The sequence below is a fragment of the Rhinoderma darwinii genome, chromosome 5, assembly GCF_050947455.1.
Source record: "Rhinoderma darwinii isolate aRhiDar2 chromosome 5, aRhiDar2.hap1, whole genome shotgun sequence".
NCBI classification, from domain to species: domain Eukaryota; kingdom Metazoa; phylum Chordata; class Amphibia; order Anura; family Rhinodermatidae; genus Rhinoderma; species Rhinoderma darwinii.
The window spans coordinates 76,596,727-76,885,084 of NC_134691.1; the positions used below are offsets into that span (position 1 = coordinate 76,596,727).

A 288,358-nucleotide genomic window follows, 5' to 3' on the forward strand; every position below is an offset into this window, starting at 1 on the left:
AACCAAAATACTGCATATGTAGACTTTCTCAAATGGGCCCCATTAAATTGTAGGGCAGTTCGTTTCTTTAAAATAACTACCGCTGGGGACCTGCTCACAAAGTCAGTGGCAGAGCATTCAGGTCCTGACGCTGCCCAGAGTCAGGAGCCTGAGGCACCCAGAAGTGTAAAGGAGCCGGGAGCAATAAATACATAGGTACCTTTTTTGGGGTTCGGTCTGGGGTCTGTTTGGGGGGTTTGGTCTGGGGTCTGAATATATATAGTGATGTAGTCTAAGGTCAGAATAAATGTAAGGGATTGGTCTGGGTCTGAATTAATTTTGGGGTCTGGTCTGGGGTCAAAATAAATGTAGGGATTCGGTGTTGGTAGGAATTACATTTTGGGTCTGGTCAAGTATCTGAATTAATTTTGCATTCTGGTCTAGGGTCTGAATTAATTTTAGGGTCTGAATAACTTTCGGGGTCTGATCTAGGGTCTGAATTAATTTTAGGGTCTTCTTTATGGAGTTCTGATTCACGCAGGTTATATGAGTGCCATGTGTGAGGAGGGGGCAGAGATGCCAGGTATGCCATAGCGGGGGGGGGATATCTTAGAGCCTGCAGGGGTCAGAAGCAGCAGCCAGTACTGCATCTTGGTGAGTGACTTAGAGTTCATAAAGCTGCCTGTCTATATTCTGTACAGGCAGCAGACTGTGTCATCATCATGACCTATTAGGCTCACAATGCATATAATGTGTTCAGAAGATATATCCACAGCACAGGTCAGCTGCTTCTCACCCTCTGCAGGCGACATGATGTGTAAGCTATGCATCTTGTCAGGGCTGTTAGTCACACAACAATCTACGCTTTCACAGTTCAGCTTTTAATGGCTTGCAGGGATAAGATATTGAAGATATTTTTTTTTATTTTATACCTTTAGTCAGGACCTAAGAAAACGATGAAATCTGCGTACAGTGCCTCTATTTATTGCACACTACAAATTCACATACATGAATTAATTTGAATCAAAATTTGAGGTGCACTACACGGTACATTCTCAGAACTTATTTTTGTATTGTTCTCTGTTTATGTCTTTTATCTTTTAGTATTTTAGTATTGAGTACCGTATGTGAAAGCTTGAAGAATTATGATACATAATGACATATCACAATTGAACTTGTATGATCCTTTTTACCTTAAAAACATCATCATATGATAACATGATAGTTGTACTTAGGAATGTGACAACCTACAGCCCCCACCAGGCAGTGCATGCAGTCATTTCAATTGAGTCTCTTTTTCTCCTTTTCTTTCTCTAGGGGCTTCTAGGGAAGCGTTTAAAGGAACACTAGACCTAAAAATTGAATCATGATAGTAAACAGGAGATAAACATGCCCACGAGAGGCACAGGCAACCAACTTGAAACTACTGAGTCCTAATAGCCACTATACTACTGTCTCTTGCTCCCCAGACCATGCTTTCAGTGACGGCAGATAATGGTTTCATGCTGCCAATACTCTTACAGTCTAGGAACACTAACTTGAGAGGTGTCGTGTTCCCTGTAGAAAAGTTCTGCTGTGAATACAGTCGCAGTCCACTGTCTCTAGAGGGAGGTTCTGGTACAACCCTGCCCTTTCATTTCCTTTCCGTTGAATTAGTCGACCACTAGTGCCATCACTTAGAGCAGTGGGCCTTGCAGCGTTTAGTGAGGAGAGCCTGGAGCAATTGAGCATCAAGCGGTCGCCTCTGGGGCAGTTGCAATTGCGACACCCAGATGTAAAGGATCTGCCAGGCACTACATCTGGGTATACTTCCAGGATTAATCAGTCGACACCTGAGGCCAGACCTCTGAGACTGACACCTGCTCCCACCAATCAGGGTGGCAGGCTCAGGAGTGGGAGAGCCTATCGCGGCCTGGTCAGTCAGAGTTAGCTCCGCCCCCTGTCCATTTATACCTGCCGTTTTCTCTTCCTCCTTGCTTGTTATTCTTTTTGGATTCCTGGCCCCACTGCTGCCTTGCTCCAGCCTGCTTCTGCCGTGCTTCTGCCTTGCTTCAGTTCCGTTTATCCTGCGTTGCTCTGCCCCTGGCTTGCTTCTGCTCCGTGCTCCCGTTTGTATACTCCACTACTTCCTGATCCTGACTGGCTCATTCACCGCTCCGTTTCCTCGCGGTGTTCCGTGGGCTACTGTATTCCCTTGCGTGTTCCCTGTTTGTCTCCCTTGCACTTAGACAGCGTCGGGACCGCCGCCAAGTTGTACCCCGTCGCCTAGGGCGGGTCGTTGCAAGTAGGCAGGGACAGGGCGGTGGTTAGATTAGGGCTCACTTGTTCCCTTCACCTCCTTCCTGCCATTACATAATAACAAGCCCTTACCTAGTCTACCATTTCTTCTACGCTGACGCTATCATGGACCCCCTTGAGACCCTGACCCAGCAGATGCAGGGCCTCTCCCTACAGGTCCAGGCCCTGGCTCAGAGGGTCAATCAGTCTGACGCTGCCTTTGTAGTACCCCTCACCTCACCTTTAGAACCCAACCTCAAGTTACCTGACCGGTTCTCAGGGGACCGTAAGACTTTTCTCTCCTTCCGGGAGAGTTGCAGACTTTATTTCCGCCTAAGACCTCACTCCTCAGGTTCCGAGAACCAGCGGGTGGGTATCATTATATCCCGACTCCAGGAAGGGCCCCAAGAGTGGGCCTTCTCCTTGGCTCCTGACGCCCCTGAACTTTCCTCCGTTGATCGGTTTTTCTCTGCCCTCGGTCTCATTTACGACGAGACTGACAGGACTGCCTTAGCCGAGAGTCAGCTGGTGACCTTACGTCAGGGTGGGAGACCTGTTGAGGAATACTGTTCTGATTTTAGAAAGTGGTGCGTAGCTTCTCGGTGGAACGACCCGGCCCTAAAGTGCCAGTTTAGGTTAGGATTATCTGACGCCCTGAAGGATCTGCTGGTTAGCTACCCCTCTTCTGACTCCCTAGACCAGGTTATGGCCCTAGCAGTACGACTTGACCGACGTCTCAGGGAACGTCAGCTTGAACGTTTCAATGTTTTCCCCTCTGACTGCCCTGCGATTCCCCCCGAGGTCCCGTCTCCTCGCTCTTCCACGGAGGACTCTGAGGTACCTATGCAACTCGGGGCCTCCATGTCCCCTCGACAACGTAGAGAGTTTCGCAGGAAGAATGGTCTCTGCTTCTATTGTGGGGACGACAAGCATCTACTGAACACCTGTCCCAGGCGCAAGAATAAGCAGCCGGAAAACTTCCGCGCCTAAGTGATCATCGGGGAGGTCACTTGGGCGCACAGGTATTTCCCGTTAATACTAAACGCAATAAGATTTTGCTTCCCTTTCAGGTCTCGTTTGCTGGCCGGTCTGCCACTGGCAGTGCCTTCGTGGATTCGGGCTCATCTGCTAATATCATGTCTGTGGAATTTGCTATGTCTCTAAAAATGCCATTTATTGATTTACCTTATCCTATCCCTGTAGTAGGTATCGACTCCACTCCTCTTGCTAATGGTTATTTTACTCAGCATACTCCTGTTTTTGAACTCCGTGTTGGCTCCATGCATTTGGAGCAGTGCTCTGTACTGGTGATGCAGGGATTATCGTCCGATCTGGTATTAGGTCTTCCCTGGTTGCAGCTGCATAATCCCACGTTTGATTGGAATACTGGGGATCTCACCAAATGGGGTAGTGATTGCCTGATGTCATGTCTTTCGGTTAACTCTATTTCTCCCCGGGAGGAGGTAAACTCGCTTCCTGAGTTTGTTCAGGACTTCGCTGATGTGTTTTCTAAGGAGGCCTCCGAGGTGTTGCCCCCTCATAGAGATTACGATTGCGCCATCGATTTGGTGCCTGGTGCCAAGCTTCCTAAGGGGAGGATATTTAATCTTTCATGTCCTGAACGTAAAGCTATGAGGGAGTATATCCAAGAATGCCTGGCCAAGGGTTTCATTCGCCCCTCGACTTCTCCTGTAGGTGCTGGCTTATTTTTCGTGGGGAAGAAGGATGGTGGTCTTAGGCCGTGCATTGATTATCGGAACTTGAATAAGGTCACAGTAAGGAACCAGTATCCCCTTCCTTTGATTCCGGATCTTTTTAATCAGGTTCAGGGGGCCCAATGGTTCTCTAAGTTCGATCTACGGGGGGCATATAACCTTATCCGCATCAAAGAGGGGGATGAGTGGAAAACTGCGTTCAACACGCCCGAAGGTCATTTCGAATACCTAGTCATGCCCTTTGGGTTGTGTAATGCCCCTGCCGTCTTCCAGAATTTTATTAATGAAATTCTGAGAGATTACCTGGGTAATTTTCCTGTAGTGTACCTTGATGACATACTGGTGTTTTCCAAGGACTGGTCCTCCCACGTGGAGCATGTCAGGAAGGTCCTCCAGGTCCTTCGGGAAAATAATCTGTTTGCGAAGACCGAAAAATGTGTGTTTGGGGTACAGGAGATACCATTTTTAGGTCAAATCGTCACTCCTCATGAATTCCGCATGGACCCTGCCAAGGTTCAGGCTGTAGCGGAATGGGTCCAACCTGCCTCCCTGAAGGCGCTACAGTGTTTTTTGGGGTTCGCTAACTATTACAGGAGATTTATTGCCAACTTCTCGGTCGTCGCTAAGCCTCTTACGGACCTCACTCGCAAGGGTGCTGATGTCCTCCATTGGCCCCCTGAGGCCGTCCAGGCTTTTGAGACCCTCAAGAAGTGCTTTATCTCGGCCCCCGTGCTGGTTCAGCCCAACCAAAGGGAGCCATTTATTGTGGAGGTTGACGCGTCCGAGGTGGGAGTGGGGGCCGTCTTGTCCCAGGGTACCAGCTCCCTAACCCATCTCCGCCCCTGTGCTTACTTCTCTAGGAAGTTTTCGCCCACGGAGTGTAACTATGATATTGGCAACCGCGAACTTTTAGCCATTAAATGGGCTTTTGAAGAGTGGCGTCACTTCTTGGAGGGGGCCAGACACCAGGTAACGGTCCTTACTGACCACAAGAATCTGGTTTTCCTAGAATCTGCCCGGAGGCTTAATCCTAGACAAGCTCGTTGGGCACTGTTCTTTACCAGATTTAATTTCTTGGTTACCTATAGGGCTGGGTCCAAAAATATTAAGGCTGATGCACTGTCACGTAGTTTCATGGCTAATCCTACTTCTGAGAAGGATCCTGCTTGTATTTTACCCCCTGGTATAATTGTTTCTGCCACTGATTCTGACTTAGCCTCTGACATCGCGGCTGATCAAGGTTCAGCTCCCGGGAACCTCCCTGGGGAAAAACTGTTTGTCCCCCTGCAATACCGGCTAAGGGTACTCAGGGAAAACCATGACTCCGCTCTATCTGGTCATCCTGGCATCTTGGGTACCAAACGCCTCATTACCAGAAACTATTGGTGGCCTGGGTTGCCTAAAGACATTAGGGCTTACGTCGCCGCTTGTGAGGTCTGTGCTAGGTCCAAGACCCCTAGGTCTTGCCCATTCCCCAGAGACCTTGGACCCATATCTCCATGGATTTTATCACCGATTTGCCTCCATCTCAGGGCAAGTCGGTGGTGTGGGTGGTAGTAGACCGCTTCAGCAAGATGTGCCACTTTGTGCCCCTTAAGAAACTGCCTAACGCCAAGACGTTAGCTTCTTTGTTTGTGAAACACATTCTGCGTCTCCACGGGGCCCCGGTCAATATAGTTTCGGACAGAGGGGTACAATTTGTTTCCTTATTTTGGAGAGCTTTTTGTAAAAAGTTGGAGATTGATCTATCCTTCTCCTCCGCCTTCCATCCCGAAACTAATGGCCAAACGGAAAGGACTAACCAATCCCTGGAACAATATTTAAGGTGTTTCATTTCTGACTGTCAATTTGATTGGGTCTCATTCCTTCCCCTCGCCGAATTTTCCCTGAATAACCGGGTCAGTAACTCGTCAGGGGTCTCCCCGTTTTTCTGTAATTTCGGGTTTAATCCTAGGTTCTCCTCCGTTTCCCCTGGTTGTTCCAATAATCCCGAGGTAGAGGACGTTCATCGGGAACTGTGCACAGTCTGGGCCCAGGTTCAGAAGAACCTAGAGGCGTCCCAGAGCGTACAAAAGATTCAGGCTGATTGTAGACGTTCTGCTAACCCCCGGTTTGTCGTCGGGGATCTGGTGTGGTTGTCGTCGAGGAACTTGCGCCTTAAGGTCCCGTCCAGGAATTTGCTCCCCGATTTATTGGACCTTATAAGGTCATTGAAGTCCTCAACCCTGTATCCTTCCGTCTGGAGCTGCCCCCATCCTTTCGCATACACAACGTCTTCCATGCCTCCCTCCTGAAACGCTGCTCCCCGTCCTGGTCCCCCTCGAGGAAACCTCCTGTTCCCGTTCTCACCCCTGAGGGGGTGGAATTCGAGGTGGCCAAGATTGTGGACAGTAGGATGATCCAGGGCTCCCTCCAGTACCTGGTCCATTGGAGAGGATACGGGCCGGAGGAGAGGACTTGGGTACCTGCTCGAGATGTTCACGCTGGGGTATTGATAAGGAGGTTCCACCTTCTCTTCCCCACTAAACCGGGTCCTCTTAGTAAGGGTCCGGTGGCCCCTCATAAAAGGGGGAGTACTGTAAAGGATCTCCAGGCACTACATCTGGGTATACTTCCAGGATTAATCAGTCGACACCTGAGGCCAGACCTCTGAGACTGACACCTGCTCCCACCAATCAGGGTGGCAGGCTCAGGAGTGGGAGAGCCTATCGCGGCCTGGTCAGTCAGAGTTAGCTCCGCCCCCTGTCCATTTATACCTGCCGTTTTCTCTTCCTCCTTGCTTGTTATTCTTTTTGGATTCCTGGCCCCACTGCTGCCTTGCTCCAGCCTGCTTCTGCCGTGCTTCTGCCTTGCTTCAGTTCCGTTTATCCTGCGTTGCTCTGCCCCTGGCTTGCTTCTGCTCCGTGCTCCCGTTTGTATACTCCACTACTTCCTGATCCTGACTGGCTCATTCACCGCTCCGTTTCCTCGCGGCGTTCCGTGGGCTACTGTATTCCCTTGCGTGTTCCCTGTTTGTCTCCCTTGCACTTAGACAGCGTAGGGACCGCTGCCAAGTTGTACCCCGTCGCCTACGGCGGGTCGTTGCAAGTAGGCAGGGACAGGGCGGTGGGTAGATTAGGGCTCACTTGTTCCCTTCACCTCCTTCCTGCCATTACACCAGACATGAAAACATCAATTTCTTTGTCACGCAACTTAGATGAGCAACACCACCCGTATAGTTATTTACGTGGCCTGGAGAGGCTGCATTTGACTTTACCTTTTTTTAATGCTGTATAACTATTTATTTAACCTGTTTGTTTCTCTGTTTAATCTATATGGCGATATCTGTAATATATTTTTATAATGTTGTTCATTGAAAATATAGTAAAAAGTACAAATTCTGTTCCAACTATATGTTAAAGGTTGGCATTAGCCTCCTAACTTCAAGGAAAGAACAATCCTTCAGCCATGGTTCCCTAGAGGTTTCCTTCACAGGGGGTTTTTCCTCTCCTGAGTGCTCCAGGATTTACCATTTGAAGTATTTCATGTGATTTTAAATAAAGCTATGAGCATTTAACACCAAATGAAAAGTTTTTTTGTATTAATTTTGCATTCATTGGTTTAATTTATTTTGCTTAGGAGTCCGAGTCCATCCCAGGTCAAAGTCATAAGGCCGTTATTTTCTTCCCACGCAGGCCAATATGGTACTGTGGATGCTTTTTTGCCCCAGTGGATGCCTCCACTCTGGCAAATAAAATGGAGCAGAGACAAGCGTTAGTGCACAATAAACACAGGTGTGTACACATCCTTGGGTTAAAAGGTAACTAAACTTTCAAAAAACTTCTGAAATGTCATAGTGACATCAGAAGTTTTGATCATTGGGGTCTGAGCACTGAGACTCCCATTAATCGCTAAAATGTAGTGGCAGAAGTGCTCAGGTGAGCACTAAGCCGTTTTGTTTCTGATCGGCTTTTCTCGGAAACAGGGTTGCCAACCGTCCGTAAATTTACGGACAGTCCGCAAAAATGGATGTTTTTTTGTGACGACCGTAGTGCCTGGCAGAAAAAAACACCGTCTGGGATTTTTCTGAAGTCTCCCGGAACTTTGCACTGTGCCTGCGCCAAAATGTACATGCACAGTGCAAAGGAATAGTAGGCTGTGGCCAGGCATATTTTCAGATTCTGCGGAATCTGAAAATATGCAGGCCAGCCACTGCCAAGTGAGGTCAATGACGGGAGTGGACCAATCCAGTCACCTGACATGAGGTCAGGGGACTGGACTGGTCCAGTCCTGTGCCGTCACAGACCCCAGTAAAAAGTGGTCCTCCGCGGAACCGCTTCACTTCATGACCACCTTCTCCTCCTCCTTCCACTCAGGCAGAGCGGAGAGTGGTAGCGATAGGCTACCACTCTCCGCACTAAGTACAAGGGAAGGGGGGAGAAGTCTGTGCGGCGCTACTTACAGGGGAAGGGGGGCGCTATCTACAAGGGGGGCTGTGTGTGGTTATATGCAAGGGGGGCTGGTGCTATCTACAAGGGGGGCTGTGTGTGGCTATCTTCAAGGAGGGCTGTGTGTGGCACTATCTACAAGGGGGGCTGTGTGTGGCACTATCTACAAGGGGGGCTGCGTGTGGCTATCGACAAGGGGGGGCTGTGTGAGACGCTATCTACAAGGGGGGGCTGTGTGGCTATCTACAAGGGGAGCTGTGTGGCTATCTGGATTGTTTAGAAGATGGGGTATAGGGGTGGAGGATGCTGGAAAAGCGAGAAACCAACATATCTGTGTGTCAAATTCTGCAGAGACGAGACGTGGCTGGAATAAGTCATCACAGTGGTCTGGGCCGGATTGAGAAAAAAAGAGAAAGTGAATGATTCTAATTAGAGAAAACATCACCTAAGTTAGCGGAGGAAAGCTACAAGCGGAGCCGCGATTGGTGATTCACTCCTAGTACACTGCACAGTCAACGATTTTGTAATGTGTCCGTAAAAATTTTGGTCTGTCTGTGAATTTTAGCTCAGTTGTCCAGAAATTTCTGAAGTGGAGTTTGGCAACCCTGCTCGGAAAGCCGAGCAGTTCGTGAACGGCCTCAATAGACCTTTTTATTAAGCTCGTACACCAATTGCTCGGCTTTCTGAGAAAAGCTGATCAGAAACAAAGCGGCTTAGCACTCACCCTAGCGCTTCTGCCGCTTCGTTTTAGTGATCAGTGGGGGTCTCAGTGCTCAGACCCCCACCGAATGTTTTATTACCCTTTAAGATATTGTATTAGACAATATCGTATTGTACAAGAATGCATCGCAAGATTAAACTGTGCTACACAGTTGTTTTTATTGTTATATATGTCCTCAGGTTGCAAAACAGTGTGGGGCCATATATAGCCCCCAAAAAACACTGTCCCGCAATAGGTTGTACCCAGTTGTGCAACATTATTGCTTGCCACTCTGTACCTCGCCACCCCCTTCTTTACATAGCCCCTGCCAGGTTGTGTCTCCCTTGCCTCAAAACTGCACTGTGTGAACAAGACATAATACAGTTTTCATGTGTTTTTTTTTATGTAGAAGCTGGTGCGTTTCTCAGCTGTCCAGAGAATTGAATTGTTGTTGTTTCTGATTAGCTAAAAGATTTGAAGGGCAATGGCTGGGTAGTTCAAATTCTCTACAGCTCTCTGCATCTCATTATTGCAACCATCTCATGCCTAGCGAATGGATGTTTGGTGGATTTTATTCTTAATCCTTAGTTGATATCCTATGTAGACGGTTAGTTACTAAAAGACTGGATATATCACTTACTGATATAATTTTACCAATTGTGATCTACAGTGTCTGGGACCCAAAACTGTGGGTTCATGTGTTATGTTCTTGTTTTCTTGTATTTCTCTAAAAAGACATCCAATACCTAAGCTGAAAGCTTGGAAAACTCCTATCAATAGTACTATATGAGGGAACTGCAATTTAAAAAAGTATGTAATATATTCCTCAGAATAGGTTTAAGATTAACTTATACTTTAAGTTAACAGCATCAGAAAAAAATTTATAATCCTAATAATAATATAAATAATAATAATAATCTGCCTGCAGCTGCCCAATACTAAAATGTCTGATATAGTACTGCGCAAAAGTTCTGGGCAGCTGTGGAAAAATTCTGCAAAGTAAAAATGCTTTCAAAAATAGAAATGTTAATAGTTTTTTTTTTTTTTTTTACCAATTAACAAAGTATAAAGTGAATGAACAGAGAAGAAATCTAAAATCAAAGCAATATTTGGTGTGACCACCCTTTGCCTTCAAAACAGCAAATCTTTTAGTTACATTTGCACAAAGTCATGGATTTTGTAGGATTATAGTCAGGTATAAGATTAACCAATTATTATACCAACAGGTGATAATGACCATAATTTTCATATGTAGGTTAAAACACAGTCATTTGCTGTGTGGAAGGCTTGAAACTGGGTGAGAAACAGCCAAACTCTGCTACAAAGGTGAGGTTGTGGAAGACAGTTTCATGTCACAGGTCCATCATGGCATGACTGAGCACAGCAACAAGACACAAGGCAGTTATACTTCATCAGCAAGGTCTCCCCCAGACAGAGATTTCAAAGCAGACTGGGGTTTCAAGATGTGCTGTTCAAGCTCTTTTGAAGAACCACAAAGAAATGGGCAATGGTGAGAAACATAAGACGCAGTGGTCGGCCAAGGAAACTTATTGCAGCAGATTAAATACAGATCATGCTTGTTTCCCTTCCAAATCATAAGACGTCCAGCAGTGCCATCAGCTCAGAACTGGTAGAAACTGGTGGGACCCAGGTACATTCATCTACTGTTCAGAGAAGTCTGGCCAGAAATGGTCTTCATGGAACAATTATGACCAAAAGCCATACCTTCAACGTGGAAACAAGACCAAGTGACTCAACTATGCATGAAAAGATGGATACTAGGGTGCAGAAAATTGTCAGCAGTTGCTCTGGACTGATGAGTCAAAATTTGAAATATTTGGCTGTAACAGAAGACAGTTCTGGATGAAGGGCTGGAGAGCAGTACAATAATAAGTGTCTGCAGGCAGCAGTGAAGCATGGTGGAGGTTCCTTGCAAGTTTTGAGCTGCATTTCAGAAAATTGAGTTGAGGATTTGGTCAGAATAAATGTCCTATCTGCTGAGAAATACAGGAAGGTACTTATATATCATGCAATACCATCAGGAAGGCATCTGTTTGGCTACAAGTTTATTCTGCAGCAGAACAACGACCCCAAACATACAGCCAATGTCATTAAGAACCATCTATAGCGTAAAGAAAAACAAGGAGCCCTGGAACTGATGATATGACCCCCACAGACCACTGATGTTAACATCATCGAGTATGTCTGGGATTACATGAAGAGACAGAAGGATTTGAGGAAGCCTACATCCACAGAAGGTCTGTGGTTAGCTCTCCCAGATGTTTAGAACAACAGCCCTGCCGAGTTCCTTCAAATCTATATTCTAGTGTACCTAGAAGAATTGATGCTGTATTGAAGGCAAAGGGTGGTCACACGAAATATTGATTTGATTTAGATTTCTCTTCTGTCCATTCACTTTCTAATTTGTTAATTGATAAAAAAAAATTATATTTTTGAAAGCATTCTTACAGTATTTTTCGGACTATAATACGCAGATTTTAGCAAGAATAAATCTTGCTAAAAAGTCCCTGCGTCTTATAGCCCCCTAAACCCCCTAAACCCCCTAAACCCCATTCTATCTTACCCGGCTCCGCTGTCTCCCGGACATTTCCTGGTTACATGGTCGAGTTACGGAAACAGCGTAACTCGCTGAGCTACGCTGTTTCCATAACTCCCATAGAACTGAATAGTAGTTAAGGAAACAGCGTAGCATGCTACGCTGATTTTGTAACTGCCATTCACTACTATGGGAGTTAGGGAAACAGCATAGCTCAGCGAGTTACGCTGTTTCCATAACCCATCCATGTATTGCAGTGTATAGTTCCAGCAATCTAATGATCGCTTGTTCAAGTCCCCTAGGGGAACTAATATAATGTGTAAAAAATAAATAAAACATTTTCTGGAATGTAAAAAAAGTTAAAAGAAAAAAACCTTTTCCCATTTTTCCCCAAGCACAATGTAAGAATAAAAAAATAATAAAAGAATTGGTATCGGTGCGTCCATAAAAGTCCGAAACTACTACAATATTATTTGACTCACACAGTGAACGGCGTAAAAATAATAAATGTTAAACCCCAGAATCTTTGTTTTTTGGTCACCATAGCGCTAAAAGTGATAAAAAAATCGTATGTACCAAAAAAATGGAGCTAATAAAAACTACAGCTCGTCCCGCAAAAAATAAGCCCTCACACCGCTCAAACGATGAAAAAATATAAGTTATGGCTCTTAGAATGTGGGAAAACCGAATAAATTTTTTTTTTTAACCAATAGTTTTTTCTTTGTAAAAGAAGTAAAATATTAAATTTTTTCCTATTTTCTGTTGTCTAAAACCTGGGTGCGTCTTATAGTCATTTTAAACATAAAGATTAAGGGTATGTTCACATGCCCTATTTACGGACGTAATTCAGGCGTTTTACGCCTCGAATTACAGCCGAAAAAACGGCTCCAAACCGTCTGCAAACTTCTACCCATTGAATTCAATGGGTCTTACGGTGTTCTGTGCAGACGGGCTTTTTTTTTTTACGCGCTGCTGTCAAAAGACGGCGCGTAAAAAGACGCCTGCCTCAAAGAAGTGCATGTCATTTCTTGGGACGTAATTGGAGCCGTTTTTCATTGACTCCAATGAGAACCAGCTCCAATTACATCCGTAAAAGACGTCGCGAAAAACGCGTGCACTTGTCATAACGTCTGAAATTCAGGACATGTTTTCGCCTGAAAACAGCTCCGTAATTTCAGACATAATTGTCGTTGCCATGTGAACATACCCTTAGCTATCACCATTTACTGGAGGTGGGCATCGCTGCTGAGACCAAGTGTTCTTATTAAAACAGCTCCGCAAGCTGTTACCATAAGAGATTTAATATTTTCTAAGTCTTATGAAATATTCCTGTAAAATAAAATCATTTTCAAGCTATATAGGACACAGTGAAAAAAGAAAGTATATTCACCCCTGAAAGGTTTATTTTTTTAATGTTAAGTATGAAGTTCTGATTTTCATTTTAATGGAACCAAAAGACTGAGGTCAACTAAAAAAAAAAGTTGGATTACAAAGAACTGATATAGATGCAGGTTTACCTTTGGTGAACCTACACTTTCATATTATGGAATTATATAAACAGCAATTCCTTACTATATTTATATTATTGGAATCTCTCTCAGCAGGGATTCTGGCATATAATGGGGGGAATGTAGCAGGCAGCAGCCTGTACACTGGTGTACAGATGTACCCTGCCTGATCTCCTTAGCATTTGGCATGTAAAATACTGACATTCCGCATCTCATTATGGGGAAAAAGAGGCACCTATTAAGAATTCCGGTAAGAATTGACTTCCTAGCTAAGTATTGGCAACAGATAACACAGAATGGAGTCTAACGTGACCTGCTGCCATGTTCTTTTCCCTTGCCTGCAGCCTCCACTTGCACCTGCACAGCTAAGCATTGTTTCTCACTGCTTGTCTGTGCCTTTTTTAGTCCCGAGGCCTGCCATGATAGAAGAAAAGCCTCCTGTTAATTCTCTGGAGCCTGACTGGGCTGACGGTAGACAGCATGGACTGATCTCGACCATGAATTTCCTCAACTGCATATAAGCACCGCTCTCCCAATTCTTTTGTGGTACCCACTGTAGAAAGCAACAGTTGTCCTTGCCTCAGGACTTTTTTCCACCAAGACCAGACTACCATATGCCGGATCCTCATATTTATCACTCCCTTAGGCCTTATTTACACGAGCGTAGTTCCCGTCCGTGATACGCGCGTGAAAGTCCCGCACGTCGCACAGACCTATGTAAGGCAATGGGGACATTCAGACATTCCGTGTTTTTCACGCAGCGGAATCTCACGTCATGTCCTATACTTGAGCGTTTTCTGCGCATCACGCACCCATTGAAGTCAATGGGTGCGTGAAAATCCCGCGCAGCACACGGACGCACTTACGTGTGATTCGCGAAACAAGAAATGAAGGGAAAAATAAAACCACCTCCTTCATTTATTTTTCTAAACCTTAAAACCGCGTGTCATAAGGATCGCATATTCGCGAAAATCACGCAGCCAAGCACCAAGCACTTATGACACACGTAACTGCAACGCGCAAGAAACACTGCATTTTTTGTGTGAATTTTGCCTTAATCTGGTGGCTTACAAGTTTTACATTGAAGGAGAGCAGGGCAGTGCCAGTTAGAGAAAAATCTGTTTAAACCTAAGAATTTGCAACAAATTTACAGTGCAATGTAAGTGAAGGGAAATTTACAAAACCCTATTCACACAAAGCATATTTATCCACTGCAGATTGCAGGACATTTTGCAGATCTTCAAATCCGCATGCAAAATTCACATGTAGCCTACGATGCTGATTTTCTGTGTATTTGCCGGAGATTCATGACAAAATCTGTGGCAATTTTTTTATTGCAGTGTCTAAACTTATTAGTATTTTTATCTAAACAAATAACCCAACTGATTGCGTGAAACCAGATCTGTACATGGTATAGATGACGGCTATAAAATTCTCCTCTTCAGTAATGTTATAAAAAAATCTTATTGTGTTGACATATTTGACACATACTCTTCATATTGACTAGAGTGAGAAACGTGGAGTAAATGTCATCATTATCTGCCAGTGGTCTCGTCAAGCTACTCCCTAATGATTTCCTATATGCAACCAGTGGTAACTGTAATCAGTTGAGGCAGTAATAATGATCAAGTTAAGAGGATGCTCTACTTTTATAATAAAAAAATAATTTGTGTTGATTTTCAATAAATATACAATTGCTAAATGCTATTCTTGGTTGATTTGTTTGATGAGGCAACGTTAATTTATTGATTGTATTGAAAGGAGGAAGAAAGGTCCATATGTTAAAATAGGAAACCTTATTAAGGATAGATTTAATTGGTCTCATTACTGTGAGTATCATAGTTAGAACCTATTCAAATATACACTATATGGACAAAAGTATTGGGACACACCACTTAATCATTGAATTCAGGTGTTTCATTCAGTCCCATTGCCACAGATATAGTATAAAATTAAGCACCTAGCCATGTAGTCTGCCTTTATAAACATTTGTGAAAGAATAGGGAAAGGGCTCACTGAATAACAGCGTGGTACTGTAATAGGATGCCACCGTTGCAACAAGTGAGTTTGTGAAATTTCTTCCCTCCTAGATATTCCATGATCAACTGTGGGCGGTATTATTACAAAGTCGAAGTGTTTAGGAACCACAGCAACTAAGCCACAAAGTAGCAGAAAGCATAAAGTTATTAATCGGGGTCGGCGAGTGCTAAGGCGCATAGCGCATAAAAGTCGCCAATGTTCTGCTGACTAAATAACGGCAGAGGTCCAAACCTCCTCTGGCATTAACATCAGCACAAAAACTCTGCGCCGGGAGTTTCATTGCATGGGTTTCCATTGCCAAGAAGCTGCATGCAAGCCTTACATCACCAAGCACAATGCCAAGCATCGGATGGAGTGGTATAAAGTAGCCGCCACTGGACTCTGGAGAGTGGAAATGTGTTCTGTGGAGTGATGAATCACCCTTCTTTATCAAGTAGTCTAATGGGCGACTCTGGGTTTGGCGAATGCCAGGAGAACATTACCTGCCTGACTGCATTGTGGCAACTGTAATGTTTGGTGGAGGAATAATGCTATTGGGTTGTTTTTCAAGTTGACGTAGGCCCTTAGTTCCAGTTAAAGGAAATATTAATGCTTCAGCATACCAAGACAGTTTGGACATTTATTTGTGGAAAGAGTTTGAAAAAGGCCCTTTCACTATTTCTGTGCCCCAGTGCACAAAGCAAGATCCTTAAAGTCATGGTTGGGTGAGTTTGGTGTGAAAGAACTTGATTGACCTGCACAGAGTCCTGACCTCAACTCCATCAAACACCTTTGGGATAAACTAGAATTGAGATTGCGAGCCAGGTCCTTTCTTCAAACATCAGTGTCTGACCCCACAAATGCTCTTCTGCATGAATGGGCAAAAATTCCCAGACACACTACAAAATCTTGAAGAAAGCCTTCCCAGAAGAGTGGAAGCTGTTTATGCTGCAAATGGGGGACCAACTCCATATTAATGCCTATGGACTTAGAATGGGCAATGGTGGATTATCATTAGGGCGGCTCGGGCGGCTGCCCGGGGCCCAAGGCTCCCGAGGGGGCCCATGGCCGGCCAAACCACACATGATCGTACGGGCCCTCTCATGCCCGGTGGTGTCACTAGCACCGGAGGGGGCCCCGGTGCTAGCGGCAGCCACATTCATTTGTATCTGAGTCCTCAGGACTTAGATACAAATGAATACTATAGGCTACTGGTCATGTTCGGCTTGCAGCCTATAAGGTGCTGGGAAGACTCCCTGCGTAGGCCGGCGTAATGAGGTACTGCATCACGCCGGTCTGCGCATGCGTCTAGTCCGGAGGATTCACACGCGTCCAGCTGGAGCGGCCGCCACGGGGTAAGGTAAGTAAACGGTATATATTTTTTTAGGTGGGGACTATCGCTGTGTATATATTCAAGGAGGGGGGGGATTGCTCCGTTACACTATATACAAGGGGGAGAGCTGGGTTGCCCTATATACAAGGGGGAGGGTAGCGCTGTGTGGGCCTGTATACAAAGGGGCAGTGCTCTGTGACACTATATACAAGGGAGGATTGCTGTGTGACACTATATACAAAGGGGGGAGCGCTGTGTGACACTATATACAAGGGGGAGCGCTGTGTGACACTATGTACAAAGGGGGAGGGCTGTGTAGCACTATATACAAGGGTGGGCTGTGTAGCGCTATCCACAGCGGTATGTGTGTGGGGTGCTCTTTATAGGGGGGCTTTTTGGTGCTATTTACAAGAGGGGGAGGGCTGTGTGGCGCTCTCTACAGGGGGCTGTATGGCGCTATATAGGGGGCTGTCAGTAACGCTCTCTACGGGGGGATGTGTGATATCTACAGGGGGCTGTGTGTGGCGCTATCTATGGGGGTGTATAATATCTACTGGGGCTGTGTGTGACACTATGTACAGGGGGCTGTGTGTGGCACTATGTACAGGGGGCTGTGTGTGGCACTATGTACAGGGGGCTGTGTGTATATGGTGTTTTACAGTGTGTGGTATTATTATATTCAGGCGCGCAGTGTTTGGTGCTATTATATTTAGGGGCACAGTATGTGGCACCATGATAACTTTATTTTCGTTTATAGGTGTGAAAATGTTGAAAAGTGAGGAGCCGAAGACATCTGAGTGGCAAATTCTGCAGAATTGAGTCATGGCCGGGAGAAGTCGTCATGAGCTCTGCTCCCGATGGAGAAGGAAAGAGGAAAAAAACTACTAGACTCACTAGATTTATAGAGACCTCTCCTGACATGTTTATTATAGGAAATCCTTGTATTTCACAAAAAGTCTTTCTGCAGTCCAGGACTGATAGACAATTCCCCTTGTCAGGAGGATGTGTCCCTGCACAGTGTGATCCTGTCAGTATGTAGGGACACAGCCCTGTGACAAGGGGAATCGTAACACCCATTTGTTAATGCTTGCCCAAAAAGGTAGTGTTAAAAATAGTTACGGCGCGGCAGGGCAGCGGTACGGAAGGGGGGCCCAAGTTTGGGTAACAGCCCAGGGCCCATGGTCTACTTAATCCGCCACTGAGAATGGGATGTCATAAAAGCTCCTGTAAGTGTAATGTGTAGGTGTCCCAATATTTTTGTCTATATAGAGTATATACAGAGGCAAAGATACACATACAATGATCTGCCTGGTAGATCTGATGACTAGGAGATTTTAGGCATCTGTGGCTGTTAGGGATCCTAGGTATCAGCGTGTGTCTGTCAGGACATGTTGGGAGTTGTAGTTTTGCAACAGCTGGCGTGCCACAGGTTTAAAACCACTGGTATAAGTACTTCCCAGAGTAACTGATTGCCTTAATTCTGTGACTCAATAGGTTTCCAGTTTTATGATTGTAAATGCATATTGGCCATGTGAAAGTGACATAAGTCAGATGTCTTTTGAAAAAGAAACTGTGATATTTGTGGCATCTACCTAAATGTTGCAAACAATATGTAAGCGGACAGAACTGTTTTCTGTAATTAAATTACCTATTGGCAGGGGCGGACATACCGCATGTGCAGCCGGTGCAGCTGCACAAGGGCCCCGCGTGGGAAGGGGGCCCGTTCAGTGGCGTAACTACCACAGTAGCAGCCGTAGCAGCTGCTACGGGGCCCGCGGCATGGGGGGGCCCGTGTCGCCCTGACAGGCACATTACATTTTATGTACCAGGCCTGGCGGCACGGGCCCCCTCATGCCTAGTAGCATCACAACACTAGGCATGAGGGGAGGGAGGGGGCGGGGGCCCGGTGATAGCCGCCACACTGCACTACCAATCGGGAGGGAGGGGGCGGGTGCCCGGGCCCGGTGATAGCCGCTACACTGCACTGCCAATCTGGCACAGATGAATAGGACAGGACGGCGATGCTGGTGGTAGGAGGAGCGCTCAGGCAGGGGAGAGGACAGGGGGCGGTGCGACGTAAGACTTCGGGCGGCTGGACAGTACAGTCAGGACTGCCGGAGAACTCATAGGATGAGCGGAGGACAGACACAGGACGAGTGGAGGACGTGCAGACTGCAGAGGACAGGTAGATGAAGTTAAAAAGTTCATGTCAGAAGGGAGAAGTTTTTATGTAGAAAAATCTGCCTCATAATTCCTTCCGGAATTTTGAGGCATATTTTGACCTGCCGGTAGAACACTTCCCGCGTTTTTCATTGCGTTTTTTTGTGGCGTTTTTCGGCCATCGGGCCGTGGGCAGGGAAACGCAGCAAAAAACGCATTTTCTGCCTGCCATTGTTGTCAATGGGAAGTCAGAGACAGAAACGCCCGAAGAAAGGGCATTGCGCTTCTTTTTCCCGCATGCGGTTTTTACTGCTCGCAGGAAAAATTTCATGGATTTCAATGGGAGGCACTTTCTGACGTTTTTCGCGAAAAAAACCTCAGTGTGAACTCCCCCTAACACAGGGGCGTAACTACTGCTATAGCAGCCGTAGCGGCTGCTACGGGGCCGCGGCATGAGGGGGCCCGCGTCACCTGCCGGCACGGGCCCCCACCTTGGCCGGAATCTCCGCTAGCTGCCGCTATGGCTGCTACAGCGCGATGCCACGGAACACTACGGCAGAGCAGGGAGTATCTCCCCGCTCTGCCATTAAACATAAGACATGTATCCCCTATCCACAGGATAGGGGATACGTGTGTGATCGCTGGCATTGATAGGGAGAACGGGGGACCGAAAGTCCCCTGAAGTTCTCCATCACAAACCTCGGACTTCCGGGGTCTGTGTCGGCAGCTCCGTAGAAATGAATGGAGCGCCGGTCACACTTGAGCTGCGCAGACACCGGAAGTCAGAGGTGAGTGATGGAGAACTTCGGGGGACTTTCGGTCCCCCGCTCTCCCTATCAATGCCAGCGATCACACATGTATCCCCTATCCTGTGGATAGGGGATACATGTCTTTTGTCTTTTCACACTGTAGGTCGCATTTTTTTGAGTGATTGGGGGTGTATGGCGTTCCCTACAGGGGGGGGGCTGTATAGCGTTCCCTACAGGGGGGGGCTGTAAGGCGTTCCCTACAGGGGGGGCTGTATAGCGTTCCCTACAGGGGGGGCTGTATAGCGTTCCCTACAGGGGGGTCTGTATGGCGTTCCCTAAAGGGGGGTCTGTATGGCGTTCCCTACAGGGGGGGGCTGTATGACTTTCCCTACAGACCCCCCCTGTAGGGAACGCCATACAGAACCCCTGTAGATAACGCCATACAGACCCCACTGTAGATAACGCCATAAAGTCCCCCCTGTAGATAACACCATACAGCCCCCTGTAGATAACGCCATACAGCCCCCCTGTAGATAACGCCATACAGCCCCCTCTGTAGATAGCGCCATACAGTCCCCCCTGTAGATAGCGCCATACAGACCCCCCTGTAGATAGCGCCATACAGACCCCTCTGTAGATAGCGCCATACAGTCCCCCCTGTAGATAACGCCATACAGCCCCCTCTGTTGATAGCGCCATACAGTCCCCCCTGTAGATAACGCCATACAGCCCCCTCTGTAGATATCTTGAGATTCAGTCCTGCTTGATAGGTAACAGTGCAGTAAGCTAAGCATGATAAGATCATCTAAATTATTGCATCTCAGTTGCATGAGTGCTTTGTGTTATATTCAATGATTCAATTTAACCTAAGTCTCTAAATGTGGGCAAAGAAAATAAAAAAACTATACTCACCTCCTCCCTCGCCTCCGTTCACCCGCCGCAGCCCCCATCCTCCTGTCTCGGTCTGTGTTACAAGTGTACAAGGCTGCACTGGTGACGCGCTGCCGATGGCACGTGACCGCTGCTGCCAATAACTCCTCATTGGTGTGCTGCTGAGGACAGTAGTTCCACAGCAAATCGCTGTTGAGGGCATTGATTGGCTGCAGCGGTCATGTGCCATCGACCGCGCGTCACCACAGCAGCTTTGTAAACACAGAAAGGGATAGGGGCTGCGGAGGGGGAACGGAGGCGCCGGAGGAGGTGAGTATAGGTTTTTCATTTTCTTTGCCCACATTTAGGGACTTAGTTTAGATAAGAATTTAACCCGGAAAAAAATGTGTTACTTGTGTTCTAAACTGGTAATAAAATGTACAATATAAATCTTCCTTCATAATTTTTATTAGTAAGGTTTATTTTTATATGCATATATATGTTTAGGTAACTTTGTCGGTATTGGGGGGGGGGGGCGGGGGGGCCCTGGCACATTATCTGCACAGGGGCCTTTTGCAGTCTGTGTCCGCCACTGCCTATTGGTACTGTAGGTGGGAGACTTGCTGGGTAAAGATGAATATGGTCACCAGCCGGTATTTCTATCCTTTTAATGTGATATACAAGTCCACTGGCAATGAAAGAAGACATATCATTTATTACATATGAATGATAAACCTTGTAAGGGTTGACTCATAAAAAAAATTCCTTCTCTAAAGACTGTCACCACAGGGATCAGTTGATTGCCGATAGCGACGGAACCTAGAAGAAGCGGCCAGCCATACATTTCCCTATGATTGCCAAATGAATGACTGACTAAGTAATACATGGACAGGCCAGGTTTGCAAGAGCTAAATTATTTACTACTTAGCGACTATCCGATTTGGGTCATAGGGGAGATAACAATGACCTTATAAAAATTATTAATAAGAAGATTAAAGCGGTAGACAAAGCTTTAGTAATTATGTTTCTTTTACTCACTGATATATTCACATTTTTCTGTTTTGAGTGAAACTCCTTTTTTATTATATGCTCGGCCACCGCTCCATTCACTTTCTATAGGGCTGCCGAGCTCTGAACTTGGCTATCTCCGGCAACCCCATATAAAATGTGTGGAGCAGTGGCCAGGCAGTCACAGTCCCGCTCCATTCACGTAAAGCACTCCGAAACCCTGTTCTCGGGATTGATGGGAGTCCCATCGGTCGTAATCCCAACAATCAGACATTTATCACCTATCCTGTAAATAAGTGATAAATATTCTTTAGGAGAAAACACCTGTGATTATTTTATATATAGCTTCAATGACTACAGTGAAAAAATTGTTAAAAAATTTGTGGTGACCATATAAACACACACAATACATGTGTCTTCTTTAGGTATGCTTCAACATGCTATAGTAACCATCCTTCCCTCCTGCCATATTAGCAAAAATCTCTGCAACTCATACTTGTAACCAGCTATACAGTATCCTCCCTGTGTACTAGATCAATATGGAGACCTAAAATAGCTTGGAGGAGATAGTAAATAGTACTGTAAATATATTAGAAGTAACTATATATATAATTATAGGATGTGTCTGAGTGATGTGTTATAGTTCACTGTTAGAAGTGAACAGTTATGACATCAGATATCCAGTTTAGTGTCTATCTATCTATCTATCTATCTATCTATCTATCTATCTATCTATCTATCTATCTATCTATCTATCTATCTATCTATCTATCTATCTATCTATCTATCTATCTATCTATCTATCTATCTCTTTCATCTATTCTAAACGCAGTGTAAGTCTATATATATGTATATATATATATATATATAATAAAAAATTATCTAAACTGTATTGACTCCCATACTCCTACCTTTATAGAGGTAATCCATTACACTATTGACTCACATATTGGCCACAGCAATGACTTGTAGCAATTTCTCCAGTGATTTGCGGTTAACAACAAAACTTGTTACAACAGCAGATATCTCGTTCAGGAGAAGTGAAATGTATTATTGTGCATCAGTAATATTACATTACTAGCGTGTGTCCATAACACTATGTCCACATAATATTTACGTAGTTAGTCTATATTTGAAGTGTCCTTATATTCTATGTAACTTTGTAGTATTTACAGTCCACCCTGCACGATCTCGATCCAGGTTATCTGACCACAAGATAGGGAGTGCTCCCTCAGATATGTGCTAATGTAAAATCACTCCCTGGATGTTGCTGTGCACACCTGGACAATGCTTCTATCTATCTATCTATCTATCTATCTATCTATCTATCTATCTATCTATCTATCTATCTATCTTATTATCTAACTCACATCTATCTATCTATCTATCTATCTATCTATCTATCTATCTATCTATCTATCTATCTATCTATCTATCTATCTATCTATCTATCTATCTATCTATCTATCTATCTATCTATCTTATTATCTAACTCACATCTATCTATCTATCTATCTATCTATCTATCTATCTATCTATCTATCTATCTATCTATCTATCTATCTATCTATCTATCTATCTATCTATCTATCTATCTATCTGTCTCATATCTCTATCATCTATCTATCTATCTATCTATCTATCTATCTATCTATCTATCTATCTATCTATCTATCTATCTATCTATCTATCTATCTATCTATCTATCTATCTATCTATCTATCTATCTCATATATCTATCTATCTATCTATCTATCTATCTATCTATCTATCTATCTATCTATCTATCTATCTATCTATCTATCTATCTATCTATCTATCTATCTATCTATCTATCTATCTATCTATCTATCTATCTATCATCTATCTATCTATCTGTCTCATATATCTATCTATCTATCTATCTATCTATCTATCTATCTATCTATCTATCTATCTATCTATCTATCTATCTATCTATCTATCTATCTATCTATCTATCTATCTATCTATCTATCTATCTATCTATCTATATCTAGAGCTTGTTCCCACTGTACCTATCATAAAAAGTGAACTATTCTGGTGGTGAACGCTATAAAGTGCTCCCCTTTGACCTGTACCAGTGGAAGGTCACTTGCTGTTGCTGAGCACATTTGGGAAATTTCATTCAAGTTTTTTTGTCAATGGGAGACTTGTGAATTTGATCTTCCACTCCAAGTGTCACTGACGTCACCAAAGAGGCGATAAATATCTGGGAAGATAATTGGATGTGAGATTCATTGTTGTGATCGCAGAACTCTGCCCATTGCTCCAAGGATCCATTATTTATTCAGTAGAGGATCAGTACGCAATAGTTGTCAAGAGAGCGTCAGCTTATTAGGCAAGAGCTGCGTGATTGTAGAAGAGGCTCAGAGCTATAAAATCCAGCATCAAGGCTTCTTATTGTAAGGAATTCCGCTCACAACATCCAGATATGTCCTCATAAGGAAGAGAGAGGGACCATAGCTGCACAGAGGGACATACAGAGCTCCTACCTTCCTTCCATGCTGTGATCCTGTCCATCCACACAACAGGACCTTCAGTGAGCCAGTAAGTTCAACTCTCTGCAGCACTCACATCAGATGCTGGGGCTCCTCTAAGTTTCTGTATTATTCACTAATGTAGGTGTAGGAATATTTATCTCACATTGGGGAGAATTCAGTTTACAGGCAGGAATATTAAATTATTCAGTATTGGGTGAAGTTAGACTGTATGATATGATATATCTGCTATAGATCTACCTTCATACCTCTTGATATATTATCACTAGTGTATAGTTTCTGCATTACTAGTTGGTATTATATCTGCTTTGCATTTACCTTGATACTGTACCACTAATATAATCAGATATCTCCATACTGTCACTAATGTAAAAGTTTCTGCATTACTAGGTGGTATGATATCTGCTTTATAAGCTTGATACCTCTAATATAATCAGATATCTCCACATTGTCCCTCATATAGAAAGTTTTTGCATTACTAGGTGGTATGATATCTTCTTTTTAATATAGCTTAATACCACTAATATGATCAGATATCTCCACAGTGTCCCTCATATATAAAGTTTCTGAATTACTAGGTGGTGTGCTGTCTGCTTTATATATAGCTTGATACTGTACCACTAATATGATCAGATATCTCCACATTGTCCCTATTATATTACGTTTCTGCATTACTAGGTGGTATTATATCTGAGTGACTTTGATACTGCACAACTTATATGATCAGATATCTCCACACTGCTATTAATATAAAAAGTTTCTGCATTACTAGGTGGTATGATATCTGCTTTACATTTGCCTTGATACTGTACAACTTATATGATCAGATATCTCCACATTGTCCCTAATATATTGATTTTCTGCATTACTCAGTGGTTTGATATCTGCTTTACATTTACCTTGATACAGTACAACTTATATGATCAGATATCTCCACTTTGTCCCTTATATATAAAGTTTCTGCATTACTAGGTGGTGTGCTGTCTGCTTTATATTTACCTTGACACCTCTAATATGACCAGATATCCCCACATTGTCCCTTTATATAAAGTTTCTGCATTACTAGGGGGTATGACATCTGCTTTACATTCACCTATGATCCGATCACTCTTTACCCCTATAATATGAAGATTTTGGGTTAGTGTTGCTGAATCTGCTGCAGTTAGTTGGTGTCCTGGTCAGATAATTTGCTGTAATTTTATCATAGTTTAGTAGTGCTGTTCTATTGTCGATATTTGGACACAGTTATGAGAATAGAACTTTACGATAGGACATCACTGTATATAGGAGTGGGACAGCAGTTGTCCGTAGTGTCTGTAATATCATCACATGTGATAAAATAGATATATCGCTGGTAAGATGTTTGGAATCAGTTAGTATGAAAATATTCATATTGAGTTGACTGTCTATCAGGGATGAGGTTTCAGCACCTCGGGCAGCTCCTTCAGAACAATCCACCAACATTGCCTGTGCTTTGTTCCCCTCTTCCCCGTATCTTCGTTGTCTCCCTCTGTCTGTTCTTACTTTCTTGCTGATTCCCTCCTCACGTGCCCCCTCTTATTCCAGGTCTCCCCTGCACGTTTTTTCCGTTATAGATTGGGTGTTCGGAGTAACATGAAGTTCCAGGTCTTGGTGTGTATGGGCATCCTCTTGGTCGCCCTCCTCCCGTGCCAGGAGTGCAGAGCCTTCAGCAAACCTCCCTCCTCTTCTGCCGGGGCTCCCCCGCCTCTCCTGTCTGAGCCCTTTTTACTTCGTATGGGAGAAGAATATTTCCTCCGCCTGGGAAACCTTCACAAATATCGCCCAAGTTCCTTGCTAGGATCTAGCCGCCTCCCTGAAGCTTCCTCCGGTAACTTTGTCCGGGCTTTGCAGCAGTTGCAGCCTCAGCAGTGGGGTGGGCAGCAGCCGGGGCTGGGAGCTGCGATTCTGGAAGGAGCAGATTCCCCATACAGCGCTCAGGAGGAACCTACAGAAAGAGGCAAACGAGCTGAGGAGCCTCCCATATCCCTGGATCTCACTTTCCATCTTCTCCGGGAGGTCCTGGAAATGGCCAGAGCTGAGCAGATAGCCCAGCAAGCCCACAGCAACAGGAAACTGATGGACATTATTGGGAAATAACCCGCTATCACCTGCCAAAGAGTTTCCTGCATCGAGCACAAACTATACAGTATGATGTACCATTGTGCTGCCCTGATACCATGTGTTTATTTTTCTATAGCTTCAGACATAGAGGATGCACTCCTTAACCCCTTGGGTGCCTGTGGGGCCAGCAAGACAAAGCAATGCTCTGCTGCTAGTCCCCAGGTGAGAGCCTAGATCTGTTTATCAGCATGCACCGGGCAACAGATGTAATTTGTAATTTATTTTTATTTGGGGGTTACTTTTGTAATATATGAAAATCCTTAGGAAATATCAGATTGGGAATGGGCTTCACAGTGTGAACTAGCTAAGCAAACATCTATTGGACCTGTTGGGATTTCCTATGGGAAGTGAAAAAAAGAAAAAGAAAATAAATAATTTGCTGTAATTTATTTTGCATCAAAAGTTTATTGTATACATTTCCATAATAAAAAACATCTTTTCAGAGCTTGCACAACATTGGTGTGTAAACATAATGTTTAATATCTATATTTTTAATAAAATCTGCAAAGCTTCATCTGTCCATTTTAATTTATTGGGGGACATGGATGTAGTTAGTAGACAGAGAGATGGTCCTGACTGAGCTTCTGTGCACATGAAAAATACAGTAGGTAGGTGGCATTGGGTTCAATAAAAAGGAATGAGATCATAAAACAATAGCATTTTGGTGATGGCCAAATAAAAACAATAACACAAAAACAGAGAAGTGAATACACTGCATATAGTGATGATTTCCTAGTCCTAAGACTATTGACTCAAATATTAAGATAACCTTTAAATACTCACATAAAGGAGGCTGTCAGGATCAAACAATATTCAAATGTTGCTGCTTTCCAAACCTGTTACCTTATTCCAAAGTGGACTACATTGGAGGACTTGCAATAATGTGCCCCGTGATATGGATATACAATATATATATATATATATATATATATATATATATATATATATACACACACGCTCATTAGAAGTAAGCAATGGCTATATATATATATATATATATATATATATATATATATATATATATATAAAATGACTATGTGTTTATTATGTGGAGTTTTTCATCCAACTAAAGGTAAAACTACTACATCATGCTTACTCTGTCACCAAATAAAAAGTTCAGCCCTGAAACATGATATATGATCTTCAGATCTTCTGGACATTCTAGTATTCTATTTGCTCTTTCATCTTTAAGGGAGATATTCTTGTAGGCACCAGGTATAATTGTTCTACAATTCCCAGCATAACCTGTCAGGTATGCTGGACAATAGTGCTTTTTTGCTTGAGATAACTGAAATTACACAGACTTCTTTAAGCTTAGAAAGAACATGAGTAATAAATCAAGGAATATTTTTAGTCATTATTCCCCAAAAGAAGCAACGGTCAGTAAGGGGTCTCTGTGCTTCTTGGAAGTCAGCCCCTTAAAGTACCTGCACACTTGAATAGAACTTTAGTCATTTCAGGTAGTGAAGAAACAACTGAAATTGAGGGGGTACAAAGCAGCATGGGTGGAATCCTCAAAGTAGTGTTTGGACCTCAATGTGAGTCTATAAGGTTTTTATTGTCTATTGAGTTATTTCCTAGGAAGTAATTGGTACATATTGGGATGATGGATGAGCATAGAAGATAGATGCAGAGGCAGTAAAATGTACTGATGATGAGTACTACTGTGATAACTGATAACCATTCACAGAAGGAGGTTCCCCTGACTTTACGCTTAGGTGGGTGTTCACACTGGTGCTGTAGACTAATGAAGCTCTCCCATAGCCAGACAGCTATTCAGGTAATGTATTGAGCCAGGAGAAAGAGAAAACATGACATGAAGCGTTTGTGTTGTTGGACTGATTAGATTCTGTAGTCCCTTGAGCATCTTCTTGGACTACTGTCTCAGACCCAGTCTGCAAGAAAAATAGGCTTGTATGAGATAAAAGATGGTGACATTTAAATGGATACTACTGTGTGTCACGCTATGGTCATGGACCTAGAATCCAGAACTTGGCAGAAGATTAAAGCAGAATTATCAGAACTGAATTTCTGCTGTATTCATTTTCCTAATAAATAATTGAAACAAAGATTTATTTTATCTTATATATTTTTTTTTACAATATGCAGAGCTTATGTTATAGACACTGTTACATTATGGATTCAAGGGATTCATATTACATTTGGCACAAGATACAGTAAAGCATATTAAAGAACCTTTGGGTGTACATAGCTAAACAGGATCAACATCTTAAAGTCTTTTCAGTACCGCCACCTGTACCACATAAAATGGGACTTGTAAGAAAAATTCATAAAATGTAATACATTGATGCTCATTTAACATATACACTTAATAATCTATGTGTACCCAATAACGGTGGTGAAGAGAGGTTGCCTGGTTGCTGCCCAAGGTCTACGCCATAGAGTCCTGGTTTCCATAACTTGCACTGATGAGTCTTATAAGGCTGACAGCTGTACATGAGGTGGATCTGTGGTATATACCAGCAGTTCTAGATGCATGGTTAGCTACCAGACTAAGAGGAGGATTTGCACAGCTTTGCCCACTCTTGATTGAAGACATGCAAGTACCTTGTGTTATAGGACGGTAATGCTCTAGTTATATAGGTACTAAACCACACTGTCAACCTGTGGCTTTTGTTATTTTGGTCAGGATCACAAATGGTGAAAGTGCACATTAAGTGATATCACAGAGTTTCCACAATTAGGAAAGTTTCTATACTTGTTGAGTGCAGGCCTTGCATGTAAGGAACTGTTTTCCCATTACAACGATGCAAGTCTACTAGATGAGCTGAAACCCATAACATCAAGATAGACTTGTACGTCCTTTATATCAGCAATATACTGTAAAGATTTCCATACACATACTATACCCGTCAGCCAAATGCCCAGCTGAATGTGCATGTTAATTTCAAATGGGAGAGAGGAATAAGCTGCTGGTATCGGTTTATTTTCCCACAGGAACAAATGTTAAAATCTAACATGCCTGCTTCTTGTTTCCCCCAACATCTACTATTGGGGGACTGTCAGGACGCCCTCATACACATAAGATTGTTGGCTGATCCCGCCAAAATCGGTGGGTTCAGCTTACGGTTATGTTATGTGTGTGGATAGCTTAGAAGCTCTCCAACATGATCAGTCTTATTTATTGTATTCCTATGCACGCTTTATACCACACTGCATAAAATTGCACATTGGAAGAATTTTCATGACATAATGACGTAATCTACTATATCTTCATTTTATCACAGGGGTACTGTAGGTTCTGCAGTTATGTTAATTCACATTGTATTAATCAAACCTCTCTTTTTAATTAAAGAACAAAGATGAAGAAATAAGTATGAAGTGAATAGTAAGTGATTAATAGCCGCACTATTTACATCCAATTACATAAGAAACATATGTGTACTTTACAGAAACCAATACATTATCACTGCTTCCTACCTGTATTGACATCCCAAACAACATGTCACAAAGCAATGTCTTAATTTCAGTCATTTCACTCTTCAAGTGCATCTTTATGTTTGTAAATTCACAGCTAAATAAAAAGAATTAAAACAATGTATACAGATATAGAATCACCCTCCATGTCTGCTCCACAATAAATAAGTAAAGCTTCTATAAGTAAATCCCTTTTAAGAGATTCCTTTAGATAGTGATGGATTTAATTTAATTTATTGATTATTTCTATACTTGTTCTTGTTACTTTGTCTATTTTGTAACCAAACTGAGTTTGTAGGCAAAACTGGGAACATTAAATGGAGTGTTTTTTTTTTGTTTTTTTTTTTAATTATACTGACAATTTGTGTAAGGAATGTGTAGCTTATCATAAATAATCCTATACTAATAGTTCATTCAGTTGAGCGTGATGGCCGTTGTTTCAACGGAGCGTGTGAAGGGTCCGTGGGAAAATTGGACATGTCCTATTTTCCTGCGTTTTCACGCATAACTCCATAGACTCTGGTCGGGTGCACCTCGGATGTGAAAAACAGCAATTTTTCACGTCCGAGGTTGCCCACGCTCGTCTGAATGTAGCCTAAGACAGATGATAGATAGGTAGATAGATAGATAAATATGGCGAGAGAGAGATAGATAAATATGGCGAGAGAGAGATAGATAGATAGATAGATAGATAGATAGATAGATAGATAGATAGATAGATAGATAGATAGATAGATAGATAGATAGATAGATGAAATTTGCAGGTGTGCACAGAAACATCCGGAAAGTGATTTTATATTAGCACATATCTGAGGGAGCACTCCATATCTTGTAGTCAGATAACATGGATCTAGATCAAGATCATGCAGTGGACAGTAAATACTATAAAGTTACAAGTAAAATAAAGTAAAGTAAAATACATCTTAAAGTCTAACTACATAAATATTATATAGACATAGGCACACATGTCTATGCTATATAGTGTTGTTATTAAAGGGGTTGTCCAGGATATATAAAACAAGGGCTGAATGCAGTGTATGGGCTAATATAAGAAAGCAAGTTTTATTCACTTACTAAATCTCACACTGCTCCAACGCCACTGCTTTAGGGGTCTCCGTTGGTCTGTTTACAGGAAGTGATGATATCCCGTTCGGCTGCAGCGAATCACTGACCTCAGGGATGATGCGCCATTCTTACCAGCATCACTACTGAGGCCAGTGATTGGCTGCAGCCGAACCAGATGTCACCACTTCCTGTAAAAGTTTACAGACTGGCGGAGACCACCGGAGAAGCAGCGCTGGGGCAGCGGGGGATTTAGTAGGTGAGGATAACTGGTTTTCTTATTTTAGGCCATAGACTGCCTGCAGCCTGTGTTTTATAGGTCCTGGACAACCCCTTTAAGGTCAATGTATAAACAGTATGCAGTAAGCTCCTATGCTTCCTGTAGTGGTGACTCAGGGCAGCCAGAATATTGTCTTTTAAATTTATGTAAAAATTGTATTCAAAATAACTTAGACCCAAAAGTCTTGCAATGTATTATAGAAGTGATCAAAAGATCGCATGTTCCAGTCCCCTACTAGGAAAAAAAAAAAGTTTCAAAAAGTTTTTAAATAAAAAATCCAGGACAAAACAAAAAAAAATAATTTCCCCCTTACAATTACTAAATCTTTAAAATGAACTTTTTATCTATCCTATACGGTGAACACTGTAAAAACTGAGGAACAATGGTGAAATTGCTGTTTTCTTTTTATCATCCTGTCTCCGAAAAAAACAGATAAAAAGCGATAAAAAAGTTGTATGTACCCCAAAATGATACCAATCAAAACTATAAGCTGTCCGACAAAAAAAAACAAACATCATTCAGCCCTGTTGAAGGAAAGAAAATGTATGGGTCTTTCAAAGCAGTAACACAAAAACAAATTATTTTGTAAAAAAAAAAAAAAAGGATTTTTATTGTGCGAAAGTAGAAAAACATAAAAAAAAACGATATAAATGTGGTATTGCTGGAATCGTATTGACTCACAGAATAAAGTTATTATGTCATTCATACTTCATGGTTAAATGCTGTAAAAGTAAAACCCCAAAAAACAAAGGCCGCATTGCTATTTTTTTCCACCCCCCAAAAAATGTTTTTGAAAAAGTTATACAATACATTATGTGTAGACCAAAATGGTGCCATTAAAAATTACAACTAGTCCCACAAAAAACAAGCCTCTTTACAGCTATATCGACAAAAAATAAAAAATAAAAAAAGTTATGACTTTCCTAAGGTGGAGATTGAAGGCCAAAACAGGCTGCGTCATTAAGGTGTTGAAGGGTCAAAACTTTGTTTTTCTGATACAGACCTCCAGATCCCCTGCATAGATATAGATTTAATTTTTTTTTTTTTTAAATTCTGTATGCCTACAGCCACCACTACAGGTAGCCAATAAGATTACTGCATTCTGTTTAAACATTGAACTCAATAGTAAAACAGTATGCTGTAAGCTCCCCCTAGTGGTGGCTGCAGGCAGCTAGAATTTTAAATTTATGTTTATACCTTTGTCTATGCAGGACATTTGGAGTTTTTGATAAAAAAATTTGAGCTCTGATCACTTTAAAGCTAACCCAGCCAAAAAGTTTGGACCTAAAAATAAAAAAATTTAAAAAGCGGACATGCTGTTTTTGGGCCCTACGTTCAGTGTATATGTCAGTTATTTTTCCCAGCATATACAGTTAGGTCCAGAATTATTTGGACAGTGAAACAAGTTTTGGCATTTACAGTTATATAATCAATATGGGTTTAAAGTGCAGACTCTCAGCTTTAATTTGAGGGTATTCACATCCTAATTTGAGGAAGGGTTTAGGGATTACAGCTCTTTAATATGTAGCTGCCTCTTTTTCAAGGGACCAAAGGTAATTGGACAATTATCTCAAAAGCTATTTAATGGACTGCATGGGCTATTCCCTCATTAGTCCATCATCAATTAAGCAGGTAAAAGTTCTAGAGTTGATTCCAGGTGTGGCATTTGCATTTGGAAGCTGTTGCTGTGAACCCACAACATGATGTCAAATGAGCTCTCAATGCAAGTGAAACAGACCATCCTTAGGCTGAAAAAAATGAAGAAATCCTTCAGGGAGATAGCACAAATGTTAGGTTTGGCAAAATCAACAGTTTGGTAGATTCTTGAAAAAAAAAAAAGCCTGGACGTCCACAAAAGATAACAGTGGTGGATGTTCGCAGAAGTCATTCCATAGTGAAGAAAAACCCCTTCACAACATCTACCCAAGTGAAGAACACTCTCCTGGAAGTAGGTTTATCAGTATCTAAGCCTACCATAAAGAGAAGACTTCATGAGAGCAAATACAGATGGTTCACCACAAGGTGCAGACCATTAATCAGCTTAAAAAAATAGAAAGACCAGATTAGACTTTGCCAAATAACATGTAAAGAAGTCAGCCCAGTTCTGGACCAGCATTCTTTGGACAGATGAAACTAAGATCAACCTAAGATTAACCTGTACCAGAATGATGGGAGAAGAAAGTATGGAGAAGGCTTGGTCATGATCCAAAGCACACCACGTCTTCTGTAAAACATGGTGGAGGCAGTATGATGGCATGGGCATGTATGGCTGCCAAAGGCACTGGGTCACTAGTGTTTATTGATGATGTGACTGAAGACAGAAGCAGCCGGATGAATTCTGAAGTGTTCAGGGATTTACTTTCTGCTCAGAATCAACCACATGCAGCAAGGTTGATTGGACGTCGCTTCACAGTACAGATGGACAATGACCCAAAACATACTGCGAAAGCAACCCAGGAGTTTTTTAAGGCAAAGAAGTGGAATATTCTGCAATGGCCAAGTCAATCACCAGATCTCAACCCGATCGAGCTGCATTTCACTTGCTTAAGACAAAACTTAAGGCAGAAAGACCCACAAACAAGCAACAGCTGAAGACGCTGCAGTAAAGGCCGGGCAAAGCATCACATATGAGGAAACCCAGCGTTTGGTGATGTCCATGGGTTCCAGACTTCAGGCAGTCATTGCCTGCAAAGGATTCTCTACGAAGTATTAAAACATTTTTTATTTTATTTATGGTAATGTTAATTTGTCCAATTACTTTTGAGTCCCTGAAATGAGGCGGCTGCGTAGAAAAATGGTTGCAATTCCTAAACGTTTCACAGGATATTTTTGTTCAACCCCTTGAATTACACCTGAAAGTCGACACTTCAATTGCATCTCAGTTGTTTCATTACAAATCCAATGTGGTGGCATGCAGTGCCCAAATCATGAAGATTGTGTCGCTGTCCAAATAATTCTGGACCTAACTGTACTTCTAAAATGCTTACAGACTATCATTAACTAAATTAATACCAAAAGAGTGTCTTTTTTGGCATACATTTGGCTGGTTGATATACTTTTGACTCCACTGTATTGAAAAGCATAGTTAACTATGCTTTTCAATACAACTGAATGCAAAAATAATAAATGTATATCAGCAGACAGTTGTATACACCTGGGAAATAGGTACATACAGCGAGATATATCAAACATTCCTGCCTAACATAATGCCTGAACACTGTGTGAACCTAGCGTTCGTACAGAAAGGATGATATACCTAAATAGATCTTCGATTGTAATTGTGCGGCTATAAGAACAAAAGATCAGAATTGTACAGACTACCGGTTTTTCTATGCGTTTTTATGGATTTGAGTTAAACAATAAAGAAGTGGGATAGGAAAGTATTGATGCTTTTAAACTTGCATGCTGGCATAGTCATTTAAGAGTTCCACAGAAAAAAAAGCAAAAAAAAAAAAGCCCCAAGGAGATCCTTCTCCAAATTAAATGTAAGTTTCTCGTTTTCGCACAAACAACCATACCGGAACTTAGCTACTTTAGAAATATTACAAGACATGGACAACGTTAAATTTCAATGGAGAAAAGACAAAGCCATGAAAAATTGAAGGTAAAACAGGATGAGGATGACCAGTAACAAGATGGATATATATATTTACAGAAATGATGAATATACCATTGAGAAGCGATATGCAATATGCAATATATGTTCCATAAAAACTCTTTTATGAGAGTTTGCAATTATTTTTGAGCTTTTTTTGTATTCCTCCCACTGTATGTGATTAAAGCTGATATCGAGTCCCACAGCTTGTAAAGTCCTGGTTTTCACATCAGTGCTTCAGTATTCGCTTTTGCTGACTGAGAGGAACTGTGTGTCTTTTTCTCCAACTGTATTGTGCTTTGTTGTAGCTGTGTAAAGCAAATGCTCTTGAAGAAAGAAACTTTACACCTATAATGTTTAAGCAAAGTGTAATTTCAAATAGATATTAGATATGTTGCCAAGTGAGTCATTTTATATTAAAATAAGTCAATTACCGAAAACCTGACAGTGAATATAAAACTTCAATTAACTTTGAACAAAATAAAAAAATAAAATATACATTTTCTCCGAACTATGTAAAATATGTTTCTATGTAAAAGTCTTAAAGTGACCCTTTCACTTCAGGTGAAATTTAGAAGCAGACAATTTCTATTTGCTGAATATTTTCTATACTTGTCATTAAACTCTTGCTCTATAGTTCAGATATTGCCACTGATCATCCTCTTCTCTCTGCTGCACTCTGTGTAAAGAGCAAATATTAACCCTTTTCCGACAGTGTACTAGGGTGGTCTGTGATTGGTCAGTCATACCGCAAAAAAACAAAAAAAACTTTGGTCCTGGCCCTTGTCATGCCGCGATAAATTGTTATTGCTGGCAAAGCTGTGAGTAGCCCCACATTTTTGCCTGCATTGATGTTTCAGGTTAAATTAGTAAAGTGATGCCCATTCATATTAATGGGCAACCATGTAATACATGGTCAGTCAAGCTGAGTCTTCCGGAGCAGAAGCTGCTGGCTCTCCACTCTGGCTAATAGAGAGGGGATTTCGGGTAAAGGACTTCTCTCTATGACATACATATGCCCTAATACGTTCCAATTATCATGAAGTCGACTTTTTAAAAATTAAAATAAAAGTTTGAAATGATAACAACAATTTTTTCCATAGCCATTATGTTTAGCAACATATGAACCATAAATGAAATAGGTTTTTACCAATACCTTTTATGAGTAGACAATCACATAAAAGTGTGATTTTTGTGGGTCTGGTATCTCCCTACCAAGAAAGGGGCATAGAATCCCGTCATTCTCTGGTTCAGCGGAGGTTCTAATGGTAAAACCCCCACTGGTCTCACTTTTATAACATATCTAATTAAAGTGAACTGGACATTATTTGACTTTTTCTAAAATTTGAGCAAATATTATTTGTGTTTGTGTTCCATTAATAAGAATACCTGTATTTCTATAGGGACTGTTCTTATTCTAAGTTACATGTCCTCTCAATGACCCCCAAGTACATAATCTAACAATGCTGATACAGATGGTTCTGTAATAGTATAATCTGCAGGTTTTATTGTCCACAGAATGTTCTTTATCCAATTTCCGCATAATTGATGTCACTGAGATGATATATTCTGTGTATTGAAGATGGAGTCCAAAAGCAGAATTTAAAATAAGCTTTACAGGAAATACTCTGCTTATCATGTTAGTGGTTAATTGGCTTTCCTATAGTACAACTAAATCTGTCATGTCCCCAACCATAGCACTAGCATAGGCAGTTGTAGGAGTATGGATAGATTAAACTAAACTGGGGTGGTTATGTCATTAGTTATTGTCTTTCCAGGTTTCTCCTTTGATGACATTGTAAAGTTCCCATAAAAGCGAACATCAGCATCTGAATTTCACCAGGGGAGATATATACTGAGAACCATTTGTGGATGATTTCAATTCCATACCATTGAATATTAAAGTTTGTTTTAGACTTTGTGTGCCTGTTTTATATAAAGATGCAATTATTGACAATCTTTAATAACGGAGTAAATGCTAAATTGATGTAACAGATTTACAGATGTTGCAACAAATATTTACATTTCTTCATATATGAAATTATATTGATAAACGAACAAAAGTAGAGGATCCAGCGCAATCATTTAAAATAGAACATGGTTCCAATTTTATTGGGATATTAAAACAGAATCAATCCCGAGTGTGGTGTTTAGAGATAGGTAGATAGGTGCTGTTTTAATATCCCAATAAAATTGGAACCATGTTCTATTTTAAATGATTGCGCTGGATCCTCTACTTTTGTTCGTTTATCTCTGTCTTCAACACCGTGAGCCGTCACGGAGATCCAGGCGCAGAGCGCAGAAAATCTGCATTCAAGGTGAGCTGATGAAATTATATTATATGAAATACAATTAAAATCGTTGCCTCTTTCACATTATGTATGTTAAAATTGCTTTCATTTTTTTAGTACAGAAGCAGATTTTAGCTTTATTTTTTAGCTTTATTTTATTTTATCTTTATTTTTTAGCTTTATTTTATCTTTAGTCTTTAGCTTTATTTTGTTTTAGCTTTATTTTAAATAGTAACTCTACCCCAAAGGGAAAGCATAATCTTTAGTAGAATTACCCATAATATGAAGACCCCCCTCTCTCCCAAATTATTCTTAGTGTAACTTGGGGGAGTTGGATACATTTGTCTCTCTAAAATAAGGAAAGTATCACATCCATAGTATGGATGATTTTTGGTAATGATTTTCAGTTTAATTATGGTCATCAAATGGAGTGGTTGAAATCTAGAGTTGATGTTTGACGTCTTACTCAGGTGGAATGGTATAAGGATGAACCTTCTGAATCAGTAAGGCCAAGAGATGGGTTTACTGCCAAGTTACCAATGATATCACATCACTCTGTCTCTTTAACTGTAAGCAAATGAGGTATCTAATGATGCCTCAGGGTAATGTGACCCTGGTCTTGTCATCACTCAAGCCAGTGGTGTAGTACCAGTAAACCAGGGACCTTATCTGGCACCTAATAAGCGTTTGCATGTATCTGGCAGTGAAAACCAGCAAAAGGAGTAGACTCCAAGTTTAACATTTTTTATGGGTGACCCTTTTCCTTATAGAGCCTTGTTCAACATGATTGGCTGGAAGATACTTGGTGACCGATTCAGAAGTTTGATCCCCTCTTTAGTAAAGAGCATGAACTATCAAACATAAATTCTAAAACAAGAGCACTGTATTTATGCTAAAAAGCTAGTAGGATAAAATAGTTTGAAAAGTACAGTTAGACTACTAGTATTTTAAGTTCTAAATAAACTAAAAAAAAACAAGAAAAAAAACAGCACAATGATTCTTTTATAAAATGACACTACTTTATTTAAGTGTAGCTAAATGTTTGACAAACTTCTGACATGTCATAGTGACATAGTGACATGTCAGAAGTTTGGATTGGTTGGGGTGCGAGCACTGAGACCCCCACCAGTCTCTAGAACGAAGCAGCTGAAGTGCTCTTGTGAGCGCTCAGCTGCTTCGTGTCTGTTCAGCTTTTTCCGGAAAGCGGATGTATCGGAGTACGGGCTCATAGACTTTCTATTGAGTCCGTACGCCGATACATTTATTTCCGTAAACAGCCGAACAGACACGAAGCGGCTGAGCGCTCACACGAACGCTTCAAATGCTATGTTCTAGTGATTGGTGGGGTTCTCAGTGCTCGGACCCACACCAATCCAAACTTCTGACATGTCACTATGACATGTCAGAAGTTTGTCAAACGTTTAGCTATACTTTAATGAAGACTATTATGCATTGTTGTCTGCATTAAAGAAACAGTTTTCAAAATAGGGAATTTTGTGTTAATAGAGGGGAGTCCCACATTCAGGACCCTTATAATCATTATCTAGAATGTAGAAAGGCTACAAAGAGCGTCTTTCTCCCTCTGGAGGACACGGAACTACTGTTTCTTACATAGACAACCCATTATGTAATTAACTGTGTAAAGCCTCAGTTCTCCTGTGGTGGCGCTGCAGGGATATTAAACACTTGCTGCCAGGCTCCCTTACAGATTATTGCTGATTATTAAGAGTCCCAGCTGCAGGACACTGTGATCAACTTATGATCGCCGGCCCCCTATTACAAAAAGGGGTTGTCAAGACGGGACAACCACTTTAACTTTCACCAACTCAGCATTTGTCATTTTTATTACTATACAATATGAAATTTATTTATCTCCTACAGTAATTATATTACATACAAAACAGAAAAAGGCCTATCTTGTTAGTAAGACTCTACTATATCGTGTATGTACTGTGTCTAGCAATAATAATATCCATGTCTATAATAGCCTAAAGTTATTGGAGACAACATTGTGTTTTCTATTCTTGGAACACTGTATTGAGATATATGTACCATAATTCTGTTATGTGGGCTAAAGATTATTGTCATTTATAGTCATTTTTATCTTTTAATCTCACCCTTATTATTGCTAATTTCCTTTCCTCCGATTCCCAGAAACTCCATAATGGTGTTTTACATACCACAGTGCTGAACCAGCAGAATTATGCAGTATTTTAACTAAGCCTAAAAGATTAAGTCTGTTTTAACAAGTACTTTAGGAAAATAGGTTCTTAAGAATGGCGATCAATCAGAATCACTACTATAGTAACTTGTATTGCCATGAAGAGATGGGTGGTCAATAGAATGAATAGATTGGACATCAGTGACACAGATGAATTTGCCTTTGCTCGATGTGTTTCATATTAGCATAGTCTGTTAACCGTATTACAGTGTTAAGGAAATGTGTACACAATAAGTAATTTTATATATTGGTCGGAGAATACGACATCATAAAACTGGGAAAAAAGTAATAAAATCTAAATATAATCAGATTAATGCATAATGTGTAAAGGTGGTTTGGCACGAGCAGATATCTTCCCTATTTGCCAAGTTTAAAATGAGTGCCGATCGACAAGCCGCAGTCGACTGCGCTATTGATTCCGTCAAAACAACAGAACCCAGTCACTACGGTGACAACGGAAACCATTAGCAAAGTTTCTGTCAACATTGAGATCAATGGTGATGCAAACAGAAGCTAAGGTTTCAGTGTGCCTTTCCATTAAGGTTCTCAACAGGTGCCCCCCACCTCAACCATTACGTACCGCAGAGGCAGGGATTTACGTGACTACTTGGTACATAGTCATCACACTGGACCTACTACTGTGTCCAAAAACTGGCTAAAGACGTCGGTCATAGGCTCTCATCCATGTGGCCGTTGTTCCTTTTGCCATCTAATGCCCACTACCAAACAATTTACTAATCCATCTGACAATAGAGTATACCAAGTTAGACAATTCATCAACTGTCAGAGCAAGGGGGTCGTTTACATTGATAAGTGTCCTTGTCCCAAGCTATATGTGGGTAAGACCATACAGGAATTAAGGAGGAGAATATCAAAACATTTAAGCACTATAAACAAAAAAGAGGACACATCCTTGTCTAGGCATGTGCACTCTGTTCATGGTGGGGATATCCGCTCGTTACAATTTTGGGGTGTTACGCAGGTCAAACTTGGTCCAAGAGCAGGTAATTTGGACCGTAAATTACTACAAGAGGAGGCACGCTGGATCCACCGCTTGGGATCCCTCAGCCCGGTAGGTCTGAATGAGGGATTCACTTACACAGCGTTTCTGTGAACCCTGTATGCAGCTATCATGCTGCCTAAAAAGGCTTCTAGCCACTACAATGACTCCTGAGTTGAGAGTTACATAGCGTCTCTAATATATAGAGGTTATGTGTTTCACATATAGACCCTCTTAGAATTAAATCTTGATCTATGTGTCTTTTGACATGTATTTCTCACTACTTCATTTACCGTTTATAGATTGCAGTTATTACTTATCTTTGCATTGCTCCAGGCTAGCATTTAGGAACTGACACAGCGGCTTATTTATGACTCTGCCAGACTTACTGTACCTCATAAATGGCTATTCTATATGCCATTTTTTTGTGATAAACTAACACTGCGGGTCTTGTATTGGCCTGGATGGTATGGTATTTTAGCCCTACTAGCTATCTGTCTGCCTTCCCTACCTATCGTATGACCCACTATGTTGCCACTAAACAACTAGCTCCACTTACCTTTAAAATCATCGCTATCAAACTGCCACCAAATCGCTATGATTCTAGCTTCCTGACATCTGGTGATAGATCTATCACCTTACTTTTTGTCACCACGCATGCGCGTTGATTTGCATTTATCCACGGTGATTATTTCTATCACTCGCGGTTACTCTAATGCGCCTGCGCGCTCTATCACACTTTCATTGGTCGCTGTAAACTAGCTGGTAATTGGTGGCGTAGGCTGTCTGTCATCGAGCAGGGGGCACGTCCTCTGCTCCCTCTATGATTGGCTACCGGCCAATCAAGATAACATGTGGAGCAACTCTGGTGTACATATAACCAGGGTTATCTCGCCGCGCGCTGTCATTAGCCCCGATACCCCTGAAGACGCTACATCGTAGCGAAACATGTCGGGGGGCTTCCATCTCAATTTTAACACGTGTCCTGCTGACTCTTAGAATTTAACTGTGGGTTGGGTGCTACGTGCTGCAGCCGTTAGCTCTTCACTCCTTATACCTTGCACTAAGCTGATTGCAGTCAGCAATGGACCTCAATTTTAATTTCATGTAGTCTGTCTTTGTTGCATACTTAATAAATACTTTATTATTTTCTTTTGATAGTTGGAAAACAGGGCTCTCTTTGCCAGCAGGCAAAAAATCTTTTTCAATTTAACGAACACGCCCACCAACTATTGGGGTCCTCCCCTTTGTGTCTACCTTTCCATTAAGGGAACGCCCGAGTGTCAATTGTAGAGTAATTTGCATATGGATATGAAGTCATTTATCCGGACAAACAAGGTAATACAAAGAAAACAAAAAGGTATGTGGTCACATAGTATTACAAGACCTACCAAATGCTGGGGCCACTTTGGTAATCAAATAGGAGCTGAAAGTTTCCCCTTAAATTCAAGGGTTCACAACTTTTTCTCCCTGCACTTTTGATGTTAACTCAATGCGCTCAATAAAAGACATGAACAGTACAACTGTTTGTTTGTTATCAGTTTAGTTCGATTGTTCTGTCACAATTACAGACAAACACAATCAAATCACATTTTATTGGTAATCAATATAGAAATCCAGGTAATTCCAAAGGGTTCACTTACTTTTTCTTGCAACTGTATCTGTGTCCACATAAGCAATGATGTCACCTGATAGGGTAACACTTCTTGTTGCATACCTTCTAAACATATAAACTGCTACTGTATACAGCACAAGTCATACTTTCTATTCTAATGGGCTCTTAAGCTCTACCTACGGAGACACTGCATAAAACAGTCATGCTAAACCTTACCACCATGATGGAACCCCTGAAAATGTTTCCATTCTCAGAGAACCCCAACTTCCATTTCTACCTCACAGAAGCTTGCCCAGCACTATATTCTTGCTATTTTGACTGCTTTGCCAAGCATTTCTGAGCAGGTTGAAATCAGTTTTCCATTTTTATCAAAAAGTGACAGCACTTTCTACTGCTGTATTCTGAGGAACTCAAGGTCCAAGGAACCCTAAGTGGGAAACACTGGCATAAAAAAAAAAAAAAAAAATCCTTCCTTGGAATAACTTGTGGGCTGTGCCGAATTTCAGGTCGGCTGATGCATCTGTAAGATGCATTAGGGGAATCGGAAATTTGCTGTATCTGTGAAGATTATGTTTTGATTGCTCCTATAGGGACAAAATTCTGATAATAACATTATATGAAATGGATATTCCATCCAAAACATAAACAAGGCCAACAGACCATTTTGAAGTTGTACCAGGAAGTTCAATCATATTGGTAGTCACTTTTGAGCTTGATTTTCATAAATGATCAGCTGTTATTTTGTCAGTATGTTCTGGCGATAGGCCACAAGAGAAATACATCGCTCACCTAGAACTTCCCTGACAGACAATCTAGTATTACAGAGCCGCATCTGTCTCCCGCAGTGTCTCATCTCCTAACAGAAGCACATGGGGATAGAGAGGAAACACAATAAAGCTATACTATGCTTAGGCAATAAGGGCAAAGTGCAGGCCACCTTATTCACCTAACCATAGCGAGAAGAGATGATTATTTCTCTTGTCGAGCATTCAGCAGGCTTAACATCTTGACGATATGCCACGTACAGGTACGTGACAGCCGTTAAGGGGAAGTATGAAACAGGCTCAAGGGCTGAGCGCCCACCATACTCAGCGTGTGACGGCTGACACCTCACTGCAACGGGCGGAATAAAAGATTGCAGCATTTAAATTGTTACATTCAGGGGTGTGCCCTCTCCAATGCACCATCATCCCCCACAATGCGATCGGGGGGTTCCAATGGTTGTCATGGCAGCCCTGGGGCCTAATGAAGGCCCCCAGGTCTGCCGTCTTTGTACTCCTTTGAAGCCCTGTTTTTGCTGTTCTTTGGTCACCTTAGCACTCCAAAAAACTGTAATGAAAAGTGATCAAAAAGTCACATGTACCCCAGAATGGTATCAGTGAAAACTACAGCTCGCCCTGCAAAATTTAAGCCCTCACACTGCTAAATTGATAAAAAAAAAAAAAAAAGTTATGGCTCTCAGAATATCGCGACACAAAACATTTTTTTTAGCAAATACTTTTATTTTTCTAAAAGTGATAAAACAAAATATATAAGATTGGTATCGCCATAATTGTATGAACCTGTAGAAAAAGGTGCACATGTAGTTTTTACCAACTGATGAACTCCGTAAAAACAAAACCCACCAAAATATGGCGTAATCGCAGTTTTTTTCCCCCATTTCACCCCACAAGTAATTCTTTTTTCAGCTTCCCAGTACATTATGCGGTGCAAAATGGTGCCCAAAAAACAAGCCCTCATACAGCTATGTCAACAAAGGAATAAAAAAAAGTTATGTCTTTTGGGAAGGCGGGGAAGAAAAAACGAAAATTAAAAAAACTCAAATTGGCCTGGTCTTTAAGGGGTTAAGAGACAGCTCTCAGCCAATAGAAAGCTGGTTCTCGCAGGAAGAAGCACTCAGCAGAGTTAAGCCAGGTCCTCACAGATCGGATTTGCTGTGGATAATTTGATCAAGAACACGCAGGAAACCTGCATCGGATTTAGTAGTATTTTGCCCCCTTCCAGATTTGGTATAAAAATAAGTTATTTCTCATATATTCCTTTCAATTTCCAAGAACTCTGTTAAGTAAATAAGAAAATTATTCTTAAAATCTAGAGGTTGAAAACCCTTATGGCATATAATCAGGATCTGCTTGATATGACCTACTATGGTCCCAAACTGTACCTCCATGTTCTTCAGATTATACTCAGTGTTTTTTTATCTTAGAGATTCTATGACAAAAAAAAATGGTGGCATGGTTTTCCCATGAGAGACATTTATGACATATCCCACAGGATATGTCATAAATGTCAGATAGATGCGGGTCCCACCTCTGGGACGCACACCTATCTCCAGAACGGGCCCCCTAAATCCAGTGGCGGATTATCATATGGGCGATTCGGGCGGCCGCCCGGGGCCCGAGGCTCCCAGGGGGCCCATGGCAGCCCGAACCGCACATCATCTTCCAAACCTATTCAGCGCGCTAGCGCTGCTAACTTCCGAAGATGAGGAGGGGAGGAGCAGGGAATTGGCCGGGAAAGGGGTAGGACACGCCTCCCTGACAAGTGCGCCATTGAGTAACAGAACAGCGACGGACGGCTGTTCTGTTACTCCAAAGCTGCAAGAGAAGAGAAGAGCCGGGCGGTCACCGGCGCTGAGGTTAGTTATCCTCCTACCCAACTGGTTCCCGACCGCTGGCTGTATTTTTACGGCCAGCGGTCAGGGATGGGTCCTTAAAACCCGAGCCATAGACTTTCTACGGCTCGGGTTTTAACTTGCTGCCCGCGCGATCGGGCAGCTGAATGTCGGGTCTCCGGCTGTCAGTGACTGCTGGGGACCCTGAGGAGAGGATAGAAGCAGCTTTTGCTGCTTCTGTCTTCTCCGATGTCTTCTTACACAGCGCTCAATGAACGCTGTGTATAGGAATAGAGACAGCAGCAGCGGCGCTGTCTCTATTCCTCCCGGTGATCATGTGACTGGTCACATGATCACCGGGTGCCGTTAGTGACAGACTGCTGCTGGGTCTTACTAGACCCAGCACAGCCCTATTAGTGACAATCGTCACTATGAGAGGGCTTATTTTCCCTGTAACTGGGGCTGCTGTGCAGCCCCAGTTACAGTGGAAAAACCTGGTGTAAAATAAAGAAAAAATATATATAAAGTTCCCCAAAGGTCTTCTTTGACCTTTGGGGGACAGACCATAGTAATAAAAAAATAATAAAGTGCAAAAAAAAATGAAATAATAAATACACATAAAATACCCACCCCAAAAAAAAACGTTCCCCCCGCCAATCATTGTTGTAACGCTAGCGCTGACCCAATCACCCTAATATAGACATGTAATATATTAAAATTTACGGTAAACAATGACGATTACAAATAAAAGGTCTATTTTAGGGTAAAACTATGTTATTACCAAAAAAAATAGCTGAAACTTAAAAAAAGCTTATTTTTTTACTATTATTTTCAAACTTTATGAATAAAAATTCTAAAATAGCAAAAAAGGTGTGCATAAAAACGATAAAGAAACGAAACCTGCATTGTCTACGGAAAAAACGTCGCAAAAATCACGTCGTTTTTTTTTTTTTTTTATAAAAATGTGTGTTTGGTGCAACTTGTAATTCCGTTTTATTAAAAAATATTTTCACTTTTTAAGATACAGCTGCTTTGTATCCTGTATCCGTCAGGTCAGCAGGACTGACGGGATCAGTGAAACGGGCCCTGCGCTAAATTATAATCTTAGATGTGATAGATTTGAGGTGGATCCTGCGTGTCACTGATCCTGTCAGTCCTGCTGACCTGACGGATACAGGATACAAAGCAGCTGTATCTCAAAAAGTGAAAATATTTTTTAATGAAATCAATCAATCACACTGATACACACACATAATATATATATATATATATATATATATATATATATATATATATAATTATAATATAAAGTTTTTAAATGTGTACATAACCTTGTGGCACTATATACAAGGGGGAGCGCTGTGTGCCACTATATACAAGGGGGAGCGCTGTGTGCCACTATATACAAGGGGGGGCTGTGTAGTGCTATCCACAGTGGTATGTGTGTGGCGCTCTTTATAGGGGGGGCTTTTTGGTGCTATTTACAAGGGGGAGGGCTGTGTGGCGCTCTCTACAGGGGGGCTGTATGGCACTATCTATAGGGGGCTGTGTGTAACGCTCTCTACGGGGGGGGGATGTGTGATATATAGAGGGGGCTGTGTATGGCGATATCTATGGGGGTGTGTAATATCTACAGGGGCTGTGTGTGGCACTATGTACAGGGGGCTGTGTGTATGTGGTGTTTTACAGTGTGTGGTATTATTATATTCAGGCGCGCAGTGTTTGGTGCTATTATATTTAGGGGTACAGTATGTGGCACCATGATAACTTTATTTTCGTTTATAGGTGTGGAAATGTTGGAAAAGTGAGACGTCTGAGTGGCAAATTCTGCAGAAATGAGTCATGGCCGGGAGAAGTCGTCATGAGCGCTGGACCGGATGGAGAAGAAAAGAGGAAAAAAACTACTAGAATCTGAGACGTCGTCACCTGTGAGTCACTAGATTTATAGAGAATCTGTCACCTCTCCTGACATTTTTATTATAGGAATCCTTGTATTTCACAAAAAGTCTTTCTGCAGTCCAGGACTGATAGACAATTCCCCTTGTCAGGAGGTTGTGTCCCTGCACAGTGTGATACTGTCAGTATGTAGGGACACCGCGCTGTGACAAGGGAAATCGTAACACTGTTAATGCTTGCCCAAAAAGGTAGTGTTAAAAATAGTTACGGCGCGGCAGGGCGGCGGTGAGGAAGGGGGGCCCAAGTTTGGGTAACAGCCCAGGGCCCATGGTCTACTTAATCCGCCACTGCCTAAATCCTGTTCTGCTGCTGTGTCGCGGCTGAAGTCAGACCATGAAAAGGTTACATGGTCTGGAGTTATGAAAATAGCATAGCTTGCTGTTTCCGTAAGTCCCATAGAACTGAATGGTAGTTATGGAAACAGCGCAGCTCGCATGCTACGCTTCTTCCGTAACTGCCATTCACTACTATGGGAGTTACGGAAACAGCGTGGCTCAGAGAGGAAGTGGCCGGGATACAGCGAGAACAGACAAAGGTAGAACAGGGTTTAGGAGGCCCCATTCTAGAGATAGGTGCGGGTCCCAGAGGTGGGACCCGCATCTATCTGACATTTAGGACATATCCTGTGGATATGTCCTAAATGTCTCTGATGGGAAAACCCTGTACAGAGGTATCCTCCCCTAGAAGAACGTCTTTTATGGCAGAATACAGAGCCTCACAGAGGCACCATATTGTGCGACACGGACTGCATGCAGTGGGACAATGTTACTTGTATATAACAAGTCCTGTTATTCCGGTTTATAAAAGAGCCAGCAGTTCAGGTGCCATTTCATGACAATGTCACCTGAGCACCTGTTAGTTAAAGAGGTTTCTGGGCACATATAAAATAAAATGAAAAATGGCTGCAAAATGGTCAAATGAAAAACATTCCAATATGCTGAGCAAATGAATTAATATTTGTTCTTGTGCCGCCTTCTTCCTCCTCTACGTGATAATGTGCCCACTATGGACAACACGATACGGTTGCGGTGGAAATTTCTCTTTGGATTGTTATAACTGTTAAACCCTTCTGTGAGACCTGGGCAGTGTTACCAGGGAGTTCAACCCTTTACAAAATCAAACTAACTTAAGGCCTCCTTCTCCGAGATTGGCAGAAAGTGATGGGAAATTTAGCCTCACAACACAGGTTATATGTTATGTCAATAGCATTACAGACGGTCTAACATGCCCGTTATCTGTCCGAGAAAAGGAGGAGACACTGTGTTGTTAATTTTTATGGTAGATTTCTTCTTTAATGTAAAAATAATGAGTGTCGAATAAGAGGTTTTAGGTAACAAGAGAGAACATGTAAAGATATTTTTGACTGTAGAAACACTTAAAGGGACAGTGTCATGATTTTTTTTAAATTAATTTATGTGTTTTTATTTAATAAAATATTATATTGACTTTATTTAATTTTTCACACACAAAGTTTTTTTTTATAGGACACAATGAACGTGAGCCGTTCACTACTTCTGCTATCTGGCTCTGTACTGCGCAGACGCAGTTCAGAGTCACACAGCAAAGAAGCCGGTTTGTAGGTAGATAGCAGGCGCCATTATGAAGACCGGCTGCACTGCAGGTAAGGTGTGTGTGTCTCTGTCTGTCCCTCTCTCTCTCTCTCTTACAGACCCCTGCTCTCATGACCCCCAGCGGCCCCCACCGATGGCCCCCCCCCCGACGGCCCCCCTCGGCGGCCCCCCCTTTGTCGCTAGATGTATTGTCAGTGTGGACGGTGTGGGGACTGTGATCGGGTGAGAAGATGAGTTATCCGTCAGCAGGAGGTTCGGGGATAAGACTGTCAGCAGAAGATGGTTATTCCTATCACAGAGTGGTATGAAAGTCTCCTCTACTGCGGAGGAGACTGTCAGCAAGATTGGATGGAGGAGACTGTCAGCAAGATTATATGGGGACGATGGAGGAGACTGTCAGCAAGATTGTTTGGGGATGATCGAGGAGACTGTCAGCAGGATTGTATGGGGATGCTGGAGGAGACTGTCAGCAGTATTGGGTGGTGATGCTGGAGGAGACTGTCAGCAAGATTGTATGGTGATGTGTCCCCACCCAATCTTGCTGACAGTCTCCTCCAGCATCACCATACAATCTTGCTGACAGTCTCTTCCATCATCACCACCCAATCTTGCTGACAATCTCCTCCAGCGTAACCATATAATCCTGCTGACAGTCTCCTCCAGCGTCACCATACTATCCTACGGACAGTCTCCTCCAGCATCACTGTCAGCAAGACTGTATGGTGACGCTGGAGGAGACTGTCAGCAGTATTGGGTGGTGATGCTGGAGGAGACTGTAAGCAAGATTGTATGGTGACGCTGAAGGAGACTGTCAGCAAGATTGGGTGGGGATGATGGAGGAGACTGTAAGCAAGATTGTATGGTGACGCTGAAGGAGACTGTCAGCAAGATTGGGTGGTGATGATGGAGGAGACTGTTAGCAAGATTGTATGGTGATGCTGGAGGAGACTGTCAGCAAGATTGGGTGGTGATGATGGAGGTGACTATCAGCAAGATTGTATGGTGACGCTGGAGGAGACTGTCAGCAAGATTGTATGGTGATGCTGGAGGAGACTGTCAGCAGGATTGTATGGTGATGCTGGAGGAGACTGTCAGCAGGATTGTATGGTGATGCTGGAGGAGACTGTCAGCAGGATTGTATGGGGACGCTGGAGGAGACTGTCAGCAGTATTGGGTGGTGATGCTGGAGGAGACTGTCAGCAGGATTGTATGGTGATGCTGGAGGAGACTGTCAGCAGGATTGTATGGTGACGCTGGAGGAGACTGTCAGCAGTATTGGGTGGTGATCCTGGGGGAGGCTGTCAGCAGGATGGAGGGATAAAGACATTTAACAGGAGAGGCATGTAAAATGTGCAAAAAAAACGTGTAAAATACACGCCGTGTGAACCTGTCATTCACTTCACTTTTATTATAATAAGGGTATGTTCACACGCAGTGTTTTCAGCCGTTTTTCAGGCCAAACGTCCAAAAAAACGGCTGAAAAATCGGAAGCAGAAGGCCTACAAACATCTGCCCATTGGTTTCAATGGGAAATACGGTGTTTTGTTCTGACGGGGTATTTTTTTACGCGTCCATTTTCCAAAAACGGCCGTAAAAAAGCCGCCAAAAACGCGAGTTTGATTAAAAAATGGCTGAAAATCAGGAGCTGTTTTCCCTTTGTTTAGTAAGCGTGTGAACATACCCTTAGACTTTTGGTGTGTCCTAGAACTTCTGCCAGCTGCATTTCAACAATCACACCCAAAATGGAAGCCAGATACTGCTTAGCAATTTGTAGACACCTTTTCCTAACTTGTAGGAGGGGGGGGGGGGGGTGATATTCCCTCTCACATTTACTGCAGCTGTGAATCAGGTTGCTTTCCCTTATTCACCTTGCAGTAATTCTGGGAAGTGCTCCCTCCGGTGGCCAACATAGGAAAACATGTCAAATTATTATTTCATTTTTAATACTTTCCACCATGTGAAAGAAAAAAAAAATACAGCAAAAAACGTAAAAAATATAATTGAAATAAGTAACTTACTTAAAAAAAAAAGGTTCCGTTCGCGACACGTTCCCTTTAACAGATTATGATTTCGGGGTGACACAAACAATTGTCACTCCTGACTTCCTTTTTACTTTGAAATATTAGACAAGATTTGTTCCAAAAGAATTACATTCCAGTGCATATATACATAAATATAAAGATGCTCGGCAAATGTCTATGACCCATAAACCATACATATTTAATTTCGGCACAGTTTACTTTCATGAGATTTCATACAGGTTTCCTTTTTAGATAGGAAGTTATGCTTTATATAAGCGAATTGAAAGCACCTTTTTCAAACTAGTTAGCGATATGGTGAAGAAGATGATCTGTTAGTAAATGAATAAAACAAAGTATTTCCTACCCATAAGAGTAAGTATCATGTACTGAATTTGATTCCAGAGATGATGCAGTATCATTAATAAAATCAGAATTGATAAGCAGAGAACTAAGCCCTGTGAGGAAATAAGAAAACAGGCTTTCACCATTGGCACTGGTATAACATACTACAACCACCCTAATGCCCCAATGATCTTAATAATGGGGAATCTGTTAGGATTTACTCAGAGGTATTCCAATATACAAATATATTATCAAGTGAGTTATTGTACACAAAAAAAAAACATATGCTGTTTTTTAATTTTGGGTGTGAGGTACATTTTGCAACTTTTCAATCAAATTTCCAAATAAGAACTATAGCAGCACCAGAATTGTGATTCATATGGGAAACCTTATAGCCATTGCTATATTAAAATGACAAAAATATATTAATTCTCACAGAAGACAAAGGGTGGACATATTTAAAACAACAATTTGTGGTTGATACCAGGAACTTTTGAAGATTGCCAGACTTTTTGGTTCCAAGGCTTAATCAGGAAATAAAGACAAATGCACATTTTATCGAGATGATAATTTATAATTGCTGTTTTTAAGCTAAAAAAATATTTTCTGTCTTCATCTGGAAACTAGAAATCACATTCACTTTTTTAAACTATTGTGAATAATCGATCACAGTCATGTGCAGGACGGTATTGCTACTACTAATGTGACTTTAATTAGAAATAAACCTTTGTTTCTATCAGCAAACTGTTTACCACTGGTAGCCCAGGACATCGGGAGAAGCAACACTTTGGCAGCGGATGGAATTTTTTTTACAGCTCAAAGAGGTGAATACTAATAGTAATAACTACAGCAATTTAAAGTTGGGGATAAGGGTTGGCAATCCCCTTTTTTGTTGGACAACAGCAAAACATTATGGACATCATTTTTTTCCCAGACAAATTAGAAAACCCAAATAAATGGTAAAGATTATAAGTAATACAGTATGTCTATAGCTCAGAGTACTGATATAAACACAAGCATAAGTAATTTAACTACACCGTGTTCCAAATTATTATGCATATTGGATTTAAGTGTCATAAACATTTAATTATTAGTTTTTCAATGAAACTCATGGATGGTATTGTGTCTTAGGGCTTTTTGGATCATTGTAATCAATCTCAGACACCTGTGATAATTAGTTTTCCAGGTGTGCCCAATCAAAGGAAAACTACTTAAGAAGGACGTTCCACATTATTAAGCAGGCCACAGGTTTCAAGCAATATGGGAAAGAAAAAGGATCTCTCTGCTGCCGAAAAGCGTGAAATAGTGCAATACATTGGACAAGGTATGAAAACATTGGATATTTCAAGAAATCTTAAGCGTGATCATCGTACTGTGGAAAGATTTGTGGCTGATTCAGAGCACAGATGGGTTCGTTCAGATAAAGGCATAATGAGGAAGGTTTCTGCCAGACAAATTAATAGGATTAGGAGAGCAGATGCTAAAATACCATTGCAAAGCAGCAAACAGGTATTTGAAGCCGCTGGTGCCTCTGGAGTCCCGCGAACCTCAAGGTGTAGGATCCTCCAGAGGTTTGCAAGTGTGCATAAAGCTATTATTCGGCCCCCCTAAACAATGCTCACAAGCAGAAACGGTTGCAGTGGGCTCAGAAATACATGAAGACTAATTTTCAAACCGTGTTGTTTACTGATGAGTGTCGTGCAACCCTGGATGGTCCAGATGGATGGAGTAGTGGATGGTTGGTGAATGGCCCCCATGTCCCAACAAGGCTGCAACATCAGCAAGGTGGCGGAGTCATGTTTTTGGCTGGAATCATGGGGAGAGAGCTGGTAGGCCCCTTTAGGGTCCCTGACGGTGTGAAAATGACCTCTGCAAAGTACGTAGAGTTTATGACTGACCACTTTCTTCCGTGGTACAAAAAGAAGAACCGTGCCTTCCGTAGCAAAATTATCTTCATGCATGACAATGCACCATGTCATGCTGCAAAGAATATCTCTGTGTCATTGGCTGCTATGGGCATAAAAGGAGAGAAACTCATGGTGTGGCCCCCATGTTCCCCTGACCTCAACCCTATTCAGAACCTTTGGAGCATCCTCAAGAAAAAAATATCTATGAGGGTGGGAGGCAGTTCACATCAAAACAGAAGCTCTGGGAGGTTATTCTGACATCATGCAAAGATATTCAAGCAAAAACTGTCCAAATACTCACAAATTCAATGGATGCAAGAATTGTGAAGGTGATATCAAAGAAGGGGTCCTATGTAGAGATGAGCGAACTTATGAAAAGTTTGGTTCGGCTAGTTCGCCGAATTTCACGAAAAAGTTCGATTCGGACCGAACTAGTTCTGACCGAACCTGTAATTTCCGTGCGCCGAGCATGGTACTGTCCAGGGTGCTGAAAGAGTTAATGGGCTGCACTAACTCTTTCAGCAACCTTGACAGTACCATGCTCGGCGCACGGAAAATACAATTTTAATGTAATAAAAAAATAAAAAAAATAAATGTCATACTTACTTTCCTCCTGTCCGGCCTCCAGCGATGACGTTTCATTCATGTAGCCGCTGCAGCCAATCACAGGCTGTAGTGGCGGTCACGCACGTCAGGATGACGTCAGAAGGCCGGCCTCCAGGGATGACGCTTCATCCCACGTGACCGCCTCTGCAGCCAATCACAGGCTGCAGCGGCCTCTGCAGCCAATCACAGGCTGCAGCGGCCTCTGCAGCCAATCACACGCTCCTCTCCTGAAATACTCTGTGCTGCCTTAAACTCTGTGGACAGGTCAGGATCCTGTTTCTTTTAAATGCTGCTGGGGAACCCGCTCGATCCACTATATAAGGCTGCGCTACAGTGCAGCATTTAAAAGAAACAGGATCTTGACCTGTCCACAGAGTTTAAGGCAGCACAGAGTATTTCAGGAGAGGAGCGTGCAGATTCAGTGCTGCTGTGAACTCTGCTCTTACCATTACGTAGCTCTCAGTCTGTTACCTCTCCTCCACTCCTGTCCTCAATAACACCTTCACATGATTGGCAAGTCACCACGTAATGGTAAGAGCAGAGTTCGCAGCAGCACAGAGTATTTCAGGAGATGAGCATGCGGATCTTGTGCGGGGTGGTAACTTGCCAATCATGTGAAGGTGTTATTGAGGACAGGAGTGGAGGAGAGGTAACAGACTGAGCTACGTAATGGTAAGAGCAGAGTTCACAGCAGCACAGAATCTGAATTTTTTGCAGCGGACATTAAGGGCGGAAAACTGCACCACAGTTTGGTGCGCATTTTCTCCCAGAATTCCCGGCGGCAGACAGGGCGGATGCGCTGGAGCTATTAAGCCACGTGTGAACTCAGCCGGAAAACTAAGGACACTAAACAGTAGCGTGTTACCACAATGTAAACTATGTTAAACATGTCAATTGGCGCTCGTTTTCTCTATTTACATGGAACAATAATCGAGGCTATATGGGGACTAATGATCCGATTAGCTGATGAAAGGGTGTTAACACGTACGTTGCACGTCAGACTGCTTATTGCTTGGCCAACGATCATGTACGAGCATTCATATGAGTGCTTATTCACTTGATCATCGGCCCATGTAAAAGGGCCTTTACACACCCACGGTCTTCTATAGGGATGAAGGCCATTTTATTTTACTATTGCTGTGTTTTAAAAAAATAAATAAAATACAGCTAAACTCAAAAATGCCACCAATCTGCTAGACACCAAAAAGCCATGTATGCAGCCTTTTCAATATTTCACTATAGATTTTAAAGTCACATCTGGCCGCAGCGTTTTTGACACAAAAAAAGCCAAGCAAAACGCCTGGAGAAACGGCACGATAAACGCATCAAAACACTCTATCTGAATCCAGCCTTATATTAATTTAATAGGAAATAAGTAGCAGTACCCAAAACTCTTTTCATTTAAATAAATTTGAAAAAGTATGTTATTTATTGGTTATAGGTCAGTACTCCAATTCTCCATTAATGAATGTTTAAACATTGCGAGGTTTGTATTCAAGATGTAAAATATAGTACTGGAAAACTAGTTGGATTAATGAGTTAATTAGTGATTTATAGGATTTCTATTAGAGGTTACTGGATTGGGGTAATAAGTATTTCTTCTTATACCTTCTGGAGGACAAGTAGGATATGTCATAAATGTCTGATAGGTGAGGATCCCTGACCACTTCCAAGCCTGGTGAGGAGACTTAATGGAGGGGGAAGAAGAATTAAGGAAATTACGAGCAGTGTTTCTGTAACTCTATGGGAGTTATGAAAAAAATGTAGCACAGCGAGCTCGGCTGTTTCCATAAACCCAGTCATCTCTCCACTGAGTCTCCCCCTCACCAACCGAGGATGAGGTCGGGGACCCGTGGCAGATCCTCATATGTGCGGTTCGTGCAGCCGCCCGGGGCCCAAGGCTCCCAGGGGGCCTATGGCCGCCCAAACCGCACATAACTTAAAAAAACTATGCAGGGCTGCTGCCGGCCGCATTCTCATGGTCATCGGTCCCACCTGCTGATGAAGAGGTGGGTGGTGTGTGTGCAGGGGGAGTCAATTGCAGGGGCAATCTAGGCCAGGGAACAGGGAGCGGGCGGCACAGCACATCAGCTGTAGAGAGCAGACTGTCAGAGATTGTGAAGGGCAGGTGCTGGAGTCACTCTCCCTGACAGTCTGCTCCCCTGTGATGTTGTGCACTTTCCAGACTGTCTACACCTCCAGCAGCTGCTTGATAATGGCAAAACTGTAATTAGGAGGTGTAGGACCTGTAGGGACAATACAGTCACATGATTAAGGTCCTGGAGGCTGTACCCAAGCACCGCAGAGGAGGACTCTCTGGTAAGTGTGATGTGTGTATAATGTAAGTCTATATAGTGTGTGTGGTGTGTATAGTGTATATATAGTGTAAGTATATATAGTGTGTGCTGTGTGTATAAAGTTTATAGTGTTTATAATGTAAGTCTATTTAGTGTATATAGTGTGTGTGTGTGTGTGTGTGTGTGTGTGTGTGTATATAGTGCGTGTGGTTTGAATATATAGTGTGTTAGTGTGAATTGTATATGGGGTGTTTCATTTCGGAATTTTTTTTGCGTGAAATTATTTCCCACCCATAGAGCCCTCTGCAGTTAGTCAGATGCTCTTAACTCCCCTTGCAGTATAGTCCCCCCCCATAGAGCCCTCAGTAGTTATTATATTGCAATGGGGGAGGGGGTCAGAGCATCTGACTGACTGCTGAGGGCTCTATGGGGGGATAACTCCTTCCCTCAGAGCCATGCGCTCAGACCCTCCCATAGAGCAATCAGCAGATGCACTGACCCCCCCCCCCTGCAGTATAATCCCTCCATATAGCCCTCGGGAATTATTTTACTGCAAGGGAAGGGGTGTCTGACTGTTTAAAGGGTAACTAAACTTTTTTTTAAAAATTGACATGTCATAGTGACATGTCAATGTCACATGCGTTTTTTTAAAGAGGAAAAAAAATGGAGGTCTATGGGACGAAATGCCACTAAATGATGCAAGAAAGGCCAAAGCTAGGCTTGCTGTGATTTTGGAAAAAGGCCACTGACCCAAGTTAAATTAGTTTTCCAGGCATAGGGTGGTTTTTCATACTGATGAACTATCCATAGGATAGGTCATCAGTATATGATCAGTGGGGGTCCGAGACCTGGCCTCCGCACCGATCAGCTGTTTTGGCTGCCTCCAGGCACCGGAAGTTATACAGTGGTCAGTGCTGCATGCAGAAGTGAATAGGAGCACAGCTGCAGTAACCCAGCACGGCTGCTATACAGTGTATGGAGCCATCTGCTTTCAGCATAACATCTGATGGCTGGAGGCAGCAGGAATATCTGATCAGAGCAGGGTCCTTCTCCCTCACCCCCACCGATCATATACTTATGACCTATGCTGTGGATAAGTCATCAGTATGAAAAACCGCCCATCCCTGGACAACCCCTTTAAGATAACTTTCACCACTGAGTTCAAGCTAAAATCTGCCAGCAGCATTTTTTGCCCTTAGGCCCCATGCACACAACTGTAAATACTGACCGTAAATACGGTTCCGTATTGCTTTATAGTCATCAGCAAATCATCAGCAACATACCCATTTCTGCTGAATGGTATCCGCAAATACGGTCCGTAGTGGATCCGTATTGCATCCGTATATATGGATCCGCAAAGAAAAGAGGCCTGGTTGATGGGAAATCCTCTTTGTGTTGCTTAGCAACAATTCTGTATTTGCAGATGGCTATCCGCAAGTTTGGCTTCCCCCATAGACTTCTATGAAGGAGTCCGTGTCGCAATTGCGGACCAAGAACGGACATGCTCCATAATTCTCGGCACAGTTCTGTGGCACGGACACTCATCCATAGCGATACGGAAAGGTGTCCGCGTTCAATGGAAGTGAATGTGTCCGTTTTTGCAGATCGCAATTGCGGTCCGCAAAAACTGATGTTTTTTACGGTGGTGTGCATGGGTCTGGAATTCCACATGCAGTTTTTGCAGCAGTTTTTTGAGCCACACTTAGAAGTGGATGCAAAAGAGGTATCAGTCTTTCCTCTATAATTTTTCTTCTGTTTGCATTCCTCTCCTGACTTTGGCTAAAAAAAACTGCATCGAAAACTGCATGCGTGAATCCAGCCTGACTGTATAGTAAGGCATATTCTGCGGCGCTTTACTATACAGTCGGTGACCGCAGAAAAAAGTATACCGTGAGGTATGTATATTTTTCTACATGGGGTCTATGTTTGACATATGCAACTACATCGCATACAGTGGTATAAGTCAGCCCTTTATTTTTGGTGGGAGCTTTCCCAGGCGTATACGCTGAACATAAAGGCAAAACATGTACATAGCTAGTCCAGGTGTGAACAGACCCTTATAGTTTATATATTATATAATCTAGTTCTCAATCTGTGATATGTGTTACAATGGGGGGTACTGAGAAACACTGCGTACACAGTAGTTGAGTAACTTTGCAAATACATTGATTTTCTTGATTATTATAGAAATCACCAGGACGACTAGCTATGTACAGGCATATTTTAGGTAAAGACACTGGGGGAGCTTTATTAAGAATGGCGTTTCATATGCCGGTCCTAATATAGAGATAGCCTAATTTCATAAGAGGTGCACACCTCTTTTTACATTAGGCGCATCTCTGTCTGTCCGTGGGCCTAAAAGGGAAATCTATGCCTGCTGCGAACTGTCGTAGAGTTACGATATAATTGACGTCAGTTTCTAGCATAAATTATAGTAAATGTGTTGGGCGGGGGCAAACCACATTCCCTTTTGCTAAGTCCCACTTACTTATTCTAAAAAGTGGCGTGGGCGACGTAAATACATCGAAAGTCGCACTTTTGATGCTTTTGCGACTTTTCTACAACAGAATCCCCTCCATGATTTGCAATTAGTTTACCCACAGTCTCCAGGTAAAATCAAGTGAATCATCTGACCATTTGCCTTGCATGGAACTGCTTGGGGGCGGTGGAAATTACTCACATAGAAAAGACATACAGCACCAATGTGACTGTAAAAGTTTATTCAGACTATTAGAAAGAATCTCATCAACAAATTAAAAGGGTAGTCCAGGGTTAGAAAAACATGGCTGCTTTCATTCCGAAACAATGCTACCCCTGTTCATTGTTGTGTCTGGTATTGCAGCTCAGATCCATTGAAGTGAATGGGACAGAGCTGTAATACCACATACAACCTGTGGACAGGTATGGCACTGTTTCTGGAAGAAAGCAGCCACACTTTTCAAACCCTTGACAAACCCTTTAACGCAATGATGTCTTTAGAATGGTGTTGGTTTTTTTTGTACTGTTAGTAAGAGCTCAGCAGACGCAGTATGGTTTATAATGGAGTCTGAATTAACTGGATTTTACAGTTATTGGTGCTTTACATTTCTTATATGTAAATACTGATTTCAGCTCTGAGTCTTGCACAATTGTGAATACAACTGTGCATGCAGTTACTCAAGATTATACAATAATACATAATTTATAAACAATGTAAAACTATTTCCAAAGATTTACAACCTTTTATTTTCATTATATCTCTATTTAAACCTTAAAATAAGTTTGAAGTTAAACCTCAGTATTATATTCTAATATAGTATATACCAATATAAAGACGAATTAACTAAAAGCAGAAAGTAATGTTTAGACCAGGATCACACACACAGTTTTGATGCCGTTTTTGTTGCAGTTTTTGGCTCTGTTTTATTTTAGCAAAAGCCAGAAGTGGATCCAAATAGAAGAAAAGGTATAAAGAAAAGACTGACGCATCTCCTTTTTTTTGTGTCCACTTCTAAGTTTGGCTCAAAAACTGAGATAAAAACTTCCGCATAAACTGCATCAAAACGGTGTGTGATCCCGGCCTAAGGCCGGGATCCCACATAGTGTAACTGCTGCAGAATTTCCGCAATGGAATTCTGTGCAGAAATTCCGCAGCATGTGCAGCAGCAGGAAAATGAATAAGAGTTGAAGAAATCTCATGCACACGCTGCAGAAAAAAACGTTCTTAAATTGACCTGCAGTGCAGAATTTATGCTGTGTATTCATTGCATTTCTGTTCCAGGTTTTTCCCAATTGAATTCAATGGGAATGTAAAGCCCGCAATAGTCAAGTGTTGCGACTTTTGCGGCAGAAACTCCGCGATTATGCCACAAATTTTGTAAATAAGAAAAAAAAATAGAAGTTTTTTTTTGTGTGTAAAATTGATAAAAAAAATAGTCTATACTTATCTCGGGCCGTTACCATGGCGGCGCATCTCTCTATTGTCCGTGCATTTCGGCCTCCTGGAATGACGTTTCATCCCACGTGAGTGCTGCAGCCAATCACAGGCTGCAGCGGTCACATGGACTACAGTGTCGTCCCAGGAGGCCGGACATACGGACAACAGAGGAATGCACCGTTATGACAACGGCCCGGCGTAAGTATAAAGTTGGTGCTGTTTTTCGGGCGGAATTCCCTGCAGGTTCTTGGTCGGATACGCTGCATAGTTTTACGCAGCCTATCCGCCCCATGGGAACCCGGCCTAAATGCATTGGGGCTCATAAACCTAACCTAGAGCCACAAAGAAGTGTCATCATTTATTTTATTTTTAAAATCTTCACTCTGAGTATATGCGTCTTTAAAGCAACAGAGCAGAGGACTTATTTTTATATTTTTTACTAGTTTTTATTAGCATAGCACAGTCATTGCACACATATGCAACATGGACATGATCACTGACCTGAGGATTATCTGCAGATGCAAATGGACTGGTTTTCTTACCAGTCACTACCACACTCTCCTTAAGAAGTCCTGCTGCTGGGTCTACTTTCTTTCCAGTCATTTCCTTAGGAATGGAAGGATCTATCTGACCTGCAGCATCATTCAGCGGGAACTTGTTTGGTTTGGATTGTTGCCGTGCTTGGCTCTTATACCAGCTAGGATAAAACAAGGTATCTGAGGTTTCTGCAGTTGAGAGCACTTGACAAATAGGAATCTGTTGAATACCACTTGGCTCAACACCACCCTTTATCAGAACAAATAAAATAGAAAGTCATGTTATCTTTTGGAATGCAATGCTCTGAACACTGTGCACATCGTTAGATTGAGCTTATAAGGCATCACAGTGCAGAGCAAGCGCTATCGGATTCTGCAATTGAAGTTTACAATGCAAAAGCTCATGGAGTCAGACAGAGTTAAGAAAGAGTCAACCATAACTCCCAAATATTAATACAAGATTTATCATACAATGTAATATGTGTCTTCTGAGACTGAAAACAGTAGGAGAGAAGCAAGATATTAAGGAAATAATATTTAGTAATAATTATTGTGTCATTGGTTGACATTGAGGGTTTAGTTTACGCCTAACAGAATAGGCAGCAGCTTTTGGTGTATGTCACATTAAAGGAGCGCTAAAACCTAAAGCACAAAAGTTATAAACCGAAAAAAATAAAAAGAGAAGTTAATATCATTGATAAAGAAGTATGTGATATTTTTCTGGACATTGCCAGAACTGGAGATACATGAGATAAAATAATGATCATGGGGGCACATATTTTTTATTTCTATCCAGTAATCCAAAAACACTGCAGTTAGCCTGACCCTGATAAGAAATAGAAAATATGCAGTAGTGTTAGGGTATGTTCACACGCAGTGTTTTCAGGCGTAAACGCCAGGAAATACGCCTTGAAAAATGCTTGTGAAACGCTGATAAACTGTTTCCAATTGTAATCAATGGGAAAAACAGCGTTTTGTTCAGACGTGGCGCTTTTTTACACCGCTGTTTTTAAAAAACGGTGTGTAAAAAGACGCCGCATAAATAAAAGCAGCACGTCACTTCTTGATCTGTTTTTTTGAGCAGTTTTTCATAGTCAATTGAAAAACAGCTCCAAAAAACGTCTAAAAAAATAAGCCTCCAAAAAAAATGTCTGCTTCAAATCAGAGGCTGTTTTTCCTAAAAAACAGCACCGTAATTTTCAGCCATTTTTAATTGTGCGTGTGAACATACCCTTTGAATGCGCCAGGAACTCAGAAAAAGCTTTGTAAATACATTCAACATCTTTGCCAACCTGGATTTTCTTTCTGTTGAAATGATGATCCTGAAATAATCTTATACGGCACATTAATCTGCACTTTTTGTATATTTACTACCTAATAGACCAATACAGTAGTACTATAATATAAAAGATACATAAAATATAATTTCATAAATAGAACTTGAACCCTTTCATAGGCCTTTAAATCCATTATTAGCAGTCCCTGTAGTAATATTGGTTAAAGCTATGAGAAGCAGTATGACATGGTTGATGATAGTTGGTCTCTACATGCATGAAAGATTAATATTAACAAAAAAAGTGGTATTTACTATAAAAAAAAAGATGAAGCTTATTACTTTTCAGCTGTCAGATTAAAATAGAACCTGTCACCAGGAGACGTTGTCTTTAGATTCAGGCATCTGTACAATACCCTATAAAAGATGAACTATTGGTGCCCTTAAGTGCCAATCGGGGGGCCAGAAGAAGCAAGTTTCCCTCTTCAGCTCTACTGACACGTCTGTCTTAGTATTAATACTTCTATTCGTCATAAAATAATGGTTCTGGAGCATCTTTGTGCCGTTCCTCTGTTACTCATCCTGGATACATATGAAAAAATAGACAACTGGGTGTTACCATTCCCCTTGTGAAAGAGACATGTCCTTCCACAACCTGCACCCCTCCAACCAGTGCTGACAGTATCATATATTTGTACGTGTACTATTGATTCATTAACGAAAAAAAAAACATAAAAGAGAGAACGAAGGGTAGTCTGATGATGTTTTTTTGTCAGAAACCATGTTTGTATATTTCATAATAAAATATTATTATTGTTCGCAAGCTGCTGAAAGTAGTCCAGGACAATGATTTAGGACTTTCACAAATGATAACGATTCCTAATTAATGTCATGACAGCAATTTTCTATTACACCATTAATGTCATTCACACCATAAAGAATATGCAGATGCCAGTTATGTCTGTTTAAAAGACAAGGCGGAAATAAATCAGATAACAAACAACAAATTGCCATAATTTACTGAAACAAAAGAGAACAGAATAAAAGTTCTTCAGTAAAACTGTAACAAGCAGCATATGAAATCACTGGTATAATCTCTAAACATATGGTTCATTGTCAGGAGTGACTAAATAATTCTATTGCCTAAGGCGGCAACTGATGACTCTATAGCTGTGCGCTATACATATAGTTATGATATGTGCTTACTGTAATGGTGGGGGGGGTAGGGAAACGGACAAGTGAGCCCTAATCTACCCGCCACTCTGTCCCTGCCTACTTGCAACGACCCGCCCTAGACGACGGGGTACAACTGGGCGGCGGTCCCTGCGCTCAGTAAGTGCATGACAAACACGACAAACAAACAAGGGAACACAAGCAAGGGAAATGGGCAGTTGCTCGCGGAAACACCGTGAGCAACAGAGTAGTGAACGAGCCGAGTCAAGCCAGGAGAGTGCGAGGTACAAAGCGAAAAGCAGAAGAGTAGTCGGTAAGCCAGGGTCTGTATGGAGCAGGATCAAAAAGTAGCAGGAGCTGTAGCTGGGCCAGGAAACCTCAAGGAAAGAATTCACAAGCACAGATGGACAGGAAGAGCAGGCTTAAATAGACCGAGGGCGGGAGCTAGCTGAGTCTGGCCAGGTTGCGATAGGCTCTCCCACTCCTAAGCCTGCCAGCCTGAGTGGAGGAAGCTGGTGTCTGTCTCAGGGATGTACACTCAGGTGTTGACTGATTAATTCTGGGAGTTAACCCTGAAGCAGTGCCTGGCAGATCCTTTACAGTACCCCCCCTTTTATGAGGGGCCACCGGACCCTTTCTAAGTGGACCTGGCTTACTGGGGAAACGCAGGTGGAACCTCCTGACCAATACCCCAGCGTGAACATCCCGGGCGGGTACCCAAGTCCTCTCCTCGGGCCCGTATCCTCTCCAATGGACCAGGTACTGGAGGGAGCCTTGGACCATCTTGCTGTCCACGATCCTGGCCACCTCAAATTCCACCCCCTCAGGGGTGAGGACGGGAACAGGAGGTTTCCTCGAGGGGGCCAAGGACGGGGAGCAGCGTTTCAGGAGGGAGGCATGAAACACGTTGTGTATACGAAAAGACGGGGGTAACTCCAGCCGGAAAGAGACAGGACTGAGGACCTCAATGACCTTATACGGCCCAATAAACCGGGGAGCAAACTTTTTGGACGGAACCTTGAGACGCAAGTTCCTGGATGACAACCACACCAGATCCCCGACCACAAACAGGGGGTTAGCAGAACGTCTTCTATCGGCCTGAGCCTTCTGTATGCTCTGGGACGCCTCTAGGTTCTTCTGAACCTGGGCCCAGACTGTGCACAGATCCCGATGAACGACCTCCACCTCAGGATTGTTGGAACAACCAGGTGAAACGGAGGAGAACCGTGGATTAAACCCAAAATTACAGAAAAAGGGAGAGACCCCTGACGAGTTACTGACCCGGTTATTAAGGGAAAATTCGGCGAGGGGAATGAAAGAAACCCAATCAAATTGACAGTCAGAGACAAAACATCTTAAGTATTGTTCTAGAGACTGATTAGTCCTCTCCGTTTGGCCATTGGTTTCAGGATGGAAGGCAGAGGAGAAGGACAGATCAATCCCCAACTTATTACAGAAGGCTCTCCAAAACAATGAAACAAATTGTACCCCTCTGTCAGAAACAATATTGACGGGGACCCCATGGAGACGCAGGATGTGTTTGATAAACAAGGTAGCCAACGTCTTGGCGTTGGGTAGTTTCTTGAGGGGCACAAAGTGGCACATTTTACTGAAGCGGTCTACCACCACCCACACCACCGACTTGCCTTGGGATGGAGGCAAATCGGTGATAAAATCCATGGAGATATGTGTCCAAGGTCTCTGGGGAATGGGCAACGAACGCAGTAAGCCCGCTGGTCGGGACCTGGGAGTCTTGGACCTGGCACAAACCTCACAGGCGGCGACGTAGGCCTTAACGTCTTTAGGCAAACCAGGCCACCAATAATTTCTGGTAATGAGGTGTTTGGTACCCAGGATGCCTGGATGGCCAGATAGTGCGGAGTCGTGATTTTCCCTAAGTACCCTTAGCCGGAATTGCAGGGGAACAAACAGCTTGTTCTCAGGAAGGTTCCCAGGAGCTGAACCTTGATCAGCAGCAATTTCAGAGACTAAATCGGACTCGATAGAGGAAATGACTATACCTGGAGGCAAAATACAAACAGGATCTTCCTCCGAAGGAGGGCTGGCCATGAAGCTACGCGACAGTGCATCCGCCTTAATATTTTTAGACCCGGCCCTATAGGTAACCAAAAAATTGAATCTGGTAAAAAACAACGCCCATCGAGCTTGTCTCGGGTTTAGCCTCCGGGCAGATTCTAGGAAAACCAGATTCTTGTGGTCGGTAAGGACCGTTACCTGGTGCCTAGCCCCCTCCAGGAAGTGGCGCCACTCTTCAAATGCCCATTTAATGGCTAAAAGTTCGCGGTTGCCAATATCATAGTTACACTCCGTGGGCGAAAACTTCCTAGAAAAGTAAGCACAGGGGCGGAGATGGGTGAGGGAGCTGGTACCCTGGGACAAGACGGCCCCCACTCCCACCTCGGACGCGTCAACCTCCACAATAAATGGCTCCCTTTGGTTGGGCTGAACCAGCACGGGGGCCGAGATAAAGCACTTCTTGAGGGTCTCAAAAGCCTGGACGGCCTCAGGGGGCCAATGGAGGACATCAGCACCCTTGCGAGTGAGGTCCGTAAGAGGCTTAGCGACGACCGAGAAGTTAGCAATAAATCTCCTGTAATAGTTAGCGAACCCCAAAAAACACTGTAGCGCTTTCAGGGAGGCAGGTTGGACCCATTCAGCCACAGCCTGAACCTTGGCAGGGTCCATGCGGAATTCATGAGGAGTGAGGATTTGACCTAAAAATGGTATCTCCTGTACCCCAAATACACATTTTTCGATTTTGGCAAACAGTTTGTTTTCTCGAAGGACCTGGAGCACTTTCCTGACATGCTCTATGTGGGAGGACCAGTCCCTGGAAAACACCAATATGTCATCAAGGTACACTACAAGAAATATCCCCAGGTAATTTCTCAAAATCTCATTTATGAAGTTCTGGAAGACCGCAGGGGCATTGCACAACCCAAAGGGCATGACGAGGTATTCGAAATGGCCTTCGGGCGTGTTAAACGCAGTCTTCCACTCATCCCCCTCTTTGATGCGAATAAGGTTATACGCCCCCCGTAGATCCAATTTAGAGAACCATTGGGCCCCCTGAACCTGATTAAAGAGATCAGGAATCAAAGGAAGGGGATACTGGTTCCTTACCGTGACCTTATTCAGGCCACGGTAGTCAATGCATGGCCTAAGACCCCCATCCTTCTTCCCTACGAAGAAGAAGCCAGCACCTACCGGAGAAGAAGAGGGACGAATGTAACCCTTGGCCAGGGATTCCTGGATATACTCCCTCATGGCTTCACGTTCGGGACAGGAAAGGTTAAATATTCTACCCTTAGGAAGCTTAGCTCCTGGTACCAATTCGATAGCGCAATCGTATTCTCTATGAGGCGGTAATACTTCGGAGGCCTCTTTAGAGAAAACATCAGCGAAGTCCTGAACAAACTCGGGTAGCGTATTCACCTCCTTAGGGGGAGAAATAGAATTAACAGAAAAACATGACGTACAACATTCATTACCCCATTTGGTTAGCTCCCCAGTATTCCAGTCAAACGTGGGATTATGCAACTGCAACCAGGGAAGACCTAGAACCAAATCGTACGATAATCCCTGCATCAATAGTACAGAGCACTGCTCCAAATGCATGGAGCCAACAAGGAGTTCAAAAACAGGGGTATGCTGTGTAAAATAACCATTAGCAAGAGGAGTGGAGTCGATACCCACTACCGGAACAGGTTTAGGCAAATCAATCAGAGGCATAGCAAGAGACATAGCAAATTCCACAGACATGATATTAGTAGATGACCCTGAATCCACGAAGGCACTGCCGGTAGCAGACCTACCACCAAACGAGACCTGAAAGGGAAGCAATATCTTAGTACGTTTCATATTTACGGGAAATACCTGTGCGCCCAAGTGACCTCCCCGATGATCACTTAGACGCGGGAGCTCTCTGGCAGCATTCTTACGCTTGGGACAGTTGTTTACTTGATGCTTGACATCCCCACAGTAGAAGCAGAGACCATTCTTCCTGCGGAATTCTCTACGTTGTTGAGGGGACACGGAGGCCCCGAGTTGCATAGGTATTTCTGAGTCTTTAGGGGACAAACGAAGCAACGGGACTTCGGGAGGCATCATGGGGGAGTCGGAGGAAAAAACACATAAACGTTCACGTTGTCGTTCCCTGAGACGTCGGTCAAGTCGTACCACTAAAGCCATAACCTGGTCTAGGGAGTCAGAAGAGGGATAGCTAACTAGCAGGTCTTTCAGGGCGTTCGACAGACCCAACCTAAACTGGCACCTTAAGGCAGGGTCATTCCACCGAGAAGCTACGCACCACTTCCGAAAGTCAGAGCAATACTCCTCAACAGGTCTCTTACCCTGACGTAAGGTCACCAGCTGACTCTCGGCAAAGGCAGTTCTGTCAGTCTCGTCATAAATAAGTCCGAGGGCAGAAAAGAAACAATCAACGGAGGAAAGTTCAGGGGCGCCAGGAGCCAAGGAGAAGGCCCACTCTTGGGGCCCTTCCTGGAGCCGGGACATAATTATACCCACCCGCTGGCTCTCAGAACCTGAGGAGTGAGGCTTTAAGCGAAAGTAAAGCTTACAACTCTCCCGAAAGGAGAGAAAAGCCCTCCGGTCACCTGAGAACCGGTCGGGCAACTTGAGGTGGGGTTCAAGGGGTGCGGTGAGGGGAACTACCAAGGTAGCATCAGGCTGGTTGACCCTCTGAGCCAGGGCCTGGACCTGTAGGGAGAGACCCTGCATTTGCTGAGCCAGGGTTTCACGGGGTTCCATAATGGTGTCAGGGACCAGGGTAGACTAGGTATAGGGCTTGTGAATTTGTAATGGTGGGGGGGGGGTAGGGAAACGGACAAGTGAGCCCTAATCTACCCGCCACTCTGTCCCTGCCTACTTGCAACGACCCGCCCTAGACGACGGGGTACAACTGGGCGGCGGTCCCTGCGCTCAGTAAGTGCATGACAAACACGACAAACAAACAAGGGAACACAAGCAAGGGAAATGGGCAGTTGCTCGCGGAAACACCGTGAGCAACAGAGTAGTGAACGAGCCGAGTCAAGCCAGGAGAGTGCGAGGTACAAAGCGAAAAGCAGAAGAGTAGTCGGTAAGCCAGGGTCTGTATGGAGCAGGATCAAAAAGTAGCAGGAGCTGTAGCTGGGCCAGGAAACCTCAAGGAAAGAATTCACAAGCACAGATGGACAGGAAGAGCAGGCTTAAATAGACCGAGGGCGGGAGCTAGCTGAGTCTGGCCAGGTTGCGATAGGCTCTCCCACTCCTAAGCCTGCCAGCCTGAGTGGAGGAAGCTGGTGTCTGTCTCAGGGATGTACACTCAGGTGTTGACTGATTAATTCTGGGAGTTAACCCTGAAGCAGTGCCTGGCAGATCCTTTACACTTACATTTGACTTGTTGACTGATCTACTAACTAGATACGTTTTCAAAATTACACATTCTTTAAATCCATTTCTTTCATTTGCTTTCAAACATATTGGTTTCAATAAGCTACATTTTATAAGCACCTATTCCTCTGAGGGTATGTTCACACGCTGAGAGGCATTTACGTGTGAAAAGACAGACTGTTTACAGCTGCCTCGTTTCACACGTAAATGCTCCTCCTCGTAATTTACGAGGCGTCTGTGACGCTCGTAAATCTTGAGCTGTGCTTCATTGAGTTCAATGAAGAACAGCTCAAATTACGTGGCAAAGAAGTGCCCTGCACTTCTTTGCCGAGGCAGTCAATTTACGCGTCGTCGTTTGACAGCTGTCAACGACGACGCGTAAATTACAGGTCGTCTGCACAATACGTCGGCAAACCCATTCAAATGAATGGGCAGATGTTTGCCGACGTATTGTAGCACTATTTTCAGGCGTAAAACGAGGCATAATACGCCTCGTTTACGCCTGAAAATAGGTAGTGTGAACCCAGCCTAAGGCTGAGTTCAGATGACCTATTTTCAGGCGTAATGGAGGCGTTTTACGCCTCGAATTACGCCTGAAAACACGGCTCCAATACGTCGGCAAACATCTGCCCATTACTTTCAATGGGTTTGCCGATGTACTGTGCCGACGACCTGTAATTTTACGCGTCACTGTCAAAAGACGGCGAGTAAAATTACAGCCTCGTCAAAAGAAGTGCAGGACTCTTCTTGGGACGTAATTGGAGCCATTTTTCATTGAATCCAATGAAGAACAGCTCCAGATTACGTCCGTAATGGACGCCCCGCAAAACGCGAGTACATGCAATTACGTCTGAAATTCAGGAGCTGTTTTCTCCTGAAAACAGCTCCGTAATTTCAGACGTAATTGCAGTTAGGGTATGTGCACACGATGAGAGGCTTTTACGTCTGAAAAGACAGACTGTTTTCAGGAGAAAACAGCTGCCTCGTTTCACACGTAAATGCTCCTCCTCGCATTATGCGAGGCGTCTGTGACGCTCCTAAATCTTGAGCTGCTCTTCAATGACTTCAATGAAGAACGGCTCAAATTACGTTGCAAAGAAGTGTCATGCACTTCTTTGCCGAGTCAGTCAATTTACGCGTCGTCGTTTGACAGCTGTCAAACGACGACGCGTAAATTACAGGTCGTCAGCACAGTACGTCGGCAAACCCATTCAAATGAATGGGCAGATGTTTGCCGACGTATTGTAGCCCTATTTTCAGGCGTAAATCGAGGCATAATACGCCTCGTTTACGCCTGAAAATAGGTCGTGTGAACCCAGCCTTATCGTGTGCACATACCCTAACAGAGTACTCTATTAAGTTACATTTTCCATAGTAAAGTGGTATTTCTCAAAGATCAAGCCTCCAAATTAGTTGCATTTATAAAAATGTCCACTTTTCAAACTAAGTAGGTGTGTACTTGGAAATATATATTCATTGAATAATGGATTACTCTAATTTATGTTCCATATAAAGATCATTATAGGTACAGCTTTCTGTCTTGGAGTTCTAGCACTATCATTAAGATATAACGTAATGTATCTAAACAGCGGTGCAGGGACTGTTTGGATAGTAATATCTCAGCAAGCGTCTGGGCTTCTGTTATTTGGGTTACTGACCTGTTAAAAGCCAGATCCTATAGGAACTTATGGTGTGTGGTGTAAAGCAAGCTCGACAACCAAGGCTCATCCAAATTCTACATCTTGATATGTCTCAGGGTTTAACAACATCGCCTCATTCACATATTTTTTATATATTATTTTTAACATAATTACATAAACCTATAGTCACAAGATGACCTCCAGCTAAAACCATGTTCTTAAAAAAAATTAAGTACATAATGTGAGATCTTAGTGTCTGTATAAATGATCCTATTGTTACACAATAACTAGATTACATCTACCACATTATCTGATAAGTATTGTCTCAAACTTTTGCGAGTATTAAAGATGATCTTCAACAATTTTAATCTGCATTTTATGATTATTTATTCCCGAGAGGTTCTCAACTCTATGGCATAAAAACTGGATTTCAGAGTGTTGACCTCCTGTGTATGTGGCCAAAATAACGGAGCATCTTGATCTTTAACCCAGGCCTAAGCAACATTATTTTCCTATGAGAGGTCATCTTCATGGGATTATATAATATGTTAATTATTAGCAGAAGTGCCACAGACAATTACGATATTAGTTTGAATTATGTTGTTTGTATTACTTGTGGGACAGGGGAACTTGGCGTTGGTTCATCTGCTTCCTTGGATGTACTTTGTTCTTGGTTTGGACTTGTGGCAGTAACTGTGTTCTCAGGTGAGGTGGCAGGTTTTTGAGTCACTCTATCAGAGACATCCTCTTCACCAGATGACTCTGTATGAGCTTCCTCTGAGTCTTCCCCCTCGGCCAATTCTTCCTCCTCTTCACCTTCTAAATAAAAAAGAAAATGCAACGCTGTATTGTTTAGTTCACAAATATCTTCTGTAGCCTACAGATACAAATAAATTTGTATATAAATTCCTTTTTAATGAAGAAAATCTCCACCAAAACATGTAATATCTTTGTGGGGCTAGGTATACACCATGTTCGACACATAAGCAACTGTATGCCTATACGGTTGTATACTTCTGCCATATATCTTTATAGTTGTATACTTCTGCCATACGTCTTTACAATTTTATATGTCTGCCATATATCTTTACAGTTGTATATGTCTGCCATACGTCTTTACAATTGTACATGTCTGACACGTCTTTACAGTTGTATATGTCTTCTATACGTATTTACAGTTGTATACATCTGCCATATGTCTTTACAGTAGTATACGTCTACCATATGTCTTTACAGTAGTATACGTCTACCATATGTCTTTACAGTAGTATATGTCTTCTATACGTCTTTACTGTTGTATACATCTGCCATATGTTTTTACAGTAGTATACGTCTAACATATGTCTTTACAGTAGTATACGTCTACCATATGTCTTTACAGTAGTATAGTAGTATATGTTGCCATATATCTTTACAGTTGCATATGTCTTCTATACGTCTTTACTGTTGTATACATCTTCCATATGTCTTTACAGTTGTATACATCTGCCATATGTCTTTACAGTAGTATACGTCTACCATATGTCTTTACAGTAGTATATGTCTTCTATACGTCTTTACTGTTGTATACATCTGCCATGTCTTTACAGTTGTATACGTCTACCATATGTCTTTACAGTAGTATACGTCTACCATATGTCTTTACAGTAGTATATGTCTACCATATGTCTTTACAGTAGTATACGTCTACCATATGTCTTTACAGTAGTATATGTCTTCTATACGTCTTTACTGTTGTATACATCTGCCATATGTTTTTACAGTAGTATACGTCTAACATATGTCTTTACAGTAGTATATGTCTGCCATATATCTTTACAGTTGCATATGTCTTCTATACGTCTTTACTGTTGTATACATCTTCCATATGTCTTTACAGTAGTATACGTCTACCATATGTCTTTACAGTAGTATATGTCTTCTATACGTCTTTACTGTTGTATACATCTGCCATGTCTTTACAGTTGTATACGTCTACCATATGTCTTTACAGTAGTATACGTCTACCATATGTCTTTACAGTAGTATATGTCTGCCATATATCTTTACAGTTGCATATGTCTTCTATACGTCTTTACTGTTGTATACATCTTCCATATGTCTTTACAGTTGTATACATCTGCCATATGTCTTTACAGTAGTATATGTCTACCATATGTCTTTACAGTAGTATATGTCTTCTATACGTCTTTACTGTTGTATACATCTGCCATGTCTTTACAGTTGTATACGTCTACCATATGTCTTTACAGTAGTATACGTCTACCATATGTCTTTACAGTAGTATATGTCTGCCATATATCTTTACAGTTGTATATGTCTTCTATACGTCTTTACTGTTGTATACATCTTCCATATGTCTTTACAGTTGTATACGTCTACCATATGTCTTTACAGTAGTATATGTCTGCCATACGTCTTTACAGTTGTATAGGTGTACAATAAGTCTTTACAGTTGCATATATATTCAATACGTCTTTAGAGTTGTGTATGTCTGACATACATCTTCACAGTTGCATACATCTGCCATACGTCTTTACAGTTGTATACGTCTACCATATGTCTTTACAGTTGTATACATCTGCCATACGTCTTCACAGTTGTTTATGTCTGCCATACGTCTTTACAGTTGTATACATCTTCCATAAGTCTTTACAGTTGTATACGTCTACCATATGTCTTTACAGTTGTATACATCTGCCATACGTCTTCACAGTTTTATATGTCTTCTATACGTCTTTACAGTTTTGTACGTCTGCCATACATCTTTACAGTTGTATACATCTGCCATACGTCTTTACAGTAGTATACATCTGCCATATGTCTTTACAGTTGTATACATCTGCCATACGTCTTCACAGTTGTATATGTCTTCTATACGTCTTTACAGTTTTGTACGTCTGCCATACATCTTTACAGTTGTATACATCTGCCATACATCTTTACAGTAGTATACATCTGCCATATGTCTTCACAGTTGTATATGTCTTCCATATGTCTTTACAGTTGTATACATCTGCCATATGTCTATACAATTGTATACGTGTGCCATATGTCTTTACAGTTGTATACGCCTGCGATACGTCTTTACAGTTGTATGTCTGCCATACTTCTTTACAGTTGTATACTTGTGCCATACGTCTTTACAGTTGTATACGCCTGCCATATGTCTTTACAGTTGTATACGCCTGCCATACGTCTTTACAGTTGTATGTCTGCCATACTTCTTTACAGTTGTATACTTGTGCCATACGTCTTTACAGTTGTATACGCCTGCCATATGTCTTTACAGTTGTATATGTCTGTCATATGTCTTTACAGTTGTATTCATCTGCCATGTCTTTACAGTTGTATATGTCTGCCATGTCTTTACAGTTGTATACTTTTTATTGTGGACACCTGGAAACTGTGAAAAAGTAAACAAACTGCTGTTGATGGATCTTGTCAAGTTTTTATTAATATTTTACTCATGGAACATTAATACATAATTGCCAGATGCAACTAATATGTATTCAATTGTTAATACACATATTGGGACATGTATATGCAAGGTTGTCCTCAGGGGCGTAACTAGGAAAGACTGGGCCCCATAGCAAACTTTTGACTGGGGCCCCCCCTCACCTGGGTGTCACACAACCCCCCTTGTAGATTGTGCCTTTTTTACAGCCCCCCCTGTAGATAATGCCATACAGCCCCCCTGTAGATAGCGTCATACAGCCCCCCCTGTAGATAGCGTCATACAGCCCCCCTGTAGATTGCGTCATACAGCCCCCCTGTAGATAGCGTCATACAGCCCCCCTGTAGATAACGCCATACAGCCCCCTTTGTAGATATCTACAGAGGGGGCTGTATGGCGTTATCTACAGGGTGGACTGTATGGCGTTATCTACAGGGGGACTGTATGGCGTTATCTACAGGGAGGCTGTATGGCGTTATCTACAGGGGGGCTGTATGGCGTTATCTACAGGGGGCTGTATGGCGTTATCTACAGGGGGGGCTGTATGGCGTTATCTACAGGAGGGACTGTATGGCGTTATCTACAGGGGGGACTGTATGGTGTTATCTACAGGGGGGACTGTATGGTGTTATCTACACGGGGGACTGTATGGCGTTATCTACAGGGGGGACTGTATGGCGTTATCTACAGGGGGGGCTGTATGGCGTTATCTACAGGGGGGGCTGTATGGCGTTATCTACAGGGGGGCTGTATTGCGTTATCTACAGGGGGGCTGTATGGTGTCCCCTACAGGGGGGCTGTATGGCATTCCCTACAGGGGGGGCTGTATGGCGTTCCCTATAGGGGAGTTGTATGGGGTTCCCTACAGGGGGGCTGTATGGGGTTCCCTACAGGGGGGCTGTATGGGGTTCCCTACAGGGGGGCTGTATGGGGTTCCCTACAGGGGGGCTGTATGGCGTTATCTACAGGGGGGACTGTATGGCGTTCTCTACAGAGGGGGCTGTATGGCGCTAACGCCATACAGCCCCCACTGTAGAGAACGCCATACAGCCCCCACTGTACAGAACGCACTGTACAGCCCCCTGTAGGGAACGCCATACAGCCCCCCTGTAGGGAACGCCATACAGCCCCCCCTGTAGGGAATGCCATTCAGCCCCCTGTAGGGAACGCCATACAGCCCCCCCTGTAGGGAACGCCATACAGCCCCCCCTGTAGGGAACGCCATACAGCCCCCCTGTAGGGAACGCCATACAGCCCCCCCTGTAGGGAACGCCATACAGCCCCCCCTGTAGGGAATGCCATACAGCCCCCCTGTAGGGAACGCCATACAGCCCCCCCTGTAGGTAACGCCATACAGCCCCCCATGTAGATAACACCATACAGCCCCCCCGTAGGGAACGCCATACAGCCCCCCTGTAGGGAACGCCATACAGCCCCCCCTGTAGATAACGCCATACAGCCCCCCCTGTAGATAACGCCATACAGCCCCCCCTCTTTGGATAACGCCATACAGCCCCCCCTGTAGATAACGCCATACAGCCCCCCCTGTAGATAACGCCATACAGCCCCCCTGTATATAACGCCATACAGCCCCCCTGTAGATAATGCCATACAGCCCCCCCTGTAGATAACACCATACAGCCCCCCCCTGTAGATAACGCCATACAGCCCCCCCTGTAGATAACGCCATACAGCCCCCCCTGTAGATAACGCCATACAACCCCCCCTGTAGATAACGCCATACAGCCCCCCCCTGTAGATAACGCCATACAGGCCCCCCCTGTAGATAACGCCATACTGCCCCCCCTGTAGATAACGCCATACAGCCCCCCTGTAGATAACGCCATACAGCCCCCCTGTAGATAACGCCATACAGCCCCCCCTGTAGATAACGCCATACAGCCCCCCCTGTAGATAACGCCATACAGCCCCCCTGTAGATAACGCCATACAGCCCCCTGTAGATAACGCCATACAGCCCCCCCTGTAGGGAACGCCATACAGCGTCCCCAACCCCCCAAAAAAATGCGACCTACAGTGTGTCCTACAAAAGACATGTATCCCCTATCCACAGGATAGGGGAATACATGTGTGATTGCTGGTAGAGATAGGTAGAGATAGGCCGCGGGCCCCGTAGCAGCCGCTACGGCTGCTACGGCGGTAGTTACGCCACTGGCTGTCCTGGATATTTATTTGTGATTGCCTGTAGTTTTAAGGATTTATAATGTAGAACCATAAACAGACCTACTTCAGATACTTATACAAACAACTACAAAGCAAATATAAAATCATTGTAAAAACAAATAGGCATAACTAGATATAAATAAATGTTTACTTCATGCATAAGTATTATATTCTTCAGTTCATTTTAGCATTCCAGATTAATAGGAAATACAATAGAACAAAAAATGGGCACATACCCCTATAAAAGTCAATTTCTCTAATTATTCTCTCTTCTCGGTTGAGTTCCACTGTCAAGTGACTCATATTTTCATAACCAGGCTCAACTTTTTCCATTTGGAATCCTGTAGATGCTTCTGTAATTCTAAAACATTGAAAGATGTATGTTAGAGTTCACAGACCAAGGCTATGTTCACACCTGCGTTGGTGTTCTCCGTTGTTCTGCTCCATCCGAGGAACAGAACAAGGGAATAATGGAAGCAACGTTTCTGTTGCACAACTGACAGCGCCGGCGGCCGATGGAACCCATTGACTTTAGTGGGTTCCGTCACCTTTCCATCAAGGTGCTGCGCTATTGTTTCTGGTAATCCCTGCCATATCTCGGACGGAGGCCACTAACGGACCCTCCAATGCAGATGTGAATAGGGCTAGTACAGAACAATATTCTGGTGTTTTGATAATAAATATAGGTACTTACTTTTGTAGCAAACCTTTAGAATTCTGTGGGGAAAAGGGAAAATATCATATTGAGATGTATTTATTGAATTTCTATAGGTAACGGAAAGGTTAATTAATAGGCTGCACGCAAAATGAATTTGCTGAAGAATTATCCAAGTTTTGTAATGGTTTTATGTTTATTGCAGCCTCCCTAGGGCTGTAGTTGCTACCATCATCTCAGCCAGCTCCTATTTTCATGGTAGCAGGTGGCTAAACAGTTGCCCGCACCGCTTGTGAGAGGAACCCGTGCCCTCCAACTAATGTCTAGAGGAAATACACTTATTTCCTTATTCCTAGTAACCCTATGTTTTTCCTTTCCCAATGTCTACAATTTTTGCAAAACATTCTAGATCAAATATGTTTGAAAATGGCTTAGTTGTGTTTTTCCACCAATAGTATTTTGATAACCGTAAACTAACGCTACATAAAATGTCCTCCCAAACTGGCCTGTATGCGAGAAGACGTCTAGTTAACACCGAGGGTCAGTGACACATTTTGCCTTCCTCAGCCCACAGCTAGCCCTAGGGGTCTAATCTCTAAGATGTGTTGAAAAAACATATGGCTCAATTCTCAACATTGCACTATGTAACGGAAACCACCACTTACAATGGGGTCTGTCCGGTTCCTGCTGAGGTGTCCAATTTTTTTACAGCACTTGGAGGGCTAATTTCACCATAAAATTTGATGGAATCAACGTGAATGTGAATATAGCTTAAGACCGTTAGTTGCAGTAAAAAACTGTAAATTAAAGTTCTGTTATGTTGACTTAGTCTAGTACTTTCTTTGTGCACTGTTAAACACAATACAATATTATCTACACACTATCTTATAAGATGATTTCACTGTTAAAGGGCTTGCCTGGTTCAGAAAAACTATTTTCAAATATCCTATTATATCCTATATTCAAATATCCTATTATATCCTATATTCAAATATCTTATTATATACTATATTCAAATATCCTATTATATCCTATATTCAAATATCTTATTATATACTATATTCAAATATCTTATTAGTTTATTTTGAGCTAATAGAAAAGCCCCTCATTCGGGACATCCATCGATTAGTCAGTGCAGAGAACGGTTACAGGAGTGTCTATCTCTGGGGTCCCCTGTACATTATATGGACAGCCCATTGACTTCAATACTCACCATGTAATACATCATTCTCCCTGTGGTGGTGGTGCTGCAGGGGAATTAAAAACTTAATATCAGGTTCCCCTGCAGATTACAGCTAATCAATAGGGAACCCAGCAGCGAGACACCTTGTATTCATCTTATTTTAGGAGACCCTTCTACAAAGAAGCCACCATCTAAGCAGACAAACCCTTTAATCTATAAATATTAACTTATTTTCTACTTCTTAACCCCTTAACAACCAACCATACATACTTTTCCAGCAGCCACTAAGGGGCTTTATTTCACCACATTCTGAGAGCCATAACGCTTTAATTTTTGTCTGTCGATTGAGCGGTGTGAGGGTGTATTTTTTGTGGAACGAACTGTCGTTTTTATTGGTACATACAACTTTTTGATCACTTTTTATTACTTTTTTTGGACCGCTAAGTTGACCAAAAAACTGTGATTTTGGCGGTTTACATTTTTTACGCGTTTACCGTGCGGGTTAAATAATGGTATATTGTAATAGTTTGGACTTTTATGGATTCAGCGATACCAATTTTGTTTATTTTTTTATTTTTAACATTACTTTAGTGGAAAATTAGATTTTTTTGAACTTTAAATATATATATTTTTTTCCCACTACTAATAACTTTATTTAACTTTCTTTTACACATTCTATTAGTCCCCCTAGGGGACTTGAACCAGCGATAGTTAGTTCGCTGGTGCAATACACTGAAATACTAATGTATTGCAGAATATTGTCATTTTTACAGGCTTCTGTTAAGCCCAGCCACAGGCAGGGCTTAACAGAGGCAGAGTGAAGGCTGACCAGGGGGGTCTTCATTAGACAACCATCGGCACCACACTATCGCGTTGTGGGGTGCCGATGAGTTGTTAGAGGTGGCGCCTCCTCTTTTTAACGCCTCAGATGCTGTGGTCGCGATGGATTGCAGCATTTGAGGGGTTAAACGGCCAGGAACATTGCGCTCGCTGTTCCTGGCCCAGCTGACACCCGCAGTATATGGAGTGCGCTCAGCGCTTGAACCTGCTCCATACATCATCGCCTGCACCACGACATGCTATTAGGTCATAGTGCGCGAAGAAGTTAAAGAGGACCAAATAATTGTATTCTTCATGAAATAATAATTGTGAACCATCTATTCTTAGAACTCTGCCTTGCCTCGTTCCTCCGTTATTCCTTCAAGAAATGTATGAATAAATTGACAACTGGGTGTTACTAGTTGGGGGTGTGTCCTTATACAGACTGACAATGTCCAATCAGTGCTGACAGAGTGAGACTGTAGGGACACACCCCCTTTAACAGGGGGAATGGTAACACCTAGTTGTCAATTTATTCATACATTTCTAGGAGCAATAACAGAAGAACAGAATAATGCAGAGTTCAAAGCAAATATGATAAAAGAAAAGGAAAAAAAAAGACGGTGCTCCTCTAAAGTAATATTATTGGGACCGCAGATTTCTAGATTGAACTCTAGGATAGGATATTAAATAGTTTCTCACATTTTTGGGTTGTGTCGGTTCATCGGCGCAACTCAATTTTGTTGCTTGTTGAGTCTCAGACTCTATAGTGCACAGGGTGCAGACCTTAGGAGATGACACTGGATGTAGGCTTGCACAGAAAAAAATTCTCTATGAATTTTTATTATTGAAAAAATACCTTCTGGAATACTCTTGACACAGAAGCGCCTATAAAAGGGGAACTTTTTCTGCTAAAATTGTATTCCTCTTTAGTGTTGGGACAGGCAACACAGGAGCCAATAGTTGAAGGAAACATCCAAAAAACATTAGTACATTTCAGGCATTGGACTACAGGTTATGATATTTCTGTTCAGAGTTCCTCGGTTCTATTTAGTTACTGCTTTGTTGACAGACTCTCCACTAGCCGAAGGTTTCTTTAACCATGTCTGATGAATGACAGTAAATCACATTCATTCCTATACACTTACCTGAAGGAACATGGCCATTTCCGGCTCTTCCATAAACTGGATTCCTGATTCTACCAGTTTTGAGACAATTTCCGTATGATCTGCATACTTCTTCATCAAAGACTTAACATATTCAAGTTTCTCCTCTTGGTCTCTAGTGATAATCTGAGTCAGTTCACCTTTCCTTTCTTCAAGAACAGCATATAAGTAATCAAATTTCTCACACAGCTGTTCTTTCTGTCTTCTACAGTTTTCCTAAAAGACCAGGAATTTTATTTAAAACGTTGTTTTGCATATTTCATATAAGCAGATACAGGAAAAGGAGACAATAGCAAATGTATATAAACCTCATGTGTGCTTTCCATGAAACTGGGAACATCAGCACCGATTGGCAGTCTTCCCTGTATGAGTGCGAATACAGAAAGCTGTCAATCACTGATTAGGACCACCCAGGGCCGGCCTTAGGCTACAGGGTGCCCTGTGCGGAATTGCACTTTGGTGCCCCCCACTCCATTTATCATTGTTATGTATTGTCGGCATTTGGTGCTTTTGTAACGCCGAAAACGTGTAAAAAATGCTTGGTTTAAGCGTCCCATTGACATCAATGGTATAGTGCATACGACACGTTTTGTTAAAAAATGTAGTGTCAGGTCAATTCTTCGGCACGTAAAATGTGCCGAAAATGCGCCAAAATCGCACCTAATTTCTATAGTCAATGGGAGTTCTGATTGAGCGACAAAAAACGCTATGAATACGCGTCAAAAGCGCCTGTAGTTTAAAAAGAACTTTACAAAAACACTAGTGTTTTTAAGGGTATGTGCACGCACAAAGTAAAAAACGTCTCAAAATACGGAGCTATTTTCAAGGGAAAACAGCTCCTGATTTTCAGCCATTTTTTATTCAAAGCCGCGTTTTTCACTGCGTTTTTAACAGCCGTTTTTGGAGCTGTTTTTCTATAGAGTCTATGAAAAACTGCCCCGAAAACGGCTGAAGAAGTCACATGCACTTCTTTTTCGTGGCCGTATTAAAAAACGGCCTCGTAAAAAACGCCCTGTTGGAACAGAATGCCGTTTTCCCAATGGGTAGATGTTTGGAGGCGTTCTGCTTCCGATTTTTCTGCCGTTTTTAGCACAGTGTGAACAAGGCTTATGTTTTGGTAAGGCTGTTTTCATATTAAGTCCTGCCTGTCCATTTATCATATGCGGCGGAAAAGCTCCTGGCGCATACATTAAATGGACACAAAAAACATGCAGTATCATTTTTTTTTTTACTGGACGCCACTGCATAAAATAGCGCAGTACCCCCCGAACTGAGGCTTTTTTAACCTCCATCGGGTGTATGGGACTGTTTACCATACGTTCTGGGAGCTTTCCTGGTGCATACATTACACGGATGGGCAGGATGTAATGTGAAATTACCTTTAGGCTGAGTTCACACGGGGCGGATACGCTGCTTAAAAGAACGACGCAGGAAATTTGGGGCGAAAAACTGCACCAAACTGTGGGGCAGTTTCTCGTCTGGAATGTCTGCTACGAAAAACTGCTTGCAGGCCGGCCTCCTGGGATGACGTTTCATCCATGTGACCGCCGTTACAGCCTGTGATTGGCTGCAGCGGAGGTCACATGAGATGAAGCGTCATCCCAGGAGGATAAAGCACAGATCCCTAGATAAGTATAATATAGTGTTTGTTTTCTGAGTGGCGTTTTTTGCGGCAGGATCGCTGTGAACCCGCCGTATATTTGCCATTTACTGCCCCCTTAGCACCCTCAGTCACAGAAGAGCAATAAATGAGCAATAAATGGCAAATGGGCATCGAAGGGGCATTGAACAGGACACTACAGGGGCAATAAGTGGCAAATGGGCACCAAGGTGGCACTGAATCCTCTGCCTATTTGCCATTTTTAGACCCCCATCAGTGCCCCCATACAACCAAAGCCCACAGTCTGACTGACCTGCTGGGCTTCTTACAGTGCACTGCGTCCGCTGATGCTGCTGGAATGGAGCCCTGGGGAAATAGCCAGAGCAGGACCGCATGGTAAGATAGGCCTTATTCACACGACAGGGTCCGATTGTTGGCCGACAAAATCGGCCGTTTTGGGCCGTTTTTCCCGGCCGGTTTGCATCCATTCCGATTCCGTTCCGGGCCGTGTTGCCATTTTTAACGGCCTATTTTCACCCGTTTTGCATCCGTTTTTTTCCCTGTCCATTTTAAAATTCGGATGAATTTCATTTGTAAATTTTTGCCACACACTTCCCTCTGTAGATAATGCTACACACTGCCCTCTGTAGATACTGCCACAGCCCCCCTGTTGGTAGTGCCACACAGCCCCCCTGTAGGAAGTGCCACACAGCCCCCCTGTAGGTAGTGCCGCACAGCCCCCCTGTAGGTAGTGCCACACAGACCCCTGTAGGTAATGCCACACAGTCCCCTGTAGGTAATGCCACACAGCGCCCTGTAGGTAGTGGCACACAGCCCCCTGTATGTAGTGGCACACAGCCCCCTGTAGGTAATGCCACACAGTCCCCTGTAGGTAATGTCACACAGCCCCCTGTAGGTAGTGGCACGCAGCCTCCTGTAGGTAGTGGCACACAGCCCCCTGTAGGTAGTGGCACACAGCCCCCTGTATGTAGTGGCACACAGCCCCCTGTAGGTAATGCCACACAGCCCCCAGTAGGTAATGCCACACAGCCCCCTGTAGGTAATGCCACACAGCCCCCTGTAGGTAATGCCACACAGCCCCCTGTAGGTAATGCCACACAGCCCCCCCCATAGGTAATGCCACACAGCCCCCTGCAGGTAGTTCTACACAGCACCCCCACCCCCGTAGATGGCACCCCCCCCCACCTGTCTGTAGATAGTGCCACCGTTCCAGGAGAAGTCCCTGACTTCAATGTCATTCACAAGTGCCTGACGTCACTGTGTCCATATATGGACACAGTGAAGTTAGGGACTTCTCCTGGAGGGGAATCCCCGGCCACATCGCCGGGGATTCCGCTTTAGAAGTCGCTGACGTCACTGTATCCATGTATGGGCAGTGAAGCCAGGGACTTCTCCTGGAGCGGAATCCCCGGCCACATCGCCTGTGATTCCGCTTCAGAAGTCCCTGACTTCACTGTGTGGACACAGTGAAGTCAGGGACTTCTGCTGGAGTGTTGCCACAGCGTTGCCGAAGCTCCTACAGGGAGCAAAAAACATACCCTCCTCCTCCTCCTCACATGCACTTCGCACTGTGAGAAGGAGAGAGCAAGCGACGGAAGACACGGCCGCAGAGCAGGAGAAATTCACCCGCTGGCGCCCCCCTTACAGCATGGCGGCTTGCGCCCTGCGCGACCGCACGTGTCGCATGTAGCTAAGGCCGGCCATGGGACCGCCCACTGGTCTTCTAAGCCAAGAATACTCAGACATTTAATATAAAAATATATATGAATCTGCTCAGCTCCTCCTGCTATATAACATGTTGCCCACATATTAGTCTTCATTTTCAACGTGAGAGGTTCCCTTTAAGAAATGATGACCCATCCACCCCCTGTGAAGGGAACTAATACACAGCTCCATTCAAGTGAGAGGAATTGCATTTTCCTGCATAGCGAGAGTAGTGGACAAGAGCACTGTTGACCAGGGAAACGAAGGGGTCTCAGCATTTAGACCCCCACCAATCATGAAGTGATGGCATATTCTAGCAACATAGTATTTTTTTTACTATGTTTCACATGCAATATGCTATAAAATCATATTATTAGTTGGTAAACTGCTTTAAATTATGTTCTTCTCAGTGTAGTTATTGCCATGTTAATTATGTATTAAGTTTTATACAGATGATATCACTTTAGACCTTGGTGAGATTAAAAGCCATGATCACTTACAATCATATTCAACATCCATTGTGTATGTAAAGTACAATATTTCAACTGCAGGTGATTTTGATCCTCATTCCACTGCTTTTCTGCATTTAAATTGTTCTTCTGACCCTATCACAAACCAATAAACCTTCACATTTAAATCCTATAAACACTCGCGTAGCTTTCATTACATCCAATAATGCTAGCTGACGAGACGATGACCCAAACTGAAATGTGACCAAGTCACTAACACTTTTCATTCTTAACCATGTGACACATGGAAGAATAAAAAAAAAGGTTCAAGTGAAAGAGGATTGGTCTCATGGTGTTCTTCAATTAAGATGCTCTTTCTAAAGGCCATCCCTGAAATAATCAGTCACCTGTGAGGTCATCCAGAATATTACATCTCCAAATGTTATGAAACTGGCATGATATATCGAACCACCAAGGAGGAAGGCATGTCGTGCATATCTTCTATTCATTATTGCTTTTTGTAGAGTTTTAACTAAGGCCTCGTTCACATCTGCGTTGAGACTCCGTTAGTTGCCTCCATTGCAGATCTGGCTGAAAATCCCGGAACAATAGTGCAGCATGCTGCGTTATTGTTTCTGGTCAAACCACAGACACCCTGACTGAAAACTGACGGAACCCATTAAAGTCAATGGGTTCCGTCAGCCGGCAGCGGTGTCCGTCGTGCATCTGAACTGGCGCTTCTGGTATTTTCGTTGTTCTGGTCCTCTGACGGAGCAGAACAACAGAAAGTCGAACTCAGGTATGAACCCGGCCTAAAGTTTGCTTTAATTATTGATGCCTGTGATTCGTAGTCTATTAACCTTTTTAAAAGGCTCCATTAATTACATGTAAGTCCCATGATCAGGGACGGATTCATCTATAGGCACAATCAGAGTTGTAATTAGGTTTTCCAACACCCAGATCAAAGATCCAGTTCACTATCATAGCCCTGTATTTAAATGCCCTGGTCAAGGCTGATGGGCTTGTTGGAATCCTCCCTGGCAACTAGCTCCAAGGGCACATGCCCTGTCAATCCCCCTAGCTATGCCCCTAGTTACATTAGGCGCTTACTATAGGTGGACCTGGGGGATGGGCAACAATTGAAGGCAAAATTTTCATATGATTACATTGATTGTGTGTATTTGTATGTATGGGTATTTATATGTTAATTAGGTATTCACAATGCTGTGGGATTGAGAGGAGGACACCCGGGAGGGACAAGGTGCCAGACAATCTGTGCCTACAGTCTTCACATGATTGATTCTGGAAGGCAGAATTCAGACAAGATTTATACTAGAAAGTTGTACCATGTCCCAATTGCTGTCTTTAGGGCATCAATTTATTATAGTATAGGACTTCCTTAATTTTTATATATACAGTCACGGGCTTTAAACAATGATCTGAACAATATTGCTCCCATCTGGAATGAACAACAACAAAGCTGCGGTTTTACATTATAGTGAATCTCAAAAAATATAAAAAGGAAACTCATTAGAAGCAAAATTATCCCAAAAATAATTTTTGATATACAGTAAATTTCCATTGCTACAGGAATCTATGCTCCTTGATAGGTGCCGGATTATCAAATATTCTGCATTATTGGACTGTCAGAGAAAAGTACATACGACTAAATTGCAATTGGGAAAGACAACACAAATAGTATTAGATTTTGTATCTGCATTAAGTCACTTTTTAATCAGGAGAGCATGCTTATTTATTCTCTTTTCAGTCTTCTGTTTATAGTCTTGTGAAAGATTATAATGCATTTCTGGGCTAGAAAACAAGTGCCAGTTTATCAGACTTTCTGGATTATTGGATGCCCGTCAAAAGGAATTTCACTGCACATGAAAATCACTAGTGCACAAGTAAGGCCTCATGCCCACTTTAGTGATTTTCTTCAGGGTACTATCCGGTTTTGTTTTAACAGATAACACACAGACCCATTCATTGCTATGGGGCTATGCACACTTCAGTTGTTTTAACGGTTCCGTGCGTCCGTAACGTCAAAAGTAGAACATGTACTACTTTTGTCCGTTGTTCAGTGTACGCCTTGCCCATTAAAGCCTATGGGTCCGTCAAAACAATGGACGGCACACTGAAGGCATCCGCGTGCCAAGTAACGGCAGGGCGTGTCAAAGTTCTCGACATTCAACACACAAGATGGATTTTAACGGACCGTTTAAACCGGAAGACAAACGGAAGCACAACATCCGTTTATAACGGAACTGATGTGGAGTGGCAACGGAAACCACACGGATGTCACCCGAATATTGCATATACGCTGTCACCAATATTAGGTGACTTTGCAACAGATCAGCAAACGTAAGTGTACACATTTGTGTTATTATGGTCAAATGGTTTTTATTTATCCAAATGCATGAGTGACAACTTTAACCTTGTTTACTGCCCTGTCATCGTGACAAGGTCATTCTGTGTCTATGGGAAAATCCAGCACTTGACTAACTCTTTTGGGATTGTCATCTGCTCTCATGTAAAGGCTGGCTTAAGAGAGTGCCAGAAGTTTGAGCAGGAAGGAAAAAACAGCAAAACCAAATTCTCTAGATGTAATCTCTGATCAGATGGTAATCCTTTCTGGACAAAGTGCCTGTACGTGGGTGGCAGTCACCTTCACCACTGCACAAACAAATGTCATCTAACTTAAACCTATACAGAAAGAGAACGAGACCCGTACACCCCCAGCTCCAGACAATCTTAGACAATGAAAAAAGGAAAATACAGTAATTCACGTCTTCACAATGTTTGGACATAATACTAGAAAAGTGAGAAAAGAACTATATGGGGAAAAACTGGTTGTTTCCGACACCCATTGGTCCAGAGTACCGGCTTACCTGGCCGTCCCTATGCGCCCCTATGAATGGAGTGGTACTTGACATGCTCGGCCACAGCTCCATTCACTTTATATGGGGTTGCTGGAGAGCTATTTACAAAAGGGGGAAAAACCATTTCACCTTTACAAATGGGGGAAAAGATAAAACATTTTGCTTGAGTGCTTCGATCAAAAACGGATCTGACATAACTTCTATGGCTTCATTATAAACGGAAACCATGGCACTAATGTGAACGGAGCCTTATTTGGCTAAACCCAAAATCCTCCAAACCTGGTCCCTAAACTGCTCAGATGTATATAATTTGTATACCAAAACAGAACGTCTATTAATATTTTATTACTTTTAATACATTTTAATTCCTCCCTCCCCATACCATATAATATGAAGCTGTGCTTATAATGGCATGAGCCACGGAGTGCCTGCTTGTGCTTTATAGACATAATCACCAAGACCTTTTCCAGTTCAGTCCTACCCGTGGGTGGGCATGACACACCAATATGTCAAACCAGATATAAAAAGAGCCATTAGCTGAATCGAGCTCATTAGATGAAAACTTTTGCAGATGCCCTTATAACAGAATAAAGTAGCAAAGAACAATAGCTCGGAATTGCCTTTCAGATGTTTTTTTTTTATATACATCTTCTTTATATGTTTTCATCTCAAGTATTATTTTATTTCTATAGCAGATATCTTTAATTGCCTCCAGGAGAGATGCATTAGGACTGGTAAAGCTATTTTCATCTGCACTTCAACACCGGGATAGCCCACATGCATGAGAAAAGTGCTCTGCCTTATGTTAATCCCACACAGCAAGAAGAAGCTCAACAATTTTATGTTGTAAAAAGCAAAGCAGACGAGAGTCTGGAGCATGTTGGGTTGAAATAGACTTTCTAACAGTCAGGCTTGGCACGTTCAATGTATCCCTGTCTTTCATATTTGGGATTTGAGATTTTGTACATAGAGGGATATAACTAATATAATTGTGACAGCTGTTCTCTGAAGTTGTGAGATTCCACAGTTTCCCTATAGCTGAAAACACTTAAAATAGTTTCTTTCATGTTGCACTCATTTCATTTTATTGAAATCGTTCTTTATTTGTGAAACTATTTTATAAAATCGATCAACTGCATAATTCCGATCAGTACAAAAGTAGAAAAAAAAACACTCAACCAAATTGAATAAAGCTAAGCCATTGTATAAGGAAAAGGTAAGCAACTTTCTAATATGCTTTGTGTTCTATTTCCTCACAGTTTTCAAGATTTCTGCTTGCTGTCAGTGAATGTGGACATTATCTTTTACATCAAGAGGTTGATAACCTGTACACCCTTAAAACTTTTAGCAATCCTGTTGCCCTTGTAGTATAAAAGAAAACTGAACAGTTGACAATAAATCATATACACGTACCAGGAGCATATGCTGCAGCTTGGCAAGTGTCCAGTCATGCCACATGTCTATAGCAAGTGTGATTGATGTATAAAACCCTTTATTAACACATATATTTGCAGCAAGAGTAAAATAGGTTTTAAAAACAATTATAAAATGCCCTTCTGTAATGTAGGGAAGTATTTACTGAGAGCAACAGGCGCACTACAAGTGAGGGGGAGACACAGTACAAGGGGGCACAGCAGGAACAATACATGGAGGGCACCGCGGGCACAGTATAAAGGGTCATAGCAGGTACAATATTAGGGGGCACCTGAGCAGATACAATATTAGAGGACAACTGGGGCAGCACATTAGGCACAATACTAGGGGCAGTCGCAGTAACACTATTGGGTTACAGCAGGTGAGTTAAAGCTGGAAAAAGCTTAGTAAAGGTCTGGGTCAGATGCAGAGGAAAAATAAAGAATACCACTGAAGATGTGAGTTTTTTACTGCCCCTTTTATAGAGGGGAGGTGTGACTTTTACTATGAGGCCCTGACATTACTGTGGACGCCTCTGGCTTTTTACCCATCTGTATATGAGTTCATCCAGAAGTTTTGCTTTGTTGTTGGCTATCCTGGGGGCATCACTCACTGTAGAAGTGCCTTACCCCTATGTCCTGTTTTAAGCAGGCAAAGAACTCACAAAGAATCTGACTCTGGGAGTAAGGGCCTGTTCACATCAACGTTGGCTTTCCGTCCAAGGGTTCCGTTAGAGGTTTCCGTCGGGTGAACCCCTCAACGGAAAGTCAAACGAAAACCTTCGCTTCCGTTTGCATCACCATTGATATCATTGGTGACTGAAACATTGCTAATGGTTTCCGTTTGTCACTATTCCAGCGACTTTACGTTTTTTGACGGAATCAATAGCGCAGTCGACTGTGCTATTAATTCCGTCACAAAAAAGGGAAACCTGATGCAAACGGAAGCTAAGGTTTCTATTTGACTTTCCATTGAGGGGTTCACCTGACGGAAACCTCCAACAGAACCCCTGAACGGAAAGCCAATGCTGATGTGAACCGGCCCTAACATGCATAGGACTGAGAGATCTAGAGAGAAAAAAAAGGAACAGGCAAAGATAGAGCATGGAAGAGTCTTATACACTTGTATGTGGGTTGAGTGACCTGACTTATTACTAAAGCCCCCCAAAGAATCTGTAATGGTTATGGTGTAGGGTTCCTATATTGAGTTACAACAGGAATAGCAGCTCTGGAGCACGAATAGCTCCTCTAATAAATAAATTGCTATGAAAATAAACCCCTGAAGGAGGCGGCTTTTTGGCCTTAAGGACGCATTGTATTTTAATTTTTTTAATTTCATCACTAAATTCCAAGAACCATAACTTTTTTGACTGATGTTGCTATGTCAGGTCCTGTTTTTTTTACTATTTCAATGTGTATTTTTGTTCATAAGTTTTTGGTACATCTTTCTTTTTTAAATTTTATTTAATATTGTAATGTATTGGAAAATTTATGTATTGCAATGCATTACCGCCTGTGCATGTATAAGGCACAAGCAATGGGATGTCCCTTAAAACCGTTAGCCCCAGCGATTGTGATTTCTGTGGCTGACAATCAGGTAAGAATGTCAATCATAGTCACTTATTGTGGGTGATCGAGCAGTAACAACGGCTGGGCCTCCATTATCACTGTGCTGTAAATGCAAAATATACATAAAAAGTAAAATAGGCCTTACATTATTTTACCATCAGTTTCTGAGGAAATTATTCAAAGGTAACAACCAATTTGCCTGCACTTCCTGTTATCACAAAAATGCCACAACTAAATAGAGAAAAAGCTAAATATCTGTTATTAAGAGAAATCTAATGTCCAAACTTTACTCTTTTTACTTTTGACTTATACATGGCTAATTTTAGGTATTTTTGTGACTTAATATTTTTGCTTCTATAACCAAGGCCCCTTTCACACCTTTTTATTTTCATTGTGGTCATATACCCATGATAGTGGCTCAGCAGGAGTGCAGTAACATGGTTTTGCCCCCCAAAAAACGGAAGAAAAAATATAGTGTAGGGCCTTACACCAGTTTCATATGAGCGTGTGCCCTGTATCTATCTATCTATCTATCTATCTATCTATCTATCTATCTATCTATCTATCTATCTATCTATCTATCTATCTATCTATCTATCTATCTCACCAATGAGTTGTCTTCTAGGACGGAATAGGAAACACATAAGGGCATGGTCACACGTAGCTGAATTGCTCTGGAAATCCGCAGCGGACCCGTTTCTCCATTGCCTTCCACAGCTTTGTGGCTGGGTTCATTTGCACGTTGCGGACAATTCCGCTGCTGAGCATAGGCTGCGGTGCGGAATTTGGTGTCCGCAGCATACAATGGTTGTTGCGGAGGTGTGGCGGACTGTTTGCGGACTCATTGCGGAATTTCTCCATTGACTTCAATGGAGATTCTAAGTTCCGCAATGAAATCCGCAGATGCAATGTAGATGTTATGTGTACTGCGGAGCGTATTGTTTTTTTAACTTGACATTTCTTCATTCTGGCTGGACCTATGTGTATTTCTAGGTCTACAGCCAGACTGAGGAAGTCAATGGGGCTCCCATAATTACGGGTGACTACGTGTGTGCACCCATAATTACGGGTGCGTTGCTAGGCGAGTAAATAGTCACTGTCCAGGGTGCTGAAAGAGTTAAGCGATCGGCAGTAACTGTTTCAGCACCCTGGACAGTGACTACCGATCACAATATACAGCAACCTGTAAAAAAAAATAGAAGTTCATACTGACCGAGAACGCCCTGCTTCTTTCTCCAGTCCGGTTTCCCAGGATGACGTTTCAGTCTAAGTGACGGCTGCAGCCAATCACAGGCTGCAGCGGTCACATGGACTGCCGCGTCATCCAGGGAGGTCGGGCTGGATGTCAAGAGAGGGACGCATCACCAAGACAACGGCCGGTAAGTATGAAATTTGTTTACTTTCACTAGGGAAAGTGCTGTCCCTTCTCTCTATCCTGCACTGATAGAGAGAAGGGAAGTACTTTCACCTCAATACGCAGCGGCCAGTCTGCATCAATTTATTGCCCATTTTGGGCAGATCCGCAACAGAATCTGCAACGCAGATTCTGTGCGGCATTGATGCGGACAGTTGCGGAAGAAATACGCTACGTGTGGCCATGCCCTTAGACAGCCTCTTACGGCTGCAATACTAGTGAAATACTAATATAATACTGATGACATATGGATGCATCTGTATATTTATCACACTACATAGACTCCATAGGTGTTTTACAAATACAAAGCTGAAAACAGTATAATAGCATTGAACATCATTAGCTCTGCAATACAGACTATATAAATATAAACGTTACATGAATGAAAGGATGCATTCACACTTGACAGATTAGTCAGTCCATCCTTTACATTTTTATATGACTCAAACTGACTTTATATTTTGCAGAATCCATTATTGCCAGTTTGTCACCATTTTAGATCTGTTGTAACGAAAATAAGAAAATACAGAAGTGTGAACCCCGTCTTAAACTTTCTTAAATAACATTATTGTAGACTGGCCCATTTATAGTAATACGTAAGTACCGCATGATAAAACCATATTGTAGCCGGAAGCAATGACTTAAATGTACAAGTAATATAAAGCTAAGAACTGCATTATTAATCTTCTGCTTCTGCTTTTAGAAACATCAACTGCTTTTCATTTTAACTCAAATACTACCAAGGTACAAAGTGACCCTGAATATCTTATTAAAGTTGCAGCCAAATCTGGCAGATTGCAGAAGAATAATTAATTGCTCAGGTTGTCCTCTAATTGGAACCATGGATTTAATCGTGACTTAACTGGTGACTGATTGGCCTTAAGCAACTTGAAAGAACAAACCTGTGAGGGGGACAGACAGAAAAATAAATGATTCTCTCCAGTAGCTTGAAGTTGTAAATGTCACGTAGTAATCTGTTATTCCCTAACTTGCGTACTTGCTTCCGAAAGTCCAAACAATGACATAGCTTCACGATAACCTATCGGTAAACATTGGGCTTTTCATAAGATGTGCTGAACAGTAGCAGAATTTCTAAATAACATTATTCAGATTAAAAAAAATAAGGGGGCCTAATGTCAAATTAGTATTATTATAGAGAAAGAGAAAAAAATGTGAGACTATATTAACATTGTGCATTAACAAAAATTTAGCGTATATTCCGTGAAATGCTCCCGTCATATATGCCAAACGTATCCCTAGAGTATGAGGAACTGGACCCATGCCGAAAGAATGTCCTTTTGGGAGAATGGTATGTGGCATATCATTTTTTAACTGTTTTAAAAGTCTAATCAACTACACTTTTTAATACAAAGGAGTCCTGCAAAAAAAGATTTTGTTTTTTTTTACAGTGGGAGCCAATGGGCGTTTGTATGCAACTGTAAGGGTGTACAGTTACATATGTTGAGCTCTACATTTGACACATAAATCAGGAGATTTTTCCGGCATATACCCCAAACATACTGTTAAAATTCACTGTGAACAGAGCCTTATGGTTATAAGTCATTTGCATAAATCATAAGTACTGTGTATAGTCAGGTTGGTTGAAAAGGGACTAATGTCCATCAAGTTAACCCATTGTCCACTTTTCCATAAAAGGTACAAATAATTTCTCCCCCTTCCCTAGAAGCTAACAAACTGGACCAACACTTAACTCAGTACTATAGAGCCGTAGCCACTCCGTGTGCCACCATATGGTATTACGGACATATTCATTGCAACACTTCTAGAGCAGAACACCTTCATAATATATGATGCCATGCCATGATCATGATCCCACTTTTATACGTGCCCAATTATAGCTCCATGCAACTTGGAGGTTGTAAGGAGTAGTAATACAGCCATGTAAAGGTAAGTATCTAATCTAGCACTTAAAGGGGTTTTCCGAGTTACTAAAATCTTCTCCTAATGGCTGCAAATGACATGAATTAACAAAACAAGCAGTACTTACCTGTAATTTCCCCCAGTGATCCAACGCTGATTCTCTGGCGGGAGATCCGGTGATGGTTTACATGCAGGCAACATGTGACCGCTGCAGCCAATCAGAGAGCTCGGTGGTCATGTGTTGTATTTTTGGCAGAATTCGTCGCTGCTGAGCTGCAGTGGTCACATGCTACCTGCATGTAAACAATCCTCGTGAGTGCTGCCGGAGCATCAGCGCTTGATTGCCGAGGGAAAGGATAGGTGAGTACTGCTTGTGTTGTTAATTCATGTCCTTTTCAGCCATTAAGAATTTTTTTTAGGAACCCAGATAACCCCTTTAAATGTTTATATGTTAGTTTATATGTATAGTGTTAATATATGCATTTAATGGTCTTCCGCAAATAGTTTACCGGCATTGCTTCTGCCTCAGGCATTAGAAACGTAAATAAAGATGAGCAAATTGATTTGCAAATCTTTAACTGTTACTAGATATAGGAAAACAGATTCCCAGTCTGTGGGCTTTGATTTCCTTACCTGGAGCTTCACAGTGGGTGAATGGATTTCCCCATCTCTAAAAATGGTTAAACATTTGACATCATTTCACAAACTATGAAGACTGAAGTTGAAGAATCGATTGCTCGTCGTAAGCAGTGCTCTACTTAACTTTCAGAATGACAATGCTAAAAATGGAACTTGCTCGAAAAACTTTGTCATACGCAACTGATTTGTCTTGCTGTCGTCATGGGTTGGAACTTGTTTCATATAAGTGATAAACAAGTGTTTATAAGAAGCTGCTAGAATTTTGTTCCAGATGGAAGTTGATGTGATGATCAGAATATACCTATATGTGGATACACTGGAAAGCTGTGTAAATCCTCTTTAAAGATTTATACGGTACTTAAAGAAAAACTCTGACAAGGAGACAACAACCTCCTTACCACATTCTTCCACAAGACCCTCTAAGGGAAAAAGCTACTAGGGGAAAAAAAAAATCCACTTTCCTAGATATTTGAGCTTTAGGGCTGGGGAGAGCCGTCCATCTTCTATTCTGTACTGTTCATCAGTGCACATTCCCAGAAATGGGAGTAATATCTCCCAGTCTCTAGAAGATCATAAAGATCTGCATGTACCACCTTTAGTCAACATTGCTATGCAATGGCACAAAGATATTTAGGCACAGCAAAAAGAAGGGCCAAATAATTATTCACATGGAAAAACTGCATTGAAAATCAGGTCTTTTCATGTGAATTCTTACCTGAAGTCAAGATGTTTGCATCTTCTGACTTTCTGTATAACATATTTACAAATCAATACTGCATTCATGAATGCATCAAGTGACAATGGTAGATCGCCATCATACAGTGTGATCTACCATAATCATTGGGAAACCCGCCAGGCCACTTCGTCTCCCCTGTAGATGACATGTGGCTATTGCCAAATAGTCATCTATCTCATTTTCTGCAGAGGAAGTCCATAACCATAAATGGAACCTGTTACCCCTGTTAATCTGCCCTCAATGAGGGAAACATAAAGTAGTAACAGAGACTCTGATTTCAGTGGTGAAGCCGTTTCGGGGAACTTACATTTTAATCTTTAAAGCGCGCTGCTAAAAATGAGTCCACACATATTCATAAGCTGCCGCTCCCGTCGGCAAGCCACAGCTGAGTGACAAATTTCTCCCTATTACTGCCCATAGAGCGAGATCTGCCAATCAGTGGGGGCTGGGCCAGAGTGTTAGCTAGGCGAGGGGACTCATCGCTAGTAGCGCGCAGTAAAGATTAAAATGTACATTTTCCAAAATGGCTTCACAATAACATATAAGTGACAGACTGCTGAAATCAGTGGGTCTGATACTACTTTATGCTGCCCTAAATTAGGGCCGCATAACGGAGGTGACAGGTTCCATTTAAGATGACCTACAGTAATGATTTCAGATGGTCATTTTCTAAAAGACTTGTTGTTGATGGTTGGTCTGTGAAGGATGTCGTTTTCAATGAAACTCCATAGGTAAAAATTGCCTATACATCTCTGCCTTCATTGGATCTGTGCTTTTATTGATGGGAGGACAGCTCTGTTTTCGGCATAAACACATTTTCTATGACCAAAAAATCCAGCACGGAAGATCAAATTTTAAACAGATATCAGTCTTTGAAAATGCGCCAACCGTCGACATGGTCTAAATCTGTCTTTTTGGCAAAAGCTCTAATGTATCACCCACTTAAGATCTCTGGTTAAGGGTCAATTGGTCCAGCTGCTTCCTGCTATGGGAGACCGGTATGTTTTCTCTAAGCAGTATGGCAGCTGGAAGCCAGGATGAGACATTCAAATAACAGGTAAGATCTGTTTTTAGGGGGTGGAGGAGCAGCATTAGGGGTAAGATTATGGGGATAGGGGTAAGATTATGGGGAGCTAAAGGTAATTGTCATGGCCCAACCTGAGCGACCGCATCCCTTCCTCTGCCTGGTGGGAACAAGAGGACAGGACACCACGGCTCTCCTCTGCTAGCAATACGTGGCTCCAATAGCAGGTTCAAGACCCGGCGTATTGTGTGACGTCACTCTCCCCGGCCCTTAAAGTGGAATTGCTCCAATCTTTCAGTGATTGGGTGTTGTTTGTTCCTGTTGTTCCCTGTGCTTTTCCTGTGTTTGACCTGGCTTTTGTCTTGACTCTGCATTATCTGATTATCCGTGTACCGACATCTGACCTAAACCTGACCTTGTCTCCTGATATTGATTACTGGTTCTGACGTTGCCCGTCTGTTATATGCCTCCCTGCGGTGGTTAAGGGTGAAGAACAGGAGAATTTCTGTGAATCCCCACCGCAGGTTGGCCTAGCCTCTGCCAACTCAATAACTGTTTCACTCATTAATTGTCCCTACCTATTGCCCAACTTCTAGAGCGCAACTCCAAGTCTGCAGTATGTCACTGTCGTCTGTTTTCACTATGCTGTGCTACTCAGCGTCACTGTTCCTAAAACTTTATTTGAGATCTGACTATGCTAGCCAGGTCCCAGCATCCTGGAGCGCTGGTGGCCTTTTAGTCGAATACTGAGCATTATAGTAATACTGCAGCCAGAGTTTTGTTAAGAACAGTTCTATTTACTTCCTATGCTCATTACCCCCCCCCCCCCATCCCCCATGAACGTCCATCAAGATCAATATCTCTAAATGTTACATATAACAACTGCCATTAAGTGTATTAATAATGCTATAACTAGCAATCATCAGCAGAAGTTATTTGGACAATACCAATTTTTATAATTTAGCCTTTGTACACCACCACAATGGATTTGAAACAAAACAAGAAAGATGTAAAGGAACTATAAACTTTCAGCTTTAATTCAAGGGGTTTAACAAAAATATTGTGTGTACTATTTAGGAATTACCAACATTTTTCCATAGTCCCTCCATTTTTACATGCTCAAAAGTAATTAGACAAACTAACTTAATTAAAATTATAAGGATTATAAGGATTGTTAGTTAACTCGCCTGAAAAAGGAGTCTGTGTGCTCTGAAAGTTTGTATATAGAACTTTTATGGTTAGCCAATAAAGGTATCATACCTACTATACTTTTGTCTGTTTTGACACAAAAGTATTTAACATTTCATAATACTTGGATGAATATCCTTTGCAGTCAATGACTGTCTAAACTTTTGGATCATTAGCCATCTGTACTGTGAAGACCTATCCTATCACTTTTGCAGCATAGCAGAAAGTTTAGTACTATACACTTCGCTACTCCAATCCACAGTCACATCATGAATAAACACCAGTGACCCACTTCCATTCGCAGCCATACATGTCCATGCCATAACACTGCCTCAACTATGTGTGACATAATGTGGTATGCTTCGGATCATGAGGCCTTCCTTTCCTTCTCCATATTGTTCTCTTTCTATCATTCGAGTACAAATTCATTTAGGTTGAGAGAATCTTGTTCCAGAACTGGGTGTTTTTTTTTTAATATGTTTTCTATTAAAGTCGAATCTGACCTTTCTGTTCTTGCGTGTTACCAGTGGGTGGCATCTTGAGATAAACCCTCTGTATTTACATTCATGAAGACATCTCTTATTCCACTTATTCCTGGAGAGTGTTCTCAAATTGGCTAGATGTTGTGAGGGGATTTTTCTATACCAAGGAAAGAATTCTGCGATCATCCACTTTAGTTCTCTTCCATGTTCTTCCAGGCCTTTTGGTTTTCCTGAGCTCACCTGCGCATTCCTTTTTTTAAAGAAAGTAACAAATTGTTGATTTGGCCGCTCCTCAAGTATCTGGTTTTATTTTCTCAGCCTAAGGATGGTCTTCTTCATTTGCATTGACATGTCTTTGAACCACATATTATGAGTTCCCATGAACAGCTACCAAATACAAATTCGACAGTAGCAGACCTTTTATCGCCTTTATTTGAAATAATGAGGGAACAGGTCACACCCGTCCATGAAACTGCTTTTTAGTTGATTGTCCAATTACTATTGAGCATGTGAAAGTGGAGGAACAATAGAAACAATGGCTGTAATACCTAAACGGTTAGTGAAATATTTTTGTTAAACCCCTTACTTTAAAGGGGTTGTCCAGAACTAGAAAAGCATGGCTGCTTTCTTCCAAAAACAGCACCACACCTATCCACATGTTATGTGAGGTTCTGCAGCTAAGCCCCATTCATGTCAATGGAGCTTGGCTACAATACCAGACAAAACCCATGGACAGGGGTGGCGCTGTGTTTAGAAGAAAGCAGCCATGTTTACTAATCTAATCCTGGGCAACCCCTTTAACACTTAAAGAGTAACTAAACTTTCAAAAAACTTCTGACATGTAATAGTGACTTGTCAAAAATTTTAAAAGGTGAGGGTCCAAGCACTGAGACCCCAACTGATCGCTAAAACGAAGCCGCATAATCCCTCAAGTGAGCGCTGAGCCACTTAGTTTCTGATAGGCTTTTCTCGGAAAACCGAGCAAATGGTGTTCGGGCTCAATAGAAAGTCTATGAGTCCGTACACCAATTGCTCGGCTTTCCGAAAAAAGTCAATCAGAAACTAAGCGGCTCAGCACTCACCGGAGCCCTTCTGCTTCTTCGTTTTAGTGATCAAGGGGGTCTCAGTGCTCGGACCCTCACCGATCAAAACTTCTGACATGTCACTATTACATGTCAGAAGTTTTTTGAAAGTTTACTTACCCTTTAAAATCTACACATCAAGTATATCTTCCTCCCATGTTTCAAATCCATTGTGGTTGTGCACAGAAGCTGAATTATGGCAACTGTGTCACTGTCTAAAGTATGTGTGTATATATATAAATATATATATATATATATATATATATATATATATATATATATATATATACATACACATATACCACTGAAAAAGATTCATCATATCATTACAATATGTGTGCAGTTTCTTAATACCATGAGAAAAGTTGTATTCATATTGCAGGTTCCAGTCTCATAAACTGGAGATGACACATAAATGGCCACAAGGTAATCAGCATTACATATAGTGTAAGTGTCATTTTTACACTTGATATTTGAAGGGATTATATTCTGCATGACATTGAGCATATTATGCTGTGATGCAGGTTCATCGGTTTGGCCCTATAGGCACATTGTTATGTGTTCAAATGTCAAACATGGATACTGTAGGGTATTAGACATCATGTTATACTCATGTTAAAATGTACTAAATATATATTTTATTCCCTTTCTATTGTTTTAAAAGTTTATTTTGACTAGTTTGTAAGAGGTTGAAAAATGTCAGATTGATTTTAATGAGTGTAATAAATTGTGCATTTGCATCACCACAACAGAATGTGATTAAATAATTATATATTCTTGCTATACTTGAAGGTTATGTTTTCGTTTGTAGATCACTTACCGTTTATATATAGATAAAATCAGAAGCATAATTGAGGTCCTAATGCAAAATCTGTAACATGGCCCCCCAACTACTATGTGCTATTTATAATACTAATAGTTTTCTTATGTGGCAGAAGGCCAATTGGGCTTTCTCCAGCGCAAAGGCCTGCGTGCAACTGCTAGCTCAGTACCCCCTATACAGTAACTACGCCTCTGGATGTAAATGCCGTTTATTTTTGTGCAGCCCTAGGCTGCGTTCTCAGTTTTGCTGGTTGCTATTGTTAACAGCTGACAAGCTTGTCGATAGAGACACCACTAACAGCTGATTTCTTTTTCCAAGTAGTGGTATTTTTGACACATGTTTTCTGCAAATCGCAGCAAAACGTGATGAAAAAGGCAACAAAACCTCTACGTATGGACACAATTCATTTATTTCAAGTGCAGAAATTTAAATTGCGATATAGTTCGATATGGATAAAAGAAAGATTTTTCAGATACTTCAAAGGGTTATCCTAGAAAAAAGGATTTACTTTTTGTTCCTCCAATAAACAGCGCTAAGCCTTTCCATGGACTGTGTTTCGTATTGCAGCTCATTCCCATTCAAGTGAAATGGACTGAACTACAATATCAGACGCAGCCTATGGAGAGATGCACTGTTTCTAGAAAAAGGCAAATATTTTTCCTAATCCTGAACAACCACTTTAATTTCTATGCTTGGTCCTACCAGGGCCTTATTTAGGGTATCTGAAAATTAGGCAGCCAAACTTTTATCAAACGCTTGTGCCGCTGTATCCGTAAGGGGTACGGTGTGCCAGTTTATAAGAAATCAAGCTAGTGGCTAGTTAAAATAATGTGAATAAATATTTGTAATTGTTGATTTTTTAATAAATTCTTAATCCAGATAACATTACCTAATAAATTATCCAATTTTTCCATATTTAATATGTTTTGCATGATGTTTAATATTGAGAAGCAATAAATAATTTCCAGTAAACTGGCAAGTCTATTAGGATGAACCTGCCCATGGCAAACCTTGCAGATACCTTCCATCTGGAATTCTGTTCATATTGAAACCCAGAACATGTTCTGGAAATGCATCAATTGTAAATGTATATTACGTAATTATAACTATTTAGTGTAGCTTTTATTCTTGTGCACACTCTCTTACATAATTGTCAATAGTTTATAATGGATTACTTTTAGAATCTGTAAATGGTCATCTACATAATCTAATTATTATCACAATCAGAGTTTGAGTTTATGGTAGGGGTGGGGGACTAGGACTGCCTTCAGGCGGGTCCCTGGTGGTTCAGATAATGCTGTATTAATTTACGTTTTAATGTAACATTTATTTAAAAGGGTAATCCCATCTAAGGCATCTATCGGATTGCCTGTTTCATTCATCCAGGCAGGGAATTAATGAAGTGGTGGCCGCACAGGTTCGCCCATTTATTCGTTCTGCATGCGGAGGTCAACAGCGGGCAACCCACCAGGCTGGATGGGAGTTAGGGATCTCTAGATAGGAGCTACCTGGGACCCACATCTATCAGACATTTATGGCATGTGTCTTGGATAGGAATAACCCTTTAAGTGAGCACAGCATCTGCCCTTATTTAAAAGATATTAGGTGTTGAGATAAGTGGGTGATAGTCAAGAAAACAAGTGGGTGATAGTCAAGAAAAAGCACTTCACAATTTGCCCATTACCTGTTGAAGAGCAAGGGGCTGACATACACTTTTTTTTTTGTACAGAAGCGCTTTGCTATTCAAACCCTCCTCTATATATAAGGAAACACATTGTTGGGAGTGGACCTCAATATCAGAGCATCGGGACCAAATTTCAACACCTAAAAATGCTTGTGTTCTCTCTTATTTATACAGAAACCCCCTTTAATGTGACTGCCCTTATAGCATGACATGAACATTTCAATATAGATCTACCTACAATGATTCAGCTTGCTGTTCCTCCGCCAAGTATATTATTCACTCCTGACACTTGAAGTAAAAGATTGCAGGAGTTCTCAGACTGGGTTATTTTGGGTGATGTTTGTATCAGTGTGACCTTTTAAGGAATATACAGTATTTGCTGATGTAAAAAATAAGATAAAGTATCTGTGTATTCACTTCAATGAGAAAACTACTTGACGTTCCAAGGAGAATCATTTTTAGTTAGTTAAAGTTATTTGTGAATAATAAAAATAACATTTAATACTAGTAGTGCGACCGTGTGACCTGTGTCGTGGCCAAAGTCTAATTCAAGTTTTAAATAAAAATCTACAGCCAGGAAATTTTATATGATTCAGTTTTCTCCATTGAGATTGTTGGGGGCTCCCATATTTGGAGGAGTGGTCAGTGCTCCATTCTCTTACAATACGGTAGAGCCTAGTGGCTGCCACTAGTTTTATTATATCATAATTTATATCATACCATAACTTCTGATCCTGCTGTGACATTCTGCAAACAGAGGTCCACATTCTATTAGGAGAGGTAAATGGTTTTCCCCCTAGAATTATTCCCTTACTGCAGGGGTCAACATTTTAGTATAAATGTCATCCACACAGCTGGCTATATACTACAGATTCCAGGTGGGCACTTTGGGAACAATTTGTTGTTCACAGTTGGTTTATGACGGTTGTCGTTCTGGACAACAATACCATAAGTTAAAATGACCAGGGCTGGGCTTCTGTTAATGAAGTGTACATATTTTGTTTGGCACAAATGACTTTCCATGTATTACTGATGACTATTAACATGGTACGTAGATCAACTTTTACACAGACTTTGTGTCATGAAAAGGCGCCAACAGTCATTAGAAAATGGTCTTTGTTCAATTTACATTGCTAGTAGGTTATTGACATACAACTTCCTGACTTACGTCTGAAAGCACATGTCATGGCATGCTGCATGCATCCTCCGCCCCTTTTCCCATCTCTAATTGGGAGGTTGGGCGCAATTTCACATTGTGCTTCAGCAATATAAATTTTAACATTACTCCTGTCTTTTACACAATGCAAACATTACAGGAATGTAAAGCATCTGACTGGTCACCGTTGGCACCATCATTGTTCTCCTCTGCATAGTGCCTATTGTGTTTGAGGCTAAGTCTAGGTTCATAAACCCTATTTACGGACGGAATTCGGGTGTTTTAACCTCGAATTACATGCGCCGGCAAACATAATATGTCCATCTCTAAACTCCTGGAAAGCTTGGTCTACTCTCGCTATCTATCTGCTAACTCTCTTCCTGACCTCTTACAATCTGGTATCAGCACTCTACACTCTATGATCTCCTGATGGATAAATCTAACGGCGCAACTACTCTATACTGATTCTTCTGGATCTGTCTGCAGCGATCGCACTGTAGACCACCAACTCCTACTCAGAATGCTCCACTCTATTGGCCTGTTGTTTTTTTTCCTACCTCTCTGAATGCTCGTTCAGGATATTATTTACTTTTCCATGCCAGAAAAGTTGCGTAAAACTCTTAATAAATTTTCACATTGTGTTTCCATCATCTACTTACCTACCTAATCCTAATGTCTCCATTTCTGTGTGTGGTACTACCATAACTCCTAGGCAGTATGGTACGCCCACTGTCTTGGGGTTATGTTGGACTCAGATATTTTCTTTACTCTTTATATTCAATCACTTGCCTGCCCACCTGCAACTGAAAAATTTCTCATGAATCCGCCCTTTTCTTACTGTGGAAATAGCCAAAACTCTCATTTTCGCACTGATTCACTCTTGTCTTGACAACTGTAACTCATTAATAATTGGTCTCCCCCTCACTAAACTCTCCCCTCTCCAAGCTATCAAGGTGGGCTCAACCCCTATACCAATGCCTGTACATCATACCAGTCACTGCACTGGTTGCCCATTCCCTTCAGAATACAATTTGAACTTATTGCTCTCACCCACAAAGCTCTCCACAGTGCTGCACTTTTTTACATCTCCTCAATCAACTCTGTCTACCACCCTGCACTCTACATTTTCCAAACGATCTAAGACTACTATCCTCCATAATCCAAATCTACCACTCCCGTCTACAAGACTTTTCTCGTGCTGCACCAGTTCTCTGGAATGCGCTATCCAGGACAATCCTATTAATTCCCAACATCCACAGTTTAAAGCGTGCCCTCATAACACATCTTTTTAGACAAGCCAACCACATTCCATAAATTGACTCGTGTCCTTTTTTCATTATTGTTCCTTAATGCCTGCCTTACATTCAACAGTATCCCCAACTCCTTGCACCATAATGCACTTCAAATCCATTATACACAAATACTGGCTGTGTGACTGGATCATGCAGCTTTATGTGCACTACCCTATTTTGTATAAAAGATGGCTGGATGATTGTACAATGTCCCTTGAGTCACCCCAATTTCCTCATAGATTGTAAGCTCTTGCGAGTGAGCGCCCTCACTCCTTGTTTGAATTGAATTACTTGACACTCTGTAATGTCTGATTTTGTTTGTACATGCTCCCTCTGAATTGTAAAGTGCTGTGAAATATGTTGGCACTATATAAATAAAGACTACTATTATTATAGACAGAAGGTATGGAAGGAATTAATATAAAATCAAGCATTGGGAATTGTGCTATGAATGTCCTGTAGATAATTCCTTGATCCTGGATACCAATAAGGCCTAGTTCCCATCAGGATTTAGCCCTATATTTAGCGTGTATGTCGGGAAAGGTCCCAACGTACACACTAAACGTGTCGATAGAGCTCCATTAACCCGACTTGGACCAAAAGAGTGGTCTTTTAGCCTTCGTTGGGCTGGTATATATCGCTGTACCTTTTTTTTTAAGCATGGTTAGCGTAGAACAATATGCTATTCCATCCTCACGGATCCCTAAATAAAACAAATATCGTGCGGAGAAAGGACGGGGCCTTTAACTAAGAAGTCCTCAGCCAGAAGATGAGAGACATTTATGAACAATGACATCAGGGGCCTCTCCAGTCCCGGAGTCCTTGGCCAGAGCGCCTGGCGAAATCACTTCCCAGCCAGAGCACGTTACCAACATTCCGGCATTGCAAAGCTCATAACCTCACTATACATACATGGACAGGGATATCAGGGACTTCTCCAGAGCCAGAGTCCCCATCCAGAGCGCTTTTGGCACTCTGGCCTGGAGACTCTGGCATTGTAAACAGGGGCGTAACTAGGAGAGACTGGGCCCCATAGCAAACTTTTGACTGGGGCCCCCCCTCCCCTGGGTGTCACACAACCCCCCCCCCCCTTGTAGATAGTGCCTTTTTTACAGCCCCCCCTCTAGATAACGCCATACAGCCCCCTCTGTAGATAGCGCCAAACAGCCCCCTCTGTAGATAGTGCCATACAGCCCCCTCTGTAGATAGTGCCATACAGCCCCCTCTGTAGATAGCGCCATACAGTCCGCGCTGTAGATAACGCTATACAGCCCCCTCTGTAGATATCTACAGAGGGGGCTGTATGGCGTTATCTACAGGGGGGACTGTATGGCGCTATCAACAGAGGGGGCTGTATGGCGTTATCTACAGGGGGGACTGTATGGCGCTATCTACAGAGGGGTCTGTATAGCGCTATCTACAGGGGGGACTGTATGGCGCTATCTACAGGGGGGACTGTATGGCGCTATCTACAGGGGGGACTGTATGGCACTATCTACAGAGGGGGACTGTATGGCGCTATCTAAAGGGGGGACTGTATGGCGCTATCTACAGGGGGGACTGTATGGCGCTATCTACAGAGGGGGCTGTATGGCGTTATCTACAGGGGGGCTGTATGGCGTTATCTACAGGGGGCTGTATGGTGTTATCTACAGGGGGGACTTTATGGCGTTATCTACAGTGGGGTCTGTATGGCGTTATCTACAGGGGGTCTGTATGGCGTTCCCTACAGGGGGGGTCTGTAGGGAAAGCCATACAGCCCCCCCTGTAGGGAACGCCATACAGACCCCCCTTTAGGGAACGCTATACAGCCCCCCCTGTAGGGAACGCCTTACAGCCCCCCCTGTAGGGAACGCTATACAGCCCCCCCCTGTAGGGAACGCCATACAGCCCCAATCACTCAAAAAAATGCGACCTACAGTGTGAAAAGACAAAAGACATGTATCCCCTATCCACAGGATAGGGGATACATGTGTGATCGCTGGCATTGATAGGGAGAGCGGGGGACCGAAAGTCCCCCGAAGTTCTCCATCACTCACCTCTGACTTCCGGTGTCTGCGCAGCTCAAGTGTGACCGGCGCTCCATTCATTTCTACGGAGCTGCCGACACAGACCCTGGAAGTCCGAGGTTTGTGATGGAGAACTTCAGGGGACTTTCGGTCCCCCGTTCTCACTATCAATGCCAGCGATCACACACTCACACACGTATCCCCTATCCTGTGGATAGGGGATACATGTCTTATGTTTAATGGCAGAGCGGGGAGATACTCCCTGCTCTGCCGTAGTGTTCCGTGGCATCGCGCTTTAGCAGCCATAGCGGCAGCTAGCGGAGCCTCCGGCCAAGGTGGGGGCCCGTGCCGGCAGGTGACACGGGCCCCCTCATGCCGCGGCCCCGTAGCAGCCGCTACGGCTGCTATAGCAGTAGTTACGCCCCTGTGTTAGGGGGAGTTCACACTGAGTTTTTTTTCGCGAAAAACGTCAGAAAGTGCCTCCCATTGAAATCCATGAAATTTTTCCTGCGAGCAGTAAAAACCGCATGCGGGAAAAAGAAGCGCAATGCCCTTTCTTCGGGCGTTTCTGTCTCTGACTTCCCATTGACAACAATGGCAGGCAGAAAATGCGTTTTTTGCTGCGTTTCCCTGCCCACGGCCCGATGGCCGAAAAACGCCACAAAAAAACGCAATGAAAAACGCGGGAAGTGTTCTACCGGCAGGTCAAAATATGCCTCAAAATTCCGGAAGGAATTATGAGGCAGATTTTTCTACATAAAAACTTCTCCCTTCTGACATGAACTTTTTAACTTCATCTACCTGTCCTCTGCAGTCTGCACGTCCTCCACCCGTCCTGTGTCTGTCCTCCGCTCATCCTATGAGTTCTCCGGCAGTCCTGACTGTACTGTCCAGCCGCCCGAAGTCTTACGTCGCACCGCCCCCTGTCCTCTCCCCTGCCTGAGCGCTCCTCCTACCACCAGCATCGCCGTCCTGTCCTATTCATCTGTGCCAGATTGGCAGTGCAGTGTAGCGGCTATCACCGGGCCCGGGCCCCCGCCCCCTCCCTCCCGATTGGTAGTGCAGTGTAGCGGCTATCACCGGGCCCCCGCCCCCTCCCTCCCCTCATGCCTAGTGTTGAGATGCTACTAGGCATGAGGGGGCCCGTGCCGCCAGGCCTGGCACATAAAATGTAATGTGCCTGTCAGGGCGACACGGGCCCCCCCATGCCGCGGGCCCCGTAGCAGCTGCTACGGCTGCTACTGTGGTAGTTACGCCACTGATTGTAAAGCTCTAGACATCACTGTCCATACATGGACAGGGACGTCAGGAGCTTCCCCGGGCACAGCTCTTCAGATAGCACTCTTCCTGGGGGATTGGGTGATGCCTATACAGTGGAATAGGTTGCCACCTTCCATTGGAGGTATACATTCAGACTGAAGACGTGGTGAAAAAACGTGATGTGAATGAGGCCTAATACATAACCCTGTGCTCTGCCAGTCACGTTACATGAATGTACACAGTAACTGGTGCGATCTGGTAGCTCATATGTATTTATTAGTATGGTAGGAGCTTTCTTTTATGTAATGTTCTAAACTTGCCAAATTATTTGTCCAGCAGGGTGTCCTACATGCTTTAGTATTTCACGCTTAACAGGCTTGCATAAGTGTAAGCCAGACTTGTAGTGTGAGGGCATGTTCACACGGCTTAGCAAAATACGTCTGAAAATACGGAGCTGTGTTCAGGCGAAAACAGCTCCTGATTTTCAGACGTTTTTGTAGCATCTCGCATTTTTCGCGGTGTATTTTACGGACGTTATTGGAGCTGTTTTTCAATGGAGGCAATGAAAAGCGGCTCCACAAATAGTCCCAAGAAGTGACATGCACTTCTTTTTTGCAGGCGTCTTTTTACGCGCCATATTTTGACAGCGACGCGTAAAATAACACCTCGTGGGAACAGAACACCGTAAAACCCATTGAAAGCAATGGGCAGATGTTTGTAGGCGTAATGTTGCAGTTTTTTCAGGCGTAATTCAAGGCGTTAAATGCCCGAATTACGTCTGAAAACAGTGCGTGTGAACATACCCTTACAGTGTATGGGGAACTCCAAAAGCCAATATATTTATTTCCATATTCCTCTAGTTTCTATATAGTGTACTTCTGAGGCAGGCCTTATTCTTCCAACACCAGGGCAGTCTAACAGTTCAGTCCATGCTGTAATAATTACAATTTACTTGGCTTGATAGAACTAATGTCGGTGTTGGTAGTATACTGTATGTGATAACATGGATAATATTGAGTAAGCTGTTGAGGCTGTACTGGTTGCTGTAAATATATAGTTCAACTAACTATATAAGAAATATCCTTCTCAATGTGTACTTACCTCTACAGTTTTACAAGTTTCTTCTAGTTGACTGACCACTGCTTGAATCCGATCATTACATCCAACCAGTATAGCAATTCCATCTGACAATTCAGTCTAGGCAATAAAAGACAGACACAAATCATTCAAGCACATATAAATACAGGGAGGGGGGAGGCGGATAAAAAAAAAAAACATACAGTACATAGTATTATCTTGTCTATGAAGAATAACAAGAGGATTTTATAGAAAATGTCGTTCCTACCTATCAAGGGGCCAGATCTTCGCACGGTAGCACAACTATTATGATATTATATCAAAAAAGGCAAATTTCTTTTAATTCCCACCAAGATCAGCTACTTTGTACAGGTATCTATTTTCTTTTGCAAAATAAACAGCTCCCTTTTGGTATTGAGATGTGTCATCTGTCCCTAACTTTAGGAAATGTCCCAGAATAAGCCTTGAATGTCTCTAAATCTTAGTTTTGTTCACCTGTCTGAATACTAAGTTTAACTTTTACTGTTAGTTCATTTTTATCATATTAAAATTACATTTATGTAATTGAATTGGTTCATTACAAAGTCAGAAAAAATAATAATTAACTTATTAAACTTATCCAAGACAGTAACCAAGAAATGTATAGAAACATATGTTCAGATATATATGCTTTGTAACAAAGAAAGGATTTTGAAATATTATAATCTATGTAGATGTCCTTTCCATGTCCTTTCCATGTGTATCCATTGTAGAGCCTATCCACGAAGATGAAAAGGAAAGGCCTATATACAGTGTAAATGGCACTATATTTCTTCCTTTATTACCAGCAACTCTTCCATCCAAATTAAAGTTGTTTATAATAGACTTTATGCCTCATGCACAAAGCCCTGTTACAGGTATACATGGTATTGAAAGACATATGAGCCCATGCTGTGCCATCCTGTGCCTCTGATTTTATACAAAGGCACTCAGAAGTTGTTTTCACACAGAATCCATGAGAAAAAAAAATTGTGCCAAACTCACAGGGGCACCATGCAGTGGCACATTGAATGCCTCCGTAGGGACTCTGCCACCGTACAGGATCTGTATACATAACATTGCCATGTGGTAGAGTCCCAAATGGCTTGTTCATGAGACATGTCATTGAAGTCACACCGGTGGTAGCCCAGGAGCTGGAGCCACCACTGATGTCAAGGATGAACGGGTTGCTAATTTTAAATGAGACATAATTGTGTGTGAGTTATGTGTCCCTAATGACATATCTAATTGTCAATAAAGTTTTCTTTTTCTATGGACTGCTGTAAGACCATTAAATCATATAGACAGTCATGTGCCAGCCCTCTGTAAAGGTCCCTAGCATAGTGATTCCCAACCACATTACTGTAGTGGACCCCCTGAAAAACATATTTTCACTTCTGGAAACACTTAATCCGATTCCTATTTCAACAAAGCTTGGTGTACGTGAGGGTAAAGCATTCTATCATCTTAAATTTTGTCCGGGATTCATTGGCTGCATGGGCAAGCATCTATGAGCAGGCTGAGAGTGCCATCCCTGCTGTAAAAGTGACAGCTCTTGCTGCTGCTGTCTTCTGGGGAACCCCTAACCAATTTCCAGAGGAGCCTTGGTTGGAAATCACTGCTCTACATACTTGGGTGCCAATATATATATATTTTTTTTACCACACTCTGCATATACAGTTAGGTCCAGAATTATTTGGACAGTGACACAATCTTCATGATTTGGGCTCTGAATGCCACCACATTGGATTTGAAATGAAACAACTGAGATGCAATTGAAGTGTAGCCTTTCAGGTGTAATTCAAGGGGTTGAACAAAAATATCCTGTGAAACATTCAGGAATTGCAACCATTTTTCTACGCAGCCTCCTCATTTCAGGGGTTCAAAAGTAATTGGACAAATTAACATTACCATAAATAAAAAAAAATTCAATACTTTGTAGAGAATCCTTTGCAGGAAATGGCTGCCTGAAGTCCCATGGACATCACCAAACGCTGGGTTTCCTCCTTTGTGTTGCTTTGCGAGGACTTTACTGCAGCTGTCTTCAGTTGTTGCTTGTTTGTGGGTCTTTCTGCCTTAAGTTTTGTCTTAAGCAAGTGAAATGCAGCTCGATCGGGTTAAAATCTGGTGATTGACTTGGCCATTGCAGAATATTCCACTTCTTTGCCTTAAAAAATATACTGTGTTACTTTCGCAGTATGTTTTGGGTCATTGTCCATATGTACTGTGAAGCGACGTCCAATTAACCTTGCTGCATTTGGTTGAATCTGAGCAGAAAGTAAATCCATGAACACTTCAGAAATCATCCGGCTGCTCCTGTCTTCAGTCACATCATCAATAAACACTAGTGACCCAGCGCCTTTGGCAGCCATGCATTCCCATGCCATCACACTGCCTCCACCATGTTTTACAGAGGATGTGGTGTGCTTTGGATCATGAGCCGTTCCAAGCCTTCTCCATACTTTCTTCCTCTCATCATTCTGGTACAGGTTGATCTTAGTTTCATGCTGTTCCAGAACTGGGCTGGCTTCTTTAGATGTTGTTTGCAAAGTCTAATCTGGCCTTTCTATTTTTGAGGCTGATTAATGGTTTGCACCTTGTGGAGAACCCTCTGTATTTGCTGTCATGAAGTCTTCTCTTCAAGGTAGACTTAGATACTGATACACCTACTTTGAGGAGAGTGTTCTTCACTTGGGTAGAGTTTTTTCTTCACTATGGAAAGGATTCTGCGATCATCCACCACTGTTGTCTTCTGTGGACGTCGAGGCCTTTTGGAGTTCACAAGATCACCAGTGCGCTCTTTTTTTTCAAGAATGTACCAAACTGTTGATTTTGCCACACCTAACATTTGTGCTCTTTCTCTGATGGATTTCTTCATTTTTTTTTTTCAGCTTAACGATGGTCTGTTTCTCTTACATTGAGAGCTCCTTTGACTTCATGTTGTGGGTTCACAGCAACAGCTTCCAAATGCAAATGCCATACCTGGAATCAACTCCAGACCTTTTACCTGCTTAATTGATGATGGATTAACGAGGGACTAGCCCATGCAGCCCATTAAATCGTTTTTTAGATAATTGTCCAATTACTTTTGGTCCCTTGAAAAAGAGGCAGCTACATACTAAAGAGCTGTAATTCCTAAACCCTTCCTCGAATTAGCATGTGAATACCCTGAAATTAAAGCTGAGAATCTGCACTTTAAGCCCATATTGATTATATAACTGTTTATTCAATATGTTTTGGTAAACTGCTAAAATGCCAAAACTTGTGTCACTGTCCAAATAATTCTGAACCTATTATTTCATGTTAAGAAATATACTTATAATGCACAAATTACATAAGATACAGAAATATGTGGCTTACCCTAGAACTACACTATAATCTGCAACCCTTTAACAGATATGTGTTTTTAGACTTTTGATATAAATAATTAAGTAACGTAATTGCTAATGTCTATAGCTTTGATCTATTCTCGAATTTAAGTGGGCTAGAAGTTACCATAAAAGAAATAGCTCTGTTACACACAAAAAGGAATAATCACCTTTTCAAATGGTGTTGCATTTTAATCTTACTCATACTAATTGTCTATATCAGGCCCAAAAATCACAAAAGACTGGCGGCAAACATGCAAATTAAATATAATTATCTTATTAGCTATACCATAGCTTCCCTTTATAAAATACTTATTCACATTATTTCTGAACAATATCAATAAAACATGAAGAGAACAGAATATGTACAAATACAGATATTATTAACACTTCTAGGCCTAGGTGTAAGTTCTATAACTGGGTCCTTCAACTCCTGCTGATGACATCACATTGTGCCATGTGATGACATCATGATATATAGAATCTTTATACACTATAAAAATGTTGCATTTCTATAGTGAGACTGTTATGTATTCTATTTGATCAGAAATGCGTTTGCAACTTCTACTACCCCTGATCCTTGTTATTACTGATCAGACGGGTAGGCAGGCAGATCTTCTGGAAAAGCTGCTATACACTCTGCTCTTATTTCTATGGCCTTTTGACAATGATCAACAGAAAATGACTCAAGTCTTCATGTGTGGTACAGATCAATAATACAGGGACCATAAAAATCTATGGAGACATAAAGAATCTCTGTGTACCTCCGAATTCACACTGAGGCATACAGAGTTTTTTTTTTATCGTGGATTAATATGGAATCTGTGAGAAAAAAAAAAAAAAGAAGTGGCATGCTCCATTACATGCCGTATTAGCTAGGTATTCTACCCTTGAAGCAAAGCATTGCAAGTTTGTCACTAGAAAAATCCACTACATTAAAAAACCTTGGATATTTGTCTAAACTCTATACACAATAAAAAAAAATAGACTTTTAGAATTAACAAATGTTTTTAGTGAAGGTAATATTACCTTTTGTCCCTGGAAAACGTGAGCAAGAGGGGCAACCTCACAATTTTTGTGAGCCCCAAATACTTTACACATGGAACATGTTGGCACCTCACAAGTCAGACAGTAAATGTTAATTTTTTCTTCTTCGTGTTCTTCGCACAATGGTTGGTCAGACTTTCTTTCAGGTCTGTGAAACAAAATAAATAAATGTGTTATATCATCATTATTTTATTAATGCTTTTTAAGTGAGAATTTGTTTTATCTTCGATAGTGATATTACTGGAATACTTGAACCTGTGGCGTAAAGATTTGCTAGCTCATTTGCCATCCACATTAATCAGATTTTACAATACTGTGTTGCTTCATGCTACCTCTCTTGTGTACGGCACAAGGTAATGGGCCCTTCTTGGGCCGCCTTGGGCCCTTGTCCTTACTAATAACACTTGTGTTTAACAGGTTCCCGACCGCTGGCCGTAAATATACGGCCAGCGGTCAGGGTCTCTAAAGTCCGCCGTATAGACTATTTACGGCGGCACTTCAGAGACTGTGCACGCGCGATCGCGTGCACACAGCTCTGTGCCCTGGCTGTTGCTAACAGCCATGGGCACTGGGCAGAATGTCAGGGGTCAATCTTTTGGCCCCTGAACATGTGATCGCTGTGACAACCAATCACAGCGATCACATGCATTTCTGCATAGAAAACAGTGTGCACGCGATCGCGTGCACACAGCCCTGTGCCCACGCTGTTACCAACAGCTCTGGGCACTGGGCAGAGTATCAGGGACCAATCTGATGGTCCCTGAACATGTGGTCGCTGTGAAAACCTATCACAGCGACCACATTTGTTTTATTTTGACTTTTCTGGCAGTAAATCTCCTGCCTCTTTTCTTCTCCTCAAACATTGTTTCAGTTTGAGGAGAAGAAGAGACTCGGGAGAATTGCTGCCAGAAGAATACAGTGAAAAAAAATACAGTTACACTAAAAAATTCTCTGTATAGATAGATTTCTATCTATCTATACAATCTATCTATCCATCTATCTTTTTTTCTATCTATCTACCTTTCTATCTTTTATTCTATTAGAATAGGCAGGTAGGGAGTATATAATTATATATATATCCACATATATATAATATATATAGCAATAGCGGTTTATTTTTTTTGTTAGCGGTAGTGTAGATATATATAGCAGTTAGTTTGTGTGTTTTATATAAAAAAAACAATAAAAAAAAAACAATTTGTTTAGTTAGTGTTAGTGTTAGTTACGTTATGGTGAGGAAGTTGTTTAGCGCCGAGGAGGCATACGCCATGCTGTGGTCTGAGTCGGAGACCGCATCAGAGATGGCGTCCGAGATGGAACCTGTTTTAGGTAGTGACGATGACAGCGTCACTTCAGGTTCATCTTCAGGGGACGTTGTCCCTGATGCAGTTGAAACTGCAGAACTTGAAAGCGCAGGGCCAAGTAGCGCTGTAGCACGGGACAGCCTGGTCCCTTCAGTCCAGGCTCTTGTATGGGCACCTGCCCCATCTTTTGGGCCTAGAATCCACGGATTTACTGCCACTCCTGGCATAACCGTGGACAATACAAATTTTGTCCAAATGGATTACTTCCATTTATTTATAACGGACGACATCCTAAATCAGATTGTCCACGAAACAAATTTATATGCCACTCAATATATAAGGCAGAAACCTTCATCCACCCATGCCAGAGATTGGACGCCCACCAATTTGCTGGAATTAAAATTTTTTTTGGGGCTCACCCTAAATATGGGTATTGTCAAAAAGCCCTCCATTAGGTCTTACTGGTCAACAAGACCCGCCCAAGCCACCCCAGTATATTCTGCAGTAATGCCCAGGTCTCGTTATGAGACAATAATGAGGTTCCTCAACTTCAATGACAACGCACAGGCCCCCTCAAGTACCGATCCAAACCGGGATCGGTTGTTCAAAATAAGACCGCTAATAAATTCCCTGAATAATTTATTTCTGCAACTCTACACCCCTGAGCAGAATGTAAGTGTGGACGAATCCCTCCTCAACTTTCATGGCAGACTTAGCTTTCGCCAATATCTACCTTCAAAAAGGGCAAGATATGGCGTTAAGCTGTACAAATTGTGTGAAAGCGGGTCAGGATATACCACCGCCTTCAGAATTTATGAAGGGCGGGACCGCACAATAAATGTTCCTGGATGCCCCCCTGATCTTTCCACCAGCAGTAAGATCGTGTGGGAGATAATGCAGCCTCTGCTTCACAAGGGGTACCACCTGTACTGTGATAATTTTTATTCCAGTGTGCCCCTGTTTAGGCATTTGCATGCTGCAAGGACTGGGGCATGTGGTACCATGCGCAAAAACCGAATTGGTTTTCCACAGCAATTAGTGGGGAAGCGCATGGTAAAGGGGGACTCCTGTGCTTATGCATCTGAAGAATTGCTGGCGGTCAAGTTCAGGGATCGCAAAGATGTGTATGTGCTAAGCACGATTCATACCGCAGGAACAGTGGCAGTGAGGGAAAGGGGGGCAACATCGGACAAGCACAAACCAGTGAGCGTGTCCCAATATAACAAGTACATGGGGGGGGGGTGGATTTAAGCGACCAGGTTTTACAGCCCTATTTAGTAAAACGCAAAACTAAAACCTGGTACAAAAAAGTGGCCATTTATTTGTTACAGGTGGCCATCTACAACTCATTTGTGCTGTATAAAAAAAACAGAGGCAGAGACACATACCTGGATTTCCAGGAGAAAATTATTGAAGGCCTCATTTTTGATGTTCAGGACACCCGAGAATGCCCCCAGTCTGAGGATGTCACGCGACTGACTGAAAGACACTTCATCAGTCGGATTCCCCCAACACCAACCAGAAGCAACCCCCAGAAAAAGTGCCGCGTTTGCAGAAAAGACGGGCACCGCAAAGATTCCCGATATTTCTGTCCCTCATGTCCCTCACAACCAGGCCTGTGCATTGAGCCATGTTTTAAAAAATACCACACTGTTCTGAATTATTAGATTTTAGTTAATTCGTTGAAAATATATTTGCCCTACATAACGTTTTTATTTTTCCCCTGATTTTACTCCAAGGGTGAGGGAGGGAATGGGTGGGTGGGGGGTGGATGTCATGTTTGCATATTCTCTAAAGTTCATCTGCTGGAGAGCTCCATTTGCATAAACCTGCAATTTCTTATTTTAGAAAACCCCAAAAAATAAATTCCCATTATACCCCTAGATGAATATTTTGGGATTTCTGCTTCAAGAGCAGATATTTTGGAAGTGTTATAGAAACTCTGTTGAGTTTTGTAAAACCAGCTTTGAAAAAAAGCGATTTGTGAAATAAGCTTCTTCTATCGTCCGCCCTCCTACTTCTCTATGTGATAAATAAGACGCACATATTTGGTATCCCCATGCACAGGAGAAGTGGCAGAATGTGAAAGGAGATGAATTTTGGCCGTGGTCTATGCCGTGTGTGAAAAATACTAGCATAAACTGACGCATTTGCTAAAAAATTGCTAATTTTATTTTGATCCATCTTATTCAAGAAACTTTCAGAAGAAAACTGGACTGTCTAAAAATATGATAAACCCCTTGAAGAAAACCTTGTGGGGTCTACTTGCGTGAATGAAGTAATTTATGGGGTGATTCTAATCTTTCAGCAGCATTAGGCCCCCAGAAAACAGTATGCGGCTATAAAATCAAGTGCAGAATTCCTGGACCGAAAAGGCCAAAAAGCCTCCTTTTATGCCAAGCCCTGGCACATGCCCGTGAATAAAGCACACATATTTGGTATCCCCATGCACAGGAGAAGTGGAAGAATGTGAAATGCGATGAATTTTGTCTGTGGTCCATTTTGTGTGTGAAAAAGCTAGCATAAACTGACGCATTTGTTAAAAAAAAAGGTAATTTTATTTTGTTCCATCTTATTCAAGAAACTTTCAGAAGAAAACTGGACTGTCTAAAAATATGATAAACCCCTTGAAGGAAACCTTGTGGGGTCTACTTGTGTGAATGAAGTCATTTATGGGGTGATTCTAATGTTTCAGCAGCATTACACCCCCCAGAAAACAGTATGCGGCTATAAAATCAAGTGCAGAATTCCTGGACCGAAAAGCCTCCTTTTATGCCAAGCCCTGGCACATGCCCGCACAGTGAATAAGGCACACATATTTGGTATCCCCATGCACGGGAGAAGTGGAAGAATGTGAAAGGAGATGCATTTTGTCCGTGGTCTATACCGTGTGTGAAAAATACTAGCCTAAACTGACGCATTTGCTAAAAAATAGCTGATTTTTTTTAGTTCCATCTTATTCAAGAAACTTTCAGAAGAAAACTGGACTTGCTAAAAATATGATAAACCCCTTGAAGGAAACCTTGTGGGGTCTACTTGTGTGAATGAAGTCATTTATGGGGTGTTTCTAATCTTTCAGCAGCATTACACCCCCCAGAAAACAGTATGCTGCTATAAAATCAAATGCAAAATTCCTGGACCGAAAAGGCCGAAAAGCCTCCTTTTATGCCAAGCCCTGGCACATGCCCGCACAGTGAATAAGGCACACATATTTGGTATCCCCATGCACGGGAGAAGTGAAAGAATGTGAAAGGAGATGAATTTTGTCCGTGGTCTATGCCGTGTGTGAAAAATACTAGCCTAAACTGACGCATTTGCTAAAAAATAGCTGATTTTTTTTTGTACCATCTTATTCAAGAAACTTTCAGAAGAAAACTGGACTTGCTAAAAATATGATAAACCCCTTGAAGGAAACCTTGTGGGGTCTACTTGTGCGAATGAAGTAATTTATGGGGTGATTCTAATGTTTCAGCAGCATTACACCCCCCAGAAAACAGTATGCGGCTATAAAATCAAATGCAAAATTCCTGGACCGAAAAGGCCGAAAAGCCTCCTTTTATGCCAAGCCCTGGCACATGCCCGCACAGTGAATAAGGCACACATATTTGGTATCCCCATGCACGGGAGAAGTGGAAGAATGTGAAAGGAGATTAATTTTGTCCGTGGTCCATACCGTGTGTGAAAAATGCTAGCATAAACTGGCGTAATTGCTAAATTCTTGCATTTTTTTCCAATTTTGCCCACTTTAGAGAAAAAAAGAAAAATGATATATACTGACAAATGCCACTAAAACAAAGCCCTATCTGTCCTTTAAAAAGAGTGTAAAATTCAAAGATGAACTTTATTCACCTGCTGAGTTATAGTCATCTAAAGAAGCGCATAGCAAAATTGTGAAATTTGCTCTGGTCATTTAGCTGTAAAACAGCCTAGTCCTTAACCGGTTAAACGTACTTGGTAAATAGAGGCTAAGCTTAGTTGACTTAAGTTTACAGCTTCACCGTCACATGTATGAATTACATGTGCAAGATCTACTATTTGAAGACCATATCATTATATATACAAATATTCCACGGTTCACATGGGGAGATTTATCAAAAGTAGTGAAAAAGACTACTGGAGGCGTTGGCTCTAGAGGGCAATCAGATTCAAGCTCTCAATTTTCAGAGACACTTTTGAAAATGAAAGAAGCAATGTGATTGGTTGCTGCGAGCAAGTTCTCCACTTTTCCTTTGCACTAATTTTGATAAATCTCCCCCTTATGTCTATTGGATTTTATGAAGTTATTTGACTTGCTGCTAAATTTGTAACTTTAGTAGTTTTTGCACTGTGAACTTCTTTATGCAATGTTAGTAAATTAAAATGAATTCTATATATTTTAACACTTTGTCGCTTTTTACTGTTGTGTACATGTACGGTTTTTATAAATTATTCCTTGTGTCACACATACAAAAACCTGCATTATTTCATGTGTGGTTTTTTAAAAGTGCGTTAGTGGGGCATTATTTCTTTAATATGGGTATGGCCTATATGTAACCCCATTATAGTAGCTGCTAGATAAACATTGCTTCTACTTGGATGAATTTTAAAACTCAGCCTACCAATATCACAAGCTATAATCTATTGTAGAAGAGTAGATGTGGTATGGAATTCTATTGACAGGAGTACACTATCATCCTATAAGGAAAACTAGCTTTACATTTATACAGTATTTGCAATGGCTCAGAGATATTCCAATATTACCAATTATATAAAAATAAATGGTATTATGACATTTTACAATCGTTCATGGGGGCACATGATACATTTTTAAAATATGACATTATTTAGTAAGTGGATTTAAAAAATGGATTGTAACGCTCTAATTAATTAATTGCTTTCATGAAGTATCCAATGAGCAAATGTCATATTATCAACGCCTCCACTTCCTAGCTGGCAGGAAAATAAACTTGTGAATGTTAGGCTGGAAGGTGTGCGCTCATTAAACCTGCTGACTCACTGGAAGGCACAGAAGAGCTGAGCTTATTAAAGTACACTTTAGCTGAGTCCTTGGAAAAATACTGCAGTAGGGCTTACATTTGAACTGTCTTGCCACTTTTATCGGGAGCAGTTTACCCAACATTCATCAAAAACAAAAGTCAACAATGTAGTTGTCATTCCATGTTGTTGGTGAACTATATGCTTCAGCTGAAGTTCCATTAAATCCATAATAGGAACAATTAATGGTCAGGCTTAAAGAGAACCTGTCACTAGGTCATAAACGTTGAACTGTCTAACTGACCTGAATAGCGCTGTCTACCTGATTCCAGCACTGTTTTTTTTCTCTAGACTCCCCATTCCAGAGATCTAGACCTCTGTTGTGTTGGCTCCCTATATTGTAATTTGCTGAAGTTAGCTAGCGGGGTGCTGACCAATCATTATAAAGCAGCTTAAGTGTAGTTCACGTACTGTTGGCTAGCTAAAGCAAATTAACGTAGAGGGAGCCAACACAACAGTGGGCTATATCTCTGTAATGGGGGGTTGAGGAAAAAAACCAGCCCTGGAATCAGGGAGACAGCGCTATTCAGGTCAGTTAACCAGTTTAACTTATATGACCTAGTGACATGTCCTCTTTAACCCCTTCCCTCTTTGGCCACTTTTGACCTTCCTGACAGAGCCGCATTTTGCAAATCTGACATGTTTCAATTTATAATAATTATGGAATGCTTTTACCTATCCAAGCGATTCTCAAATTGTTTTCTCTTGACACATTGGACTGTATGCTACTGGCAAAATTTGCTCGATACATTCAGTATTTAATTGTGAAAAACACCAAAATTTGCATATTGCTAAATTTAAATGTATCTGCTTGTAAGACAGGCAGTTATACCACACAACATTGTTGCTAATTAACATCCCACATATGTCTGCTTTAGATTGGCATCGTTTTTTGAACATCCTTTGATTTTTCTAGGATGTTACAAGGTTTCGAACTTTAGCAGAAATTTACCACATTTTCAAGAAAATTTCAAAAGGCTATTTTTACAGGGGCCAGTTCAGTTGTGAAGTGGCTTTGAGTGCCTTATATATTAAAAAACCCCAATAAGTCACCCCATTTTAAAAACTTCACCCCTCAAATTATTCAAAACAGCATTTAGAACGTTTCTTAACCCTTTAGACGTTTCACAGGAATTAAAGCAATGTAGAGATGAAATTGACAAATTTTTATTTTTATTTTTTTTTTGCAGAAATTCATTTTTAATCCATTTGTTTTGTAACACAGAAAGTTTTACCAGAGAAATGCAACTCAATATTTATTGCCCTGATTCTGCAATTTTAGGAAATATCCCACATGTGGCCCTAGTGTGGTAATGGACTTAAGCACCTGCCTCAGAAGCAAAGGAGCACCTAGTGGATTTTGGGGCTTCTTTTTATTAGAATATATTTTAGGCACCATGTCAGGTTTAAAGGGATCTTGCGGTGTCAAAACAGTGGAAATCCCCCAAAAGTGACCCCATTTGGGAAACTACACCCCTCAAGGAAATTATCTTGAGGTATAATGAGCATTTTGACCCCACAGATTTTTTTGCAGAAATTATTGGAAATAGGCCGTGAAAATGAAAATCTAAATTTTTTTCAAAGAAAATGTAGGTTTAGCTATTTTTTTCACATTTCCACAAGGACTAAAGGAGAAAAAGCACTGCAAAATCTGCAATTTCTACCCCACGTGTAGTCCTAAATGGCTGTTTAGACACACGGCAGGGCTCAGAAGGGAAAGAGTGCCATTTGACTTTTGGAGCTCAAATTTAGGAGGAATGGTTTGCGGAGGCCATGTCACATTTGCAAAGCCCATGAGGGGACAAAACAGTGGAAACCCCCCACAAGTGACTCCATTTAGGAAACTACACCCCTTGAGGAATTCATCTTGTGGTGTAGTGAGCATTTTGACCCCTCAGGTGTTTCATATAATTAATTAGAATTGGGCAGTGAAAATAAAAACAATCCCTTCAATAAGATGCAGCTTTAGCTCAAAATTTTTAATTTTCTCAACAAATAAAAGAAAAAAAGAACCCCAACATTTGTAAAGCAATTTCTCCCGAGTATAGCAATACCCCATTTGTGGTCATAAACTACTTTTTGTGCACACAGTAGGGCTCAGAAGGGAAGGATCTGGCATTTGTCTTTTAGTGTGTAGATTAAGCTGGATTGGTTTCTGGTCGCTATGTCACATTTGCAAAGCCCCTGTGGGAACAAAACAGTGGAAACCCCCCAGAAGTGACCCCATTTTGGAAACTACACCTCTCAAGGTATTCACCTAGGGGTGTAATGAGCCTGTTTACCCCGCAGGTGTTTTGCAGAAATTAGTGTGCGTTCTATGTTGAGTGAAAATGGGATTTTTTGCATATATATGCCAATATGAGGTGCCCAACTTGTGCCACCATAACAAGACAGCTCTCTAATTATTATGCTGTGTTTCCCGGTTTTAGAAACACCCTAAATGTGGCCCTAATCTTTTGCCTGCACATTCGACCAGGCACATGATTGAAAGAGCACCATGCGAAATTAAGGCCTAATTTGGCGATTTACAATGTATTGGTTCACAATTGCAGGTCTCTGATGTGAAGTAATAAAAGAAATGACTGAGAAGTGACCCCATTTTGGAAACTGCACCCCTCAAGGCATTTATTAAGGGGTGTAGTGAGCATTTTCACCCCACAGGTCTTTTCCATAAATGGTTGCGCTGCGGATGGAGCAAAGTAAAAATTACAATTTTTCCGTAGATATGCCAATTCAGTGGCAAATGTGCCCAGCCTTTGCCAATGGGGAGACAAACCCCAAAAATTGTTAAAAGGGTTCTTCCGAATATGGCGATGCCATATATGTGGACGTAAACTGCTGTTTGGGCACGCTGTAGGGTTTAGAAGGGAGGGAGCACCATTTAGCTTTTGGAGCGTGGATTTTGCTTGGTAGTAGTTTTGTTTGGAGTATTACTGGTATTTCAGTTTATAATGTGGGGGTACATGTAAGCTGGGCAGAATACATCAGGACATAATAAGGTGATATAATAATGCGGTAAATAAATAATAATCTGCTGATGTGTGGCCAGAGTCGCACTGATAAATGGTGCCGCTTTTGGAACGCAGTGCACCATTTGTGTCACCATATTCTGAGAGCCATACGTCTTTACGCCAGCGGAGCTGTGTTAGGGTTTATTTGTTATGGGACAATATGTCGTTTTTTTTTATTGGTGCAGTCTTGGGGTACACGCAAAAACCATCATTACTGACAATGTTTTTTAGACTTTTTTATTTACAGTGCTCACCATGGGCTATAAATGACATTTTTTCTTTGTTCTGCACATCGATATGATTACGGCGATACCATATGTATAGAAATTTTTTTATGTTTTGCAGCGTTTGCACAATAAAATCACTTTTTTTTTAAATTATTTATTTTTTGTGTCACCATATTATGAGAGCCATTTTCCTGTCAGATCATGGAGTGTCGATGGAAAGGATCCTCTTTTGGACCCAATACATCGATAATATCTTCATGATCTGGCAGGGGTCACCTGATCAACTAAATACCTTAATTTCACAATTGAATTGCAATGACAGACACATTAGATTAACATCCAAATGGAATAAACAGGAGATAGACTTTTTGGATATTTCGATCAAACGTGGTAACTCTAATTTTATTCAAACAGATCTCTTCCGTAAACCTACATCAACTAATTCTCTTCTAAATGCAACATCATCACATCCTAAACAGACAATAAATGCCATACCGATAGGGCAATTTCTGAGAATGCGAAAAGTCTGCTCAACTGAGGAAGACTTTATCTCCAGATCTGAAGATCTCAAACAAAGGTTTACCGAACGGGTTATAGCAAACGCTGTATAAAAGGAGCATTCACTAGAGCAAAACATACACCCAGAAATCAATTAACTCAACCAAAAATCCAACATCAAACAACAGACAAGGTAAGATTTATATCTACATTCAATACAAGGTGGGACATGATGCGTGAAACTTTGATAAAATACTTGCCTATTTTCCATACAGATCCTGTACTGTCGAAATTTGTACCAGATTGTCCATTTATGACTGCAAGACGCTCCAAAAATTTGAGAGATACTTTGGTTAATAGCCACCTCTGTCCAGATAAACCAAAAAATAGTTTTGATACACCAAACACGAAATGGGGTTGAAAACCCTGTGGGGACTATATCAGTTGCCCTAATATAGAAAAATCATTGACCTTTCAAGATTCTGACAATGTGCATACATTTAAAATAACATGGCCAATTAATTGTGCCACCAAAGGCATAAATTATTATGCCACTTCTCACTGCCCCAAAATTTATATCGGGATGACCACCAGAAAGTTAAGAATAAGAGTAAGGGAACACGTCTGTGATATTAAGGGAGCTCAAGAAGTGGAGGATATTGAGAAACTTAAGACCATTACTAAACATTTCTGACTTCATCATAAATGTGACTATAAACTATTTAAAGTTAGAGGAATTGATCATATCGACCTTGGTATACGGGGAGGTGATCTCCAAAAAGGATTATTACAATGTGAATGTAAATGGATCTGGCGACTCAACACCATGCAGCCAGTGGCGTAACTACCACAGTAGCAGCCGTAGCAGCTGCTACGGGGCCCGCGGCATGGGGGGGCCCGTGTCGCCCTGACAGGCACATTACATGTGCCAGGCCTGGAGGCACGGGCCCCCTCATGCCTAGTAGCAGCATCACTAACGTGACACTAGGCATCCGGGGCGGGCCGGGGGCCCGGTGATAGCCGCAGGGGGGGTCCGGGAGCCCGGTGATAGCCGCTGCACTGCACACTGTGCAGTTGAATAGGACGGCGATAGGTGGTAGGAGGAGTGCTCAGGCAGGGGAGAGGACAGGGGGCAGAGCTAAAGGGAACGAACGACGCGAGACTTCGGGCGGAGGACAGCACAGTCAGGACTGCCGCTAGTCTATGTCTTCTATGAGGGACGGACCAGAGCTCCCTCAGCCATTACACACAGCGCTGACACTAAGCTCCTCCCATCAGCCTCTGTGTAACACGGATCCAGGAAGTGTCCGGACTGACTGTGTCTTCAGCTACAGTGGTGGAGGGGGAGCCCGCTGCTCCGTGAGGGCGGTAAAGTACCAACACAACCAGCTCTGTGCCAGTGCATCCTGCTGCCATGTTATAGGTGCGCTTATTGCTGTGTGTAATAAATGCACTAGTTGCCTGTGTAACGCTTACAGGGGGTGTTTGTGTTTAGCTTGGCATAGAGGACGATATTATACAGGGCAGACCAGAAGTTGGTGCAGGCTTTGCAGTGCCTGATGTTTCTATCCAGGCCAGGACCTGCGTTATGTGGATATTCTATCTTATCCACAGTGTGTATGGTGATGCCGCTGTGTCTGGGTTATAGAGGGTTAATAATCACCTGCTGCATGAAGTCCAGGGCGAATGTTCCTTTGCTGGACCTGTTGCTGAAATGATTCCAGGGGTCATGCATGACTATGTAACTAATTCAGACGACCGTGGCGTTTTTGCGCACGCAAAACACGCGGCATTTTGCCTGCGCAAAAGCCACTTACCTGCTCTGTGTGGCAGCATCATATGATGCGCGGCTGCGTGGTTTTCGCGCAGCCGCCATCATTATGACACGCCATTCGGATGTTTGTAAACAGAAAAGCACGTGGTGCTTTTCTGTTTACATTCATCCTTTTGACAGCTGGTGCGCGAAAGAGGCAGTTCGCACGGAAGTGCTTCCGTGCGACCTGCGTGGTTTTCACGCACCCATTGACTTCATGTACGTGAATCCCAGTCATGAGGTGGTGTAAGAATGACAAATGTGTCTAGCAAGTTGGGGAATATATCTAATTCTATGTTTGCTATTTTAGTTAGGCCCCATGCACACGACTGTAAAAAACACTCCGTAATTGCGGACCGCAATACAGTCCGCAATTACAAACCCTCCAGGTTCTAGAGCTCCGAAAATGTGTCAGTGCCGTATAACCGCGCTGGGAATTGTGGAGTATGTCCTACTTTTCTAATTTTGCGGGCCATGCTCCCGAAAAAGTGGCCCGCGGGTGTCGGCGGCCGGCCGTGTGCATGAGGCCTAAATTTGTGCACCCTACAGAACTATTTTCAAATCTCCCTTATTTGTCTCCTAATGTACATGATAAACTATATTAATATTTCCAGGGGGGTAGCTAAAGGCTCATGGTGGTCAGAGCTGTAGCACTTGAGTTCAATGATGAGCATGTTAAGCCTGCTCCGCCGGCCCACCAGCTGCTGTTTGACACATTTTTCCCTATTAGGTCGTTCTCCCATGGGTCGAATAAGTTGCGTAAAAATCATGCAGCGTATCCGACCTGGAACCCGCAGTACATTCCGTGCGAAAAATCTCACCTTTTTTCTCTTTTTTCCGAACGTAATTTGCGCTGTGAAAAATAACGCTAATACTTACCCCCTCCGTCTTCTCTGCGCGTAGTCCGGCCTCCTGCGATGATGTTACAGGCTATGTGACAGGCTGCAGCGGTCATATGGGACGAAACGTCATCCCAGGAGGCCGGACTCCAGGAAGGAGAGCATTCTGGGTAAGTATGATTTTTTTTTTTTTTTTACATTTTTTTCCTGAGTTGTGATTTTTTTTTTTTGCCGCGTAGTTGCTGCGATTACGTCGCAAAGGTCGCAACACTTGGCCTTCTGTTGCGAGGTATCTCCCCGCTCTGCCATTAAACGGGTTGTTCCTACATAAGACATGTATCCCGTATGGATAGGGGATACATGTGTGATCGCTGGCATTGATAGGGAGAACGGGGGACCGAAAGTCCCCTGAAGTTCTCCATCACAAACCTCGGACTTCCGGGGTCTGTGTCGGCAGCTCCGTAGAAATGAATGGAGCGATTGTGCGCATGCGTGACCAGCGCTCCTTTCATTTTTATTGAGCTGCGCAGACGCCGGAAGTCAGAGGTTAGTCATGGAGAACTTGGGGGGACTTTCAGTCCCCCGTTCTCCCTATCGCTGCCAGCAATCACACATGTGGATAGGGGATACATGTCTTTTGTAGGACACTATAGGTCGGATTTTTTTGGGGGGTTGGGGCTGCATGGCGTTACCTACAGGGGGGGCTGCATGGCGTTACCTACAGGGGGGGCTGTATGGCGTTACCTACAGGGGGGGCTGTATGGCGTTACCTACAGGGGGGGCTGTATGGCGTTACCTACAGGGGGGCTGTATGGTGTTATCTACAGAGGGGCTGTATGGCGTTACCTACAGGGGGTGGCTGTATGGCGTTATCTACAGGGGGGCTGTATGGCGTTATCCACAGAGGGGGGCTGTAAAAAAAGCACTATCTACAAGGGGGGGGGTTGTGTGACACCCAGGGGAGGGGGGGCCCCAGTCAAAAGTTTGCTATGGGGCCCAGCCTTTCCTAGTTACGCCCCTGCATGCAGCCCAAAGGTCTCAATGAGGCAATGGGTTTTGCAGCATTTATTTGACCATCAGCAATGTGGGAGTTATACTAGGTTATTTAATATCTTTCTTGCATTTTAATAATTTGTGTTTTTTTTATTTTATATGCTTAGGTCCCTTTATTTTCTTTAAATATTTCTTAATTTTGATCAGAACTTTGTGGTTATAACTATACTAGAAATCGACATGAACTATTTGAAGAGAGAAAATAAGAAATAAAGCACAATATAATGCTTGATATAACAAAATAATATAACATAGACTTGTTGTACTATCTATACGCATTATATCTTCTATAGGTTCAACCTTATGTGGTATTTATGAAGTACCATATATTACGGTATTGCTATCGTTCTAATGTTTTATATTGGTTTCTTACTGTACTTCACAGCACATATATATATATATATATATATATATATATATATATATACACATACAGTATATGTACATATATTGAATTTCTTCTTCTTTTTTTTTTTACTTTTTATCATTATATCTACATATTTTGTATTTCCCCATACGTGTGTGTATATATATATATATATATATATATATATATATATATATACACATATATATCTTACACTCTTTCACATTTTGCACCTTATACTTCTCTCATTCATCCACACTATGTGTTCCTATGTACATGTTTTTGTGCGCTCTGTTGCACCCATATATGCTTCTAGTACAGTCATGTAAGAAATCAAATCTATTTATGATGGGTGTGGTACAGGTCTGATATTTCATGTATACATATCTCTATATTTGATATTACATGTATACACATTCTTTTTATATCACAGTACAATTTGCACTTGATTTAACTGTTGATCTATTCATTTGTATTTTTGTGTCTTTGCATGTGTGTGTGTGTGTATGTTGCTCACACTCACACATTCCTGTGTGCAGGGCCAGCCTTAGGGGTGTGCGACCTGTGCCTTCACACAGGGCGCATCACTCCAGCAGGTGGAAGGGGGCACTGCGCTGGCTCCCTTCCCCTGCTTCTTTCAGAAGCGCCCGGGCCTGGCGACTCAGCAGTCGCCTTTCCGCCCGGGTGCTTCTTCACTTAGTGGTCGTCGCTACCGCTGTAGCAGCCAAAGTGGCTGCTAGCGGTGACACCGGGCATGAGGGCGGTGGCGTCGCTAGCAGCTGCTGCGGCTGTTACAGTAGTAACGACAGCACTATAGCAGAGCAGGGAGGTATCTCCCTGCTCGGCCATCTACTAGCGCCACTGTAGCTCCCTGAAGGGGCGGAATACCCATTTGGTCAGGGATTCCGCTCCTGGAACACTCCTTGATGGACAGTATATGTATGGACAACATACACCGCGTTCCAAATTATTATGCAAATGTTATTTTTCGCTGATTTTCCTAAATAGTCGATGCAAATGACAGTCAGTATAATCTTCAAGCCATCAACCGTTGGAGTATAATGCAAATTTTATTGAACAAATCTCCTAATGATAACAGATTTTTTTTTAGAGGTAAAAAACTCAAAATGTACTGTTTCAAATTTTTATGCACAACAGAGATCAAAACATTTTAAAGGTTGTAAAGAGAACTAAAATGATAATTTGTTGAATTTGCAGCATCAGGAGGTCATATTTACAGAAATCAAAAGCTCTTTCAATAAAAAAAAACTTAACAGGCCAAGTTACATGTTAACATAGGACCCCTTCTTTGATATCACCTTCACAATTCTTGCATCCATTGAATTTGTGAGTATTTGGACAGTTTCTGCTTGAATATCTTTGCAGGATGTCAGAATAGCCTCCCAGAGCTTCTGTTTTGATGTGAACTGCCTCCCACCCTCATAGATATTTTGCTTGAGGATGCTCCAAAGGTTCTCAATAGGGTTGAGGTCAGGGGAACGTGGAGGCCACACCATGAGTTTCTCTCCTTTTATGCCCATAGCAGCCAATGACACAGAGGTATTCTTTGCAGCATGAGATGGTGCATTGTCATGCATGAAGATAATTTTGCTACGGAAGGCACGGTTCTTTTTGTACCATGGAAGAAAGTGGTCAGTCATAAACTCTACGTGCTTTGCAGAGGTCATTTTCATACCGTCAGGGACCCTAAAGGGGCCTACCAGCTCTCTCCCCATGATTCCAGCCCAAAACATGACTCCGCCACCTCCTTGCTGACGTCGCAGCCTTGTTGGGACATGGTGGCCATTCACCAATCATCCATCTGGACCACCAGGGTTGCACGGCACTCATCAGTAAACAACACAGTTTGAAAATTAGTCTTCATGTATTTCTGAGCCCACTGCAACCGTTTCTGCTTGTGAGTATTGTTTAGGGGTGGCCGAATAATAGCTTTATGCACACTTGCAAACCTCTGGAGGATCCTACACTTTGAGGTATGCGCGGAGGGCCACGATGTGGGGCGGCCCTGGCGCGTGCGTGTTGTGCACGGGCGGGGGGGGGTGTTCTTGTACTGCACTGGGCGTGCGCGGAGTCCTGCATCATGCAACATGGCGCCGAGGTTTGACGCATGCGCATGGCGCTCGGACGGACGACATCTATACCGTAAGTCATTGTACTGTTCCTCTGTTATACCTCCTAGAAATACACTACCGTTTAAAAGTTTGGGGTCACCCAGACAATTTTGTGTTTTCCATGAAAACTCACACTTATATTTATCAAATGAGTTGCAAAATGATTAGAAAATATAGTCAAGACATTGACAAGCTTAGAAATAATGATTTTTATTTGAAATAATAATTTTCTCTTTCAAACTTCGCTTTCGTCAAAGAATGCTCCATTTGCAGCAATTACAGCATTGCAGACCTTTGGCATTCTAGCTGTTAATTTGCTGAGGTAATCGGGAGAAATTTCACCCCATGCTTCCAGAAGCCCCTCCCACAAGTTGGATTGGCTTGATGGGCACTTCTTGCGTACCATACGGTCAAGCTGCTCCCACAACAGCTCTATGGGGTTGAGATCTGGTGACTGCGCTGGCCACTCCATTACAGATAGAATACCAGCTGCCTGCTTCTTCCCTAAATAGTTCTTGCATTATTTGGAGGTGTGCTTTTGGTCATTGTCCTGTTGTAGGATGAAATTGGCTCCAATCAAGCGCTGTTCACAGGGTATGGCATGGCGTTGCAAAATGGAGTGATAGCCTTCCTTATTCAAAATCCCTTTTACCTTGTACAAATCTCCCACTTTACCAGAACCAAAGCAACCCCAGACCATCACATGACCTCCACCATGCTTGACAGATGGCGTCAGGCACTCTTCCAGCATCTTTTCAGTTGTTCTGCGTCTCACAAATGTTCTTCTGTGTGATCCAAACACCTCAAACTTCGATTCGTCTGTCCATAACACTTTTTTCCAATCTTCCTGTGTCCAATGTCTGTGTGCTTTTGCCCATATTAATCTTTTCCTTTTATTAGCCAGTCTCAGATATGGCTTTTTCTTTGCCACTCTGCCCTGAAGGCCAGCATCCCGGAGTCGCCTCTTCACTGTAGACGTTGACACTGGCGTTTTGTGGGTACTATTTAATGAAGCTGCCAGTTGAGGACCTGTGAGGCGTCTATTTCTCAAACTAGAGACTCTAATGTATTTGTCTTGTTGCTCAGTTGTGCAGCGGGGCCTCCCACTTCTCTTTCTACTCTGGTTAGAGCCTGTGTGTGCTGTCCTCTGAAGGGAGTAGTATACACCGTTGTAGGAAATCTTCAGTTTCTTGGCAATTTCTCACATGGAATAGCCTTCATTTCTAGGAACAAGAATAGACTGTCGAGTTTCACATGAAAGCTCTCTTTTTCTAGCCATTTTGAGAGTTTAATCAAACCCACAAATGTAATGCTCCAGATTCTCAACTAGCTCAAAGGAAGGTCAGTTTTATAGCTCCTCTAAACAGCAAAACTGTTTACAGCGGTGCTAACATAATTGCACAAGGGTTTTCAAGTGTTTTCTAATCATCCATTAGCCTTCTAACACAGTTAGCAAACACAATGTACCATTAGAACACTTTAGTGATGGTTGCTGGAAATGGGCCTCTATACACCTCTGTAGATATTGCATTAAAAACCAGACGTTTGCAGCTAGAATAGTCATTTAGCACATTAACAATGTATAGAGTGTATTTCTGATTAATTATCAATTATCTTAATTGAAAAAACTGTGCTTTTCTTTCAAAAATAAGGAAATTTCTAAGTGACCCTAAACTTTTGAATGGTAGTGTATATGATTAAATTGACAACTGGGTATTACCATTCCCCTTGTCAAAGGGGCATGACCCAATACAATCTGTCACTGTCAGCTCGGATTTGACCATTTCAGACTTTGTAGGGACATAACCTTAACTGGTAACACCCAGTCATAGATGTATTCATAAATTTATAGGAGAAATAACAGAGGAATGACTGTTATGTTGGCTACTTGGACCCACTGGGCCGTACCACCTTGACGTTATGGCAGCTGGCCAACAGGACACAGGTTACAGTCCATAGTTCGTATAGTGTACCTGTGGTAGCTCAGACAGTAGCAAGACAGGCTCGGCTGGGACTAAGCAGGTGCCAGGCGTGGTGAAGCAGAACAGGCGTGGTATACAGCACAGCACGACTTCAGCACAACACGGTACATGACCAAGATAGCACAGGTTACAGGTAGCAGGAATGGGAAACACTGGGAACTGAGAAACACTAGAAGAACATTTGCTTAGACAGACTAGTGTAAGACAACAAGGCTCAGGCAAGGCAGGAAGGGGCTAGGCCCCTCTTATAGTCCAGGGTGCTAATGGGCTAATTCTGTACAATTTTCAGGTGCGTGCGCTGGCCCTTTAAGAGCGCGCACAAGCGTGCGCGCGCACGCTACAGGAACCGGCCAGGAGAAGCGGAAATGAGTGCTGGCATCTCCTGAGGCGGAGATGGGGACCAGCGCTCACAGTTCCATGGCTGCGGACGTCAGGACGGCCCGCGGCCCGCGGCCATGGGCATGACACTGTTGCAATGCAATGTTCTAAAAAACGATGCTCTAGAACTGTTATATTATGGGGTATAGGAGTATTTACTATTACAGACATGTCAGAAGAGCTATGGACAGTTACGTCACTGGGGCCACCCGAGGGAAGCTCCAGTGACTATGTATGCTACTATGTATGATATTCTATCTTTAAAAAAAAAGTCTGACGGGCCGGGGAGGACACCTCCGTACAGCTAATGAAGCCCTATCGACACGTTTAGGGGATAATAGTGATGTGTACAGAGCCTAAGTCTGTGCAATTAACAATTAAACAAAAAATATAATTTCTAAATAGGGATTCACTTTTACCATAATATGTTTATATTTAAAGGGGTTGTCCCAAGTTGACTCAAATTTTTTTTTTTTAAAACATTCTAAGCAGGAAATGAATTTGAAAACATTTGCTGTTAAAAAATTTAAAAAATTAATTTCCTAAGTGCCTTTTTTTTACACTTGATAACTCAGCAAGTGCTGGTTATCTTTTCTAAAAAGGGGCGTGAGTGGCTCGATGTCAATCAAGCCGCTCCGCTCTGCAGTGTGCGCGCTCCCGATGTTGCTAGATACTGTAGTTCTAGCAACATCGGGAGAATGTTCGTCTCAAGCGGGCATGGTAAGCCCGATTGAGACGAACTTACCGTGAATGTCATCAACCCTACACTACACTACATTCACCCCGTTTCGGCAAAAAACTCCCCCCCCAACCCTGTCACTACATGTAATTTTTTTACCCGCCGCATCGGTGCTGCATCAGCACCCGGCGAACAACTAAAAATATATAAAAAAAATAAACTCACGTTCTAACGGCGCTCTGAATGGTCCCGTCACTTGCCATCTTCCTTCTTCTTGGCGCCGCTCGCATTCATAGTAACAATGCGTTGTGGCGCAGATGACGTAATCATATCAGGCCCACGTGATTACGTCATCTGCACCCACCGCTATGTTAATGTGAATGGGAGAAGAAAAGTGACGGGACCGTTCAGCTCTTCGTGGGAACGTCTTAGGTGAGTTTATTTTTGTATGTATGTTGTCATGTATGTGTATATGTGCATGTATGTTTGAATGTATGTATGTATGTATGTATGTATGTTTTCTTGTGTGTATGTTGCCATGTTTGTATGTGTATGTGTGCATGTATGTTTGCATGTATGTATGTATGTTTGCATGTATGTATGTTTGCATGTATGTATGTTTGCATGCATGTATGTTTGCATGTATGTTTGTATGTATGTATGTTTGCTTGTATGTATGTTTTCATGTATGTATGTTGTCATGTTTGTATGTGTATATGTGCATGTATGTTTGCATGTATGTATGTTTCCATGTATGTATGTTTTCATGTATGTATGTATGTTTGCATGTATGTATGTTTTCATGTATGTATGTTTTCATGTAGGTATGTTTGCATGTATGTATGTTTGTATGTATGTTTTCATGTATGTATGTTGTCATGTTTGTATGTGTATATGTGCATGTATGTTTGCATGTATGTATGTTTGCATGTATGTATGTTTGCATGTATGTATGTTTGCTTGCATGTATGTATGTATGTTTGCTTGCATGTATGTTTGCTTGTATGTATGTTTGCTTGTATGTATGTATGTTTGCTTGTATGTATGTTTGCTTGTATGTATGTTTGCTTGTATGTATGTCTATTTGTGCATGTATGTTTGCATGTATGTATGTATGTTTGTTTGTATAAATGTCTGTATGGCCATGTATGATACTGTCTGCTGGCGCCCTGTATCTAAGCCAACTTTGCCGCAGGCTTCTATACATGGTATAACAGTCAGTATCACACATGAAAGTGAAACTAAGCCTACAACATGTTTTATTTCATTTTTTTAAAAAATATTTTTGATTTTTTACAGGTTTGGTGTTTGGACTACGTCGGTTTCGAGGACTACTTAGATGACGCTTTTTTTTTCATCAATAAAATGGTTAATGAGGGTTGTGTTGGGGGTGCTTTATTTCAATAAAATATTTTATCTATATCTTTGTGTTTTATTTTCATGTTTTATTACTATCACTTTAGTAATGGCCGCTGTCTGAGTGACAAGGTCCATTACTAAGGGGAGGCTTAGTGTTAGCCGGTACAGAGGCTAACACTAAACACCATTATTACCCCGGTACCCACCACCACCAGGGGTGCCGGGAAGAGCTGGGTACGATCCAGTACCCGACCATCTATTGTGATGGTCGGGCTCTGGGGCGGCCGCAGGCTGGTTTTATGAGGCTGGGAAGGGCCAAAAACAGTGGACCTTCCCACCCTTGTAATGCTAGGCTGCTGCTGCTGTGTTGTATCTGGCTGGTTATAAAAATGGGGGGGACCCCACGTCATTTTTTTTTTATTATTTATTTATTATTTTTATTAAAAAGACATGGGGTTCCACCCAATTTATCATAACCAGCCACAAACAACACAGTGTTATTAGCCTGGGAATGTACTAAACCAGTGGCCCCTCCCACCCGTGTAATGCCAGGCTGCTGCGGCCTTGTATATGGCTGGTTATTAAAAATGTGGGGGACCCAACGTCTATTGTTACATTTAAAAAAAAAACGACGTGGGGGTCCCCCACATTTTTATAACCATCCCGATATAACACAACAGCAGCAGCATAGCATTATAAGGGTGGGAAGGTCCACTGTTTTTGGCCCTTCCCAGCCTCATAATACCAGCCTACGGCCGCCCCAGTACCCGACCATCACAACAGATGGTCAGGTACTGGATCGTACCAAGCTCTTCCCGGCACCCCTAGTGGTGGTGGGTACCGGGGTAATAATGGGTGGTTAATGCTAGCCTCTGCCCCGGCTAACACTAAGTACCGCCTTTATAATGGATGCTGTCAATCAGCCAACTACCATTATCTAGGCATTAATAAAGTTTAAAAAAAAACACAAAGACAATTTTTTTTTTATTGAAATAAGAAATCCCCAACAAAACCCTCGTTAACCATTTTATTAAAATTTTCAAAAAACGTAGATCTACGCAGTAGTGCAACGAATCGAAGACGTAGTCCAATTGGTACATCAAAATCTGCAACAACATTAAAAAAAAGTTATCAATGTAAACAATACCGATACTTATACTCTCCTACACACACACACAAACAACCACACACAAACATATACACAAACACATATAAACACACACCCATATATTACACAAACACACACATACACACAAACATATACATAAACACACACATATACACACAAACACACACATATACACACAAACATATACACAAACACATGTACACAAACACCCATATATACACAAACACACAAACATATACACACAAACATATACACAAACACACACACACACATATACACAAACACGCCCATATATACACAAACACACACATATACACAAACACACATATACAAAAACACACAAACATATACACACAAACATATACACATGCACAAACACACCCATATATACACAAACACACACACATAAACTCCAAAGAACACACATATACACACAAACCTATACACAAACACATGTACACAAACACACCCATATATACACAAACACACATATACACAAACACACAAATATACATATACAAAAATACAGAAACATATACACACAAACATATACACATATGCACAAACACACCCATATATACACACACACATAAACACAAACACACACACACATATACACACACACACAAACATATACACAAACACATGTTCACAAACACACCCAAATATACACAAACACACATACACAAACACACACACACAAACATATATACAAACACACCCATATATACACAAACACACCAATATATACACAAACACACACACATATACACACACACACATATACACACAAACATATACACAAACACACCCAAATATACACAAACACACATACACAAACACACACACAAACATATACACAAACACACCCATATATACACAAACACACCCATATACACACAAACATATACACATATACATACAAACAAACATATATACACAAACACACCCATATATACACAAACACATACACAAACCCACACATATACAAAAACACACACACACACACACACACACAAACATATACACAAACACACCCATATATACACACACACACACACACACACACACATATACACAAAAATATACACAAGCATATACACATACACACAAATACACCCATATATACACTCACACATAAACACACACACACATATACACAAACACACCCATATATACACAGACACACACACACACAAACATATACACACTTACCTTTAGCGGAGCGCAGACTTCTCCTTGCGACGGGTGCCTTCCACTGCATCTTTTGCGCATGCTCCGAGAAGCGCCGAGATGCGCGTTCACGAGCAAATGACATCCTCTGCTCAGGACGCAGAGGATGTCATTACGCATGCGCGGCCACCGCTAAAGGTAAATAGCGGTGGCCGGGAACCTAGGCAACGAGCAGGATACAAAGAGGGACCGACCGCAACTTCAATCAAGAATAGCAAGAAAACGACATCGCTGGACGACGGACAGGTAATTAGAATTCTTCTTATTTTTACATGGGGGAGCTTTATAGCTCCATTTATCAACTTGGGACAACCCCTTTAAGGATAAAAAAGATAAATTATTACCAATGAGAAACGTACCTTGTATATTAGACTTCGTTCACATCTGCGTCAGTGCTCCTTACAGGGGTTCCGCCGGAGCTTTCCGTCAGGGCAACTTATGAACGGAACCCTGACTGAGACAAATGGAAACCATAGGTTTCTGTTTGCATAACCATTGATTTCAATGGTGACAGATCCGGTGCAAATGGTTTCCATTTGTCTCCGTTGTCGTTTTGACAGAAGCAATACTGTAGTACGTAGTCAAAATGATGGAACCCTTGCACAACGGAGACAAACCGAAACAATGGTTTCCGTTCGCCTCAGTCAGGGTTCCGTTCATGGGTTGCCCTGACGGAAAGCTCCGACAGAACCCCTCAACCGAGCCCTGACGCAGATGTAAACGAAGTCTTAAACTTGTCTCCGAGAAAAATTTTTGCCAATTGTGTACACTTTTTTATAAAATGTTAGGTGGCCTGTATTTTCTTGATATGGTCAAAATCGACTTGTTTTGATACCTGAGGCTCAGAGTGTGCAAAAATCTCTGGACCTAATGTATCTAGCTTTGCTAACTCTTCAAATCCCATCTACTAGTTTTAACTACTGTTCCAAATTCTTTGTTTTAACCTGTTCCAAAAAATTTTATGCTGCATTCTGATTTGATGCTACGAGCAATTCAGAGGATTCAGCGGGACAGTCACGGATTTCGGGCGGCCAGTGGTATGTCCCAGACTCCCGTGGTACTCAGTGGTATGTCCTCAGGACACAGATACAGTTGAGCCCAATGCTGAAGCAGGGAACCATCAGCTCCTTGCTTCAGCATTAGTATGGAGGACTCTCCGGGCACAGCGCTACTTGTCCATATATGGACAGTGACGTCAGTGGCTCCTCTATAGCGGAATCCCCTGTCAGAGCACTGCCAACGCTATTGTCAGGGATTCTGCTCCAAGAGGGAATCCCTGACGTCACTGTCCAAATATGGAGAGTGACGTCAGTGGCTCCGCCTGTAGCGGAACCCGGCCAGAGCGTTGCCAGCGCTATGGCCAGGGATTCCGCTCGTAGAGGGAATCCCTGATTTCACTGTCCATATATGGACAGTGAAGTTAGTGGCTCCTCCTGTAGCGAAATCCCCGGCCAGAGCGTTGTTGACGTTATGGCCAGGGATTCCGCTCCTAGAGGGAATCCCTGATGTCACTGTCCATATATGGACAGTGACGTCAGTGGATCCTCCTGGAGCAGAATCCCTGACCACGGCGTTGCCGACGCTCTGGCTGGGGATTCCACCCCTAGAGGGAGTCCCAATGGCTACAGGGGGGGATATCGCTATCTACAGGGGAGGGTGGCACTATCTTTATCGGGAGTGGCACTATCTACATTGGAGCTGTGGCACTATCTACATGGGCACAGTACAGTGTCTGTGGCACTATCAACATGGGCACTGTGTGTGGCACTATCTACATTGGCACTCTGTCACTATGTGGGCACTGGCACTTTATATGTGGACATTGGCACTAGGGGCAGCTAAGGAGGAATTATACTGTATGGGGCAGCTATGGGGCATTATACTGTATGGTGCAGCTAAGGGGCATTATATTGTATGGTGACAGCTAGAGGGGCATTGTACTGTATGGGGGCAGCTATGTGGGCATTATACAATATGGGGAAGCTACAGGGACACTATAGTGTATGGGGAAGCTGTGGGCACATTATAGTATATGGTGGCAGCTAATGGGGCATTATAGTGTATGGTAGTATCTATGGAGGCATTATACTGTATGGGGCAGCTGTGGGGGCATTATACTGTATGGGGGAAGCTATGGGTGCATTATACTGTATAAGAGCAGCTATGGGGGAATTATATTGCATGGTGATAGCTAGAGGGGCATTATACTGTATGGGGGCAGCTATGTGGGCATTATACAATATGGGGAAGCTACAGGGGCACTATAGTGTATGGGGCAGCTGTGGGCACATTATAGTGAATGGTGGCAGCTAAGGGGGCATTATAGTGTATGGTATTATCTATGGAGGCATTATAGTGTATGGGGCAGCTGTGGGGGCATTATGCTGTATGGGGGCAGCTATGGGGCACTATACTGTATGGGGCAGCTATGGGGGCATTATACTGTATGGGGGCATCTGTGTGGGCATTATACTGTATAGGGCCATCTGTGTGGGCTTTATACTGTATGGGTGCATCTATGGAGGCATTATATTGTATGGGGCAGCTATGGGGGCATTATACTGTGTGGGAGGCACTATGGGAGCAAGATACTGTGCAGGCTGAAGCGGGTGTGTATGGGTGGGGATTGGATGGGATTAGAGGCATGACTTAAAATGGAAAAAATTTGCTGTGGTGCGCAGCGGTTGTCCCTCTTTATGATACTTGCAAGTTGGGAGGTATGGCTATGAGAGCCAACAGCCCTATAATAACACTAAGTTTCTAGAGAAATAAGTACAGCAAGAGCTGTACAGGCAAATATCTTCTCACTGAAGCCCTGTAACTTCAAAAGCTGGTACTGTATCTCACAAGATGAATAAGGGATTTACAAACGCATTACATTAATTGATTACTTATAAGGGAATGATGGAAACACAGGTAAAAGATCCAATGAAGGCTTGAAGCACAGGTTCACCTTTTATAGCCATTCTGAACTGGACTTAGATCACTATAGGACCCATAATATGCATGCTAAAATGCATGCTCATGCGTCCCCATTCAATTAATAATGAAGACCTGGTTATAATGTATCATCTACTTTTTTTGAAAACCTTTATTTTATAAGTTGCAGAATATGCTCCTATAGTATATCCTTAAAGTGTACCTAAACTTTCAGATGACTTTTCAGAATCAGCTGTCATATGCGTGTACATGAGGAATAACAATAACAACATTCTGTCCATTATATGACTTGTATCCAATATTTTTAAGCAGTTTCCCCTCTGCAGGCTCTATCTCTAATTCTCAGTTTTCTCTGAGCTAGTGGGTAGAGTCTAACTGCTATTATGTCTTCTATACACAACACACAGAGAAGAGGAGAATCCTGCTCTCCTATCTCTATCTATCATATATCTAGAAGCAGGGCCGGCTCCAGGTTTATGTGGGCACTTGGGCGACTTAGTGGGTCCCTTTGCGGGGGAAATTACGGTGGCAGTAAAATGGCAGAAAACCTCACTTTGTGCTCCCATATAGAAGTTAGGCCCTGTTTATGACCCCATAAAGAAGTTAGGCCCCCAGTTTGTACCCCCATAAATTTAGTGACCACTGTAGATAGTGTCACACAGCCCCCCTCCCAGGTAGGGCCACACAGCCCCCCCATTCCTGGGAGTGCCACACAGCCCCCCTCCCTGGGAGTGCCACACAACCCCCCTCCTTGGGAGTACCACAAAACCCCTCTTCCCTGGGAGTGCCACAAAGCCCCTCCTCCCTGGGAGTGCCACAAAGCCCCTCCTCCATGGGAGAGTCACAAAGCCCCTCCTCCCTGGGAGTGCCACAAAGCCCCTCCTCCCTGGGAGTACCACACAGCCCACCCTAACTGGTAGTGCCACAAAGCCCCCCTCCCTTGTAGTGCCACATAGCAGCCTCCCTGGTAGTGCCACTCAGCCCCTTCCTTGGTAGTGCCACACAGCCCCCCTGCTTGGCTATTAGCGCTCTGCCTGGGACTCCAGCTCTGCTCCTGACATCACTGTCCATATATGGACAGTGATGTCAGGGGCAACCACAGAGCCGGAGTCCCAGGCAGAGCGCTAGTAAAGGCGCTCTGCCTCCTGGTACTCCAGCTCTGGGGAAGCCCCTGTCATCACTGCCCATATATCGATAGTAATGCAAGGGGCCATCCTAGAGCCAAAGTCCCGTGCAGAGCACTACAAGCACTCTGTCTGGGACACTGATCTGCTCCCGACATCACGGTCCATATATAGACAGTAATGTCAAGGGCTTCCCCAGAGACGAAGTCCCGGAGCAGAGCTGCTTCTAGCGCTCTGCCTGGGACTCCTTCTCTCCTCCTGGCATCACTGTCCATATATGGATAGTGATGTCAGGGGAAACCACAGAGCCAGAGTCCCAGAGCAGAGCGCAAGTATAGCCATGCAGCTTCAGCACCAAGCGGTCGAGTGGGCCACCCCCCGAAGGGTAGTAGGCCCTGGCACTTGCCTGGGTTTGCCGGGTGCTAAAACCGGCCCTGTCTAGAAGAAGCAGCAACATGGAGCAGATTATACAGCAGTAATGAGTGTAGCTGTGAATCCAGCACTGGGGTGAGATATAACCCTTACTAGGAAGCTGCTTCTGCAGCATCTCTGTGTCTCTGCCTCTCTCTCACTCTGCTCCTGCTCCCTCCTACCCAGGCCTGCCATCAAGGCAGTACCACTGGTACTCCTGTCAGGGGCTCGGCCAAATAAAGAAAGTACAGGGGCTGGCCGGCACTATCCACCGCCACCACTGCCCAAAGTTAATTTGGAGAAAGGGAGGGCCGGATTATATTGCATGTTCCCTTCTACAAAGTACCAAAGTACCTAATGGTGGGCCCTTCTTCACAAGACTGACGCTGGGTAGCGTCACAACATTATTTGCGCCGCTGCTCACAACATCTTGACGCCAGCTTCAGTCTTGTAAAGAAGGGCCCAGCATTAGTTACTTTGGGAACAATGCAATATAATGGCCCATTTCTTTCTCCAAATTAACTTTGGGCTGCAGCAGCGGTAATAGTGCCGGTGGGTGGGCCCCTTTACTTATTTTTTTTTGGGACGAGCTTGTGAAGCAGAAAAAGAAGAATGTCACAGCACCGGAGACACAAAATAATTTCAATATAACGGTTGCAAGCCTCAAAAGTACCTGATCCAAGGTCCCATAGGTACGATCCACAAAAAGAGAAAAGGCAGCACATCCAAAGACAAGTGGAATTTATTCACCCACAAATGAACAGTAAAGCAGGGCCTCAGTGCCAGAGGAGAAGAGGCACCCGGGGAAAAGAGGCACCAGACAGAAGTGGAGGAAAGACGACCCGGGAGCGGTAAGTACACAGGGGTCTGAATTTTTGGGGGGTGCCTGGTCTGGGGTATAAATTAATTTAAGTGTCTGATTGGGGGTGTAAATTAAATTGAGGGTCTCATGTCTGAATTTAGCAGTCAGTTTGGAATTCTGAATTATTTTAGGGGTCTGGTCTGGGGTCTAAATTAATTTAAGGGTCTCGTCGAGGGGCTGAATTAATTTAGGGGTCTGATAGCGTTTCTGAATTTATTTAGGGGTCTGCTCGGGAGCCTTAATATATTAATGGGTGTGGCAGGGGGTCTAAATTCATTTAGGGGTCTGGTAAGGGGTCTGAATTAATTTAAGGGTCTGGTCAGGGGTATGAATTCAATGTGTGTCTGGTGTCTACGCAGATGACATGTGTGCAACATGTGAGGAGAAGGCTGAGACTTTGTCCAGATGTGCCGCGGCAGTTGAAGATCTAAGAGTCTGCAGGGGCCAGAAGCAGCAACCAGCACTGCAACCTGGGGAGTGACTCTACTGTGTAAAATCAACCACTTCAGTTCAATGATTTAAATTATGTAGCCTACCGCCTGCTCACCTACTGTCTCCCCCTTGGCCTCTCCCAGAGCTCATGCCCACTTGTCTCCCCCCTGCCCCTCCACAGAGTCCCTGACAGGGTGCATATTTCTCCTGGCTACACTTCCACCCCTGCCACATTGTGCTCTCTCCGCCCTCTCCCCCCACAGAGCCCCTGCCATCTAGTCTCTCCTCCTTGTCCCCTGACAGAGCCCCTGCCCACCTACTGTCTCCGACCCTGCCCCTCCGCAGAGCCACTGCCAATTTGCATCTCATCCCAGTACCCCTCCCGCCACTTTCCGTTGCCACTCCCACGGTAATGGGAGGGGCCCCTACACTTTGACTTTATGGGACCCGAGAATAATTGATGGTGGCCCTGCTCCTACCACCTCCCATCTTCATAGATTTCTATGGACAGCTGTAACCTAATCCTTCAATGAACTGAGAGCCCATCTTGTCTAAGACAAGATGTAGAAAGCAGTAAATTCAGAGTGAATGAACAGTTAGGAGGGGGGAGGAGCCTGATAAGTAGACAAAGAGGAATTTTCCTTGTATAAGATATATTACAACATTTCTTATATTCGCTTATACTATTGATTCGATCAAAGTTTGTTCAAAGTGCAGTGCTTGTTTAAGGAGCAATGTAATTCCTCTGCACCATGCAGCTTCAACTCTCTTCTACTTATCAGAGCCATGCTTTCCTTAGTGCGATATTCCATCTCTTATCGCCAAGTATTCACATTGGATTAAGGGCTTGTTCACATCAGCGTTCATTTCCGGGGTTCGATGACGAACGGAAACCATTAGCGATGTTTTCGTCACCATTGAGATCAATGGTGACTGAAACGGAAGCTGTGGTTTCACTTTCACTTTCACTTTCCGTTGCGGGGTACCCCCGACGGAAACCTCCGACGGAACACCGGAACAGAAATGAACGCTGATATGAACAGGCCCTAAGACTTAAAAATATCACTCAAAATTGTGTTCCTTGCACATATCATGCTAACTCACCAACAATATTCTAGCCATGTCATTTGTTTTTTCCCAGCTCTGTTGCACCTATACATTTTGAACCCTTTCATTATGGGAATCTGTGTCATGTGATCTCAGTCTGACCATCAGAATAGACCATGCTCTCTTGTGTAGACAGGAGGTCATTTTCTCCTTTGTCTCTGACTTCCTGTTAACTATAGGATTACATCATCACCAATCAAATCCCTCCTGGTAGCTCTGAGACCCCTCCTCTCCCCACCCATTATGGGAAATGTGGGCTACATTAGTGGAACCATATCAGAGCTGAAGAAGGAACCAAGATGGCAGACAACCCACAAATGGCACATCAACTAGAACAGGTATACACAAGGCATACACAAGAGCCTCTATATTACTCTTTAATTATAGCCTATACTGCACTATATGGGAAAAAAAATAATTCTGAAGTGCTTTAACATTTATTAAGGCATAATAATAAAAAGGAAAAGTTTCGGCCTTGCAGGCCCTTATTTTAAGCCGATGTTATAGTAAACCAATGTCCTTTACTATATACAGTACTCAGTATATTCAGATTGGATGTAAGGTAATAATGCTGAGGAAACTGCACTGCACAGCACCCAATAGAATCAATGAATGTCCATTGTTTATAAACGGACAATGGTATTCCTCCAAAGCTATTAGAGGGGAGTTTTAATCAGTAACACGTCCTAATCAGACAACCCCTTCATTATTGCACGCATACCTCACAACTTTCAATAATCGCAAAGAGGGACAACCGAGCACGGTGCGGAACATTTTTTCCGTTTTAAGCCACGCCTCTAACCTCACCCAATCCCCACCTATACACACCCGGTTCATGCCCACACAGTATCATGCTACCATAGTGCCTCCCATCAGTATAATGCACCTATAGAACCCACCATACAGTGTAATGTCCCTATAGCTGCCCCCAACACAGTATAATACTCCATAGTGCCTCCCACACAGTATAATGCCAAATGGCTGCCCCCACACACTACAATACCCCTGTACATTATAATGCCCCATAGCTAACCCATACATCATAATGCCCCCATAGCTGTCCGATACAGTATAATGCCGCCATAGCTGTCCCGTACAGTATAATACCCTCACATATTCCCCCATACAGTATAATGCCCCCATAGCTGCCCCATACAGTATAATGCCTCATAGCTGTCCCCATACTGCATAATGCCCCCATAGCTGCCCCATACAGTAAAATGCCCCCATAGCTGCCCCATACAGTATAATGTCCCTATAGCTGCCCCATACAGTATAATCCCCCTTAGCTGCCACCATACATCATAATGTCTCCTTAGCTGCCACCATACAGTATAATGCTCCCTTAGATGCCCCATACAGTATAATTCCCCATAGCTGCCCCCATAAAGTATAATTCGGCCTTAGCTGCCCCATACAGTATAATGTGCCCCCTTAGCTGCCCATAGTGCCAGTGCCCACCTATAAAGGGCCAGTGCCCACTTAGTGCCACAGTACCCATATATAAATGACACTCAGTGTCATATAGATAGTGCCACAGTATCCCCAGTGGATAAGGCCCATATAGTGCCATAGTCCCCATGTAGATAGTGTCACCCCCCTGTAGACAGCTATACGCCCCTTTAGATAGCCATTGTGGCTTCCACTAGGAGCGGAATCCCAAGCCATATCATCAGCCATGATGTGCCCGGGGATTCCGCACCGGGAGGAGCCCCTGACATCACTGTTGATATATGGACATTGACACCAGGGGCTCCATCTAGGGGCGGAATCCCCAGCCAGTGCGTTGGCAACACACTGGCTGGGGATCTCGCTCCAGGAGTAGTCCCTGACGTCACTGTCTATATTTGGATTGCGACACCAGGGGTTCCATCTAGGCGCAGAATCCCTGGCCAGAGCATCTGTAACACTCTGGCAGGGGATTCGGCTCCAGGAGAAGCCCCTGACGTCACTGTCCATATATGGACAGGGATGTTAGGGGCTTTGAGATTCCGGAATCGCTGAACAGAGTGTCGGCAATGCTCTGTCTGGAGAATCTTCTCCAGGAGGAGCCACTGACGTCACTGTCCATATATGGACAGTGACATCAAGGGCTTTCCCAAGACAGGAGTCTCCAGCCAGCCAGCGAGCTTGCATTGCTCTGGTCGGGTACTCCATAGTTGAAAGCCCGACATCACTGTACTTGACGAGTGGACATTGAATGCTGAAGCAGGGAGCTGACTGTTCCTTGCTTCAGAATTGGATTCAACTGTATCTGTGTCCTTAGGATTCAGATACAGTTGACAGCGGGACATACCACCGGCCTTCCGGGACACTGGGACTGTCCCGCTGAATCCGGGATGGTTGGGAGGTATGATGCATGCACGTACATATTGTTGCAATACACTGATAAATGTGTAAGGAAGTGGCCTCCAACAGATGGAGGAGTAAGGGCCAATAAAGTTGTGTCGCAGTAAAGATGGTATAAAGCAGGATATTTGTTGCAGCTCAACTTTACTATGTCAGTGTTCTTAGCACAACCGGCCACAGCAGTAAAAATATAACACTTCTTCTCAATATGAGAGGCACAGTTCTTAGACACAGCTCAGGCAGGCAGATGATGGCTGGCTGGCTTGCTTGCTGTCACGGACAGGACCAAGGGCCCCCTCACTGATATAGTGGTTAGTCCGGCAATATAAGGCCTAGTAGGCCGCAACTGGCTCACTGCTTGTTTCCTGTCACTTGTGGGAAGGATCCTGCCCATATGCACTGCCACTCACATGAATCTTGCACACAATCACAGGAAGGCTCCTGCCCTTCACCCACAACACGCTCCAGGATCACAGACTCAGGCCCAACATAAGTGGCATTGTTCACATGCAGCTCTGCACTCCTCACATAGCTCTGCAGCAGCTCTTTCTTTCTCTGAGATTCAGCCCAGGTTCCATCTCTTCCACTCGAACATTGAACACTGCATGGCAGGAACACTACCATTGTTCAAAGCAAGTGTCACCCCCAGCATCAGGACCCGGCGTAGTCACTCTGCGTCATCCTGGTGCTGTTATGGCACGGAAAAGCAGTCAAGATGGCGTTTGGGCTGTGCATCTCAATTTAGATTGGCAGTGAGCCAACCATCATTTGCCTTAAAGAGGCTCTGTCACCAGATTTTGCAACCCCTATCTGCTATTGCAGCAGATCGGCGCTGCAATGTAGATAAGAGTAACGTTTTTATTTTTAAAAAACGAGCATTTTTGGCCAAGTTATGACCATTTTTGTATTTATGCAAATGAGGCTTGCTAAAGTCCAACTGGGCGTGTTTAAAGTAAAAGTCCTACTGGGCGTGTATTATGTGTGTACATCGGGGCGTGTTTACTACTTTTACTAGCTGGGCGTTCTGACGAGAAGTATCATCCACTTCTCTTCAGAACGCCCAGCTTCTGGCAGTGCAGACACAGCCGTGTTCTCGAGAGATCACGCTGTGTCGTCACTCACTTCCTGCCCCAGGTCCTGCATCGTGTCGGACGAGCGAGGACACATCGGCACCAGAGGCTACAGTTGATTCTGCAGCAGCATCGGCGTTTGCAGGTAAGTCGATGTAGCTACTTACCTGCAAACGCTGATGCTGCTGCAGAATCAACTGTAGCCTCTGGTGCCGATGTGGCCGACACGATGCAGGACCTGGGGCAGGAAGTGAGTGACGTCACAGCGTGATCTCTCGAGAACACGCTGTGTGTCTGCACTGCCAGAAGCTAGGTGGTAATGAACAGAAGTGGATGATGCTGATTCGTCAGCATCATACACTCCCATTCCTAACGCCCAGCTAGTAAAAGAAGTAAAAACGCCCCGATGTACGCACATAATACACGCCCAGTTGTACTTTTACTGTAAACACGCCCAGTTGGACTTTTGCAAGCCTCATTTGCATAAATACAAAAATGGTCATAATTTGGCCAAAAATGCTCGTTTTTTAAAAATAAAAACGTTACTCTTATCTACATTGCAGCGCCGATCTGCTGCAATAGGAGATAGGGGTTGCAAAATCTGGTGACAGAGCCTCTTTAACAAATGAAAATTCACAACGTTGCTGAGCATTAACATGACAGCAGCACAACATAAATATACATGCCGAGCTGGCCACTCCTCCTCTGGAACGCCACCTAGGGCACAAAACAGCATAACAGCACACATATGCAACAGAGACTGAAAACACTTAAAGGCACAGTGCTCCAATAAATAAATATATATATATATATATATATATATATATATATACTGAAGTATGTACAAAATATACAATTTGGGCAGCAAATGTCCCCTTTAAGGATGTGAATGTCCCCTTCACCCTTACACATGGACTAACATAGAACAATGCACTTAGAGGAAAGTGCCCAGCAGCAGTGGCTTTATATTAGATTGTTGGCAGCTAAAGTGTGTAATTATGCTACAATCCTTCTTTGCTATTTCACTGTTTTTACATAATGTACAAACTCTTTTCTTCCAACTTGACCTATGTAATTCATGGTATGAAGGCTGGGGTCGTAGATAAGAGTTCAGCAATGTTAAGTGCATACCTAGAACAAAGCAAAAAAAATAGTATCTGTTGCTTATAGTGGGGAAAAAATAGCTCTTCACAACTGGCATGGTAGACATCCGCTTCACATGAGAGGCTCATCATAAATATCGGTATAATTATGATGACTCAAAATAAAATTACTTTAATGGAAAAATACATGTAACAAGCCAATTACCACCTCAGTGGTGCTTCTTCTTGATCATTTCCACTCTTGTTCTCTGTATTGTTATACTTGCTGTTTTATATGTTGCTTGTCTATAGCACTGAATAATAAGAAAGCTTATTTCAGATAATATGTTTCAAATTCTCAATTTGCTTAAACGGGTTTCTAGTTTTTAAGTGAATGTAAAAAAGATGAAGCAGAAGAAATACCAGACATAGCACATGGATAAAAGTGGTGCTGTGTCTGTTAGGGCATGTTCATGCGACGTGTAATAAACAGACAAATGCGCTAGAGTTTCTTGTGAAGCGCTTTTTAAAATACAGGCGTTTTTTACGTGTTTTCCACGTGTTTTTTTCCCCATTTTTTGTGTGCTTTTTGCACGTCTTTTGGCGTGTAATTAGGACTCCCATTGACTATAGGAACATTTGGCACGTTTTTGGCACATTTTCCACATCAAAGAATTGACTAGACGCTTCTTTTGTTACACAACACGTTTTTTTTAATACGCTTGCATAAAAAAAAATGCGTTGTATGTACTAACTGCGTGCATTCCTATTGATTTGAATGGGAAGCTTAATGAAGTGTTTTTTTTATGTGTATTTTGGCACGTAAAACACGCCAGAATACACATAAAATAAATGCTGTGTGAACAGTGCCTAAAACTTGAAGGTCTGCTCATTCTCGTGATTAGTGGAGATAATAGTGATTTCATCCCCCCTGATGCAATATATCATCAATGTTTAACCCTTTAAAATATTTCATAGAATACACTGGTTAACATGCTTTTGGATCTTTTCCATATTTCAGCAGAAATAGGTGGATATTTCAGTTCAGGACTTCCTATGACATGTATGAAGGCATTCTTTGAATACCTTGAGTACATCCAAAATTTGTCCCATTACCCATTATATAATATGATATATTACCAGCATGGAAACAGTGTGGCTGGGGAGCCACATGCGACTCATAGGAACTTCTGTGTAGCTCCTTACTTGACAACCTCATGACAAACAAGTCTCCAAGATTCAGTGACCCATAGACTACTGCTGCCCAGATCTGATCTTTGACAGTAGAAATTGGCACAGGAAGAGAGAGCTACGATCGATTGTCTGTTTATTGGCTGCTCAATTTCCATCACTATAGGCCCTTTTACACTGGCCAATTATCGGGCAAACAATTGTTCATAGAACGCTCGTTGTTGATAATTGCCCTGTGTAAACAGGGGAACTGTAAAGGATCTTCAAGACAGAGCTTCTGTGTCGACGCCCGTGGTTAATCAGTCTGCATCTGCTCCTAGGTCTGATAGAGTGACTCGATCTGCTACCACTCAGGTTGGTAGGCTGAGGAGTGGGAGAACCTATCACAGCCTGGCCAGACGGAGCTGGCTCCCGCCCTCGGTCTATTTATACCTTCATTTCCTGCTCTTCCTTTGTCTGTGATTCTGTCTGTTTTCCTGGCTCTGCTGTTCCTGCTAGTACTATTGACCTCTGCTTCAAATTAACCCTGACTTTACTGACTACTCTCCTTCTCTGCGTTTGGTACCTCGTACACTCCAGGTTTGACTCGGCTCGTTCACTACTCTTGTTGCTCACGGTGTTGCCGTGGGCAACTGCCCCATTTCCCTTAGCTTCTATGTACCCTTGTCTGTTTGTCTGTCGTTCACTTATTGAGTGTAGGGACCCAGTTGTACGCCGTCGCCTAGGACGGGCCGTGCAAGTAGGCAGGGACTGAGTGGCGGGTAGATTAGAGCTCCCCTGTATGTCTCCCTACCCCGACATTACATAATCACAGGCCCATATACCTTTTCTACCCTGGTTCCTACACAACTATGGACCCCCTTGAGACCTTGGCTCAGCAAATGCAGGGTCTCTCCCTACAGGTCCAAGCCCTGGCTCAGAGGTGCAACCAGCGTGATGCTAACCATGTAGTTCCCTCCACCTCACCTCTTGAACCCCACCTCAAGTTGCCTGACCGGTTCTCAGGGGACCGGAAGACTTTTTTCTCCTTTCGGGAGAGTTTTAGGCTCTATTTCCGATTAAGACCCCACTCCTCAGGTTCTGAGAGCAAGCGAGTGGGTATAATTATGTCCCGGCTCCAGGACGGCCCCCAAGAATGGGCCTTCTCCTTGGCTCCTGACGCCCCTAAACTTTCCTCTGTTGACCTTTTGTTTTCTGCTCTCGGGCTCATATATGACGAGACTGACAAGACTGCCTTTGCCGAGAGTCAGCTGGTGACCTTACGTCAGGGTAAGAGACCCGTTGAGGAGTAGTGTTCTGACTTTAGGAAGTGGTGCGTAGATTCTCGGTGGAATGACCCTGCCTTGAGGTGCCAGTTTAGTTTGGGTCTGTCGAACGCCCTGAAACACCTATTAGTTAGCTATCCCTCTTCTGACTCTCTAGATCAGGTTATGGCTTTAGCGGTACGTCTTGACCGACGTCTCAGGGAACGACGACTTGAACGTTTTTGTGCCTTCTCCTCTGGCTCCCCCATGATGTCTCCCGAGGTTCCGTTGCTTCGTTCTTCCACGAGAATCTCGGATGAACCAATGTAAATCGGGGCCTCCGTATCTCCCCAACAACGTAGAGAGCTCCGCAGGAAGAATGGTCTCTGCTTCTACTGTGGGGATGACAAGCATCAAGTGAACAACTGTCCAAGGCATAAGAATCAGCAGCCAGAAAACTTCCGCGCCTAAGTGACCATCGGGGAGGTCGCTTGGGCACACAGGTATTTCCCGTAAATATTGGTGTGCATAGTACTTCGTTTCTTTACTGGATCGGGTTGGGCCCCTACTCATGCACCCACACCATTACCTAGTGCTATCCGAACCTTGTAACTAATAAGATCTTGCTTCCCTTTCAGGTCTCTTTTGAGGGTAGGTCTGCCACCAGCAGTGCCTTCGTGGATTCAGGGTCTTCTGCTAATATTGTCTGTGGAATTTGATTTGCCTAAACCTGTCCCGGTAGTGGGTATCGATTCCACTTCACTTGCTAATGGTTATTTTACGCAGCATACCCTTGTTTTTGAACTCATTGTTGGCTCCATTCATATGGAGCAGTGCTCTGTACTGGTGATGCAGGGATTATCGTCCGATTTGGTTTTATGCCTTCCCTGGTTGCAGATGCATAATCCCACATTTAACTGGAATACTGGGGATCTTACCAAATGGGGTAATGAATGCATGACGTCCTGTTTTTCTGTTAATTTTATTTCTCTCCCTGAGGAGCTAAACACTCTACCTGAGTTTATTCAGGACTTCGCTGATGTTTTTTCTAAAAAGGCCTCCGAAGAGTTACCTCCTCATAGAGAATACGATTGCGCAATCGATTTGTTACCAGGAGCTAAGCTCCCTAAGGGTAGGATTTTTAATCTCTCTTGTCCCGAACGTGAGGCCATGAGAGAATATATCCAGGAAAGCCTGGCCAAGGGTTACATTTGCCCCTCTACTTCTCCGGTAGGTGCTGGCTTCTTCTTCGTAGGGAAGAAGGTTGGTGGTCTTAGGCCGTGCACCGATTACCGAAACTTGAATAAGGTCACTGTAAGGAACCAGTATCCCCTTCCTTTGATTCCTGATCTCTTCAATCAGGTTCAGGGGGCCCAATTGTTCTCTAAGTTTGATCTTCGGGGGGCTTATAACCTTATCCGAATCAGAGAAGGGGATGAGTGGAAGACTGCGTTTAACACGCCCAAAGGTCATTTCGAATACCTCGTCATGCCCTTTGGGTTGTGTAATGCTCCCGCGGTCTTCCAGAATTTCATAAATGAGATTTTAAGAGAGTACCTGGGGGTATTTCTTGTAGTGTACCTTGATGACATACTTGTGTTTTCCAAGGACTGGTCCTCCCACATTGAGCATGTCAGGAAGGTGCTCCAGGCCCTTCGGGAAAACAAACTCTTTGCTGAATCCGAAAAATGTGTGTTTGGGGTGCAGGAGATATAATTTTTGGGTCAAATCCTCACTCCTAATGAATTCCGCATGGACCCTGCCAAGGTTCAGGCTGTGGCTGAATGGGTCCAACCTGCCTCCCTGAAGGCGTTACAGTAGTCCCTGGGGTTTGCTAATTGTTATAGGAGATTTATTGCTAATTTCTTGGTCATTGCTAAGCCTCTTGCAGATCTTACTCGCAAAGGTGCTGATCTCCTCCACTGGCCTCCGGTGACGGTCCAGGCTTTTGAGATCCTTAAGAAGTGCTTTATCTCTGCCCCAGTGCTAATTCAGCCTAACCAAATGGAGCCATTCATTGTGGAGGTTGACGCCTCCGAGGTGGAAGTGAGTGCTGTCTTGTCCCAGAGTACCAGGTCCCTCACCCATCTCCATCCTGAGAACCTTCCTGAGAACAAGCTGTTTGTTCCCCTGCAATTCCGGCTAAGGGTACTCAGGGAAAATCATGACTCTGCACTATCTGGCCACCCAGGCATCCTGGGTACCAAGCACCTCATTGCTAGAAACTATTGGTGGCCTGGGTTGCCTAAAGACGTTAAGGCCTACTTCGCCGCTTGTGAAATTTGTGCTAGGTCCAAGACTCCCAGGTCCCGACCAGCGGGCTTACTATGTTCTTTGCCCATTCCCCAGAGACCTTGGACCCATATCTCCATGGATTTTATCACCGATCTGCCTCCATCTCAAGGCAAGTCGGTGGTGTGGTTTGTAGTAGACCGCTTCAGTAAGATGTGCCACTTTGTGCCCCTCAAGAAACTACCCAATGCAAAGACGTTAGCTACCTTGTTTGTCAAACACATCCTGCGTCTCCATGGGGTTCCTGTCAATATTGTTTCTGACAGAGGGGTACAATTTGTTTCATTGTTTTGGAGAGCTTTCTGTAAAAAGCTGGAGATTGATCTGTCCTCCTCGGCCAAACTGAGAGGACTAATCAGTCTCTAGAACAATACAGAAAAAATGGGGAATATCCTCCAGCTCACCTTGTCACAGGTCGGGTATGGTGATCAGCGCACGGATCCTCGTGTCGGCACACGCAATGGAAACAGCAGAGAAAAGGGAAGGTGAAACCAGCGCTGAAGTAGAAAATCTGTTTAAAAACGGGAATCTTCTTCCAAGTTTTAATGTTGCTTAGTTAAAAACAATGGACAACGAAAAATAGTGGTGACGGGCAGGTAATGTCCAAAGTACAGAGAGTGTTGAGGGAGATAGGCGCCTATCTCCCTCAACACTCTCTGTACTTTGGACATTACCTGCCCGTCACCACTATTTTTCGTTGTCCATTGTTTTTAACTAAGCAACATTAAAACTTGGAAGAAGATTCCCGTTTTTAAACAGATTTTCTACTTCAGCGCTGGTTTCACCTTCCCTTTTCTCTGCTGTCTCTAGAACAATACTTAAGGTGTTTTATCTCCGACTGTCAATATGATTGGGTCTCCTTCATTCCCCTCGCCGAATTTTCCCTTAATCACCAGCTCAGTAACTCGTCAGGGGTCTCCCCCTTTTTCTAATTTTGGGTTTAATCCACGGTTCTCCTCCGTTTCACTTGGTGGTTCCAACAATCCCGAGGTAGATGTAGTTCATCGGGAACTGTGCACAGTCTGGGCCCAGGTTCAGAAGAACCTAGAGGCGTCCCAGAGCATACAAAAGACTCAGGCAGATAGAAGACGTTCTGCTAACCCCTTGTTTGTGGTCGGGGATTTGGTCTGGCTATCTTCAAAAAATTTGCGTTTAAAAGTTCCGTCCAAAAAGTTTGCTCCCCGGTATATAGGGCCGTACAAGGTCATTGAGGTCCTTAACCCTGTCTCCTTCCGGCTGGAGTTACCCCCGTCTTTTCAAATACACTACGTGTTTCATGCCTCCCTCCTGAAACGCTGCTCCCCGTCCTTGGCTACCCCCGAGGAAACCTCCGGTCCCTGTTCTCACCCCTGAAGGTGTAGAATTCGAGGTGGCCAAGATTGTGGATAGCAGGATGGTCCAAGGCTCTCTCCAGTACCTGGTCCATTGGAGAGAATACGGGCCTGAGGAGAGGACTTGGGTACCCGCCCGGGATGTTTACGCTGGGGTATTTCTCAGGAGGTTCCATCTTCGGTTCCCCAATAAGCCAGGTCCACCTAGGAAGGGTCCAGTGGCCCCTCATAAAATGGGGGGGGGGGTACTGTAAAGGATCTGCCAGACACAGCATCTGTGTCGACGCCCGTGGTTAATCAGTCTGCATCTGCTCCTAGGTCTGATAGAGTGACTCCATCTGCTACCACTCAGGCTGGTAGGCTGAGGAGTGGGAGAACCTATCACAGCCTGGCCAGACGGAGCTAGCTCCCGCCCTCGGTCTATTTATACCTTCATTTCCTGCTCTTCCTTTGCCTGTGATTCTGTCTGGTTTCCTGGCTCTGCTGTTCCTGCTAGTACTATTGACCTCTGCTTCAAATTGACTCTGGCTTTACTGACTACTCTCCTGCCCTGCGTTTGGTACCTGGTATCTGGTTTGACTCGGCTCGTTCACTACTCTTGTTGCTCACGGTGTTGCCGTGGGCAGTTGCCCCATTTCCCTTAGCTTCTGTGTACCCTTGTCTGTTTTTCTGTCGTTCACTTATTGAGCGTAGGGACTGTCGCCCAGTTGTACGCCGTCGTCTAGGACGGGCCGTGCAAGTAGGCAGGGACTGAGTGGCGGGTAGATTAGGGCTCCCCTTTCTGTCTCACTACCCCGAGATTACAGGAACGAACTCTTGTTCATCTGCTGATCGAATCGTTTTAAAAAAGTAAAATATTATCGTTGTCGGCAGCACATCTCCCTGTATAAACAGGGAGACGCGCTGCCGACATGATAATAATGTATGGGGACGAGCGATCAGAGTAAAGAACGCTTGTCCTCACGCATAGCTCATTGTAACAGGAGCAAGCAAACTGTCTTTTTGATCAGCACTCGTTGCTCTGGCCAAAATTGGCCAGTGTAAGAGGACTTTAAAACTGGGTACTCAGAGAAAACATTATGGAGGTTACAATTATGGTAAATTTTCCAGATTTGGCTAAAGTAATAAGGAGCTGAAAAATATGTCTGTTCTGTGCTTTCATCGCTAACGCTAAAGTCAGCTAGCCATTATAGTGTCACCCAAATTATTTTTACATTACATTATATATCATATAACAAAATGAATTGTATCCTACATTATTTACATTTAGTAAAAGCATATTCTGGAAGACTGTCATCTAGGACTGGACATGGGATTTTTACACCAGATTTGAAGCTGATAGACATGACATGTGTTCTCACCAGTTGGATGTTTTGTAGATGTAGTAATGAGGTCACTGGCAATGTCCTTTAGTGATCTCATCATGAATCATGTGTTAGGTATTTGTCAAATCAATTGGGTGCATATTGGACGTGGGCATGAAACATTATTTAGCACATCTGCTCCTCTCACATTTCCTCATATAAGCAGATTCTGAATCACACCATCCGCAAGTCTTTAGTTCAAGTGGTAATATATATTGAGACCATTGCTACCCATACTACACGCTCTACTGTCTGAATGTGATTTATTAAGTGTCTCTATCCATTAAACACTTATTTCTAATAGTCAGTAGATCAGACATCATTGAAATTATCTGTGAATTGGTAACAATAGGCTTATTTTTAACTATACAGAATACTTATTTTACATATTGCAGTAAGGCTATGTTCACATCTGTGTTATGCTTTTCCATTATTCTGCTTCATCATAGGGAGCGGAACAAAAAAAGACAAAAAAACAGAAGCAGACGTTCTGCTGCATGACGGACACTAACGACACCCAATGGAACGCATTGACTTTAATAGGTACCATCATTTTTCCAATATGGTGTCTGTAGTTTTGCCGGACAAAATAGCGGAGCGTGTTGCAGTAAGCTGCACTATTTTCCCCTGAGAAAATGACGGAATCTGAAGGAAGCTTTAAATGCTGATGTGAACAAACCCTTAAAGGGGTTGTCCGAGATTTTTTTTTTGGTTTTACATTTCAAACCACATTGCACATATTTACAATTTCATAATATACTTACCCTTGCAATCTTGCTTCTGTTCTCCGCTCTGGCTGTTTTTTCCTGCTGATCACATGAGCTCTGACGTCACGTTTTCTGATTCCTCCACTGTCGTGTCGTATACCAATCACATGGTCTCGGACCAGAGAGACCTCGGATGGTATACGACATGTCACTGGTGACGTGTCGTTTCTGCGGGTGCTGGTTCTTTAGTGCCCGCCCAGCCTATGAAGTTTTTCACTGTGAGCGCGCCTGTGCGTGTTCACAGTGAACAAGGACGGCACCTGCGTATGACTATCCTGGTCTACGAGGTACAGTGTCAGCACCGGCACTTTTATATCATACACTGCCAAAGCCTACACATAGAAGGCTTTGATAACGGGTTATCAAACACCCGGCACACTGGCCGCATGCAGCCCTTGAGGCTGTTATCTGCTACCCGCGGGACACCGTTGCTCCCTAGGGAGAGGACAGAGCAGACCCAAGGAGGAGCCTCAGAACGCTAGTAGAGGCTCTGCTCCGATGTCAGGGGATTCCACAGAGTCCCGGAGCAGAGCCTATAATAGTATACTGTATACGATCTGCTGGGGTCCTGTATCTGCATTGAGTTAGGCTTAGATACTGGGTCTAAGAAACAGTGTCACACATGGACCCTGTATCTAAGCCTAACACAATGTAGGCTGATATACAGGACCCCAGAAGACAGTATTTTAAATTCTTGTATAATATTAGAGTGTTTTGGGGCCCTGTATCTAAGCCTAACATGTGGTATTCTTAGATACATGGCCCACGTGTGACCCTGCAAGGACAGCTCACATGAACTCTTGGAAGACTGTACATGCACACTCATTACAGCCTGCAATGCATGCAGGGAAAAAAAGTTTAATCAGAAGCCGGACCTGGAGTGCAAACCGGACCTGGAGTGCATGTAAACAAACGGCGCTAAATTCAAAGAAGAGATGTGGTAAGTGGATTTTTAAAAAAAAATACTGCTTTATTTAGGTTGTCTGTATAAGGGGTAATGTCTGACACACTTTTTGAAAATATTATGGTATCTCGGACAACCCCTTTAAGTCAACTAATGGGAAATGGTGTCTATTACAGATACTAATGTCCTATGAATATGACTTTATGCAGGGTTTTCCAAATTCGGAAATATACAGCATATCAATGGGATATACCATCAATATCTGATCAGTGGGGGACCCTAAAAATTGGGTGCCCGGGTACGCAGTCCCTGTTGCCAGGCAAATACGTTCCATCGATATAGTCCTATGAGGGCTTGATTTTTCGCGGGACGAGTTGTAGTTTTTCGTAGCATAATGTACTAGGAAACTGAAAAAAAATTATTTGTGGGGTAGACAATGAAAAAAACAGCGATTCCTCCATTGTTTTTTGCGCGTCGATTTGACGGAATTCACTGTGCAATTAAAACAACATGTTAATTTTATTCTGTGGGTCAATACGATTATGGCGATACCAAATATATATAGTTTTTTCTATCGTTTACTACTTTTATAAGTAAAAACCTAAGTGTAAAAAAGAAAATTTATTTTGTGTCACCAAATTCCGAGACCCATAACTTTTTTATTTTTCCGTCGATTAAGTGGTATGAGGGCTGAAGTTTTGCGGGATAAGCTGTAGTTTTTGGGGTACATGCAATGTTTTGATCACTTTTTATTTTATTTTTTGGGGGAGTTGAGGTGACCAAAAAATATAGATTCTTGCGTTTCCAATTTTTTTTTTATGCCGTTCACTGTGCAGGTAAAATAATGATATATAGTAATAGTTCAGACTTTTACGGACGTGGCGATACCAATTATGTTTATTTATTTTTACTATGTACTAGGGGGAAAATGGGAAAAGGGGGATTTTTTAACTTGACATTTTTTTATTTTTTTTTTACATAAAAAAACTTTATTTTACTCATTTTTACTTTTTTTATTAGTCCCCCTAGGGGACTTCAACCAGCGATCGATAGATCAGTTGCACTATATACTGCAATACTAACGTATTGCAGTATATCGTGATTCTGACAGGCTTCTATTGAGCCCTGCCAGAAGCAGCGCTTAATAGGAGCACCAAGATGGCGGACCTGGGGGCCTTCTTAGGCCCCCAGGCAGCTATAGCAACCATCCCCCCCCCCTCGATTGCGTTATGGGGGCGCGGTGAGCTGTTAGAGGGGGTTAGAGGGGGTTTCTAACTATTTAATCCTTTCATGCCGACAATCTGTATATTCACGTCCTTTTCGCACATACCCCGTGCAGCCAGGGCGTGAATATATAGATCACTGTTACAGCTGGCATAGCGCTGTGAAAAGGGCACGGACGCCGGCTGTGTCAGTGTCCGCGGCTCCCCAGCAACCTGTTTTCTGACAGCCGAACCGATTGGTTCGGCTGCAGAGAATATGATCACCGTCATTAACCACTTCCTGACCACCCACTGTAAATTCACGTCGGCGCTTGCTGGGCTCTGTGCAGCGCCAACGTGAATTCACAGTGGGTGTTAAAAGCGCGATCCGGGTGTCTCACCTTAGTGCTGACACCCGGATCGCGCTGTCAACCCCTGCCTCTGGTCCCGGAGACATGACCGGGACCTGATTGGTTCAGGTCCCGATCATGTGATCACAGGGAAAGTTTGTTGTAGCAACAAAGTGGAAAGTTTGTTGCTACAACAATCTTTCCCGAGGACCAATTGCGGGTGCTGCCGTCGGTAGCATGGCAAAACCAGAGGCCATACAACGGCCTCCGGTCTACCATTCACGGAAGCCTATGAGGACCAGCTGGTCCTTATAAGCTTCCTGTCAGTGTCACTGTGATTTTCGCGCAGCCGCCATCATTATGACACTCTGTTTGTATGTTTGTAAACAGAAAAGCACGTTGTGCTTTTCTGTTTTCAATCATACTTTTTACTGCTGTTGCGCGAATCACGCGCGTCCCACGGAAGTGCTTCCGTGTGGTGCGCGTGATTTTCACGCGCCCATTGACTTCAATGGGTGCGTGATGCGCGAGAAACGCAGAAATATAGGACATGTCATGAGTTTTAAATCACGGACTGTCTGCACGATCCCATAGACTAATATAGGTCCGTGTGAGGCGCGTGAAAATCACGCGCGTTGCACGGACGTATATCACGTTCGTGTAAATCCGCCCTCACACTGACAGTTTATAATACGTTACACTACCTAAATAGTGTAATGTATTATAGCAGCCATGAGTGCTGCAGGTCTTCAAGTAAAAAAAAATAGTAATAAAAATGTTTTATAATAGTGTAAAAACAAGTTATAAGTTACAAAGACATAAAATGCTGTTTTTCTTATAATAAGTATTTTATTATAAGAAAAAAAATAAAATGTTAAAACAGTACACATATTTGGTATCACCGCGTTCGTAACGACCCCAACTATAAAACTATAATATTATTTTTCCCGCACGGTGAACACCGGAAAAAATAATTAAAAAAACAATACTAGCATCACAATTTTTTTTGTCATCACCCCTCACAAAATATAGAATAAAAAGTGATCAAAAATTCGCATGTACCCCAAAATAATAGCAATAAAAACTACAACCCGTCCAGCAAAAAACAAGCCCTTAGGGCAAAGCCCGACGTGGCGGAATTGCTCTTGAATTCCGCTGCGGACACTCCGCAGCGTTAATCCGCAGCGGAGCCGTTTCTCCATTGCCTTCCACTTCTTTTTAGTAGACTTCATTTAGACGAGGCTGAAAATTCCGCTGCGGAGCATAGGCTGCGGTGCGGAATTTGGTGTCCGCAGCATACAATGGATGTTGCGGACCAGTGGCGGACTGGTTGCGGACTCATTGCGGAAGTTCTCCATTGACTTCAATGGAGATTCTAAATTCCGCAATGAAGTCCGCAGATGTCATGCACATGTTATGTGTGCTGCGGATGCGTCTTGCTTTTTGGACATGACATTTCTTCATTCTGGCTGGACCTATGTATTTCTAGGTCTACAGCCAGACTGAGGAAGTCAATGGGGCTCCCGTAATTACGGGAGCGTTGCTAGGAGACGTCAGTAAATAGTCACTGTCCAGGGTGCTGAAAGAGTTAAGCGATCGGCAGTAACTGTTTCTGCACCCTGGACAGTGACTACCGATCCCAATATACAGCAACCTGTCAAAAAAATTGAAGTTCATACTTACCGAGAACTCCCTGCTTCTGTCTCCAGTCCGGCTTCCCAGGATGACGTTTCAGTCTAAGTGACGGCTGCAGCCAATCACAGGCTGCAGCGGTCACATGGACTGCCGCGTCATCCAGGGAGGTCGGGCTGGATGCCGAAAGAGGGACGCGTCACCAAGACAACGGCCGGTAAGTATGAAATTATTTTACTTTTACTAGGGAAAGTGCTGTCCCTTCTCTCTATCCTGCACTGATAGAGAGAAGGGAAGCACTTTTACCGCAGTCCGCAGCAGCTAGTCCGCATCAATTTACTGCACATTTTGGGCAGATCCGCCTCAGAATTTGCAACGCAGATTCTGTGCGGCATTGATGCGGACAGCTGCGGAGGAAAACCGCCACGTGGGGCCATGCCCTTACACAGCTTTTTTGACTGAAAAATAAAAAAATTACGGCCCTCAGAATATGGTGACACAAAAAATAAATAATTTTATCGAAAAGTGATTTTATTGCGCAAACGCCACAAAATATAAAAAAAACTATATACATATGGTATCGCCGTAATCGTACCGACCTGCAGAATAAAGTAAAATGTCATTTATAGCGCACGGTGAGCACTGTAAAAAAAAGGACAAAAACATTGTCAAAATGTATGTTTTTTTTGTCACTTTGATTGCCAAAAAATCTAATAAAAAGTGATCAAAAAATCACATGTACCCTGAAATGGTACCAATGAAAACTACAGATTGTATCGTAACAAATAAGCCCTCACACGGCTCCGGTGGAGAAAAAATTAAAAAAAGTTCTGCCACTCAGAATATAGCGACAGAAATTGTGCAGAGTGTCCAAAAGCGGATAAGATTGGGCACCATTTATCAGTGCGACACCGGCCACATATCTATGAATTATTATTTATTTACCGCATGATTATACCCTCTTATTATGCCCTGATGTACTCTGCCCAGCTTACATATACCCCCACATTATAAACTGAAATATCAGCAAAACCCCAAACAGAACGATTACCAAGCAAAATCAGCGCTCCAAAAGCCAAATGGCGCTCCTTCACCTCTGAGCTCTGCCGTGGGTCCAAACAGCAGTGTATTACCACATATGGGGTATTGCCGTAATCGGGAGAAATAACTTTACAAGTTTTGGGGTGCTTTTTATTCTTTATTCCTTGTAAAAATTACATTACATTTTTTCAGAAAAAAAGTTGATTTTCATTTTCACAGACATATTCCAATAAATATAGCAAAAGACCTGTCGGGTCAAGATGCTAACTATACCCCTAGATAAATTCCTTGAGGTATGTAGTTTCCCAAACCACTTTTGGGGAGATTCCACTGTTTTGGCACCACCTCTTCAAACCTGACATGGTGCCTAAAATATATTCTAAAAAAAGGAGACCCCAAAATCCTCTAGGTGCTCCTTTGCTTCTGAGGCCGCTGCTTCAGTCCAGTATCACACTAGAGCCACATGTGGGATATTTCTAAAAACTGCAGAATCTGGGCAATAAATATTGAGTTGCATTTCTCTGGTAAAACCTGCTGTGTTACAGAATAAAATGTATTACAAATGAATTTCGCCCAAAAAAATGAAATTTGTAAATTTCACCTCTACTTTGCTTTAATTCCTGTGAAACGCCTAAAGGGTTAATAAACTTTCTGAATGCTGTTTTGAATACTTTGAGGGGTGCAGTTTTTCAAATGGGGTGATTTATGAGGTCTATCCAGTACATAAGGCCCTCAAAGCCACTTCAGAACTGAACTGGTCCTTGACAAAATAGACTTTTGAAATTTTCTTGAAAATGTGAGACATTGCTGCTAAAGTTCTAAGCCTTGTAACATCCTAGAAAAATAAAATAATGTTAAAAAAACAATGCAAATATAAAGTAGACATATGGGGGATGTTAATTAGCAACAATTTTGTGTGGTATTACTAACTGCTTTACAAGTAGATGACATTTAATATTAGAAAAATTATAAATTTTGCAAATTTTCTTAACATTTTGGCATTTTTCACAAATAAGCTATGAATTTATTGACCAAATTTTTCCACTTACATAAAGTACAATATGTCACGAGAAAACAATCTCTGAATCGCTAGGATAGGCAAAAGCATTCCAGAGTTATTACCACATAAAATGACACATGTCAGATTTGAAAAAATGGGGCTGGTCATTGAGGCATCGAGGACCCTTGGTACAGAAAGGGTTAAATGCTGCGGTTGGTATTGACCGCAGCATTTAACGAGTTAAACAAGCGGGATGGCACTCGAGCGCGATGCCACTCTTTACTCTCGTTACTCTGAAGTGTCGGATGTAACAAACAGCCGACACCGGCATCGTATGGAGCGGGTTCACTCCGTGAGCCCGTTCCATACTTCCCCTACCCGACTTTGGCGTATGGATTCAAATGTCGGGAAGGGGTTAATGATAGAATATAACCTACATACTCTTTCCATACATATTAGGCTGCTACTGAAATCTTGTAGAAAATACGTTCAAGAAATCTTAATATAAAAAGCCTTCTCGCATTAGTCCCTGAAGAACTAAATTGAAACACAATGAGGAACATGCATAAAAGTGTCATGAGGCCCAATGAATATTAGTTGTAGCATAGAATAGATCCCTAAGACTAATTGTTTGTTGAAATGTTTGTCTTAAAAATTACTTTTTCGTCATATCAGTTAGATCTTCAGAATGGACCAGTGCCAATCAAAAATGTAAAGCAGCCACGCATGCACAGTCAATCTTTAATTGTTCTCTCATGGTAATTTTCCATTAATGGTCAGGATCACCTTTTACACCAGCATGTTCATGGGATCATTGAGGGTCCAAGCCGCCAGTGCCTCTACCAATCAAATTTTAAAGGTCTCTCTTATTTACATGTCATAGTAATTTTTTGGACAACACCTTTAGGGTATGTTCACATTGGCTATTTTCAGCTGTTTTTCGGAGACGTAAACGCTCCAAACAACGGCAAAAAATGCGGGGGCTGAACGCCTCCATACATCTGCCCATTGATTTCAATGGGAAAAAAGGCGTTCCGTTCCCACGGGGCGTTTTTTACGCGGCCGTTTATAATAACGGCCGCATAAAAAAAAGGCTCGTAAAAGGAAGTGCATGTCACTTCTTGAGCCATTTTTGATTGACTTAATAGAAAAACAAATCCAAAAACAGCCATAAAAAACGCCTCAAAAAACGCTAGTTGCTTAAAAAACGGCTGAAAATCAGGGGCTGTTTTCCCTTGAAAACGGCTCCGTATTTTCAGCCGTTTTTTGTTAAGTGTATGTACATAGCCTTCAGTTTGAGCAGTTCTAAAATCAATCTGTAGTGGGTCAGGAGGAGTATGAGCTTCAGAAAGGATGTCCAAATAGTGTAATGACTATATATCAAAATATATATCAAAAGTTTGGTGTCGATAGAAATTAATACTTTGGTTGTCACTTAAAACACATGTTCATCTTTGAACATAAATGCCAAATTTGTCTCTGTCTGTCTCTGTCTCCCCCACATATACTGTAAATATAAATATATATTTATATATATCTAATCTACATTAAAAATTGTGTAGCTTTTTAAATACGTTGTTATACCAACCCTGAGTTACAGGCAGTATTAGGCCTGGTTCACACAGAGTTTTTTGCAGGTAGAAAAAATCTGCCTCAAAATTTCTTCATCGATTTTGAGGCAGATTTGAATTGCCACGTTATTTTAATGCTTTTTTCCCATTTTTTGTGATGTTATTTGCCTGCGGCTGTTGAATCTAATGCAAAAAATGCAGGCAAGAAACGACCAAAAAACACTCAAAATGAGCGCCGCAGGTTTTTTCTGGCTCCAATTGATTGTAATGGGAGGTCAGAGGCGGAAATTACTCAAAGAAAGATCAGGCCCTTTTTTTTTCCCGCGAGCGGGGCCAAAAGCCGCCAGGAGAATAAATGTCTCTGCCTCCTATTGAAATCAATGGTGGACTTTTTGCCATGTTTATTTACACTGATTCCGACACGGTTTCCACATCAAAATCATCATGAAAATACCCAGTGGGAACTAACCCTTAGGGTATGTTCACACGCGTTTTTGCCCCGAATTACTTCCGAAAAATCAAATGACGTATCAAATGACGGCGCGTAAATAGACGCCCGCGTCAAAGAAGTGACCTGTCACTTCTTTGGGCGTAATTGGAGCCGTTATTCATTGACTCCAATGAAAAGCAGCGCCAATTACATCCGTAAAGGACGCGGAGTTCAAGCGCCTGCACATGCCGTTACGGCTGAAATTACGGGGATGTTTCCTCCTGAAAACATCCCCGTAATTTCAGCCGTTACGGACGCTGTCGTGTGAACATACCCTTATAGTCCTGAGCTGTAATCATAAGGGCATGTTCACACGTGGAAGAGTTTTTTACTATTTATTGTAGAAATGTTAGCATTGCAGCCAAGAAGCCTGGTTACTGTATGTTATATCACTCATTAAAACGGATAATTTAAGAATTCTAAAGAAAATCCATACTAGGGTAAAACAATCATCAATTGTTTAATTATCAAGCAAACAGACCTGACACATCGGATCAATTAAATGAACTGCATGACATTAATGAGACAACAAATACAATGCTATTAGACTAGAAGCCGCACATGGCATGTCATTAACAAAAATAAAAGAATACAAAAGACAAAAATCTGAGACTTGGCTCCTACAATATGACATGCAAATTGATACCTTTTTCAAACTGAGGATAACATTATATACATGGAAATGGCCAAATAACACTGGTGCTCAATCCAATGTGCTATTGTGCTTTACAGCACTCGGCTAATGGTTTCAATACCTGACGAAGGCAACCTCTGCATAAAATGTGTATGTATTTTAAGTGTTTGCATGGGATACCTCCAGATTCTAGTTCCTTAAAAAATATACCCATCAAAATTGGTCCTAGTCCTAGTCCTTATGTGCGTGCCTGATGTAGACACAATAAAGTATGATTGACGAATGTAAAGACATAGGGGGCTACAGAGGAATAGCTTTAGGAGATAAACAATCACTGACAATAGTGAGCACCCTCCTAAGGCCTTATATACATGAGCGTATTTAACGTCCGTGATACGCGTGTGAAAATCGCGAGCGTCGCACGGACCTGGGGCCGTTCAGACATTCCGTGATTTGAACGCAGATTGTGTCCGCTGCGTAAAACTCACGACATGTCCTATACTTGAGAGTGTTTTTCACGCATCACGCACCCATTGAAGTCAATGGGTGCGTGAAAATCGTGCATAGCACACGGAAGCACTTCCGTGTGTCGCGTGATTTGCGCTACAGTTGTTAAATAAATGAAGGAAAAAAAAGCACCACATTCATTGCAGTTTCTAAGCATCGAAACCGCGTGTCATAAGGATGGCATATGCGTGAAAATCATACAGCCACGCACCAAACACTGATGACACACGGAACGTCAACGCGCAAAACGCACACATTCGTGTGAATTTCGCCTAAGAGAGGTGTGCATATAAACGCCCAAAACATGCAATAGCTAAAATTGAAAACAGAAAAAGTGGGCTTCCAAAAAGGCACTCACCTCCACTTCAAATTAACAACAAAATCTTTTTTTGTGAACAAAGACAAAACAATTTCAAAAACCACTCAAGTACAAAGTCCATCCAAACAAGATGGACTCTATCCAATGGTCCCCCATAAGGGATGAAGACATAGCAGTCACAGTCAGAAATGGGTACTAGAGGGTGCCCAAAGACTCTCTGCCACCTAACAAGACACCAATGTTTTAAATAGCTCATGGTAGGTGGGGACCTTGTTACAGATTTTGTATTGGGGTCCAGAAGCAGAAAGTTACTTCAATGAGGGGATTCCTTAAAAATATATATATTATCTAAAGAGAGAAATTCTGGCAATAATTTTGCTGAATCTGTTCAGTTTTTAGTTCAAAATGTATTCTCATCAAAGCAAAATAAATAAATGATACAAGCACCATTATTGAATATGTGACCATGCAAAATGGGTCGTACCTCGTAGTTTTAGTTGATTCTTGTTTATAAATATCAATGATATTTTCAACAAGCAGATTTCTCTGTAATCCGTATATCCCGTGACGATCCAACACCACTTCATGTCTGCAAGATGGACAGCGGAAGCGGCCTCCTGTTGCTACAGTACTTCCTCCTCTTGTTGGTAGATATGGATTGGAGGCCTGTATTAAAAGAAGTATAAAAGATTTGTGTCATTAGGATAAATACAATGTCCATGTGGTAATCTATATATCTAGATAGGAAAGGTTATAAACGTAAGAAAGGCGTAAGGAGTGTTCTGTACATAGGTATAAATCTATAGCTTGAGAGCATGAAAATTTTATAGAAGCTTTTAATGCATATTTACAAAGTAATTAATTGTAAGAATGTAAAGTGCTATTATTAGTCCATTCTGCTGTATATTTAGGTAGCTGAGAGGACAGGGTTATTCTATAATAACTGGGAACAGATGAACAATTACCAGTGAATCTTGAGCGTCTTAGAAACTACCATGAGGGTATGTGCACACACACTAATTACGTCCATAATTGACGGACGTATTTCGGCCGCAAGTCCCGGACCGAACACAGTGCAAGGAGCCGGGCTCCTAGCATCATAGTTATGTACGACGCTAGGAGTCCCTGCCTCGCTGCAGGACAACTGTCCCGTACTGTAATCATGTTTTCAGTACGGGACAGTTGTCCTGCAGCGAGGCAGGGACTCCTAGCATCGTACATAACTATGATGCTAGGAGCCCGGCTCCCTGCACTGTGTTCGGTCCGGGACTTGCGGCCGAAATACGTCCGTCGATTACGGACGTAATTAGTGTGTGTGCACATACCCTAACAAACACCTTCTGGACTGACATTTGTCCAGAAGCCTTCAAAACCTATTAATGACTAGACAAGAGGAAGACCCTCCTGGTCTATATCCACATGGCTGAGCCCTAGGGCATGTTCACACGTGGCGGAATTTCAGTGGAATTCTCCAGTGGCCGTTTTTTACATTTATTTCAGTAAATTTTTAGGCCAGTTAGTTTAGACGTTGCGGAAAACTCCGCTGCGGACCATAGGCTGTCGTGCGGAATTTTCCATCCGCAGCATGCACTGTCTGTTGCGGAGAAGCAGCGGAATTTCACAGCGGATTTCAGCCTTTGCAATGCAAAAACTGAAATCTGTGGCAAGTCCGCTGTCTTTTCTGCAACGTCTGAATTACCTGTCAAATATGCAAATGTTGGTGCAGATTCGTTGCGTAATTGGTCCAAATCTGCACCAACATTTGCAGCGGAAAAACTCTGCCACGTGTGAACATGCCCTTAGAGGACAAAGTGTTGGGTTATGATATAACAACGTACAGAGGGGGCCAAGCAGGGGCTATAGTGCCTTAGAGCAGGTTTAGACGTGGCGGAATTTTTCCGCTGCAAATGTTGGTGCAGATTTGGGGCAATTACGCAACGAATCTGCACCAACATTTGCATATTTGACAGGTAATTCAGACGTTGCAGAAAAGACAGCGGACTTGCCACAGATTTCAGTTTTTGCATTGCAAAGGCTGAAATCCGCAGTGAACTTCCGCATCTTCTCCGCAATTCCGCACCGCAGCCTATGGTCCGCAGCGGAGTTTTCCGCAACGTCTGCACAAAGATAACTAAAAAAGTGTGGAAACCAATGGACAAACTGTCTGCTAAGGATTTCCACTGCGGACTGTCCGCAGCGGAATTCCACAACAATTCCGCCACGTCTGAATGCGCCATTACTTCCTTAAGATGCTGGGGAATTTGGAGGTGGCGGGGGTCAGGACAACTTCATTTCTGTGGTCATTTTACAAGCTTATCCCTATTGAAATGACCTGTTTCCTCTGCCTCTGTTATTGGCTCTCTTGGCCGAGAGCACTTAAATTATGAGACAAGAATCACTTTTCTCATATTTCAACATTATACATAAATTATCATGAATTATTCCCCCAAGAAATTCTGTTCATAATTCTCAGAAAAATTCTCGGAACTAAAGGCCCTATTACACTGGCCGATTTTGGCAGGTGCAGCAAGCGCCATCAATGAGACAGCTCGTTAATGATCGCTCGTTTGCTCCTGCGACAAGGAGCTATGGATGGGGACAAGCGGTTGTTACACCGATCGCTCGTCCCCATACATTATTATAATGTCGGCAGCGCGTCTCCTTGTTTATACAGGGAGATGTGCTGCCGACAACGATAATTTTTTTCCCTTTTTCTTTAAAACGATACGATCAGCAGATGAACAAGGTTTCGCTCGTTCATCTGCTGATCGCTGCAGTTTACACCGGGCAATTATCGGCAACGAGCGTTCTATGGAGGCTTGTCTGCCTGATAATTGCCTAGTGTAAAACCCCCTTAACTCTGCTTACTGTATCTGCAATTGGAGTGTTCAGAGTGCTAACTGCTAGGTACATTTTTTATTTTTTTAATTATTATTTGTAAATATGTATATTTGGTCAGTAAGAAATCTGTCTACCTACCTCCCACTATTCTGGGATTTTTGTTGTCAATAGATCACATAACTTAAATCTATAAAAACCACCTCAACAATCTATCCTGATGGATCCCTTTGTAAGTGACTTTGACAACCAAGCAACATATAATAATATATTAGCAGTTTAATTGTGCATTTATTTTCATAGTTAAAGTTGGGGGTCATTTTTTATTTTTGGTGGTCTTACATTTAAACCATATATCCATTTTTTTTCCAAGTAAAACACGGGTAAGGTATATTTGGCAGCCCAGCATGAAGATATGGGGTGCATAAAAATAAAATGTTTTTCATTTTTACAATGATTAATGAACATTATGCATGTACTATACAATTTTTTGTGGCTGACCATCCATGAGGGTGTTCCAAAATATGTTTTTTAATTCAGAGGAGCTTATCGGTTCTGCCAGTATTTTTTACTAGACAAGCACTACAAAATAGTAGGCCTAGGAGGCCAAGATCAAGATGAATTCTTATTTTAAAGCTAAATCATTGATGAAATAATATCTTAGACAAAATATAATTGAATTTTGGGGCCAAATGAATCATGAACTCATTTGTATATAGTTCTAATTGTATAAATTAATTCTACTCTTTGGTCGCCTCTTCCGTCATTGTAAAAGCAAGCTAAAGCCACCTGGCCTTCCTCAAATACATCCTGCCCAGGTAAGTCTGGACCTTCATGGGGAATATTACAATAAACAAACCTGTATATACATATAGGTATATACATCAAGCTACAAAAATGTGTCCAGGAACCGTAGGTGGCCAGTCCGAGAATAGAGATGAATCTGGCATAAAATTATTTTGACTTCTTAGTTCTGTGCGTGATTCGGCTGAAAAAACTGTATTGCCTTTGTGCACTTCTTAATAAAGACATCAAACTAAGTACTGAGATCTCTCTAGTGCGAGTTCTTTCCATCCAAGCAGCACCAGAAGTTGAGATCCTTTTTTGTCAAAATTATCTCTCTTCATGGAAAATATAGCAGTGATATCTGTTCCTGTAAGGGTATGTTCACACGGCCTATTTTTAGCCGTTTTTCGGGCCATAAAAACCCCGAAAAACTGCTGAAAATACGGGGGCTGAACGACTTCAAATATCTGCCCATTGATTTCAATGGGAAAAACTGCTTTTCCGTTCCCACGGGGCGTTTTTACGTGGCCATTTTTAAAAATGGCACGTAAGAAAACACCCCGTAAAAAAGAAGTGCATGTCACTTCTTGAGCCATTTTTGGAGCCGTTTTTGATTATGGCAATATAAAAAGAGCTCCAAAAAAATCCCAGTAAAAAACGTCGCAAAAAATGCAAGTTGTTTTAAAAATGGCTGAAAATCAAAGGCTGTTTTCCCTTGAAAACAGCTCCATATTTTACAGCCGTTTTTTGTTAAGTGCGTGCACACATCCTCAGGGTAGATGCGTCTATTTAATTTGTGTTTATGAGGTAATTGGAAAAAAAAAGTGGGGATGTTCTATGTCTCAATGAGGGCCTAGTTTTACCTTTAAAGGCTATGTTCACACATTGCAATTTTTGAGTCAAAACCAGAAGTGAATCCAGGAGGAAAAAGAAGTAGAAGTTCTTTCATTATATTTGCCATTCCTTTTAAAATCACCTGGCTTTGGCTCAAAAATCTGCATCAAAATCTGCACCAAATTGTGATGTGTGAACACAGCCTAAAAACTGCATTAAAAAAAAGCTACATCAAAACAGCAAGTGTGAAAGCACCCTCATTAAGACACAGAACATCACCATGTTTTCTCTATTACATAATAAAATCCAATCAATTAAAAAGATGCAGCAAAAACATGCATGCGTGTTTCAAAACTAGTATTTGCATGTGTTTTAAAAATGTACCAAAACTGTACGTGTGAAGTTACCCTACGGGTACGGTCCCACGTAGCAGAGTCCACATGCGGCTAAAACTCCACTCGCTTGCGGCAGTCAATGGCCGCATGATCTGGCCAGTAATACCCGGCAAAATCGTGTGGCAGTGGCCACCACAATTGAGCAGAGTTTCGGGGTTACATGGGACTGTACCCTAATACTTAATATATTTACGGTAATTACCAATATTATCTAATTGATTCATGTGTCAGATAGTAGTATGTATTCCCCAATGTCCTTTAAGTTAATATAAATAAAGTAAAAAAAAAAATCTGAATGTAAGGCCGGATTCACACGAGCATGTGCGTTTTGTGCACACAAAAAACGCGGCGTTTTGCGTGCGCAAAAGGCACTTAACAGCTCTGTGTGTCATGATCATATGGTGCGCGGCTGCGTGATTTTCACGCAGCCGCCATCATTATGACACTCCATTTGGATGTTTGTAAACAGAAAAGCACGTGGTGCTTTTTCTGTTTTCATTCATCCTTTTCACTGCTGTTGCGCGAATCACGAGCGTCCCACCTAAGTGCTTCCGTGTGCCATGCGTGGTTTTCACGCACCCATTGACTTCAATGGGTGCGGGATGCGTGAAATACGCACAAAGAACGGACATGTCGTGAATTTTACGCAGCGGACTCACGCTGCGCAAAAATCACTAACTGTCTGCACGGCCCCATAGACTAATATAGGTCCGTGCAACGCGCGTGAAAATCATGCTCGTTGCACGGACGTATTTTACATTCGTCTGAATAAGCCATCATATTGTATTGCTTTTTTATGACATATTTTGCTGTTGTACTATACAGTTATATCATGCGTCTTACCTGAAATATATCGCTGGCACACTTCCTACACAGATTATGCTGACAAGGAAGGATTACCACCGGTTTGGAAAACATTTCTAAACATATTGGACAAATTAGCTGCTTCTCCAAGTTATCCATGGTTTGCTGCTCTTTGCTGAAGGACTGGTAAGACAGAGAGGTGCTCATCTCCTAGCTATTCAAAGGAGAGTACACTTTAGGAGAAATATGTTGTGCTGTCAGCTTCCGACTTCGATACCTTCAAATAATTCCTGGACTCGTGTGATCAAATGTCCTATGGGTCTCCTCAGCTGGATGACATTGTTTAAAGGATCACTTGAAGAGCGCTCAAGCTGTTTTTAGTAGCACTCTGTCACATGTTGCCATACTGCTCTGCCCATATATGAAAGTGACAGAGGGATAGATTTGGACAGGTGACGAATCCCAGGCATGTCTGCTCCACATTCCACCCTGTGGGAATAGGGAGGGCCTGAGCAAGTGGGCAGAGGGACATCTGGCAAGGAATGACAGCTGTCACGAAGTGTGTCTTTAGACTGAACAGTGGTGTGGCAAAGTGTTTCTAAATGCAGAACTGTTTATTCCTTAATGGAATTCTTTAATGAAATATAAACTGCTTATTCAGCATTATATATTAGTTCATCAAGCTGTACTACTGAGGCCTCATTCACACACTTCAAGATCAGTATTTTGCATCAGTATTTGTGGCCAAAATCAGAAGTGGATGCAAGGAAGAGAAGAAGTATAAATTTATCCATTATACCGTCCCTGTGTTTAGAATCCAGTCCTGGTTTGGACTTACAAATACTGATGCAAAATACTGTTCAAATTGGCAATGTGTGAATAAGGCCTCAGGGTAAAGCCACACGGTGCGTCGTTGATGCAGTTTTGTTGCGTTTGAAAGCCACATGCGGTCAACTGCATGCGTTTTTTTGTCTCTGTAAAGCTGAAGTTCTGTTGCGTTTTTAAAGGAAATAGTTTATTTGTACAAGGTAATAGGGATTTTGAATAAGGAAGGCTATCACTCCATTTTGCAACGCCATGCCATACCCTGTAGACAGCGCTTGATTGGAGCCAATTTCATCCTACAACAGGACAATGACCCAAAGAACACCTCCAAATTATGCAAGAACTATTTAGGGAAGAAGCAGGCAGCTGGTATTCTATCTGTAATGGAGTGGCCAGCGCAGTCACCAGATCTCAACCCCATAGAGCTGTTGTGGGAGCAGCTTGACCATATGGTACGCAAGAAGTGCCCATCAAGCCAATCCAACTTGTGGGAGGGCCTTCTGGAAGCATGGGGTGAAATTTCTCCCGATTACCTCAGCAAATTAACAGCTAGAATGCCAAAGGTCTGCAATGCTGTAATTGCTGCAAATGGAGCATTCTTTGACGAAAACAAAGTTTGAAGGTGAAAATTATTATTTCAAATAAAAATCATTATTTCTAACCTTGTCAATGTCTTGACTATATTTTCTAGTCATTTTGCAACTCATTTGATAAATATAAGTGTGAGTTTTCATGGAAAACACAAAATTGTCTGGGTGACCCCAAACTTTTGAACGGTAGTGTATGTCCATGTAGGTGAGTGCTGTAATAGTGGACCATGACTGCACCGTGTGGCCTTACCCTCAAAGTGTTCAAAGTTGTTCCTATATTTATTTAGCCATACCTCCCAATTATCCTGGACAGTCCTGAATACTGGGCATATATATATAGGGCCTGTGGCTGGAAAAGTGCTGGAGGGGGTGTATTTCTCACCAGGCTAGTTAAGATGGGTGAGATGAGCAATCCAGGAAAGTTGGCCTTAACAGTGGCATTTATCACCATAGAGTTTAATGGTGTACGTTCATGACGTGTACATTAAACTGATACCATTATAGTCTATGGGTGATGGATGCCACAGTTTAACGCATAAGTTGCCCATAGACTATATTCGTATCTGGTTAACGTATACAGATGTAGCCATCTTTATCTTGACTGATAACTTTCTGCAGTGTGATATCACACAATAAAAGCCATTAAAAAGTCATTGAAAAAGTAAAGATAAAAGATCTTTCCACAGTGTATTTAATGCGATAAAAATCAAGATAAAGATGGCTACATCTGTACATCATGAAAGGCAATTGAAAAGCACGTGACATCTACGTTGAACATATTCCTGTGACGTGTGCCATACAGTGGCATACATCACTCATAGGCTCCCATTGTAAAAAAAAAATTTATAAGGCTGGGTATACTTTTTTTGCAGGATCGTCTTGGGGATGGAAAAGCGTAGTCTACTATGCTATTTCATGCTAAACTGATGTATACCAGCACGACAGTGTCCAAAAGGTCACTCTTTTGATCTCCGTCAGGCTAATAAAGTCCTATGGACACGTTTAGCATGCACGTCGGGAGGTTTCCCGACATACACACTAAACATAGGGCAAAAATGTAGGGTGAACACAGCTTAATAATAAAAAAAATTAAGGTGAAGCATTGGTTACACGTCTTGGTAGTGGAGAAGCAGAAAGCTGTATCAGTCTTCATCAGAAAACTCTTAAGAACTGCGGTTATTACATGCATTTTTTTTCTGTATTAAACCAGAAGTGAACTTGAAGCTCCAGGGTCACAATGTAAAATCTATAACTGGTTCTTTCCACATACCAGGTGTCTCTTATAATACTGCTGTCTTTTTATGTAACAGAGGGCAGAGGCGTAGCTAGGTTCTCCAGCACCCGGGGCAAAGATGCACTAAATTGAGCTGTATTTGTGCTGGTGTTGTATATATGTAGTGAGCTTGGTTCTGGGGCTGTATATATGTACTGAGCTTGGTTCTGGTGTTGTGTATAGAACTACATTGCTTGTGAAATGTACAAATATTTTTATGCTCGCGTTACATAAAAAGAAATGACACGTTGATTGGTAGAGAGAACAAACACGGCGAGGGGGAAGGAGATGTCGGGAAAGAGGTTGTGGGGGGGGGGCCCACAACCTCTTTCCCGACATCTCCTTCCCCCTCGCCATGTTTGTTTTCTCTACCAATCAACGTGTCATTTCTTTTTATGTAACGCGAGCATAAAAATATTTGTATATTTCACAAGCAATGTAGTTCTATACACAACACCAGAACCAAGCTCAGTACATATATACAGCCCCAGAACCAGGGGGACCATATCTACAGGGGGACCATATCTACAGGGCGACCATATCTACATGGCTGGGCTATACACAGGGCTGGGATATACACAGGGGGGCTATATGTACAGGGGTGGGCTATACACAGGGGGCTATATCTACAGAGGGGGGCTATATACAGGGGTGGGCTATATACAGGGGGAATATATCTACAGGGGGGCTATATCTACAGGGGTGGGCTATATCTACAGGGCTGGGCTATATCTACAGGGCTGGGCTATATACAGGGCGACTATATCTACAGGGGGGGGCTATATACTGGGGTGGGCTATCTATGGAGCACCATATACAGGGGTGGGCTATATCTACAGGGGGCTATATACTATATAGCCCCCCCTGTAGCTATAGCCCACCCCTGTATATGGTGCTCTATAGACAGCCCACTCCAGTATATAGCCCCCTGTAGATATAGTCCCCCTGTATATAGCCCAGCCCTGTAGATAGACACCCCCTGTAGATAAAGCCCCCCCCGTAGATAAAGTCCCCCTTGTAGACAAAGTTGCCCCCCCCCCCCCCCGCAGATACAGCCACACACTTCTATTACAATTAAAAAAAAAAAAAAATATTCAAACTCACCTTATTCCCGCTCCCACGCCGTCCGGCAGCCATGGAGGCCTGCTCTCTTCTGCGCAGGTCTCCAGGGGGTTGAACACAGCGTCTATGAAAGGCGCTGATTGGCTGGGCAGGATGACTTTCCCTGTCAGTCAGTCAGCGCCTTTCATCGACGGAAGCTTCACTGGTACAAAAGGTACCAGTTGCTTTATTCGTGGAAAGGCGCTGAATGGCCGGGCACGGAACTTGCGACACAGGTACAATTATAGTGCAGGAGGAGGTGGCGCTGGCCCCGCCTGCCCCCCTCCCCTAGCTACGCCCCTACAGAGGGGCCATTGGGCTTCCTGAGGATAGATTCACACTGTGTGGTTTTTGCCATGCGTTTTTATTGCGATTTGCCGCGATTTTGCAAAGCGTTTTTTTGTGTGCTCCCCAGCACTCAATTGTATTCGCATTCTTAGAACGTGGATACAATTGATTAGTCTAGCGCTGGTGAGGCTTGCGAACTATCAGTTCCCTGCCTCCCATTCTGCGCTTTACAGGTGGGCAGTGTTGGGGGCACTATCTACAGGGAACTCTATGAGGGCACTATCCACAGGTGGACGTTATGGGGGCACTATTTACAGGGGCACGATCTACTGTGGTCTCCATGGGGGGCGCAATGTACTGGGGATTCTGGTGGCACTATCTACAGGGGGCACTATGTGGGGCACTAAATACAGGGGACTCAGAGGGGCATTATCTACAAGTGGCTCTGAGAGGCATTATGTACAGGGGAGATATATGAGGGGCACTATCTACAGGGTGCATTGTGAGTCGCACTATCTACAAGGGGCATTGTGAGTTGCACTATTTACAGAGGGCTCTATTTGGGGCACTATCTACAGCGGGTATTGTGAATGACACTATCTACAGGGGGCTATGTGTGTGGCACTACCTAAAGGTGGAAATATGTGTGGCACTAACTACAGGCGGCACTGTGACTGTCTACAGGTGGCACTGTGAGTGGCACAATCTACAGGGGGCATTGTAAGTGGCACTTTCGACAGGGGGCACTGTGAATGTCCCAGGGCCTATGGTCTACTTAAAGGTCCCACGGACCTGATGAGTTCAGGGACAGCGAGTCCTGCGTGTCTCTGACATGCAGGATCCACCTGTAAACTATCACATCTAAGTTCATAACTTAGATGTGATAGTTTACAGGTGGATCCTGGGTGTCAGAGACACGCAGGACCCACTGTCACTGATCCCGTTAGGTCCGCGGTACTGACGGATTCAGTGAATAGAGCTAGATACAACTTTTCTGTGTAGACAATACAGAGCAACTGTATCAAAATAATAAAAATAATTTTTTAATAAAAAGTATTTGTAAAGTTGAACCAAACACACTGATACATCTTCTAATGTTTCCCAAGATATATTTTATTAGATTTTCAAAAGTGGTATAAACGGTACATAATAAACATTGTATAAGGAATCATCAATATTACTGTTATCCAGGAACATTCTTTACCCAATACAGTGAAGGAAATAAGTATTTGATCCCTTGCTGATTTTGTAAGTTTGCCCACTGTCAAAGACATGAACAGTCTAGAATTTTTAGGCTAGGTTAATTTTACCAGTGAGAGATAGATTATATTTAAAAAAAAACTGAAAATCACATTGTCAAAATTATATATATTTATTTGCATTGTGCACAGAGAAATAAGTATTTGATCCCTTTGGCAAACAAGACTTAATACTTGGTGGCAAAACCCTTGTTGGCAAGCACAGCAGTCAGACATTTTTGTAGTTGATGATGAGGTTTGCACACATGTTAGATAGAATTTTGGCCCACTCCTCTTTGCAGATCATCTGTAAATCATTAAGATTTCGAGGCTGTCGCTTGGCAACTCGGATCTTCAGCTCCCTCCATAAGTTTTCGATGGGATTAAGGTCTGGAGACTGGCTAGGCCACTCCATGACCTTAATGTGCTTCGTTCTGAGCCACTCCTTTGTTGCCTTGGCTGTATGTTTCGGGTCATTGTCGTGCTGGAAGACCCAGCCACGAGCCATTTTTAATGTCCTGGTGGAAGGAAGGAGGTTGTCACTCAGGATGTGACGGTACATGGCTCCATCCATTCTCCCATTGATGCGGTGAAGTAGTCCTGTGCCCTTAGCAGAGAAACACCCCCAAAACATAATGTTTCCACCTCCATGCTTGACAGTGGGGACGGTGTTCTTTGGGTTATAGGCAGCATTTCTCTTCCTCCAAACACGGCGAGTTAAGTTAATGCCAAAGAGCAATATTTTAGTCTCATCTGACCACAGCACCTTCTCCCAATCACTCTCAGAATCATCCAGATGTTCATTCGCAAACTTCAGACGGGCCTGTACATGTGCCTTCTTGAGCAGGGGGACCTTGCGGGCACTGCAGGATTTTAATCCATTACGGCATAATGTGTTACCAATGGTTTTCTTGGTGACTGTGGTCCCAGCTGCCTTGAGATCATTAACAAGTTCCCCCCATGTAGTTTTCGGCTGAGCTCTCACCTTCCTCAGGATCAAGGATACCCCACGAGGTGAGATTTTGCATGGAGCCCCAGATCGATGTCGATTGACAGTCATTTTGTATGTCTTCCATTTTCTTACTATTGCACCAACAGTTGTCTCCTTCTCACCCAGCGTCTTACTTATGGTTTTGTAGCCCATTCCAGCCTTGTGCAGGTCTATGATCTTGTCCCTGACATCCTTAGAAAGCTCTTTGGTCTTGCCCATGTTGTAGAGGTTAGAGTCAGACTGATTAATTGATTCTGTGGACAGGAGTCTTTTATACAGGTGACCATGTAAGACAGCGGTCTTTAATGCAGGCACCAAGTTGATTTGGAGCGTGTAACTGGTCTGGAGGAGGCTGAACTCTTAATGGTTGGTAGGGGATCAAATACTTATTTCTCTGTGCACAATGCAAATAAATATATATCATTTTGACAATGTGATTTTCTTTTTTTTTTTTATATATAATCTATCTCTCACTGGTAAAATTAACCTAGCCTAAAAATTCTAGACTGTTCATGTCTTTGACAGTGGGCAAATGTACAAAATCAGCAAGGGATCAAATACTTATTTCCTTCACTGTATGTTGCCAATTATCAAAGTTAAACTTTACAAAATACAGCTTTAGTAAGCTATAAACTTTTATACCAATAGTAACAAAATAATCAATTGCCACACTAAAAATGAATGAAGTGCAATGTACCGTTATCAGCAACGCAATACATTACATACATCTATATACACAACAGCAAATAGCTAAAAGAAAAAGTAAAAGAAATAAAGGAAACAATTAAGGAGGGACCAAAAAAAATAATAATAATTATTATTCTAACAGTCTAATATCCCGGGTCTTGTGGAAGACTTTACTCTAGAAAGGAATTTCTGAGTCCCAGAGGGCCCAGCATTTAAAAATATCCCCCTTTGCCGAAGTCGCAGTATTCACAGACGACCATACCTCCTGAAGGGAAGGGGCAAATGAGCTTTTCCAAGATCTAGCAATTGCGCTTCTAGTAGCTAAAATTATGTGAGATCCTACTGTTCGGGAGGTAAAGACTGCACAGAGAGAAAACATATTGTCAAATCAGGGGACATAAGTATATTTGTCAACAAAAGCCTGTTAAGGAAGTCAAAAACGGTGTGCCAAAGCGGTTGCAAGACAGGACATTGCCACCATGCATGTAGGTATATACCATGAATGCCACATACCCTCCAACATAAGTCAGAATAGGCAGGGTTAACTCTTGCAATCCGAAACGGGGTTAAATGCCATCTAAGTAAAAATTTATGTGACAATTCCCAGTGTTGAACACCTTTTGAGATGGATTTAGTCCAATTAAATGCCACTGTCCAATCTTCCTCCCTGTATACTCTCCCTAAATCCCCCTCCCAATCTCTAACTACTTAGATTTAATATCTTTATCGCAATTAACAAGAGCACTATGAAATGCCCTTCATTTTGAATCTTTCTGAAGAAAAATATTTAAGTGCCAATCTAGGGAAATATGCAGTGGGGATATCTATCTTTGAGACTGCATGTCTCACCTGAAGATATTTAAAGAAATCAGCTCTAGGTAAATGGAATATACTGGAAAGGGAGTCAAAGGAGCGTAGAGTATTATGAACATATAGATCCCCTACGGTAACGTCTATGGCCGCGGTCTGTCATTCTAACTTACCCCTTGATGACCGCGGCCATGGACGTCCTGCTGCTGTGCTGCGTCATCCTCCTGTGAGGCGCCGGCACTCACTTCCAGGTATCGAGCCTGTCTCCCGGAGGGATGAAAATCATCATCATCAACTCTTGAACTCCTGGACTATAAAAGGGTCACCGCCCTTCTTATCTTCGCCTGAGCGTTGTTGTTTTTTCCCTTAGTCTGTCGTGCAAATAGTCTCCTAAGTGTCTTCCAGCTTCCCAGTGTTCCCCGTACCTGTATCCTGTATCCTGTTTCCCGTGCTATCTGTACCATCCTGGTCTACTGTCGTGCTGAGCTGTTGTTCTACTGCACCACGCCCAATGTCTACCTGCTGCCTGGTCCCAGCCGAGCCTGCCTTTCTGCTTACATTGCCTCAGGTACCCTTTTCTGGACTATAGACTCTGTACCATACCTGTTTGGCCAGCTGCCATCCCGCTATGTGGTAAGGCCCAGTGGATCCACACCCCGCCACGTGACAGTACGCTCAGGCCATGGACCCCGCTGGTAAATTTAAGGGCATGTCACTCTCCCAAGCCATGCAGGCGGACCTGCAGGATCTCCGAACAAGACAGGATCAACTTCTTGTGGCAGTGGACTCCATGGCGCAGCAGCTAGGGGAGCTAACTGCTTCCATTGCCTCTATACAAGCTCCTCCAACCGACCCTCCTGCTACACGTCCTGGCGGTTCCGATTCCTGGTTCTCGCTGCCATTACCTTCTCGGTTCCAAGGAAACGCAAGTACGTGCAGGGGATTTCTGAACCAATGCTATATCCATTTTTCCCTGCATGCCCGAGAATTTCCGTTGGAAGGAACCAAGATAGCCGTCATCGTGTCTCTACTTGCTGGCAATGCCCTGGCATGGTCGAACCCAATCTGGGAACGGCAGGGACCCGAGACTTCCAGGGGTTCGTACGGTTGTTCCGTACTGTTTTTGAGGAGCCAGGACGTGTTTCGTCGGCAGCCACGGCTATCTTCAACCTTCGCCAAGGGGACACCTCTGTGGGCGAATACACCTGTAAAGGATCTGCCAGACACAGCTTCTGTGTCGACGCCCGTGATTAATCAGTCTGCATCTGCTCCTAGGTCTGATAGAGTGACTCCATCTGCTACCACTCAGGCTGGTAGTGTAAAGGATCTGCCAGGCACTACGTCTGTGGATACTCCCAGGATTAATCAGTCGACACCTGAGGCCAGACCTCTTAGACTGACACCGGCTCCCACCAATCAGGGTGGCAGGCTCAGGAGTGGGAGAGCCTATCGCGGCCAGGTCAGTCGGAGTTAGCTCCGCCCCCTGTCCATTTATACCTGCCGTTTTCTCTTCCTCATTGCTTGTTATTCTTCTTGGATTCCTGGCCCCACTGCTGCCTTGCTCCAGCCTGCTTCTGCCGTGCTTCTGCCTTGCTTCAGTTCCCGCTTATCCTGCTTCGCTCTGCCCCTGGCTTGCTTCCTGCTCCGTGCTCTGCGTTTGTATACTCCACTACATCCTGATCCTGACTGGCTCGTTCACCACTCCGTTTCCTCACGGTGTTCCGTGGGCTACTGCCCCTTCCCTTGCTTGTTCCCTGTTTGTAGCCCCTTGCACTTAGTCAGCGTAGGGACCGCCGCCAAGTTGTACCCCGTCGCCTAGGGCGGGTCGTTGCAAGTAGGCAGGGACAGGGCGGTGGGTAGATTAGGGCTCACTTGTTCCCTTCACCTCCTTCCTGCCATAACAGGTAGGCTGAGGAGTGGGAGAACCTATCACAGCCTAGCCAGACGGAGCTGGCTCCTGCCCTCTGTCTATTTATACCTTCATTTCCTGCTCTTCCTTGCCTGTGATTCTGTCTGGTTTCCTGGCTCTGCTGTTCCTGCTAGTACTATTGACCTCTGCTTCAAATTGACCCTGGCTTTACTGACTACTCTCCTGCTCTGCGTTTGGTACCTCGTACACTCCTGGTTTGACTCGGCTCGTTCACTACTCTTGTTGCTCACGGTGTTGCCGTGGGCAACTGCCCCATTTCCCATAGCTTCTGTGTACCCTTGCCTGTTTGTCTCTCATGCACGTATTGTGCGTAGGGACCGTCTCCCAGTTGTACGCCGTCGCATAGGACGGGTCGTGCAAGTAGGCAGGGACTGAGTGGCGGGTAGATTAGGGCTCACCTGTCTGTCTCCTTACCCCGTCATTACAACACCATCCAGTTCCGGACCCTGGCGGGAGAGCTGTCCTGGAACAATGAGGCCTTGGTGGCATCTTTCTAGCATGACCTGTCGCCTAGGATCAAGGACGAACTTGCTGCCCGAGACCTACCGCCTGCCTTGGACGACCTGATTCTACTGGCCACTCTGGTATATATAAGGCTCAGGGAGAGGTCTCATGAGATGCATCAGTAGAGACGGCTTCCGAGATTGGCGCCCAACTTTCAACAACCCCTCTTGTCTTCATCTACTGCTACGCCCGAGGTGCCGATGCAGGTGGATCGCCTAAAATTGTCTATACAAGAGAAACAGCGCAGGTGCACCTCTTGTCTCTGTCTGTATTGCGGTCTCGCTGGCCATGTCGTGTGTCTGTGTCCACAGAAACCAAAAAATCCCAACGCCTCAGTTTGGTTCGAGAGACAACCCTGGGCGCTACTGCATTTAATCGTGAACTCTCTTCCAAATTGTTTATTGCAGTGACCATCGTCGCTGGCGAGAGGCTCCATCCGATTTATGCCTACCTGGACTCTGGCTCTGCAGCTAATTTCATCCGTCAAGACCTTGTGGATCTTCTCCAGTTGCTCACTGTCCGCCTGGAAAGGCCGTTGATCGTTGCCTCGGTAGATGGACAGCCTTTGCCTGACCCAGTTTTTTCCGTGACCAAGCCATTGAGACTTCAAGTGGGAGCTCTTCACACTGAGCTCATCTCCCTGTTTGTTCTGCCCAAGGCCATCATTCCCGTGCTGCTGGGTTTGCCTTGGCTCCGTTTGCACGCCCCAGTCCTGGATTGGAACTCCGGAGAGGTTCTCCAGTGGGGTCCCAAGTGTCTCGACCGCTGTCTGGGTCATATCCATCCACTGCAGCCTTCTCTGCATCAGTCATTGGCAGGGCTGCCACCGTGTTTCTCTCAGTTCGCTGATGTCTTCAACAAGAAGGAAGCAGAGACCTTGCCGCCTCATCGGGCCTATGATTGTCCGATTGACTTGGTTCCTGATTCATCCCCTGTTCGCGGTAGAGTATACCCTCTCTCCCTGCCGGAGACTCAGTCCATGTCGACCTATATTAAGGAGAATCTGGAGAGGGGCTTCATTCGTAAATCCTCATCCCCGGCCGGAGCCGGGTTCTTCTTTGTCAAGAAGAAGGATGGATTCCTTCATCCCTGCATTGACTACAGAGGTCTCAATCGGATCACGGTGAAGAACAGGTACCCTTTGCCTTTAATTTCGGAACTGCTCGATCGCATACGGGGGGGAAAAAATAATTTCTAAGCTAGACTTGCAGGGGGCCTATAACCTGATTCGGATTTGTGTGGAAGACTGCATTTAATACTCGTGATGGGCACTATGAATACCTAGTGATGCCCTTCGGCCTGTGTAATGCCCCTGCGGTGTTTCAAGAATTTGTCAATGACATTTTTCGTGATCTCCTCTATATCTGTGTAGTGGTGTATCTCGATGACATTTTGATTTTTTCCCCAGATCCAGTAACTCATCAGGGTCATGTCCGCCAGGTGTTGCTTCGTTTAAGGGAGAATCATCTTTACGCCAAGCTGGAGAACTGCATGTTTGAAAAAAGATCTCTTCCCTTCCTGGGCTACATTATCTCCGATCATGGCCTCAAAATGGACCCTGAGAAGGTAAAGGCTGTCCTGGATTGGCCACGCCCTTAAGGCTTAAGGACCATACAACGCTTCCTTGGATTTGCCAACTTCTACCGGCTGTCCATCCCCAACTTCTCGTTATTGACAGCCTCCATCTCCTCCCTCGCAAAGAAGGGTATGAATGCCAAAATGTGGGCTCATTTTGTTCCCCTGACTGGCCTGCCTTCTGCTGCTCGACTGGCTGACCTCTTTCATGCAACACATCTGCCGTCTGCCCAGCTTGCCCCTGCATATTGTTTCGGATCGAGCAGTCCAGTTCACTTCGAAGTTTTGGAGAACACTCTGCGGTCTCCTTGGTGTAAAGTTGGACTTCTCTTCGGCCTATCATCCCCAGTCCAATGGGCAAGTCGAGAGGATTAACCAAATTATGGAGAACTATCTGCGGCACTTCGTTTCCAGACGACATGATGACTGGATGCAGCTGCTCCTGTGGGCAGAATTCTCCTATAATAACCATACTAGTGAGTCCACCACATCCAGCCCGTTCTTCATAGTCTACGGCCAACATCCTCGAATACCTCTTCCTGTCTCTACTATGTCCCAGGTGCCTGCAGCTGACTCGACCTTCAGGGACTTTCTGCAAATATGGCAAAAGACCCGATCTTCTATTCTGCTGGCGGTGGATCGCATGAAGAGAAAAGCAGATACTAGAAGACGGGATCCTCCTCAGTTTCTTCCAGGTACGAGAGTCTGGTTTTCTTCAAAGAATATCCAGCTGAGGGTGCCGTCCTGCAAATTTGCTCCCAGGTTCCTCTGACCCTTCGAGATCCTGCTACAAATTAACCCAGTGTCGTACAAGCTGCGGCTGCCCCCTACACCCAAGATCCCTAACTCCTTCCATGTATCCTTGCTGAAGCCCATGGTCCTGAACTGCTACTCTAGGACTCCTAGTTCCGCAGTGGCTCCTGGCGGTTCGTCAGGGACTTTCAAGGTAAGGGAGATTCTAACCACCAAGAAGGTGGGAGGAAGGACGTTTTAATTGGTGAATTGGTGGAGATTCGGCCCAGAAGAGAGGTCTTTGAATCCAGAGGAGAACATAGATGCCCCTGTCCTCATAAAGAAGTTTCTCTCCTGTTCTGGTCCCAAGAAGAGGGGGCGTAAGAGGGGGGATACTGTAACGTCTATGGCCGCGGTCTGTCGTTCTAACTTACCCCTTGATGTCCGCGGCCATGGACGTTCTGCTGCTGTGCTGCTTCGTCCTCCTGTGAGGCGCCGGCACTCACTTCTGGGTATCGAGCCTGTCTCCCGGAGGGTGCGCTCGTGCCCGCTCTTAAAGGGCCAGCGCGCGCACCTGAAAATCATCATCATCAACTCTTGAACTCCTGGACTATAAGAGGGTCACCGCCCTTCTTATCCTTGCCTGAGCGTTGTTGTTGTTGTTTCCCTTAGTCTGTATTGCAAATGGTTTCCTAAGTGTCTTCCAGCTTCCCAGTGTTCCCCGTACCTGTATCCTGTATCCTGTTTCCCGTGCCATCTGTATCATCCTGGTCTACTGCCGTGCTGACCTGTTGTTGTGTTGTGCTGTATCTCCACGCCTTTTCTGCTGCTCCACATCCGACGTCTACCTGCTGCCTGGTGCTACATATTTACTCCATGCTGAAGTCGTAGCTTTAATACTCAGAATTCGAGGTAGAGGATGCAAGGGATTGGGCAGCCCTACAGTTTTTAATAACGATACAGCTTTACAACCCATACAGTTTTCTTCAATCTGCACCCACTCCTTATATGGATGATTTGTCCACTAGTATTATGTCTGATCTAGAAGAGAAGCAAAGTAATATGAATTCAAATCAGGAACACCCATCCCGCCTTGTTCCAGTGCTTAATCATCACCCTATATTGAATTCTAGGATGTAAATTCGACCAAATATAAGAGGAAACACTCTTCTGTACAGACTTAAGAAATGTAACTGGAAGGGGTATGGCTATTGTACGAAAAAAATTTAATATGGTCGGCAACACCATCATCTTAAGCACCGCTATTTTACCAGCCCATGAGAGCTGTATTTTGGTATACAAGCTTAATTGTTTAGGTACAGCAGCGGCTTAAAATGTACAAAATGAAGAGCCTTACTTGGAAAAGTTAATTTAATGCCCAAATATTTAATGGATTTGGAATTCCATTGGAAAGGGAATTCCTGCGCTAATGCTGACCGAAATGCCCATATTTAATTTCTGTGATTTTTATCGTTAACTTTATAATAGGATATCCTTCCAAAACTACTAAGTACTACTTGTACTGCTAGCAAGGATGTACGTGGATTAGATAAGGTCAGAATGATATCATCGGCATAAAGTCCAATTTTATGTTCAGTATTACCTATGACCAGACCCCGAACATTGTCATCTACTCTAATGGCTTCTGCCAACGGCTCCATAACTAGGGCAAAGATAAACTGGGAGAGGGGGCATCTCTGAAGAGTGCCATTGGAAATTAAAAAAAGGTTGAGATAAATAACCAGAGGAGAATATCCGTCCGGAAGGGTTAGAATATAAAGCCATTATGTTTATTCTCCCAATGAACTCAAATTTTTGTAAAACATACACCATCTTATTAAAAAAGAATAATTCCATAGCCTTTAGGCTCCATGCACACGACTGTGCCCGTAATTAAGACCCGTAATTACAGGCACGGACGGCTGGGGACAGCCGGACGTATTTACGGGCCGTACTCCCATTATAAAGTATGGGAGCACGGTCCGTAAAATAGAAAAATAGGACATGTCCTATTTTTTTTTGGCAAGTTTCTACGGCACGGACACCTTCGCGTAAATATACAGGAAGGTGTCCGTCGGCCATAGAAACGAATGGGTCCGTAATCACGGGCTGTAATTACGGCCCGTAATTATTGGCGATTTTACGGTCATGTGCATGGGGCCATAATCTGCCACTGAATGGCAGCCTACATGGCTAGGTGCTTGATTTTATACACCTGTGGCAATGGCACTGAATGAAACACCTGAATTCAATGATTAAGTGGTGTGCCCCAATACTTTTGTCCATATGGTGCAGCTACGCCCCTGCATTGAAGTCAGACTGATAAAGAGACAACAAAACCACGCGGTACATGGCATGCTGTGGTTGAAATAGAACCACTGTTTTTAACCATATAGTTCATAGTTGATGTGTTCACTACAAGGTAATGTAACACCCCTTTGGGCCAACCTCTGTAGGCAGGATGTATTGTAGTTCTCACCTCACTATTGCGCAGGGCATCCACTCAAGTCTTCCCGGGAGCTCTATAGGAAAGCAGTCTTCCTCTTCTGCCAGGGGTCGACTTGAGAAACCCCCGCCTAAGCTCAGTACACACTCACAAGCGGTTCTGGTGAAACTACACAATAGTTTTATTTAATGAAAGGTAAACAAGGGTGATCTGAATAAGAATAATGCAAATAAAGAAATAAAGCACAAATCACATAACAGTACACAGTTCTCTGTGATTGACCCCCTAGTGGTGGTCATAGACTATATGCCAGGCCTGGCTGGTATAACCCATTAAATATTCCCTAAAATCTTATGGGGGATAACAAAGTGTTAACATACGGTCTTCACCAAACATATGAAGTATATCAGTTACCCACAAAGGATAATGATCACTCACCCACACTTATTCTGCTGTTAATGTCTAGCACACACTTCCTAATTAACTGCACACAATACAGAATTACTAATGGCTGCAGTAATGCAATAAACACAGTCCAAACGTTGGGGCCCCGTTGCCACGGACATTGGCGCAGCTTTCATGAACTGTTTCTGCACTTAATTACTGAAATTCCTCACAAGAACAGTTCTCTCACTAAGTCCTCAATATCAGCACAATAAGTTCCAGCAATGGATCCAGCTTGGGGCCACAGCGTTCAGATGTGTGGACTCCAATGGAGCAGGGGGGGGGGGTAAAATCCTTCTGTGCTGCAGACCAGGGAACCTCCCTGGAATCAGGTTGTTTTGCAGAGCGGATGCTGCTGCAGCATTTCTTCCTCTCGTACAGTGACCTGGTGGGCTTTGAGGACTGTCTCTGGGTCTCTGTGCTGGGTGCCCCAGTGCAGGACTCTCTTCTCTCTGCAGTGCACTCACAGTATACCTATTCCCTGACCATGTGTCTCTCCCCAAGATGGCCACTGTCTCCCCTCCCTGCTCAGCCTCGTCCCACAATCCCCTGCTCAGCCAATCAGTGCTCCTCTCTGTTGCTTCTCTTCTAGGCTCCACGGGTATACGGAAGCAAGTAGTGCTGGGACATGTAGTCCACTGCACTTCAGAAGGAGAAGTGTTAATGTCTGGCGATGTGAGTCCCTGCTTGGTATTTACTGAAGCATCCACTATACATAATGCTTTCTCTGCAGGTGTAAGGCTGGATTCACACGACCATGTTACGTCCGTAATGGATGGAACGTATTTCGGCCGGAAGTCCCGGACTGCACACACTGCAGGGAGCCGGGCTCCTAGCATCATTGTTATGTACGATGCTAGGAGTCCCTGCCTCGCTGCCGGACAACTGTCCCGTACCGTAATCATGTTTTCAGTACGAGACAGTTGTCCTGCAGTGAGGCAGGGACTCCTAGCATCGTACATAACAATGATGCTAGGAGCCCGGCTCCCTGCAGTGTGTGCAGTCCGGGACTTGCGGCCGACATACGTTCCGTCCATTACGGACGTAACATGGTGTGTGAATCCAGCCTTACAGTAACATCTGGCCACAGCCATAAAATGCATAAAATTAGTACAATTGATATACTTGAACATTTCATACTACTACCACTAAAATAAGACATGTGAACCGCAAATGGACTGATTTCATTAGATAGCAGAAAATACCACCCGTCCTCTAGTCTGTGCTCATATACGCTAGATTTTTACAGCTGATACTTTGAAATCGATGGAATCTTCAGAGAAAATCTTATGTGTATGGCATATTTATAGTAATACATTTATCATTGAATACATTTTAATACTTATACCTTTTAGGCTTAATTTTTATGTGTAAAAACATATTTATTTATTTTTAAAAAAACAATAATAATATTTTTATTTCACATACAGATTATAAATCTAGCAAAACAAAACCTGAATAAAAATAGCGTAGAAAAACCCTACAAAAAGTATAACGGTATAATAATGTCAAATGTATGCGCTTTGGTAAAATAAAAAAATAACTACATTATAATGAATACATGCTGTAGTCAGCAGACAGTATGTGTGCAATGACTAGAATTCATATCTAACCAATAATTCCAGATACTGTACATTTTAAGAAAAAAAGTATTATCTGTGCACGTTGTTTTAGGCAACAGAATGAAAAACAATCTAAATTAAATTATATAAATCTTCGTTACAGGCAAGTGTGATATTTACTGGCTGATCGGTTTTACAGTCAAATAACAATGTATGTTCCAACATAAGGAAACATTTCTCTGTGACTTGTTACTGTAGATTTTCTTTAGAATCTTAGAGAGAACAATTTAACCAGATGGTTTCCAAAGAATTACATTATCTAGAACTCAAGTGTCAAACAGCCAACATCCACAGTCACTTTATAGCACTGCAGGGATTGTAACAAAAGTACTAATGACTATCTGGGAAATAGATAGGAAATGCCTAAATACGGAATCTGATAACTGCCTTTACTTCATAAGTTATACAAGCAGCTAAAACTGTGGGTGTCTTAGTGGCACACAGTAGAGTTTAAAACCTTTCCTGGGTAGGGCTTATAGGGTCGTCCTTTACATTTTTTAAATGTGGTGTCAGTAAAAAAAAAAAATGACATCAAACCATCTGTGCTTGGATCCATTCAATCTCAATAGGATTTTAGAATGTTAACTACCAAAATAAATATATATATATATATATATATATATATATATATATATATATATATATATATATATATACACACACACACACACACACACACACACACACACACACACAGTATGTATGTATATACCAGGGGTGGGCAAACTTTTTGACTCGCGGGCCACAATGGGTTCTAAAATTTGACAGAGGGGCCGGGCCAGGAGCATTTGGAGGGAGTGTTTGGGCCGGATATACTAAAGCATTAAATGTAGTGTGTGCAAACCTCATAGCACAGTAAGAACACTACAACCCAATTTATTAACTGTCTTTCAAATGTGAAAAATAGCCCTTATCAGTTAATAAATTTGTCTCAAGGAATATGCAAGATATGGCATTTACATACTATTTCGCAGATACTGGGAGGAGGAAATGTAAATAGATTAAAATAACATACGCACTGTGATTTATCAAGAAAAAAGTTCTGTTGACTCTTTAAATTAGCTGCCAACCTCTGAGCAGTAGCCGCCCGTTCTTGTGTTGACTGCTTGCTAGCATAGTTTGCATGCTTCGTGGCAAAGTGACGGCTGATATTGTACTCTTTGAAAACCGAAGGGCTTAATGGTGACGTGAAACGAAGTGAAAATTAAAGTGAAATAAAGAGAAATACGCGCCACATTAACCCCTTAATGACCGGGCCATTTTGCACGTTAATGACCAAGGATTATTTTTTGTTTTTTCATGGTCGCATTCCAAGAGTCGTAACTTTTTTTTTATTACGTCGACATAGCCGTATAAGGGCTTGTTTTTTGCGGGACGAGTTGTATTTTGTAATTGCACCATTTTTAGATGCTTACAATATATTGATTAACTTTTATTAACTTTATTTTAGGAGAGAATTGAAAATAAGCAGCTATTCCAGCATTAATTTTCACGTTATAAATTTATGCCCTTTACTATGCAGCATAAATAACATGTTACCTTTATTCTATGGGTCGGCACGATTACGAGGATACCAAATATGTAAAGGTTTTATATGTTTTCCTACGTTTGCACAATAAAAACCCTTTTAGAAAAAAATTAAATTGTTTTTGCATCGCCGCGTTCCAAGAGCCGTCATTTTTTTATTTTTCCGTCGATGTGACCGTATGTGGGCTTGATTTTTGCGGGCCAATGCGTAGTTTTCATTAGTACTATTTTGGGGTACATAGGACTTATAGATTAACTTTTATTTTATTTTTTATGGGGGGAATGGGAGAAAAGAGAGAATTTTGCCGTTGTTTTTTGCGGGTTTTTTGGACGCCGTACATCCGGCGGTTTCATTAATGTGTTCATTTTATTGGTCAAGTTGTTATGATCGCGGGGATACCATATATGTGTATGTGTGATTTGTTTTGACACTTTTACTGAATAAAACCACTTTTTGGGCAAAAAAAGTAGTTTTATTTGATTTTGACTGTAATTATTTTATTTTTTTTCAACAAACTTTATTTAACTGATTGACATTTTTTTTTTAAGTCCCACCAGGGGACTTCACTATGCGATGTGCCGATCGCATATATAATGCTTTGGTATACTTAGTATACCAAAGCATTATTGCCTGTCAGTGTAAAACTGACAGGCAACCTGTTAGGTCATGCCTCCGGCATCGCCAAACAGGCAGTTGCGGAAGACAGACCTGGGGGTCTTTGTTAGACCCCCGGCTGTCATGGAAACCCAACGGCGACCCGCGATTTGTGTGCGGGGGCGCCGATCGGGTGACAGAGGGAGCTCCCCCCTCTGTCAAACACATTAGATGCCGCTGTCACTATTGACAGCGGCATTTAATGGGTTAAACTGCCGGAATCGGAGCGCGCTTCGATTCCGGCAGTTGCAGCAGGAGCCAGGCTGTGTATAACAGCCGTGCTCCTGCCGCTGATCGCGTGGGTACACTTGCAGTACCCGCGCCATCACAGGATGGATATATCCGTCCTCCTGCGCGAACTAGCAGCTGCTGAGGACGGATATATCCGTCCTTCGGCGTAACAACGGTCAATGTGTTTTGAGTGCGCCATCTATTGGGAAAACGTGGGCATTGCAGGGAAAGGGGAAAAAAAAGGAGGTTTTTACTATGATTTGAACAAGTTCGGCGGGCCGGATTAAAAAGCCTAACGGGCCGTATGTGGTCCGCGGGCCGTAGTTTGCCCATGTCTGGTATATACAGTATATATATATATATATATATATATATATATACAGTGAAGGAAATAAGTATTTGATCCCTTGCTGATTTTGTACGTTTGCCCACTGTCAAAGACATGAACAGTCTAGAATTTTTAGGCTAGGTTCATTTTACCAGTGAGAGATAGATTATATGAAAAAAAAACCTGAAAATCACATTGTCAAAATTATATATATTTATTTGCATTGTGCACAGAGAAATAAGTATTTGATCCCTTTGGCAAACAAGACTTAATACTTGGTGGCAAAACCCTTGTTGGCAAGAACAGCAGTCAGACTTTTTTTGTAGTTGATGATGAGGTTTGCACACATGTTAGATGGAATTTTGGCTCACTCCTCTTTGCAAATCATCTGTAAATCATTAAGATTTCGAGGCTGTCGCTTGGCAACTCGGATCTTCAGCTCCCTCCATAAGTTTTCAATGGGATTAAGGTCTGGAGACTGGCTAGGCCACTCCATGACCTTAATGTGCTTCTTTTTGAGCCACTCCTTTGTTGCCTCGGCTGTATGTTTCGGGTCATTGTCGTGCTGAAAGACCCAGCCACGAGCCATTTTTAATGTCCTGGTGGAGGGAAGGAGGTTGTCACTCAGGATTTGACGGTACATGGCTCCAGCCATTCTCCCATTGATGCGGTGAAGTAGTCCTGTGCCCTTAGCAGAGAAACACCCCCAAAACATAATGTTTCCACCTCCATGCTTGACAGTGGGGACAGTGTTCTTTGGGTCATAGGCAGCATTTCTCTTCCTCCAAACACGGCGAGTTGAGTTAATGCCAAAGAGCTCAATTTTAGTCTCATCTGACCACAGCACCTTCTCCCAATCACTCTCAGAATCATCCAGACGTTCATTTGCAAACTTCAGACGGGCCTGTACATGTGCCTTCTTGAGCAGGGGGACCTTGCGGGCACTGCAGGATTTTAATCCATTATGGCGTAATGTGTTACCAATGGTTTTCTTGGTGACTGTGGTCCCAGCTGCCTTGAGATCATTAACAAGTTCCCCCGTGTAGTTTTCGGCTGAGCTCTCACCTTCCTCAGGATCAAGGATACCCCACGAGGTGAGATTTTGCATGGAGCCCCAGATCGATGTCGATTGACAGTCATTTTGTATGTCTTCCATTTTCTTACTATCGCACCAACAGTTGTCTCCTTCTCACTCAGCATCTTACTTATGGTTTTGTAGCCCATTCCAGCCTTGTACAGGTCTATGATCTTGTCCCTGACATCCTTAGAAAGCTCTTTGGTGTTGCGCATGTTGTAGAGGTTAGAGTCAGACTGATTAATTGAGTCTGTGGACAGGAGTCTTTTATACAGGTGACCATGTAAGACAGCTGTCTTTAATGCAGGCACCAAGTTGATTTGGAGCGTGTAACTGGTCTGGAGGAGGCTGAACTCTTAATGTTTGGTAGGGGATCAAATTCTTATTTCTCTGTGCACAATGGAAATAAATATATATAATTTTGACTATGCTGCAAATTTTCTTCTATATATATATATATATATATATATATATATATATATATATACACATATACACTCTGTGTATGCCCTCAATTGAGACCAAGCTATATTAGACAGCAAGTCAAAATAAAACACACAAATTACATCATACAATATATATCTAATATAATAATGATAGATGAAAAGTTTCTTGAATATACGAGGATTATTTGTAGAACAAGATCATTATAAATACAAATTTCTAGTTAATCTCAGCCATTATATGCAACCTGCTTTATGATATTAGTGCCTTTTCTCAGACTTTTTTGATCTAGTTTATTTGGCATGGTTTTTTTTTTTCACTTGATTCAGCTATACAATCCATTTACACACAGTTTGAAACACAGACTGCTTTATTCATGAATATATTGTTGTTAACATTGTAAATTAATTGCATTTGAAGGTTGCAAAGAAAAAACAATAAAAAGAAGGAAGTACACATGACAAGAATTAAGATATCAGACCATAAAGTGTTGCATGCAATGGTGTTTTGTTAAAGGGGTCGTTCAAGATTAGAAAAAAACGAGTGTAGTCCGTGACTGCTATTGCAGTCAGAATCATTTGACTTGTGCTGAGGTGTAATATCACACACAGAGTGGCGTTGTTTCTGAAAAAAAAATGCAGATCCTATTTTCTAATCTCAGATAGCCCCTTTATCCAAGAATCCCACATGCAGTTTTTGTTGCAAGTTTTTGAGCCAAACACAGGAGTAGATCCAAAATGAAGGAAAAGTATAAAGAAAAGACTGATATGTCTCCTCTCTTCTGTATCCAGTCCTGTGTTTGGGTCAAAAAACTGCCACAAAAAATTCCACAAAAACTGCATGTCTTATTCCAGCCTAAGGGCTTGTCCACACGTAACGGAATTGCAGCCGAAAAGTTTTGCAGCAATTCCGTTGAAAGTAGCAGACTTTCTCCTGCGGGAAAAACGCACCATTTCCTGCATTTTTGACTGCAAAGAATGGTGCGTATTTTGCTGTGATTTTCTCAATGTTGGGATATGGTGACGTCTCCTCTGAAAAACGGAGCAATTCGGTTCACTTTCCGCAGCAGGAGTTGTTATGCTGCGGTCCAAAAAATACGCACCGCAGGTCAATTTCTGCTCTGAATTTTTATGCAGAGTGTGGATGAGATTTGTTAAATCTCACCCACTATGCTGCTGCTGTATTCTGATGCGTATTTTCCGCCCGCAATTCCGGATGGAAAATACGCCGCAATTCCATTACGTGTGGACGAGCCCTAAGGCCAGGTTCACACACACAGTTTGTGTGCAGTTTTTGGAGCTGAAGCCAGGAAAGAATACAAAAGGCCAGTATCACACACACAGTTTTGATGCAGTTTGGTGGCAGTTTTTAGCTCAGTTTTTTTTAGCAAAAGTCTGAAGTGGATCTAAAAGGAAAGAAAAGTATAAAGAAAAGACTGATACATCTCTTTTATTTTGTGTTCCCTTTTTGTGTTTGGCTAAAAAAAAACTGCAACAAAAACTGCATCAAAACTGTGTGTGTGATCCTGGCCTCATACGTCTTACTTTTGTATCCACACCTAGCTATGGCTTGAAAAAAACGGCATCAAAAACAGCATCAAAACTTAATGGGGGATTTAAGTCACAAAGGTAGGCCCAATAGTCACAATTTTACGTTGAAAATTTCAGTTAGTTATACAGTCATCAGCTAGCTGGACTGTGTTTTTATGTAACAAGTGTATGCTGCACAGTAAATAAAATGTGTAATAATGATAATTTGTATGTGTAATTTGGAAAACTTTTTGCATCCATCAAATCTGATCATTATGTGACCTTCTCTACTTAAATGTTGACCAGATCAAAAAACAATATTAGGGCACGTTCAGATGTGGTGGATTTGATACGGAATAGGCCGTAGTTTAAATCCGCCGCAATTTAACAGTGCAGAAGTTGCAGAAAACAACAGTGTGGAAAATAGCTTGAGATGCGGAATTTACATTCCGCAGCTTGCACAGTCTGTTGCGGAGAAGCAGCGGCAATGCAAAGGATGAAACCTGCGACAAGTCCGCTGCAAAATCCGACACGTCTGCAGGAACCCTTAAATATGCAAATATGTCTGAACGTGCCCTTAAAACATATTCACACGTAGTGGATAACGTCTGGTTAAAAACTGCATCAAATCGGCATCCGAAAAAACACACACGGTTTTACCGCGTGAATGAACTGGATTAACTAATAAACTAAAACAAGGGAAAGGAGGGATCCATTGGTGTCACTCACTGACAGGGAAGACTGTTGCTAGACTGCTACCTGAACCTTTTCCGGCACTTGCTAGCTAAGACCCCATGCACACAACCATAGATTTCATCGGTAATTACGGTCCGTAATTATGGACCGTAATTTTGGACCCTTTCAGTTCTATGGCCGATGGACCCGTCCCGTATATTTACGGGAAGGTGTCTGGGCCATAGAAAGCTTCCATAAAAAATAGGACACAGCCCATTTTTTGATTTTACGGACCGTGCGCCCACACTTTATAATCTGAGCACCGCCCGCAAATGTGGGTGACTGTCTGCAGCCGTCCACGCCCGTAATCACGGGCACGGTCATGTGCATGGGGCCTAACACTATACTAGAGTCTGAGGGATTATCTGAGCAATGATAGATAACATTTACCAAAGGGGCTTGTGTGCTCAAAAGTTTTATTTTAATTTTTGTTTAGTTTTTTATTTTTGTGAGTAGCAATGAATGTCAAATAAATGCCATTTTTTGTGTGCTAGTTAGAAAATGAAAGCCAAGATCTTATTGGTTGCTACTGGTTGCCAGTGTTATAATGTGGAGTCATAATAAAAAGTATACTATGAATGATAGGTGTCTGTGACATCATTAGGTTTATATGTTTAAAGAGGATCTGTCACCGCATTATAAGTGTAAAACAAGGCCAGTTCTCTATTAAGAAACTAATTAGCATAAATATAAAACTGCTCATAACTTGCTCAAAAATGATCGTTTTTCAAAATAAAAACCACTGCTGTTATCTACATTCCAGCGCCGATAAGACTATGTAGGAGATAGGGCACTTATAATGTGGTGACAGAGCCTCTTTAAATTAGGACATAGAGAGAAATGAGAGCAGTTTTTGCATTATGCCAGAGTTGTGTTATACCTTGTCAGATCTTATAGTATTTTAAAGAGGCTCTGTCACCACATTATAAGTGGCCTATCTTGTACATAATATGATCGGCGCTGTAATGTAGATTACAGAAGTGTTTTTTATTTAGAGTTATGACCTATATTAGCTTTATGCTAATGAGTTTCTTAATGGACAACTGGGCGTGTTTTACTTTCTGACCAAGTGGGCATTGTGGAGAGAAGTGTATGACGCTTGCCTTGCTGTAAATCTCACACAAATGTTAGCGAAGTGTCAGGATTCTGAATAGACATCACGTCCTGGCTGGAGGTGATGCCTATTTATTGTCAGGACACTTGAGTAACGTTAATGTTTGTGTATGTGGCTGCACATAGTGATCTAGTAAGATTACTATGTGCTGTGTAAATGAATGGGGAGAAGTGTATGACGCTGATAGGTCAGCGTCATACACTTCTCTCCACAATGCCCACTTGGTCAAAAAGTAAAACACGCCCAGTTGTTCATTAAGAAACTCACTAGCATAAAGCTAATATAGGTCATAACGCCGTCAAAAATTATAGTTTTTCTAAATAAAAAAACACTGCTGTAATCTATATTACAGTGCCGATCACATTATGTACAAGATAGGCCACTTATAATGTGGTGACAGAGCCTCTTTAAGAAAGGCCTGGCACCATGTTTCAAAAATACCCTGAAGCTCATTCAGTTTGGATTGTACTAGTAGTGTGTGTATTATTCCTTATTTATATGACCTTCTTTATCAGAAATCCATACTCATGTGTATCTAGAACTATATAAATGTCAGTATAGAACTTTATTATTGTATAACTTGTGGTGGTGAGATAACTGTATTCCTGCTTCCAATGTTTAGGAATCTGTTTGGTAAGTGCGACGACTGTCTCCAATCAGCTGCGTTTTCTCACTTGAATTTGTCGGTTGCATTACAATGGGAGTATGACCATCTAGAATAAAAATAATATAAAACTAAAATGATTATTTATTCATTATTTTAAAAAAAATGTAGAAACTGAAAAAAATAGCAATTACATTGTTCAAATAATAGATGAATGATATATTTTATCACAGTATTAGACTTTAGCTGGTCATAAGCATTATATAAAACATCTTTTAGTCAAAACCCCCCATTTATTTCCCTTGGACATAAACTGAACTGCAAAGGCATGTTTTCCCGAGGAGGAAGGGTACAGCGCTCGGCTGCTTCTGTCATTCTCATAGACATTGAATGGAGTGGTGGGCACATGTTGTTCTGCTAATGTTATGTATTTGAGAAAAGTCTTTTTAAGTTTTTCTCAGAACTGGTAGGTCTTCTTTAAAGCTGGGGGCCATACTTGACTGAATTTCTTTTGATGAACACTAACATCTGGCCAATAATTGAACGTTGTAAGAGAATGTACTGAGCACTTTTGATTGTCAGAACTCAACATGGTTATTTGAAACATACTGAAGTGAAAAATTCTCCCAAACTGGCAAAAACTAAACCCTGTGTTTCATTGACCAAACACCCTCAACTCCTTCAATATGTATTCTATATCAGACATAAATAACAATCCTGCTTAAGATCAGCAATGCTTTGGTATTACAGATCGCCCGCAGCAGATTTTGTAAAAGACAGAATAACCTGAAATTTGTTTTTTGGGATTTGACTCCTTTTCAGGGTTGGCTCCAGGTTTATATGGGCCCATGGGCGACACACACTTAGTAGGCCCCTTTGCATGGAACCCAAGGCGGCAGTAAAATGGCAGAAAACTTTACTTTGTGCCCCCATATAGACGTTAGGCCCTGTTTATGTCCCATATAGAAGTTAGGCCCCCAGTTTGTACCCCCATAAATTTAGTGCCACTCAGCCCCCCTCCCAGGTAGTGCCACACAGCCCCTGTCCAAGGTAGTGCCACACAGCCCCCTCCTCCCAGGTAGTGTCACACAGCCCCTCATAGGTAGTGCCACACAGCCCCCCTCCCTGGTAGTGCCACACAGCCCCACTCCCTGGTAGTGACGCACAGCGCCTCACAGGTAGTGCCACACAGCCCCCTTCCCTGGTAGTGCCACACAGCCCCCCTTCCTGGTAGTGCCACACAGCCACCCTTCCTGATAGTGACACACAGCCCCCACCCTGGTAGTGCTACATAGCCCCCCTCTCTGGTAGTGTCACACAGCCACCCTCCCTGGTAGTGCCACAGCACCCTCCCTGTAGATCACGCCTTTGGTGCTCCCTCTAGTGGAATCCCCATCCAGAGCATTGCCGACACTCTGGATGGGGATTCCGCTTCAGGAGAAACCCCTGACGTCAGTGTCCATATATGGACAGTGTTGTCAGGGGCAACCCCAGAGCCATAGTCCCGGGCAGAGCACTACTAGCACTCTGCCTGGGACTCCTGCTCTGCTCCTGACATCACTGCCCATATGTGGATAGTGATGTCCAGAGCAGAGCTGAAGTCCCGCACAGAGCGCTAGTAAAGGTTCTGCTCTGGTACTCTGGCTCTGGGGAAGCCCTTGACATCACTGTCCATATATGGATAGTGATGTCAGGGGCAATCCTATAGCCAAAGTCCCGAGCAGAGCGCTACTGCCTGGGACACTGCTCTGCTCCTGACATCATTTTACATATATGGACAGTGATGTCAGGGGCTCCCCCAGAGATGGAGTCCCAGAGCAGAGCCGCTTCTAGCGCTCTGCCTGGGACTCTTCTCCTCCTGACATCACTGTCCATATATAGACAGTGATGTCAGGGGCTTCCCAAGGGACAAAGTCCCGGAGCAGAGCCGCTTCTAGCGCTTCTCCTCCTTCTCTCCTCCTGACATCACTGTCCACATATGGACAGTGATATCAGGGGCAACCCCAAAGCCGGAGACCCGGGCAGAGCGCTACTAGCTCTAATAAAGGCTTTGCTCCGGTACTCCGGCTCTGGGGAAGCCCTTGACATCACTGTCCATATATGGATAGTGATGTCAGGGGCAATCCCAGAGCCAAAGTCCTGGGCAGAGCGCTACTAGCACTCTGCCTGGGACACTGCTCTGGTCCTGACATCACTGTCCATATATGGACAGTGATGTCAGGGGCAACCCCACAGCCGGAGACCCGGGAAGAGCGCTATTAGCTACTAGCACTCTGCATGGGAGTCTGCAGCGTAGTAAATGGCAGAGTGGGGAGATACCTCCCTGCTCAGCCATAGCGATCAATAGTGAATGTGGTGTCGCTACCGCTGTAGCAGCCGTAGCGGCTGCCAGCAGGGCCACTGGGCATGGGGGGTTGCCGTGACGGTGGATAGCATGGACCACCTCATGCTGCGGGCCCTGTGGCAGCCGCTATGGCTGTCACAGTGGTAGTTACGCTGCCTCCTAGACAGGGGCTCTCTCTAAGACTCTCGCCGGGGATTCCACTTCTGGAGCATCAGCACCCGGCGGCCGAGTGGGCCCCCCCAAAGGGTAGTGGGCCTCGGCACTTGCCCGGGTTCGTTGGGTGCTGAAGCCGGCCCTGAGCTTTTCTTCATAGGGCACATATGGTACGCATGTCCATATAAGCAAATTACAGTCTATGCAATTTCTTAATATATTTTTGCACAATTGTAATTTGGGCTCACTGTGAAATCAATTGCTGTAATGTAGGGAGATCACCATATGCACATTTTGAGCAGTGTGTCTTACAATTGGCACTTCAATATACCATTTTTGAAAGTGTACAAACAAAGACAATAAAAATCTGCACTTAGTGAGCAGCAGTCATGAAGATATTCATCCTGATATGTTTTTTCCCCCACTCATAAACAAGATATCATTGTGGCAAATTTCTGAAAAATACAACCTGGCAGAGATGTGGTAGTGTATGTAATTACTTTTCTTTTACCATTATTGCTTTGTGAAATGTATCTAGGACTTGCACACATATATTGCTTATGACAATCTACTCTGAAGTCTAAGCCCTGGAATATATACATTTCTGAAGTTTTATTTTATAACATTTGTGGAATAATTTAGTAAATTGCTTTCTTTATATAGTATCAGCTCTTTTTCCATCTCCACCAGAATCAAATAGCTACGGACTATAAGACGTATTTCTCAAGGATTGACAGGCATTCTCTCAGACTTGCAAGTGACGTATGAAAAAAATGGTGGCGTCAATAAAATAATATCAAAAGTAAATTAAGTTGATGATGTCAGGAATATATTTAAGTCAATAAACAAAGCTGTATATAATTTGGTTCATCTGTCCATTACATTGTGGAGATGAAATGTACCTTACACTATTGAAGTCAAGAGAGCAATAGTCCTTTGCAGATTATCGCTCGCACTTCAAATTGCATTTAGTGAAAGGGACAGGATCATCCTTATAGAAAGCAAATAATGTAAAAACAAACTGTTAAAATATCTTAGCCTGCAAGAGACTTACACAGAAATCATAGAATAGTCTCATAGCAAAAATAAAAATGCCCTTAATTGAGAGCTCTGTCTAACTTACTATATTTTATTGTCCCCATCTCTAACATTTTTTGGCAAATCCTCAGGATATGCCATAAAAGTCTGCTAGATGCAGGTCCAGGCTCTAGGTCTATATCCAGGATGAGGGTCACCCAACTCCCGCTCTGTCCAGAGGGGTGGCTGCCGATTCCAGGCGGAGACTAAGTGGAGAGCTGGTTATGTGGTCCCCTCTCTATTCATCCTCTACCTGAATGCGACGGCCAGCAGTCGCTTCACAAGAAGGATCAGGGGACCCGCCTTATCCCCATAGGTGTGGATCCCATAGCTGGGACCTGCACCTATCCCATACTTATGGCATATCCCTTTAAATTTAATGGGGTTGTCCGGGACGTAAAAAAAAAAATATGCAAAGAGAAGGAAAGTGGATAAAATAAAAAAAATACTTATAATACCTTTTCAATTCCATGCCGCTTCACTGACACTGCTCCAGTGGTCCATGGCCGGTCTCTATTAACTTGTCCTGCAGTGATGACGTGCTGTTCTTGCACATGACCGCTGAAGCCAATCTCTGGCCAGTCATAGCGTTAAATAATAAAATTCTGACTGCCGGCAGCAACCACAAAGGGTTCTCACTGCATATGGATTTACACCAATCAACCACAACATTAAAACCACCTGCCTAATATTGTGTAGGTTCCCCTCCTGCATCTAAAATAGTCCAGGCCCATCAAGGCGAGGACTCAACAAGACCTCTGATGGTGTCCTGTGGTATCTAGCATCAAGACATTAGCAGCAGATCCTTTAAGTCCTATAAGTTGCAAGGTGGGGATCATGGATCGGACTTGTTTTCTCAGCACATCCCATAGATGATTGATCGACTTGAGATCTGGGGAATTTGGAGGCCAAGTCACCCCCTTGAACTCGTTGTTATGTTCCGTAGATCATTCCTGAACAATTTTTGCTGTGTGGCAGGGTGTATTATCCTGCTGAAAGAGGCCACTGCCATTTGGAAATTCTATTGCCCTGATGGGGTATACCTTGGTGCCATCTCTTCCCCAGGTAAGTGACGCACACGCACTAGGCCGTCCACATGATGTAAAAGAGAACGTTATTCATCAGATCAGGCCACATTCTTCCAATGCTCCATGGAACACTTTTGGTAGGTACTAACTTTGGCAAGCCCTCACATCCAACTATTGCTCTATTTCTGCTGGAATTCTTTCCTTTTTGTCAGAGGTTCTAGTATTTTTTTTAGCACGAATAATATAGTTTACAGCACTATTCTTGACGTCAAAAATAGAGAAACCTAATGGACCCTCTTGGAATTTGCATAAAACCTTGGCTGCAACTTTCCCAAACCCAAACGTTTTATGTGTATAAGCCAACACCAGTGTTGTGCCTGTGTTTGCCCAATGTTACAAGGTTACAATAATACCTACATCTCTATGCTTGTACTTTACAACTCAGGAGCTACTGCACAATGAGGAACTTTTGTTTTTTACTTCTTTTTAGATGTATAAGCTTATACAAGGCATTCTATAAGGGTGTAAGTAATGTGATTTATGCTCACCCATGACACCTTCTGGATTTCCATTCTTATGCGATAGAATATTATTCCTTCTCAATGAATTAGAATATCATCAAAAAGTTAATTTATTTCAGTAATTCAATTTAAAAAGTGAAACTCATATATTATATAGATTCATTACACACAAAGTGATCTATTTCCATCATTCTTTCTTTCTTTTAACGTTGATGATTATGGCTAACAGTTAATGAAAACCCAAAATTTGGTCTCTCAGAAAATTAGAATATTGGGTAAAAGTTGAAGATTGTCACACTCTAATCAGCTAATCAACACAAAACACCTGCCAAGGTTTCCTAAGCCTTTAAAAGCACTGGTAACAGACCAGTCCTTTTAAAGGCTTAGGAAACCTTGGCAGGTGGTCCAAAGTCCTGTTTTCAGATGAAAGTAAATTTTGCATTTCATTTGGAAATCAAGGTCCCAGAATATGGAGGAAGAGTGGTGAGACACTCAATCCAAGTTGCTTGCGGTCCAGTGTAAAGTTTCCCCAGTCAGTGATGGTTTGGGGAGCCATGTCATCTGCTGGTGTTGGTCCACTGTGTTATATCAAGTCCAGAGTCAGCGCAGCCATCTACCAGGAAATTTTCGAGCACTTAATGCTTCCCTTTGCTGACAAGCTTTATGGAGATGTTGATTTCATTTTCCAGCAGGAATTAGCACCTGCCCACACTGCCAAAACTACCAAAACAAGGTTTAATAACCACAGTATCACTGTGCTTGATTGGCCAGCAAACTCGCCTGACCTAAACTCTATAGAGAATCTATGGGGTATTGTCAAGGGGAAGATGAGATACACCAGGCCCTACAATGCAGACGAGCTGAAGGACGCTATCAAAGCAATCTGGGCTTCCATAACACCTCAGCAGTGCCACAGGCTGATCGCCACCATGCCACGCTGCATTGATGCAGTAATTCATGCAAAAGGAGACCCGACCAAGTATTGAGTGCATATACTGTACATACTTTTCAGTAGGCCAACATGTCGGTATTAAAAATCCTTTTTTAAATTGGGCTTATTTAATATTCTAATTTTCTGAGATACTAAAATTTGGGTTTTCATTAACTGTTAGCCATAATCTTCAACATTAAAAGAAAAAAAATGCTGGAAATAGATCACTCTGCGTTTAATGAATCTATATAATATGAGTTTCACTTTTTGAATTGAATTACTGAAATAAATTAACTTTTTGATGATATTCTAATTCATTGAGAAGGACTAGTAATTGGAGATGTCACGTTATGGAAGATCTTCTGCCATACGCGCTGGGGGTGTCACAGTGTTTTGCGATGTATCGCGCCATGGAAAATGATTCTAATAATAAAGTAAAACAATATTACAAATACACCCTATATTAAAGTGGACACTAAATAATGAAATTCCCTGTCCAGAATGTTTAACTTGATTTCCACACTATGTATATATCTACATTGTCTGCTTGACAAAGGCTGCATTGAGCAGCTGAAACGTTGTATTCTATTGCACAGATGGGTGAATAAAAATCCCTTTTTTTGACCATTGGAGTGCTGCCTCTATTTCTATTCTGTCTGTTATATATCTACATAAGCGTACATACCTACCCACACATTATATTAAACTCACCCATTATGTATAGACCTATATGCGCACAATAAATAACCTAAGAGTGCTCAGCCCATTTAGTTACACTGTGCTCTGTGAGAAAGGCGGAGGACAGTGCGGCGTGCGCAGTAAGCCACAACAAATCTCCCCGCTAATTCAGATACAGTGCCAGAACCAAGCTCAGTACATATATACAGAGTACATATATACAGCACCAGAACAAAGCTCCGTACATAAATACAACACTAGAACCAAGCCCAGTATGTATATATACATACAGCACCAGAACAAAGCACATACATGTACAGCGCCAGATCGAAGCTCAGTACATAAATACAAAACCAGAACCAAGCTCAATACATAAATACAACACCAGAACCAAGCTCAGTATATATATATATATATATATATATATATATACACAGCACCAGAACCAAGCTTATACATATATACAGTGCCAGAACCAAGCTAAGTACATAAATACAGAACCAGAGCAAAGCCCATTACATAAATACAACACCAAAACCAACCAAGCTCAACACATATATACAGCACAGACCCAAGTTCAGTAAGAAAATACAGCAACAGAACCAAGCTCAGTACATATATATATAGTGCCAGAACAAAGCTGAGTACATATATACAGCACCAGAACCAAGCTCAGTACATATATACAGCACAAGAATCAAGCTCGATAGATATATACAGCACCAAAAAGAAGCTCAGTACATATATACAACTCCAGAACAAAGCTCAGTACATATACACAGCACCAAAACCAAGCTCAGTGTAATGTCCACGGCTGCGGACCTTCGTTGTTACTCACCCCTCAACTGCGGCCATGATCTTGTGAGTGCTGGCCGGCATCTCCTCCCTAGGAGATGCCAGCACTTACTTCCACTCCACTCTGCAGTGTCCCGTAGGGTGCGTGCGCACGCGCATGCCCGGCCTTAAAGGGTCAGCGCGCGCACATGAAAATATGTTACCAATTAGTCCTAATCACCCTGAACTATAAAAGGGGCCCTGCCCTTTTACTCCTTGCCTGAGTGTTGTTTGTATTCCTATGTTAGCCTTGCAAATGGTCCATTAATTGTATACTGTTCCCAGTGTTCCCGTGCCCTGCTACCTGTATCCTGTATCCCGTGCTTTATTTGTTCCTGTGCCCTCTATAGTGTTGGAGTCGTGTTGTGCCATCTGCTATGCCTGCTGTCTTACACCACCTCTGGTGTCATTTGCCACGCCTGGTACCTCCTGCCACGTTTTGCAGCACCTGCCATCTAAATACCATCTGTACCTAGCCACTGATATTATCTGGACTATTACAGGTACCCTTGTGCTTGGACTTTGTACAGACTTGGTACACTGTTGTTTGGCCAGCTGCTACCCTGCCTAATGGGTCCACATGCACACAGATTGTGACACAGTACATGTATATATGTTTTGAGCTTGGTTGTTATGATGTATTTATGTACTGAGCTTTGTTCTGATGCTGTATAAATGTACTGAAATTTATTCTGATGCTGTATATATGTACTGAGCTTTGTTCTGATGCTGTATATATGTACTGACCTTGGTTTTGGTATTGTATTTATGTACTGAGCTTTGTTCTGATGCTGTATAAATCTACTGAAATTTGTTCTGATGCTGTATATATGTACGGAGCTTTGTTCTGATGCTGTATATATGTACTGACCTTGGTTTTGGTATTGTATTTATGTACTGAGCTTTGTTGTGGTGCTGTATATATGTACTGAGCTTGGTTCTGGTGCTGGATGTATATGCTGAGCTTGGTTCTGGAGTTGTATATATGCATACCTCCCAACCATCCTGGATTCAGCCGGACAGTCCCAGATTTTGAGCGGTGTCCCGCTGTCCCGGGCGGCCAGGGGTATGTCCTGCTCTGAACTGGATCTGCGTCCTCAGGATGCAAATAAAGTTGAACCCAAACTCAGTAAATATATACAGTACCAGAACCAAGCTCAGTACATAAATACAGTTTCAGAAGCAAGCTCAGTACATAAATACAGCACCAGAGCAAAGCTCAGTACATATATATACAGTGCCAGAACAAAGCTCAGTAAATATATACAGCAATAGAACAAAGCTCAATACATTAATACAGCAACAGAAACAAGCTCAGTACATATATACAAAACCAGAACAAAGGTCAGTACATATATACAGTGCCAGAACAACGTTTAGTACGTATATACAGCAACAGAACCAAGCCCAGTACATAAATACAACACCAAAACCAAGCTCAGTACATATATACAGTGCCAGAACAAAGCTCAATACGTATATACAGCAAAAGAACCAAGCCCAGTACATAAATACAGCAACAGAACCAAGCTTAGTTTCACGTTGGGTACGTGGACCTACTGGGCCGTACCGCCTTGACGGTATGGCAGCTGGCCAACAGGACACAGGCCACAGTCTATAGTTCGTATGGTGTACCTGTGGTAGCTCAGACAGTAGCAAGACAGGCTCAGCTGGGACTAGGCAGCAGGCAGGCGCCAGGCGTGGTGTAGCAGGACAGGCGTGGTATACAGCACAGCACGACTTCAGCTGAACACGGTACTTGACCAGGATAGCACAGGATACAGGTTACAGGTAGCAGGAATGGGAAACACTGGGAACTGGAAAACACTTAGGAGACCATTTGCTTAAACAGACTAGGGTAACGACAACAAGGCTCAGGCAAGGCAGGAAGGGGCTCATGGGCTAATTTTGTACTAATTTCATTGCAGCCTATGGGACCCGGCCGGGAGAAGCGGAAGTGAGCGCGTCTCCTGAGGAGGAGATGGGGACCAGTGCTCACAGTTCCGTGGCTGCGGGTGTCAGGAAGTAAGTGAGCCTGATGGCCTGTGGCCATAGGCATGACACTCATTACATATATACAGCATCAGAACAAAAAACTCAGTACATATATACAGCTTTAGAACCAAGCTCAGTACATATATACAGCACCACATCAAAGCTCAGTACATAAATACAAACCAAAACCGAGCTCAGTACATATAAACAGCATCAGAACAATGTTCAGTACATATATACAGCATCAGAACCAAGCTCAGTACATATGTACAGCACCACAACAAAGCTCAAAACATATATACATGTACTGAGCTTGGGTTTGGTGCTGTATTAATGTGCTAAGCTCTATTGTGGTGCTGTATATATGTACTGAGCTTGGTTCTGGTGTTGTATATATGTACTGAGCTTCTCTTTGCTGCTGTATATATGTACTGAGCTTGGTTCCTGTGCTGTATATATATACTGAGTTTGGTTCGCGGGTACAATTGAGTGCAGTGTATCAGTTCCGGTTTCCCGCATCACCGCGGTTTTGTGAACCGGCTGTAATTTTAACAACCGGCTCGGGAGAATCGGGGTGAACCGGCTGGATCCCCCCTGCCCTTATGTCTACTAGGTGTTACTAAGAGGAGCTAGGCAGCTGCTGGAGACAAGAACTAAGCTGATCTTTTGGCAACACAATAAGTATGAAATGATTACATGCTTTTTGCGGGTCCTTTAAAGCTACTCAATATATAGGCTTGGTGGTCCTATAAATGTGTGTAATTTGCCAGCTGTAAAATCAACAGCATTGCATGTTCTTTCATCCTGGCTTAGCCTTGGATGGCTGAGTTCATTAAGATTTAATTCATATCTTAGAGATATGACTTTGACCTATGAAGAAACCATTCTGCCAACACACTGGCAGGCATGAGTGTCGTGTCCGTGACACACTAAGATGACTTTATTACAATAACAAGATTTCATGCAAACCTTCAAGGAATTTGGCAGCTTCTATAAGATGCATTAGGGCCAAAAAAAGATACGTGCCTCGACTCACTGTTCATTTTGGCAAGTCTACAGAAAACTAAAGTAACTTTTACAGGTTTCTTTTTTGTCATTTTGGGTATCAAAGGGTTTAATAGTCTTTTCATTGTCTATATAATAGCTTCTCATACATTTGTGTTTATTATAAAATGTTGTCTTGGTTACATTTTTCTATTTTTTAAGTATTCAGAAATGAGTATAAAAGAAGGATTCCGGGTGTAGATAACTTTACACTGATTGAGGCAGATTTACCATAAAAAATGCGCCAGAGTTCAGGCTCAAATTGAGACAGAGTTTAGACAATTTTTGCAACTCATCTGACAAGGTGTCATGGCTTAGTGGAAAAGGGACATGAGTTTAGATACACCACATTGCACCCAAAAATTGTTTTTCTAAAGCAAGTCAACCAAGAGGTTGAATAAAGTTAGATAGAAGTGTCTTCAAATTTGTTATCCAGCATGAGCCACTGTGATAAATTTGCCGCTTCTATTCTAATGGTAAGACAGTATTAGTAAATCTGCCCCAATATCTTTCTTGGCCGATTGCATCAGAACCCATATTTATCTACCATTCCAGCATACATAAACACATGATAATATTATCCTCACCACGTATGAATTTAGGCTCTGTCCTTTTGGCCACCGTCAGGTTGTTGTTAATTGGCAGACTGCAAAGCAGGCCACCGCAAAACAACATACTAGTATATTGCGTGGTATACTTTTTTTTTTACCATGGTGGCCATTGAGCAGTGTATGCCACTCTGTGGCTATACAGTGGTATACGTCAGAGCCTTTCATCGGAGGTATACTCTGATGTATACCTCCAACGTATTACTCTGATGTGAACAGAGCCTAAAAATGAGCCCTTAAATTGTGTGTAAGATTTGTTTTATTACTTGAACATATCTAAATTAAAAAATTAAGCATCTTTGATTAAAAATATCCTTTCACCTTGCGTGTACAGCCCCTGTGCAGATCTATGTGTCTCCATTACACACAAATCCTTCTGTGTAGTCTGATTCTGCAGTCATACCCCTCCCATCTGTTCTCTACTTCTTTCTACCATTTGTATGTATGTAAATGCATGTTAGCAAGATGTAGGGGACACACAATAATCTTTCCCCACGGGAGCTCACAATGTAATTACCTTGTGTCAGACATACTTAAGACACTAGTCAATTGACCTATTGGTAAGGTTTTGGATTGTGAGAAAAAATTGGGCCACAGCCAAGATGTTGCCTGGGTTATCTATGGATGGAATGACAGGATCTCATTTTATTTTTAAACTTAAAGGGGTTATCTGGCATGGAAACCCCTTTTCTTTTGTTACATCATCCAACAACTGGAGGTCCCACTGCAATGACTGCACTCCGCCCCCCAAGTCAACTGTTATCAGTAGAAGAAACCACCATGGAATTAACTGCTCTTTTCAATAGATGTTGCATGTTCTCCAGAGCAAAAACCACTTACTGGAGCTGCCCTGGCAGGGTTGGAGGTGGGGGTCCTAAAATGGCATTTTAAAGTATATTTTAAGTCCAAAATGAATTAGCTTTCAAGTCCTAGTGACTAAATATGACATAAGCTCGTGTGAGCGCATATGTCACGTCATATATGTCACATCACCTGATTCCATGTCTGTTTTGATCTGTTCTTCTAGGTCCTCAGGTGATACATAATACTCATCTTCTTCTCCTGATGATGATTTTGGTTTACATTTTCCAAAACAACAATTGCAGCAACAGCACAGACAGCAGCAAAAGTAACATCCAGTCAGAAGTCCACAAATGGCAAACAACCCCTGTTGACAAAGACAGACTCAGTACCTGATCAGAGGAAATTCTACCGTGCATTATATAGGTTGTTTAAATTAAAGGGGTTTTCCAGCCACTAAAAATTGATGGCATATGCTCAGGATACTTTATATCTGAAATAAATAAAAAGAAGAAGCGCCTCATGGTGCAGAATCCCAAAACAATGGTGAATGGGTATACAGGTGTAAGAAATAGCCAGTATCCAGGTACAACACTGTTTGAAGGCATTCAATTGATAAAGTTGCTGCTGCTTCCTAGCCAATGGGACCACAAGGCTCCAGCCCGTAGTATTGTATCAGTGTGAGAAAAAAATATATATATATATAACATATATACAGTGAAGGAAATAAGTATTTGATCCCTTGCTGATTTTGTAAGTGTGCCCACTGTCAAAGACATGAACAGTCTAGAATTTTTAGGATAGGTTAATTTTACCAGTGAGAGATAGATTATATAAAATAAAAAAAAAGAAAATCACATAGTCAAAATTATATATATTTATTTGCATTGTGCACAGAGAAATAAGTATTGGATCCCTTTGGCAAACAAGACTTAATACTTGGTGGCAAAACCCTTGTTGGCAAGCACAGCAGTCAGACCTTTTTTGTAGTTGATGATGAGGTTTGCACACATGTTAGATGGAATTTTGGCCCACTCCTCTTTGCAGATCATCTGTAAATCATTAAGATTTCGAGGCTGTCGCTTGGCAACTCGGATCTTCAGCTCCCTCCATAAGTTTTCGATGGGATTAAGGTCTGGAGACTGGCTAGGCCACTCCATGACCTTAATGTGCTTCTTTTTGAGCCACTCCTTTGTTGCCTTGGCTGTATGTTTCGGGTCATTGTCGTGCTGGAAGACCCAGCCACGAGCCATTTTTAATGTCCTGGTGGAGAGAAGGAGGTTGTCACTCAGTATTTGATGGTACATGGCTCCATCCATTCTCCCATTGATGCAGTGAAATAGTCCTGTGCCCTTAGCAGTGAAACACCCCCAAAACATCATGTTTCCACCTCCATGCTTGACAGTGGGGACGGTGTTCTTTGGGTCATAGGCAGCATTTCTCTTCCTCCAAACAAGGCGAGTTGAGTTAATGCCAAAGAGCTCAATTTTAGTCTCATCTGACCACAGCACCTTCTCTCAATCACTCTCAGAATCATCCAGATGTTCATTTGCAAACTTCAGACGGGCCTGTACATGTGCTTTCTTGAGCAGGGGGACCTTGCGGGCACTGCAGGATTTTAATCCATTATAGCGTAATGTGTTACCAATGGTTTTCTTGGTGACTGTGGTCCCAGCTGCCTTGAGATCATTAACAAGTTCCCCCCGTGTAGTTTTCGGCTGAGCTCTCACCTTCCTCAGGATCAAGGATACCCCACGAGATGAGATTTTGCATGGAGCCCCAGATCGATGTCGATTGACAGTCATTTTGTATGTCTTCCATTTTCTTACTATTGCACCAACAGTTGTCTCCTTCTCACCCAGCGTCTTACTTATGGTTTTGTAGCCCATTCCAGCCTTGTGCAGGTCTATGATCTTGTCCCTGACATCCTTAGAAAGCTCTTTGGTCTTGCCCATGTTGTAGAGATTAGAGTCAGACTGATTAATTGAGTCTGTGGACAGGAGTCTTTTATACAGGTGACCATTTAAGACAGCTGTCTTTAATGCAGGCACCAAGTTGATTTGGAGCGTGTAACTGGTCTGGAGGAGGCTGAACTCTTAATGGTTGGTAGGGGATCAAATACTTATTTCTCTGTGCACAATGCAAATAAATATATATAATTTTGACAATGTGATTTTCTTTTTTTTTTTTTATATATATATATATATATATAATCTATCTCTCACTGGTAAAATTAACCTAGCCTAAAAATTCTAGACTGTTCTTGTCTTTGACAGTGGGCAAACGTACAAAATCAGCAAGGGGTCAAATACTTATTTCCTTTACTGTATATTGAGGAAGTCAAAAAGCGCTCTTTTATCGGGAGGGTGGTAAAGAAAATTAGTTGGGTATTAATAAATTATTTATCGAGGTAACACGTAATGGCGTTTTTTATGTTTATAAACCACACTTTCGGTGGCTTTTTATGTATAAGGTCTGATGAACGGTCCAGTCCAGCGCTTACGTGTTAGCTCGATAAATACTTTATTAATACCCAACTCATTTTCTTTACCACCCTCCCGATGAAGTAGCGCTTTTTGACTTCCTCAATATATATATGTTATATTTTTTATTTTTTCTCACACTGATACTATGCTCAGGATAGGCCATCAACAGCTGATGGATTCCGAGTCTGAATCCCGGGACCCCTGCCGATGAGCTGTTTTGAAGTGGCCATAGTGCTCGTATGAGCGCTGCTTCCCCTTCATTTCTTCTTGCTCACTGTGAATCATCGACACGCATTTAGCGGCGATTCACAGGTATTGCTGCCTTTTATTCCATTGAAGTGAATGGGAGAAGGAGGCTGCAATACAAGTGAATCGCTGCTAAATGTATGTCGATGATTCACAGTGAGCAAGAAGAAATGAAGGGGAAGCAGCACTCGTACGAGCACTGTGGCCCCTTCAAAACAGCTGATCGGCGGGGGTTCCGGGCGTCAGAACCAAAATCCATCAGCTATCCTGAGGATAGGCCATCAATTTTTAGTGGCTGGAAAACCCCTTTAGGCTGAGTTCACACAGAGTTTTTTGCAGGAGGAAAATTCTGCCTCAAAATTCAGTTTCGGATTTTGAGGCAGATTTTGACCTTCCTGCACACCGTTTGCCACGATTTTCAAGGCATTTTTCGCTCGCGCCCATTGAGTGCTACGGGCAAAAAACTCTGTGAAATACGCTTTCTCTGCCTCCCATTGATGTCAATTGGAGGTCAGAGGCGTACCCGCGCGAAGATAGGGCATGTCCCTTCTTTCTCCCTCGAGGCGGTTTTACCGCTCACGGGAGAAAACCGCCTCTGCTTCCCATTAAAATCAAGGGGAGCCATATTTGGATGGTTTTTGATGAGTTTTGCGGAGCGGTTTCTGCGCCAAATAACTTGTAAAAATACTCTGTGTGAACAGGGCCTTACTCCTCACGCAGCCACTTTGTGTAGCCCCGTATGGTTCATAACACAACATAAACTCTGTATGGGTATGTTCACATAGGGTGGATACGCTGCGTAAAAGTACACAGCATATCCGCCCTGAACGCTGCCGGGAATTTCGGCCGAAACACAGCTCCAAATTGTGGTGCAGGTTTTTGTCCAAAATGTCCGCAGCAGAAAACAGCACATAATTTAAAAAAAGTAAATACTGACGTGCATGTGTTGACATGAAAAAACAGTGTCAAAACGTGTAGCACAGCGTGTACATTGATTTCTATGGTCAGGACAGATGCCCTAATTGTGTAGTTTGTGCATACGTATTGTGTGCTTACGTTCTATCCTTTTTTTTTTCATGTCCTGAAAAGCATAGTCTACTACGCTTTTCAGTACTTTTCCCAAACATATACCACACATATACGTTTTTATTTGTATTGAAGTCAATGGACGACGTACGCAATCTTAAACCCTACGTTTACATACGTAAAACGTATACGTTTTTGTGACCATATGTGGGAAATGTTGACTTTCCAAAGTTTGATTTAACTAAAGAACAAAAAAAGTATAAGTTTTTATAACTAAGAACTGACACAAACGTATAAAAACGTATACGACGTATACTACAAAATAAGTATGCGTATGTTACAAATGCATACGTTTTTGTAACTTTTGTAACTTTAAAACGTATACGTCGTCGTATACCACAAACGTGTGCGCAAATCGAGATGTGAACTTAGCCTTACCCATAGCCATGGCGATGCGTCCCTCTGATGTCCTGCAGCCAGCATTCTGGGATGACGTTTCATCTCATGTGAACGCTGTAGCCTGTGATTGTCTACAATAGCCACATGAGATGAAAACGTCATCCCTGGAGTATGGGCTGGGCACAGGAGCACAGAGATCTGGGTAAGTTTAGGCTTATTTTTTCCTGAGCTGCGATTTTTGCGGCAGAATTGCAGCTTTTCCACCGCAAAAATCGCAAACATCTGCTATTTGTTGGGGGTTTTACCTCCTTATTGAATTCAATGGGAAAAACTCACAACAGAAAACCAGCGATTCCGCAACATAAATAGACATGCTGCAGATTGAAAAACCGTAACATAGTTCAATTTATGAACGTTTTTTCGGCTTTTTTTTATGCTGCTATTGTATTACGCTGCAGGTATTCCGCAATGAAATGCATTGCGGAAAATCCACACCATTTATATTGTGTGGACTTACCCTATGTCTCCGTATGAAATCGGAGCATATGGAGGCACAATAGGGCCCCACAGAAGTTTATAGGTCTCCTCTTATGACTCCGTAAAACTTGGAGATTGTGCAGAACTGTAATACGGCCATGTGCATTAAACACAATAGAACACAGTCATATGACAGCACTCTCCAGGATAGAAATGTCTTAAAGAGTGCATGTTAAAAAGATGTATGACATGACCCCCAATTAAATAAAAAAATAAAAATAAATATCCATTTCCACTGAAGTTTCTCTAGTATCTGATATTCAAACAAAGTAAACATTATTGAACACAGCCTCATGCATCAAGTGTGGTATGACACAAAAATAGATTTGAAAATATAAAATATGGTGGACAGTAGGTATGCCAATATTACAAATGTTTTACTTCATTTTTACGTTAGATAACAAAAGTTCCAACATGAACATACAGTTTGTATGGCTGCTTTCAAAGACTAAATAAGGGTATGTTCACACGGCCAAATTTCAGACGTATACGAGGCGTATTATGCCTCGTTTTACGTCTGAAAATACGGCTCCAATACGTCGGCAAACATCTGCCCATTCATTTGAATGGGTTTGCCGACGTACTGTGCAGACGACCTGTTATTTACGCGTCGTCGTTTGACAGCTGTCAAACGACGACTCGTAAAAATACAGCCTCGTCAAAAGAAGTGCAGGACACTTCTTTCAGACGTTTTTGGAGCTGTTTTCTCATAGACTCCAATGAAAACAGCTCCAAAAACGGACGTAAAAAACGCCGCGAAAACAGCGCGAAAAACGCCGCGAAAAATGCGAGTTGGTAACAAAAACGTCTGAAAAGCAGGGTCTGTTTTCCCTTGAAAACAGCTCTGGATTTTCAGACGTTTTTGTTGACTACGTGTGAACATACCCTAAAGGTGGACATGTATAAACTAGAGGTGTTATGTACAGTGAAGGAAATAAGTATTTGACCCCTTGCTGATTTTGTAAGTTTGCCCACTGTCAAAGTCATGAACAGTCTAGAATTTTTAGGCTAGGTTAATTTTACCAGTGAGAGATAGATTATATTTTAAAAAAAACAGAAAATCACATAGTCAAAATTATATATATTTATTTGCATTGTGCACAGAGAAATAAGTATTTGATCCCCTACCAACCATTAAGAGTTCAGCCTCCTCCAGACCAGTTACACGCTCCAAATCAACTTGGTGCCTGCATTAAAGACAGCTGTCTTAACCCCTTAATGACCGGGCCATTTTGCACGTTAATGACCAAAGATTATTTTTTGTTTTTTCACTGTCGCGTTCCAGGAGTCCTAACTTTTTTTTAATTACGTCGACATAGCCGTATAAGGGCTTGTTTTTTGCGGGACGAGTTGTATTTTCTAATTGTACCCTTTTTAGATTCTTACAATATATTGATTAACTTTTATTAACTTTATTTTAGGAGAGAATTTAAAATAAGCAACTATTCTAGCATTAATTTTCACGTTATAAATTTACGCCGTTTACTATGCAGCGTAAATAACATGTTAACTTTATTCTATGGGTCGGCACGATTACGGGGATACCAAATATGTAAAGGTTTTATATGTTTTCCTACGTTTGCACAATAAAAAGCCTTTTAGAAAAAAATTACTTGTTTTTGCATTGCCGCATTCCAAGAGCCATCATTTTTTTATTTTTCCGTCGATGTGGCCGTATGTGGGCTTGATTTTTGCGGGCCAATGTGTAGTTTTAATTAGTACTATTTTGGGGTACATAGGACTTATAGATTAATTTTTATTTTTTATGGGGGGAATGGGAGAAAAGAGAGAATTTTGCCGTTGTTTTTTGCGGTTTTTTTGGACGCCGTTAATACTGCGGGTTTAATTAATGTGTTCATTTTATTGGTCAAGTTCTTACGATCGCGGGGATACCATATATGTGTATGTGTTATTTGTTTTGACACTTTTACTAAATAAAACCACTTTTTGGGCAAAAAAATTGTATTTGATTTTGACTGTAATTATTTATTTTTTTCACAAACTTTATTTAACTGATTGACATTTTTTTTTTTAAAGTCCCACAAGGGGACTTCACTATGCGATCTGCCGATCGCATATATAATGCTTTGGTATACTTAGTATACCTAGTATAGCAGTTGCAGCAGGAGCCAGGCTGTATATAACAGCCGTGCTCCTGCCGCTGATCGCGTGGGTACAGTGGGTACAGTGGCAGTGGGTACAGTGGCAGTACCCGCGCCATCACAGGACGGATATATCCATCCTCCTGCGCGAACTAGCAGCGCAGAGGACGGATATATCCGTCCTTCGGCGTTAAGGAGTTAAATGGTCACCTGTATAAAAGACTCCTGTCCACAGACTCAATTAATCAGTCTGACTCTAACCTCTACAACATGGGCAAGACCAAAGAGCTTTCTAAGGATGTCAGGGACAAGATCATAGACCTGCACAAGGCTGGAATGGGCTACAAAACCATAAGTAAGACGCTGGGTGAGAAGGAGACAACTGTTGGTGCAATAGTAAGAAAATGGAAGACATACAAAATGACTGTTAATCGACATCGATCTGGGGCTCCATGCAAAATCTCGCCTCGTGGGGTATCCTTGATCCTGAGGAAGGTGAGAGCTCAGCCGAAAACTACACGAGGGGAACTTGTTAATGATCTCAAGCACTGGCGTAGCTATAGGGGTCGCAGCGGTCGCAATTGCGACCGGGCCCCGAAGCCAGGGGGGCCCACGGCCCCCCGCACCACATCAATAAAAAGTTACTATAGTAGCTCGGGCCGCGGGCCCCTGTTACTATAGTAACATACTTTACTTACCTTCCTGGTTCCGGGTGGCAGCGGTGGTCCTGACGTCAAGCGCTGTGCGCAGCGCATGACGTCACAGCGCTATGCGCCGCGCACAGCATCGAGACGACAGAAATACCGCCGCGGCCGAAGAGGAAGGTAAGGTTACCCTGACTGGCGGGGTCCGACTCCCGGGACCCGCCAATCAGCTGTTTTGAAGGGGCCGCAGCACTCGTACAAGAGCTGCTCCCCTTTATTCCTGTCACTTCATTCCGGTCACACTGTGAATCCGTGTCGGCGATTCACAGTGTGAGCAAGTAGTGAAATGAAGGGGAAGCAGCTCTCGTACGAGTGCTGCGGCCCCTTCAAAACAGCTGATTTGCGGGTCCCGGGCGACACATCAGCTATTGATGGCCTATCCTGTGGATAGGCCATCAATGTTTAGGGACTGCACAACCCCTAAGCCTACGATGTAGCAGGCTTAGGGGGCCCATGAGACAGGATCACAGATTGTGTGATCCTGTCTGCTGGGCCCTGTATCTAAGCCAATCACATGGTAGGCTTAGATACATGGCCCATGTGTGATCCTGTCTGCTGGGCCCTGTATCTAAGCCAATCACATGGTAGGCTTAGATACATGGCCCATGTGTGATCCTGTCTGCTGGGCCCTGTATCTAAGCCAATCACATGGTAGGCTTAGATTCATGGCCCATGTGTGATCCTGTCTGGTGGGCCCTGTATATAAGCCTACCACACTGTAGGCTTAGATACATGGCCCATGCGTGATCCTGTCTGCTGGGCCCTGTATCTAAGCCAATCACATGGTAGGCTTAGATACATGGCCCATGTGTGATCCTGTCTGCTGGGCCCTGTTCTAAGCCTACCACACTGTAGGTTTAGATACAGGGCCCCAGCACACAGTAATCTTATACTGTATAAGATTACTGTCTGCTGGACCCTGTATCTAAGCCTACATTGTGGTAGGCTTAGATACAGGGTCCCACAGACAGTATCACACATGGGCCCTGTATCTAAGCCTAACACGTGTTACTAATCATTTTTTGTGTTTTCTTACAGGTTCGGTCGTTGGACTACGGCGGATTCCAGGACGACTTCGATGACGGCTTTTTTTTTATTATCAATAAAATGGTTAATGAGGGCTGTGTGGGTTTTTTTTTATTTCAATAAAAAAAAAATTCTATGTCTTTGTGTTTTTTTTTAAACTATATTACTACCGCCTTAGTAATGGCCACCGGCTGATTGACAGTATCCATTGCTAAGGCGGGGCTTAGTGTTAGCCGGTGCAGAGGCGAACACTAACCCCCTTTATTACCCCGGTACCCACCGCCACCAGGGGTGCTGGGAAGAGCCGGGTACGATCCAGTACCTGACCATCTGTAGTGATGGTCGGCCACTGGGGTGGCCGCAGGCTGGTACTATCAGGAGGGGAAAGGCCAAAACAGTGGCCCTTCCCACCCTGGTGATGCTAGGCTGCTGCTGCTTTATTGTATCTGGCTGGTTATGAAAAATGGGGGGGACCCCACGTCATTTAAAAAAAAAATAATTGGAAAGAACGATGTGGGGTCCCCCCCAATTTTCATAACCAGCCAGATGCAACACAGCAGCAGCAGGCAGCATTACAAGGGTGGGAAGGGCCACTGTTTTTAGCCTTCCCCAACCTAACAATACCAGCCTGCGGCCACCCCAGTGCCTGCCCGTCACTACAGATGGACGGGTACTGGTTCGTACCCGGCTCTTCCCAGTACCCCTGGTGGCAGTGGGTACCGGGGTAATAATGGGGGTTAGTGTAGCCTCTGCACCTGCTAATATTAAGCCTCGCCTTAGTAATGGAGGTTGTCAATCAGCCAGCGGCCATTACTAAGGCGGTGATAATAACGTTTAAAAAGATACAAGCACATAGAAAAAATATTTTATTGAAATAAAAAAACACAACCCTCATTAACCATTTTATTGAGAATAAAAAAAACGCCATCATTGAAGTCCTCGTATCCGAAGTCCAACAACCGAACCTGTAAAAAAAACACAAACACACAAAAATAATCAGTAACACATAAAGCAGCAAAATTATTATTCTTACCTGTCCTGGGTCCAGCGCTGGAGACGCAATGTCAGCGAGCTGGGCCCTGTATCTAATCCAATCATGTGCGATACTGTCTGCTGAGCTGTGTATCTAATCCAATCATGTGTGATACTGTCTGCTGGGCCCTGTATCTAATCGTATCTTGTGTGATACTGTCTGCTGGGCCCTATATCTAATCCGATCATGTGTGATACTGTCTGCTGAGCCACTGTATCTAATCCTATCATGTGTGATATTGCCTTCTGAGCCACTGTATCTAATCCTATCATGTGTGGTACTGTCTGCTGAGCCACTGTATCTAATCCTATCATGTGTGATACTGTCTTCTGAGCCACTGTATCTAATCCTATCATGTGTGATACTGTCTGCTGAGCCACTGTATCTAATCCTATCCATAGTTTATAGGGTCGTAGTGCTATAGATATGCTGTCTCATATACACACTTTTTTTTGGGCGGACACATATGTATTGGGGCTATTTCCCCTGACATTTTAAGCCCTGAGGGTATGTTCACACGGCAGCGTCTGTTACGGCTGAAATTACGGTGCTGTTTTCAGGAGAAAACAGCACCGTAATTTCAGCCGTAAAGGCAAGTGCAGGCGTCTTTCGCTGCGTCCATTACGGACGTAATTGGAGTTGTTTTTCTATGGAGTCCATGGAAAACGGCTCCATTTACGTCTGAAGAAGTGACAGGCACTTCTTTGATGCGGGCGTCTTTTTTACGCGCCGCCTTTTGACAGCGGCGCGTAAAAAAAAATGACCGTCGGCACAGAACATCGTAAGACTCATTCAAATGAATGGGCAGATGTTTTACAACGCTTTTGAGCCGCATTTTCGAATTCAATGCTAAAACGCCCGAATTACGTCCGTAAATAGGGTGTGTGAACCCAGCCTTAGGCTGGGTTCACACGACCTATTTTCAGAAGTAAACGAGGCGTATTATGCCTCGTTTTACGCCTGAAAATAGGGCTACAATACGTCGGCAAACATCTGCCCATTCATTTGAATGGGTTTGCCGACGTATTGTGCAGACTACCTGTAATTTACGCGTCGTCGTTTGACAGCTGTCAAACGATGACGCGTAAATTGACTGCCTCGGCAAAGAAGTGCAGGGCACTTCTTTGCAACGTAATTTGAGCCGTTCTTCATTGAACTCAATGAAGAGCAGCTCAAGATTACAGGCGTCACAGACGCCTCGCATAATACGAGGAGGAACATTTACGGCTGAAACGAGGCAGCTGTTTTCTTCTGAAAACAGTCTGTCATTTCAGCCGTAAAAGCCACTGCTCGTGTGCACATACCCTTAGGCCTCATGCACACGACCGTGTTTTTGCGTCCGCAATTCAACCGCAAATCCACGGGTAAATTGCGGACCCATTCATTTCTATGGGCCCATACACACTATCCGTGTTTTCACGGCTCTCCGCATGTCCGCACATCCGTGCCGCAGAAACTACGGACATGTCCTATTATGGGCCGCAAATGCGGTGCGGACATGCCAATAGAAGTCAATGGGCCCGTGGAAATTGCGGATACACCGCCGTGTGTCATCCGCAGTTTTGCGGATTTGCGGAAGTGTTGCTAGGCGACGACCGGGAATGAGTTCTGTCGTCATCATGTTTTACCTAGGCTTTTTATTTTTCATCCGCATTTTGCGGATTACATACGGATGAACTGCGGAGGACATACGGATGAACTGCGGATGACATTTCACGGAACACGGTCCTGGAATTTGCGGACCAGAAAAACACTACGGTCGTGTGCATGAGGCCTTAGTGACGCCCCCGGCTGCTAGTGCTGCATTGTTGGGTCACTTAGGAGACCCAGCGATGCAGCTGAAAGCTGCGGACCGTCGGCCATGAGAAGTTTGCGGGGGGGGGGGCCCAGTAAGAATTTTTGCATCGGGGCCCATGAGCCTTTAGCTACGCCCCTGATCTCAAGGCAGCTGGGACCACAGTCACCAAGAAAACCATTGGTAACACATTACGCCGTAATGGATTAAAATCCAGCAGTGCCTGCAAGGTCCCTCTGCTCAAGAAGGCACATGTACAGGCCCGTCTGAAGTTTGCAAATTAACATCTGGATGATTCTGAGAGTGATTGGGAGAAGGTGCTGTGGTCAGATGAGACTAAAATTGAGCTCTTTGGCATTAACTCAACTCGCCGTGTTTGGAGGAAGAGAAATGCTGCCTATGACCCAAAAAACACTGTCCCCACTGTCAAGCATGGAGGTGGAAACATTATGTTTTGGGGGTGTTTCTCTGCCAAGGGCACAGGACTACTTCACAGCATCAATGGGAGAATGGATGGAGCCATGTACCGTCAAATCCTGAGTGACAACCTCCTTCCCTCCACCAGGACATTAAAAATGGCTCGTGGCTGGGTCTTCCAGCACGACAATGACCCGAAACATACAGCCAAGGCAACAAAGGAGTGGCTCAAAAAGAAGCACATTAAGGTCATGGAGTAACCTAGCCAGTCTCCAGACCTTAATCCCATCGAAAACTTATGGAGGGAGCTGAAGATCCGAGTTGCCAAGCGACAGCCTCGAAATCTTAATGATTTACAGATGATCTGCAAAGAGGAGTGGGCCAAAATTCCATCTAACATGTGTGCAAACCTCATCATCAACTACAAAAAAACATCTGACTGCTGTGCTTGCCAACAAGGGTTTTGCCACCCAGTATTAAGTCTTGTTTGCCAAAGGGATCAAATACTTATTTCTCTGTGCACAATGCAAATAAATAGATATAATTTTGACAATGTGATTTTCTGTTTTTTTTTAAATATAATCTATCTCTCACTGGTAAAATTAACCTAGCCTAAAAATTCTAGACTGTTCATGTCTTTGACAGTGGGAAAACTTACAAAATCAGCAAGGGATCAAATACTTATTTCTTTCACTGTAGCTTCTCTTCCAGAATCACTTTTAGATGTGTTTACCTTTGCCCACCAACTAGACAGCATGAAATATGTGTTAACATTTTCTTCTCCAAACTGCTCTGCCACGTACAATCCGAGGGAGCCATACTTGTCATAAATGTTCCTCTTAGATATGTCAGATAGTATTGAATTAGCATTGTTGATCTCCTTGAATGTTTCAGCTGCTTGGGGATTGTCAGGATTTTTGTCAGGATGATGCCTGAGAGCCAGTTTTCTTTCACCATGAAGAAAAAAAACAAATGAAAATGTGTTAGAATATAAGCTATAATAACAGAATAAATAAATATACAAATTATTATTATTTTATGTATTTTTATTAATCTCCACCTCTTATCCATAGTTTCCGCTCACTATAATTGTATATAGTGTCTGCATGTACAGTTGTAAATATATTTTTACGGGAATCACTGTAAAAGTTTTGACTTGCCAATTTATAAGGCGTTTTTCTCCCATGGGGCACTCTCTACAAACTTGCATCTCAGACTTCAGCTAGTACCCTATATAAAATCTTAAAACCCACTGAAGGTCTCACAAATAAAAACTTTCCACACTCTCACGAGTGGATTCCTGAAGAGCCTTACTGTGAAAGTTATTAAAATGTGTTTAAGTGATTCAATTTTGTGTAAACTCCATCTTCTATATCTTGCATCCATCTTGTATTCTAAAGAATCCATTTTGTGATTAAGAGGTCATCTGTTGCTTTAAGACAGTATATTCACGCTGGGATTGTCTGTTTCTCAGCTATGTGTCTCTCTGTTCCTTATCTGAGTCTGTTACAAGAAATGTGTGCTGACCTTGAAGTTGCAATTCTACGAGAAAGGTCATTCATGAAACTGAATGGGTTATAAGATAAGATTGTATTCTAGCCTGAGAAATTGTTTTGTTCGAATCACAAGTGCTGGTTATCAGTTGGCATGACATAGCGTTTCATGGGAATCGTAGTTTTACATTTAAAAAGTCTTTCATGACTGTGATTGGCTCAGTACGAGCATCTCCTCACTGTATGCTATTGGCTGAACCAGAGTCAACGTCACATTGTAAACGATTGGATGAAATCAAGCCTACTCCCCTTTTCAAAGATATTATTGTAATTGCTTGGGTCAATAAACTTTAGAGAATAATAGTTGAGTATACAAGCAGTGTCTCTGTGTCTCTTACTTCTCTCCGATATATCGCTATAACTTATGGATTTGGATCTGGATACATTTACAGGTATCGTTTGACATACCCGTCTAAAACTTCAGTCTAATATATTTTGGCCATGATTGCGTCAACACTTACCAGTTTAACCCTTTAATGACCAGCCTATATTAAACCTTAATGACCAAGCAATTTTTTTACGTTTTTCCACCATCACATTTTATTTTTGCGTCGGCTGTATCAGGACTTGTTTTTTGCGGGACAAGTTGTGTTTTTTAATAGCACCATTTTGGGGTACATATAATTTATCGATTAACTTTTATTAACATTTTTTTTGAGGGTAATAGAAAAAAACACCAATTTCGTCACACTTTTTTGCGTCCTAAATTGACACAGTTTACCGTGTGGTATAAATAACACAATAACTTTATTTAGCGTGTTGTTACGATTGCAATGACACCAAGTTTATATCGATTTTGTATGTTTTACTACTTTTACACAGTAAAAAAAAAAATTCAAAATTATTTGTTTTTGTGTTTGCATATTTGAAGAGTCATAACTTTTTTATGTGTCCGCCGATGCAGCTGTGTGAGGGCTTTTATTTTGCAAGATGACTTGTAGTTTTTATTGGTACCATTTAGGAGTACATGCGACTTTTTGATACCTTTTTATCAAGATTTTTTAAGGCAGGATTCACAGAAAACAGCAATTTTTGCCTTTGTTATTTATTTTCACAGAGCGGGTTAAATAATGTAATAACATTATAGTTGGGGTCGTTACAGACGCGGAGATACCATATATGTGTAACTTTTTAACTGGGGCAGACCTGGGGGCCTTTATTAGGCCCCCCGGCTGCCATAGAAGTCACCGACACCCTGCGATCACATGCAGGGTGACGGTGGAGTGAGAGAGGGAGCTTCCTCCCTCTCTCCAAAACCACTCAGATGCGGTGCTCGCTATTGAGTGCCGCATCTGAAGGGTTAAATGATCGAGATCGATACTGACGCTCCTCTGGTAACTGAGAGCAGGGAGATTTAACGGCTCCCTGCTCTATTTATTTGTTCTGATGCAGCGCCGTAAAAAGGCTACTGCATTGGAATAAAGCCCGTTAGTCGCCGCTGTAAAAACACTATGGGGCGGTAACTAACGGGTTAAGGATTTGCAGATGTCTCACATACCATTATTATTGGTAAGGCATATGCCCATATATGACCACTTTTAGGTTGTACTCAGACGCGGTTGAGGTGCGATTCAAACAGCATAAAAAATGCATTGGAAAACCGCATGCATATTCACCGCAATTTGATGTGTTTTTTAAATGCGGTTTTAACTGTATCTTAACCACAACGTCTAAATACACCCAGGTCCGGACTATCTTATAGCACTGCGCCCCTTGTTTTGTGCAGCTATATGGAATTACAGACATTTAGGAACAGCCATTTGCAAATGACACATAACTTTAGACATATTTATTAGGCATTAATTAATTCATTAAGTTATCAGGACTTGAGGTCATAAGAAGGTTTTATATAAATAAGGGCATTCTGGCTTGTAATCTGTAAAATCTGATTGGTCCAATGGTAGCCCACATTCCACATTTGGGGTATGTTCACACAAGGCGGATTCGCTGCCTAAATTGTGGTGCAGTTTTTCTACCAGAAGGTCCGCACGTATTGATTGGCTGCCGCAGTCACATGAGACGGGATCACATGAAACGCCATCCCTGGAGGCCGGGCTGGACGCAGGAGCATAGAGATCTGAGTAAATTTAGACTTTTTTTTCTGTGTTGCGATTTTTAAAGGGCGGAATCGCAGCTTTTCCGTGGAGAAAATCGCAACATTTGCTTTTTGTTGCAGGTTTTACATCCCCATTGAATTCAATGGGGAAAAGCCACAACAGCAAACCAGTGATTCCGCTGCAGAAAATTGACATGCTGCAGATTAAAATACTGCACCGCAAGTCAATCTATGAACGTTTTGTTACGCAGCGTGTAGATGAGGTTTGTTCAAATCTCATCCACTTTGCTGCTACTGTAATAAGCTGCAGATTTTCCGCAATTAAATTTGTTGCGGAAAATACGCAATATTTACGCTACGTGTGAACCTGGACTTGAAGTTACATTTCACATAATAACAGAATTATGCAAGGCACTATAGAACAGGAAGCATCAGAGGCGTCATTTAAAGCTACTTGGCCCCAATGCAAAATCTGTAACAAGGCCCCCTCTCAAACCATTTGCTATTTATGTGCCAGAGGGGACTTTGTACCCCCTCAGGTTCAAGGGCCCAGGTGCTAATGCTACCTATAGTTACACAACTGGGGAGAATGTTCCATAATTAATTAACAAGCTATCCCCAGAATGCATTGGTGTAAATAGGAAAGACTGGGCCCCATAGCAAACTCTTGACTGAGCCCCCCAGGTGCCACAAGCATCCCCCCTTATAGATAGTGCCCCCTTAAAATGTGTCATACAGCCCCCCTGTAGACAGTGCTATACAGCCCCGACTATACAGTGTCACACCCCACTTGTAGATAGTGCCCCCACCTCCCCCTTGTAGATAGTACCATACACCCCCCCTTTAGATATCGCCATAAAGCCCCCTATATATAGCGCTATAGAGCTCCCACTGTATATAGTGACACACAGCCCCCCTCCCTTGTATATAGTGCCACACAGCCCCCCTTAGTAGATAGTGCCACACAGAGACCCCTGTAGATTGTGCCACACACAGACCCCTGTAGATAGCGCCACAGCCCTCCCCCTTGTAAATAGTACCATACAGACCCCCTAGTAGACAGTGCCACACAGCCCCCCCCCTTAGTAGTGCCACACAGCCCCTTGTATATAGTGCCACACAGCTCCCCCATGTGTATAGAGTAACACAGCTTCCCCTTGTCTACAGTGCCACACAGCTCCCCTTGTGTATAGTGCCACACAGCTCCCCCTTGTGTATAGTGCCACAAAGCTCCCCCTTGTGTAAAGTGCCACACAGCCCCCCCATGTGTATAGTGCCACACAGCCCCCCCCCCTTGTGTAAAGTGCCATAAGGCAATGGCGCATCTGAGAAAGTTGTATCAGCCAGGGGGATGTCAATCTAACATGGAAAGTTTGGTTTGGAGGCAGGACTATGTGACTCTTCAGGATAGCGGCACCGCCCCATGACCCTTTAATGAGTAATTAGCATATAGTGTGTGCCGTTTTAAAAGTGGATTTTAAAGATTTTGCTGCATCTGAAAAAAACATACATTTGGAAATATTGTCAGGTCATGTATTACCGTATGGTGGCGGTTCAAGGGGTTAAAACTACCAGACAGGTTCCCATGAAATATACAATGAATTGAGAACAATTCTATCTGCCCTGCAATTTTGTTATTATAAATATATTCTATATAATTACATCCCCAGAACCAAGCTCTGACATATACGGCTCTAGAACCAAGCTCAATACATATATACATCTCCAGAACCGAGCTCAGTACATATATACAGCACCAGAACCGAGCTCAATACATAAATACAGCACCAGAATCGAGCTCAGTACATAAATACAGCACTAGAACCAAGCTCTGACATATATACAGCACCAGAACCAAGCTCATACATATATACATCCCCAGAACCAAACTCAGTACATAAATACAGCAGTAGAACCAAGCTTAGTACATAAACAAGAACAAATGAAATATAGGAGCTGCACCGTAGCAAGAAATGTGGGTGCTATCCTCAGGGGAAAGTTGATGTAAGACCCTAAACAAGTACAACCACAATCCAAAAGAAGAGGCAGCACTCCAGTGGTATAAAAATCCAAAATTTATTCACCCAACATACAGGCAACGTTTCACCTTCCCATTGATCGGCTTGAAAATGCCTTCAATGGGAAGGTGAAACGTTGCCTATATGTTGGGTGAATAAATTTGGGATTTTTATACCACTGGAGTGCTGCCTCTTCTTTTTGAATGTGGTTAAGCTTAGTACATATATACAATACCAGAAAAATTATCAGTACATATATACAGCACCAGAACAAAGCTCAGTACATATATACATCCCCAGAACCAAGCTGAGTACATATATACAGCACCAGAACAAAGCTCATACATATATACAGCACCAGAATAAAGCTCAGTACATATATAAAACACCAGAACAAATACAGCTCAATTTAGTGAAACCCCCTGCAATATAGGTTTGTACGGCGTAAAACTACAGCTCCCAGCATGGCCCAAACAATAGTAAGGATATATATAACTTAGAAAAGACAGATGCTAAGAAGACAAGGGAATATGCAAAAATAGAAAAGTACTTTATTGAGTTACATGATAAAAGACAATAGATAAAATGAGGAATCCATAAACCAGCAGATAAAAAGGACAATAAGCTGTGTGTCTAACAAATAAACAAAGAGTACAAAATTGTACCAATGACACTCCTTCCAAAAAGTTTTGATATAGACTGAAATGAAGAGACCATATATGCATATAACGATGTGCTACATAAGCACATAGAATACAAATAGTAGTGAAACATGTATTAAGTCCATATGAACGTGGAGGAAAGCAATTATACACAAGAATACTGAGGCATATCAAAGGGATATATCATACCCATGATGGATGCAGGAAGAAACACAGCGAACGTCCGCCCCAATGCACGTTTCGGCGTTAATGCCTTCGTCTGGGGGTGGCGTTGAACAATGAACTCACCATCTTTAAATGGGGACTGGCCAATTACAAAAACATGCGTCAGGTGAAAAATATTCCATTCTAAATATGTTTACCTCACTGTATAGTTACCGGTCGCGTCACCCTGGAGAGTAAGATGGCCGCACCACCGGACGCGTCGGTCACGAGGGGCCGGAGCCGGATACACGTCACCGCGTCAACAGACACGGTCACGTGAGTCCAGAGTCCGACACGTCATGAGCGACGAAACGGAGGCCGGTCACCACGCACCAATCACAAAGCGACACAGTGAGCAGAGAACACAAGATCGCAGTTAAGGTAAATTTGCCAAATAGTAGTTTACAATACATGTGTGCAATACAGCATTGATAACCTTAATGTCGATAAAGAAAATCCATATCAAAGTGTAGTAACCATCAGAACTACATAATGCATTTGCAAGGAAAATAAGCACAAAACCAAATAATTGATGCAGTGAAAAAAATATATCAATAAAGAAAAAAAGGGGGGTGCCAAAAATAAAAAACAAAAAACACAGCACAAGATCACAGTATATGAACACTATATTATATCCAGCGATAATATAATAATAACAACAAAAACAAATGGCAGCAATGGAAGCTGCAGGTGTGCTCACCCAATAGGTTGTCATGGGATCTGTAGTTCCTCAGTTGGAGTGCAGTCGGAAGAGGGGGCTTGCAGGCAGGCAAGGATCCAATAAATAGAAGAGTTTTTTAAAGAAAATCCTCAGCACATCCACATTTAGAAAAAAATATAAAAAGAGCTTTATTTCGTCATAGAATAAAAGTGCATCGGACAGAGGTGGGACGTGTTACTGCTAATAGGAGTAACACGTCCCACCTGTGTTTGATGGACTTTTATTCTATGCCGAAATAAAGCTCTTTTTATATTTTTCTAAATGTGGATGTGCTGAGGATTTTCTTTAAAAAAACTCTTCTATTTATAATATAATAATATTTGTGCTAAATATATATAAATGTGAATAAATATGAATATTGATACTAAAAAATATATTAAAGTAATAAAAATGAGCATAAATAGTGTACAGAATTATAATATAAATAGTGTATGTATTACATATAAGTGCATAAAAAATCATACAATTTTCCAACAAAACATATATCAATGTATGAATATAAGCATATATCAAGCATTGGTTCTCTTATCACCAAAAGATTCTTCAAGAGTTGCATGGATTTCAACAATATTGATTGACAAACATGGAAAAGCCCATTGGCGCAGAATTATTTAGGAACCCCAAATAAAGAAGATGGAAACTCCAAATGTGACAATGGGATTATGCAATATAAATCTAGTCTATATGAAAAGAAATATATATTGAGTTAAAATCAAAAACAAAAGATAAGAAACAATAAAATATACCCAACACCTCTAAAATGAGCTGGCAATCAGAGAAATGAGGAGAACCCAGTGGTCTCATTGAGGTCTTTAGGATGTACAGTTTGAAGCCTCCATATCCACTTGCATATCCACTTGCATTCTCTCTGTAGGAGAAGTTTTTTTTAGATCATTGATGTGATCAATACCTTTACCTTCAACGATCTCGAATTACAAGCGTGGTGGAGTCGAAAATGTTTAGGAATGGTTTTTAAGTGTTCCACATCTTCTACCATTTTAGCGTTCTCTATATCCCTAACATGTTCTCTCACACGGACCCGCAACTCACGGATAGTCATGCCTATGTAAATTTTAGAGCATGGGCATGTGGCATAGTAAATGACACCTTTAGTGTTGCAGGTAATCAGCCAACACATTTTGAAGTTATTATGGCCACTAGAGTCAACAAAATACTCAGAGCGCTCGATGTTAGGACAACTTAATAAATCCCCGCACGATCTACAGCCCCATTTAGGGCCCGTTGTGGCGAATACTTTACCGGGTTTAACCGGTGTCAGGTAACCATGCACTATGGCATCACGCAGATTACGTGCACTGCGCAGTGCCCTACCAGGATAATCAGGCAAAATTGTATGATATTTTATGCACTTATATGTAATACATACACTATTTATATTATAATTCTGTACACTATTTATGCTCATTTTTATTACTTTGATATATTTTTTAGCATCAATATTCATATTTATTCACGTTTATATATTTAGCACGATAATTATTATTATATTATCACTGTATATAATATAGTGTTCATACACTGATCTTGTGCTGTGTTTTTTGTTTCTTATTTTTGGCACCCCCCCCCCCCCTTTTTCTTTATTGATATATTTTTTTCACTGCATTAATTCTTTGGTTTTGTACTTATTTACCTTGCAAATGCATTATGTAGTTCTGATGGTTACTACATTTTGATATGGATTTTCTTTATCGACATTAAGGTTATCAATGCTGTATTGCACACATGTATTGTAAACTACCTTTGGGCAAATTTACCTTAACTGCGATCTTGTGTTCTCTGCTCACTGTGTCGCTTTGTGATTGGTGCGTGGTGACCGGCCTCCGTTTCGTCGTTCATGACGTGTCGGACTCTGGACTCACGTGACCGTGTCTGTTGACGCGGTGACGTGTATCCGGCTCCGGCCCCTCGTGACCGACGCTTCCGGTGGTGCGGCCATCCTATTCTCCCGGGCGACGCGACCGGTAACTATACAGTGTGGTAAACATATTTAGAATGGAATATTTTTCACCTGACGCATGTTATTGTAATTGGCCAGTCCCCATTTAAAGATGGTGAGTTCATTGTTCAACGCCATCCCCAGACGAAGGCATTAGCGCCGAAACGCGGATTGGGGCGGACGTTCGCTGTGTTTCTACCTGCATCCATCATGGGTATGATATATCCCTTTGATATGCCTCAGTATTCTTGTGTATAATTGCTTTCCTCCACGTTCATATGGACTTAAAGCATGTTTCACTACTATTTGTATTCTTTGTGCTTATGTAGCACATCATTATATGCATATATAGTCTCTTCATTTCAGTCTATATCAAAACTTTTTGGAAGGAGTGTCATTGGTACAATTTTGTACTCTTTGTTTATATGTTAGACACATGGCTTATTGTCCATTTTGTCTGCTGGTTTATGGATTCCTCATTTTATCTATTGTCTTTTATGATGCAACTCAATAAAGTACTTATCTATTTTTGCATATTCCCTTGTCTTCTTAGCATCTGTCTTTTCTAGGTTATATATATTCATTCTTGATGCTTTTTGGGTATACACCCTAGGATCAGCTCACATAGTTCACATATACTAATTATTGAATCACATGTTTGGGCTATTAGATCCATGCTGTATTTTTCGGTTAGGTCAATAGTAAGGATATGCTGGGAGATGCTGTATCACAAAAAAAAAATCATACCACCCATCATCTCGCTGCAGATCATACAGCGACTACAGTGCTGATTAGAGGCAGAATAAACATTTACATTAAGCGACTCACCTGTGACGTCTCAGATTCTAGTTATTTTCTTCTCCCTCCGGTCCAGACCTCTATGATGGATTTCTTCCGGCCATGCTTAGATTTCTGCAGTTTTCCGCTCACATTTCTTCACTTCTCACTTTTAAAAAATGTCTGCACCTATAAACGAAGTTAAAATTCTCAACACCTCTAAATATAATAAATCACCATACACTGCACCTCTAATTATAATAGTGCCATACACTGTGTCCCTTATTATAATAGTACCATATACTGTACCTCTAATTATAATAGCGCCATACGCTGTGTCCTTGATTATAATAGTACCATACACTGTGTCCCACACACACCATGCCCCCTGTAGATAGTGCCAACATACCCCCTGTAGATAGTCACCCCCATAGAGCCTCTGTAGATAGTGCCCTACATAGAAGCCCCTGTAGATAGTGCCCCACATACAGCTCTCTGTAGATAGTGCCCACATATGGACTCCAGAGCTGCAAGGCAATAGTGCTAACCACTGAGCCACTGTGCTACCCTACAAATAGCTTCCCCTATAGATAGTGCTCCACATATAGCCCACCTCGGTAGATAGTGCCTCACATATAGCCCACCCCTGTAGACAGTGCCCTACCTATAGCCCCCCTGTAGCTCGTGCCCCACAGGTAACCCACCCCTGTATATAGTGTCCCATATATAGCCCACCCCTATAGATAGTGCCCTATAAATAACTCCCCTATAGATAGTGCTCTACATATAGCCCACCCCTGTATATAGTGTCCCACATATAGCTCCCCTTGTATATAGTGCCCCACATCCCCACATATAGATCCTTCTGTAGATAGTGCCCCACATATAGACCCCCCTGTATATAGTGGCCCACATCCACATATATAGACCCCCTGTATATAGTGCCCCACATCCCCACATATAGACCCCCCCTGTAGATAGTGCCCCACATCTCCACATATAGCCCCACCTGTATATAGTGCCCCACATCCCCACATATAGACCCCCCAGTAGATAGTGCCCCACATCCCAACTTATAGACCCCCCTGTATACAGTGGCCCACATCTCCACCTATAGACCCCCCTTGTAGATAGTGCCACACATCCCAACATATAGACCCCCCTGTATACATTCAAAGGCGCTGATTGGCAGGGCAGAATGACTTGCCCCGTCAATCAGCGCCTTTCAAGCACGAAAGCGTCGTAATTTGGCTTTGCCAATCAGCGTCATTGTAAGGCGCTAGTTCATGTATTTGTGCTATAGACGCATGTACAATTACTGCAAGAGGGGGTGGCTGTGTCTAGCCCCTCTGGTGCTAGCAACGCCCGCGGGCATGAGGGGGTCCGTGTCGCCCGGCCCATAAATGTGAGAGGCTCGGCGGCGCGGGCCCCGTAGTAGAATCGCTACAGCTGTAGCAGTCATAACGGCTGCTAACGGCGCCACCGGACATATGGAGGGGGCATGTCGGCCAGGGCTGCCATCAGGAATTTCAGGGCCCCATACAGCCAAATTGTCTGGGCCCAACCCCTGCAGTGAAGAGGACATTGAATTGAGCGGCGGTCAAGTGTGCACCGTGCCACTTCATTCAAAGAGTATGGGAATGACGGAAACAGCTGAGTACAGTGTACTTGGCTGTGTCCGCCATTCTTGTAGACATTGAATGGCACATGCTTGACTGCCGCTCTGTACAAGTTCCTCCTGCATATGAAGTTTTATTTCACTCAAAATGGCCAACATGTATGGGTTCACACCTGCGTTCAGCTTTCTGTTATTCTGCTCCGTCAGAGGAGCATAACAACGGAAAAATAAGCGCTGTTTCCGTTGCACAACGGATAACACCGGCCACAAACAATACTCGTTGACTTTAATGGGTTTTGTCGGGTATCCGTTGGGTTGTCCATCGTTTTACACTAGGCGGATACGCTGCATAAAACTACACAGCGTATCCGCCCTGGTAGCCGCAGGGAATTCCCCCAGCAAAACCGCACCAAATAGTGGTGCAGTTTTTCGGACGGCGCGTCCGCTGCGGACATCCTGTAGGGATCCTGCTGTCATGACGTTTCATCCCATGTGACTGCTGCAGAAAATCAAAGGCTGCAGCGGTCACATGGACGACAGCGTCATCCCAGGAGACTGGGCTCCGCTCAGAAGAAAGGGACACATCACCTAGACTAAGGCCGGAGTAAGTATAAAAGTCGCAACACATAGCACTTTGCTGCGGGTTTTACTTCTCCTTTGAATTCAATGGGGGAAACCCAAAACAGAGGAGCAATGATTCCGCAGCATGAATGGAGATGCTGCGGCTTAAAAAAAAATACCGCAGTTCAATTTCTGACTTTTTTTTTGGGCAGATTTTTTCTGCTGTGTGTTGATGACATTTGCTCATCCACGCGGCTGCTACTGTACTACGCTGCAGATTTTCCACTATGAAATTAGTTACGTAAAATCCGCAGTGTTCACGCCTAGTGTGTTTCTACCCTAATAATAAGGCTCAATTCACACCGTTTTTTGGCACTGATTTTCATGCGGAAGCCGCATCGAAAACAGCGCCAAAATCACGTCTGATTTCAATGGGAGGTGGAGGTGTTTTTTTTTCCGTGCGGTTTTTAACCGTTCATGGGAAAAAAAAGTGGGATGTTCTTTCTTGCTGTGATTCCGCCTCTGACCTCCCATCAAAATCAATGGGAGGCATAAAAAGTGTTGTTCACTGCGTTTTTTGCCCAAAGTCCTCAATGGCAGCGGGCGAAAAACGCTACAAAAACGTGGCAAAGTACAGGTAGGTCAAAATCTGCCACAAAATTCCTGAAGGATTTTGAGGCAGGGATTTTCTGCCTGCACAATACTTTGTGTGAACAGTGCTTAATACAAATTCAGCACTTTTAGACACTTTACCTGTGTCAGAAGAGCTGCTGTCTCCCACTCCACGTTGTCCCACGGTCACTCGTTGTCCTGGCTCCCAGCTACAAATCCAGGTCTTCCAGCCAGGTCCAGTCCTCTAGGTCAGTCAGTATATGGCGAGGATCAGAGAGCGCCCGCCGCCGCGTTATTACTTGACTCCTCCTCCTCTCGTCACGCAGCTAAGCTATTACATTGAAGTGGAGGTGGAGGTCAGTAGAAGAGGGGTGGACAAGGCGGAGGACAAGGGTGTGGACGGGGCGGTCTGTAAACTCAGCTGGGTGGAGCTGGAGGCAGATCCCCCATGACGAGTGGGAGGATCTACAATGGGGGGCAGCGCCCCCAACCCCAGCGGCCACAGACTTTACTTTGGTGAAAAGAACAGGCCAAAGGCAAGCTGGGTGGGCGAAGAGGCTGTAATGAGCGGTGGCAGTCGGCAGTAGCAGCTGCTGGCAGGCCCCCTTTCAGTTCGATTTGGTCCAAGCCCCTGACAGCTGTACCCCTAGTAATGCCCTGATGACGGCGCTGGTGTTGACTACTGGCACAGGGCCCCCTCAAGCCGCGAGCCCCGTAGCGGCCGCTACGGCTGCTACCGCGGTAGTTACGCAACTGCCTGAATAGTCAACTGCATTCATCTCTTCTAATATACTTGCTAGGCAATCTCTGATGACATACACTACACTGACCAGCATTCTCTGGCAGTTCTCTATTATCGACATGCTCAGAGAGTGGAGAGTGCTGCAATCAGTGAACAATAGCTCAACTCTTCCTAGCCATCGGCAGGAACTCATCAATTCATAGCGGCACAGTGACACCATCCAACCATGGGCATCATTGTCCTTCCTAAGTAAACCTTGGAGTTGTATATCTTGCTCTTTTTCAGTTCACTGCCAAATCCCTTGTCCTTCACCTGAAAAACATCTCATGCATTTGTCCCGAACTCACCACTGACACTTCCAAAATACTAATCCAGTCATAATCACTGCCATCTGATTAACCCCTTAATGAACCCCATGTCTTGAGCCTTATTCTCTTTGGGGGTAAAAAAAAGTTACAATAATTTAAAATAAATAATAATAACATAATTTAAAAATAAGTAATGTTAAATCAAAAACATCTTTAAAAATAAAATAAACACAAATACAAATTTTTTACAATAAATAAATGTTAATATATATATATGGCCCAAAAAAGAAATAATTTACACATATTTGGTATCATCACAACCGCAACAAATTGCACAACACATTTATTGCATTTTTATGATGATTGTTGTATGCTGTAAAAATAAAAAAAGTAAAAACTGGAGTGGAACTTTTTTTTCTGCATTTTTTGAAAAAATAATAATATTACACCGCTAATGTACAGATGTAGCCGTCTTTATCTTGACTTTGAACGCATTAAATACACAGTGGCAAGATCCTTTATCTTGACTTTTTCTATCACTTTTCAATGGCTTTTGTTGTGTGTCATCACGCTGCAGCAAGTTATCAGAGTCCAGATAAAGATGGCTACATCCGTATATGTATAAAAAATGTCACCTCCATAAAGTACAACTTGTCCCGCACAAAACAATGCATTATACAGATGACTGCCATGAGGCAAAGAGAAAAAATAAAAAAAATTGTTCTGGTCCTCAAGGCCATATTCGGCTTGGTCCTTAAGGGGTTAAAGGGAAAAAAGTATTCATCTGCATACTAGGACATTACTTCTAGCACCTGTTGGTTTAACTGGACCAAAAAGGGTTGACAGTACAAAAATCAGAGGCATTTGGAAAGTGAAGCTTTAGGCCTGATTTACACGAGCGTGTGCGTTTTGCGCACGCAAAAAACGTGGCGTTTTGCGTGCGCAAAGGGCACTTAACAGCTGCGTGTGTCATCAGTGTATGATGCGCGGCTGCGTGATTTTCGCGCAGCCGCCAACATTATGACACTCCGTTTGGATGTTTGAAAAAAGAAAAGCATGTGGTGCTTTTCTGTTTACATTCAGAGTTTGACAGCTGTTGCGCGATTCACGCAGTTCGCACGGAAGTGCTTCCGTGCGACCTGCGTGGTTTTCACGCACCCATTGACTTCAATGGGTGCGTGATGCGCGAAAAACGATGAAATATAGAACATGTCGTGAGTTTTACGCAGCGGACTCAATCTGCGCAAAACTCACGGACTGTCTGCACTGCCCCATAGCCTAATATAGGTGCGTACGACACGCGTGAAAAGCACGCGCGTCGCACGCGCGTATATTACGCTCGTGTAAATGATGCCTTAGGCTGGATTCACACTGGGTCATTACGTCTGTAATTGACGGACGTATTTCGGCCGCAAGTCCTGGACCGAACAGAGTGCAGGGAGCCGGGCTCCTAGCATCATAGTTATGTACGATGCTAGGAGTCCCTGCCTTGCTGCCAGACAACTGTCCCGCACTGAAAACATGATTACAGTACGGGACAGTTGTCCGGCAGCGAGGCAGGGACTCCTAGCATCGTACATAACTATGATGCTAGGAGCCCGGCTCCCTGCACTGTGTTCGGTCCGGGACTTGCGGCCGAAATACGTTCCGTCCATTACGGACGTAATGACCTCGTGTGAATCCAGCCTTACTATAAGGGCTTGTCCACACGTAACAGAATTGCTGCAGGAAATTTCTTCAATTCCGCAAAAACTAGCAGAAATTCGCTGCTGAAAAACCGCACCATTTCCTGCGTTTTTTACTGCAAAAAATGGTGTGGATTTTGCTGCGTTTTTTTCATTCCTAGGAGATGGTGATATCTCCTCTGAAAAACACATAAATTCAGTCTACTTTCCGAAGCAGGAATTGACTTGCTGTGGTACGAAAAATACGCACAGAAGGTGAATTACTGGTTGGAAATTTTATGCAGCATGTGGATGAGGTTTGTTGAATCTCACCCACTTTGCTGCTACCGTATTCTGCTGCGTATTTTCTGTCTGCAATTACGAACGGAAAATACATAGCAATTCCGTTACATGTGGACAAACCCTAATACGTTTCTCACAAGCTGGTACTGGTATTTATCCAAACATAATTTTTGTAAAGTAATATTATTTTATATGTTACTTGCCCATTATAGTGTGATTAGATCGGGCTAAAGTAGGTAACACTTATGTGCTTTTTATTGGAACAAAGCAATTTGGCAAATAAATCTAAATTAAAAATATAAAAAATAATTTTTTGCACTATGCATAATATTTCTTGTGTAGCCAAAGTTTGAAATATTTGATCAGACATAAAATAAATTAAAGCGAAAGAAAAAATAGCTTCATTAATTAAAGATTCTTAACACAGATGCAGCCGTCATCACAATTAATTCCAATTTAAACAGCATGCTGTAAAAAATATCAAATCAATTTACAATGATATGATTCAAAATGTATTAAGGTGAATTTATTAGGTGAATTGGTACAAAACTACCAGAAAACTATTTCTTCTAATAAAAAAATGTGCGACAATATATTAGCATGCATTATCATAGTAATTAAACTTTTCAGAATGAATCCGTTAACTCACAAGTTGTTTCAACAATTCAGCTCCAAAGAAATGCCATAGAGATATCTACTTAATTCATAAGTGCCATCTAATATCCTCATAATGACTCATTATGCAGAGTCAACCAATATTGTCAGTTTTAACAATGATTGCTATGTAAATATTCCACTGCTGTCTGTTATGTTAGATTTCATTTTCTTCAAAGTGAATTTTCCCATAACAGATTTTACCTTTAGCAAGTAAATAATGAGCCGCTCATTTATATAAAACATTTCAAACTAGATTTGTCTATACAAATTATGTGGCCAGCTAATAAAGCAAAATGTTCTATGCCATGCCAAAAAAAAAGTAAAATACTAACAACTATGTACAGACCTGAAAATGTGCATGATGATCAAATAATTATATCTATAGATAAAAACTTAAATGGGTTGTCCGGACATGGGGCGATTTTTCATACTGATGACTAGAGATGAGCGAACTTATGAAAAGTTCGGTTCGGCTGGTTCGCCAAATTTCACGAAAAAGTTCGATTCGGACCGAACTAGTTCTGACCGAACCTGTAATTTCCGTGCGCCGAGCATGGTACTGTCCAGGGTGCTGAAAGAGTTAATGGGCTGCACTAACTCTTTCAGCAACCTTGACAGTACCATGCTCGGCACGCGGAAAATACAATTTTAATGTAATAAAAAAAATATATAAATACGTTCATACTTACATTCCTCCTGTCCGGCCTCAAGCGATGACGTTTTATCCATGTCGCCGCTGCAGCCAATCACAGGCTGTAGTGGAGGTCACGCACGTCACGTGACCGCCGCTGCAGCCAATCACAGGCTGCCGCGGCCGCTGCAGCCAATCACAGGCTGCCGCGGCCTCTGCATCCAATCGCAGGCTGCCGCGTCAGGAAAGAAGGTCGGACTGGAGGAAGAAGAGGGACTCGTCACCAAGACAACGACCGGGTACGTATGAAATGCTTTTTATTTTATTTTTAATCAGCAGCCTCTTTTCTCTATCAGTGATTGATAGAGACAAGCGGCTGCCGATTAGTATAATATTTTTGTAATGTTTTTTCTGCCCGCCCGGCTGAACCCGGTGAAGTTCGGATTCGCTGCGAACCGAACTTTTCGCGATGTTCGGACCGAAACCGGGTTCGGTTGTCCCGGTTCGCTCGTCTCTACTTATGGGTCATCATCAGTATATGATCATCTCTACTCCACAGGATAGGTCATCATTATATGATCAGTGGGGCTCCAACACTCGGACCCCGCACCAATCAGCTGTTCCGGCTGTCTCCGGGCACCAGATGTCCGTGCCGGAAGCAGATGGCTCTGGTCACAGTAGAGTGGCCATGCTACCGTACTGCAGCTCTGCGCCTATTCAAGTAAAAAGGAGCAGAGTTGCAGTACTGCAACATGGCTGCTATGCAGTGTTCAGAGCTATCTGCTTAGGACACCAGCCACTACATAGCATCTGGTACCTGGAGGCAGCCGGAATAGCTGATCGGTGCGGGGTCCAAGTGTCAGACCCACACCAGATCCACACCAATCATATACTAATGACCTAACCTGTGGATAGGTCAACAGTATGAAAAACCGCCCTGTGCCTGGACAACCCCTTTAAAGAGGTTGTACAGGATAAGAAAAGAAAAGGTCTGTTCATATTTCTAGAAACAGCGCCACTCATGTCCATGGGCTGTGTCTGTTTTTGCAGTTCAGTCTTATTTATTTGAATGAGGCTGAGATGCAATACCAGATACAGCCTATAATATGCTAGGCACTAGAAAATCTACCATGATGCAAGATAACACCCATCTATTAACTGGAATTCTTTTCAACACTCATATACTGTATATACAGTGTATACTATATATATATATATATATATATATATACATACATATACAAACACACATTATATATATATATATATATATATATATATATACACTACCGTTCAAAAGTTTGGGGTCACCCAGACAATTTTGTGTTTTCCATGAAAACTCACACTTATATTTATCAAATGAGTTGCAAAGTGACTAGAAAATATAGTCAAGACATTGACAAGGTTAGAAATAATGATTTTTATTTCAAATAATAATTTTCTCCTTCAAAATTTGCTTTCGTCAAAGAATGCTCCATTTGCAGCAATTACAGCATTGCAGACCTTTGGCATTCTAGCTGTTAATTTGCTGACGTAATCAGGAGAAATTTAACCCCAGTGAAGCTTCCGTCGATGAAAGGCGCTGACTGACAGGCAAAGTCATCCTGCCCAGCCAATCAGCGCCTTTCATAGACGCTGCGTTCAACCCCCTGGAGACCTGCGCAGAAGAGAGCAGGTCTCCATGGCTGCTGGACGGCGTGGGAGCGGGAATAAGGTGAGTTTGAATAGTTTTTTGTTTTTTTTTAATTTGTAATAAAAGTATGTGGCTGTATCTACAAGGGGGACTTTATCTACGGGGGGGGCTTTATCTATGGGGGGTGTCTATCTACAGGGGGGGCTATATACTGGGGTGGGCTATCTATGGAGCACCATATACAGGGGTGGGCTATAGCTACAGGGGGGGCTATATATTATATAGCCCACCCCTGTAGATATAGCCCACCCCTGTAGATATAGCCCCCTGTAGATATAGCCCACCCCTGTAGATATAGTCCCCATGTATATAGCCCCCTGTAGATATAGCCCACCCCTCAATATAGCCCCCCTGTAGATATAGCCCACCCCTGTAGATATAGCTCCCCCTGTAGATATAGCTCCCCTGTAGATATAGCCCCCCTGTAGATATAGCCCACCCCTGTAGATATAGTCACCCTGTAGATATAGCCCACCCCTGTATAAAGCCCACCCCTGTAGATATAGCCCACCCCTGTAGATATAGCCCACCCCTGTAGATATAGCCCCCCTGTAGATATAGCCCCTCTGTGGATATAGCCCCCCTGTGGATATAGCCCCCCTGTGGATATAGCCCCCCCTGTAGATATAGTCCCCCTTTATATAGCCCACCCCTGTATATAGCCCACCCCTGTATATAGCCCACCCCTGTATATAGCCCACCCCTGTAGATATGGTCCCCCTGTAGATATGGTCCCCCTGTAGATATGGTCCCCCGGTAGATATAGCCCACCTCTGTATATAGTCCCCCTGTAGATATAGCCCACCCCTGTATATAGTATCCCACAAATAGCTCCCCCTATAGTGCACCACAGAAGGCCCACTCCTGTATATAGCCCCCTTGTACATATAGTCCACCCCTGTATATAGTGCTCCACAGATAGCCCACCCCTGTATATAGTATATACAGGGGTGGGCTATCTGTGGAGCACTATATATAGGGGTGGACTATTCAGTGGAGCACTGTATACAGGGGTGGACTTTATGTACAGGGGGGCTATATACAGGGGTGGGCTATCTGTGAAACCCTATATACAGGGTTGGGCTATCTGTGGAGCACTATATACAGGGGTAGGCTATATACAGGGGTGGGATATATCTACAGGGGGGCTATATACAGGGGTGGGCTATCTGTGAAACACTATATACAGGGGTGGGCTATCTGTGGAGCACTATATACAGGGGTGGGCTATATCTACAGGGGGCTATATACAGGGTTGGGCTATACGTGGAGCACTATATACAGGGCTGGGCTATATCTACAGGGGGCTATATACAGGGGTGGACTATCTGTAGAGCACTATAGTGACACCCCTTGAGGAAGCAGACCGCGAAACGCTCGTTGGGGTTCAACAGCACACTCGATCGACACTCCCGGGCCATTCATTATGGGTAAGATGACCTCTTGAATAGAGGGGTAATATCTGATTTTTTCAGTCTGTGGACCTGACTTTCAGGTGATTTATCTCCACTCCTTCACCCTGTTCTTAGTATGTGAAGGCTGCACTTTTCTCATTAGGATTTAACTATGCATCCATACCATTAGACTTTGTGTCTTTGCCTTACACTTTGTACTGAGATTGGTTGTTTATCTTGCCCTGGACTACTTCTGTGAGTCTCTCCTGTTGTGTTGTTATTGGAACTACAGAGTCCTTTTGTCCTTTTGTATTTTTTAAAATTGTATGTGTATTTATGTGTTAATAAAGGTACTTATTTTTACTATATTTGGCTATCTAGCTTCTTGATCTCCTCTTGTTTATACATGTATCTAAAGGAGTTGCCTTTTTCTGGTATTTAGGGAGGATGAATAACTACATTGCACCTAGCCCTCTATTACAATTGCCATATGAGCCCATTTTTTGAGTGTATAATAGTATATACAGGGGTGGGCCATCTGTGGAGCACTATATACAGGGGTGGACTATCTAGTGGAGCACTATATACAGGGGTGGACTATATGTACAAGAGGGCTATATACAGGGGTGGGCTATCTGTGAAACACTATATACAGGGGTGGACTATATGTGGAGCACTATATACAGGGGTGGGCTATATCTACAGGGGGGCTACATACATGGTTGGGCTATCTGTGGAGCACTATATACCGGGTAGGCTATATCTACAGGGGGGCTATATACAGGGTTGGGCTATCTGTAGAGCACTATATACAGGGGGCTATATACAGGGTTGGGCTATACGTGGAGCACTATATACAGGGGGCTATATACAGGGTTGGGCTATACGTGGAGCACTATATACAGGGCTGGGCTATATCTACAGGGGGCTATATACAGGGGTGGGCTATCTGTAGAGCACTATAGGGGGAGTTATTTGTGGGACACTATACAGGGGTGGGCTATATGGGGGCACTATCTACAGGGAGCTCTATGGGAGGCACTATCTACAGGGGGCACAGTGTGTGTGTGGGACACGGTGTATGGTGCTATTATAATTAGAGATGCAGTATATGGCGCTATTAAATTTAGGGGCGTAGTGTGTGGTATAATGATAACTTTATATTTATTTACAGGTGCAGAAATGTTGGTAAAGTGAGAAGCTGAAGACATGTGAGCGGCAAACTGCGGAAATGGGCTGTGACCGGGAGAATTCATCATAGAGGTCTGGACCGGATGGAGAAAAATAACTAGAATCTGAGACGTCACCGGTGAGTCACTTAATGTAAATGTTTATTCTGCCTCTAATCAGTAATGTAGTCACTGTGTGATCTGCAGCGAGATGATGGGTGGAATGATTATGATAAGATTTATTTTTTGTGAAACAGCAACTCCCAGCATATCCTTATCATTGTTCGGGCCATGCTGGGAGCTGTAGTTTTACGCCGTACATACCTATACAGCAGGGGTTGCACTAAATTGAGCTGTATTTGTGCTGGTGCTGTATATATGTATTGAGCTTGGTTCTGGTGTTGTGTATAGAACCATATTGCTTGTAAAATTTACAAATGTTTTTATGCTCGCGTTACATAAAAAGAAATGACACGTCGATTAGTAGAGAAAACAAACACGACGAGGGGGAAGGTGATGTCGGGAAAGAGGTTGGGGGGGGGCGCCAAACTGAATCTTTGCTCCGGGTGCTGGAGAACCTAGCTACGCCTCTGCCACAGGGTATGGCATGGCGTTGTAAAATGGAGCAAACACAATGTACCATTAGAACACTGGAGTGATGGTTGCTGGAAATGGGCCTCTATACACCTATGTAGATATTGCATTAAAAACCAGACGTTTGCAGCTAGAATAGTCATTTAGCACATTAACAATGTATAGAGTGTATTTCTGATTAATTTAATGTTATCTTCATTGAAAAAAACTGTGCTTTTCTTTCAAAAATAAGGAAATCTCTAAGTGACTCTAAACTTTTGAACTGTAGAGTATATATATATATATATATATATATATATATATATAGTCCATATACAAATGAACACAGCACTCCAACATACCTTTATATCAGGCCATGTGCTCGTTACCAGGGGATGAATCAATTCCCCAACATAGCTCGAGAAAGGTTCTGTGTTGAACCGAAACGGAAACGTCGCTCACTTGAGGTGAATAAATCCACTCTGTTTCATCTACTTTGAAGTCCTGGTGCCGTTGCTTTTATATATATATATATATATATATATATATACACACACACACACACACACACACACACACACACAGTTGGGTCGCATTATTATGACCACCAGCTAATATGCAGGGTATCCGGCGTGTGCCGCACGGACAGCAGCTATATGGGCTGGGAGTGACTCAATAAAGTGCTGGTAGGTTGTCTCCGGTATCTGGAGCCATGCTGACTGCAGTGAATCCTACATGTGCTGGAGGGTGCGTGGGGGAGGATCCATAGTGTGAACAAGACGATCAGGGTCTTCCCACAGATGCTCAATTGGGTTCAAGGCTGGCGGATTACGAGGCTAGGGAAGTACTTGGAACTCTTAGTCATGCTCTTCCAACCACTGTCCCACATTTCTAGCCGTGTGACATGTCGCATTGTCTTGCTGGAAGATTCCATCTGCCCCAGGGAAGACAAACAGCATGTATCTGCAACAATGGATTCATGCCCAAATCGGTTCAGAGTGCCTTCCATATGAATGAGTGGGCCCAGAGAATGCCATGAAAAATTCCCCAGACCGTAACGCTGCTGCCACCAGCTTGTGTTCTTCCAGCAATGGTTGCAGGGTGTTTGTTCTCTGATGTTTCTTGCCTGACACGCCAACATCGATTTGTTCGATGAAGCAGAAGATGTGACTCATTGGAGAAGGCAACCCTTTGCCAATTATCAGTGGTCCAATTCTGATACTGCTGTGAAAATTGAAACCATTTTTTCCGATGCACCTTTGTTAACATAGGAGCAGTGAACATCCGTCTGCTTTGGGGCCCCATACGCAGTAGGGTTCGCGGAACTGTTGTTTTAGACACACGTCTGATAGCCCCCTTGTTGAATTTCAGGGTGAGCTGTTCCACTGTAGAGTGTCGTTCGGCCCTCATGCACCTTCGTAGCCGACGTTCACCTCTCACATCAATGGCACGTGGTGCTCCGCAGTTATTCCTAATGGTTCCATTTGTCCACTCACAATACACTTTCACCACAGCAGCATGGAAACAGTTGACAAACTGCGCTGTTTAAGAAATACTGGCAACCCTTTTTCCAATAATCATCCCTTTAACCGCTTCCCTCTTTAGCCACTTTTGACCTTCCTGACATTTTTCAAATCTGACATGTTTAAATTTATGTGGTAATAATGTCTGAATGCTTTTACCTATCCAAGCGATTCTGAGATTGTTTTCTTGTGACACATTGGACTTTATGTTACTGGCAAAATTTGCTAGATTTGTTCAGTATTTAATTGTGAAAAACACCAATATTTAGCGAAAAATTGCAAAAATTAGCATTTTTCTCAACTTAAATGTATCTGCTTGTAAGACAGGAAGTTATAACACACAAAATTGTTGCTAACTAACATCCCCCATATGTCTACTTTAGATTGGCAACATTTTTTGAACATCCTTTTATTTTTCTAGGACGTTACAAGGCTTTGAACTATAGCAGCAATTTCTCACATTTTCAAGAAAATTTCAAAAGGCTATTTTTACAGGGGCCAGTTCAATTGTGAAGTGGCTTTGAGGGCCTTATATATTAGAAACGCCCAAAAAGTCACCCTATTTTAAAACCTTCACCCCTCAAAGTATTCAAAACAGAATTTAGAAAATGTCTTAACCCTTTAGACTTTTCACAGGAATTAAAGCAAAGTAGAGGTGAAATTTACAAATTTCATATTTTTTTGCAGAAATTAATTTTTAATCCAAGAGAAATGCAACTCAATATTTATTGCCCAGGTTCTGCAGTTTTAGGAAATATCCCACATGTAGCCGTAGCGTGCTACTGGACTGAAGCACCGGCCTCAGAAGCAAAGGAGCACCAAGTGGATTTGGGGCCTTATTTTTATTACAATATATTTTAGGCACCATGTCAGGTTTAAAGGGCTCTTGCGGTGCCAAAACAGTGGAAATCCCCCAAAAGTGACCCCATTTGGGAAACTACACTCCTCAAGGAAATTATCTTGAGGTATAGTGAGCATTTTGACCGCACAAGTTTTTTACAGAAATTATTGGAAGTAGGCCCTGAAAATAAAAATCTACATTTCTTTCAAAGAAAATGTAGGTTTAGCTAATTTTTTCCCATTTCCACAAGGACTGAAGGAGAAAAAGCACCGTAAAATTTGTAAAACAATTTCTACAATTAAATTAAACAATACCCCACATGTGGTAATAAACGGCTGTTTGGACACACGCAGGGCATAGAAGGGAAAGAGTGCTATTTGGCTTTTGGAGATCACATTTAGCAGGAATGGTTTGAGGAGGCCATGTCGCATTTGCAAAGCCCCTGAGGGGACAAAACAATGAAAACGCCCAAAAAGTGACTCCATTTAGGAAACTACACCCCTTCAGGAATTCATCTAGGGGTGTAGTAAGAATTTTGACCCCATAGATGTTTCATAGAATTTATTAGAATTGGGCAGTGAAAATAAAAACAATCCTTTTTCTTCAATAAGATGTAGCTTTAGCACAAAATTTTTCATTTTCTCAACAAATAAAGGAAAAAAAGAACACAACATTTGTAAAGCAATTTCTCCCGAGTACGGCAATACCCCATATGTGGTCATAAACTGCTGTTTGGGCACATGGCAGGGCTCAGAAGGGAAGGAGCGCCATTTGGAGTGCAGATTTTGCTGGATTGGTTTCTGGGTGCCTGTGGGACCAAAACAGTGAAAACCCCCCAGAAGTGACCCCATTTTGGAAACTACACCCCTCAATGCATTTACCTAGTGGTGTAGTGAGCATGTTAACCCTGCAGGTGTTTTGTAGAAGTTAGTGTGCACTCGATGTTGCAGAGTGAAAATGGGATTTTTTTCCATAGATATGCCAATATGTGGTGCCCAGTTTGCGCCACCATAACAATACAGCTCTCTAATTATTATGCAGTGTTTCCCGGTTTTAGAAACACCCTACATGTGGCCCTAATCTTTTTCCTGGACATTTGACCAGGCTCAGGAGTGAAAGCGTACCATGTAAAATTGAGGCCTAATTTGGCGATTGACAAAGTATTGGTTCACAATTGCAGAGGCTCTGATGTAAAATAATAAAAGAAACCTCTGAGAAGTGACCCCATTTGGAAAATACACCCCTCAAGGCATTTATTAAGGGGTGTAGTGAGCATTTTCACCCCACAGGTCTTTTCCATAAATGAATGCGCTGTGGATGGTGCAAATTAAAAATTTTCATTTTTCCCTAGATATGCCATTTCAGTGGCAAATATGTCATGCCCAGCTTATGCCACTGAAGACACACCCCAAAAATTGTTAAAAGGGTTCTCCCTGGTATGACAAAGCCTTATATGTGGAAGGAAACTTCTGTTTGGGCACACTGTAGGGTTCACAGCGGAGGGAGCGCCATTTGGCTTTTGGAGAGCGGATTTTGCTTGGTAGTAGATTTGTTTGAGTATTGCTTGTGTTTCCATTTATAATGTGGGGGTACATGTAAGCCGGGCAGAGTACATCAGGGGCATAGTCAGGTGGTATAATAATGGGTAAAAAAACAATAAAATAATCCATAGATGTGTGTTACGCTGTGAAGCAATCCTTTCTGCACAGGCCGGTGTCACACTGATATATGGCGTCCTTTCTTATGCTCCTTTTGGTCCACACTCCGCACCTTTGCAGTTTGGGGAATTTTGCTGGGAAAGTGTTGCCCTGGTATAATACAGGCACCGTCGCTCCCAGCGGAAATGTTTGGGCATTCCCCTTCCTGGTTCCCTAATTTTAGGTCCTTGATAAATCGCCTCTTGAAACAGAAGAAATGTTCCCCTCGGGCATAACTGCATATTTTTTATTTCCTGACTTATTGGAGCCATAACTAATTTAATTTTTTCATAGACGTAGTGGTATGAGGGCTTTTTTTTGCGGGACGAGCTGTAGTTATTATTGGTACCATTTTGGGGTACATGCGACTTTTTGATCACTTTTTATCCTATTTTTTGGGAGGCAAGGTGACCAAAAAAACCGCAATTCTGGCATAATTTTTTTTATACAGCGTTTAGTTTATACGCATTATAAATTACATGTTAACTTTATTCTGCGGGTGAGTACGATTCAGGCGATACCTAATTTATAGAACTTTTTTATGTTTTACAACTTTTTGCACAATAAAATTACTTTTGTAAAAAGAATGTATTTTTTCTGTCGCCAAGTTGTGAGAACCATAACTTTTAACTTTTTTATCGACGGAGCTGTATGAGGGCTCGTTTTTTGCGAGACGATCTATAGTTTTTATAGGTACTATTTTTGGATACGTGCGACTTTTTGATCACTTTTTATTCCAATATTTGTAGGGCAAAGTGACCAAAAAACAGAAACTCTGGTATAGTTTTTTACGGTTTTTTTAAGCTGTTCCCCATGTGCAGTAAATAATATTATATTTTGATACCTCAGGTTGTTATGGTCGCAGCGATACCAAATACGTATGGTTTATTTATTTTTTTCAATTATAAAGGACTTGATAAGCGAAAAAGGGCGATTGTGTTTTATTTTTTTAAACATGAAACTTTAATTGTTTTCAAACTTTTATTTTTGTCACTTTTTTTTTACACTTTTTTATACTTTTTTTTTTACACTTTTTTTCAAGTGCCACTAGGGGAATGGAAGGTCTAACTGTCATATTTTTTTTCTAATACATTGCACTACCTACGGAGTGCAATGTATTAGATCTGTCAGTTATTCACTGACAAAAAGCCGATTAGGCTTCGCCTTCCCGGCGGGGCCTAATCGGCTTCCGTAATGGCAAAGCAGGAGGCCATTGTGTCTCCTGTTTCCATAGCAGCAGTCGCCAGTCCTGATTGCCTGTCAGGGCTGGCGATCTGCTAGCAACCGCTGAGATGCAGCTATCGCTTTCGATTGCTGCATCAAAGGGGTTAATGGCAGGGATCGGAGCTAGCTCCAGTTCCTGCCATTACAGGTGGATGTCAGCTGTAACATACAGCTGACTTCCACCTCTGATGACGTCGGATAAGCTCCTGAGCCAGAGCCATCTTGCCGGCGGCTACGGAAGCCGATCAGGCTCCGCCGCTGGGCGGGTCCTGACCGGCTTCCATGCTAGGCAAACCAGGAGGCCAGTATTAGGCCTTTGGTTGCCATTGCAGCCACCGGAACCCCGGCAATTTCATTGCTGGGGTTCTGATGAGCTGCAAACACCTTAAGTGCATCGATCGCGTTTGAGCGCTACACTTAATGGGTTAATGGCGGGGATCTAAGCTAATTTCGGTCCCCGTCATTACAGCCAGATGTCAGCTATAAGATACCGCTGAGATCCGGCGATGATGGCATCGGCTCAGCTTCTGGCGTATGGATACGGCAATTTGCGGGAAGTCATGGCTTTCCATGACGTACCCATACAGCAAATGTCGGGAGGGGGTTAAGCAACTCTAAAAATCACTCCTTTTACCCATGGCAACAATGAGTGATATGTGTTCTGACAGCCTATTGCACACCTTATACACCCACCAAGCCAGCCCACCACACATCACTTCCTTCATGGGCTACGTGCTGCCAACGTCGGAAGTAGGAGGTTGTCATAATAATGTGACTCGGCTCTGTATATTTATGCCTCCCCACATAATATACACTATTGTCATAGCATACAATAATAAGTACTAATAGAAAGGAATATATAATTTAATACATATTTATTTGCATACACAAGGACATGTGTAGATCCATACAATAATTGTTTATTTTATTTATATACATATACATAGATATACACATCCTTGGACATAGCCATGACAGCTAGAATGAAAACATCCATTGTTTACATTTCCGGCTGGATTATGAACTGGAAAACTGCACTCAGTAGAAATAATGCATATTTTGCAAACATAAAAAAAAAAACCTTTTAAACACGATCATATTTCCCTGCAAAGCACAAGTCCAAAGTCTTGATAGTGGGCATCAAATGTGAAAACATCAAAAACAGTGTTTATGATCACAAAAGGCTAAGCACTCCAAAAAAGACTCTCTTGTTTAGGCAACCTCTATTTAGGTTGGTCATACACATTAGATCAAAGGTGGCTGAAACACCTAATTTTGGCAGGACCGCCAAAAATCTAATATGCAGAAGGCCTCCTGACACTCACCAATGGCAGAGGTCGGGGGAAAAAGGAATCAGGCATGTTGGATTTCAACATGCCCAATTCTTTGTTCCTAAAGGAGATAAAACACGAAGGCGATCAATCATACTTCGGATCGGACAAACAATAGGACTTAATTTACAGATCATGCCATAAATGCAGAGCTTTTTACTGATGTCTGGCTGAAAAATGCAACATGACCAATCAATTGATCCGGCAGACATCGGTTGGTCGTCAGCCATCATGTGCAATCACTCCCATAAAATGGCAATGAATCTCCTTCCCACCGAGCATGCATGTATATGGAGGAAGTGTGGGAGAGTTCTTGGTTGAATGTGCCTTTGACTGACAGCTATCTCATGTGTATGGCTTGCTTTGGTCTGTGACAGTCCATTCTATATGAAGATGCCCTTGAAAACAAAATGTACTAAATGCATCATGCCAAAGAGCTGTCACTAATTCTAAGTTAGTAGGTTTCTCATGAATAAGGATTTATACAATAAAATGCATCTTTACCCTATATGTAGATTTATGGGTATGCTTAAAAATACTTCTTGCAAAGAGAAATATTTGCATCTGTGGAACCCTTTCATCTACAGTTTATAAAATGAAGAGGAGATTATTACTTTTCCAAAACATAATCCTGAGTGATTTAAAGTTTTAATTTATTTTCATAACATGAGGGTAATATTGTTTTGGTCTGGGGAACTTTTATTTTTCTAACAGACTATGTAACTGTATATTATTTAACAAAAAGTGTTATAGCTCTTGGCACCACCTATGACGTGTTATTTTATTCTTTGGTGTTCAGATTTATCAAACCATCTGTCTTTCTAATGAGGTAACCAGGGCCATATTATGTTATTACAGCAATTTCTAACATTGCTATTCTAAAACTTATTCCTCTGATCTCTTGATATAAAACATTGGCTTTCAACTTAAATCTGTTCTATCAGTTTGATAATGTATTGAACATGGGGAACGATGTATACATTTGAAAATTATAAATTTACAAAAAAAGCTATTTAATAATCAATTATCCTGCTTCTTTCACCAATTCTGAAAGTCTGATACTCCCTGTTCTGAATAATCTGCTAAATCCGTTGTGCACAGGAACCGTTGGTTCTATTATTCCGTGGTTCTGCTTCTCCTGAACTGCACAACACATATGTGAACATAGCCTAAGATCTGCAAATGATCACATTTTCAAGCACCTAGCTCGAATCTGTGGCATATGGAATGGGCACAAAAGCCAGATTGAAATCAAAGTTTTTTTAGCCACATGAAGCATCAAAAATCGGATCAAGTGGTGTGGGATGATTATGTGATGCCTCCTGTTCGTCAACGTGCCAGTTATCGCCACTTGTCACAAACTCAGAGGGACAGAATCCTTGAACTGAGAGACCCTGGTTTATCACTCAAGCAGATCGCTACGTTCTTTAGAGAATACAGAATTGTGTATTTGCATTCAAATTAAGAAATTTTTAAGTTAGAGTTTCAAAATTTCATGTAAGAGTCTTATTTGAATGGATTTCAATGTAACATACCTCGACATTGCTGTGACTTTAGATCTGTAATCTATCACATATCTCAATATATGTAAATGCTTCTGTTGATTTCAGATAATGCTCAACACGAGTACCACATGATAGATGCCTATGATCTCTAGCTGAATAATTAGAGCATTATTGAATGGTTACTGGTTAATAAAGCTGGTATGTATGACATTAATATCTAAACAGCAGATTAAGAAGAAAAAAAAAAAAGTGACCCAAGGTTTTCCACTGGAGTTGCTCTAAATTATCCCAATATATTACATGCTCTCAAGGTGCGCAACCAAAAAAGCAGAGGCGTAACCGAAATACTTGTTGTCAATAATAGTACTCACCATCATTATATGAGATGTGTGCGTCATCTCCAATTACAATTTTTTTGCCAGTTTCAGCCCCAATTTGAATTGGTGAAGTCAGTCACATGACTTCACTTTGACTACTAGCCAGGAACAAAAGTTTATGCTCAGTTCGGACGTCAGTCTATCGCAACGTGCCTTACTTTCGCTAAACTACAATCTGGTTACACAGCACAATAATGAGGAACAACCGATATGTTCACCCGATGCTGCATTACCATGCTCAGAATACTGCTTCTGCTGTGCAGAGTAAGAGGTAGAAGCATCTAATATGGCGGACGAACCAAAAAGAACCGGCTGTAGGAAAATTACATTAGGTAATCAATAGATAATGACTTATTACCATTTTGCAATGTATATCCCATTGTGAGTATGATGGTAGAAAACTAAATGGAGGACTTCATCATTGGCACTATTGCAGCATCTATCCTTTAACCCCACTCTCAATATACCCTTTATAATAATGATGACTTTATTTAGATCTGTAGTCTATCACATTTTGTGGCAAAGGGCCCCTGGTGCAGCTGAAACCTATGTACCCATATGGCTGGGAAGTCTGAGAACATTTTTATGCTCTTTATATTATATAAAGAATGAAAGATCAATGATGTTACATTAAGTTAACGGGGGACAGGTTCATGCTAAATCAGTCCAAAATTGTATGTCTATAGTACGCTGTAGTCGATAAATCTATTTTTTTCCCCATCCCCAGACAGGCCTCTTGAAATTAAGGAAGCTATAACATGCTCTAATAATGCTAAGCAAGTGTACCATTGGCATTCTGTAGTGCCCAAAAGGGTTGGGGGGCACATGGTTTGCAATATGTGCAAATAACTCTACACCAGATCAGAGATGACTCACTTGTAGGTGCAGTCCACCCTTTACATCGTGTTTGGAATGAGCCTGAAGTTATTATATGAATGATGTCAATGCTTCTGACTAGGCCATAGAGAAACTATTTTTAATCCTGAAGTAGAAACACAAGTGCCAAAGGGCAGAGATATTATGAGGGCTTACGTCACAATCACATTTGCAAGAAAAACTAATGGACATTAGAGAAAATAGTCAAATTAGAGTTCCAGGTACAAAATACCATTTTCGCTGGACCTCCCTCAAATAGCTAACCAAGTTATTGGTGAGGTCACTGGAGGCTTAGCTACCAACATATGATTTATATATACGACTACATGCCCTTTCATTCTCCAAAGTGTGAATACAAGTGCTGTTGGTATATAACATCTATGTAGGCCATCTCTATTAGTCATTGTGGGAGCATTTAAAGGAAACACAGGCAATGCAAGTGATAAAATGCATAATATAATGATTCAGAATTTAGTGGGAACTTAGTGGGCATTTCTACGTTCTTTAATTAATTTTTTGCTCCTGCCTCTCAAAGTAAATCATCACAAATGATAATTTGGGAACAAGACTTTAACAGGCAATTCTCCCCAGATGAGTGGAAACATGCCCTCTCTTGGATTAAAAGATTTCCCATGGAGCAAGTCACAGGGAATCTGCACAGAAACTGTTTCTCCGCTGGTACTTAACCCCATCGAAATTTGCAAAAATGGACAACACCTAGCCAGGTGCGTGCTGGAGGGGAAGCGGCTGTAAGGAGACAGATTTTCATATGTAGTTGACTTTCCCGTTAATCAAATCCTTCTAGTCTTCGATATCTTCTTTCATATGCACAGTGACTCATTACACTGTTTACCCTAATCCAGCGTTGGCGCTCTGCTTCTTGAAGGCGAATCATCTTCTGGTTTCGAATTAGTTATAATTCACATAATACTCGCCTCTCGTCTGACTACCGCTCAACACTGTCAATCTTCTGTCCCTTCTTCACTTCAAGAGGTAATTAACTCATTATCTCACTCATGAAAATTGGAGCAATTATACTCCTCTAGATATCCCTTTCAGCTATAACCTTTCAGATACATCTGTGTAACTCCCATGGATTCTCCTTCAAGAAATTGCATACATGTGTTATTGTGGACTGTTTTATTGAACGCCGAACTGTGATCATGCCTTGATAGAAAGAAATCTTGGTTTTTCCTTTTTTTATTTCCCCGATGGAAGATCATTTACTCCCTTCTTTCCACTAGCACTATATAAACGGTGTGTGAATAACCTTTATTGTACATGTTGTATGTTTTGACAAACCTTTAATAAAAATCTAATTCTGAAAAAACAACTTAGTAAAAATTTGACTAAAATGAATTAAAGGTTGCACCATGATGTTCCGATTATTTGCTTTAAAGAGAATGTCTCATGTTTTGGGTTTAAGTTTGATTAACTAGATGTACGTCTAGAAAAGATAAATAATGTGGTTATTTAATGTTGTAGCTTTTTGTTTTTCACATTTAAAAACTTCCCTGGGGGCTATTATTTTGGTATTTGGTATTTTTATATTTTATTTTTTTCCTTTGTCCTATACAAAATGTTATACGTGATCTTGTATTTTTTGCTTTCCTTGCAGCGATTGTGAGAAAGGCCTTGGTTGGGCCGAAACGTCACTTAAATGCCTATCGCTTGCATTAAAAATTTCTTCTCTGTACAATATTATACCATGTGGAATGAATGAAAAGAAATAATTCTTCCTTGGAATCAATACAATCGTATGTCTTTGGAGTGCTTTTAGGTTATTCTATATATTTATTAGTGGGGTACAACCCGAACCTGAATAGCACCAACAAATTGGAGTGCATCCTTACTATTTCTTGTTTTAATATGACCAGTTCAAAAGCACAGCTGTTATTTAAATTACTTTTCATTAGTGACATGTCCAAGACAAGGTGTATTTTTGCAAATGATCCACTTGCCCTGCCTCCTGGTCCCCACTCCTTTCAACCCACTGCTGCCTGCTCTCTGTTTCAAGTATTGTAGTGCCTCTTTTATTTCCTATTGCCAAAGGGAAGTACTAATTGACACAGTACCCAGGGGTTGGCAGGTGCTCTACCGTTTAACATTTCCCTTCAGCCATAAGCGAATACTGAGTTACAGTATCTGAAGATGTAAAGGTGAAAACAGAATTTAATTATTACCATGCGTTAAAATACCTTTTATATTTTTTAAGTAGAAATTGCTTCCATCTATGCCCATGCAAGCATTTTGCGCTCACCTACTGCTTGTTAGTAAATAAAATAAATCAAGGGGTTAACCCACTTGTTCCAATCTTTGCAAGTACACCACCAATGGAAAAAGTCAGACAAAAGTTGCTTTCTTCAAATATCTGCAGAACAGTAATAAGATATCGTAAAATATCTTGAAAAATGTACATGGATAAGCTTAGACATTCTATTATTACTGCTGTGTTGTAATAGTTTCCACTTATTATTCCATAATAGTAATTGAAATTTGCATTTATATAAGAAATCCCTTCTAAGAGGGAATCAATTTGTTTTTCAATCACGAGTCTGTGCGTCTGTTTCTTTCAGCTTTGACGTGATTTCCACCAAGGCTATTTCGCACAAAGACTGTAAATAGGAATATTTTCTTATATACAAAAAATGGGGGAAGGGGGATGTAACAACTTTTTTTACCCCAAAAAAGTTGCGAAAATTGAGCCGTCTCCGCTGCTTTCACTACTTTTCTTTAAAAAGGTGGGCGAAACTTAGCAGAAGGGGCGAGACCACCCGCGTCCCGATGCATTTTCTATAATTTATGCCAGAAGCTGGCGTAAACTATAGTGGAAATCCACACCAGTTCCTGGCCGGTGTACATTTCCCTCAAAGGCGCATGGACAGCAAAAGATATGAAACAATCTATTAAGAGGCGTTGGCCTCTTAATAAATGTATTGCTTTTTACTTCAGATTGTTTTCTAGTAAGACTGGTGTATGAAACACCAGTCTTAATAAATTCTGACCATAATGTTGAGGCCACAAATACTTAACCCCTTAATGACCGGGCCATTTTGCACGTTAATGACCAAGGATTATTTTTTGTTTCTTCATGGTCGCATTCCAAGAGTCGTAACTCTTTTTTTATTCCGTCGACATAGCCGTATAAGGGCTTGTTTTTTGCGGGACGAGTTGTATTTTGTAATTGTACCATTTTTAGATGCTTATAACATATTGATTAACTTTTATTAACTTTATTTTAGGAGAGAATTGAAAATAAGCAGCTATTCCAGCATTGATTTTCACGTTATAAATTTACGCCGTTTACTATGCAGCGTAAATAACATGTTAACTTTATTTTATGGGTCGGCATGATTACAGGGATACCAAATATGTAAAGGTTTTATATGTTTTTTCTACGTTTGCACAATAAAAACCCTTTTAGAAAAAAATTACTTGTTTTTGCATCGCCGCGTTCCAAGAGGCGTAACGTTTTTATTTTTCCGTCGATGTGGCCGTACGTGGGCTTGATTTTTGCGGGACAATGTGTAGTTTTTATTAGTACTATTTTGGGGTACATAGGACTTATAGATTAACTTTTATTTTATTTTTTATGGGGGGAATGGGAGAAAAGAGAGAATTTTGCGTTTTCTTTGGACGCCGTTCATCCGGCGGTTTAATTAATATGTTCATTTTATTGGTCAAGTTGTTACGAACGCGGGGATACCATATATGTGTATGTGTGATTTGTTTTGACCGTTTTACTAAATAAAACCACTTTTTGGGCCAAAAAAGTAGTTTTATTTGACTTTGACTGTAATTATTTATTTATTTTTTTCACAAATTTTATTTAACTGTTTTACATATTTTTTTTTTAGTCCCACCAGGGGACTTCACTATGCGATGTGCCGATCGCATATATAATGCTTTGGTATACTTCGTATACCAAAGCATTATTGCCTGTCAGTGTAAAACTGACAGGCAACCTGTTAGGTCATGCCTCCGGCATCGCCTAACAGGCAGATGCTGAAGGCAGACCTGGGGGTCTTTGTTAGACCCCCGGCTGTCATGGAAACCCGACGGCGACCCGCGATTTGTTTGCGGGGGCGCCGATCGGGTGACAGAGGGAGCTCCCCCCTCTGTCAAACACATTAAATGCCGCTGTCACTATTGACAGCGGCATTTAATGGGTTAAACTGCCGGAATCGGCGCGCGCTTCGATTCCGGCAGTTGCAGCAGGAGCCAGGCTGAGTATAACAGCCGTGCTCCTGCCGCTGATCGCGTGGGTACAGTCCCAGTACCCGCGCCATCACAGGACGGATATATCCGTCCTCCTGCGCGAACTAGCAGCTGCTGAGGACGGATATATCCGTCCTTCTGCGTTAAGGAGTTAATTTACTATACATCAGGGTTAGAGATGAGCGAACTTATGAAAAGTTCGGTTCGGTTCGGCTAGTTCGCCGAATTTCACGAAAAAGTTCGATTCGGACCGAACTAGTTCTGACCGAACCTGTAATTTCCGTGCGCCTAGCATGGTACTGTCCAGGGTGCTGAAAGAGTTTATGGGCTGCACTAATTCTTTCAGCAACATTGACAGTACCATGCTCGGCGCGCGGAAAATAAAATTTTAATGTAATAAAAAATAAAAAAAAATACGTTCATACTTACATTCCTCCTGTCCGGCCTCCAGCGATGACGTTTCATCCATGTCGCCGCTCGCTGCAGCCAATCCCAGGCTGTAGAGGCGGTCACGCACGTCACGTGACCGCCTCTGCAGCCAATCACAGGCTGCCGCGGCCTCTGCAGCCAATCACAGGCTGCAGCGGCCTCTGCAGCCAATCACACGCTCCTCTCCTGAAATATTCTGTGCTGCTGTGAACTCTGCTCTTACCATTACGTAGCTCTCAGTCTGTTACCTCTCCTCCACTCCTGTCCTCAATAACACCTTCACATGATTGGCAAGTCACCACCCCGCACAAGATCCGCACGCTCATCTCCTGAAATACTCTGTGCTGCCTTAAACTCTGTGGACAGGTCAGGATCCTGTTTCTTTTAAATGCTGTGGGGGAACCCGCTCGATCCACTATATAAGGCTGCACCTCCATCCTCTTCTGTCCCAGTCACTTATTCCCAAGCACTGTAGCGCAGCCTTATATAGTGAATCGAGCGGGTTCCCCAGCAGCATTTAAAAGAAACAGGATCCTGACCTGTCCACAGAGTTTAAGGCAGCACAGAGTATTTCAGGAGATGAGCACGGCCGGCCACGGGCAGCCGGTCGTTTTTCCGAGCTGTGCTCCCATTATAAAGTATAGCAGCACCGCCCGTAAAGTAAAAAAATAGAACATGTTCTATCTTTTTAACGGCACGGGCACCTTCCCGTGAGAAAACGGGAAGGTACCCATGGCTAACAGAAGTCTATGGGCCCGCTATTTTGGGTCGTAATTACGACCCGTAATAACGGGTGTTTTTACGGTCGTGTGCATGAGGCCCCGTAATGACGGGTGGCTACATGTGTGCACCCGTCATTACGGCAGCGTTGCTAGGCGACGTCAGTAAATAGTCACTGTCCAGGGTGCTGAAAGAGTTAACTGATCGGCAGTAACTGTTTCAGCACCCTGGACAGTGAATTCCGATCAGAATATAGAGTAACCTGTAAAAAAAAAAAGACGTTCATACTTACCGAGAACTTTCTGCTTCCTCCAGTCCGGTCTCCCGGCTGTTGCCTTGGTGACGCGTCCCTCTCGACATCCGGCCCGACATTCCTGGATGACGTTACAGCCCATGTGACCGCTGCAGCCAATCACAGGCTGCCGCGGCCTCTGCAGCCAATCACAGGCTGCAGCGGCCTCTGCAGCCAATCACAGGCTGCCACGTCAGGAAAGAAGGTCGGACTGGAGGAAGAAGAGGGACTCGTCACCAAGACAACGACCGGGTACGTATGAAATGCTTTTTATTTTATTTTTAATCAGCAGCCTCTTTTCTCTATCAGTGATTGATAGAGACAAGTGGCTGCCGATTTGTATAATATTTTTGACCGGGTTCGGTCAAAACGTGTTCGGCCAAACCCGGTGAAGTTCGGATTCGCTGCGAACCGAACTTTTCCCGATGTTCGGACCGAAACCGGGTTCGGTTGTCCCGGTTCGCTCATCTCTAATCAGGGTATATACCATAAACTGCAATGTACTATTATACAGTATAGGGCTAAACGTATGTGGACAGCCCTCCTAATTATTGAGTTCAGGTGTTTTACGCACACCTATTGCAAACAGGTGCATAAAATCAAGCACGCAGTCATGCAAATCTCCAATGACAAACATTGCTAGCAATATGGATCCTACTGAAGAGCTTAGTGACTTTACTATTCCTAGGGAAATAATAGTATGCACAGCCACTTATCCGGGAATACCTCTTACACTTTAGACCATATAACAGAACAGAATTACAGAATTACATTTTTGGACTTAGTGATAAACAAATCAGATTCAGGCAGATTAATTAGGCAGGTACATAGGAAACCAACTGCCACTAATACACTGTTGAGATGGGATAGTTGGCATCCCAAATCCCTACGCAAAGGAATCCTGAAGGGACAGTACTTGCGCATTAGGAGGAATTGTTCTGATTTCACTGACTATCAAAGATCAGCGTCAGAATTAAGAAGGAGGTTTAACAACAGGGGACACCCAGATTGGGCCCTCAAAGGCGCTCATCAGAATGCACTCTCTGCAAATAGAAATGATTTGTTGAATCCGAGGATACGTGAGACCCAAGATACCGGTCTAAGTTTCATAGGGACCTATGATTCCCAACACCAGCAAGTCTGAGTGGTACTGAACACCTTCTGGGGATTTTAAAAGCTGATCCAGCTATAGGGTTATTACTGGAGGAGAATCCGGCAATCACGTTACCGCAGAGGACGAAACCTAAAGGACAAATTAGTACATAGTCATGTGCAACCTATGATTGAACAGACGTGGCTGCCAAGGGCCCCAGCAGGGACATACAGCTGTGGGACATGTAAAGCGTGCAAATCAATAAGGGTTAGCAAGACTTTTTCTAACACAGTCTCGGGTCGGAATTTTAAGAATTACGACTTCATTAACTGTAAGACCCAAGGCGTCATTTATCTGATGACGTGTAGCTGTGGGGTCCAGTAAAACCATAAGGGAATTCTGCAGACGAGGTGGGAACTGGGATAAACGTATCCTGCAAAAGGAGGCATGCTGGATCTTTGTTATGGACATGGTGAAACCAGGTGACCTGAATGATAATGTGTCATATACCTGTTTTCTTTGAATTGTTCAGATTACGGTTAACATTAAGTTAGACCCTACATCTTACTACTCTGATATATGTACCTCATGAATATTTATTAAGTACTTTTTCTCCCCTCCCTCCCCCCATTGTAGTTCCGTTATCTAAGATTTATCCCCTTTGACATTACTTTATTATTTGCTATACAGCCAGTTCTGCTGTTATTCCTCCCATTATAGCACTGTATTAATGTGCTCCTTTATGGCTCTTGTTCTTTTAATGTCCGATAGAGCTGACTACTTTTTTCATCTCATGTTAGTCCTGTAATCTTTGCCATGTAGTTCGCCGCTACTATATGGCCGTTTGGGGTTCCCATGACAACCTGACGCTTTGCATCGATTGGCTGACCTAAGGGGCGGCATTAGGACCTCACCGTGAATTTATTCTTTACACCTCTGATGAAACATCCAAACTTTAAAGGGATGTGGAAACGCGTTAGATGTTTTACCAATACTATGAAAGAGATGTTAGGCTCTGAATAATTAGTCCAGGCAGGGTTCAGTTATTTGCTCTGATTGACTAAGGGATAGTGGTGTTGATACTCTCACACAGGTCATTATATAGCGCTATAGCTATTTTTTCCTGTGTATCACTCCTTCGTGGTTGTTCCCTGCTTGGTTAGCCTGTTACTTGGAAAGACACTTTTGGCTACACTAGCCCACTTTTTAATACGTTATCTAATAAACTAGCATTTTAGTGTTCTTATTCAGGTGGATTGAATTTCATATAACAGAACCAAAGCATTACAGCATCCAGCCAGAGGTAAAGATAATCCAAACATATTGACCAATTAACTTCTATGGGAGAGATTTCTAGGCATGTTATGTGACCTGTGCAGAGGTCATTGTGAAGAGAGAGGGAGGAGGGGAGCTGTGTCCATCACCTATTATCAATGGTGGATCCTTTGTTATCTATATATAGGTGTTACCTCTCAATGTAATCCTACCTGTGATGATAATGAGTTGACTGCTGAGAAGTGATCTCTACAGATCAGGAAGTGTCAGTCTATTATGAGAGGCTAGGGTGAAAACGGCAAGATTCTAGGATTCTTTTTTTAATATAATGACATAGAAAATGAAATAAAAATCACCAAAAATTATAAAAAAAATATGTTCATTTTTCTGATGACATTCCATTTAACACGAAATCCTCTGTGCTGGGGTAAAATTCTTGTTGTGTCGTGAATCTGTCTAACCCAGGAGATGGCGATACTGTGAGCTAATTTCCCCTAAACAGCTTACAACACTTAGATGTATAAATGTATTGTACACATTGTTGAAAAGGGTCCAGGAGGATAGACATGTCACTTGTGATTTTTTGATATTTCTGTGTGAAATTCATTGAAGATGCATTCTTTGAAAAACACTTTTGGTAGGTGTCTCCTTTGACCAACTTTAAAGACTAATTCCACCTAAAACCCAAATCTCTATAATTATTACCATCTTTCTCCTATTTATTTGCACATCCCGTAGATTAACCCCTTAAGGACACAGCCTGTTTTGGCCTTAAGGACACAGCCAATTTTTTCAAATCTGACATGTGTCACTTTATGTGCCAATAACTTTGGAATGGTTTTATGTATCCAAGCGATTGTGAGACTGTTTTCTCATGACACATTGTACTTTATGTTAATGGTAAAATTTGGTTGATATATTCAGTGTTTATTTGTAAATAAAACACCAAAATTCTGAGAACATTTACAAAAATTAGCATTTTTCAAAATTTAAATGCATTTGCTTGTAAGACAGATAGTAATACCACACAATATATTTATTACTTAACATTTATCATATGTCTACTTTATGATGGCATAATTTTCGTGATTGGTCCCCTGCCGTCTTACTGTGCCGATCAACTGTCATAAACAGTTGATGTCACAGTTCTGTCACCTTGTCCTTTGACAGGGTGACAGTTGTTAGCGTGGATGAACCGGTACGTCTCGGTGCCTTAAAGCACTGCAATACTGGACGTCCTGGTGCGTTAAGGGGTTAAACATGAGCCCTCCCAAACTGGAGTTATCTTCCATAGCTACATGGATAAAGACAGGAAGGGATGTCGTTTGATTGACATATGCAGACAACAGGACAGCTTTTTCTTTGCTGATGAGGAACAGGGTTCACTTTAATGGAGCGGTTTATAATGTGGAGAATGATTTGGTTAAGCAGGAAAAGCATTTCCAATTATATTAAAATATACCTAGAAAGAACAAATCCTTGGTCTACATATGTCTTGGGTGTTCAGTTTTCTTCCAGAGCTACTGAAGAGAAAAACTTGGGTCCCTATTTCACGTAAATTTATAATAAACGCTCAGTTCCCGGAATTGGGAAAGTTAGCAAATTTCTTTTATCCATTACTAGAAGTATTTTCAGTAGATGGAAGTTTTAAAAAGATAGTGATGAAATTAAGAAAATGCAAAGATGGGATAGGAAATTAATATGCATAGATTTAACCCCTTCCCGACATTTGACGTATCCATATGCCAGAGTCGGGTAGGGGAAGTATGGAACGGGCTCACGGAGTGAACCCGCTCCATATGATGCCGGCATCGGCTGTTTGTTACAGCCAACACTTCAGAGTAACGACATCACGCTCGAGCACGATCCTGCTCGTTTAACTCGTTAAATGCCGCAGTCAATAGCGACTGCAGCATTTAAATCATTAGAAAGATGGGGCGACCCCCTCTAACAGCTCATCGCGTCCCCCCGCAACGCAATAGCGAGGGGCAATGGTTGCTATGGTTGCCTGGGGGCCTAATGAAGGCCCCAGATCCGCCACCTTTGTGCACCAGCAGGGCTTAATAGATGCCTGTCAGAATCACGATATACTGAAATACATTAGTATTGCAGTATATCATGCAAGCGATCTAATGATCGCTGGTTGAAGTCCCATAGCGGGACTAATAAAAAAAGTAAAAATTAGTACAAAAAAAAAATTAGTTAGAAAAAGTTAGAAAAATGTAAACAAAAAGTTACAAAAATAAACCTTTTCCCATTTTCCCCCTAGAGCATAGTAAAAAAATAAATAAATAGACATAATCGGTATCGCCGCGTCCGTAAAAGTCTGAACTATTACAATATATCATTATTTAACCCACATGGTGAACGTCTTTCAAAAAAAAAATATTGTAAACGCCAGAATCTCTATTTTTTGGTCACCTAACCTCCCACAAAAAATTCAATAAAAAGTGATCAAATGTCCCCTAATATGGTATCATTAAAAACTACAGCTTATTCCGCAAAACATAAGCCCTCATACCACTTAATCGACGGAAAAATAAAAAAGTTATGGCTCTCAGAATTTGGCAACACAAAATAAATGTTATTTTTTACACTTAGGTTTTTACTTGTAAAAGCAGTAAAATTGTAATGATGAGGGTAGGGAAACAGACAAGTGAGCCCTAATCTACCCGCCACTCAGTCCCTGCCTACTTGCAACGACCCGCCCTAGGCGACGGGGTACAACTGGGCGACGGTCCCTACGCTCGATAAGTGCACGACAGACAAACAGACAAGGGTACACAGAAGCAAGGAAAAAGGGGCAGTTGCCCATGGCAACACAGTGAGCAACAAGAGTGGTGGACGAGCCGAGTCAAACCAGGAGTGTACGAGGTACCAAACGCAGAGCAGGAGAGTAGTGAACAAGTCGAGTCAAACCAGGAGTGTACGAGGTACCATACGCAGAGCAGGAGAGTAGTCAGTAAGCAAGGGTCAATATGAAGCAGGGTCAAATAGTTCAAGAAGCTGCAGCAGGGCCAGGAAACAAAACGAGAAGAATCACAAGCAAGGAGGAACAGGAAAGGCAGGTATAAATAGACAGAGGGCGGGAGCTAGCTCCGTCTGGCCAGGCTGTGATAGGCTCTCCCACTCCTAAGCCTGCCATCCTGAGTGGTGGAAGATGGAGTCAGTCTCACAGACATAGAAGCAGGTGCAGACTGATTACCTATGGGCGTTGACACAGAAGCTGTGCCTGGCAGATCCTTTACAGTACCCCCCCTTTTATGAGGGGCCACCAGACCCTTTCTAGATAGACCTGGTTTATTGGGGAAACGAAGGTGGAACCTCCTGACCAATACCCCAGCGTGAACATCCCGGGCGGGTACCCAAGTCCTCTCCTCAGGCCCGTATCCTCTCCAATGGACCAGGTACTGGAGGGAGCCTTGGACCATCTTGCTGTCCACAATCTTGGCCACCTCGAATTCTACCCCCTCAGGGGTGAGAACGGGGACAGGAGGTTTCCTCGAGGGAGCCAAGGACGGGGAGCAGCGTTTAAGGAGGGAGGCATGAAACACGTCGTGTACTCGAAAAGATTGGGGCAACTCCAGTCGGAAAGAGACAGGATTGAGAACTTCAACGACCTTGTACGGCCCTATAAACCGGGGAGCAAACTTCTTGGACGGGACTTTAAGGCGCAAGTTCTTAGACGATAGCCACACCAGATCCCCGACCATAAACAAGGGGTTAGCAGAACGTCTTCTATCTGCCTGAGTTTTTTGTATGCTCTGGGACGCCTCTAGGTTCTTCTAAACCTGGGCCCAGATTGTGCACAGTTCCCGATGAACGACCTCTACCTCGGGATTGTTGGAACTACCAGGTTAAACGGAGGAGAACCGTGGATTAAACCCAAAATTACAGAAAAAGGGGGAGACCCCTGACGAGTTACTGACCCGGTTATTAAGGGAAAATTCGGTGAGGGGAATGAATGAGACCCAATCATATTGACAGTCAGATATAACACACCTTAAATATTGTTCTAGAGACTGATTAGTCCTCTCAGTTTGGCCATTAGTTTCAGGATGGAAGGCAGAGGAGAAGGACAGATCAATCTCCAACTTTTTACAGTAGGCTCTCCAAAACAAAGAAACATATTTTCCCCCTCTGTCAGAAACAATATTTACAGGGACCCCATGGAGACGCAGGATGTGTTTGACAAACAAGGTAGCTAACGTCTTAGCATTGGGTAGTTTCTTGAGGGGCACAAAGTGGCACATCTTACTGAAGCGGTCTACTACAACCCACACCACCGACTTGCCTTGAGATGGAAGCAAATCTGTGATAAAATCCATGGAGATATGGGTCCAAGGTCTCTGGGGAATGGGTAAAGAACGTAGTAAGCCCGCTGGTCGGGACCTGGGAGTCTTGGACCTAGCACAAACCTCACAAGCGGCGACGTAGGCCTTAACGTCTTTAGGCAACCCAGGCCACCAATAGTTTCTGGCAATGAGGTGCTTGGTACCCAGGATGCCTGGATGACCAGATAGTGCGGAGTCATGATTTTCCCTAAGTACCCTTAGCCAGAATTGCAGGGGAACAAACAGCTTGTTCTCAGGAAGGTTCCCGGGAGCTGAACCTTGATCAGCCGCAATTTCCGAGACTAAATCAGAATCAATAGAGGAAATGATTATACCTGGAGGCAAAATACAAGCAGGATCTTCCTCCGAAGGTGGGCTGGCCATGAAGCTACGCGACATCAGCCTTAATATTTTTAGACCCAGCCCTATAGGTGACCCAAAAATTGAATCTGGTAAAAAATAACGCCCATCGAGCTTGTCTCGGGTTTAGCCTCCGGGCAGATTCTAGGAAAACCAGATTCTTGTGGTTGGTAAGGACCGTTACCTGGTGCCTAGCCCCCTCCAGGAAGTGGCGCCACTCTTCAAATGCCCATTTGATGGCTAATAGTTCGCGGTTGCCAATATCATAGTTACTCTCAGTGGGCGAAATCTTCCTGGAGAAGTAGGCACAGGGACGGAGATGGGTGAGGGACCTGGTACCCTGGGACAAGACAGCCCCCACTCCCACCTCAGATGCGTCAACCTCCACGATAAATGGCTCCATTTGGTTGGGCTGAACCAGCACCGGGGCCGAGATAAAGCACTTCTTAAGGACCTCAAAAGCCTGGACAGCCTCAGGAGGCCAGCGGAGGAGATCAGCACCTTTGCGAGTGAGATCCGTAAGAGGCTTAGCGATGACCGAGAAGTTAGCAATAAATCTCCTGTAATAATTAGCGAACTCCAAGAAGCACTGTAACGCCTTCAGGGAGGCAGGTTGGACCCATTCCGCCACAGCCTGGACCTTGGCGGGGTCCATGCGGAATTCATGAGGAGTGAGGATTTGACCCAAAAATGGTATCTCCTGCACCCCAAACACACATTTTTCGGTCTTCGCAAGCAGTTTGCTTTCCCGAAGGACCTGGAGCACCTTCCTGACATGCTCAATGTGGGAGGACCAGTCCTTGGAAAACACAAGTATGTCATCAAGGTACACTACAAGAAATACCCCCAGGTAATCTCTTAAAATCTCATTTATGAAATTCTGGAAGACCGCGGGAGCATTACACAACCCAAAGGGCATGACGAGGTATTCGAAATGACCTTCGGGCATGTTAAACGCAGTCTTCCACTCATCCCCCTCTTTGATGCGGATAAGGTTATACGCCCCCCGTAGATCAAACTTAGAGAACCATTGGGCCCCCTGAACCTGATTAAAGAGATCAGGAATCAAAGGAAGGGGATACTGGTTCCTTACAGTGACCTTATTCAAGTTACGGTAGTCAATGCATGGCCTAAGACCACCATCCTTCTTCCCTATGAAGAAGAAGCCAGCACCTACCGGAGAAGTAGAGGGGCGAATTTAACCCTTGGCCAGGCATTCCTGGATATACTCTCTCATGGCTTCACGGTCGGGACAAGAGAGATTAAATATCCTACCCTTAGGGAGCTTAGCTCCAGGTACCAAATCGATAGCGCAATCATATTCTCTATGAGGAGGTAACACTTCGGAGGCCTCCTTAGAGAAAACATCGGCGAAGTCCTGAACAAACTCAGGTAGCGTGTTCACCTTCTCAGGGGGAGAAATAGAATTAACAGAAAAACATGACGTCAAGCATTCATAACCCCATTTGGTAAGATCCCCAGTATTCCAGTCAAACGTGGGATTATGCAACTGCAACCAGGGAAGGCCTAAAACCAAATCGGACGATAATCCCTGCATCAACAGTACAGAGCACTTCTCCAAATGCATGGAGCCAACAAGGAGTTCAAAAACAGGGGTATGCTGTGTAAAATAACCATTAGCAAGAGGAGAGGAGTCGATACCCAATACCGGGACAGGTTTAGGCAAATCAATCAAAGGCATAGCTAGAGACATAGCAAATTCCACAGACATGATAATAGCAGAAGACCCTGAATCCACGAAGGCACTGCCGGTAGCAGACCTACCACCAAAAGAGACCTGAAAGGGAAGCAAGATTTTATTACGTTTCATATTTACGGGAAATATCTGTGCGCCCAAGTGACCTCACCGATGATCACTTAGGCGCGGAAGTTTTCCGGCTGCTTATTCTTACGCCTAGGACAGGTGTTCACTTGATGCTTGGCATTCCCACAATAGAAGCAGAGACCATTCTTCCTGCGGAACTCTCTACGTTGTTGGGGGGACACGGAGGCCCCGAGTTGCATAGGTACCTCTGAGTCTTCCGTGGAAGAACGAAGCAACGGAACCTCGGGAGGCATCATGGGAGAGTAAGAGGAGAAAACACAAAAACGTTCAAGTTGTCATTCCCTGAGACATCGGTCAAGTCGTACCGCTAAAGCCATAACCTGGTCTAGGGAGTCAGAAGAGGGATAGCTAACTAGCAGGTCTTTCAGGGCGTTCGACAGACCCAACCTAAACTGGCACCTTAAGGCAGGGTCATTCCACCGAGAAGCTACGCACCACTTCCTAAAGTCAGAGCAATACTCCTCAACAGGTCTCTTACCCTGACGTAAGGTCACCAGCTGGCTCTCGGCAAAGGCAGTCCTGTCAGTCTCGTCATAAATGAGTCCGAGAGCAGAAAAGAAAAGATCAACGGAGGAAAGTTCAGGGGCATCAGGAGCCAAGGAGAAGGCCCATTCTTGGGGCCCTTCCTGGAGCCGGGACATAATTATACCCACCCGCTGGCTCTCAGAACCTGCGAAAATAGAGCCTACAACTCTCCCGAAAGGAGAGAAAAGTCTTCCGGTCCCCTGAGAACCGGTCAGGCAACTTGAGGTGGGGTTCAAGAGGTGAGGTGAGGGGCACTACCATGGTAGCATCAGACTGGTTGACCCTCTGAGCCAGGGCCTGGACCTGTAGGGAGAGACCCTGCATTTGCTGAGCCAGGGTCTCAAGGGGATCCATAGTAGTGTGAGGGACCAGGGTAGACTAGGTATATAGGCTTGTGATTATGTAATGATGGGGGTAGGGAAACAGACAAGTGAGCCCTAATCTACCCGCCACTCAGTCCCTGCCTACTTGCAACGACCCGCCCTAGGCGACGGGGTACAACTGGGCGACGGTCCCTACGCTCAATAAGTGCACGACAGACAAACAGACAAGGGTACATAGAAGCAAGGAAAAAGGGGCAGTTGCCCACGGCAACACCGTGAGCAATAAGAGTGGTGGACGAGCCGAGTCAAACCAGGAGTGTACGAGGTACCAAACGCAGAGCAGGAGAGTAGTGAACAAGCCGAGTCAAACCAGGAGTGTACGAGGTACCAAACGCAGAGCAGGAAAGTAGTCAGTAAGCCAGGGTCAATATGAAGCAGGGTCAAATAGTTCAAGAAGCTGCAGCAGGGCCAGGAAACCAAACGAGAAGAATCACAAGCAAGGAGGAACAGGAAAGGCAGGTATATATAGACAGAGGGCGGGAGCTAGCTCCGTATGGCCAGGCTGGGATAGGCTCTCCCACTCCTAAGCCTGCCACCCTGAGTGGTGGAAGATGGAGTCAGTCTCACAGACATAGAAGCAGGTGCAGACTGATTACCTATGGGCGTTGACACAGAAGCTGTGCCTGGCAGATCCTTTACAAAAATATAGAAAAACTATATATATTTGGTATCGCCGTAATCATATTGACCCACAGAATAAAGTTAACATGTTGTTTTAATTGCACAGTGAATTCCGTAAAACCTATGCGCAAAAAACAATGGAGGAATTCGCTGTTTTTTACTTTTTCTACCCCACAAATAATATTTTTCCCATTTCCTAGTACATTATATGGCACAAAAAATGGTGCCACGAAAAGCTACAACTCGACCCGCAAAAAATCAAGCCCTCATAGGACTATATCGACGGAAAAATAAAAAAGTTATGGCTTTTGGAAGGTGGGGACGAAAAAACGAAAAATGAAAATCTGAAAAAGGGCTGTGGCGGGAAGAGGTTAAAGTGTTACTATTGCTTCAAAAAACGTGCATGCTGTGCCCCTTTGGCTTTGATCACATTTTTTTGAGCTACCCCGGCAGATGCAGGGTAGGTGGTCTAGAGGCCATAGACTTTTTATATGAACCTGTACACTGCTCTGCTAGGTTCTCCTAGGAGGGCCGAAAAACGTTAATCAGAGCAGAACTGGCACATCGCCCCGCTGAGCATTTCTGCCTATACATTCAGGTGATTAGTGGGAGTCTAAGGACCCATACCCCCACCAATCAAAACAGATCTATACACAAAACAGATGAAAATATTTTAGAGGAGAAAAATAAACAAACATACAGACTAGATGGACCTTTTGGTCTTTCACAATATCCAATGGCCTAAGGCCTCATTCACACGACAGGGTCCGAGTGTCGGCCGGGAAAATCGGCCGTTTTTGGACGATTTTCCCGGCCGGTTTGCATCCGATTTTACCGGCCGATTTGGACCCGATTTGCATCCGTTTATTTCCCTGTCCGTTTTAAAATCGGATAAATTTCATTTAAATTTGTTGCCACACATAGCCCTTTGTAGATAATGCCACAGCCCCCCTGGTAGGTAATGCCACCCAGCCCCCTGTTGGTGATGCCATACAGCCCCCTGTAGGTAATGCCACCCAGCCCCCTGTAGGTGGTGCCACACAGCCCCCTGTTGGTGATGCCACCCTGCCCCCTGTAGGCGATGCCACACAGCCCCCTGTAGGAATACCACCCTGTCCCCTGTAGGTAATGCCACCCAGCTCCCTGTAGGTAATGCCACCCAGCCCCCTGTAGGTAATGCCACCCAGCCCCCTGTAGGTAATGCCACCCAGCCCCCTGTAGGTAATGCCACCAAGTCCCCTGTAGGTAATGCCACCAAGTCCCCTGTAGGTAATGCCACCCAGCTCCCTGTAGGTAATGCCACCCAGCTCCCTGTAGGTAATGCCACCCAGCCCCCTGTAGGTAATGCCACCCAGCCCCCTGTAGGTAATGCCACCCAGCCCCCTGTAGGTAATGCCACCAAGTCCCCTGTAGGTAATGCCACCAAGCCCCCTGTAGGTGATGCCACACAGCCACCTGTAGGCGATGCCACACAGCCACCTGTAGGCGATGCCACACAGCCCCCTGTAGGCGATGCCACACAGCCCCATGTAGGCGATGCCACCCTGCCCCCTGTAGGAGATGCCACCCTGCCCCCTGTAGGTGATGCCACCCTGCCCCTGTAGGTGATGCCACCCAGCCCCCTGTAGGTGATGCCACCCACCCTGCCCCCTGTAGGTGATGCCACCCTGCCCCCTGTAGGTGATGCCACCCTGCCCCCTGTAGGTGATGCCACCAGCCCCCTGTAGGTGATGCCACCAAATCCCCTGTAGGTGATGCCACACAGCCCCCTGTAGGTTGCACCCATCCCCCCCCCCTTCCAGGAGAAGTCACTGACTTCAATGTCCATATATGGACAGTGTAGTCACTGACTTCTCCTGAAGAGGAATTCCCTGCCACAGGTCGGGAATTCCGCTTCAGAAGTGAGTGACGTTACTGTGTCCATATATGGACAGTGTAGTCACTCACTTCTCCTGTGGCGGAATCCCCGGCCATAGAGTCGGGGATTTCGCTGCAGAAGTGAGTCACTTCGCTGTGTCCATATATGGACAGTGTAGTCACTCACTTCTCCTGTAGCGGAATCCCCGGCCATAGAGTCGGGGATTCCGCTGCAGAAGTGAGTGACATCGCTGTGTCCATATATGGACAGTGTAGTCACTCACTTCTCCTGTAGCGGAATCCCCGGCCATAGAGTCGGGGATTCCGCTGCAGAAGTGCGTGACTTCGCTGTGTCCATATATGGACAGTGTAGTCACTCACTTCTCCTGTAGCGGCATCCCCGGCCATAGAGTCGGGGATTCCGCTGCAGAAGTGCGTGACTTCGCTGTGTCCATATATGGACAGTGTAGTCACGCACTTCTCCTGTAGCGGCATCCCCGGCCATAGAGTCGCGGATTCCGCTGCAGAAGTGAGTGACTTCGCTGTGTCCATATATGGACAGTGTAGTCACGCACTTCTCCTGTAGCGGAATCCCCAATCCCCGGCCGGGGATTGGGGATTCCGACTCCTACAGCGAGCAATAAAAGACCCTCCTCCTCCTCCTCACATGCACTCTTCACTGTGAGGAGGAGGAGAGAGAGTGCGCGAGCGACGGTAGACCCGGCCATCACTTGGGACACATTCCGGTGATGGCCGTGTATTACCCGGCCCCATAGACTTCTATGGGAGCCGGGCGGCCGGGCACCCGGCCGAAAATAGAGCATGTCCTATTTTTTGACGGCCGGTTTTCCCGGCCGTCAAAAAATCGGTCGTGTGAATAGCCCCATTAGGGGTCTATTATTCCTAATGCAGCCGGGTGCCGGCCGATTTATGAACGGCCGGCACCCGGCCGGGAAACCCTGTCGTGTGAATCCCGCCTAAAACTTTTTTCAACGGAGAGAGAGGAGGTACTCTGGGGAGGTGTACATGCACTAAAGACAACCTTCAGTACCCACTCGTTCAGGACACCCCTGGAGCTCCCATTTATCAGATACCCAATAATGTATATTTTTTTTTAGTATTTTATTGCCATTACAAATGATCATATCATTAGAACACTGGAAGAAAATAATGTAAAGACTTTTCGAACATTTATGAAAGTGAAATATTGCTCTGTCATGTCATTCATTCATTCATTCATTCATTCAGGGTATTTGATCATGAAATACTGATTTAGTGTTAATAACCACAGATTAAATACTGTAATATTATCACGACGCTTAGTTGACAGTAAAAACTCAACTCAAGATGGTTAGTTCTTTACCATCTGTTTAAATTCTGCATCAAATGCTGACTGGTGGAATAATATTAAAAAGTCTGTGTAACAATAAGACCAATATTGGTTAAACAAATTATTTTCTCAGTAAAATAACAGAAGGAAAATAAAGCAAATTATGGGAGAGTGGTTTATATACTCGGAGGATTTGTTCTCCAACAATATTTAATCTGAGCAGGATCTGTCTGCCTGTTTCATTTCTATTCTCATTGGGTTTTAGAACAAATCTTATTGTTTCAAACAGCAAAGGAATATGAATTTGTCAATTAGACTTATGTGAAAACCTGCTGTAGCATATGCAGACACTAATCAGTAGTGATAATATGTGTATATTTATATACTGCTATAGTTATTAATGGAAATGAGTGTTTGTCGATAATTTACATACACATGTGGAAAATACTCCAATAAAGAATACCATAGATACGTTAATTATGTCATTTTTCATTAAAATGCCATTTATTGCTTTTACGTGTACCCTTTTCCATGCAGTGCTAACGTGCCCCCACTAGTAGAAATTACTAGAATTAACCACGCTGTTTACATATTGATTTATTGCTCAATAAAGTTTAATTAAGTTTATTTATAGGATGCCTATAAAGAGTTATGCTAGTGGGTGCGAGTGGTGCCCATACACATTCAACAAAATTCAGCTGAACAAGGCGAGAATGGCTGAGGATCTAATGTGTATGGGGGCCACCTACAGATATCCTTGAAAGAAGGATCAGGCATGTTGGATTTCGATTCCCACAGGTGATAAGCAAACTTTGTTTGGCCGCGGTTAGTACAGCCCCTTTTGCTAAGCCACACCCCCTTTTAACAAAGTGCCTGGCATCCAGCTGAAAAGTCATTTGGGAGGAGTATTGTAAGGAGTGCACTGTCTGCTTTCAGTCAATCAGATTTGTTGAGAACACTTCTTTATTGGCTGAGAGCCGTCAACTGTTAGAATTAGATTACTTATTAGAATTCCATGTACTGTAGACCTTGTAGAGAACTGGATTTTTACCTAATAGGGAAAACGTTTCTGATATTGATATATTGAGATTTAGTGACATTACAAGACAACAAACAGCACACACTACGAAGTCCACTGATGAGCTATATCAGTCAGCTAATATATTGTCATATATGTCTGCTACATTAAACCAGAATAAATCTGTCTTCACTTTGTGCCATCTAGCTAGTACTGCGGTTTCTCTAAATTTTTGCATTTAGCACTGCTGGCTCTGTAGAAAACACAGGGGGTTCAGAGCTCCTTATGAGAACGCAGCTCCCATGCCTTAAACTTTTTTCCAACAATGCTCTTTATTAAATGTATTACACAGTTTTGCATAGATCTTTACAATGATGGGTAGACTTTAATGCATGGAACTGTTTTTGCATATAGCTTTCACATATAGATGAATCAACCAGTTTTTAAATAGAGATACTGCGGTATAACATAATGGTTCAGTAGTCCATTTGGCTTTCTTTTAATACCAGGTTCTTGTATTCCATTTGCCGCCATATTATGCCTCAATGAGGTATTGTAGTCTCCCTTAAAGCAATGCTTTGAGGAAGATTACCGATTTAATACTGCATCATGCCACATCATTTGTTTTTCTCCTCCCAGATTCCATATGAATAAAATAATTAAAAACTCTATGTGCCCTTATTTAAAATGGGAAACTCATAGAGGTACAGTATGGGCCCATAGTAGTCTAGAATACAGAACGGTAATATAACTGTGTACATGAGTCCTATGCATTAACTTCCCTGGAATAGTTAGTCATTTTTAGAGAAAATGCTTGTAAAAATTTACCTGTAAGATTTCTTGATTTCATCATGAGTTGCCCCTTTCTCCAAGCCAAGAATTTGATATAAGGCCTCTCCGGATGTGGACAAAGAACGCTGCCTTTGTTCAGACATTTTGACCTGGAACAATTCAGGTAAATTCAGGCTGTTATTACAGCATTCATTATTTCCATTAAGAAATATTTTTGACTAAATGGATATAAAATCTAGCACGATAGTATAAGTTATTAAGAAGAAGTAATAGTCAACTTATTGTTTGTAGTCATTTCTATTTTGCAATAAAGTTTTGTAAATTCTTGCTCTAGTTTATATCAAAGGAGCACTAGTGTAAAAGAAGGTTTTATAGAAACAGATTCCCTCCATCCCAATTAATACACATCATTTGTGAAATGTCAGGAAATAAAAGGCCATTTTATTGTTTATTTAACACAGTATAATAATTTTCAAGTAAAGAAACACTGTGGGCAAAACTTTTACACTGTGTTGTATCTAGTGATGTGGTTGTGCATAAAGGCAAAGATTTAAAGACCACCAATGAGAGAATCCTGGTGTCATGCTCCGTCCTCTCTGGCTGTAACATACTCACCTCCCGGTGATAAAGCACCATCTGTCGGCCCCTACAGAGACAGCAGAGATAGTCGGGTGGCGCATGCACAAAGCGCACCGCTGCCCGGCCATTCAGAGGACTAAGCACTGTATTTATAATGGCAACACACAGGCTTCAGTGCCAGTCATAATGTTTATTCCCTAGTTAGATCTAGTTTATTACTTTCTATATTGACTACCTATTTGACCCGACTTGTCTTCTGTACGGCATACCTAGCTCTACTACATTACTGTGACTGACCCAACTACTATCTATGCCTCACCCCTGGTACCACATCTGTCCCTTTCTGACATCTAGTGACTACTTCTGGACTGCCTGACCACATTGTGGTTCCCATCTTCTGTACACCCTACACAGTACCATACCCCAAATCCTGGGGCCAGCTGAGTACTTTGACACTAACCGAAGTTGTGGAAAAAGGAATGTAATAGGTGAGATTGTGCCGTCCATTTAGGTCTTTCTCTAGGTAGTATTATATTGGCCCTGCACTAGGCATATCACATTTCATCACTTCTATTTGTAGTTACCTTAGGAATTAAACTTGAATTTTAGCATTTTAAAAAATGACAATGAAGATGATGTAAATAGTAATAGAATAATAACAATAATAATTATTACTATTATCACAATTATATCTACAATATTCAATATAAATGTATCCGTCTGTACCCGATCCTTGATGATTTTTTTTTTTTTTTTTGTAAATGAAAGGCTTTGTATAATAATTAAAAAAAAATGGCTGCCTTCTTCCAATTCAGCGCTTCGCTTGTCCATGGGCTACATGTGGTATTATAAATGGGGCTGAGCTGCAATGTCATGTTCAGCCCATGGACTTGAGTGGAGCTGTTACTGGAAGAAAGCAGCCATATTTTTTTTATTCTGAATTGGCAAAATTACAGCAAATGTCTACAAAACAATATAATCCAATGAGAATGTAATAATGAAGCATCTAAAGTAGTAAAACATATTGTAATCTGCAGCCTGTATTGAAATAACATAGATATATTACACTGCAGTGGACTTCGATTTGCAATTGTGAGCACAGTGGTTTCAATTTTGTGTTGCGAATAATACCTTAAGGAATTATGTTGCTGTTCTGTAAACTAACTCCACCAGCCAAACCTTATATGCCTAAGGGAAATCTAATGGCAATTATAGGTGATAAAGTTCATTATTCATTTCCTTTCTGTTTCATGTTTTATTGACTGGCTTACAACTTAAGCGATTTAGCATCAATTCAATTTATTCTTATTGTTTCTTATTTCTCTTTATGTAGGCCAATAAATACCTTTGTTCACGTTACCCTAGTGTTCTGTGCTTTTTTTGCTCTTGAATACAGAGAGGTGTATAAAACTCAGCGTTAAGAAATGTATTGAAACATTAAATCACAATATGAAATAACAAGTTACAATATATTACTTTGTAACTTCTGGTAAATTGGTGTTCTATTCTGGAACTGGTCAGACTTTCAGCTGCAAGAAACTAAATCCACTGCTCATTAATAATTCATCAAGCCTGGTAATAATTATTTGCCTGACTAAAATATTTGTATGATGCAGTGTTAGGCTACCTTCACACAGGGCGGACACGCTGTAAAGATACACAGCGTATCCGCCATGGACGCCGCAGGGAACTCCGGCCGAAGAACCGCACCACATTGCCGATGCGTCCCTCTGCCGTTCATCGGGCTGGCATCCTGTGATTGGCTGCAGTGGTCACATGAGATGAAATGTCATCCCAGGAGGCTGGATGAAGAATCACAGAATTCTGGGTAAGTATAAGATTTATTTTTTTCTGAGTTGCTTTTTTTTGCGGTGAAAACGCTGCTTTTCCTCCTGCAAAAAAAAAGCAACTGCTATTTTTTGCGAGTTTTACCTACCCATTGAATTCAATGGGGCAAGCCAGCAACTAAAAAGATGTGATTACGCAAATACAACTGATATGCTGCAGATTAAAAAAACGCAGGTCAATTTCTGAGCGTTTTTCTGCTTATCATTTACGCAGTGTGTGGATGAGATTTGTTCAAATCTCATCCTCTTTGCAGCTACTGTATTATGCTGTGGATTTTCCGCAACTAAATTCTTTGCGGAAAATCCGCAGTACTTACACTCTGTGTGAACTTACTCTTATAGTTCAATAAAGGCAGTGAGTATATACTGGAAGCTGACTGTACAGATGATATGACACAAACAGCAGGTCAAACTAAAGATGTTGCAGATAAATGTGCCTTAAAGAAAATCAATTAGCAAAAATCCTTAAAGGGAACCTGTCATGTCGAGCATGTTGTCCAATCTGCACAGATTAAAGGGAACCTGTCACCAGCATTTCACCTATTAAACCAGCAATACCTGGTGGTAGTGGGTGAAAACTCATTTCTATATAAAGTATAATTGTCTTCTTAGTCAGCTCTATAGCTTTAGTATTCAGTTTTTAGTGTTCCCACACCGTATGCTAATGAGCATAAAAGTGTCAAATCATCATTTGAAAAGAGTCAAATCTTCGTTTGAAAAGAGTCAAATCTTTATTCCTCAAGTCTTTCCGAGTTTACCCCGCCTCCTTACTTTTGATTGACAGCTCCTCAACTTTCCCCAGCACACTAAAATCCGCTCTTGTACATTGATGTCATCTTCTGGTGTGTGCGCACAAAGGGACACCGGATTATTACGATAAAAAGCACAAAAAAAGTGGTGTCTGGTCCAAAATATCCCACACGTGAATCGCTTAATTCATGATAATATTTTAGCATTCCTTAGTGATAAAGATTTTTTTACAATAAGTTAAGCCTTATTTCTATAAAGGGGTTGTCTTGAACAACCACTTTCCATACACCCTAGGAGAGCATCTTCAAGGGATCCTGTCATCAACATCTTACCTGTTAAACTCGCCTGACCCCTTAATGGCCGCAGCTGTCCAAAGTTCGTTCCTGTTCCCTTCTCTCCTGAAGTCCTCCTCTGTCCGTAAATATCGTTGTTTAAACTCTTCGCGCTTTTTATGGTAATTATTTTTCACTCTGTGACGTAGCTTCTTAACCCCGCCGCCACCTGTCCGGCCATGTCTGGCTAAATCTTGTTCAAAACATTGCGCATGCATGCTACACTACCCAGCTGTAGCATGACTGTTGCCGACGAGAAGTGTGGTGGAGAGCAATACAGCACAGCAACAAACGCTTACCTCTGCATTGCTTCGTTCACTCTGCTGTCAGGAAACGGGGGCTGGATTCGAAGACGAACTGACGTTGATGATGTCACACTGAACGCCGAGCATGCGCAGTAAAAGAATGTGAGAACAGCAGCTTTGGTGTCTCAATGCGCAAGCACGGGATTTCGTTTGCGGTGCAGTGAGAGGGGCTGTCAATCAAAAAGAAGGAGGCGGAGTCAACTCTGAGAAGCTGGAAGAGTGAAAATCTGACTCTTTTCGAACGAAGATTTGACTCCTTTCTGCTCATTTGCACACGGCACGGGACCACTGAAAAACTGAATACTAAAGGTACAGAGCTTACTTAGAACATATTTATAGGTTAGATAACAATGATTTTTCACCCCCTTTCACCAGGTATTGCTGGCTTGATATTTAAAAAGCTGGTGACAGGTTCCCTTTAAATGGTAGAGCTGGAGGAGCTGAGCAGATTGATATATATTTTGTGGGTAAATATTTTATATAACCTGTTATTTATTGATTTAAATCTCTGCTCACTGTGGGCTGTAGAGTCCAGTAGGCGGTCTCAACCATTGATTGACAGCCTTCCCTGTATTAGTGTGCATTCAGAAATAGCTGCCAATCACTGAGGGAGACCGCCCGCTGGACTCTTTAGCCCACAGTGAGCAGTGATTTAAATGAATAAATTACGGTGAAAAAATTGTGTTACTCCCCTTGGCCTAATAGTGTTTTTTTTTAATATGTGAATGTAGCTTTAACTATTTAGGGATATATATATTTAGAAGAACATCAATGAATCTTAAAATGTAAATCTTTTCCCCTTAATGAAAAAATTCCAGGAGAAAATGAAGATATGGCAAAAGATTCATTTCAATATGGCTGATCGATTAACACTATTGAATATGATGTGGCTTCCTCAAATGCTATATATTTTTCCGAACTCTCCTGCTATGTTTAATAAGGCTGTTATTAAACACCTCAGTTTCTTGTCATATAATTGTAAGATAGAAGTTAATCCTACCCTTTCCCAGGACAGAAAACCCGCCAAATTTTATAAAATTCGAGACGTTAAGGATTCCTCGAAATAGGGAAAAATTACAACATCCAAAGATCTAAATGCCTACCACACCCTGTGGAATAATTTTATCAATGGATATACACTACCGTTCAAAAGTTTGGGGTCACCCAGACAATTTTGTGTTTTCCATGAAAATTCACACTTATATTTAAGTCCTTTAAGCGACTATTTCGAGATTTAAAATGGGGGAAAAAAAAGTGCCAGGATAAATTGAGAAAATGTACAGAACAGTAAGATCAGGAAGGCTGGGCAATTCCATCCCCTTTGCTGTATTTTGTGGTGGCCCAGATAAATCAATTTAGGGGTGGATATCGCCAAACACCTGTTATAGCAATCAATTTGTTTTGCAGACCCTGGGTGTAAATAGGCTACTTCTTCAGGCTTTTGATATTTGGGTATTAAAGGGATTTACCCATCTTGGACATTTATGGCATATCTACAGGTATATCTTCTAGGAATTTCTTCTAGGAATTTCTTCTAACTGTTCCTAACAGTTTTTTGTCATATAATTGTAAGATAGAAGTTAATCCTACCCTTTCCCAGGACAGAAAACCCGCCAAGTTTATAAAATTCGAGACGTTAAGGATTCCTCGAAATAGGGAAAAATTACAACATCCAAAGATCTAAATGCCTACCACACCCTGTGGAATAATTTTATCAATGGATATACACTACCGTTCAAAAGTTTGGGGTCACCCAGACAATTTTGTGTTTTCCATGAAAACTCACACTTATATTTATCAAATGAGTTGCAAAATGACTAGAAAATATAGTCAAGACATTGACAAGGTTAGAAATAATGATTTTTATTTGAAATAATAATTTTCTCCTTCAAACTTTGCTTTCGTCAAAGAATGCTCCATTTGCAGCAATTACAGCATTGCAGACCTTTGGCATTCTAGCTGTTAATTTGCCGAGGTAATCGGGAGAAATTTCACCCCATGCTTCCAGAAGGCCCTCCCACAAGTTGGATTGGCTTGATGGGCACTTCTTGCGTACCATACGGTCAAGCTGCTCCCACAACAGCTCTATGGGGTTGAGATCTGGTGGCTGCGCTGGCCACTCCATTACAGATAGAATACCAGCTGCCTGCTTCTTCCCTAAATAGTTCTTGCATAATTTGGAGGTGTGCTTTGGGTCATTGTCCTGTTGTAGGATGAAATTGGCTCCAATCAAGTGCTGTCCACAGGGTATGGCATGGCGTTGCAAAATGGAGTGATAGCCTTCCTTATTCAAAATACCTTTTACCTTGTACAAATCTCCCACTTTACCAGCACCAAAGCAACCCCAGGCCATCACATTACCTCCACCATGCTTGACAGATGGCGTCAGGCACTCTTCCAGCATCTTTTCAGTTGTTCTGCATCTCACAACTGTTCTTCTGTGTGATCCAAACACCTCAAACTTCGATTCGTCTCTCCATAACACTTTTTTCCAATCTTCCTCTGTCCAATGTCTGTGTGCTTTTGCCCATATTAATCTTTTCCTTTTATTAGCCAGTCTCAAATATGGCTTTTTCTTTGCCACTCTGCCCTGATGCCCCGCGGCATGAGGGGGCCCGTGTCGCCCGCCGGCACGGGCCCCCACCATGGCCGGAGGCTCCGCTAGCAGCCGCTATGGCTACTACAGCGCGACGCCACTGAACACTACAGCAGAGAAGGGAGGTATCTCCCCGCTCTGCCATTAAACAAAAGACATGTATCCCCTATCCACAGGATAGGGGATACATGTGTGATCGCTGGCAGCGATAAGGAGAACGGGGGACCGAAAGTCCCCTGAAGTTCTCCATGAGAAACCTCGGACTTCCGGGGTCTGTGTCGGCAGCTTCGTAAAAATGAATGGAGCGCCGGTCGCGCTTGTGCGCATGCGTGACCAGCGCTCCTTTCATTTTTATTGAGCTGCGCAGACGCCGGAAGTCAGAGGTGGAGAACTTGGGGGACTTTCGGTCCCCCGTAGTTACGGACCCAAATACGGACACCAGGATCCATAGTTAGAGGACTAATGTAGATTTGGATCCATGCAATGTCCCTATGATGAGGCTGAACTGTCAATGCACAGGACAGGAAGTGTTGTCATAGGTGCACTGAAGCTATGAGTGTGTGTGTTATTATTTTGAATTGCTGATTTATTGGAGGGGCAGGGGGAAGAACCACCAGACCAGTTTTTTAAAATAATTATTTGGTGTTGGCCACGACAAATGGGAGCGGATATTTAGGACTGCACCTCAGAAGTAACAAGTCGAGCAATAAGTAACAATGTATCACACCACAATGCATTCAGCAGTTAGAGGGTTACATTGTTTGCTACTGGATTCCCATCATTTAGTTGTCCGGATGAATGAAATGTCACAGCGGTGATGTAAACCTGTATGGCGTTACCTACAGGGGGGCTGTATAGCGTTACCTACAGGGGGCTGTATAGCGTTACCTACAGGGGGGGCTGTATGGCATTATCTACAGGGGGCTGTATAGCGTTACCTACAGGGGAGGCTGTATGGCGTTATCTACAGGGGGGCTGTAAAAAAGGCACTATCTACAGGGGGGCTGTAGGGTGTTATCTACAGGGGGGCTGTATTGGCGTTATCTACAGGGGGGCTGTATGGCGTTATCTACAGGGGGCTGTATGGCGTTATCTACAGGGGGGCTGTATGGCGTTATCTACAGGGGGGCCGTATGGCGTTATCTACAGGGGGCTGTATGGCGTTATCTACAGGGGGGCTGTATGGCGTTATCTACAGGGGGCTGTATGGCGTTATCTACAGGGGGTTCTGTATGGCGTTATCTACAGGGGGGATGTATGGCGTTATCTACAGGGGGGGCTGTAAAAAAGGCACTATCTACAAGGGGGGTTGTGTGACACCCAGGGGAGGGGGGCCCCAGTAAAAAGTTTGCTATGGGGCCCAGTCTTTCCTAGTTACGCCCCGGCCTGAAGGCCAGCATCCCGGAGTCGCCTCTTCACTGTAGACGTTGACACTGGCGTTTTGCGGGTACTATTTAATGAAGCTGCCAGTTGAGGACCTGTGAGGCGTCTATTTCTCAAACTAGAGACTCTAATGTACTTGTCTTGTTTCTCAGTTGTGCAGCGGGGCCTCCCACTTCTCTTTCTACTCTGGTTAGAGCCTGTTTGTGCTGTCCTCTGAAGGGAGTAGTACATACCATTGTAGGAAATCTTCAGTTTCTTGGCAATTTCTCGCATGGAATAGCCTTCATTTCTAAGAACAAGAATAGACTGTCGAGTTTCACATGAAATCTCTCTTTTTCTAGCCATTTTGAGAGTTTTATCGAACCCACAAATTTAATGCTTCAGATTCTCAACTAGCTCAAAGGAAGGTCAGTTTTATAGCTCCTCTAAACAGCAAAACTGTTTACAGCGGTGCTAACATAATTGCACAAGGGTTTTCAAGTGTTTTCTAATCATCCATTAGCCTTCTAACACAGTTAGCAAACACAATGTACCATTAGAACACTGAAGTGATGGTTGCTGGAAATGGGCCTCTATACACCTATGTAGATATTGCATTAAAAACCAGACGTTTGCAGCTAGAATAGTCATTTAGCACATTAACAATGTATAGAGTGTATTTCTGATTAATTTAATGTTATCTTCATTGAAAAAAACTGTGCTTTTCTTTCAAAAATAAGGAAATTTCTAAGTGACCCTAAACTTTTGAACGGTAGTGTACACTTGTACTTAAAGGGGTTTTCCCATCTTGAACAATTATGGCATGTCCACAGGATATGCCATAAAAGTCCGTTAGATGCGGGTCCCACCTTTGGGACCCGCACCTATCTCTATAACAGAGCCCCCTAAACCCCATTCTAGCTTAGTCTGCTCCGCTTCCTCCCGGCCACTTCCTGCTTAGGTGGTCGGGAAATACGGAAACAGCCGAGTGCTTGCTGAGCTACGCTGTTTTCGTAACTCCCATAGAAGAAAATGGGAGTTACCGAAACAGTGTAGCATGGCGAGCTACGCTGTTTCCGGAACTCGGTAGCTACGGAAACAGCATAGCTCGCCATGCTGGAGGTAGTGGACCTCCATCTGGAACCGGGCAAAGAACAGCGACCACCTGGCTTGACGGGGGTTCAGCCGTTGGGCCATCTGAAGATAAGTCTAGCTTAGAAAAAATCTTGGCTCCTAGTATGCGGTCAAAAAGTTCTGAAATCAGTGATGTCTATTTTTGACCGTGATCTGGTTGAGGCCCCGGTAGTCGATGCAGGGTCGAATAGATCCGTACTTCTTTTTAACAAAGAAGAACCTGCCCCCCAGCCGGGGAGGAGGATTTTCATAGGAAACCCCTCTCCAAATTCTCCTTAATATAGGCGGACACAGACTGAGTCTCTGGCAAGGAGAGCGCTTATACCCTTCTACGGGGAAGGGATACGTCAGGAACCTGTTCAATAGGGCAGTCATACACCTGGTGTGGGGGCAGGGTCTCCGCCTTCCTCTTGCTGAAGACATCCGCAAACTGTGAATAGTGAGCAGGCAATCCTGCCAATGACTTAGACTGGGGAGGCTGGGCCTGATAGATCTTCCCCAGGCAACGGTTGAGGCACTTTGGACCCCATTGGAGAACCTCTCCAGAATTCCAGTCCAGAACTGGGGCATGTAGTCAGAGCCAGGGCAGGCCCAGCAGCACAGGGTTAACGGCCTTGGGCAGGTGAAGAAACGAGATGAGCTCGGAATGAAGGGCTCCCACTTGGAGCTTCAGTGGTTTGGTCACAGCTACAATCGGGCAATGATCAAAGGCCTTTCAGGGTGGTCAACTGGAGAAGATCCACCAGGTCTCTCTGAATGAAGTTAGCTGCGAATCCAGAGTCCAGATATGCAGAGACCCGGTGCATCTTTTTTCCGGACACTATGGTCACGGGGATGGACAATTTGGAAGAAAGTCTTTCTTCACCCAGAGTTGTCTCTCCAACCAATCCTAGGCTCTGGGGCTTTTGGGGGCACAGATGCACAAGATGGCCTCCGAGGCCACAATACAGACAAAGTCCCGAAGTGCGTCTGTGTTGTTTCTCCTGGATAAACAGTTTTAGATGGTCCATTCTCAAAGACTCCTCTGATGGAACAACTGATGAGGGCAGCAGGGGTTGCTGAAATGTAAGAGCCGAACTAGGGAGTCCTCCCTCCCGAGGAGCCTCTTGGGACCCTTCTCGGATCCTTATGTCAATCCTGGCGGCCAGAAGAATGAGGTCATCCAGGGTGGATGGCAGATCTCGGGCGGCAAGCTCGTCCTTAATCACAGTCACTGCCATAGTCACAGTCCCTGCCAGAATGTAGACACCAAGGCCTCGTTGTTCCATAACAACTCTCCCGCCAGGGTGCGGAAGTGAATGGCATACTCGCCCACGGAATTGCCTGAGCGTTGTTGTGTTTATCCATGTTAGTCTTTGCAAATGGTCCCTTAGTGTTTTCCAGTTCCCAGTGTTCCCGTTCCTGCTACCTGTATCCTGTATCCTGTGCTACCTTGTTCCTGTGCCCATTCCTGCTAAATTTGAGTTCCAAAAGCCAAATGGCGCACTTTCCCTTCTCAGCCTCGCCGTGTGTCCAAACAGCTGTTTATTACCACATGTGGGGTATTGTTTTACTCGGGAGAAATGTATTTACAAATTTTATGGTGCTTTTTTTCCTTTAGTCCTTGTGGAAATGAAAAAAAATTAGCTAAACCTACATTTTATTTGAAAAAATGTAGATTTTCATTTTCACAGCCTACTTGCAAAAATTTCTGCAAAAAACCTGTGGTGTCAAAATGCTCACTATACCCTAGATAATTTCCTCAAAGGGTATAGTTTCCAAAATGGGGTCACTTGTTGGGGGTTTCCACTGTTTTGTCACCTCAGGGGCTTTGCAAATGCGACATGGCCTCCGCAAACCATTTCTGCTAAATTTGAGCTCCAAGAGCCAAATGGCGCACTTTACATTCTAAGCCCTGCCGTGTGTCCAAACAACCGTTTATTACCACATGTGGGGTATTGTTTTACTCGGGAGAAATTGCTCTACAAATGCTGTGGTGCTTTTTCTACTTTAGTTCTTTTGGAAATGAAAAAAAATTAGCTAAACCTACATTTTATTTGAAAAAATGTAGATTTTCATTTTCATGGCCTAGTTCCAAAAATTTTTGCAAAATAACTGGCCGGTCAAAATGCTTGCTACACCCCTAGATAAATTCCTCGAGGGGTGTAGTTTCCCAAATGGGGTCACTTTTGGGCGGTTTCCACTGTTTTAGTTCCACTAGACCTGTTCAAAGCTGACATGGTGCCTAAAATATATTCTAATAAAAAGGAGGCCCAAAATCCACTAGGTGCTCCTTTGCTTCTGAGGCCGGTGCTTCAGTCCAGTAGCACGCTACGGCCACATGTGGGATATTTCCTAAAACTGCAGAACCTGGGCAATAAATATTGAGTTGCATTTCTTGGGTAAAACCTTCTGTGGTACAAAAAAAATGGATTCAAAATGAATTTCTGGAAAAAAATAATGAACTTTGTAAATTTCACCTCTACTTTGCCTTAATTCCTGCGCAATGTCTAAAGGTTTAAGAAACTTTCTAAATGCTGTTTTGAATACTTTGAGGGGTGCAGTTTTTAAAATGGGGTGACTTATTGGGGGTTTCTAATATATAAGGCCCTCAAAGCCACTTCACAACTGAACTGGCCCGTGTAAAAATAACATTTTGAAATTTTCTTGAAAATGTGAGAAATTGCTGCTAAAGTTCTAAGCCTTGTAACGTCCTAGAAAAATAAAATGATGATCAAAAAACGATGCCAATCTAAAGTAGACATATGGGGGATGTTAGTTAGCAACATTTTTTTGTGGTATAACTGCCTGTCTTACAAGCAGATGCATTTAAATTGAGAAAAATGCTAAATTTTTGAAATTTTTCGCTAAATTTTGGTGTTTTTTACAATAAATACTGAATGTATCGGGCAAATTTTGGCAGTAACATAAAGTCCAATGTGTCACGAGAAAACAATCTCAGAATCGCTTGGATAGGTAAAAGCATTCCGGAGTTATTACCACATAAAGTGAAACATGTCAGATTTGAAAAATGAGGCTCTGTCAGGAAGGTCAAAAGTGGCCAAAGAGGGAAGGGGTTAAAACCCGAGCCATAGACTTTTTACGGCTCGGGTTTTAACTTGCTGCCCGAGCGATCAGGCAGCTGAATGTCGGGTCTCCGGCTGTCAGTGACTGCCGGGGACCCTGAGGAGAGGATAGAAGCAGCTTTAGCTGCTTCTGTCTTCTCCGATGTCTTTTTACACAGCGATCAATGAACGCTGTGTATAGGAATAGAGGCAGCGGACTGGTCACATGATCGCCGGGTGCCGTTACTTACAGACTGCTGCTGACCCAGACCCAGCACAAGACCCAGCACAGCCCTATTAGTGACAATCGTCACTATGAGAGGGCTGATTTCCCCTGTAACTGGGGCTGCTGTGCAGCTCCAGTTACAGTGGAAAAACATGGTGTAAAAGAAAGAAAAAAAATATATAAAGTTCCCCAAAAGTCTTTTTTGACCTTTGAGGGACAGACTATAGTAATAAAAAAATAATAAAGTAAAGTGCAAAAAATATTTAAATAATAAATACACATAAAATACCCACCCCCAAAAAAACAGTTCCCCCCCGCCAAACATTGTTGTAACGCTAGCTGACCCAATTACTCTAATATAGACATGTAATATATTAAAATTTACGGTAGACAATGACAATCACAAATAAAAGGTCTATTTTAGGGTAAAACTATGTTATTACCAAAAAAAAAAAAATGGCTGAAACGTAAAAAAGCTTATTTTTTTACTATTATTTTCAAACTTTATGAACAAAAATTCTAAAATAGCAAAAAAGGTGTGTATAAAAACGATAAAAAATGAAACCTGCATTGTCTACGGAAAAAACGTCGCAAAAATCACGTCGTTAGCCCAACAAATAAAAAAGTTATAGCCATTTAACTAACGCGTGCTAAAAAGGGCTAAACGATGTCTGGTCCTGAAGGCGCAAAATAGCCCGGTCCTGAACTGGTTAAAGTTCTTTCAGCAGCTTTTGAATAGCATCAATTCTCCCACCCATAGCTTTTTGCAATACTTACAACTCTGATCTGCCAGATTTAAACAGGGTCTGAGACTTAAGGACCTTGTACACGGGCCAATTATCGGGTAAACGAGCCTTCACAGAACGCTTGTTCACGATCATTGCCCTGTGTGGCCCAGGGCAACAATCACCCGATGAATGAGCAAAAACTTGTTTATCGGCTGATCTGCTCATTTATGCAGCAATAAATAATATCGTTGTCAGCCGCACATCTGTGCTTCCCACATGATAGAAATGTATGGGGATGAACGATCATAGTAACAAACGCTCATGCCCATACATAACCAAACATTGCTACTTGTGAAAGGAGCAAATGAGTGCCGATCAATGAGCTGTCTCGTTAAGGACCTTTTACACATATGAACGCTCGTTCCCGATCATTGCCCTGTGTAAACAGGGCAACGATCAGCCGAATATCGACTGATTGTATAGTTTATGCAACAATAAATATTATTGTTTTCGGCAGCATATCTCCCGGTGTAAACAGGGTTGGTACAATTACGGAGATACTAAATATGTATAGTTTTTTTTTATTTACTATTTTTGCACAATAAAAACACTTCTTTTTAAATAACTTGCTTTTGTATCACCACATTCCAAGAGCCATAACTTTTAAAATTTTCCGTCAATGTAGGATTTTTGCGAGACGAGATGTACTTCTTATTTGTACCATTTTGACATTCATGGGACTTAGTGATTAACTTTTATTATATATTTTGGAGGGGAAATGAAATGGAAATCAATTTTGCCGATTTTTTTTGAGTTTTTGTTGTATGCCATTCCACTTGGTTCAAATACTGTTGACATCATTGCTTGGGTCATTATGATTGCAGGGTTACCATAAGGCCTCGATTTACACGAACGTGATATACGTGCGTGTGACGCGCGTGCTTTTCACGCGTGTCGTACGCACCTATATTAGTCTATGGGGGCATGCAGTCCGTGAGTTTTGCTGAGCGTGAGTCCGCTGAAAAAAACTCACGATATGTCCTATCTTTGTGCGCTGTTCGCGCATCACGCTCCCATTGAAAACCACGCATGCCGCACGGAAGTACTTCCGTGTGAACTGCGTGATTCACGCAACAGCTGTCAAACTCTGAATGTAAACAGAAAAGCACCACGTGCTTTTCTGTTTACAAACATCCAAATGGAGTGTCATAATGATGGCTGATGACACACGGAGCTGATGGCACACGCTCGTGTAAAGGCCTAAATGTGTATTTTGTTGTACACGCTTTTTCAAAATAAAACCAATTTTATAGAAAAAATTGTTTTATTTTCCTTATTATTTGCTGAGTATTTTTTCTTTCTTTTAAATAAACCTTATTTTACATTCCTAAGTTATTTTTTAAGTCCCACTAGGAGACTTTCGCAAAGCGTTCCTCTGATCGCCTATATAATGCTTTGGTATACTTGTATACCAAAGCACTACTGCCTGTCAGTGTAAAACTGAGAGGCAGCCTATGAGACAGTTCCTCTAGCACGGTCTAATAGGCATACATCCAGAGCAGGCCTAGGGGCCTTTGTTAGGTCTGTGGCTGCCATGGCAACACATTGGCAACCCTCAATCGCGTTCACAGGCTGCTGATGGGTGACAGGGGGAGCTTGCTCCCTTTGTCAAACCACTTAAAAGCCACTGTCCCTATTGACCGATTACTGTCAGTGTCTTTGAGGAGCAGCTCTTACATTCTTCTCCCTGTCTCCTATGTGTGTTGTGTTGTGTTGTGTTGTGTTGTTTCATTTAATTTAACTTTATTAACAACATGACAACATCACCTAGAGACAGGCAGTTATTTTATAAATCATCTAGAGACAGTGTTCATTATTATTCCACTATTACTCCTATTCACTTAGCCCATACATGTGTCCTCGATGTGGCCCCAACATATGTATGTCATGTAACCCTGTTGCTAACTGAATGCTAGGGGTCGTGTGTGTGTGTGTGTGTGTGTGTGTGTGTGTCGGTCACATGACTGACATCATGTTTGGTCGTATTCAGTGCATAACACAGTACTAATCTGTGGGCTGTACCATTCTACTGTGACAGGGGCCTCATACACTAAAAGAACGGTATATGAGCAGAATTTCCAATACATGTATATTAGAAAACTGTATAATTTCCTATTCTACAAATAAATAAATAAAAACTAGACAACCCCTTTAAGTGATGCATCTTACTATTTTAAGTGTCCCATTGTGTTAGAAACATGTTTGGAAGCTTCAGAAAAAGTCTTTGCGGTGGGGTCTGTGGACTTCCTCACAATTTTTTTTGAGCAATCATGAATCATGTTGAGTGTATGTGAGGTCACTTAACTGGCCAGTCAGTTATTAGCAAGTAGAGGCAGCTACTAAATATGCAGTTTAAGGCCTAGTTCACAGAGAGTATTTTGCAGGCAGAAAAAATCAGATTGATGAACGCGGGTAAAAATCGCCACAAAAAAAGTTTTTTTCTGCCTCCGATTGATTTCAATGGGTGGTAAGAGGCAGAACCGCGGCAAGAAAGGAAATGCCGCTTTTTTTACCCTCAAGCGGATAAAAGCTGCCCGGAAAAAAAATGTCTTTGCCTTCCATTTAAATTAATAAGAGGCGTTTTCGGCCGCCTATTCCGCTTTTTTCCGGTTTCTGCGTCAAAATCAGCGCCAAAGACTTTGTGTGAACTGCGCCTAAGAGGGCAGGAAAGGAGTAGAGGGGTTATGCAGGTTTTTAAATTTGATGGCCTAGCCTTAGGATAGGCCTTCAATATTAGATCGGTAGGGTTACAACTCTCGGCACTCCCGCAAATCAGATGTTGAAATGGTTATCTGAGGAATTTTATGCCACGCTGAATGCACTTTGGCAAATCCTCAAGATTGGCTGTTGGCAGCTCCCTTAACAATTGCCGACCAGTGACATCCCAGATGTGCTCCATGGGAGACAAGTCTGTAGCACAAGCAACATGCAGCCTGGCACTGTCCTGTTAAAAACGGCTTATGGGACACTTTGGAGAAATGACTGTACCACTGGTTCCACGACCAAATCAATGTAACGCTGAGCTGTTAGTGTACCTGAAATGAAGACTAGAGGGGTACGGCTACCCTACATTATGCCACCCACACCATAATCCCGGTGTGACGTTCCCCTGTGAAGGCCTCTTCATGGCGTTGTCCAAGTGGTCTCCAGACCAATCTCCGGCTATCATTGCATCTGAAACAAAAGCGAGACTTGCTGAAGAGGATAGACCTCCATTCCAGCCTCCATTGCAGTCTTGCTGTGCACCATGATAGCCTTTGAGAGCAGTGGCGTGTGGACAATAGAACATCTACAGCAGGACGTCTGGCATGTAGCCCAATATCATGCAAACACCTTCTGATGGTTTGTGTCGACACTGGTTGTGGCCCTAGGCTTGGGATGTGACGTTCAATTTCACTTGCAGTACAGAGTGGATCACTACAGGCCATTCTTCTTATTAGATGATCTGTCCGTGCAGAGGTTTGCCTTCACGCACCTCTTGCTATCATTCCCGTTCGTTGTTATTCTCCCAACCTCTGGGACACGCAATGTTGAACAGTAATGAAATCTCGGCCTAGGCGCGTAGCGATCTGCCGGACTGATAAACGAAGGTCTCTCAGTTCAACGATTTTGTCCCTCTCAGTTTGTGATAAGTGGCAATAACTGGCACATTGACCAGCAGGGGGCATCGCACAATCATCCCACACTGCTGGATTCGATTTTTGAGGTTTCATGTGGCTAAAAAACTTTGCTTTCAATCTGGCTTTTATGCTCCTTCCACATGCCACAGATTGGAGCTAGGTGCTTGAAAATTTGATCATTTGCAGATCTTAGCGACACCTGCTACTCCCTCGATTTGCATAACCTTACGGCTTACCCTTCGGTGTTGCATTTTCAATGTTGTGGAGTGTATATTATAAATGACACTATGTAAGGCCTCATGCACACGAACTTAAAAACGCCCGTAATTATGAGCCGTAATTACGGCCCGTAATTACGGGCCCATAGACTCATATTGGCCGCGGGTACCTTCCCGTATGCTTACGGGAAGGTGCCCGTGCTGTTGAAAAATATGGAACATGTCCTATTTCAGGCCGTAATAACGGCACGGGCAGGCCCATAGAAGTCTATGGGGCTCCTGTAATTACAGGTGGCTACGTGTGTGCACCCGTAATTATGGGAGCGTTGCTTTCAACGTCAGGGGATAGTCACTGTCCAGGGTGCTGAAATAGTTAACTGATCGGCAGTAACTCTCTCAGCACCTGGGACAGTGACTACTGCTGGAGTTAATAGTATTAAAAGTTAACTTACCTGCTTCTTCCTCCAGTCTGGACTCCCGGGATGACGTTTCATCCCATGTAACCGCTTCAGCCAATCACAGGCCATTCACAGGCTGCAGCGGTCACATGGACTGCCGCGTCATCCAGGGAGGTCAGACTGGATGTCAAAAGAGGGACGCGTCACCAAGACAACGGTACGTATGAACTTCTTTTACTTTCAATCTCTGCGGAAACTCTGCCCGAAAGGGCTGCCCCTTCTCTCTTTCCAGCACTGATAGAGAAAAGGGGCTGCCGTTTAGTGCAGAGGAAACGGGTCCGTAAATACGGGTGGAATACTGGTGACACCGGACCCGTATTTACAGGCACGGGTCCATAAATACTGGTGGAATACGTGTGACAAAGGACCCGTATTTACGCCAGTATTTACGAGAGGAAAAAAAATATGTTCGTGTGCATGAGGCCTTAACAGAAGTATTTCTTTGTTTCAGAAATTTTGCACATTCTAAGGGCTCATTCATATGAGCATGTTCCTTGTCCATGTGCTGTCTGCTGAAATAACTGAGAGCACACGGACCCGTGCATTTCAAAGGGGCTATTCAGACATGCGTGAGTTTTCACGCAGCGAGTGTCCGTTGCACGAAACTCACTGCATGTCCTATATTGGTGCAGATGTTGACACCCATTGAAGTCTATGAGTGCGTGAAAACCAGGGACAGCCTATGGACGACATCCGTGCTTTCAGAGGGTAACCACGGAGGTGAAAAATGGATGCCACACGCAAAGCACACTGATGCCATACGCAACGCACACTGATGGCACATGGACATGTAATGTAGGAAATACGGTCCGTTTTTTGCACACGCAAATCAGACACGCTCGTGTGAATGTAGCTTAAGGGGATAAATGGCAGTTTTCATGGTACAACTATGTCCATTAAACAACGGAAAGTGGAAATCAGTCTAATGGCTGGGGAGTCTGCATGCAAATCTGACATCAATCCTACTGGCAACGAAATTGGATTAAACCCCCCACACAAACAACCATGTATGCAGTTGTAAAATAAAGACTCTATAGTACTGTATATAGATGCACAGAAAATAGCTAGAAGTATTTAACCTACAGGACTCCATATAACATATATGTTCAAATTGGGATATAATGCACCGTTATATCTCAAGAACCTTCCTGCATAAAACATTCTGCTTGTCTTCATGACAGATATCTAGACTATATGCAAGTCAGTGACATTTATCTGAGCAGAGGTTGCAAATCCAAAACAGCAGGAGTAATATTATCAAATTAAGATGAGAGGAGGTGTCTAAATGATGTGGAAACCAGTGATGATGGAAAAGATGTCTGTCCTTGATATGACAATGACATCAAAGTAAACAAAACTCCATAAGAAGTTATTTAACTCTTTTTAATAACCTGATGTTTTATCTTTGGGCCATCAGGCTATTAAATGAAATTTAAAAACGGCAGAAAAATGCATGACAAAAAAAAGGAGTGTGTCATACATTCATATCACTCACGCCTGGTCTTTGAATTTTATTAAAACAAAAAAGAAAAAAGAGAAAAAAAAAGAAATTCGGGAGTCTCTTACCTGCTGCAATGCTCCTGCTTATATTCCTCTCCAGGTAAGAGGATGGGGCTTGGTGGAGCGATTGGGTCATTTTACTCATTGTCACTTTGTAATTTTATCCATGAGCTCTCCTGAAAACCTAAGAAGTATTAAAATATTAATGAACTCCAGTAGCTGCTGTGATGTCAGAGATATAAGTTGATGTTTTAGGCCT

The 288,358-nt window shown here is 42.8% G+C and overlaps 3 protein-coding genes across 7 annotated transcripts in view; 1 reads left to right on the forward strand and 2 right to left on the reverse strand.

Annotated features, from left to right (window-relative positions):
* Window positions 1–23,577: 23,577 nt before the first annotated feature.
* Window positions 23,578–26,419, forward strand: CRH (corticotropin releasing hormone). 2 transcript variants are annotated; one of them, XM_075828302.1, is made up of 2 exons: window positions 23,578–23,870; window positions 25,417–26,419. In XM_075828302.1, the coding sequence occupies exon 2, from the start codon at window positions 25,436–25,438 to the stop codon at window positions 25,937–25,939; it is 504 nt and encodes a 167-aa protein (XP_075684417.1). In that variant the 5' UTR covers window positions 23,578–23,870; window positions 25,417–25,435; the 3' UTR covers window positions 25,940–26,419. The 2 variants fall into 2 exon arrangements, with proteins under 2 accessions (XP_075684417.1, XP_075684416.1); XM_075828301.1 differs by having other exon boundaries at window positions 23,579–23,870; window positions 25,388–26,419.
* Window positions 26,420–27,511: 1,092 nt separating this feature from the next.
* On the reverse strand, window positions 27,512–168,124 carry TRIM55 (tripartite motif containing 55). Of its 3 annotated transcripts, XM_075828303.1 has the most exons (13): window positions 167,957–168,124; window positions 162,745–162,926; window positions 109,989–110,154; window positions 105,598–105,693; window positions 78,175–78,408; window positions 75,064–75,086; window positions 74,606–74,730; window positions 69,343–69,548; window positions 59,179–59,481; window positions 47,809–47,818; window positions 44,378–44,396; window positions 44,121–44,142; window positions 27,512–27,858 (listed from the first exon to the last, which is right to left on the reverse strand). In XM_075828303.1, the coding sequence occupies exons 1-13, from the start codon at window positions 168,122–168,124 to the stop codon at window positions 27,736–27,738; spliced, it is 1,677 nt and encodes a 558-aa protein (XP_075684418.1). In that variant the 3' UTR covers window positions 27,512–27,735. The 3 variants fall into 3 exon arrangements, with proteins under 3 accessions (XP_075684418.1, XP_075684419.1, XP_075684420.1); XM_075828304.1 differs by lacking the exons at window positions 44,121–44,142; window positions 44,378–44,396; window positions 47,809–47,818 and having other exon boundaries at window positions 59,197–59,481; window positions 69,343–69,545; XM_075828305.1 differs by lacking the exons at window positions 27,512–27,858; window positions 44,121–44,142; window positions 44,378–44,396; window positions 47,809–47,818; window positions 59,179–59,481 and having other exon boundaries at window positions 69,547–69,548; window positions 74,600–74,730.
* A 24,709-nt stretch (window positions 168,125–192,833) lies between these two features.
* Window positions 192,834–288,358, reverse strand: part of DNAJC5B (DnaJ heat shock protein family (Hsp40) member C5 beta) — a 111,307-nt gene continuing 15,782 nt past the window's right edge. For both annotated transcript variants that reach the window (XM_075828306.1, XM_075828308.1), the window contains 5 exons: window positions 288,166–288,283; window positions 269,377–269,489; window positions 217,734–217,947; window positions 205,422–205,596; window positions 192,834–193,324 (listed from right to left, as the gene is read on the reverse strand). In XM_075828306.1, the coding sequence (XP_075684421.1) occupies window positions 193,230–193,324; window positions 205,422–205,596; window positions 217,734–217,947; window positions 269,377–269,483 (591 nt within the window). In that variant the 5' untranslated portion in view covers window positions 269,484–269,489; window positions 288,166–288,283 and the 3' untranslated portion in view covers window positions 192,834–193,229. The remainder of the gene's footprint in view (window positions 193,325–205,421; window positions 205,597–217,733; window positions 217,948–269,376; window positions 269,490–288,165; window positions 288,284–288,358) is intronic.

What these genes read in the sequence shown, in the direction of transcription:
- CRH (XM_075828302.1), top strand. Translation starts at nt 25,436, where the DNA reads ATGAAGTTCCAGGTCTTGGTGTGTATGGGCATCCTCTTGGTCGCCCTC.
- TRIM55 (XM_075828303.1), bottom strand. Translation starts at nt 168,124, where the DNA reads ATGAGCACCTCTCTGTCTTACCAGTCCTTCAGCAAAGAGCAGCAAACC. An exon ending in GAATCAACTAAAACTACGAG is followed by an intron (nt 110,155 to 162,744) that starts GTACGACCCATT and finishes TTTGTTTCACAG; the next exon opens with ACCTGAAAGAAAGTCTGACC. An exon ending in ACGTTTTCCAGGGACAAAAG is followed by an intron (nt 105,694 to 109,988) that starts GTAATATTACCT and finishes TTTATTGCCTAG; the next exon opens with ACTGAATTGTCAGATGGAAT.